At 40.6% G+C, this 276,753-nt stretch overlaps 2 protein-coding genes and 1 long non-coding RNA gene across 5 annotated transcripts; 1 reads left to right on the top strand and 2 right to left on the bottom strand.

Annotated features, from left to right (window-relative positions):
• Window positions 1–45,452: 45,452 nt before the first annotated feature.
• On the bottom strand, window positions 45,453–71,174 carry arhgef37 (Rho guanine nucleotide exchange factor (GEF) 37). Of its 3 annotated transcripts, none has more exons than XM_079839903.1 (13): window positions 70,780–71,174; window positions 60,840–61,144; window positions 59,592–59,721; window positions 58,900–59,047; window positions 58,559–58,758; window positions 58,294–58,424; window positions 58,008–58,112; window positions 57,616–57,729; window positions 54,969–55,286; window positions 52,042–52,170; window positions 50,770–50,965; window positions 49,469–49,641; window positions 45,453–47,641 (listed from the first exon to the last, which is right to left on the bottom strand). In XM_079839903.1, the coding sequence occupies exons 2-13, from the start codon at window positions 61,131–61,133 to the stop codon at window positions 47,432–47,434; spliced, it is 2,148 nt and encodes a 715-aa protein (XP_079696029.1). In that variant the 5' UTR covers window positions 61,134–61,144; window positions 70,780–71,174; the 3' UTR covers window positions 45,453–47,431. The 3 variants fall into 3 exon arrangements, with proteins under 3 accessions (XP_079696029.1, XP_079696028.1, XP_079696027.1); XM_079839902.1 differs by lacking the exon at window positions 70,780–71,174 and adding an exon at window positions 66,868–67,002; XM_079839901.1 differs by lacking the exon at window positions 70,780–71,174 and adding an exon at window positions 61,235–61,364.
• Window positions 71,175–132,267: 61,093 nt separating this feature from the next.
• On the bottom strand, window positions 132,268–133,750 carry LOC307139640. The gene is made up of 3 exons (XR_013818147.1): window positions 133,614–133,750; window positions 133,440–133,499; window positions 132,268–132,369 (listed from the first exon to the last, which is right to left on the bottom strand). It is a non-coding gene; the product is annotated as an uncharacterized lncRNA (long non-coding RNA).
• A 10,716-nt stretch (window positions 133,751–144,466) lies between these two features.
• LOC307140009 (uncharacterized protein) lies at window positions 144,467–269,203 on the top strand (the record flags this gene model as incomplete). The annotated part of the gene is made up of 7 exons (XM_079839251.1): window positions 144,467–145,123; window positions 157,051–157,122; window positions 161,289–161,360; window positions 165,007–165,078; window positions 253,385–253,456; window positions 268,992–269,063; window positions 269,167–269,203. Exons 1-7 carry the CDS (start codon window positions 144,954–144,956, stop codon window positions 269,201–269,203), a joined length of 567 nt encoding a protein of 188 aa, XP_079695377.1. The 5' UTR covers window positions 144,467–144,953.
• Window positions 269,204–276,753: the final 7,550 nt, after the last annotated feature.

The following is a 276,753-nucleotide window of genomic DNA, read 5'->3' as shown; positions in this document are numbered from 1 at the left end:
CTGAATCAGGACAACGCGTTTTTCTAAGGGCACTCTTTACTTATAGGTGATCTGGGAAATGCTAACTTTAGCCTGCTAGCATTGAAATGATACGATCCCACCCTCCCTGCAAATCGCCGTGCGAGACGACCAGAGACAACGTTATTAGATTACATCATGTGTCATTCACCGGTGAGAAAACTTTACAGTACAGTGAGTAATAATACTACAAAAATGAACAAACAACTGTTTGCCAGTCATTCTCACTCTGTCTGTACAGCGTATGTAAACGCGCTGATGACGTATGATGCCTGCGTAAACAGGCTATCATTTCATTCAGGCCGAATGCAATGACCGAACAAACATTTTATGGTCCTACGCCTTCCACAGACGTTATATATTTATAAAAATACATTTAGACTGCTTAACATAGTGATTTCTATAAGGATATGAGGACACCTTCAACTGTCATAACAAAAATGTTTCTGTAGAGAATCACCTATTGCACCTTTCACAAGTTCACACATACATCATTTATGGAGAGTATAGATTTAAATGCGTATTTGGCGTGCTGTCCGGGGGGGGGGGGGGGGGGGGGGTCCTGGGCCCGAACCCAGAGTACCAAGCGTACCAAAAGTGTGGAGAAGGGGTGGTGGAGGGATGCTGATAAACTGTCAATGAACGGAGGTAAGACTGCTGTGTATATATATACACCTCTTATTGTTGATTAGCTGAGTGCTCTCCACTTGTGTCAATTATCTGAACGTGCTTCTCCCGAACCTTGTTAATAAAACATCATTTCAAAAATGTCTTGTATCAGAAGTTGTTGTTTCTTTTCCACTCTGCGACTGGGGTGCTTTAATAAACATTTGCTTAGATTGCCTGGTCTGAACTTGAGTTCAATTGCTCTCCCTCCCCCTGCTCCTGCTGGAGTGTGTTCACATTATATTATGGCAGCGACTATTTGCACTCAGTGCAAATAGCGATAGATGCTATTTACACTAAGTGCTAATAGCTGTAGATGCTATTTACTAAGTGAAAATAGTGATATATTCTATTTACACCATGTAAAAGTAGCAGTTCTTTGCAATATGTGTAAATAGTAATTAACTGCAATTTATAAAACTGTTTTGACAGATACATACTATTTTTACCTCAGTATTGTTGTACATTAACATGATGCAATAATAACATAGATTATGATTCTATTTATTAAAATTATTAAATGGATGCCACCTTAAAGGACACCTACCCCTAACCCTACCCCAAATACATTTATTATTATTAAATATTTATTTAGGCACTTTATTTTACAAAAGGGAGAAGAGCGAGCTCGGCAAAAGGCGGATTTGAACCCATGTCGATCACATCAAAACCTAGATCCCTAAGCCTTATGCTTTACTGACTACACCACTGAAGGCGTTGAAATATATGCATCTTTTTGTGATCTTGGTTGGCTCAACCAGGCATTGTTAGGTAGAGCTAGTGCGAATAGCACTTGCCAACAAGGCACGCTATTTGCACCTGGTGTAAATAGACACTCAGTTATATATTATTTGGGTCCGAACCATGGTGTGTTTGCATCATCAAAGCAACGGCTGTTGCAACCCTTGTTGCATTGCTATGACAACGCAGGACAAGGCGGCAAAATGCATAGTGTTGCTCACCACACTCTTATATTTTGTTTTTTGAATCTTTGATTTTGTCTTCAAAGCGTCAGCACATACAACCGAACTCTGACGTCAATGGAAGTCAGATGCGCACCAAAAGTGCTAGTGTGAAAAGGTCCCTTAAGTTAAATTGGGAAAAATAAGATGCTTTAGAAATCTCAATCCATCTTCTGGGAATAGGTGAAAGCCAAAATTGGAGGTTTGACCAAGAAGTTCAAATCCTCACTTTTATCTTTGACCTGAACTATCTGGAATTTCCCATTATTCCAGTGCATTATCAAAACAAGGGTTTGCTTTGAACAAAGGATAGAGGCCTTTTCTGTCTAGGGTCTGTGGGCGATTGACCTGCGGGGCCATGTGCAATGGTTTGAGAGTGTCTGAGCCTTAGTCATCACAGCATGTGTGTACTCTGCTGCATGTGTGGCATTCCATCACTAAACCTACCAGAGTCTTGAAAAACACACCCATTACTGCCTTCATAACACCATTTTCTTTTCTTTTTTTGCTATTCTAATGTACTGTGTTTGTGAACTAGGCTGTGTGGCTAAATTCAACATAAATTATGCATTTACCAAACTGGCTTCTCCCCATCTTCATGCTCTATTTACACTCATGTCCGTTTGCAGGAAAGAAGGTGGCCGTTATTGCAGCTGAGCAATTAACCATGCAGTAATTATCAATATGGGTAGGAATGGTTGACGCCATCGCTGCAAACCATCGGATAGCATTATGCTGTGTTTTTGTAGTGACACTGAGATGCTGGAGTGCTTTAAAGAGTTGTTGACATGTGACTGTCACCGTGTTGGACAGCTGTGGGGTAGAGTCCAGAAGAAGATGCCCATCATGGTCTATCAGGATCTAACAGAATCACTGTCCCAACACGCCAAGAGAAGGTGCCAGCTACATGCTATATCTCTTGTCCACCCAAGCATTTAAAAATGAATGAGTAGGAAATTTCCCAGACAAGGGTTTCCTTTCCAATGGATATAAGTGGCTGGAACGAGACCCTTCTGGACTGGATTGCTAGTTTGTTTTAGTGGCAGTGTTGTAACAATTATCTATTTGGCAGATGCCTTCATCCAAACTATTTACAATCCATTCATGGTATATATTTTAGCACTATACATGATCCCAGGCACTCGTTTCAATAACTGCATACCATTTTGAAACAGTAACATCAGACAGGGTTGATTTGGGTCTCAGCTGGGTCTTTGTTTTGTGAAGGATCTAGTGTTATCAGGGCATGGGAGAGGTTGAGCTATAGTCTGTGCTGATAGCCCACCTGCTGAAACGCTGAGTGCACAGCCAGATGCCGCCCAGCCAAAGTAGGCCAGATTAGTATTGGAACCAATGTGTAGTCTAGTGCTCCTCCATTCTCACTTTGTACGACCCAGCGCTATGTTACTCGGCCTCCCCTGAGACACGCTGATTTATGGACATGAGCACCAAGAGGGACAAATGACTCTAATCCCGACAGCACCGTTTCGCAAGCTCAGTGACAAACACGTTTAGAAATATTGGGAAAATGCTTAACAATCAAAGTCATAAACATTGATCCTGTTCAATGAGATGGAAGACCTTGAATTGCAAGCTCTTGGAGACAAGCAAACGCACACACGTACGCATGTATGAGTGCACCGCATGAAAGAACCCACATCGAAGTGGAAATCTCTATAAATCAAAAGGACGCAATAATGTGCTTTTTGAAGGACATTATATGAGTTCAGTAGACTGTCACCTTAGAAAGGGAACAGATGGAAAAGCAGGCAAGAATGGGAGAAAGATGTTTTCTGGGTTTTTTATACACTTATGCAATCTTTGGTAGCCCAGGGACATATCTGGAGATATCGTGGGCATATCTTGACATTTACACGATGAAGAATTATCAACAGAGTAGAGCTTGAAGGAAGGTTAAACAGTGGAAAGGGAGTCTCTCTCCATATGTGACATTCACACCAATTTCGCTTTGCTCACAACTGAGCAGTAGGATCACTCACAGTCTTCCAATATGCACCACCAGACCCACACTTTTGAACACATTTAGCATAACTGACTATGCAAATAAATTCCACACAATAGCCTGTGATCACCTAAATGCTTGGTTGCTTTGAGCCAGTCCCAACAGGATAACTGCAGATTGATGGAAGGAACTGACCCCTAGCCTCTCGTTTTCTCTTCGCTTCCCTGCCACTATGGAGCCAAGAGACATGGGCTGATAACCCTACCATCTTATCACAGAGGCACACTCCCTTGGTGCTGAATCTGTAGGTAATTGAATCATGCACAGGGCTATTTGTCTGATTGTGAATGGTATTTAAAAAAAGGAACCGTCTGGGTGGTGACTGGGTATGCTGGCTTCCTCTCTCTCTGAAAGATGCTATTGGTCCAATCCTTGCTGCAGTGGTTAGTCATATGGGGATTATACAACAGCTACAACTCACTTCATTCCACCTTGTGCTCACCAAGCAGGAAAATGGAGCTAAATATAAATGCAGATGGTAGCATCTCTGGAAAGGTCAACAATACATTTGCACCAATGAAGATTATCGCGGCATGTAAGTGTGACTTGCATTTTGCATTTAACTCAGACCAAGGATGGGAATCTTTCATTACTTCTTTCATAACTCTGTTACGTAAGAGGCTTCACAGATTAGTTTCTCCCTAAAGATGATCTTTTCTCCCATTCACATCAAAGTCTAAAAGAGCTTGATGTGTAAATTTCCGACTGCTACGAATGGCTCCTTCATAACCCCTTTCACTGTGATGATGAAACAGGAGAGTTGACTCATGAAGCAGGCCATTAGGTGAGCTTCACAAGATGCCATTTGATATTATAACTTACATTTAGTCTCTACATTACGATCCCATGTGACTCAGATAATCCTTGACAATCAAAACAAAGCCGTTCATCTATTATCAGTATGGCACGGCTGGGGGCCTCCAACTCATAAGCCCACATGCTGTTAATGTTTTCACCAAGTGTCCGACCCTCAGCAACTTTATTATCACAAAATAGGTCTCCAGCAGACGGATTCGCTTACCAGGGCACTTATCGAACCAAACAACTTCACTGGTTGAAATGACAAGCTGATGAGTTTTCCATTGGGATTTATAGTATATGCTTGTCCCTTGACTGGAACATAGATGTTTTGCTTCATCGAGAAAATTACTGCAATTAGGAATGGGTCACTATTCTTGTTTCTCCAAATGGGGAAAGATGTCTTATGCAATGTCAGGGTCTTTGATTTACTCTGTCCATCTCTCTCAACAGCTGTTGTTGGAGGTGGACCAGAACACTAGCTTACTGAGTCTGCTTAATGTAAGCACAGCTCCGTGGGGTAGGGGGAGGGACTTTGGATTCAACCATCAGTTCATCCTGCCCAGAGGACATCAGCTATTGCAACGTAATTAATGTGTATTTTCTCATCTGTTAAGGTACATCCGTTGACCTTAAACCTCTTGCTGTTCTCCCTTCCAGTTGAGGTTGGGGGCTTGGCCAGTGAAAGAGTGAGATGGGATGAGAGGAGAGAAACACAGGAGTTGAGCGAAAAGAATGATGCTAATAAAACCAAAAGAAAACAGATAATATCTTATATTGTACTACTATTGCATACTCTCATTGAAACAAAGCCTTACCCAGCAGAACTCTTCGTGAGCTGCATTCTGCTATGACATGAGAGCTTTTGCAATTACACAAAGATTATCCAGCACATGACCCACTGAGAAATCCCCAACCCCACAAAATCTGTATAAACAAAGCTAGCACAAAACCTGTTCTAGTTTGGACATTTCATGAAAATCAAAGCCAAAAAGATGAAATAAGGGAAGTAGGATTTTCCCTCCTGAGGGGAGTGTGAGAATCAATCAGGCTGAGACAGGTCTATGACAAAACATTCCCACAAGACAAGGAAGTGAATCCTGATTCATCGGTGGAGGAGGAAGTGTAGCAAGCTCAGGCAAGATCACCCCTACAATGCAGACATGGCCATCTAATACTTTAGTAGATACATTCATCTTCCTGTCTCTCTTTCTTGGACATGTCAAGAATAACGCAGAAAGCAGGAACATAATTCTGCAGCCCTCATTTTGGTCCAATAAAACAGGATGGCAAGAGATTTGATATTCAGCATGGAATTAGGAGCACCCTAACTTAAATGACATTATTGTTATCAAGTTTTGTTATTACTGCACATCTTTAAGAAGGTTAGTTGAACTCTGGTCACTGTGATAGAGAATGAGGCCCATCCTTTTTCAAGAACTGTAAAACTTGAGTTTATCTTCATTGTAATTGAATACTTATCAAATTTCAAAGGACTACACATTCTTAAGATTGATAAAAATAAGTGTAAAATAGCTTTTGAAAGAGAGCAAAGGTTAAAGTCTGTGTTTACATCACCTTTCACTTGTAAAGCTTTGTGATGTCCCAAATATATGCAAGGACAAAAGGGAAACCTATTGAAATACACATGCCATTCTTCTTCACTCTTGTGTTTTTCTGTGTAAGATGCTTTCTGCATCTTATAACCAACCAGTATCATCAATCAATCAATCAAACATTTATTTATACAGCACATTTAAAACAACACAAGTTGACCAAAGTGCTTTACAGATTCCACAGTTCAGTAGTATGAACAAACATCCATTGACACAAATCATTCAACCACATATAACTAAGGACAGTTGAAAGCAACGGAAAATAAATATGTCTTTAACATAGACTTAAAACCACCGATGGAGTCACAGGACTTGATGTAAACCGGGAGACCATTCCAAAGCCGAGAAGGCTCGATCTCCCTTTGTTTTCAGGCGAGATTTCGGAGCCATAACAGCTAACGTGATTTAATTATACTCTCAAATACTTTAGACAAAAAACTGAAAAGCATCCTGATGTACAATAATTATGTGAAACAAAACCCATTACTTTTATTCAAAACATTTTAGGATAGCATGTTGCTAAGCGAATGGCACAATACTCTATGACATAAGCAAATATTGGGTAAAACTACATTTTGTTTTTATTTATACCTTTCTGGTTGAATGAATAATTATATCACTGTATATACTATGCATATAAAAATAATAATAAAAATGTATAGTCAACTTTTAAACAATGTGTGTTTTAGGTGATTTGTGATTGAACTGTAGGCCTATCTCTCTTCTTGTTCCTTTTTCCTCTTACCCATCTTTTTTTTTGGTTTTGTTATTTGAATCACAATAGTGGGGTGACTGGCGTGGCATCGTCATTTATTAATTATTCCTCTGAGAGGATTCAAGGACAGCGCAAGTTTGGCCAAGTCCTGTGATACTCAGACTGCCAAGTTCTCTGCTGCCCTCCACACCGTGCAACCTCTGTGACTTAAAATGTTTGCATTCATTATCTTATCTATCCTGACTAAATCAATCTGCTGATAAGTGTTGAGGCATTGAGGAAACGCTGCATACATCACAGGCGGAAAAAAACAAGTCGCTGTTGGTTATTGTCTACAAAAGAAAGTGGAGCGCATGAAATGATTCCAAGATGCTGCTCTAATTCCTTTTATCTGCAGATCATTATTCACTAATGCTTTGCTGCTTTCTGGATGAAGACCTCAGAGAATGTCGGATTATGAAATCATTTTACATGGAAGTCTGGAGCTAATGGACACCTGTGAAGGTACTAACAGGAAATGTGGACTATTTGAAAGTTCTGTTCCAGATGAGGGATTGGGTGTCACAATAACTGCATTAGTTTTTTTAATTTTTATGGCAGCTCCAAATCACAACTGTCAGAATCTCTCAGTTCAAAAAGGATCAAATTGAGATTTAAGAAAGCTCTCGTTGGCTTTTTGTTCATTTAGTAATCCGCCCTGGTTGAAGTAGGTCAAAGGTCAGTCGGCTTGGTTATATGGCATAAGAAAAAAAGCATCTGTCAGCAACCCAAGCTCATAACACTCTCATTACTCAAGGACAACTGCCACAAGTGGAAGGTTAGTTCCACTCGAATGGCCTGGAATTCCAGGGGTGTCGCTCCATGTCTGAGAGTCAGCTGCTTTGCCAGGGTGACCTCCAAGCACCATTTACATCAGAGAGCCGCCGCTCCCTGGGTCACATGTGGCTGTCCCATTTCAGCAGCGTCTTGAATCAGGATCTCTGTTCGGAACAACCCACTCCCTTCCTGAAGTTTCTCCCTGAGGAAAAGCACCGAGAGAGACTCTCGTTTAGGTCAATGGAGAAGCAGCCCACAGATCAATTGTTGTGCTCGGTCACATGGGGAGGGGGATACCAGTGGAGATGATAAGCTTCCATCTAATTACACTGCAAGGCCATTTCAAGGCCGCTTAGACCCTTACTCACACCTCTGAAGGAATCAGCATTCATTCTGACGCGCCAAAGCAGGTGCTTTATCAGAACGCTGCTGTAAGCTGTGTAAACACAGGACAATCAAAACTAAGACAGCAGAACATGACAACGAGATTTTCTCTCCAGGGTTGCTAGGGTGTTCTGGGTGGTTGCTAGGGAATTGCTCAAGTCAAAAAGTGCCTGCATCTAATGTTTCAGTGATTTTTAGATTTAGCTAATGTCCTTACATTGTGAAACATTGTTTATTAACGTTAATCATTACTAATTTGTGTAATTAAACTGTAAAAATGGCAAATTAAAAATAAAGTGTGACCGAATTATGTTAATAATATTTTATTTTATTTTCATTGAGCCTTTTTTATTTGAGAATTTGTTCAAATAGCTTGTTATGTCTGAATGTCACTTTGGCTCAAGTTCTGTTTCTTTTAAATGCATTATATATTAATTAATTTTGACTTAACCAATGAACAACATTATATTTTTCAATTTAAAGGGACAGTTTACTTAATTTTTTTTGTTATTTTCTATATATTTGATGACATTGGGACTGTCATTTAATAGCCTTACCTTATACTGTTTATTCATCAGTGTTAGTGATATCATTCAAATGTATGTGTACTGTACGTTAAGTAAAGAGGGACAATATTTTAACCTGCTATGACATCCATTTTTAAGAAATAAATTTGCTTAGTTCAAATTCCTTAAAATTTGGATTATGAAATGCTAATGTGTTTCTAATGTGTGGCTAATGCCAAATTATGAATTTGGAAAGTAAATTTCTATCATCATTTACTCACCCTCATGTCTTTCCAAACCTGTAAGACATTCGTTCATCTTCAGAACAAAAAATACATTTTTGACAGTATAAGCAACTACCACTTTGACTCTTCAAAAAGTTCATAAAGGGATTGTAGTTTCAACTAAATTTTCTGAGGAGACATAATTGTTTTATATGTTGAACAGATAAAATTTAGGATTTTATTAACATATAAACATTGATCAGCAAACAGAAGTAGAGGCTCGACCGAACCTGCTTGATGTGCGAGAACAAACCTCATTGTTCTTGCTGAACCTCAAACGTGCTGTGTAACACGAGAATTAACCTCATTGGTTCTTGCTGAAGCTCAAACCTGCTGTGTAACACGAGAATGAACCTCATTGGTTCTTGCTGAAGCTCAAACCTGCTGTGTAACACGAGAATGAACCTCAGTGGTTCTTGCTGAAGCTCAAACCTGCTGTGTAACACGAGAATGAACCTCATTGGTTCTTGCTGAAGCTCAAACCTGCTGTGTAACACGAGAATGAACCTCATTGGTTCTTGCTGAAGCTCAAACGTGCTGCGTAACACGAGAATGAACCTCATTGGTTCTTGCTGAAGCTCAAACCTGCTGTGTAACACGAGAATGAACCTCAGTGGTTCTTGCTGAAGCTCAAACCTGCTGTGTAACACGAGAATGAACCTCATTGGTTCTTGCTGAAGCTCAAACCTGCTGTGTAACACGAGAATGAACCTCATTGGTTCTTGCTGAAGCTCAAACCTGCTGTGTAACACGAGAATGAACCTCATTGGTTCTAGCTGAAGCTCAAATGTGCTGCGTAACACGAGAATGAACCTCATTGGTTCTTGCTGAAGCTAAAACGTGCTTCGTAACACGAGAATGAACCTCATTGGTTCTTGCTGAAGTTCAAACGTGCTGCATAACACGAAAATGAACCTCATTGGTTCTTGCTGAAGCTCAAACGTGCTGTGTAACACGAAAATGAACCTCATTGGTTCTTGCTGAAGTTCAAACGTGCTGTGTAACACGAAAATGAACCTCATTGATTCTTGCTGAAGCTCAAACGTGCTGTGTAACACAAGAATGAACCTCATTGGTTCTTGCAGAAGTTCAAACGTGCTGCGTAACACAAGAATGAACCTCATTGGTTCTTGCTGAAGCTCAAACGTGCTGCGTAACACAAGAATGAACCTCATTGGTTCTTGCTGAAGCTCAAACGTGCTGGGTAACACAAGAATGAACCTCATTGGTTCTTGCTGAAGCTCAATCGTGCTGGGTAACACGAGAATGAACCTCATTGGTTCTTGTTGAAGCTCAAACGTTCTGTGTAACATGAGAATGAACCTCATTGGTCCTCACACATCAAGCAAGCATACTTGAGTTTCCATTTACCACAACTGATGTGGGACTTGATTCATTTTTATATGTGAATAAAAGCTTAAATTAAATCCATTCATCATATAAAGCGTTCGAGTCTCTTCAGAAAAATTGGACCAAACCGCTCAATTCATGTGGATTCGTTTTACGATCTCTTTATGAACTTTTTCAAGCGTCAACAGAAAGGGAAAGAAATATCTTAGATTTCATTAAAATATCTTTTGAGTTCAGAAGATGAACTAACCCCTTAACATACACTCACCTAAAGGATTATTAGGAACATCTGTTCAATTTCTCATTAATGCAATTATCTAATCAACCAATCAATCACATGGCAGTTGCTTCAATGCATTTAGGGGTGTGGTCCTGGTCAAGACAATCTCCTGAACTCCAAACTGAATGTCAAAATGGGAAAGAAAGGTGATTTAAGCAATTTTGAGCGTGGCATGGTTGTTGGTGCCAGACGGGCCGGTCTGAGTATTTCACAATCTGCTCAGTTACTGGGATTTTCACAAAGAATGGTGTGAAAAGGGAAAAACATCTAAAACATCCAGTATGTGGCAGTCCTGTGGGCGAAAATGCCTTGTTGATGCTAGAGGTCAGAGGAGAATGGGCCGACTGATTCAAGCTGATAGAAGAGCAACTTTGACTGAAATAACCACTCGTTACAACCGAGGTATGCAGCAAAGCATTTGTGAAGCCACAACACGCACAACCTTGAGGCGGATGGGCTACAACAGCAGAAGACCCCACCGGGTACCACTCATCTCCACTACAAATAGGAAAAAGAGGCTACAATTTGCACAAGCTCACCAAAATTGGACAGTTGAAGACTGGAAAAATGTTGCCTGGTCTGATGAGTCTCGATTTCTGTTGAGACATTCAGATGGTAGAGTCAGAACTTGGCGTAAACAGAATGAGAACATGGATCATGCCTTGTTACCACTGTGCAGGCTGGTGGTGGTATTATGGTGTGAGGAATGTTTTCTTGGCACACTTTAGGCCCCTTAGTGTCAATTAGGCATCGTTTAAGTGCCACGGCCTACCTGAGCATTGTTTCTGACCATGTCCATCCCTTTATGACCACCATGTACCCATCCTCTGATGGCTACTTCCAGCAGGATAATGCACCATGTCACAAAGCTTGAATCATTTCAAATTGGTTTCTTGAACATGACAATGAGTTCACTGAACTAAAATGGCCCCCACAGTCACCAGATCTCAACCCAATAGAGCATCTTTGGGATGTGGTGGAACGGGAGCTTCGTGCCCTGGATGTGCATCCCACAAATCTCCATCAACTGCAAGATGCTATCCTATCAATATGGGCCAACAAAGAATGCTTTCAGCACCTTTTTGAATCAATTCCACGTAGAATTAAGGCAGTTCTGAAGGCGAAAGAGGGTCAAACACAGTATTAGTATGGTGTTCCTAATAATCCTTTAGGTGAGTGTATATAGTCAAGTCATAAATAATATTTTACATTAACCTATTAATAAATACTGTGAAAAAAAAGTATTGTTAGTTGATACATAATGCATTAACAAACCTAGCTGTAATGCGTCACCAGTTTTTAGTCATATCTTTATGAAATTCTATATTTCCTCTGGCCCACAGCTGTACTTTTCCAACAAACCATGTGACTAACCAGAACCAGTTGCCAACTTCCCTGGATATTTGGACAGTTGGAGCAGAGGAATTCATACCAAAGCACTGTGGCCACGCCTTTTGGTCACTCCTCCTTGTTATCATAACGGCATGTAAAGGTTAAATCCAACACTGTTTGTTTAAAATATACACATGGATGATCGAGCGGAAAACAGACCTCACATGATCTTTAACCCTTTGCAGGTGCAACAAACTTGGTGTGTGGGTAAAGCCCGTCTGAAGCAGCTGTGCTTGTGTTGGGTTGATACGAGGGCCTTGTGGTGGTCCCATCTTGATGCAAGGATGAAGCTATGTCATGATCTGACACAGACAGTTCAACTCACCCTGAGCGTGCCAGATATTTTAGCTGTTTACTCTCTTTAGCCGCATGGGGCGAGAGTGGTTGTGTACTGTTTCCCTGTGAACCGAGAAGAACATAAAACAAAGAACATGGGAAACACATGGAGTCGTGCACACATGCACACAGCAGGTGTAACCAACAGATGCAGCTACATTAGATTAGCTCATAAAGCGGTGCGCTGCCGTGTGTAATGTGAGGAGTTCAGCACGTTAATGCGACTCATGCATCTCTCTCGATCACACGCATGTGAGGGTGGGAAACACGCATTTAACACAACCAGAATAGAGCGGCCCGAGCAGCTGGGAGCACATCTCGTGCTTCAGGTTCTGTTTAAAGTTTAAACGCATCCAAGTGCATCATGTAGCTTTGCTCCAGTCTGGCTGTTACTACATAGAGAGCAGAACGGGGGATGGTGTCAGTAGGGATGTGCATGCATGCTTATTGTCATGTCATGTGATCTGCTCTGGAAATAGCCGCCTGTCACAAAGGAGGAATGGATCCGTGTGCCCTCTCCGGTATGGCGGAAATACAACTCTCAAAGGTGAACCTCAACCCCCTCTGTTCCCGAAATAACCAATGTAATATCAATGTCCCACAAACAGAGAAAGGGAAAGGAGCGAGTGAGTGACGTGCCAGGAAAGAGCAGGAGAGCTGATTCTGTGAGAGCGAGAACGAGAGCTTTGGTTTCAGGGGATGGCAGCAGATTCAGGCCTTGAATCATTCAGTATTGATGAAGCAGATCATGGAACGCGGTACATCTCTACTGCATGTATGTTTGCTGTACAGACCTGCAAACATGTGTGCAGCTGTGAAGGTTTAAAGTGACGAGAGCAAAACGCAAGAGACTGCAAGTACATCAAACCAGAGCAGAACACGGCTACAAACCAGTGCAAACCATGTGTAATTCCGTTCACATCATATTTTAAATGAGGTTCATATCAGATACTGATCTCATATGAAATATGAATTTAGAGGTTTTGATATTATCGGTTATCTTATAACTTAAATTCACGCTTTTTTTATTTAATTTTTTTTATTTCCATTTATTTTTATTTCAGTTTTAGTACTTTATATTAAACATATTTTATTTCCCTTCTATTTTTTACAATAAGTATTTAAAGTCTAATTTCTATATTTTATTTTTGCAATCCAATTCTTTTTTTTTTTTTGTTAACAATAACAAAACTAATGTGAATTTTGGGATATTGTGTAAAAAAAGCTGGATGAAAACACTATGATGTGAATAAAATTTTCAGGCCATGCATACAATAAAATCTGAAAACATATGTGCTTTTAACCCACTAGGGTTAAGAATGAATAAATTCCTTCATGCGCATCAAAAAAAAAAAAAAAAAAAACTTCATGAATGAATTCGCTCCATTAAAAGGCCTAGCGATTGACATTCAAAAAACAAAACAAAATCACAGCACATAAACTCAAAGGCTATAGATATTTCTCATGAAATCATCCAGTTGTGCCTCTCTGCAAGAGTCCGGCTGCTGAAAATGGCAACATCTTGTTAACACTCCTCCAAGTTTTCAACCTGCTAGATTCAATACTTTGACATTGCAGGCGAACAGCGGGAGCAATGACGAGCCAGACAGTGAAAAGTATATTTTAGAAGACCATGAGTGAGAGAGAGAGGGGAGGGGTGCAGTGTCTCCATCTTTTCCTTTGCTCTCCCTGTGGAACTGTTCCTGTCGGAACAGAGTGTCTCTGCATTAGCTCAGCGCTATACGCTTCCAGCTAGCTCAGCGAGGTGCACAGCGTAGCCCTGGCAACCCTAGTCACCTCAACACCTGGCTGAAGGCTCCTCATTAGACACAGTGCACGCCATGCACCTGTAAATCAGGAGGGAACGCTTGCTGCAGGGCCGTTCTGTTAGCATACACGCATAAAAACCCACTAAGACAGAGGTTTGATTAACACTTCATGGCAAAAGAATCACTGAAGCAAAGAAAGTCACATGTACTTTTTTAGCCTTTTAATATACACTGCCCGGCCAAAACAAAAAAAAGTTGCTGTTTGGATTTAAATAGACAAATCCTTAAGAGTTTATGACTGGATCATTATTGCTGTGATTGTTTTGTTTTCTAGCATGTTAGGATTGGCAACAGTTCTTTTAACCCTGCTGATGGAGTGTGTTAGCCTAGAAATCTAGACGCATTTGGCAATATGCTTTGGCCGCAACTCTGGAAGACTTGGAGTTAAGCTTTTCTTTGAGAAAAGAACAAAGAATGGCACTGAAGTCATTCTTAAGAAAGGAAGATGTGTTCGGAGTTTTGCCGTCCGGATACAGCGAAAGTTTAATCTATCAACTAGCTCTGCTTCACCTTCTTCGTGGCTCTGGTTGGTTGTAGCGCTATCCTATTGCGTGCAGAGAGAATAAAAAAAAAAAACAGTTTATCCCGCCCCTCGGATTGAGCCCTGCCATTGGTGTGTTCCCACACCCAGCATCTTGGTCTGACTTGTCAGGCTAGGAGTGTGTACTGTGTAGCTTTTCATTTAACCCTTAAACGCATACCTCGGGTCTTTAGTGACCCGGGACATCATTCACTACCCTCCTCCTCATTCATTATTTCACGAGTTCACACTTACATCAAATTAAATGGAGTAAAAGATTATGCGTATTTTGCGTGCTGTCCGGGGGAGGGCTCCAGGCTCGGAATTTTGGCCCGAACCCAGAGTATCCCCCCCATGATCAAGATAGTCTAGAACTAGACTGTATTTTATTATGGATTGTGTTGACGTCTAATGAGTTTAATAAATCAAAGTGAGGAGATGGGGTGGTGGAGGGATGCTAAAAATAAAAACGGTCAACGAAAGAAGGTGAATATGCTGTATATATATATACACACCTCTTATCGTTGATTAAATCTATTGGCTTGATGTGCTCCACTTGGGTTTGATTAGGTTACATTATCTGGCATGCTCCATTGTTTAGATAGGTTTAATTATCTGGACGTGCTCCTCCCGAAATTAGTTACTAAAACTTCACTTAAAGTTAGACATCAACCTTCTTAGTATTCCTCAATCAAATCATTATAAACAATACAACAAGAAAAAAATTATAAAAGAATGCCTGTTTTCCCATTCATTTTTGTAAAAATAAAATTGCATAGGGTCACTAACAGTGTGTAACAGTGTAAGTATATTTTTTCTGCACAACAATAATTGAATCTGAATAACTGAATATGTGCAATTTTTTGCAAACTTTTTCCAGAAGGTGGCAATGTCTGATACACAATGATGAAGTGACGTTTTCTCATAGTTACCGCCGGCAGAAAACAAAAGAATAGGAAGTATCATCAGCAAAACTTGAAATGGCTCAGCGATTTACTGCAGAGCAAGTGCTGAACGCAATCAGATATTACTGTCACTGTCACTTGATGGTGGATCTGCTGAAGAAGCTGTCAGCGATCAAAATATTGATTTTGAAGATCTAAAAATGATTGTTTTGAGAATATGTTTGAGATCACAAATATGATCCAGATGTTGAATGTCCTGGGAACTGATGAGGACAGTGATGATGGTATAAAACATCTGCTCAAACGGAACCCTTCCAAGCTCCAAAAGGTAACAAAATACGCTTTATTTTATTCTTCTGTAACTTTTACTCTAATATCAGGAGTTTTATACTATTACAACAAGTAGAAATACATCCATGTTAGATATAGATCCAGGTAAAGACCCGAATATGAAATTATGATTGGCGAAACGTTCATGCATTTAAGGGTTAAACAACCATGTAGGAGGACACATCTTTCCAGGATGACAAGATGAATCAGTCTCAAATTGTGAAAGGATGGTTGGGAGGGAGCATGGAGAATCATTTTCACACATGACAGTTGCATTGTCAATACAAAATCTTAACCAAAAGTTGACGCACCTCTTGATGGAAATAAATGTTGTGATGTAATTTCCATCAATTTTTGATCAAGTTCAACACTCTACTCCGGCACATTTCATGTATGAAAATGATTCTTCATGCTCCCTCCCAACCATTCTCTCACAGTTTGAGCCTGAAGAATCATGACATTGTCATCCTGGAAAATAGCCATGATGTGTCGTCCTATACGGTTGTTTAAGAAATGAAAAGCTACACACGCCATCAATTAGGGTTAGAAGAATTGTTGCCAAATGACCAGTCAAATCCAAATGGTTTTTGGTCGGGCAGTGTATATATACATGTTTAAAAGTTGGGGGTGAGTATTTTTATTATTAATTATTTATTTTATTCAGCAAGGATGCATTACATTGATCTTAGCAGGGGTGTCAAACTCACCTCCAGGAGAGCCACTGTCCTGCAGAGTTAAGTTCCAGCTCTGCTCCAACACACTAACCTGTAGTTTTCAAATAAGCCTGAAGGATTGACTTGCTGGATCAGATGTGTTTAATTAGGGTTGAAGCTAAACTCTGCAGGGCTGTGGTCCTCCAGGAACTGAGTTTCACACCCCTGATCTAAAGTGACAGTAAAGACACTTTAGATGCGTTCATGCCATATTAACACACAGACACACAATTGTATTTACATACACTGCTTCCTTCTAGCTACCCCTGACCAAATCCAACATAACTGGAAAATCAAGGAACATATTCTAGCCTGTTAGTTTGTAGTAAGAATGATTTGTACAAAGACAAACATTTCAAGTGTATTAGGTGGTTTTCATAGTGATTCATGCAACTACATCCAATAAAGGAGTGACTATTTCTTTGTCTCCAACCTCTAGCGATTAAACGCGGATATGTACGTGAATGTGTGTGTTTTTGTGGCGAGTGGGTGGTTCGGCTACACTGACTCATATAGCAGAGACTAAGATCAGCTAAAACGCTGATGACTAATGGAAGCTTGGGGCCTTAAAAAAGAAGCAAAGAAACAGAAGAAGAGGTGGGCTTTGAAAAATGCATGCACCCAAAACCCAACACTGCTGGGTTTACCTCAACTGCTGCATTTCTCATAAGAACATGCTGATGTATTATTGAGCAGATCAGTTCCGGCCCAGGACACAGAGGTCACCACATCAATGCGGTCAGCTGAAATAGCCAGCAGTCAGTGTACAAACATGCACATGTGCAGCATGTGCACCGAGCTCAAAAACACTTCATTAGCATAGCCCTAAAAAGCCATAAAATCTGCCCTCTAAATAAAACTAGCATTAAATATGCATGTCCTGTCTGGGATCTTTTTAAGAATGTGAAATTTAATTGTAGCGTATGGGTGGGGCAGCCTGGTTGTATCAAAGCCGTGTAGACATCATTTATGACAGGGGCGTTTCCTATTGCAGTAAGTGACAGATTTTTTTTTTTTTTTACTCCAGCTCATTGTAGTAAAAGGGTTTGGCTGTGTTTGAATCTTCTGAAGAACTTTGGAATGGTGTTAAAGTATATAGGGAGGCTGTAAAGAAGATTTGAAATAGTTCCCACACATTTTACTGTAGTGAAAATTTATCAGTGATTTTAATTTCTGTACAGCCCTTAAAGTATTGACAACAGAAAATCTATTGAATATTTACACTATTTTCACCCTGGGCAAAAAAAAAACAAAAAAAAAAAAAAAAATTTTTAATTTGAACTGTAAAAGACTACCATATACTGGGGAAAACTGTTATAATAACTGCAATTCCCTGTAATTTTACACATTTTTTACAAGTAAAATACCGGTTTGGAAGTAAAAAGAACAAATTATGTTATAATTTACAGTGAATAAGAAGGAACTCTTCGGGGTTGGGAATGTAGTTTGAGTTTTAGAGGCTAGGCTTTTTCTAGTACTGAAGAAGCTTTGCCTGACATGAGTATTCTTACAAATAAACATTTTTGTTTGTCTTGTGCACTGTGTATTTAACCGTTGCTGGCTATGCTTTAATTTATTTATTTATGTATATGTATATATATATATATATATATATATAAAGATTATTATTAGTAATATGCATTGCTTCATTTGAACTTCCTTTGGAAAATTTTAAAAGGCAATTTTTTTCGATATTTAGATTTTTTTCACACTCTTTTTTGCACTTATATATTTAGCTTTCAGATGATGTATAAATACATTTCAAAAAATGTACCCTTATGTAACCTTATGACCATTTTGTGGTCCAGGGTCACAAATCAGGGAGAGAGAGAGAAATAAATAAATATCATATTATCAAGCTAACTGCTAATGCTTGTAAAAAAAGGTCACAACATTCTTATTTGGGAGATAATCATTTACAGATTGTGCTGGCAGCTACAGGCTCACCTCTATCCTGATAAGAGTTCACTGTTTTGTTAATAGTTGGCTTTGAATTAACCATGTGGTCTGCTGGTTGACTTTAGCATGAAGGGCAAGCGGGTGATAAACAGGCCAAAACACAGGACCTGTACACATTAACTCTGGTCTTTCCTGGAATTACAGGGGACAAAGCAAACGGTCTCTTGTTGGAGGCTGTGCTGTCATGACAACATTATGAGCTACTCTAGCTCACGGGATGGAAAAAGAAATCATCCTTGCCTTATCCTTGCACACGAGATGGTGTCTGATGTCACAGTGGGATACACTCTGGGATTACATCGTGCATCAGCTGGGAGGATGAATTAGGCAGGATAAACATCTGCCTGCTTGCTTATCAGATTAGAGGCCAGAGATGGAGGCTTGGAAATATGGAAAAGGGGTATTGCGTTATGATCACGGTCAACTTAAAAAGCATTTTTCTATGAATTGAACCCGTGACATGTCAATTATTATATGTGAACTGCAGGACATCGGTGCGCTCAAATATCTGTGCTGGTTTGCACTGTCAGGGTTTTCCCTAGCTGTGACCTGTGAGGTTGGAAAGCACAGGAAGACGGTCCTGTCTTTGCTGAGCTGTGGATTGCTGGACCGCTGAAGCGGCCATCCATTATTCAGCTCTTGGGGATGGGCAGCTCTATCTCCTGGGATTAAGAACTCAGCTCTGATGAGCACATCACGCTCTCCACTGACACACACACACACACAGCACACCAGGGAGCCAGGAGGCAGGGACACAGAAAACACACCTCCTCCGCATGAGTGCATCAATTCTGGAGTGAAAGCCTGGATATCTGGATCAGAGCATCTAAACCTTGGCCATATCTTGAAGGCTGCTCTCTATGCGGTATTGAACTCATATTATTCATAACACCAGTATCTGCAAACGTAGGCATGAATGCATGACCGACATATTGCACTATGTCCTAGGGTACATACTTAAAGCCAGCATGAAATGTAAATTCACCCCATGTATAAAGTCCCATATTAAGGTTAGTTGTCATATTACGGTTTTGGAACGACAAACAGCCATGGTTTGTACCAAATGGACAATATAACTCTGGCTATGCTTGGAAAAGAATGTTTCCATACTGCATCACACATTATAAAAGTGCATAGAGCAAACTGTTTTAAAGGTAGGGTAGATAAAGGTTTTGTTTTACTGGTTGAATCTTCCTTCACATCCTGACAGCAATCAATAATAGAAGTGGTCTAAATAATAAAACATGTATACATATATCTTCTGTGGAAGTCTCAGGACCAAAAAATGTTTGTCCAATCATTCATTCGGCATCTAAACCTTGGCTGCTCTCTATTCTGTATTGAACACCATATAATTCATAACACAAGGATCTGCAAATGCAGGCATGAACGCATGACCAACATATTGCACAAAGTCCCAGGGTACATACCGAAAGGGACAATATTTAATCCAAAAACCACATGAACAATTTGATATATTTTGTTGACCTGTGACTTACATTATGCCAAAAGTTTCCAATAATGTTTAAATCCAGATGTGGCAAGTAGGATGAGGCTGGTGGCCGTGAGATAACTGCGCAAGGCCGGTGCCACACCAGAGAAATCAGCAATTTTAACCAGTGTTACAGACCGTCATATTATATGTATTTTATTAGACAGACGAGCAACTGTGTCAACAGGATATCAACAGAAAACTGATCGTTGTTATACAGTGCAACACGGTTAGTCTTATTGTTTGAATCACTTGTTTTCTTGATTCACCGCAAGTAACGTTTTTACCGTGTCTCAGAGGCAACACTATTTTGTCAAGTGACTAACATAGCACAATCAGAGAGAGTTTTCTCAATCATACATTTGAAAATGAATTGCATGTAATTTAGCAACAGTCATTTAGTCATCCTGTATTTACTCTAATATCGATTTAGATTACTGCAAGTCTCTCATACCAACCACAGAGCGAATGCACAGAGTAACGTTATAACATAACTTTCAACACACTCAAATGTATTTAGTATGATTGTTTTAACCATGTAAAACAGCAGTGCGTTACCCCACATACAAAACGAAAAGAGTGGAAGCATAATAAAAGCTCAGAGGCCGGTGTTTCGCATCTCTCTCATTAGCATTCGCTCCCAAGGGCTCTCGGCGCGTCCTGCTTCATACCACGTAACGTTAATAAAACTTTAATACATTCGCTCATTCATGAACATAATTTCTGCCCATCGGCTGTGGAGGTGAAGAGTCAAGACTACAACTCCCATGATTCCACGCTCATTCACGGCGTCATCAAGCTACGCCTTTGTTTTCAAGAAGCGACATCTTGCAGGAAATCAGCACAAATATTTTTTTTTGCATCATCATATCAATGTTGTTCCACCTTAGATATATTTTATTAAAGGCTTGGAGCATGAGCAATCGATCAACAGTAAAAGCATAAATCACAAATGCCAAAAACATCTTTGGGAAAATATCCAGCCCTTACTTTAACCTACAGAAGCGTTAAATCTGCAGTGTATTCAACAGCAGTGCTGATCAGAAGAGCCATCTGTTATATTAGAGCCCAGCCTACAGGTGTTCCAGGAAGGTGTTCTATTCATGGCATCTCCGCATCACTCATCACATACGCAGATGTGGAGAGGGCTTTCAGAAATCCCACACAGCAGCTTATGTTAAATTACACCTATATTAAATTTACTTCGTCACATCGGTTTTGGAATGACAAACAGCCATGGTTTGTACCAAATTAACAAGATCTCTGACTATGTTCGGAAAAGAATGTTTGCATACCACACGTTATAAAAGTGCAGCAAACTACTGTTTTAAAGGTAGGGTAGGCATGTTTTTCCGAAACATTTGCAGTTATCAACCAAGTTATACTGGTTGAAACTCTCTTCACATCCTGATGGCAATCACAAATAGAAGTGACCTAAATATTCAAACATATCTCTTCTGTGGAAGACTCAGGACCAAAACTTGTCCGTCCAATCACTGCATTCGGTCCCGATTCAATAATAGGATGTCCTGCAAGCCAGTCAACATTTGTATTTCTATACCTCCACACACCCTGCTCACGCAAATACATCAGCAGCGTTTCATGAGGCTATGCAGACAGACAGTCACCAAAAGCCACAAACAGCAGCTGTCTTTACCTCCTGAACTAAAACAACAAGTTTATGCTGCGTTCACGGCATAGCTAGTGTAATTAAAGGATTAGTTCACTTCAAAATGAAAATGTCCTGATAATTTACTCACCCGCATGTCATCCAAGATGTTCATGTCTTTCTTTCTTCAGTCGAAAAGAAATCAAGTTTTTTTTTAGAAAAACATTCCAGGATTTTCAATTCACCTTTAATTATATAGCGCTTTTTACGATGCAGATTGTTTCAAAGCAGCTTCACAGTGTTAACAGGAAAGCAATGCAACAGAATTTGATTTGGCTGTACAGCCGCTCTGGAGAAAACAGTGAAGTCGACCAGCTCAGTTCAATTCTCATGTCAATGCGGGTGGATCAGTAATATAGTTGAATATCTAGTGTCCCCAACTAAGCAAGCCAAAAGCCAAAGTCGACAGAGGCGATGGTGGCAAGGAACCGAAACTCCATCAGGTGACAGAATGGAGAAAAAAACCTTGGGAGAAACCAGGCTCAGTCGGGGTGCCAGTTCCCCTCTGGCCAATTGCAACCAATGGTTTGAAGGTCCAAATCAATGCAGTTTCAAAGAGCTTGCCTTGGATCTGCACGATCCCAGCTGATGAATAGGGTCTTATATAGCGAAATGATCGGTCATTTTCAAGAAAACATTTTAAATGTATATACTTTTTAACCACGAATGCTCGACTTGGTGTTGTGATTCTTCACGGCGTATGATGTCATCACGTCTGAAAGGTCACGGCCGTGACGTACGTGGAAGTGAATCTGTTGTGTGCGTTCATGTGTTTTGGAGGAGGCATGGCTTTGGAGGCGTTCTGAAGGGAGGGTGGGATATTTAAATATTATGGTGAATAAATATCTCAAAACATAGTATGAAAAGGCTTTTCATATGACATCTGCTTATTTAAATCAGAGAGTAGTCTTTTACAGTACTTTTGTATTGTACAAATACAAAAGTATTGTAAAAGACTACTCTCTCATTTAAACAATGAGTAAAAATATACTTTTTGGCAATTTAAATGTATTAACAAGATTTAAAGGTCCTGTTCTTCGTGATCCCATTTTTCAAACTTTAGTTAGTGTGTAATGTTGCTGTTAGAGCATAAATAATACCTGTAAAATTATAAAGCTCAAAGTTCAATGCCAAGCGAGATATTTTATTTAACAGAAGTTCCCTTTCAAAGCCTACAGCGAACGGCCAGTTTGGACTTCATCCCTGTACATCCTACTTTAATTACGTCAGTAGAGCAGTTTGTCGACTAACCTCCGCCCACAAGAATACGCGAAAAAGGGGGCGTGGTCTTGTTGCTCCCTCGTGGAGAAGAGGAAGTGTTGCATTCGGTTCGGTTCGGTTGCGTTTGTCGCCATCAGACGCTGTTATTTTCATCCCGGAGTCAAATCACCTTTGTTTGGCCTTCAGGGGCTGTAGTTTGAGCGCGTTCATCTCCCCGTTATGGTAAGAGGCGTGACCTTTCCGGGCAACGTGCCCTAAGCTGCTGTCGAATCACAACACGGGAACCACTGGCACAATCAGAACTCGTTACGTATTTCTGAAGGAGGGACTTCATAAAACGAGGAAATTCTCAGGCCGTTTTGAGGACAGTGAAAACAGCGGTACACAGATAAGTAAATTGTGTGAAAAATACTGTGTTTTTTTACACATGAAACATGAACACGTTACATTGCACACTGTAAACACAATCAAAGCTTCAAAAAAACACGAAAAACGGGACCTTTAAAAAAATAGCTTATGGATGCTTTGTCATACTAGAAATGAAACATAGGATGCATTGTGGGACAAAGTACGCACATTTTGGAAAATCAAAGTCATCATATTCCATGCATAGAGAAATTTGCATACTATGGATATACATTAGCCTGACGTCGTCATACTCAATTCTAGTCAGAATATGAGTCTGATACTGCTCCGTTGGACTGTGATTATGGGGCGTGTTTCAACCGAACCAGGAAAGACCTCAATTGGATAGACCTACAACCAATCAGAGCAACGGAGCGACGCATAACGTTAGTTGTCAAATGTCAACAGAACTCAACTGCACTGTGTTGCTAAGTCCGCGGGTTGAAGCGACCCCAATTATGTGATATACAGACCCAGGAATGCGAATTTCAGCTGCCAGCCCTGCCAAAATAACACACATTTTACCCCCCAAATGCCTTTTTTTTCCCCCGGCTTGGGCTTTTGGGCTTTTACAGGCAGCTACAGCTATTGGGCTTGTTTTTGGCTAGTTTTGAGTAGCAATTGGGCAGGTTTTGTTGTAAAAACTTGGCAACCCTGTCTGCACGCACGCTGGAATAAGTAAGATGAGTGTAAACGATCTTTGCCGGTGTTGTAAAAAAAGAATCTAAGGATACATGGAGCACTTACCAACACGATCAACATTTCTGAGAGAAATAGTGAAGGTGAATGCATATACGAACAAGTTCTCAGTTTAGGATTAGAACGAATTCAACCCAAGCGCTCTTTGGTGACGTGGATGATTATGTTACTGTTTATCATCTGTCCATCATCGTATAAAGCCCGCCCTGACAATTTCATTGGTCCGAACAGTTTCTGTTCGGGCATAATTACTCCTCTACGGATCAAGTCCAGACCGAACTGCCCGAGCTCAAATGTTGAGGGCGGGGCTAAGTTCGGCTGGCATCCAGGCTAGATATATATATAGTAGTATACAATTGAAAACAATGCAGTCATAGTACAGTAAAAACAAACAAGCAAAATATAATGATACGGTGTATAGTATAGTATAGGTATGCCAACTATACTATATACACCACCGTTCAAAAGTCTGAGGTCAGATTCGCCAAGGATGCATTAAAAAGTTACTTCAGCGATTAGCATTAAGCTTTGTATCAGTAGAAACCTGGTAGTATATTCAAATTATCATACATTCCCCCCTCCTGCCCCCTGAAATGAGAGAATTATGCATTTTATTTTCGAGAAAAAATCCTCAGATGACGCAAACATCGTCATTTTATGTCATCAGGGGATTTTTGGACCAGAGTCTAGAGACTCTAGTCAGTAGTAGGAGCTGTTCCGCATGTTTTCAACCCGCCCATAGGGGTGGGACCTCACTCACAGAATGTGAGTAAATGTGCACGGGCGCTCGGCTCGGGCATTCATAACGGAGCGGTGCGGAGCAAAGTGAGTGTTTCAACTTTTCACTGCATTCCTATGAAAGTTAAGCTTCCATATGCAATCTGAAAACGCACCATACTGGACAACGCGTCGTGAATGACTGCCGCGCTTACCTCAGCTCTGCTCAGCTCTTCGCTCTCGTGATGAACGAAATCTGACTCCTGCTGCGTTTGCGCTGTGACTTTCGTTCGGCTCACTCATACTTTATTGAAAAGACACGTTCAGTTTTTATATGTAGTGTTTATTCTCTAACTGAACTAAATGATTTTATTACTATGAAAATCAAAATGACGGTGGGGGCGGTGTCATGGTGGGCAAGTGATAACAAGTGGCTGTGGCTTTGGGAGTGGCCTCTTTGGGCAGCGAAGCAAGTGCAGTCTAGAAGGCTCCAAATTCAAAAATAATTTCACATTTCTACTACATAAATGACCCAGTTTAAATACACATTCATTTTCCCAGACAAAAAAAAAAATCATTATATATATATATATATATATATATATTATATATATGTGTGTGTGTGTGTGTGTGTGTGTGTGTGTGTGTGTGTGTACAAATGTCTTAATTTTGACATGTTGAATCCAAAAGATGTCTAAAAGTGTTGATATCACTGCTGGCTCATTCGTCACTAGAAATAAAAGGTAAAGCGAAGCGTGTCAGAAATGATAGTCTGTTCAACTCAGATTCCACTCCAAGATAGGTGGTTGATCATGCTCGTTCCCCAAAATGACTTAATTATCAGAGAAGAACAAAGCCAACAGTTTTCTTGTTACTGCACCATTTGAGTGGATCACACCGTGAGCAAATGGTTATCAACTGAAGAATGGGAGCAGGTGATGGAAACTGAGAACCGTCTCAGACAATGGGAAGTCTGAACTACAGACCACAGCTGTTACACCAGGAGCAACTTCATTTAGGCCTACATTAGGGGTGGTAAATGATCACGGGATAAAAGGTTTGAGATTTGGATGTTCTGGGTTCATTCTGACTACATTGTGTTTTGTCACTTAAAAATCTTTTTCTTACAAGCGCATCACATCATTGGACACAGTGGCCCATATCCAAAGGGTTCTGGTTGTACATTTTGGCAAAATGTAAAGAAAATGTACATATACTTCATACAGTAGACATAGGGTACACTCTAAAAAAAAAAAGGTTCTATATTGCACCAAAAATGGTTCTTGGCTCGTAATCATAGGGGAACCTTTTTTAGTGCTATATAGCACCAATTTTGGTGCTTCAGTGGTTCTTCAGCGGTTCTTCAGAGGTTCTTCAGTGGTTCTTCAGAGGTTCTTCACCGGTTCTTTGACTAAGGTGCTATATAGCACCTCTGAAGAACCGCTGACGAACCACTGAAGCACCAAAATTGGTGCTATATAGCACTAAAAAAGGTTCCCCTATGATTACGAGCCTTTTTTTTAGAGTGTACAATGGGGCTAAAGGCGTCAAAATGTTTTACTTTCCTCTAAACCACTAGATGGCACGTTCAACATGCACGTGGAAATGTGGCTGATCTTTGACAAGAACTCGGACAGCAGCGCAAAGATGTTTCTTCTTAATGATTTTCAGTTTTGTTCAAGTTCATTTAAAAAACTGTTTTTCAATAATGGAAGAATATGAAAAAAGTATGGTATTTGGGGACAAAAGGCACAAAATTAAAGGGGCTATATGTGTTTTTCTGAAATTTAAACTTGCGACTGACACCTGTGGCCAAAAAATAGAACTGCTCTTATTTTCTGCTCGCTCTCGCAGCGGTGGTGACGTCACATCCGCAGACAGCGCTGGAAAAATCCGACCCGACAGAAAATAGGAAAAATAGGATACAGGCTTATAGGTGCACCCACTGTGAGCGGACAAGGTGTCAGTATGCTCATCAGGAGATGTTTGAGTCATAAATGGTAAAATAAAAAGGCTATTGTTACGTTTATTTAGGGGAAAAAGTTGCATATAGCCCCTTTAACATAATAATAAATATCTGTCTGACTTTTCCATTTGTTGACATGACATGGTTAGATTCAGAGGGTAAATAAATATCATATATTAATTTGGGTGTCCACCTTAGAGATAATAGGCCTACCCATATTTATAATGAAACAATCATATTTAAAAATAGGATATGAATCATATCAGATAATAAAATATTTATTGTTACTACTGTAAATCCATATTAAATTATTATGGGATCTCCATCAATGCTTTCAGAATCTTTATTTTATAAAATATTTTTTTTATATATATTTTTATATTAACATATTTTAATGACATTAACAAAATTTTAATTTTATCAAAATAAAATGATTGTTTTGAACAAGTGTTAACTTAGACATTATTAAAAATGTAGCTTAAGTATTTGTATCAATACTTTTTTGTGCCGTGTGTGAGGTAAAAGGTCCCCCTCCCCACCTCACACATTTATGAGAAAAATAAACCACTTTTATGATTTATTTTCACACAAAATCTAATGTTCCATAAGTGTTCAATACAAACACATTCTCTCTGCAATCAAACACTATAGGAGTAGTGAAAAGCACAAGGTGTGTCTTTAGCCCCGTTTTACCCTTTCTGTAAAAATAGCATAGTTGTAGTACATAGATTGTAAATATAAAATAACGAATACAAAATAGTTTTGACAAGAGAAGATGCCTCCATGGGGAATTTGCTGAAATATTTGTGTGACATTTGGACAGGTGATGTATATAGTCATGGGACCAAAAGCTTAGTGTTGACAAAACTAAATTTCATCATCCTTTTTCCACTGTGTCAATGTTTCACTGGACTGGTTAAAGCTGAGGACGGAAAAATCTCTTCCGGGACTCTGTCAGACACGAGTGCTGTCGATCATGATGTAATCAAATTAGGCGTAAGACTCTTACCGGAGGCTTTATAAAAGGGCTCGGTTTGCCATTGACAGAGCAAACCTGGGCGGCTACAGGCATCTGCAGCAGCGCAACGCTAAAAGGGAGGGAGAAATAGAGAGCGATTTCCTTGCAAGCCATAATCTGACACAAATCCCAGCAGGGCAGCAGGGAACAGAGGTCAAGCAACTATGGGCACTGAAATGTCCCCGTCTCAGTTTATGAAAACTTGCCAGTGCTTCAGCTCTGCACTCATGCTGACCTGCCCCTCTGTTTCCATATTGACAGCAATAACAGTAAACCGAAGCAGAGTACTGCTTGATGCCATTACACGCTGATAAATTTCTTTTTTTTGAAGTTCCTATTTTTTAGTGACACTGTGCTCCACAAAACGGAATGATTTCAGAGTTCTGCTCCCAGATATCAACTCAGATTTTTCATTTATTTGCCTCGTCATCCCCCCCCCCCCCCCCCATTTAATATCAAAGAGCTGTTGAGAAAATGACTGGTTAATTTAAATCTCCATTCGCCACAGGCGTGAAGTCGAGGACACCTTAACCTTCAGATATGGCACGCTGCCTCAGCAAGTGTGTGGAGCGTTTTATTACTGCCACTATGGAAAAGCATTATCTGCTTGTTGTGATTTGCAGGCAGATTAATACAGATGAGAGGCATAAAAAGAAGGATATTTATTTGTTTTGCTGCAATGGCACACAGAGCAGCACAAAACTCCCCCTACTGGTCACATTTCACATTAGTAGTCTATGAATACAGCTCCAGTCAGAAATAGTACCAATCATTCACGTGACTGGTCGGCTGAGGGGATTCACAATTCCTGCTTCAGCTCAAAGGCCAGGTGGTTATTACACAAAAATGGCACATTTTAATATACTATAATTTTATATTCAAGCAAGGATTTACACCTTCACACCTTGCTTGACTGTCTTTATGAAAATACATTGGTTTAAATGAGCAAAAGGACTTGGAATAATTTGAAAAAGTTAGTTAATTTGCCTTCATGACTTCTCAGGATTAGTTAATGTTTTAATCAACACCGGTTTAGACGGTGTTTTCATTTCCAGTTGTCTCCTGCAGATTATTTACACTGAAAACAGGGTTTTGTTGCGGGCTGTGTTTGCAGATAAAGCATATTACAGTAGGGGCAAAACAATAAGTCCTGTGTTTGCAGTATGTTGTACATCTGTGCAGAGGGGCCGGATTCAAAAAAGGCAGTAAATGCCAAGATTAGACTTCGAAATCCCTTCATCTGCACTAAAGATTATTTTGGCGAATTGAAACAGGTGTTTCCGGCAAGCGTGATTACTGTGTGACGAGCCAGAGGTGACCCCATCGCCGCTTGAGCATAAGCGGAGAGGTCTTAAAGAGCTCCATTGCAGTGGCTTGTGGTTATCGCATACAGCCCCATGAGGAGCTGTAATCTCTCTGGGCTTCAGGCTGCATGGGGCTCTGCCCTCATGCCTGGGACCAACGACATTTTTATCACAGTTGCATTCCTGGACTGTCAGCGTTATTGTGCGTCTGACCTTGAGCTCCTGAGCAACCTTGACCAATAAGCGGCAGGGCAGCTGCTTCAGAGAATGTGAAAATGAAAGGTTACTTAATGAGATGGACAGACACCAGACCTACAGGGGGAAATGAGATGGTTTAACAAATGTGTGAAATGAGGAAGCTGATCTTGGAACGAAGAATAATTGGTGGCGCTTGCTAAGGCATGCTTCATCATTACTACTACTCATGCTTAAGGATTTAAACTTCACTGTCCCACTCCATTTGTGCTACAGACATGAATGATACCTCAAATCGTGTGGCTTGATGAGGGGGATTACTTGCGATGTTCACCCAGTGGACATTCAAGAGAGAGAGAAAGAGAAAGAGAGAGAACCCCAGCCACAGCCAAGTAACATCCCACACTCTAAAAAATGCTGGGTTAAATATAACTTGGGTTATTTTTAGTGGTGGGCATAGATTTTTTTTTTTAATCTAGATTAATTCCAAAATTAATCTAGAATAATATGGCTCATTTGAATTCTGCCGAAGGCATTCAGAATATGTGTGCTCGTAAGTGATCGTTTGTCTTTTTGTAGTTTGAATAATAAATAACTTCTGTCCCTTTAAGAACTGACGCACGCATGGATCTCAGTGTTCCTGTGAGCTGGTTACGACTGTGTTTACGTTAAAACCATAGGTTTTTTACAGTCTATGGTTAAAACTCACCAAGATGGGCATTGAGACATTTTTGAGTGTATTTGAGCATTAATAAGATGGAAAAAGGCGTATGTCAGAGGCGGCTTTATCACGGTATGTGTGTGTGCGCTTCAGGTGCGAGCGCGATATCTGCGGGAATTAACGTTATGTGCAACCCCGCGCGAAATTCAGACCGGTCACACCAATACTAACAAAAGTCCAGCAGAACACCTGTTCGCAATGTTCAGAGGATTAAACGGACTGAATGAGAGGAGGCGGGTGGGTGTCACCTCGCTGTCGTCGGAGAGGAGAGGAGAGCGCCGCTGATATCGATACTGTAGAAAATGAGTATTGTATCGTTTCAGATATTTCAGTATCGATACATAGCGAAATATGGATATTTGGATATATGGATAACACTAGTAGGCATACACACAGGTTCAAAGACTCGTTCTCTCGCCCCCTACAGTGCAATTCGGCTAGGTATACATCTGCGCTAAAATATCAAGGTGGAAGTCATCATAGCTTGTGTAGTATAGACCCAGCTCCCAACCCAACTTTGAGAATAGATTAACGGCGATATTTTTTTATCGCCCGATAAGAGTCTCACGTTAACGCAGCACGTTAACGCCGATAACAGCCCACCACTAGTTATTTTTAACCCAGCATTTTTTAGAGTGCAGCAACCACCTATCAATTCTGACTTTCCAGAAGAACCTAGCAAACATCTATCAAGAACCAACCAGCAGTTCCTTAGCAACCCCAGAAGAACCTAGCAACCATCTATCAAGACCTAGCAACCAACCAGCAGCTCCTTAGCAACCTCAGAATGTGATAACTACTACCACATTCAGCAACTACCTAGAACACACTTGCAACCACTAGAACACCATAGATACTACATAGTAACATCCTAGCAACCACCTACCAATGCCATAGCAACTAAGCAGAACAACCTAGGAACCATCTATCAAGATCTGTAACCATCACAACACATTTAGCAGCCAACCTAGGAACCATCTATCAAGATCTATAACCACCACAACCCATTTAGCAACCCCCAGAACACCCTATTACCCACACGCAAACACCTTAGCAACCCCAGCATGCACTAACCACCACCACAACCCATTTAGCAACTCCCATAACACCATATTAACCACACGGAAACACCTTAGCAAACCCCAGAATGCACTAACCACTACCACAATGTGAGCAACCAGCCAGAACACCATATTAACCACACAGCAACACATTAGCAACCAACCTAAAGTGTTAACAACCACCAGAACCAACTAGAAACCACCAGAAAACATTTAGCAACTACCCAGAACACCCTTGCTATGCCTTCACCGCCACCTAGAACACCATAGCAACACCTCCAGCCCATATGCAACAATCTAGTTTACATTTATAACACACCAGCATGTTTCCCAGTCATGCTAAACAGATCGCATTAGATAGGCTACAGATAGATGCTTTTGGACAGACAGTTTTACAGATGTTTAATGAAAGTGTGTTAGGAGCAGCTCCATGGAGTTTCCATGGAAGACAGTTCAGTGTTTACATTCTGTTCTTTGTTAATCTCTTCTGAACATTCTCAAAGTTCCTCCAAGCCAGTTCTCAAAACATCTCCGTGTGTATCTAAACAAAACACAGTCTGCCAACAACAGCTAAACCCAAATGATGTCTACTCGTTTTCCCAGCAGGCCCATTAAGGTGAGGATGGGAAAAGCTAAGAACTAGGAGATGACGGATTTGGGAAGACAGGACAGGAGTTGGGCACATGATCACTGTGTCTCAAAACAAACAAACCGTGAGATCGGACTCGGGCTGGGTAAAGACATGGGATCTGCAGCAGCATTCTCTCCCCTCTCCCGCCTGGATACTTTCCCAGCCGCCCGCCTTTGGGAAGGTGAACGACAGGGCTATTTTCCTCACACTTGTATGAAAAGATTGCGCGTGTCAGTTTTCAAAGAATGATGGCTGCTGGTATTCCAACTGCCAGCAATAACAGCTCTCCGCCAGCACTGAGGCAACTGTCATAAAACGAAAGGAAATGAGCAGCATGCAACCAATATTAAGAGCATTCCTAATTAATACACAGTGTAAATATCTCTGAATTAATTAGAGGATTCAACCAAGTATGTAATGATCTGACAAATCTATCGAACTGTAAAAGGCCTTAAAGGAATATCCTAGGTTAAGTTTAGCTCATCAGACAGCACTGGCATAATGCTGATTTCCACAAACAAACAAAAAAAACATTAAAAAAAGCAAAAATCTGGGTTAGTGAAGCACTTACAATGGCAGAGAATAGGGGCAATCCATTAATGTTTATAGCTAAAAGACACAAACACTGTGAGAATTTAGATTTAGATCGAAAAAAAAAAATACTTTCAAACCTTTGGGGTCAGTAAACAAATGAATACTTATATACAGCAAGGACACATTAGATTAAAAGCAAAAGTGATCATAGAGAAACTTGCAATGTTAAAAAAATATCTCAATTTCAAATCATTTGAATTTTCTATTCATCAAAGAATCCTGAAAGAAATATACCAGCTTCCATATATTTCCATTTAGTTTCCAACTATATGATAAGAAATACTTCATGAAATCAGCATATTGAAGAATCTTGTTACACTAAAGACTCAGCTTTGTCATCACAATTACATTATAAAAATATTTCACAATGTTACAGTTTTTCTACTATATTGTTGATCAAATAAAGGCAGCCTTGATGAGCAAGAGTCTTCTTTTAAACTCACAAAAAAAATCCATAAACTTTCAAATGACCGTAAAAGTGTTCCAGCTCAAATACTATACAAGTTTTAACATAAACATAACTGAAAGGTGCTTTTATAAGCATTTTTGATATTAGCTTAACAATGGTTAAAGGGTCAGCCACCAAGCATCTAAAACACCTCGACCCAGTGAAACATAAGAGCGCTTTATTCTCAAAGATACATCATATGTCCTTATGATGATCAGAAGAAGGACAGGCTTCCACATAACATGACAACCACAGGAACATTGGATTGGCCGTGAAATGGACTCTAAATGGTCAGCAGATTTTACCTGCGTGGGCGAGCGGATGGGTCACTTCATTCCCACCGCCATTAGATCCCCATTTGTGGATATAGCTTCCCTTATGGCTATAATCTGCTTTATGTGTTATCAAATAGATAGGATAGGGTCTCTATACAAATTGCATTATCATGCAGCGCAAATACCGTCTGCAAAGCTGAGTGGCTCCTTCAATCAATGCTATTAGCCGCTAAGATATGTTGAGCCCTGCCAAGTGTCCTCGCAGCTTGACAGCCCAAAAATATGATGCAACATAAAAGTAAAGATTATTGGAATCAGAAAACAACCTTGAGAGGAATCGAACAATTACTAGAAGTTCTTAAAGAGGTTTTTGTGCTAGTAGACTACAATCATTCTGACATTTGGGCTGCACAATTGAAGGGGGGGGGGGGGGCAATGGAGATTTTTCTGATAAAATGAGTATAAAAAAGTGGTTTTATGCTTATGGGGCTGAACAATTTGGCCCGATTTTTTTTAATCGTATATCAATGAATAATAATTAAATAATAATCACTTTTTTTAACTTGATCACAGCTGGTTTACAACACCGGGAGAGGTCAATTTAGATGTGAAAGCTTACACGCAGAAATGCATTTCAGATCAAAGCATTCATCCGCGACACATCTGAAATTCACGTAGTAAAAATAAGTTACAGCCTGTAAGTTGAGCATCGGACAAGAGCGATTAAGTTTCTTATCACATTTCCAGAGGGGACATATACGCCACACACCTAAACATATACAAACCCCGTCCCACCCTTTACTCCGAAGATCAAGGTTCTCCACCCCCCCCCCCCCCCACCCCGTTGACGCCTGACATCATTGACATTCTAGGCCATCACTGTTTACAAGTGCTTGAAAGGGAAGAGCAAAGGTAGAGAGATCTGAGAGAATGAATCTATAGAGGAGAGTTACATATGCATGCATGTTTTAATAGAGGTGGCTGCAAAATGAGGCAAGTGTCAAGTTTGATGGCGCTCAACTGGCGCTTCTCCAGAACTCACACACACAAAAATCAAGGAAATGACACTCCGATGCAACATTTGAGCAAGGCGAGGGAGTGTGTTTTTTGATATCCAGAGAAAACATCATGCCAACCTCTCAGAAAAAAAACCTTAAATGATATACAATGTTTGGATTCTCAGTGACCTGATTTACTGGATCTGTTCTCGTCTACTTGTATTGGACGGGCTCCATGACTACCTGAGGTCCGACACTGTAAGGCCAATAGGATTTATGGAGTGAAAGTTCAATGGCCCGACGTGCATGTAGGTCAACAGAAAGTCGAAAACATTCATCTCTATTTGCCAATATGATGTTTATGTATACATGGGTCTGACGAACATGATTGCTTTATAACTTGACAAGATTTACAAGTCATCTCCATGTAAAAATTCCAAGACTTTCCACATCGCATCCTCTATAAATAGACACACCTCTAATGTCAGATAGGCATGACCATGACCTCTGAACTTAAGAAGCTTAGAGTTCAGTCCTATAAACAGCTCCGTGATCTGTTGAGTCTACATTCCCTCTCACACAGACACGCTCAGAGGTCACTGAAGGCGGCGTCTGAGGAGCGTTGCTGCATTTCTCATCGGGGCCGCAAGGAACTTTGTGAACAGTGTAAACTGTGTGCACTGTCTAAGTCCTCCGTCATGAGGGGCTTCAGATCTGGCCAAGACAAGCTTTGGTGTAGGTTAAAGTTGGTTGTGCCACAGATCAGCTGACAGGTCAGCCCTGGCACAATCATGACACCAGTGCCAAAAAGTTACTAAATACAGTCTGAGCATTAAGCCGGACAAGGCCACAGTGTCTATTTCTACACAGCAGCTTTTGAGAGGTCAACTTACACAAGCTGTTCTATGATGACCTCAGGCTCTTTGGCAGCAAGAGGATTCCTGATTGTGCCGGGAAAAAGTCTTCCAGGATATTGAATAAAGATTTGTTAACAATCCCTCCCTCCTACTGAATTTTTGTCTTGTTTTACAGTAAAATATTACTGTAAAAAACATTATCTTTTTAAATATATTAATTTTGAGATTAAAATAATATTTACTTAAAATATGTACTTTATACTTAAGATATTAAGACTTATTTTGAGTAAATACTAATAAATAATAAAAAAGATAATATTTACTATTAATAATTTAAATATAAACGTAATATTTACTAGGGCTGGGTATTGACACAAATTTCACAATTCGATTCCATTTCGATTTGATTCGTTTAGATTCAATTCAATATCGATTATTTTAGACATGTAACAGGTATAATAACACAGGGGTTTTCAAACTGGGGTCCGGGGACCCCCAGGGGTCCTCCAGAAGGTTCTAAGGGGTCCCCAGAAAATTTCAGGGAATAAAAAGACAAAGCAAAAATGGTTAAAGTCTACTGAGCATTATAACTGAATTTAAGAATTGTATATGTTTGCTTTGTTTTTCTCACTATAGTCCCCTTTATCTCACTCACTGGGGTTTTAAGACAGTTTTCTTAATGCAGTACGTGAGCTGCTTACATGCATTTATTATGAAAGTTGCTTATACAAATAATTTTTAATTGAAAATGTTCTTGGATGTTTTTTACATCCAACATTAAGTAGAGACAATTTAAGTTTGGAAACAATATGTTGTATTTATAATGTCATACTTACTATTTATCTAACAGTTTAAATGTTTTTTTCATACATAAAAGTATGTGACCCTGGAGCACAAAACCAGTCATAAGTCTCATGGGTATATTTGTGGCAATAGCCAACACTACATTGTATGGGTCAAAATTATACATTTTCCTTTTATGCCAAAAATCAATAGGATATTAATTAAAGATCATGTTCCATGAAGATATATGTATAAATCTTTATTTTAAAAAATTGACCCTTATGGTGTTGTGGTCCAGGGTCCAAATATAGAAGGATTTTAGGAAGGGGGTCCCCCATAAAAGGTTTATCATATTTGGGGGTCCTTGGTGTCATAAAGTTTGAAAACCCCTGTAATAACACATGGAAAACGAATGTTGTAAACTGTGGGAGTCAGTTGATAGGCTACTACAATTAGCCTACTAATATTGAAGGTAACAATTTACTGATTTGTAGCCTATACAAACACTTAAATGACACTAAATTATGTTTTTTTCGTATAATAATAAAGTTATAATATTCACTTTACAATTACATAATCATAATTCTACTCCAATTAGTTTTTTGAAATATAAACATTTAAACGGTGGCGGTCATAAAAACTTGCCAGATTTATTCATACATAATACATAAATATTGAAGAACTTTGACAATGAATATCCTAAGTAACGTGGTGCATAATTAGCTATAATTATAAATACATTGTTCTAGCTGACTAACGAGTTTATGGACACTGGATATTGTTTTTCCGAGGTAAATGTGACGTTACATGACATTGTTTACAATTGTATCTTTCTGCGGTTGAAACACTGATTGAGCTATTCTGTGTGACATGATACAGATTTCGGTAAGTTGTCCTTTATCTTTTAACACACTTTCAGATGCTTATTCATGTTTATTTCGCGCTGTTACTGGTATTAAGGCGGAAAATGAGATCCGTTCATATTTGCTCCGCGGTGGCGCTTCTCTTGAGCCGAGCAGCGGCAGAGCGATCTCGCGCCACAGCGCAAAAATGGTATTTATGTTTTTGAATTTCGTAAAAAAAAAAAAATAGACGTAATTTGAAATCTGAGACTTTGTGTCATATCAATAGTAATAAAGCACAAAGATTATTGCTATTTATTGGATGGGAGGCGCGCTACAATGTTCATTTAATCCATTAAAGGGTTAGTTCAACCAAAAATGAAAATTCTGTCTTTATTTAATTACTCTCATGTCGTTCGACACCCGTAAGACCTCCGTTCATCTTCGGAACAGAAATGAAGATATTTTAGTTGAAATCTGATGGCTCTGAAAGGCCTCCATTGGCACAATGGCACTTTACACTCTCAAGAGTCCTTAAAAGGTACTAAAGACGTCGTTACAAAGTCCATCTCACTACAGTGGTTCTAAAATAACTTTCCCTTTCGTTCAGTCACTACGACGTACGTTAGTGACTAACGAATGGGGGTTTCGCTTAGAAGCCAATCATCTCCGAGAATTCAACAGCGCCCAATGGCAGTGCCAATGCCATGGGCATGCGGAATTTGCATGCGTAACTCCGCCCCACCTCGTGGGTATATAAGGAAGTACGCTGGCAACATCGCATTATGTTTCTGCTTTGGAGCCAAGAGTATCTCTTCACTCCTTCAAGCCTGATCTGAGTCTTCGACAAGCCTTCGAGACGAGCAGCTTTCCAGAGACGTTGGTGTTACGGCGCGTTCCAGTGATCATCATACTGCCTGCCTGCTGATCTGCGCAGTGGTCCGCTAGACAGCTGGTGTGTGGTCCCTGGGCGCTTCGGCGTTCTCTGCGAAGCTTCCTCTCACAAAAGAGCTTACACGTGACGCGTCCTTTTCAGGATGTCTCGTCCGTGTACTTCTGGGTGTGGCCGATCATTATCTTCTTCTGATGGGCACAAACACTGTCTGGTATGTTTGGGCTTTCAGCATGCCCAGGCAGTGTTTGTGGATGAGTCATGTTCCCACTGCGGGAACATGACCATCGCGGTGTTGCGGTCAAGACTCCATGACCTTCGTAACGAAGTGAGAGTCCCCTCTACCACACCCCGATCTACTGAGTCCCAGAGGCCCAGTACTTCGGCTGGTGGTCAGGGTGACCTGATGGTTACGGTGTGGAACAAAGCCCCAACGCTCATGCCTCGGGCCACACCCCCGTCTTGCACACTGCAACCCACGAGTGTCCAGACGCAGATCGCGGGGCCGGCTCCTGCCCCCCCGCGCATCTCGTTTGGCGCTCCGGAGGAAGATGCGATGTCGGTCACCGCATCACAAGGTGGGCTCGAGTCCTCTGAGGATGATGACTCTGCTGTGCTGCCGCCTTCGGGCGCTCCGCCCTGTCCCGAACGCTCCAGGCTCGATGATTGGTTTTTGGGAGCGCGCGCTGACAACCGTCAGTCCCCGCCCCCAATACCTTTCTTTCCCGAGCTTCATGAGGAACTCGCGCAGTCCTGGAAGTCCCCGTTGTCTTCCCGTGACCGTTAGGCGACTTCCTCCGCCTTCTCCGTCCTCGATGGGGCGGCGGCCAATGGGTACACTGGGGTCCCCCCAGTTGAACGTTCTGTTGCGATGCAACTGTGTCCTCAGAGCGCTTCAACCTGGCGCGGTGATCCTAAGCACCCCTCCAAAGCCTGTCGATTCACATCAACCTTGGTGGCGAAATCGCACAGAGCCGCGGGGCAGGCTGCCGCTTCTTTGCATGCCATGGCGATCCTTCAGGTCTACCAGGCCAGGATCCTCAAGGACATGCACGAGGGTGGAGTTGATCCGGGGCTCTTAAATGAGCTGCGTGCCGCCACCGACCTCGCTCTCCGGGCGACGAAGGTGACCGCACGCTCCCTGGGTCAAGTGATGTCCACAAACGTGGTCCAGGAGCGTCACTTATGGCTGAACCTGGCCGATATGCGGGACACCGAGCGGACCCGGTTCCTCGATGCCCACATATCCCAGGCCGGCCTCTTCGGCGGGGCGGTTGAGGACTTTGCCCAACAGTTCTCAATTGCCCAGAAGCAGACTGAGGCTATAAAACATGTACTGCCCCGGCGGCCAGCTGCTGCCTCCACCCAGCCGCCGGCACAGTCGCCTCAGTCTGCTCCACGCCGAGGACGCCCTCCTAAGGCTCCCGCCCCTCCCGCCCGGCCCAAGCAGCAGCCTTCACCCGGGCCGGGTGGCAGAGGTCGCCGAAGGAAGGCGTCACAATCCGCTCAGCCCGCCCCGCGCCCCGCTAAGCGCCAGGCCAAGCGGCGTTCCTGAGACGGATGGCTCAGGGATGGAGTATTCTTTCCAGGAGATGGTAGCAGGACCACTCCTTCCCCCGGTGGAGGGCCGGGGGAGAATCCTTTGTTCAGCTGCTGGCCCACGGGTCAGCAGCACCCTAATTTGGTCAAAGAAAGAATTAACACTCCCATCCCTGAGCCCACAGAGTCCGGTGATGACGGTGCGCGCCACCCACGGGTCCCGCCACTCGCATCCCACTCTGTCGCCAGCCTCCTGGCAGAGCAGACCCCAGTGGAACGTGCGTCCTTCCCTGGTCTCCTCTGTCAGGACGCAGCAGTCAACCGTGCCCCCGCACCGGGACGCCCCTCAGCCTCCCATGTCCGGGCCGGTGACGCTGCATCGCTGCAAGCCCACACTGGGTACGTCTGTACTCCGTATGACCCCGCTGGCACAGTTTCTGGGAGTCTGGCTTCAGCTTCCAGGGCTGTCCCGCTGGGTCGCGCGGACCATCAGGCGCGGCTACGCGATTCAGTTCGCGCAGGTTCCTCCCTGCTTCCGGGGAGTCCGTTCCACCATGATCGGGGCCAATGCCCCCGTCATGCGAGCGGAGATTGCCACCCTACTGGCGAAGGGTGCGATCGAACCTGTCCCTCCAGCCGAGATGAATTCCGGGTTTTACAGCCCGTACTTCATTGTACCCAAAAAGACCGGTGGGCTACGACCGATCCTGGACCTGCGCGTCTTGAACCGTTACCTTCACCGGTTTCCGTTCAAGATGTTGACAGCAAAACGCCTTTTCGAATGCGTTCGTCCAGACGATTGGTTTGCAGCGATCGACCTGAAGGACGCCTACTTCCATGTCTCCATTCTACCTCGACACAGACCGTTCCTACGGTTTGCTTTCGAGGGGCGGGCATATCAGTACGCAGTTCTACCATTCGGGCTATCTCTGTCCCCTCGCGTCTTTACGAAGATTGCCGAGGCAGCCCTTGCGCCCCTTCGGCAGCACGGGGTTCGCATCCTGAACTACCTCGACGACTGGCTCATACTGGGTCACTCTCGAGAGCAGGTTTGCGGACACAGAGATTTGGTGCTCCATCACCAGCCCGTCTGGGCCTTCGGGTCAACTGGGAGAAGAGCAAACTTTGCCCCGCGCAGAGGATCTCTTTTCTCGGTATGGATATCGACTCGGTCGCCATGTGCACGCAGCTTTCGAGCGAGCGCGCGCAGTCTCTGCTGACTTCCCTTCGTCAAATCGAGGGCAAGAGTGCGGTTCCACTGAAACTATTTCAGAGGCTCCTGGGGCATATGGCATCTGCAGCCGCGGTGACGCCGCTCGGATTGCTTCATATGAGACCGCTTCAGCACTGGCTACGCGATCGAGTCCCGAGATGGGCATGACGGTCTGGCACGCTCCGGGTACAAGTGACTCGGGCCTGCTTACAGACTCTCACCCCGTGGTCGAACCTCAGCTTTCTACGGACCGGAGTGTCCTTAGAACGAGTTTCCAGGCATGTTGTTGTATCAACAGATGCATCATCCACGGGCTGGGGTGCCATGTGCAATGGACAAGCAGCCGCGGGCTCCTGGATAGGACCCCAGCGCCTTCTGCATGTCAATTGCCTCAAGTTACTGGCAGTACGGTTCGCCCTGCACCGCTTCCGAGCGTTGCTGAGGGGTCAACATGTACTAGTCAGGACAGACAACACGGCCGTAGTAGCGTACATCAACCACCAGGGCGGTCTACGCTCCCGCCGTATGTCTCAACTCGCCCGCCATCTCGTTTTGTGGAGTCAGAAGCGCCTGAGGTCCCTTCGTGCTGTCCACATCCCGGGAGACCTGAACCGTGCAGCCGACGAGCTCTCACGGATTCAGCCTCTCCCCGGAGAGTGGAGACTCCACCCCCAGACGGTCCAGCTGATATGGGAACGGTTCGGCGACGCACAGGTAGATCTGTTTGCCTCCCAGGACTCTTCCCATTGCTCCCTGTATTATTCCCTGATCAAGGGCACCCTTGGCACGGATGCACTGGCGCACAGCTGGCCGCCAGGGCTACGCAAGTATGCGTTTCCCCCAGTGAGCCTCCTTGCACGGGTACTGTGCAAGATCAGGGAGGACAAGGAGCAGGTCATGTTGGTCGCCCCGTATTGGCACGGCCAGACCTGGTTCCCAGAACTTCTACTCCTTGCGACAGCCCCTCCCTGGCCTATTCCTCTGAGACCGGACCTCCTCACTCAGAGACGGGGCACCTTTTGGCACCCGCGTCCAGCGTTCTGGAAGCTCCACGTGTGGCTTCTGGACGGGACGCGGCAGGTTTGAGTAGTCTTCCACCTGCGGTGGTCGCTACCATCACTTCCGCTAGAGCTGAGTCTACGCGACGTCTCTATGCGTTGAAGTGGAACCTCTTCGTCACATGGTGTTCTTCCCGCCAAGAAGACCCCTGGAAATGACCGATCGGGTCCGTGCTATCGTTTCTCCAGGAGGGGGTGGAGCGAAGGCTGTCTCCTTCCACCCTTAAAGTGTATGTGGCCGCAATATCTGCCTACCACGATCTCCTGGGAGACAAAAAGGTAAGTCAGCACGACCTGATCATCAGGTTCCTGAGGGGGGCGAGGAGACTGAATCCTCCTCGCTCTCCTCTCGTTCCCTCTTGGGACCTCTCAGTAGTCTTAAGTGCTCTGCAGAGGCCTCCCTTTGAGCCTTTGCGGTCGGCTGAGATTAAGTTCTTGTCTATGAAGACGGCTCTGCTGACCGCATTGGCCTCGCTTAAGAGGGTCGGGGACCTGCAAGCATTCTCGGTTGACGAAGCGTGCCTTGAGTTCGTGCCGGCTAACTCTCACGTGATCCTGAGACCCCGGCCCGGATATGTGCCCAAGGTTCCCACCACTCCGTTCCGAGATCAGGTGGTGAACCTGCAAGCGCTGCCTTTGGAGGAGGCAGACCCAGCCTTGGCATTGCTCTGTCCAGTACGCGCTCTCCGCGCCTATGTAGACAGTACGCAATGTTTCAGGACCTCAGACCAGCTCTTTGTCTGTTATGGTGGAGAGCGGAAGGGAAGTGCTCTCTCAAAGCAGAGGTTGTCTCACTGGATAGTGGACACCATTGTTTTGGCTTTAGCAAGGTCGACCATGTCCCCTTGGTGTGAGGGCACACTCCACCCGGAGTGTGGCCTCCTCTTGGGCTCTAGCGCATGGCGCCTTGCTAACAGACATCTGCAGAGCTGCAGGCTCGGCGACACCCAACACATTCGCCAGATTCTACAATCTCCGAGTGGAGCCAGTGTCCAACTATGTACTCGCCCCTACGGGTGGCCGGTAATGGGCCAGGCTCAGGTGTCTTCGCTTGCTCGCCATTCCACTCCAAGGACTGGATACGTGCGATATTTTCCCTCAGGTGAGCTCCCCGAGAGCCCTGAGCTCCTCCAGCACTGCTTACGCCGACATCAGTTCAGTCTGCCCTTTCGAGCCCAGACCCTCATGTCCGGCCAGGTGCTCCGTGTGCATGGTTCCCCTCCGGCGACCCGCGAGTATTTCCACCGTAAGCCTCCTCAGCGAGCAGGTGTCTTTCCCTTGGCAAGTCCCTGCCGCCCCTAGGGTTAAAAATCCACCTTCGGCTGGTACCCTAGAGATCTTCCATATGCAGCCCTTAGCGGGTCATATGTGTGTTCTTAAGCCCTCCCTACGGGTAGGCATCTTGGCATTCCCTCACTGGGATATGCTTCCCAGTGTACCTTGGTAATCCTGTGATAAGTGGGAGTCCTTCGTCCGTACTAGTCTTACGACAGGGTACTCACACTTACGCAGGGCACTGGATGACAGCTGAGTGGCGTTGTTGTATCGGAACCCCCATTCGTTAGTCACTAACGTACGTCGTAGTGACTGAACGAAAGGGAACGTCTCGGTTACGTATGTAACCCTCGTTCCCTGAGGAGGGAACGGAGACGTACGTTTCCTTTGCCACATCAGCTGTGCTGCCTGGAACGCGGAGTTCAGTCTTGGCTCCTGCAGCAGTAACATAATGCGATGTTGCCAGCGTACTTCCTTATATACCCACGAGGTGGGGCGGAGTTACGCATGCAAATTCCGCATGCCCATGGCATTGGCACTGCCATTGGGCGCTGTTGAATTCTCGGAGATGATTGGCTTCTAAGCGAAACCCCCATTCGTTAGTCACATACGTACGTCTCCGTTCCCTCCTCAGGGAACGAGGGTTACATACGTAACCGAGACGTTTTGAATCGGCGAGAATAGTTTTTGTGCGCAAAAAAACCCTAAATAACGACTTACATAGTGATGACGATTTCAAAACAAGGCATCATGAAGCTTCGAAGCGTTATGAATCAGCGAGTCGAATCAGCGGTTTGAATCGCCAAATTTCAGCAGTTTGGCGGTTTGACACGCGATCCGAATCATGATTCGGCTCACTGATTCATAACGCTTCGAAGCTTCATGATGCCTTGTTTTGAAATCGTCATCACTATGTAAGTCGTTATTTAGGGGTTTTTTGCGCACAAAAACTATTCTCGCCGATTCATAAAGTTATTTTAGAACCACTGTAATGAGATGGACTTTGTAACGACGTCTTTAGTACCTTTTAAGGGTCTTGAGAGTGTAAAGTGCCATTGTGCCGATGGAGGCCTTTCAGAGCCATCAGATTTCAACTAAAATATCTTCATTTCTGTTCCGAAGATGAACGGAGGTCTTACGGGTGTCGAACGACATGAGGGTAAGTAATTAATGAAAGAATTTTCATTTTTGGTTGAACTAACCCTTTAACTGAAAACAGGATGACTAATCGATTCTTGGGTATTAAGAATCGATATCGTTTTGTAAAAGTGAGAATCGATTAAAAGCGAGAAATCAATATTTTTTAACCAGCCCTAATATTTACTTATTTTATATATTAATTAATTTCTTACCCCATTAGCCATTTTTCTTGTTTTAACCATAAATCCCACTAAATGATGTGAGCTTTGTGCCATTGATAGAGGCCTACTGGGAAAAATATTTTAACCTCCTAGACCCAGGAAAACTAAGTCTTTAGAATTTAGTATCTTTTCATGTCATTGCATTAGAGCATATGAACAAATGTTTTTTTTTTTGTTGAAAAATTATATTTTATTATATGTTATGCTATGTCCTCGTGTAGACATCAGAACTCAGTTGATTAAAAAATAAAATGACATGCAATGACAACAACAATTCAGGTTTCAGATGATTCTCAACTATGTTATGAAAGATAGAATGAATTGATATACCATTTTACTTAATGCAAAATGAGGGTAAAATGGCCATACATGGGTTTTCCCATTCAATGCAATGTATCTATACACGGTCTATAATTTGCATATGAATGTGTTCTTGGAGCAAAAAGAAGTGTAATAATGGGAGTAATAGTTGGCAACATTTTCATAATAATATCTAATATTTTATAGGAACATTGAAATAATTTCTCTCCCTATTCACTTGTTGTGTCTCCCAAAATGCCTGTAAAACACGCTTTAAGTACCGGTGTCCTCTATTGAGGACATATATGAAATCAATGCCCTGTTTTGTAACAGAAAGTCAAATTTTGATTAGAAACCCCATAACATTTCCCTGAGATGTTTTATTCATATATTTATAACAAACAATTTGACCTTTAGTCAGATTTATATGATAATTATAAAATATCATATTTCCACAAGAGTGCTAAATTTGATCATTCAGTCATTTTTGTTGTCTTGGTGAAACCTCAAAACACTGAATGTGCTATTTACAGGGCATCCAGATTTAGAACTGTGCCATGTACGGTGTCAGAAATTCACTAAAATATGTCATCGTATACGTGGACAGTGGAACACAGGAGGTTATTATCTCGTGCAGTTTTACTTTAAATAAATGATTTTCGTTTTAAAAGATATTCAGATACTATTTCTGGAAAACTAGACATACATACTAAAAATGTTTACTGCTGACTTGTCAACCTGCATGGCTTATCCTCCCCTCTGTCAACACACACAAACAGACATCGGATGCAGGGAGCTAGAATATGGGTGTTGGCTTTGCTTGCTCTCCCACCAGGAAATGTTCATAGTATACATGTAATGTTGTGAGGGATACATAATATATCTAATTACCGTAGCATTTCCCCATGGCTCTTCAGCGGAGACGAAGAGTATAAGGCCAGGGCACGATTTGATGTAATGTGAGAGACGCCACCTCCCAGAGGAGGCAGAGGAACAGCGGCTGCGGTCCCCGGCAGCTCCAACAGGGGGAGCCGTAGAGGGATCCTGCGGCTATTTATAGACCATTGAATAGAGAAATTTATTTATAGAGCTTTGAGTTCTGTCGCATAGAGGAAGCAGTAGCTGTAGGGGTTCAGAGGATCAAAGCTTTGCTGACAAGCAGCTCTTAACGGAAGTAGGAGAGATTGACAGGCGGTGCTCTCTCGGACAACGAACCGCAGCATGTCTACTCTGCCTGCAGCATGACAAAACACAGCCATCATCAGCCCTGCCGTGACATTTGCACATTCTCAGAGGAATAGCAGCACTTGGGCTAAAAGCAGCCCTCCAACCCAGTCCACATCTCCACAATAAACCTCTGCAGTAGACAGAAATAATAGTCTGCCTGCTTCACGTCAGTGTTTTAATGTGCTGGTCACAAATAGAGCATTCAGAGGTCAGGCAGAAGACTTCAGCCAAAGCTGCTTGCAAAATAACAGCAGAAATGTGAAGATATGAGATGGATTTCAACAGTTTTGATGGCTTAATTCAAGACTGAAGCAGTTTAATTTCGGGATGGACATGAGGAATAAATAAAATAACATCTCTTCAAAGTGATATGTACAGCTGATGCCATATTCAGGGGGGAGTATCACCAGGAGGAAAGCAGCCGGGAGATGGATCCCTGTTAAGGCGATTGTGAGGATCAGATGAATAATATATGATTCTGTTTGGGGGATTAGTCCAACAATGAGTAAGGTAACATGACAAGTCTTCACATACAGATGATATGCCGGTGCCTCTAGTGGACAGCAGATGCAACTGCAGACTGACAGTTGTTCATGACGGACACTGCAGCAACATTTGACTCCTTCAATAAGTCCTTCATCACAGAGGTTATGAATTAACCAACACAGGAACAATGCAGTTCTGAATCTGCATGTAAGCAATAAGAATAGCTTTAGTGATTCGACATCATTACAGTGTCTTCCACGGTGTCCCCACTCAGTGACTCCAAAGAGTATTTGGACATTTAAGACGCAATTAAAAATGTATGAATGTCATTGCATTAATAAATAAATATCAATTCAAATCAGCATCTGCAAACAAATCATAATCATGTGTATTTCACCACATTAACTATGAACTACTAATGTTTGACAACTAGAAAGTATCACTATACATTTTTTTTTAGTGGTTGACTGACTGATATAGATTTTTTTGGGATGGTTGACGGCAATGATATATCTTCAAGAGCAGGGTGGAGGACAATGGTTGATATAAAACCACTATTTAATTTAAAGATAGTAAATAACACAAGCTGCAATTCAATTTAGATTTATGTAATATTTACTAAATTAGAAATTATTTTATTTGAAATCAATATTATATAAAAAAAATACTGATTTTAATTTAAGTAAACCTGTAAAATAAAAATATTTATACTTTAGATAGCGACTTCTTGATTCTGTAATCAAATTATAGTATTTTTCACAAAAAGGACATGAGAACTGTAAACAACAGTGCAATCTGGCAAGTCTGCGCACACTGGGAATCGTATTTTCTCAAATAAAGACCAGCTGACACTAAATTTATATTTAGCACAGCATAATCTGAAGTGAAGAATTTAAAGTTTGTGTTTCCAGTGACAACAGAATTCTCCTTATGAGCCCTAATTCTCATCGCTGTCAAAATAAAAGTCTGCCAGCATTTAACAGGAACAAAAAAACGAAGCAATTATATACTAGTCAACCACTTTTTTTTTTGCCTTCGTTTCAAACATATCTATTGTTTAAATTTCAACCTAACTTCTTTATGTGAGAACTTCTGCTTGGAAAGTGTATTGGTGCTTTTATTATAACATCTGGGTTGATATTTTGTTCATCTATGCATTATTGACATGCATTATTATATAGGACAATAATTTGTGTCCTTGGTGTCCAAATATTTTCAAGATCCACTGTACAAATTTAAATAACAATAAAACTGTCCATCAAGTATCATTAAAATGGTGCAAAAAAAAATTGTAAGAATGTTTTGTAAGTCTTTAAGTCAGCATGTTAGTCATCTCAAGTAAGCTGGAAACCAGTGCAAAATAAGATCCAGTTTCTTCAATCGTAAGCAGACAAGTTAGTGCCAGGGCTGCCCAAAGCATCATTTGGAAGGACAGCTGAGGTGTTGATCCAAGCGGTAATTGCAGGAAACAGCACACTCCACCAGTAGCCATGTGCTACAACAGCATGTCTGCCTGCCACTGCAGCTCTTTTCTTATTGGATAAGACAACAGCCCTGGGCAAAGTGGAGATCAAGTATATGGGCGGCCACTCCACAGCAGGGCCCAAGCAACACTCCGGTACATACACCAGTCAAATGATGCATCAAAAAGCAGCCATCCGCCCCCTCACGTATGAAGAGCCCTAAAGGAAAAGTGCTTCTCATGGTTTGTGTGTGTTCGAATACTGGCTAGCAGACTCCTTTCAGCAGCAGATGATGTTCTGTCATGGATATTATCCACAGCTAGCGATAAGGGAAGGTGGGTGAGGCGATCACAGAGGGGAGGATGGCAAGGTAGTTGGAGGGGACGTAGCCTCTCTGGCCACGCGCCTCCACCAGACTCCATTCCTTGTTTCCACGCTTATCGTGAGGCTCCACCACCCGCACCGGCTCACCAGCCCTCAGAGAAAGCTCCTGACTTCTCCTCGCAGTGAAGTCATAGCCCGCGTACACCTGCAAATGGAGAACGGAGAGTGTTTCAGTCTGGTTGGTAATAAGTTCTTTTCTGTGAGTCAATGCAAAACCCACACAAACAGTAAAACTGAATAACAGACTTTGAAATCTGTCTAGAGAATGAATGTTTTTTGAGTGCTCTGTCGAGTATATGCACCATCTTTTTAGATTGGAAAGTTAAGTGGTATTTCGAGTTACACAATGTGCTTGAGACATGTTCAAGTGTTAAGAGTGGGATGTTTATGATAGCTCATAAGGGCATAAAAAAACTGGGTTGGAAAAAAATCTGAAAGGATAAATTAAATAAAGTGCTCCCCCCTGTGGCTAATGCCGATAATGCTTTATGAATCATGTTCATTAGTGGTGTTGGCTAAGGCTAGCATCACTATGGATCACACTTTCTCACAGGGAGTTAAACAAACCTAAATGTTGAAATGAAGTTTCAATGAACAAGTAGTAGTGGCAGATCTATCATTGCATATTGTGATGTGCAGCCGAATGTAATGGATTATTGAAAAAATTTAGGGCGGGCAAAAATGAATGTGAGCCTGTAATCGATTGTGGGTGGGATTTAACCAGACTACATGATTGGAGAAGTCCTGCATATGTCAACACAGAGAAGTCTTTCATTTTCACCGCAAGTTTCACTTATATGACAATATGGTTAAAATTACGAGATAAAAAAAAAAAACTTCACAGTAATATCAATAACATGCCTTTAAAAAAATAAATAGGGCGAATTTTAATTTCATGCGGACTTTAAACTTGAGCACAGTGATATTGTTAAAGTCTCCTGTAGTCAATAATTGTATCCCTTAAAACTCATCTTTGATAACCAAAATGTCTTCATGCCTTAAAATAGCTTGAATGTAACTCTACACCCTTGTTTCATTTAGTATACGCAGAAATATGAATATGCAAATGAGCCCCACCTCCACTCACTCATGCGTTTTATGTATCGCTCTCTACAGACACAGACACATAACGTAATTAATATGATTAGCCTTTTCCTTGACTACTTAAATCAAACAGCTAATAACAAAAAGCTGTATCCTTAGAAACGCTTTGAATATCATAAGAACATTGGTGGAATCATTGTTCATCATAACATCGAATATACATAATTCACCCTCTATATTGCTAAATGTACCCGATTTTTCATATCAACAGAAAATATACCGGGATAACCTGGCTTCTCTTGGGACTCCCCTGTTTCACAGCATAGTTATGATGATATGCTAAATACTGCCCGCACACTGACGTGATTGGTTACAAGGTAATTTGTGACTTAAGAAACCATGTCTTTTTTTTTTTACTGCAGCTGTAATGAGAAAATACTCATTAAAAAAATATGTTGACTTATGACTTTGCACATGGTTTGTCTTAAAGCATATTAAACAACATTAAATAATTTATCTGGGAGCCATAATGTTAATTTTACAGTCACAACAGCAGTGTATCGCTCTCCCACGGCCAAAATCTCCCTCTGATATTTTCCGCTTTCCCAAACATGAAGCCACAATGATATGGAACCATTTGACAGTCAGATCATGCAGATGACTGAATCAGTGTGTATGTGTGGGTGTGTGTAGGTGGCCGTGATAGAGTATGTCGCTTCAGCTGACAAGGAGCGGCAGTTCATTTCTGTTCTTCCAATACTGAATTCACAAATGCTGAAGTGTGTGATTGATGATCATGAGATACTGCAGACCAGCCATTAATCTCCAAAGGTCTCGTTCTGCTTGACACACGAATCAGACCGAGTAACTAGGTGGCCTTATGACCCGTCAGTCAAAGCGCATGTCTGTGCCTGTGTGTGTCACTCACCTGAAAACAGGGTGTGGACATGGTGGTTAGGAGCGGCTGAGCTCCGGGTGTGTAGGAGTGTCTTCGGGGTCCTGGACCGGTGGACATGACGTTCAGATGAGGAGACTGCGGTGGGTCAACGGTTATCTGGTGGTAGCGTGTCAGTTTTGAGGCAGGCACATATCCCCTCGGGCCTGAAGAAAATGAAAAATTAGAAGTCCTATCAAGACACTCAAATCTGCACATTTAAAAGGCTCTTTTCTGCAGATTGATGAGAGCTGATTGGAAAGAGTGCTTTAACTGTACTTGACCAGCAGATGGCAGTCATACCATTACCAAAGGCTTTCAGCAGCAATTGTTGTACTGGCAATATTAATATTGTTGTATGTGTATATATAGGGTGGGCGATATGACCAAAACCTTACATAATGAGATCAGAAATCAGTTTATTAAGTTAACCATGGCTGTTAGAAGGGTCACCGTGATTTTGCCAAGTAAGACAAGATCATGGAACAACATTCCTGTCAAAAAACATATACCGTAACCTTATGGTGGAAAGGAAATGAGGAAAATGATAGGTAAATAAGAATGGTGTAGAAGCCCCTAACCCTTGTTGTAAGCCTAAACTTGACATTAACTGTAAACCTATCTCTCAAATCTGATTGGTTGATTGGAATGTTGTTCCAGGATCAACAAGGATGTGGATCCAGGAACATGTTCTACTTGGTGACATCACTTTCACCCTCTGGGTCCAAGGAACACACAAAAGTCAAAACAGTAACTGCCGAGCACAAGCAGCGCAACAGAAGTGATATAAAAAGCAATTTTAGACAAAATATGAATGTTTAAAACACATTTACACTATATGTTCTCTAGGACCACTTTATTCCAACAGCTAAACTATATTACAGTACATCTCCATTTTTGTCATTAGATCTACAACTTTCCACTTTGCAGATGCCACACACTATCAAAATATCACTGCACTAAAGTGAGTGTCATTTGTATTATCAGATGGTTTATATTTAGCAAGTGAAAACAGTAAAATCAGAAGGATTTAATATAGCATTAGAGTAAGTTAAATTTATATGGGCAGATGGGTTGTACTGAGCCTTTATTTAATTTAAGAAAATACCTTTTGTTTTCATTTACATAACTATTTTCCAATTTGTTCTTAGGCCCATTTGCATGCAGTATATGAGAGAATCATGTGGATCAATCTTGTTCAACTACAAATCTGCTGGTATAAACTGATTCCAGCTCAGTTGTCTTTAAATGCAGCACGATCGAATTCTCCACAGGTTTCCACATGCCAGTTTTACCTCCTGCATCAACCAGCCAGCGGCGACGGTCTCCTCGCGTGTCCATCTCACTGACGACAGCTACCAGGTCTCCCTTGCTGAGGGTCAGGTCAAGGTCACGGGTGCCCACCACAGGGCCTGTCAGCTGGTAGATCTTCGCCGAGCCATGCTTAGCGTTCAGAGCCTTGAGACGCTGCTCACACACGGGACTGAGCGCCTGAGACGTCACAGACATGAAACAGAAAACCTTGATTTGATTAGTACCTCCTCAAATTGAACGTGATATTACATGCAGCAGCATAAATTACATTTAGAATGTAAACGTACATGAAATGAGATATAAGTGCAGTAATTACAGTGCTGGATCCCTTTGAACTGAGAGAGGAAATGAACATGAGAGGAAGATGCTCCAAGGATTTACATCTGTGATCTACATTTTGATCCCTGTCAGGAAACACACGCAGTACTTCTGAAGACTACAGGGCACCTCTGTGTTTGATCCTTCTGCCTTCTCTCTAAACTTATCCAGACTGATGTCTTAATGATGACAGGCATGATATTGATTAGAACCTGAACGCTGAGGCTCTGAGTAATAACATCTGTTTGTGTCATTAACTGTAGTGATGGTCTAATGCCTATGACATGACATCACAGACAGAGAAGTAATACCAACACACAACATTAATATAGCTCTGAAATATGAAACATGACAATGGTGCAGTCTCTGCTTGCGCTGTCAAATGACAATGAGATTATATTTACACAACATTAAATCAAAATGCACTATTTAATGTAATACATGCTCCTGGACTTATCAGTGAATATTAGGAAAAATTATGAAAACAAACTTTCACCTCCTCTCAAACAGCTTTTCTTTCCTGATAATTTATTTTAGCTCACTTTTCACAAACCAATAAAGTTCTGATACAAGTCCTGATGCATGATCAAGCCCCGTCCCCAACATTTTCTGGTCACATACACTACCTTTTTGACCGGTAGTATAGTTTTGCTGTAATTTGCATTTGACTAAATAAAAAGCAGCTGTTTAGGGCCACCTGTAATACAATAACCCCAGGACATAACATATTTTATGCTCGAAATTAATGGATGAATTGATGTAAAACACATGAGATTTAAACTACATCAAGATGAATGAATGGCTGCATTTAGCTATGGTTGTATGCCAACACTGTCCACAGGCACCATTAAACTGCAGTAAGGGGACAAAATGTCCCATTGGAAGACGTCTCCACCCAGCAACAGACAATAGTGTGTCTCTGTGTTGGAACTGACCTGCACAATGGGAGCATTGAGCTCATCTTGAACACTCTGACACAGGCTCTCCATCCTCCTCGAACCCTCCAGCACCGAAGTCTCTGCCCACTTCCAGAACTCACCAGATTCCAAATAACTGTGTGGGAGCTGCCAGGAGACAGAGAGCAATTCATAAACACTGCCAGCCTGCAAAAAGCTAAATTTAATAACACTTTTCCAACCACATGCTTGCCGTGTCGCTCAGTGGTGGATTATTGCACAGAATGTCCAACAGTTCCTGAAATTGATAGGAATTCAAGTGTAACTAAAATCATGGGGATGACAACTACATGTCCAGGTTATAATTTACTCCAAAATAAAAAATATTTAAATTGTAAACGTATACTTGGTAGAATATGTACTGCATTTAATTTAAGCTTAAGCTGATTTATTATTTCAATTTGTAGTTGATAAATATAGGATCTGATTGAAAGTAGCAAGCTCATTTATACATTTTTATTCACCATAGAATTAGGCCACTGTAGAAATAAAATTTTCACTTGGTTATCTCTAAATGTGTGGTCAGGTTTGGTTCAATTAAGAGTGTGTTCACACTTGTAGTTCGGTTCTCTTTGTTCTTTTGGTCCAGACCAAGTCGTGGTTAATTTTTAACACTAAACCTAAAGAAAAAAATAAAATGTGTAAAGGAGTCAAAACAGGGGCAAGAATCCGTCTGTCTGACACACAAATGAAGATCTGCTGCGAGGAGACGTGGTTCTGATACCTGTACCGAAATTTGACGAGAAAAAACATGTATGCGTGAGCATTCTATCCTTATTAGGATCTCATCTTCCTGTTTTTGATTCATTTACATGTCTTTGGTCCATGTTGAGTTCATATAGCATTTGAACCGCATCAGAGTTCATTTGGAAAAGGATCAAGACCCATATTTTCAGCAGTCTTGGTTCGCTTGTTTGGTGCGCACCAGGGTTTTGGTGTCCGCATTCACACTTATTCAAATTAACCGCACTAACAGAGCAATCACACCAGGGGCCAGTTTCAGAAAGGAGGTTAAGTGAAAACTCTGAGTATGTTAACCCTGAAATGAGGGGAACTCTGGGTTTTCTGTTTCAGAATAGGAGGTATGTCAAACCCGAGAAAGCAGGGTTCAAGCAAGTCAAGCCCGTTTCTAAAAGAGAGTTACCGGGGTAACTTACTCTGTGAACCTAACCTGGTCAGGAGCAGGTTTTCTTTGATAAACCCAGAGTTTCTTTCGGTCTCCTCCCACTTTTTAAAGCGCCAGCGGTGTTTAAATACTATTCATTCATTTAAACTGCACAAATGCTTTTTTTGTAGTATTTCAAGTATTATTAGAAAAGTAGTATTTTAGAAAATTATAAATTAAATCTAAATCTAAAGTAAGCTAAGTTTACTTAAAACAAGTAAAATTATCTGCCACTTGACAAAAATACAAAGTAAGAAAAGCATTCTTTGCAGTGCAGGAACATTCATTCATTGCTCATATTTCATCATGAGGACACGGTCACAAAAATGTCATGTCCTTTTATACAGGATCCTGACGTTCACTTGATAAACCTCTAGAAGTAACCTAATAATTAGAATTTCCTTTAGGATTTCCAGTGGTTGGACACATTGATGACACTCATATTCCCATCATCACACTTTCTGAAAGCGGATTATTGTGTGGAATGGGAGAATGCCAGATATGGTAGTCCGAGATATATGCCATAACCACCAGCACCACCACAGCTGTTAAATACATTTATTTACAATTTTTATGGTCATCTTTATTTCCTAAAAATACTTTATTCTTTTTCCTGTTGGATTTTAATATTCTTCCTCCATCTCCTCTTCATCGGTCAGTGGTGCTGGTGTTTGGCTGGCCTGAGTAGAAGTCAAATGTTAATGTCATTACCCTAATAAATAAATGTAACAGGTGGGATCAGAGAACATAGACCCTTTTCAAATTTCTGGGTTTCTCAGAGCGGAAGTCATCATAGTTGGGTTAACTTTTATAGCGGTGAATGAGAGAATACATAAAAAAAAATGTGTGTTCCCATTTGCTCAAATAGCAAAAGAAAAACACCACAGTGATTTCACAACTTTCAAAAAGAGGAGAAAAAAAGAGATTGATAATGGTAGTGAAAAGAGAGAAAGATGTTCATTTTTACCATCACTCCCATAGACGCTGTATTAGAAACATCCTCACAGCAGCGGTAACTTGTTTTTTGGAATTTGATGCAAAATAATATAATACAAAGCATTAGTGTTATAAATGTACATACATTTAAAAAAAAATATTAAATACAAAAAACGTTGCAGGATTTACGATATTGATGACCGTTAAAATGGTCAAAGTCTGTGAAAAGGGTCTTTAATGGGAAAAGCTGCTGCACATTGGACACTGTATGATATTTATTTAATATATCAAATGTTTGTAAAGTCATTAAACCTACACCCATGAACCTTTTATGCCTAAAGCTTTACCTGATTGAATTATGTTTTTATTTTTCATTTTTAGCTGCTGCCACAATCTTTTTTTTTGCCTTTTGGATACCATGAAAATTAAACTTAATTAAACTAATTAAGAATTAAACTTACATATTGACCCGGAAGTGTGCAAACCTCTTTTTGTTGGGTGCTGTTGCCATGGTGAATCATAATTTCGGAGCTCCATTGATCGTGTCTTTTCATAGTTGGGGTGCATGTGCTTAACTCAGAGTCAGTCTACACAGAGTTGATTGAACTAACTGTTACCTCAATTCAGCTGTTCTGAAACCCAAAACTCAGAGTAAGTCAACTCAGAGTTGGTTGAACCTCCTTATTGAACACACTCTAAAATTTATCATTTTCTTCAAGAGAACCAAGTGTGAACTAAAGCTCACTGTATTTTGTCCTCAGCATTCAGTAAAACCTCAGTATTTAAACTTTTTCTGTAAAAGTACCTGATGGGTGAAGCTGGTGGCCAGCTGCTCCATATCCGCCGCCAGGTCTCTCTGCAGGCAGCTGAAGGCCTCTAGCGTGGCCCACAGGAGCTGAAGGGCTTTCCCGTTGAACTGCGGCAGCTCGTTCAGCAGCAGAGTGTTCATGGTCTTGTAGGTGTTAGCTATGGCTTGCTCCTCAAAACTCAGGTTACTCTTCTCCTCGATTAGCTCATAGTCCAGGAGCTTGTCTTGACGTTTGCGGATGAGGTTTCGCGGCCCTGCCATTAGTTCCTGCAGTGAGCTCAAGGGCTTAAAGACTAGTGTCTTCAAACGATCCTCCTGTAAATAGCAGCAGAAGTGGGGGAAAAGAGATGTACAAATTAAGTTCAGAAGGCAAGATACAGTACTAGAAATGTAGACGGTTAATTTAAATCAATAACCAACAACTGTCCCTTTATGTCACTGATGCATAAACTACTATCTTCTTCTCAAAAAAGTGCTGTGCTGTGCGCGACCATTTCAACCATCATTTCAATGGTTGGTGAACAGTTAAAAGATCTTGGCACAATTTGTATCCCTACATGATACATGGTGTTTTTGCAGCAGTATTGGTTCCAGCAGGGTTAAACATTGATGAATGGAGAAAACTAAAGTGACAAATAGAAATACTATGTCATGACAAATGTTGGTGTTCCAGACTTTAGTCAAAGACACCAGATTTAATTTGACATGTACAAAAATGAGGCAGTGAGGGATAGAGGTACAGTGTGTAACAGAGAGCTGCAGGAATGAGTCATAAAACCTGGAAACTAGAGTAAACATATTAGCACTTGCGGTTCAATTGTCCTGAAATCAATGGGTTTTAAATGCCTGAAATAAGGTCTGTGGTTAACACAAGCTCAAGATATTTGGACATTTTATCCTATGACATTAAATACTGTACATCAGCGATTCCCCCTTCTAATGTTTTGAGTCTTTATGCATCTCGTAAAAGGTAGTTGTCAGTAACATAGAGGGCCCTATCTTGCACCGAGCGCAATTGACTTTGTACACCGACGCATGTGTCATTCCTATTTTGCACCCGCGCAAAGCGCGCTTTTCCCTCCACAGAAGCACGCCGCTAAACTAGTGAATGAACTTGCGCTCCCTGGGCGGTTCAGCGCAAAAAGGAGGCGTGTTCCGGGCGCAAACAATCCCTGATGCTATTTTGCTGTTCCATTAAACAATTGCGCCACTGACCAGAAAAAACCTAGTCTAAAGTCAGTGGCGCGTTGCGCGTTGTTCATTATGCTATTTTAAGGGCGCATGCTTGACCATAATGTATAGCGTGCACAACGCGCATACACTTTGCTCATGTAATCTACACAGATGCAACAGTTATTTTTGCAAATCATAAATTGTTACACTAAAAAGATATTAACACATGAGATGACGGAAATCATTGTGGTGTGCCACGAAGATGTGAAAAAATAGGCATAAATCTAGCTTACAAATGATTCAGGCTAATTGTAATAATTAAGGATAAGACCTGTTTGCCCAATAGTGGCAAGACATACATGTATATAAGGACATCTGACAAATTGGTTTGTCCGTCAAGAACCAGGAAAAAAAATCGACTGAAAAACTGAAAAAACTGAAAGACTGAAAAAAAAAAAAGACTGTGAAATCACCTTTACCATAATGTACAACATTACAACTTCACTTCTCTGTCTTTCACTGCTCTTACAAGAACATCAGTCTCCTCGGCTGTGAACCGCTCCTGGCGTGCGCCTGGTAAATACGCCATAATAATAGCAATCCATAATGGAACTTGCGCACCTGCTTTTAAAGGGAATGTTGGATGACGCTCGGATTGGTTTATTCACGTTACGCCCAAACCACACCTATGAATAATGAAGCTACTTCAGACCAACCCATTTTAGATTTGCGCCGGGCGCAAGAGCCATTTATCCCGCCGGGAAAATAGCAAAAGCGCCGAGACCCGCCCACAAAGTTACTTGCGCTTCGCGCTTTGACACTTGCGTTTCAGATCGTTAAAATAGGGCCCTAAATGTCATCATGCTGACCAGGTAAAATCATCTACTCACTTGTCTTTGTTTCACTAGTCATTTTCACAGCCTTGTTGTTTTTTTGTTGTTGTCTTGCAAAGAATTATAACTCAAACGAATTCAAAATTCTTGAAAGTTTTGTATTCATTTGTGAAAGTGTTCTTGATGAACAAAACATGCAAGTTGTTAGTCACGGTCTAGTTTCTGAAATTATCCAAAAGTCAATCGGAAAATTCTTTGGCCTATTTTGATGCTAATTTCTGGGTTTGCCTAGAAAACATCCCTGACCCACTCCATATGTGTAATATATGTGTAAAGTTCATGTACCTGGGTGCTGATTGCGCAGTAAAAATCTCCAGGTGTCAGAAAAAATGGACATGACCTATTTTTTTTTTTTAGGTACAGCAGAACAAATTGAACTGTCATTCTGTCCCTCACAGCCTTGTTTCATTATAAGACTACACATTTTGGCTGGTAAAGCTGTAGAAAGGATTTTAAATCCTCCTTTTAAGCAGAAAAAAACCCCAACAAAACAAAACAAAACATAACTTCGTTTGAAAGATTCACAAGAACTGAATCTCTCTGAAGGATGTGAATAGTAATCTTCTTAAGGGCCTTACATATGAGGGGTATATCCACTGTCTGAGTGCCACTGTGATTTCTTTAGAGAACAAGGCCGTTTTCTCCCCTTCCAGATCAAGATCAGCTTCTTCTGGTCTGCAGCTGAGGAACCTCTGTACACAGAAACAGAGCTCAGATGGTTAAATAAATCTTTACAAACACAGCCAAGCACACAGCCATAATCTCAACACCACAATCTTCAGGAACCCATCCATCTGCCCTGGGATCAACCCTCATACATTATTTTCCTTTCATTCACGAGCTGGAATAACAATGGGAAATCCATGGGCGTACTTGCTTCACATTGAGGAAACACCAAAACAACTGAGAAGATTAACTCTTTGTTTATTTGTAACTATAGCCATTAAGAGAAAGAATGGTAAAACCAAACCTGTAGATGGTGGAGATAGGCCTCCATGTTATGATGAAGCTCTGAGATGCCCCTCTCCAGGACAAAGAAGAAGCCAGCAAGAGCATCAAACTCTTCATCCTTTAACTATGATGAGATTGATTTACAAATCATCATTTAAGGATTAATTGTGAGAACACATCTTATGTGGCAATGGTGACGGAGGCTTTGTGGAAACAATGTGGTTCTTTCAACATGCCAAACATTTCTGTTCCATTGTTTACACCAAGCATTGTTCTTCGCTGTAGTATCACTGTTCGGCAGTTACCTTTGGCACGATTCCTGTCTCGTGCTTTATGTACTGGCTGAACCGGGCGGTCTTCTTGGCAATGCTGTGGCCACTGAGTCGATTGATCTTGTCCTTGATGGTCAGGTTCTCGGTCTTCTTGTACTTGTCAGCTGTGACAATGACAATAATTAAGCAAATCACAATCCTCAAGCATTTCATTCATGTTCCTATGCTGTTGTTAACAATGGATTCGCATACTTTGCTTCGGTCAGCTTTGCTTTCTAAATTGCGAGCATGTTCTCACCCACTTCACGGAAGCGCTTGTATTCATTGATCCTGCAGTTGATCTGGACCGCAGTGTGAGCAGTGTGCTCCAGTTTGAGGTAGGCAGGGTGTTGGGGGTCTGTGTGTTTCTGGATGGTCTGGAGCAGCAGGGGGTAACGGGCGATTCTCTGAACCGGCATCACCAGGAAGAAACTCAGAGTGGACGCATTTACATCAGGACTGAAGACAGACAGGATCAGGGGTCAAAAATGAAAGGAATGTTGGGCAAAAAGCTGGTGTATTTGCCTAGGAACTCATTGTGCTCTCAATGAGTTGTTCGAGTCATACACAAACTCAGTTGGATGTTGTTTATGAACTTACGCAGATGACTTGATGATTCGGACCATTTCCAGCCACAGGGCCTCTTTCTGTTTGTAGCTGTTCTCTAGAGCAGTGATGTTGTTGTAGTTGGCAAGATACTCCTTATAGGCCATCTCTATATCTTGAGACAGACTAAGGAAAGAGTCACCTGAGAGAAAAAAATAAGGTACTTTATAATATAAAACAAGATTTACATCTTAATTCCATACAACATACAGTACACTTCCATTCAAAAGTTTGGGGTCAGTGTAATCGTTTTCTTTTTTAAGGAAAGGATGCACAAAAAAGGCACATATAAATAAATGGCGTTCTTTTGAACCTTCTGTTCATGAAACAGAAAGGAAACATCAAAGGAAACAAAGGAAATGGATGGCAAATATTAAAACTGAAAAGTTATTTACAATGAAATAATAATTCACAATATTACTGTTTTTACTGCTTTGTTGATCCAATAAATATAGCCTTGGTCTGCATAAGAGAGCTCCAAAAAAAGGAATTTACACATAACATTCTAACCCTCATATATCATCATTCTTATCTTGAAATTCAAGTTCTGGATTCCTCAACCATGAGCTCAAGGGGAAAAAAATATTTTTATCCGTAGGTGGGAATGACACACAGACAGCGTGACTGTGAAAGAACTGAGAAACCGAAAGTGAACTGGAAATTCAGGTCTGTCCGGCTGTACTCACAGAGAATGTCTAGATATTTCGGGTCGCTGTGATGCATCTGTGCCTGGTCTAGGAGGCTCAGGAGTCTGCTGGAAACATCCATCACTTCATCAATGTGCTGGAACATGTTCTCTAGGTTCGGTGGAGAAGGCTGCAAATGTATATATATTATACATTAGGGTTAGGGTTATACATTTCAAATATGAGAGAAGGAAAATCATTTTGTCCCATTTATTATTTAGAACAACATAATTCAAAAACATGACTTTATGTCCCATTTCTTCCCGGTTTGAATTAATTATTAATTTTATATTAGTATTATCCCAATTCAATTGATTATTATTTTTATACGATACATTATTTTCTTTAATATTAATTCTTTGTATATTATTTGCTAGTTATGTTTGCTTTGTTTTTGATAATGTCTGTAATAAGGTCTTGTTTTATAGTGGTAGTATGTTGGCCTGTAACTAATATAAGAAGTAATTTACTTAAAGGGATATGAAAATTACCCATGATTTACTCACCCGCAAGCCATCCTAGGTGTATATGACATTCTTCTTTCAGACGAATACAATCTGAGCTTTATTAAAAAATGTCCAGGCTAATCCAAACTTTACAATGGCAGGAAATTGAAGCCAAAATTAGAAGCCTCCCAAAAAAGAGAGCATCCATCCATTTTAAAAGTAATCCACATGGCTCAGGGGGTTAATAAAGCCTTCTGAAGCGAATTGATGGGTTTGTGTAAGAAAAATATACATATTTAACACGTTATAAAGTGTAAGTGTAGCGCCTCTCGCAGTTCAAAATGCTTACCCTACGTCTGACGTCATGCGTCGCGCCAGTTACGCTTTTTCCGTAAATTGAATACGGAGGGCGAATGTCATATACACCTAGGATGGCATGAGGGTGATTAAATTATGGGATAATTTTCATTTTTGGGTGAACTATCCCTTTAAAGTATATTCAAACTTGTTCCTAAAAACATCACAAATTTAACTCGGGGGGGGGGGGGGGGGGGGGGGGGGGGATACACATAATCACCTTTGCTGTAAATGTATTGTATTTTGACAGTTTAGAGGCTAATTGTTGTATTATCTAATTAGATTATTAATATGTTTATATTGATGATAAAAATGATAGAGTGCTTCAATGGTATTTCAGTGGTGGTGGAAGAAATACGTATACAACACAGATGGCGGTTGATCTTAAACTGGGACATTTACTGCAATTTAATGGGTGAAAGTGACTACAAGAGAACTTGTGTACCTGGAGTTTCTGCAGGTTGCTGTGGAGGGTGACCGTACAGAGCTCCAGATGTTTCAGGAAGTTCCTCTCAGTCTGCACCAGCTCTTCTACAACCATGTGCTGCCTCTGAGCGGCTCTCTCTCTGGCTGCTGTCTCCTCTGCTGCGGCCCGTGCCTTTCTCTCTTCTTCATCCTCTTCCTCTTCTGCAGGCTCTTCCAGGGTGTCATCCATTTCTTTAGCTCCTTCCTTCTCCTCTCCGATCTTGTCCTCTGCCATCAATCTTATCTTATCATTTGCCTTCAGCGAATTCGCCATAGCAGGAATGCCTAAAATACATATAAAAGTGGTTAAACAGCTTTTACATTTCTAAAGAACTTAATAGGTAGCACGCACGCTAAGGCTTTTAAAGTTCACACCTGGCATTAAGATGCATTTTGGTCGATGGGATTACAGGTAGACGAGGGAGACATATATCCCTTCACACCTGCTGTTTTAATCCGTCTCTTTAGTCCACTTTCGACCACTTCTGTCCTGATTTCGTTGAGGGGAGGGTCTATGAGCGGGCAAATGTTGTTTTTTTTTACGATCGTTTGATCTAATGGACAAAATAAGCTTAAACAATTCACATATGAACACGCCCAGAGATGACGGAAAAACATGGAGAGCATCAGCTTTCTTTTCTGCTCTGACAGCCGCAAGGCCATGCTGAACGCGGTATGTGTTAGAAATCAGGAATGCTGAGAGAACATTGTGCTTGGTACGTTTTTCATCTTCAGACCAAACTTGGGTCTCCAGCCGACAATGTTTAAATCCCATAATGTTTACGCATTAGGTCAGTAGGCTAAAAGTAGGCAGTATTTTGTGACTGTTTGAACACATTCGACCACATGAGCATTTACACTTCAAAAGCAATCCGGTCGAATGCGTTTTCAAATACCTCTGGAAGTGGTCGAAAGTGCTGCCAGAGAGACGTATGGACCTGAGTTCACTTCTCATCAGTTCTCTCAGCACGTCTCAGTTCAGTGAACTGTTGTAGTTACTAGCATATACTTCAGGTTATTAGATTATTTCTAGTCAGAGGGACTCATGTCAGAAAGTTAGTAACCTTAGAAAATTATGGATCAGCGCTGACACGAGACGCGAACCGTTTAGAACGATTCAGTCCGATTTGGTGAACTGGTTCGACCGGTTTACTAAAAAGAACCAGTTCAAAAGAACGATTCGTTCGCGAACCGGACATCAATGGACCAGAGACTGAGAGATTGCTAACAAAGTTATATATTGTAACTACGGAGTTGTGAGGGCGCTGTCAGCGCAAGTTTATTTTGTTTGTATCTGAGAGTTCTGAATAAACACGAGTCCCAGTCACGCCGAGCCCGTCTTCCTCCTTATTCTACCAACTTTGTAACACATGTAATGTACCATTACAGCTGTCGAGATGAACGAGTTACGAGTACGTGTTGATTATAGCATTATTTTTAGATATTTTCTATATCATATGAAAAGCGCCAGTGACGCGCATTGAGTAAACAGCGCAAACAAAGACACAACAGGGCAGTAATCGAATGTAATCCAGTTTATTGTGGGGATAGTTGGATTGCCTAGCCCGGATACGCTCACGCTTACCCCCCTTCTGCTTAATCTTGCGCCACGTTCGGTGCCTCCACTGTGGGCCAGATGCAGTACTGGGGGTCGGGGATGTTGAAGGCCGACCGGTCAATGCAGCCCAAGCTTCGGCGTGAGTTAGGTTTATCTCTAAAGATCTGGCTCTGCCAATGTTGAGCAGAAACTCACGATTGTATGCACATTTTAGAACAGATAGACGCGACGAGAACGTACAAAAACACTGACTCATAAGATAGAAAACACGAAAACACCGTTCTGTCGGGAGAGAAAAGTCACAGCTTGTGCACGAATAATAAAGTTCTGTGTGATCTTGAATAATTAGCTACACATCAAAAATCACTGATCACAGATCAGAAGGAACTGAAAAAAGACTTCTGTTTTCATTTGTACATCCAAACACTGAGAAACTGCCAGCATTCACTCGTTCACAAGCCATGATCTCTCGAGGACAAACAAATATGGCGCTCGCATGGGCGAAAGGAAAGGGAGGTAACCGTTCCTGTTATGAAGTCATAACAGGAAAATTCAAGATCAGCTCGTCTGCTCGTCTCAAAGGCAGAGAAAGACAGCCAGAACTCGGTTTACACCGATCAAAATTTCTAGCCACTTGGGGACAATATTCAGGCTAGGGGAACTAGGGATGGGCATTTCAAGCAAAAATTATATTCGACGATCGCTGGGAATTATTAGATTTTTATTCGAAAATCGCAACTCCTCCCCCGCATGCACGCATGTAAAGGCTACATGCGTATAAACAGAGAGAGAGGGAGAGAGACCATTCACGCTCTCAATCTGATAACAAACTGTTTAATTCATTAGGGAATAGGCTATATCAACTCAAGCCATATATTTATTGTAACATGCTGAAACATATGACTGTAATGTGACATCGCCCCAAGTTACCTGATAAATGCCACAAGTCTACAGCGTGCGCGTGAGACGATGTGTTATTCTTCTGTTGTCTCAGGGCGTTTTAACTCTGGCATTTTAGTTCGGAATGGGGCACGGTTAGTATGAAAAATTGCTAATGTGAAAGCTTACCTACAGAGCTTGGTGTGCACTGAGGTACCGAACCCGAGAACACACAACCAGAGTTCGGTTGCTCTCGGAGCTGTGCCACGATTCACGTGAATGTGCAAACAACACTCGGGTAGTAACCAGCGCATGCGTTTTAGCCGATTACAATGTCATTAGTTCAATAACATACACGTAAGAGATGATAGTATTGATGATTTAGCTGAGATACGATCGCGAGAGCGAGCCTGCAGTGTATTCGCCATAGAGTGCAATCAGGGCAGCAAATTAATGGCAATTCACCGTCTCCTCAAAAGAGTCAGTTTGCAAGCAGCAAAGCCGCCTTCAAGCGACACACATACGGTAAACCCAAGTGTCGTTTACTCAGCTGCACATAATAGCACCAAATTAATTGAAAAAAGCCCATATTGACCCGCGTTCTGTTTTCTATCACGCCCGTGCACGTCTGTGATGACGTAAGATGAACGCAAACACACCAGGGTTCAAGTTGAGTGTGAAACCAGACCAACACTGCGGAGGCGGAGGGAACAATCAGACTCGGACCGCAGCAAACGTGTCCAGTTTAAAACACCCTGAGAGCTGACTGGCAGCTTTTAGGAGCGTTATTGGCAGCGCCTCTGGTTACATGAACGCGTCAGCACCACATCAGCACCGACAACATGGGGATTTTTTTTGGACGATAATCGCACATACTATTCGATATTCTATAATTAAATAACTAATCGAATATTCGAAAATCGCGACCCATCCCTAAGGGGAACTCATATTAATGTTGAAAAACCTCAAACCTCAAAATGAACATTTCATGTAGCCTAGAAATCTAGACGCACCCTAGCGGCAGAACATTTATTTTGCCACGAGTGTAGACTAGCAACTCTCAGTAGACCTGAGAGCTGGAAAAACCAAACTCTGGTCAGGCCAATCACAGCGTGTGTAGAGTCGGTGGGCGGGCTTAACGGCAGAGTTGCGGAGGTTCTGTGTGCTACTCGTAAACAAAGCTGACGAATAGCTGTCTTTTGAATCGGCTTTGGCTGCGACTCTGGAAGACTTGGAGTTAAGCTTTTCTTTGAGAAAAGAACAAAAAACGGCACTGAAATCATTCTTAAGAAAAGAAGATATGTTCAAAGTAGGGCTGCGCAATATATCAAAATATCGCAAATGTACATATCGCAACATGCATATCGCAAGGGCACGCAATATCAATGATTTTAATAGGCTACTTCAACATTGTGAACATTTTATGTTTTAGGTTGATACATATAGCAGAGAATAGACTGGGCACACGAATGTTACTTATGTGACTTGCTTAACGTTAAAAAGAGTTATTAAACGCAATAACTTGCGAAAAACAACTCCTTGCAGTCTCACGCTGTCTGACACATACACCGAAACGTGCGCACAAGCCGTTCTTTTTTACACACTGGAACTGTCAAATACACACACAGTTATGTCAAAATGGCTGTCTTGATGAGTATTCATGTAAACACAGTCGGTTATGCTTTAAGTGAAAGATATCAGTTGGGGAAAGAAATAGATTTTACACACAAAGCAATATCGTATCACATATAGAATATCGCATTATTTAACAAGGATATCGCATATCGCATTTTTCTTCAATACCGCACAGCCCTAGTTCAAAGTTTTGCCGATCGGATATGGCGAAAGTCTATCAACTAACGTTAGCTTGGCTTCACCTTCTTCTTCGCTCTGGTTGGTTGTGGCACTAATTGCACTATCCAATTACGTGTAGAGAGAATTTGAAAGACAACCGTTTATCCCGCCCCTCGGATTGAGCCCTGTAAATGGTGAGTTTCCAGACCCAACATCTTGATGTGGGTCTGGCTTGTCAGGCTACATTTCATGCCATGGGACCTTTAATATATCCAATTACAAATTGAGTCATATGTACTTGGACAGTAAAATAAAGACAATAGCTTGAATCAGTGTTATTTTAGTATTTTTTTATATAGTTATATAGTTTAGTCCATAACTGTTTGCGCTCTAGCGGTTAATAAACAGGACTGCATGCGTCTTACGGAAGAACATTGCAGCCGGAGTTACTTCTCTCTGTTTATGTCTATGGCGAGTCACGCAGGGACTGTGCTCCTCCGCAGCGGTTCCTACCAGTCTGGCCTGAAATAGTCCCAATATAAACACTTATTATAAGTGTACCATAATGCTTCAGGGTAAGACAAAAACACGGTTTGGAAAATGGATTCATGTTGTACATTCTCATTATATAATTTTTGCAAATCTTGAACACAAAAAAAAGTTACGGACAGCAGCTTTAATATTCTGAATTAACTTTCGGTTTTCGGTTTAATTTGGCATTTTAGTAATTCTGTTATGTTTTTGCCATTTTATTAGGTTTCTTCAAATATTTCTATTAAGCTTTATTTCTTATTACAGTTTTAGTAATTATAGTACAAAATTAGCACTCCCACTGAAATAAATAAAAATATAAACATTAGATGAAACACTTATTATTATTTTAATTACCAAAAACTTTTAAACAAATTTTAAACAGTTCTAGTTAACAATAGCTTGATTGAGTTAATACTGAAGTCCATAATAACATACTTACTGCACTCCCACTGATAGTCACTGCGCATTTGAATAAGTTGAACTCAAATAGCCAAGTCTCACTAAAAATGAATGACTTCCGATTGCTTTGTAGCTGCAATTAGTTGTGCAAATAAGTGTGTAAACGCCCCTTAAAAGAATGCATGAACTTCCCTTTTCAGCTCATTCATCACAAATAAGTTAAAACTGATCATCAATCAAGACTATTACGCACATAAAACAGACTTTGCCATCACATACTATAAGGACCACCCATAAAGAGCTGAGTGCTCTGTATTGTCACCTCCCCAGAGGGGGTGAAACACCATGTGTCTGAAGACCCTTACACTTTCAAAGAAGATGCTACCAAAGACAGCTTTTGACTGCAATTCGGTTCATTGTAATAAAGCGTACATAAAACAAACAAAACTCAGAGGTCAGAGTCTAAGCAAACTTTTATGATATTTGCACAGTCATTGAAGATATTTAAAGGTTCATAGACCAACAACACAGTTACAATTTCAGCTACACGCACATGAACATAGATATGCAAGTACGTCTATACACAAACAAAAACTGTAAGCAGAAATCTCACCACATCCGTAGCCTTTAATAAGGAAACAACATACTTGTAACAAATGCTCAAGGCAAGCATACTCGAAGCGAAAACCACAAACTCAGCATGTAGCGCAGAGCTTACGCTCGCTCACAAGCTTTAAAAGTGGTGCACTGCAGTATCAGTATGGCAAACCCCTACTTAAGGAGTAAACAAATGACAGGTTTACAACAAGAAAAATCCCACGAAAACAACCAAATGCATCATTACCTTAACAGAATGGAAAGACTAACTCTTGGTGTCTCTTGCGATGGAAAAAATGAGGTGTGCAGCCGGGGAAAGCCTGGGCCACACTCTCAGACTGGTGTAAGTTTGTCCACTGAGTCACACTGCAGGGCCTCATGTGGCACGGGTGTGTGAGGGAAGGGGGGATGGGTGGGTCAGCTGGGAGGACTGAGCCGGGGGGAGGTGGGATTTTAACAGTGGGGATCCTGGATAGGACCACTGCGGATGATACACACACTTTAATGAATACACAGATTGACTGCAGTATCCATTGGGAAGGAAGTGACGCCTGCACAGGATGAAGCGGATTGGAGGGCAGGAGTTCAAGAACTGGTGTACACGCACTCAGCTGTGCAGCAACTGCAGTAAACAAAAGCCCCATGTGGCCAGGAAGGAACTCGCCGACTTGATGGGCAGAGTTGTTAAAAAGAAGAAGCCATTAAGCCAACTGTTTTAGACACATCCTGACAACTTCATGATGTAAATGGACATAAAGTGTTTCGATCTTCAAGATTTGAGGTTAAAATTTGCACAAATTGAGATCAAAACAAGTTTGAAACCACAATGAAAGTCTAGGATATGTTTCCCTCCTTTAGACCTTGAAATAAACAATTGTAGGATTTGGGATCTTGCACTATTCTCTAAGTGCGGCCAATCCAAATACTTTGGTCACATTACCACATTTTAACGGGCAAAAAAAGTCCATTGTTTATTGTCAAGAGAGAACAACCACAGAACCAAAGAAAAGTCACTTTTAAACCAAACCGCTTGACGAGAGACTAGGGCTGGACAATTAATCGAATTTGTAATCGTGATTACAATTACGGATGCCACTATATGTAAACGTTCAAACGTACAATTGTACAATTACAAAAAAAATGTGGCATGCAGTCACTTCAATATGGCATGCAGTCACTTCAAGCAATGGCATAAAGCTATATTCAAAACAACATTCAATGTAGATTGTGATAATCATAATTACAATTTAAAGGGAATAATCGACAATCATGATTTTTGTCGTAATCGTGCAGCCCTAACAGAGACCCTAAATGTATTCTAAATGTACACTATCAAAATCCTCTTTTTGGAACAAATCCGCATGACCAACTTGACCTGTTATGAAATCTGTGTGGGGAAATCTTTTTTCAGGAAAAACCTTTATTCGAAATTCTTAATCACGCAGATACCTATTGATATGTGAAATTTTGTAGAAAAACAGCATATTTGACCACACCATAAGACATTCAGAAGAAATGCATGTACAGTCAAACTAAAATTTATTCAGACAGCTTCAAAAAAAACATTCTCACATTATCAAAGTTTATTCGCTATAGTTTAGAAAAATATAACAAGAACTGTCAGAATAAATTCATCTTGATAAATGTCAGATAACATTTGGAAATCCCATGTTTTGCTATACAGAATCCATCTGACTTTTGTTCCGTTTTTTGAAAGCAAAATTGGATTGGATCACCCTGATCCAGATACACACCAGATAACCAAATCTGGATTACTAATGCCCTAAAGGAGGGGGGGCATCTCTCAGAAAAGTTTCAAGTAGCGTTCACCCGAGAAACCTTGCATTCGTTCGTAAAGAACTTTTGATTGGTTAATTTCTTATAATTTATAAAAAGTCTTATAAGTGATAAAAAACACTTTAAATATTATATTTTTGTTTGATATTGACAGCTGTTTGGGGATTATTCTATATTGAGTTTTTACTTTTACTGTAAACTACCAAAAGGCTTAATAGGTCGCCTAATAACGTCTACTTCTAATTTATAATTTAACTAATCAAGAGCAAAAAAAAAAGTTTGTGTGTGCGTGTGTATATTACATGATACAAATGTTGTATTTTTTGACCAGGTTTTAAAGTTATTGATTTTTTGTTCCTGAAATCCACCCTTCTGCTGGGATCAGTATAATCCTGATTTTTTTGGGATCAAAGGTATCCCAATCTTACTAAAATGTTTTGAACAACACAAACTGATGATTTGATCCAGATCAAAACCAAAATTGGATTTCGTGATCTAATCTGATTTCAGAATCCTTTTTATGTTTTAAACAACCCATTTTCAAGATTTGATCCAATCCGATTTACTTTTGAACAACCGGCCCATTGAGATTAAAACATAATGCTGTGTCTATATTGGACCCGACAGGAATGGTGCAACTGCAACACACTAATGTGAGTAAAACATGTTTTTTATATGTGAGAGTATTGCATTGTTACAGATCGTATTGATTATGTGTACGTGTCTAACAGAACATACCTTAGCACGCTGTTGGCAGCAAAGCACAAAGGGTTGTAATGAGTGTGTTTTGGGCATAACGTGCAGTAAACCAATCAGAGTCTCATCTCCCATTCCCTTTAAAAGCCAGTTGCACTCAAACCATAGCGGATTCTTTATTTACATGGCGGAATTTGCAAGCGGAAAAACCGAACGCTTCTCCAGAGAGAAATCCTTTTATTTGTAATATTTAAAAATGTTTGTGTGCTGCTGTGCGTCCCTGTGTGTAATAAGCAGAGTGCACTTGCCTATAGGCACATATTACGAACCTGCCCTTTAAATAGCACAAAAGATACTGCGTTACTGACTTTAGACCAGGTTTTAGTTGGTCAATGGCGCAGTCGTTATTGCCAACAATATGCCTGAACACACCGCGTTTTCAGACCAGCACAGCCATGGGTGAACAGATGGGCGTGAGTGGATTTGCAGTTTGAACCACATGGGGCTAGACATGAAAATGATAACTGCGTCAGGCTGAAACTACTGTAGCAAAAAACACTTGCGTTGCGCCGGGTGTATGATAGGGTCCAATGCATTTACTGGACAGAGGGCGGGACAATAACCTGTCACTCACATGAGATTGACCAATAGCAAACCACAACCAGCCAATCAAGTCCGGCCTAAATATTTTCTCGTTTGAGAAGCCATTTCACTCAGATATATGTCACAATATAGGGAAGAAAATACTTTCATTTCAGGCCGACTTTTAACTAGTTTTAGAAGTATAGCATGTCACACAGTCACACTGAAGGACAATGCTTTAGGTGTCATGTCAACTGCACAAAACCTCTCAGTCTGCAGCCTTATATGGAATCTGGAGGTTACATGTGTGCATGTTTTTCTTTATTGACATAACACTAAGTACACGCAACACTACACATGATCAGTAGTTTCAACATTAGTGATAACAACACACATTTAGTGATAAAACAAATAAGAAAAAAAAAAAAAAACACAAACTAAATTAAATTGGCCATGTGCGATTCAAACACTTTCATTCAAGCAAATTAAGTAATAATATATATATATATATATATATATATATATATATATATATATATATATATATATATATATATATATATATATATATATATATATATATATATATATATATATATAACATACATAAAGTGATTTGCATTTATATCAAAATAATGGCATCTTAACAGTTAGGCTATGTTTATTTTCTAACTGAAAAACTGCCAAAAAAGCAGTGTTGTATGATTAAGATATGATAATACTTTATGTAAGACTAAGTCCGTTTTTCCAAACCATATATCTTTACAGTTATTCAACAAATTCATACACTCAATCTTCACTTAAGGCACATTATACGAAATTCCACATTAAACATTGTAAAAGACTAGTTCACTCAACAAAAATTATGCTACTACTTTCACACCCTAGAGTTTAATGCATGCTTTTCTAGACAATTCAAGTAAATGGTGACTGAAACTGCATTCTGACTCACGTAAAAACGTGGTTGAAGCTAAATGAGGTTAAGTAAATAATGGCAGGAGTTTCATTTTGAGTGAACTGTCCCTTTAATGTTATGGTTGTCGCGTAGCGTGAAATCTCGAATGCAGTAAATGTATCCTCTCACCTGCGCTCTTCTTACCGGTGTTGTGTTTACAGCGGAGACTCCTTTGACGCAGGGCACTGACACGTCGCAACTATGAGCATTTTAACGCTCTGTCAAGTTAAGGTGACCTCGAAAGCGACACTGACTGATGTTTTTAAAACCTTCAATAGCACCTGTTCTTACGGTCCTTGCGCTCAGGAACAGGTTCACGTACCAGGCCCCGCGTCACGCATTCCGATCATGCCGCGCGAGGTGAGCTTAGTCATCATGAAAAGTATGACATGCATTGTTTTTCTCAGTCGCATATTAAATCGCATGAATGCTGCAGAGTGGCATCTGATGCGTTGAGATTGCTAGAGATATCGATTAATCGTACGCAGTAGTGGTAAACCAGAGGGACAACCCGTTGTCAAGGTAAAGGCGCGTGCTTGCGCGCGAGCTGTTAACTGGGAAACGGAGACATCACGTGGGCGCCTGGGGTACAGTCAGCCACTGTTGTTTATTATAGATCAGTGTGTAGGCTACAGCTGACTCCACGTGCTGCCGGAAATGTGATACTTCAGAAGTCGTGATTACGAGCTATTCAAGTGCTTGTTGTCGGAATGAACAGGAATCATGGAGGACACCCGGTTTATTTGTGCCTATTTATTGGGGAAGTCTTATTAAAAACAAAATTAATTATATGTTGTGTGTATATGCACTGACAATCATAAACAAATATAATTACAAATGCTATCCAGTCCGCTTTATGCCGATTTAATCATACTGTCTCAGCAGAAGGCCTATAGTTCTCCCTGGCCGCCACCATGTTTAAAGTTTACGGCATGTATCAAAAATTATTTCCGAACTTCCCCAAGTACCCCAGAGTGCACGACACCAGAGGGCGTTCTTGTGCCATTTTTACCTAGGAAACTCGTATTTACGATCATTCCAATTAAGAGCACGTAAAGGCAGCATTAGGTGCTTATGAAATCTAATAGCTGTAGGCTAGTAGGCTAGGCTAGGACTTTCAATAATGTTTGCGTAGCCTAATTATCTATCTATCTATCTATCTATCTATCTATCTATCTATCTATCTATCTATCTATCTATCTATCTATCTATCTATCTATCTATCTATCTATCTATCTATCTATCTATCTATCTATCTATCTATCTATCTATCTATCTATCTATCTATCTATCTATCTATCTATCTATCTATCTATCTATCTATCTATCTATCTATCTATCTATCTATCTATCTATCTATCTATCTATCTATCTATCTATCTATCTATCTATCTATCTATCTATCTATCTATCTATCTATCTATCTATCTATCTATCTATCTATCTATCTATCTATCTATCTATCTATCTATCTATCTATCTATCTATCTATCTATCTATCTATCTATCTATCTATCTATCTATCTATCTATCTATCTATCTATCTATCTATCTATCTATCTATCTATCTATCTATCTATCTATCTATCTATCTATCTATCTATCTATCTATCTATCTATCTATCTATCTATCTATCTATCTATCTATCTATCTATCTATCTATCTATCTATCTATCTATCTATCTATCTATCTATCTATCTATCTATCTATCTATCTATCTATCTATCTATCTATCTATCTATCTATCTATCTATCTATCTATCTATCTATCTATCTATCTATCTATCTATCTATCTATCTATCTATCAATCAATCAATCAATCATCTCAGGGGCGCCGCTAGCAATTTTGGACCCTATGAAAGAATTTGATGTTGGGCCCTCTACCAGGCCAACCTAGCTATCAAAAATCTTTGTCTGCAATTTAATAATACTGACCAAATAAGCTCCGCTCGCTCAACCCAGAATGCCCCAATTGGCTGATGAAACATTGATTAAAATTAAGATACAATTTATACAAAACAAAACTTAATGAAGTGGTCACAATAATGTCTGATCAACTCCATTCATCTTATGATGTGTCCTATCTCATGCTGTTCACTTTTCATAATCGACATAGATTGACAGATTGACAACATAGACATAAAAAACAACATTATAATATTTAAACATAAATATAAAAATAAATAACTTAATGGCTGCAACAATTATAGCACAGAGAAATTTCATGTCGGAGTGGGATATGAGGGAACGTAGTTTTTACTGGTGAGCGTGAGCGGTTCATGAGTGGAGCGTTGTGCTGGATTTTGCCGGGAATGCGCCATCTTTTTTTTAATATTTGTAACTCTTTGGTAGATTATACATTTATAATGCTTTACTACTAGTACTGTTACTACTAATAAAACCGATCTCTGGGGGCCCCAAAAGTGTGTGGGCCCTTAGAATCGTCCTAACTTTCTATCTATCTATCTATCTATCTATCTATCTATCTATCTATCTATCTATCTATCTATCTATCTATCTATCTATCTATCTATCTATCTATCTATCTATCTATCTATCTATCTATCTATCTATCTATCTATCTATCTATCTATCTATCTATCTATCTATCTATCTATCTATCTATCTATCTATCTATCTTCTAGCTTTTTAAACTACTAAACTAAAACGTAAAACTATTTCAAATTTAAAGCTGTAGGCTAGGCCTACTTCAAACTTTCTCAAGCCAACATTACTTAACTTGAACAAGACAATAATTATTTGTCTCATGAAATAAATGTCATAGAAGGCATTCAATGTAACTTTCTCATGCATGTCGCACATTGTTACAACACTAATTATATTATTTAAAAAAAAGAAAAAAAAAGAATATACGTTATCAGTTTGTGTTCCTTGAAAATTATTGCTTCTATTAATGTTTTGCAAGATAGAACCTTAGCATTCCAAGCGGAAAGTGTTTTTTTTTTTTTTTTCAGAATTAGAAAGTTCTATCTTTGACCTGTTGAAAGAACTTTTCTATATGGAATGCAAAAACTTTGAAGCACAATATCTCAAAACCTCTAAGAATGCAGACAGAACCGTATAATTCCAAGGTGGTAATTTGTAATGTTTTAATTGTATACTATAGGCTTTCATTTTATAGGCCAGTCAAAGGTTTGGGCACATTTTATAGTTTCTCATGGTCCTACAATATATTGTCTCGATTAATTTTTTTCCCTATACAATAAAATGTATAAACAAATATGCTGTTGTTTGTTTCCACACACACCCCACTAAGGTGGGTTATATTATAACACCAAAATAAAACATGGAGATTTTTAATTCTGTCCATTAAATTTTTTGTCCATCTTTCTAACTTCTTCTGATTGGTCAAACTGATTTTATTATGGATTGTTTTGCTCCCTGGTCTCCCCTATACTGTAAATGTTTACCTCTATGTATAGCCATTTATTTCAGTATGCACATTTTCCATCTGTCTTGCTTTTCATTTAAAGGTGGCTTAATAAAAGCACAAAGAGAAAAACAAATGCTATAAAATGTTCCCTGTACGTGCTACCTTAGATTTAAGTTTCAGAGCTACTTTAACAGCATCACAAATCTTCTTAAATTGTTCTTAGAAAGGTCTAATTTTTCATCCAGTTGACAGGCCAGCCATGACATTTAACGTAAATTTTGCACAAACAACCGAGCAAGTAAAAAATAAGGCAAAATCGTGACTATGCACACATTTTATTTTCTGACATTTAGTACATTCTACATTCCATAAGTCTCATAAGTCATAAATGCATGTTTGATTCCAGCTCAGATTGGAAACCCTGCTGTGGTTTCCTGGCTATTGATGTTGGTGAGGTAAATTGCAGCTTCTTCTGAGAAAAACCCAATTCAACACATGAGAATGAAGGACGCACATGCATTATAGGTCAGTTTTACACTGCTATGGCAACGGATACCAGCCCAACCCTATCAAACATACAGCGCACAGAAACAGCAACCTGTCATTATGTCCTCCAATGCAGTCAACACTAAACGTGAGTAGGGTGTTAAAAATTGCCTTTTAAAATGAACATGATGTTTTACATTACATTTACATTTACATTTATACATTTGGCAGACGCTTTTATCCAAAGCGACTTACATTGCATTCAAGGTACACATTTTACATTTTGTCAATTCTTGCTTTCCCTGAAAGAAAAATACTGTATAAATCTTAATAATGTTCCAGGCCTAAACAACAGGACATGAAGAAATGATGGTAATGATTCCACAACTTTCCACATACTGTATTTGGTGGAAACATCTGTCTTTGGACAAAGTTAAGCAGAAATCCCTTAAGAGTGGATGTTTTCTTTCATTTAGAATCATTCATTCAAAATGAGTACAGCTGAATCACTCACTAGAAAAGGCTAATTTAGTCCCCCGTCTCCTGATGATCCCCATCATTTGTAGTGTGATAGCCAACAGCATGAGTCACCTTTGTCATTTATGTTAAGTGCTGACCATTATGTCCTTTGAGCACTGGGAAATTAGTTTCTCATCAGGGGGTCAATTTAGGTAAGAAGTCTCGCTCTGACAGCCAATGAATGACAATACACATCCTGTGTTCCTATATTCACTTTTACCAGGAGGGGGCAGTATGAGCAAGTGAATGCATAGGGAAGCAGAAACGAGCCTTTCCTCAATAAAATGAAAATTAGCCCATGATTTACTCACCCTCAAGCCATCTTCGGTGTATATGACATTCTTCTTTCAGACGAATACATTGTTCAGTTATATTAAACAAAAATAGCTTCCGAGCTTTATAATGGCAGTGCATGGGTGTTTCTGTTTTGAAGTCCATAAAAGTGAATCCATCCATTATAAAAGTGATCCATACAGATCCGGGGGATTAATAAAGGCCTTCTGAAGCAAAGCGATGGCCAGTCTCTCATGAACGCGCGTACAACAGTTAGGAAGTTAGAGATTACAGTTTGTAAAGTTTTAAATATGGATATTTTTCTTACACAAATGCATGGCTTCGCTTCAGAAGGCTTTTATTAACCCCCCGGAGCCGTGTAGAGTACTTTTATAATGGATGGATGGGGGGCTTCTAATTTTGGCTTCCATTCACTGCCATTATAAAGCTTGGAAGAGCCAGGACATTTTTTAAATATAACTCAGATTGTATATAAACACAAAGGATGACTTGAGGGTGAGTAAATCATGGGCTAATTTTCATTTTTGGGTGAACTATCCCTTTAACTGAAATAAAAAGAGGCGTGATTTATTTTATCAAGTGTTTGTTTAGATTTTATTTTGAAGGAATATGATCGTCCATTTGTTTTCATGCGCTCCACTGATTTTCATACTCTGCAACAGGCAATAGACTGAAACCTATTTTTTTTTTCTTTGTGAGGGTACGCCAGGTCCAATGAGTCAAGAGAGAATCGGCTAACTTTGAAGTTAAACTTAAAAAAACCCAGAGAACCTGGACTAATGCGCTCCAGGGCTTGTTCCAGGTCTCCCACATGTTTTTGCCCTGTATTTCACAGTATAAAAACACACACACAGAGACTCATACATATGAATTTGCGGTGCATAAAGTCCCTCCAAACACCCAAAATAAACACCCTCCGTAGAGCGAGCCTAATATTGAGCGGGTTGTCGTTGTTAATATGGGTTTGATTTTGTCATAATATGTGTGCCCACACATAGTGCATGAGAAGCGACTGATGCTAAAGCAAGTAAACAGTGAGCTCATTCCTTCAAAGGGTGGGTGTTCGGATTGATTGGCATTGCAGTATCGGAACATATATCAACAGCGGCCTTTTATTCACCTGCCAGACAGAGGCATGTTCCACAACCTCCTGGCTGTCTCGATTCCTGTGCAGATGGGCTTGAAGATTGGTAGAATATCCCTGGCTCACAATTTCCTTACCTGAGTGATTTCTCTGTGAGTAATACTTGGTCAGATAGGAAGTAGGTCATAATAGTGAAAGAGAGAACTGGAGCAGGAAGAGTTAGGGGTTGTTGGGTTTGAGAGTAAGGCTTCATTTCATTTTACCACAAGCAAAAATAATCTCTTGGCTGGCAGAGACACCTGGCTTCACCCAGAGCTCATTAAAACATGTCAACTGTGTCATTGATTTTGGTTCAGGCCGCCATTGATTGGCGTCTAAGCCCAGTCAGCCCGCATTTGCATAGCGGCGTCCCATAAGCTGCTAATTGGTAGTTCGCCAGCAATCATGGCTGAATGATGAGAATGAGCAGTCTGAGTTGATGTGAGGCAATTGTGGTTTGTTTGCAGCTAAGGGGTATCCATGTCAAATAAAATATTGCTGGTCTGCTGGCCATGGTTTTTGCTTATATAAGTTACACGTTTATTGCCTTGTCTAATTGTATAATCGAGATTCAGCACAACACTCTGTCTCTTAGTCCAAATTTAGGTTGTAGGGAAACGTGGCCGTGCATATCATGCCGCACATTGGTTTGGCAGCTTTGACAAACATGTTCTCTCTAATAAAATCAGGGAGCGCAAGATAGAGGGGAGAAAAGAATGAACAAATAAATAGAGAGGGTTCAAAAGTCTGAGTAGGCCTACTGGTAAAAAAAATGCTTAGATTAAGCATGTTTGTTCAAAATATGTAAGGGAGAATGTGCAGTCAGCCGTTCATTAGGCTATAGAAAAATAAACCCCTCCTGGGCGATCAGGACCTCGATGCAAAACTGAAATTATTTTATGATTTACATGTCAGTAAGTGTATTTTGTTTTTAAATAAATTATTACTTTTATTCAGCAAGAATGCATTAAATTGATTCAAAAAGACAGTAAAGACATGTATAATGTTACACAAATTTTCTACTTCAAAATAAATGTTCTTTTGAACATTGTATACATCAAAGTATCAGGGTTTCCGCAGAAATATGAATCATGTTTTCAACATTGATAATAATAATAATAATAATAATACAGTAAGTGATTTCTGAAGGATCAAGTGACAATGAAAAGTAATGATGCTGTAAATTCAGCTTTGCCATCAAAGGAATAAATTACATTTTAAAATATATAAAACAGTTCTTTTAATTTAACTGTGTTTTCTAATAAATAAATGCCTTGGTGAGCATAAGTCTTTCTAAAACATTTAAAAAACACACATTTTTGAACAGTAGTTAAAGCTTCAGCTAAGAAATACTATATTTCATTATTATTTATTATTCATTTATTATTATATTATTATTCATGCAATGTACAACTCTAGGATTAGAATCAAGCATTCATCATATTTGACAAAAAAAACATTCCAGGTTTAAGATTACTTCTAGATTCCGAATTAGATTTTTAATATGGCCTCAGACTTTTGAATTCCATTTTATAATAACATAATTTTTTTGTTGAATCAAAACGTTTAAACCAATCCCACTAACGTCCTTCAGTTTTGAAATTGAATGTAAATCTGAGCTACTCTAATTGTGTTTAAACACATGGTGGTCAGTTGCTACGCAGTTTATTTAAAGGTGAAAATGGAAGTCCTGCAGCGTAAGAAACAAGGCATACACTAGCCAAGCCACTATTGCGTAATGGTGCCGGCAAGAACGAATGTAGGCATTTATGAAAGAATTCAGTAATTTCTTCTGTGGTTTGAGCCTTTTCCTTTTACAGGACTTTTAGGGCACAAATAATCTAAAGCGGCTGGCAGCACAATTTTCAGGTCCCTTTCAAAGAGTTTCTCAGTGAGCACATTTGACCTCAGCCTTTCAGAGAAACAGTACATAGGGTGCAGAATGAGAATAGATAAAGACGCATCGGTCAGCCATAGTGCTCTTCCACCAGCACATCTGGATCTGAGCTGGATAAAACCAGGTACCCAGAGAACCAGCCCTGCCAGGTAAGCGGAGCCTTGTTGAGGAAAGGGGAGAGATTTACCATTAGCTGGGGAAATAAACCTGTATCAAACTGTAATGGGCCAAGTTGTAAAAGCATTACATTCTGTTCAACATAGCCTGAGGGTACCTTGGCCGACCCAGAAATTACTATATGCAGCCACGCCGAGTTAACAAACTCAATGAGCAGTCATACACACCGTAATCACAACCGTGTGGGTCTCTTAGTCACCGCTCAAACACCGTGCCACATGTATCTCTCGCTTTGACCTTCTTCCAATCTCATACAATGGGCAACTGTTGGACACTCCACATATTCACGTGTCATTGTTTAGCTCATTAAAGTGTTGCTTGCTTGTGCATTTGTGCATGTCTCTGTTTGTAGGTGTGATTGAAACCTCACTGAAATCTTAGAAAAGACTTTCAGTCAGATTCTCCTAATTATGACGACTTCTCAAAGGCCCCCCGTGATGACTGTTGCGGATTTTATAGTTTGAGCCTCAGATAGCATTACAGTACATTCATTGGACACTGTGATTTATGAGCCTATTTCCTACATTCGTTTTTCTGCAGTGTGTCAAAAAATGGGCAAAAACGTACAATTTTTTTCTCCCTTTCATTTTTCCCCACTAACATACTTGAGGTGCATTGGAAGGGTAAAACATAGGAAAAATACGCCTCAAGAACAGGATTCCCCCCCCCCCCCCCCCCCCCCCCAATGTTTTAAATGCTTTCTGGAGAAGGTTCTGTCTGTGTTCCTCAGTACTACAAACCACGCCCCTACAAGTTACGCCTACTACTACAGGTTTTGCCTCCCACAAAGTATCAAGCGTGAAACAATCTTTTCAAGTATTTATTTTGTTTTATGTATGAAATGTTAGACTAACTTATGAAGCATGAAAGTAGTCATTGAGGCACCAACTGACTTTTTTCTGGATTTTCGGGAGGAGATTGGAGCTTTAACTTTAATTTCTACATTTCCTGTTTATTTCACACAGTCAAAATGAGTTGTTCTGTAGTAAACTGTATTAACCAATTCTGCGGGAGTGTGGGCGGGGCCTTGATACTGCGGCTCTACTTCATTCTCACTACTGCGCAGACTCAGGTCCCGAATCAGCGCAAGATGTCAGCGCCATATTACATTGGTGGAAGAGAGTGACCGATTTCAAAACACGAGTCAAATCATGATTCGGATCGCGTGTCAAACCGCCAAACTGCTGAAATCACGTGACTTTGGCGATTATTAGTGGGAAGTTCGGATAATTTTACTGACTCGGATCTTTGAGTCTCGTTCAGCAAAATGAACTAATCTTTTTTCGAGTCATTGCGAGTCATTTCGTTCATTTCAGAAAAATATAATTAAAATGACATGTTAAATAGCCCAACCCATCTAGTACTTATGAAAATGTTGATTACATTTGTAAAACTAAATAAAAATAAACTATAGGGTACTGCAACCAAAGCCAAATGATAAGAAACTGAAACGTTTAATTAATTGATTAGTTGTTGGGTCAGGCTATTGCAGTCTAACTCTGTTAGTTCACCTCACCTCCTGATCCGAGACATTCTTTCTTTTGCAACTTCATATTTATCACGTTTGTTCTCCGCCTCTCGTGTCTTCGAACTCCTCGAGACGTTAGTTGTCGACTCGTCTGTGTCTGACTCTGATCTGGGGCTGGGCTGGGCCGGGCCATGTGACACAGGTCCGGGAACAGAATGATTAGTTCATCTTTCGAGTCTCGAGTTCGGGTTTGAGTCTTTCGTTCTTCCTGTCAGTCCCATAGAGTCTATGCTGTCAGTAACGGAAACAGAAAAGATTAGTTCTTACGAGTCTTTCGGGTTTGACGTTTGAGTCATTCGTTCTTTTGCCACGTGACTTGTCACTGTATTGAACACTAGTTCACAACCTTTTTACTAACAAGCACGTAGTTATTTTTTTATTATTATTTTTTTTTTTATATATATATATAATTCTCAGTTAATATCAGACATAAACAAATATGGGAAATATATTTACTATTCAAGTCTATTAGACTTACTCATTTTGAATCATATAGCACACACACACACACACATATATATATATATATAGATATAGATATAGATATAGATATAGATATAGATATATATCTGTGTGTGTAATATGTTTTTGTATAGGTGCTATAGCCCTATAAGCTATGTTACAAAGGTTTAGGTAACATTTTTAAACTGATTTCTATTCATTAATAACTCAAGGACAAAATAAATAAATAATATAACTCAATAGAGAAAAATAAAATACAGTTGATTCAAAATGAGTAATAGTCTAACTGACTTGAATTTGTGATGTTAGACTTGAATAGTCAATATATTTCCCATATTTGTATATTTCTGATATTAACTGAGAATTATATATAAAAAAATAAAAATAAAATACAAAAGTAACAACGTGCTTGTTAGTAAAAAGGTTGTGAACTAGTGTTCAATACGGTGACAAGTCACGTGGCAAAAGAACGAATGACTCAAACGTCAAACCCGAAAGACTCGTAAGAACTAATCTTTTCTGTTTCCGCTACTGACAGCATAGACTCTATGGGACTGACAGGAAGATCGAAAGACTCAAACCCGAACTCGAGACTTGAGACTCGAAAGATGAACTAATAATTTTTGTTATTTCCAGTACAGATTCAGCGTAATGCGCATGCGCGGTCAACACAAAATGAACGAATCACTCTCTGAGACAACTCGGTAGTCCCGAGTCATATTAAAGATTCGTTCAAAATGAACGAATCGTTCATGAACGACACATCACTATTGGCGATCCAAACCGCTGAATCGACTCACTGATTCATACCGCTTCGAAGCTTCATGATGCCGTATTTTGAAATCGGTCATCACTATATAAGTCGTTATTTAGGTTTTTTTTGCGCACAAAAACTATTCTCGTCGCTTTATAAAGTTATTGTAGAACCACTGTAGTGAGATGGACTTTGTAACGACGTCTTTAGTACCTTTTATGGGTCTTGAGAGTGAACCGTGCATTGTACCAATGGAGGCCTTTCTGAGCCATCGGATTTCAACTAAAATATCTTCATTTGTGTTCCGAAGATGAACGGAGGTCTTACGGGTGTCGAAAGACATGAGGGTAAGTAATTTATGACAGAATTTTCATTTTTAGGTGAACTAACCCTTTAATACTATGTACTTTTTATAATATTTTTAATTTGTGTATTCTGCCTATAGCTGCCTGCTGACATTGCTGTGCAATTAATTGAAAAAAAAAAATTCAGTTTTTCACCATTTCTGTGTTATCAACATTTTAAATAAAGAGTAAAAACACAAAACACAACTTTAAATCTTGGTAATTGTCTGACTGTCTATTAGACCGTTTATGGACACAATAAGTGGCAAAGAGGAGCAGATTTTATGGTACAATTCAAAAAAGATATTTTAAGATAAAGACATAATTTTTTGTTATTTTGACATATGTTTCCCATAAGAGTAATACTCACAAACCTGGATCACAGGCAATGAGATGCATCATTACTTCCCTCCAGCAGCCGTCTCCAAACAAAACCATTATACCAGCCTACACCAAGCAGTTAGGTCACTCAAACTGACCGGCCTGTTTTATGAGTGTTGAAAAATAATCTAACGTCAGAATTATGACTTCATACTCTACTCTTTTCCAGTCCAGTCCTGCTGCACTGGGCCTGCCAGGATAAGTCAGAACATTTCTGCCACCGCACTCGTAAAGATCATGTTTACCGCAACACTCCACACAAGTAAGTGTACAGTTAATTAATTATATGAACACACATGTCTGCCGCTTAAGCTTAAGTAAATGTGTAAAAATGGAAAAGACAAAAAACCTCTGAAATATTTGCACAGGGTTGGCAGTATTTTGTAAGCAGCAGTCTAAAAGATCATTGCAGAGAGTTCGGATTAAAGATTCATAGCTGTGCTGCCACACACCCATCAAGCTGGTACAATGCATTTACGGGAGAAAAATCTAGCTTAACACAAACACTATTCCTGCGACAAGGTGACAAACTCTGTGTAGCATTAACGCAAATGACCATTTGTCATTTCATTTCCAGCCTGATGGTTTCTCTGGAGAGAACTCTGAAGAGTGGAGAGAACCTGAATTTAAAGTTAGAGGGAAAAAAACACAGACTCTTTTCTCCATATGCGTCCCATGTTGCGTTGGGTTTGCCTACCTGTAAATCACCTGTCATGATCCATACTTATCAACAGTGTGTGCAGCATGAAAAATGTATTAGGTTTGAGCATAGCAAAAGCATTCCACACTGATGCCGTTTCTATGAATTATAAAGCATACCAATTTAATGTGCTTTATTTTCCTATATGCCTTAGTGTGCTGATTTAAAGCCCTCTCGTTTTTGGCGCCCCTTTACGTGAGATTACTTCCCTCATGTTTTAATCTTTTATGGGCTAATTTCTGCAAAGAGCCCGCAGTACATAATATTCACTCTCTCACCTGGAATTATAAATGACTAAACCTTTGGCCAGGCGGTTACCTCAGCCAGTATTGTTGCACATAAACTTACCACAGGCCAGGATGGAGTGTGTGTTTTGTTTGTTTGACCGTATCTCCAACACCCTGGTTTTTCCTGACAACAGATATGAGACAAAAGAGCTTTATAAAATGGAGCACTAAAGACTGAAGGCCTATGGCTGTGCAGACTGCAGCAAGGCACGTTTCCTCTATCATCAAAGATAATCGCGGAGGGAAGGTGACTATCATCGCCAGTGTTCCAGCTCTTTCCTCTTCCTTTCCCTTTTCAGGATGTCAGCCCAGTTCCCCCTGGATGAACTACACAGGACGCGGCGTGACGGGGCCCGATCTCGATCCCGTCTCTGGATAACGTGCTCGTTTGCGGTCAGATCTCCAGCACTGACAGGAGTCGAGTCAACAAAAGGGCATTTCTTTGCACAACACCTCTGACAATGATCGCTTTTCTCGATGACGACTGTTGCTAAAGCACATGCAGGAAAAACACGCCTTTGAAGTGCTCGCAGGTGATGAGTGTAATCTACCTGCTTATGGAGGAGATTCACAGAAGAAGGGAGATAAGTTCTGGGAGAGCCCCGCGACCAGCTGATAACATGCTCGGCTGTATGTTTTCAGGTGTTGCCATGCGCACTCCTCTTTGATCCGCCATGGTCTGTCTCTCTGCTCGAAGGCCATTCATCTATGTTGTCACACAGTCGCTGCTGTTTACCCTGTTGCTATTGCTGCCAGTGTTGTTGTTGTGGCATTGGCACTGCATTTTAAGAGCTCTGTAATGAGAAAGAGGGAATGCTTTGTTAGATTTTTCAAAGATTACCAGTTTTGGCATGAATCACTGCAGCATTTTATACTATAGTCACAGAATCCAGGGCCCATTATGAGAGGTGTGAGGTCTTTGTTTTCTGTTATGGGAATAATAATAAGGGAGTGCAATGCTAAGTCAAATACCAGTGGGACATGGTTTGGCTGGTTAGCGTGGTCCAGTTAGGCCTGCTGGTACTGGTAGATGTCATATTTGGTCATTCACAATGTTTGTGTTTTCTGACTTTTTTTGCAAGCAGCATATTGCAAATATTTCAGAGCAATCCATCAGTCGAGAACTTTCATTGAGGTGAATGAATATGCTAACGATAGCTTTGATGCTAACCAAGTTACTGTGCAGTCTGTGAGAGTCTCACAAAAACAACAACAACAACTGAAGCAAAATATCTTTTTTTTCTTCTGTTTCACAGAGGAAAGTTGGACAGGTTTGAATCCAGAACAGCTGATTTCAGAACAGTACTCTTATTATATGCTGCATTATTAATTAAATATATGACAGAAAGAGTAATATGCTAGTGTGCTATTCTGAATTCAGATTTCAAACCGGTTTCCTGAATGGAGTCCAAAATCGCATATTGTGAAAAAGTAATTACTTTGCAACTATTAACTCTTTCCCCACCATTGACGGAATTTTCGGGCAATCCATGTTTTCACACAGTTATTCAGTAGGGGGTGCTATCCTCTGAAAGAGTACAGAATCTATGGTTCAAAACACAGGTGAAGAAAAAGCAGAAACAAGCGATAGAAGCATTGCTTATGCACATGTAAAATACCGCAATAATCTAACATTTAACAGCATATAAATCAAAACTGCTTAAAGGTGCAGTAGGTGATTCTCTACAGAAGCATTTTTGTTACGCTAGTTGAAAGACCACCCATATATCCTGATAGCAATCATTATGTTAAGCAGTCTAAATGTATTTTTATAAATATATATAGTCTGTGGAAGGCGTAAGACCATAAAATGTTTGTTCAATTATTGCATTCTGTCCGAATGAGATGATAGCATGTGTTCCCTGTCAGTCAAAGTGTGTTTGCTTACCACTGCGCAGCCTGTTCACGCAGACATCATACGTCATCAGCACGTCAGACAGAGCAAGAATGGCAGGCATACAGTTGTTTGTTCATTATTGTAGTATTGTTACTTACTGTACTATAAAGTTTTCTCACATGATGTAATCCAATAACATTGTCTCTGGTTGTTTTGTCATGTGTTTTGGAGGAGAAGGCGTGGCTTTGGATGGCGATTTGCAGGGAGGGTTGGATTGTATGCTTTTAATGCTAGCAAGCAAGTTAGCATTTCCCAGATCTCCAATGAAATGTCGACCCAGGACGAGTTATGGGACTGTGAAGTTTGGGGGTGTTGATGAACTCGATCTACTCCATCTATGTTTTGATCATCGTTCTGAATCCGAGCTGGACATAGTCTTTGACAAAAACTGGATTTTCTCAGCATTTGTTCAAAATGTTGACTTGCTATGAAACTTACACAACATTCAATTGTTGATAAAAAAAGAACGCAATGCAAAATAATTTTTGTTGTTGTTTAATAGCAGAGGCTATGTTCTTTCTTTTGTTATATTACATGTTCAGATATTCATACAACAAAATATTCTGGGGGCCATGAAAGATGTGTGAAAATGATCAGCTGGCACTGACTGGCAACTTAAAAAACAAAACAAAAAAAAAGTGTGTGTGCGGTCATTTATAACTTCAAGGGGTCCTCCAAAAACAGTCTGTTATGCTGCTTGACAGTGCCAACTAGAAAATGTATCATCATAATCATAAATACACTGGTTTGTAGCGCAAATAGTTTGACCATTTACTGCACTTTTGTTATTCTAGCAATTTACCTATAGCAGCAAATTAATCAGAAGTCTCACCTACTGTTTTATGAATACTGTGAATACTCTTTTCACTTTTTTAAACATACTATAGGGAAGTATAGATATTCGGAGACAGCAATAGCAGTGCAAAATTATTTGTCTTTGGCGAAATCAACTCACAAATGACTTATTTGTAGTTGTCTCTGCATATTAAGCTGTGAGGAAAACATATTTCAACATCCCAAAAATTACACACTTCAGCTTTAATAAAAGGAGTACAGGATCTTCATTAGCCTGTTCTTTCAGATGTGCTTCTGAGGATCATAATGTTCAGCAGATGTACTCTGCTCATTTCTCCATTATATGGTCCAGCCCTCTGTGTCGTCTGATTTTTTTATCTGTCTGAACCACCATCAGTCCTCTCAAGAAAAACACAACTCCTTCTCTCCCTAATTTAGATGTTTTCCAGGCAACCTCGTAATGCTTTAGCACTAAATGCCTCCATCTCACCCAAGACCTCGATTTATTTGGACTAGCTAGTGACAGACATGTGCAATCAAGCTGTTCAATGTGATTTAAACAAAGAGGTAATGAAAAATAATGTGCTTGTCAAAGGTAGGTAATTTTTTCATAAACTTTCTGCAACTCTGGTTGAAACTCTCTTCACATCCTGCTAGCAATTAATATACTGTATAGAAGTTGTCTAAATATGAAAAAAAATTACATATATCTTCTGTGGAAGAATTAGGACAAAAAATGTTTGTCCAATCATTGCATTCGGTACGAATACGATGTCCTACCTCTCTGTCAACATATATATTTCCATACCTCCACACACCCTGCTCGCACAGACATCACATGTCATCAGCACGTTTCATGGGTTCATGCCATGCCATAACCGTAATGGCAACCCATTCTACCTGGAGCTGTTCACGTCCTCAGACTCAGATTTATGAGTTTCTACATCAACACTATCAGCGCTGAAATGAATCTGCAGCAGAGCTCTGTAAGTTGTTTACGTTCATTATTATTGTAATGCCATGTGCTTTGAGATATGAGGTTTTTTAACGCCGCCTCTCATGACGCTTTGCAGAATCTGCTGTGCATGCGCGTTCATGTCTTTTGAAGGAGGCATGGCTTTGGAGACGCTTTGGAGGGAGGGTCTCATGCTTTCAAAGTTAGCCTCTCTCTGAAATTGCTACCCTACCTTTAACCAAACATCCCAAATATATGTATTGATCCCATTCACAAGTTTGTGAGCTTCTATTCAGGCTCCTATACACAATGTTTCTGGTAAATAAACAACCACAAGAAGTAATTCACAGAAATCTAACTTGCTTACACACAGAGAAAAAAGGCTTTAAAATTGTACCTTTAGGGGTACAACAGCTTGTCACTGGGGCAGTCCCCTTAAAAGGACATCTTTGTACCTTGTTTTTTTTTTTTTTTTACCACAAAAAGGTTCATAGTAGTACCTTAAGGTATGTATTTGTACTTTAAGGTACTAATATGCACATTTTAGGAGTACAAAGATGTCCTTTTAAGGGTACTGGCCAAGTTACAAGCTGTTGTACCCCTTAAGGTAAAATTGTTAAGCCTTTTTTCTCTCTGTGTTGCAAAATAAAAAGTAGTGTTTTGCTGAATGTAATATAGAAGCTACATCTGCTGTTGATGTTACATCATCTCTGCCATATATTACTTTCGTTTAAGGTATCTGCAGTTTAACATCACAAACATAATAAGTCACTGTATGTAAAGCTTTTACTTAAATTTATGTTTTACCTGATCTGGCTCTTAAAAATGATTATCAGAATGATTTTAAATCCATTTTATTTTGCCTGTATAAACACATTGCTAGTGTATAATCTTGTTCTAAGCTAGTGTCGGCCTCTTTAATCAACCGGCCATATGAAGTGTAATTTCTCAATCTGGTTTCCTTTGCAGTCAACTGAAAACTAGTACATGGAATCATTTTTTCGACACAGTTTGCAAATATTATGACAAGCACGTAATGTTCCACCTTTAATTCCTAAAATATTCAGTAATCGGCTTTTGCTGCTATAAAAATTGGTTTGAGTTTCATGTTTGAGTACATGCCAAATGTACATTTCGCTCTGGCATCCACAGAAATGATACAGCAATTATTTTTCCCACTCAGGAATCTCGGTAGTTATTCTAGCCATGGAATAGGAATCTCTGAGAAATGTAGCCACACAGGAAGAAATGTTTCACGTCATATAAACTTCAGAAACATGTTATATTTTTACTTGATCAATCTCAGGAAAAGACTAAATGTTTAGAGGGGCTGCATTCCATAAAGTTCTCAAAAAAAAACATTGAGAAACGATTATAGCCATAACAGCTTTCCGGTTTTTCTAGCTGAGAAATATTCTGGTAATAAGCAATTCTTTAATAGCCGAGACTATTGCTGCCAGAAAAATAGCTTGCATTCTTTGAGTTACGCCAATCAATCATGCTTTATGTTTCAAGTCGTTAATTAAATCCAGTCAATGTCCTCATTTAATCTGACAGATGTAATGATATCATAGAATGTAAGCCAACAAAAATCTCAGAGACAAACTCAAGCCATGGTCTTATTGGAATTCCTGATGCGTTTTATTGCTTGATTAATTCTGATTGATTTATATCTATGTGTGACAAGCAATAACACATGCAATAAATCAAAACCAAAATTTATACAGGAGTGGTGGAATTACGCAAAACCAAAATAGCTTTGTCGAGGTCCTTAACAAACCAAGGCTCCATTCCAGAGTGGTGTGAGAGATTGATGACCAAGCTTTGGATGGGGGGTGTGGAGTTGGGGGTTTCAGAATGCTCAGAATTATTGGACTGCAGGGAAGGTGCTGAGGAAACAGATTGTGGCCCAATGGCAGACTCCAGGAGTCCGTGGCCTATAAAAGTGCTGACACGTCACTTTTTTCCATAGTGAAGTGTGTGAGGAGCTGGGAGAGGTGACATCCTGGTCCCCATGCATCCCTCCTGCAGTCTAGATTACTGCTTCCACAGTCTTTATCTTCATTTCACTTCTGCCCATTGTGATTTAAGGGAAGCACTTTCAGCAGAACTGAGCTGCCTTAACAAAACAGCTATGTGGTAAATGGCAAGTGTCTGGGCATGACAGTGAAAGCGTTCTAGACTGTGGCGCCCCATGAGGTTGTGATTTATCCCTGAGCAAACAATGTTAACGTCTGCCTGCGTGCTTCAAAAATATCTGCTTGGTTGCCAAATTGGATACCATAGGTGAAGATCATTATTATAGTCCACAAGGGGGCAGCGTGCTCAAAAATACGCACCAGTGATGCCAACATGGAGCGAACAAGATTTTTTTGTCAATGCCTTGGCTCAAATGGGGGTAATGTGTAGAGCCTTCATCTTGGGAGTTTAGAAGATAATCACCCAACCAATCACTAAAGTAGACTGAAGAGTTTCTGTACAGATTGGAGAATTCATTTGAAATGAGACAGACAGACAGACAGACAGACAGAAAAATAGACATCTGATAGACGGACGGATGGACGGACAGACAGACAGACAGACAGATAGACAGACAAATAGATAGATCTTATTTATTTACAGTGTTTTTTATTCGCTTTGGTACTATTTTCACAAGTATGGTGTACTTTTTCAAAACTCTTCAAATCCAAACTGATCACATTGTAACACAGCTAGTCATTATTTTCAAAACCTGATCTCATGCTTTCATTCAGTTGCACATATTTTCAGTCCATATAATCATTGTTTCAAACACAAGATTATTATAATATGTAATGAGAACATTTGGTTTAATCACCGAAACACAACAGTGTGATCTTCTTTCAGTTTAGTACTGTTAACAATCAGTTCATCCAACAGAAAACAATGCAAGATACATGTTTCAAATCTCCCTCGTTGCTGAATTATCTACTGTAACAGAGGCTACATTTGCCTCATTAGAAAATACACTTACATTACCTAACTTATGTCATTGAATCCATAATGTTTGTAATAGTATTATTCAGTGTTATCAAAAGGTGTGATGAAGTTATGACACAGGCTCTGTGCTATAACAGAGTTTGCTGCCAATACAGTAAATGTTCTCACTGTACCATATGACTGAATCTACTGTAGTTGAGCTTTATAAGGGTGAATTACAGTAATGTGGCAGACTCTACCATGGTAATCTGTTTACAGTATCACATGGCATACATACTGTAATGTAAAATGCTATATTTGATGCCATCTGTCGCCCTTCTTCTGATTTCTGATCAGTCTGATGTTACACCGTCATTGACTATTTCCTCTCCCTAATACTCTTATAATCTGTCTGGGTATACGTAGGCGTAATGGTTACAAGCTATACAAACTGTATATTCTCTCCCCTTACACTAACACTAACCCTAACCCCTAAACCTACCCATCACACAAAACTTTCTACATTTTTACATTTTTACATTCTGTATTTATAAGTTTCCTCATGGCCATGGGGACAAAAAAATGTCCCCGCAAGGACAAGGATTTAGGATATTGCCATTTTTATGGGGACATTTTGTCCCCATAATGTAGAGTTTACCAGGCCACACACACACACACACACACACACACACACACACACACACACACACACACACACACACACACACACACACACACACACACACACACACACACACACACACACACACACACACACACACACACACACACACACACACACACACACACACACACACACACACACACACACACACACACACACACACACACACACACACACACACACACACACACACACACACACACACACACACACACACACACACACACACACACACACACACTTTGACAAAGTAGTTATAATCTAAGATAAATCGCTTGTAATGTAAAAAGAATTCATTACATATGGTTATCCATAACGGAAATTGCAAACAAAGTAGAAACTATGTCTATATAATCAATATCTATAGAAATCTATAGGTGTATCAAATGATTAATTGATTAACCATTAAGATCAGTTGGATTAAGTAATAGACAAATGTTTTAAAGTGAACGAGAAGAGATGCAAATCAAAAGTTTGATAGTAAGAGCTTTATGAAAGGCAGTTACTGTGAATGAAACATTTATAAAGAGGAAACACTTATTTTGTGTAGTGAAAAGGATACTTTGTGGTTTTGTGTATTGTATTACAGTTTTTCTCCTTTGCTTTGGCTCATTTCTTGAAACAGAAATTACATTCTCAAAATTGTAAGATCATTTGGCAAAACAGTCTTACAGTTCAGCACAACACTATAGCTCACTTGCAAAAGCTAATATCTCTCCCAAAACTGTTCACTCATGCTTCAGAACTAAATTCCTTTCCCATATAAATAGTCAGTGCCCCCAAAATGGCAAAGATCCTTCTCAATTGCTTTGGCTCATTTCTTGAAACAAACCGGACGTTCTCAACACTCTTGGTGCTTTTGCCAAAATAATGTGGATGGTTCGGCACAACACCATGGTTCACGTGCAAAAGCTCATACCCCTCCCAAAACAGTTCACTCATGCGTCAAAACTACATTTCCTTCTCATTTAAACAGTCAGTGCCCCCAAAATGCTTCGTCCCTTTAGCATTGTGTAAGCACTGCAAGTCAAAATGTTTAGATGTTTTGTCACTATCGCAGAGGACCATTGAAATATCCCTCATGTCCACCTTTCAGTCTTAGCCCAGTCCTTCATTGACAATGTTTTTTGTCTAGCTAACAGAATACAACTGTGTATAAAACTGAAAAAAAGAAATAGGATTTTAGGGTAAGAGTAGCCTCCAAGGTTTGACATCACATATTGCACTCATACTGCCAAGGAAATTGTAACCATTATCATTCACACACATAAAGTAACTGCTCCATGCTAACTGCAACAGATTTGCACTACATGCCACTTACAGACTTATTTTTATTTTATTCTAATTTAAATGTCTATTTATCTATTAACATTAAACTCTAGTTTTAGTTTCTTTTTATTTGTTTTTTTATTTTTTTAACTTTAGTCTATTTTTAACCTATATGTCTTGTCTTCACTGTGGGATGGAGGGAAACGTAATTTCGATTGCTTTGTACGTCTGGAACATGTGAAGAATCGACAATAAAGCTGACTTTGACTTTTGACTTTTTTGACTTTTAAAGTAACTTCCATACATCAGAGTAAAAAGAAAATGTATACAGCATAATGACACACAAACAAAAAAAACTATGAAAATTACCGTCCTCACCCTCCTGGCCATCCACACGCTGCTGTTCTCAATCTTACTGTAAACACTTGTAAAATTTCTACTTTTCTAATGATATAATCTGCGTTGGATTTTTTTTCAGAGATATTGTTAGAGTAAAGTATATGAATAAATTGACCAAACACACAAGACCAGTACTGCATATTGATGAAAATATTTGGTAACACTTTATTTTGATGGTCCCTTTTGAACATTATGTTGACTATAAGTAAATTTGCAACTACATGTCAACTAACTCTCATTAGATTATCAGTAGACTGTCTGCTTAATTTCTGCTAACTCTTTATTGTGATGGTCCTCCAACAGACATTCTACTGACTATAAGTAACTTTGCAAGTACATGTCAACTTATTCTAACCCTAACCCTACCAGTCTACTAATACTCTACTAACACTCTAATGAGAATTAGTAGACATTTAGGTGATATGTTATTTATAGTCAACAGAATGTGTTAAAGGGACCATCAAAATAAAGTGAAACCAAATAGGTATTTCTCTCCAAATCATTCGATTCATTCATGCATATTCAAAGGTTTGTTTTTTATATCTGCTGAAGGGCTGATGTCTCTGTCCAGCCTCTCACAATGTCAACCCATGGGTACTCAGTAGAATCGTATCTGATAAATTTTGTCCACATCCTACTCCAGGTCTACCTCTTCCTATCCCCCTCTTCCCCTCTCATCCCCCCTTCCCCTTTCAACCCCTCTCATCCCCTTCCCCTCTCTACCCCTCTCTACCCCTCTCTTCCCCTCTCTACCCCTCTTCCTCCACGGGCTCCCCCTCTCATCCTCACTCTTCCTCTTCCTCAAGCAGGCAGTTGCGCTTGTTCATTTTCTTGGCCAGGTGCCTCCATGTACAGAAATTGTACTGGTCCTGCATGGTCAAGCTCTTTACATATATGTTTGGCAGCTTTCACAGTCATGGACAGCACCTGTCAGGTAACTAAACTGTTTGATTGGTCATCTGAGATGTGTGAAAGTCCTCCTTCATTAGTCAAGTTCTAGTTTCACCTGACTGTCAATTGCTGCAATACATTTATCAAATGTTCCAAGGGATTCATATTCATGGTATTATGTTCTTGAATAATTTTGACAATTGAACAGACATTTGTGCATGTGATGACTTATGCAATGAAATGACGCTGATACGTTTTGGAGCGAACGACCATTAGACTGAGAATCAAACAATCAGTTTAGATCAACAAGATCTATTCACTTGGAAATTGTGCTAAATGTAGGCTACCTGCACTTAATCATTTGCAAAGATTTACTGAGACATTGAGACATGTACTTAGACATTTGCAATTTGATGAAATGAATGAGAAATGCTATTCTGTTGTGAACAATTGCCAAGTGGTTTGGAGATTTGTCCATGTTGTTTTGAGAATGTAATTTCTGTTTCAAGAAATGAGCCAAACCAATGGAGAAAAACTGTAACACATTTGAAAATATGCTGAAATGTTTGAAAAAAGTCCACTTTTGATGATCTGTTGTGATATTAGCACTATGAGTTTTGAAAATGTACACCTTGGTTGTGAAAATAGTACCAAAGCGAATAAAAAAAACTGTAATAGATAGACTACTGATACAGACAGATATATATATCTGATAGATAGATAGATAGATAGATAGATAGATAGATAGATAGATAGATAGATAGATAGATAGATAGATAGATAGATAGATAGATAGATAGATAGATAGATAGATAGATAGATAGATAGATAGATAGATAGATAGATAGATAGATAGATAGATAGATAGATAGATAGATAGATAGATAGATAGATAGATAGATAGATAGATAGATAGATAGATAAATAGATTTTTTAAAATGTTTAATGTTACAACGTGACTGTTTCACATACTGGATAGTATTCAGTGTTTATTTTACATTTCAAACATATATGTATAGCCTTTGATGCATATAGCCCTTAACAACATGATTCTCTTGTTTATAACAAAGATCCGTCTACACATTATGCCCATATTATAAGAATGGGATGAGTAAAAATACAAGTAACGAAGTTAAAGTATGCTTTAATCACAGAGTTTCAACAGACTAAGGGTTCTTCTGAAATTCAAGCCCTGAAACTCGAACAACGGCAAACAAATCACGGCCAAGGGATCACACACTTAGACAAATAAGCGCTGTTTACAAAATAGCAATTTGATCCAAAGATGTTTGGAGGATCCAAAAATGACAAAATCATGTCAGCTACTCTTTAAGTGAATTTATAGCGATGGCTTTCATTGCAAGTCATGCTATATCATTATGTGGTTAGTGGTTACATTTATGCCTCCAAGCAACTGCGCCAACCCCATTCTGTTTAAACAAAAGCCTAATTTTCTCCGAATCTGCAGCTCTAGACCTGCTGCTTCCCTGAGATGAGCAACAGAAGAGGCCACGGTTCAGGGGAGCAAAGTCTGAACAATGAAATTGTGTCCTACTGAGGGCCCTTAACATAAGCCACATTTCTTCGTCCATTCATCTCTGCAATGGCCAGTTCAGCACCTCCTGATTTTGGGATGAGGATCTTGGCACAGCTGTACAAAACAACAGCCTTAGGGTAAACCTGAATGACATGTTTTTCATATAAACTATTGAAACCTTTTTGGTCTCTCTCCGCCTATTTTTTTTCTTTTTTTTTTTGTCCAACACTAATCTCTCATCTTTGACAAGGTCCAGATGTTGCCTTTCGAGGTGCTGGAGTGAGATTCACTTTCTCTCTGCCTAATAAAACGTCTGATATCTGTTGACCAGGTCAGTGTGTCTCTATTGATCATTTATTGCTAAAGGTTTCCACACATCGTTGAAAGAAAACTAGCCATGCGGGAGTGCTGTGTGTTATATATTATAACATATATATGTATAGTTATATACACCGATCAGGTATAACATTATGACCACCTTCCTAATATTGTGTTGGACCCCCTTTTGCTGCCAAAACAGCCCTGACCCGTCGAGTCATGGACTCCACTAGACCACTGAAGGTGTGCTGTGGTATCTGGCACCAAGATGTTAGCAGCAGATCCTTTAAGTCCTGTAAGTTGTGAGGTGGGGCCTCCATGTATCAGACTTGTTTGCACATCCCACGGATGCTCAATTGGATTGAGATCTGGGGAATTTGGAGGCTCAAACTCGTCGTTGTGCTCCTCAAACCATTCCTGAACCATTTTTGCTTTGTGTCAGGGCGCATTATCCTGCTGAAGGAGACCACAGCCACCAGATGAATACCGTTTCCATGAAAGGGTGTACACATGGTCTGCAACAATGCTTAGGTAGGTGATAAGTGTCAAAGTAACATCCCCATGGATGGCAGGACCCAAGGTTTCCCAGCAGAACATTGGACAAAGCATCACACTGCCTCCGCCGGCTTGCCTTCTTCCCATAGTGCATCCTGGTGCCATGTGTTCCCCAGATAGGTGATGTACACACACCCGGCCATCCACGTGATGTAAAAGCAGAGGTGGACAGTAACTAAGTACATTTACTTGAGTACTGTACTGCCCTACAAAGGCTAAGTGCAGTAACTACGCAAACACTGAAACTGAGAAAAATGGCTTTAAAGTTTTTACACCAGCCAGTCAAACATGTTGTGGGTAGATTAGTGGTAATGCATTCATGTATTGCCTTCTTAGGAAGAAATGTTTTATAGATAAAAACCATGACCACCGATGTGATCTTTGACCCCCAAAATGCAGATACTGCACTCTGCCTTTGGATGACCTTAAACAACTAAAACACAAAGGCAAAGTGCAGTATCTACAAACTAAATGTGTTCATTCAACTTTTTTTTCATGCTTCTTAATACATGTTTATAGTAATAATAAACTTTATATAATACAGAATTTTCATTTTCGGTTGAACTATCCCTTTAATATGGCCATACATTATTTCCTAGAATTAGAGGTTAGAGAGTAAGTTAACTTGCGTATTTCTTCTCCCTTTAGCCTAACTTCTAAGCTATTCTCAAACATGTACATTTATGCTATCTACACCCTTAAAGCTATAATATTAATAATTAAAATATAATTATTATGTATTCTTAGCTAGCCTATCTGTGAAATCCAAAAAACTGATTGGCACTTTTTTTTGTATATTAAGTAGCCTACGAAATTAGTGCGTGAAAATAGAGTACTTTCAGTACATTATGCAAGTGTCCTTTTTCACCTAGTGTGCTTGCTGTCGGCCGGCTGCGCTCGTCCGGTTGTCACCTGCTGACTGGCGCCGCTAACTTTTAGAGTAGCCTAACTTTGTCTAACAAGATAACTTTACCAGACCCAGCTAACTTTTTAAGGAGTAACCCCTGTCAATACAATTGGATTAGCTGCCTGAAACGGAGAGATGTCCGAATCAACAAACACCAACGTGATTAAATCAGATTATCATTACGTTGTCAGAGGATATTGCCTTTAATAGAGCAGCACAGGTTAGTCAAAATTTGCTAGCGGCTGGCTAGTCAATGTTAACTGAATATAAAGCTGTCAGTTGCCTTACTATGAGTTATTATTTTGCTATCTTCCTTACCAGTTGAATATTTGCGTTTTAAAGCGAGTTCAAACATCATAATAATTAATAATAATTAATAGGGCTCGGGCGCTGCAATGCATTCTGGGACGTGGCGGCCATGTTGATGGCCTCGCGAATGTAAACATACAGCAAATCGAACGAGGAGAAGCAGAGTTGGGAGAAAGAAAAACTATGTTAAAATCCCGAAAAGGATGTGGAATTTACCGGGATACGTTAAATAGGGAAGCCAGGGACCGGTATATGGACAACATTGGAACTATTAACGGTTTGGATTCATATGAAATTTGCAGTTCACAAATGGATGGGTTCAGGAGCTGCAGACCATGAAGCCTATGTAACGTTAACCTTTTACCTTGAAGCATTCTGCACCGTTCTGTGTTCTCGGGTTGCACTACTTGCAAATAAACACTGAAAAATATCTGATTGTGTGACACTTCTTGCTTTTGCACATTATACGGTTATTGCGATTGTGTGACACTTCTTGCTTTTGCACATTATACGGTTATTGCGATTGTGTGACACTTCTTGCTTTTGCACATTATATTGATTTAAGTATATTTATTTTGAAGATTGTGGGTATGGATGCAACAGACACTTATGGCTGTATTTAATGCACATTTATTTTATTTCAACGCTAGGGCTCATGTTTGTCAGAGCACAACACACATACACAATCTTATAGAGGAATGTCATGTCTTCGTCCTTGCTTGGCAACACCATGTGAATCGGTACTTTATCTGACAAAATAGTGTACTTGTTGCGGACGGTTACAAATCACCCTTTCCACGTGAATTCGGAGGTGGGCATTTTTTCTTGTGCTCCCCACATCTCTTGCATCCAGCTGACAGCGTTCTTTTGTGAAAGCAGGGATCTTTACCTCGGCACACATAAGTCCCACACTGTCCTTTATGTCAAAGCCGCGATCAGCCAACACCATATCCCCAGGTAACAGTTTGTCTTACAAGCGCGATCCAAGCGAGCCGACGACTCTTTGTTACCTCGGATACTTGGTCTCCATGGTTGCGTCTCCAAGCAGGAAAGAGGTGGAAAGTTAATCCATTTTCGAACTTTTTCCCATGGCGATTATGTGATCTAGTGTTACACCCCACAATGCAGCAACGGCTTACCATGGTTTCCAATAATAACGCCAAATTAAGACACACGACTGAGAGGGAGCACGTCTATAAACAGTGCGCAGTAGTCCGAGTAGCAGCAAATGAGGCCATCAACATGGCCGCCACGCAAAGTAATGACGTCATACGCCCGAGCCCTATTATAATTAATAATAGGGCTCGGGCGTATGACGTCATTACTTTGCGTGGCGGCCATGTTGATGGCCTCATTTGCTGCTACTCGGACTACTGCGCACTGTTTATAGACGTGCTCCCTCTCAGTCGTGTGTCTTAATTTGGCGTTATTATTGGAAACCATGGTAAACCGTTGCTGCATTGTGGGGTGTAACACTAGATCACATAATCGCCATGGGAAAAAGTTCGAAAATGGATTAACTTTCCACCGCTTTCCTGCTTGGAGACGCAACTACGGAGACCAAGTATCCGAGGTAACAAAGAGTCGTCGGCTCGCTTGGATCGCGGCTGTAAGACAAACTGTTACCTGGGGATATGGTGTTGGCTGATCGCGGCTTTGACATAAAGGACAGTGTGGGACTTATGTGTGCCGAGGTAAAGATCCCTGCTTTCACAAAAGAACGCTGTCAGCTGGATGCAAGAGATGTGGGGAGCACAAGAAAAAATGCCCACCTCCGAATTCACGTGGAAAGGGTGATCGTAACCGTCCGCAACAAGTACACTATTTTGTCAGATAAAGTACCGATTCACATGGTGTTGCCAAGCAAGGACGAAGACATGTCATTCCTCTATAAGATTGTGTATGTATGTTGTGCTCTGACAAACATGAGCCCTAGCGTTGAAATAAAATAAATGTGCATTAAATACAGCCATAAGTGTCTGTTGCATCCATACCCACAATCTTCAAAATAAATATACTTAAATCAATATAATGTGCAAAAGCAAGAAGTGTCAGACAATCGCAATAACCGTATAATGTGCAAAAGCAAGAAGTGTCACACAATCGCAATAACCGTATAATGTGCAAAAGCAAGAAGTGTCACACAATCGCAATAACCGTATAATGTGCAAAAGCAAGAAGTGTCACACAATCAGATATTTTTCAGTGTTTATTTGCAACTAGTGCAACCCGAGAACACAGAACGGTGCAGAATGCTTCAAGGTAAAAGGTTAACGTTACATAGGCTTCATGATCTGCAGCTGCTGAACCCATCCATTTGTGAACTGCAAATTTCATATAAATCCAAACCGTTAATAGTTCCAATGTTGTCCATATACCGGTCCCTGGCTTCCCTATTTAACGTATCCCGGTAAATTCCACATCCTTTTCGGGATTTTAACATAGTTTTTCTTTCTCCCAACTCTGCTTCTCCTCGTTCGATTTGCTGTATGTTTACATTCGCGAGGCCATCAACATGGCCGCCACGTCCCAGAATGCAACGCAGCGCCCGAGCCCTATTAATAATAATAATTAATTACATTTATATAGCGCTTTTCTAGGCACTCACTCAAAGCGCTTTACATAGAAGGGGGGAATAATACATAGAAGAATATGGCTGCGGAATTGTTTCTGTGTGTTACGATCGGGGCAAACTGCATAAGTTACAATCCCCATTGTGACAAGGCTGAAACCGCAGTATCTGCTGTGTCAAGAACGGGGAAACAAAGCTAGAACGCAGTAACATCACTTACTGCGGTTTGCCTTGGTATTGGCTTGTATTTTGTAGTTACTGCAATTTTGACACGCTCGTTTCTCTAAAACTGGACAAAATTGAACCAGCAAACTTTGTCACAAGACAGAACAGATGTCACAAAGCCCATTTCAAGTCTTTACTCAATTTTGACCAATTGTGTAGTTACTGCGCTTTGCCTTTGGACGGCAGTGTACTTAAGTACACTTTTTGAGTATCTACTTTCCTTGAGTAGTATTTTTTCTGGAAACTTATGACCTTTACTTCACTACATTTGAAAGACAAATATCGTACTTTTTACTCCACTACATTTCTATCAAGGCCCTTGAAGTAGAAAGTCGTAGCCGCTTTGAAAGTCAATGGATGAATTTTTTTTTTTTTTTTTTTTTTTGTGAAGACAGCCTATCAGTAATCACTCTTGTAGGATCACATGAAGTTCAATGATTTCCAAGTATTTTTTGAACACCAATCAATTGATGGCAAAATAGAAGGCGGCAGTTCCCAGACGCAGTGTGAGCAACCACAGTCATACTTAAAAGTTAAAATTAAGAAGAGCAGACGTGGATAAGTCTGAAAAAGTGCGACGTCACGAAAATGCACACAGAAAGCTGCCTCTCAGACGCCAGGCCACAAGTACTGGAGTTTAGTTCTACTAATTCTACTAAAATCTTATTATAGACTAAAACTAAAACAATTCAGATGCCTAAAATGTTATAGTCAAAAGACTATGACTAAAACTAAATCCAAATTTGCTGTCAAAATTAACATTGGTATGAAGTATGGTTGGTCAAATGATTTTTATAGATTTACCTACCAAGTTGCCATATATGGCTTGTGGATAGAGTGCTAATGCATAGGTAATGTTCGACAATGATGTTAGTTAGCATGCAAAAACGTAGTTGGGCTAATAATGTTAACTGAAGTCCTTTCAGAAATGTTTTTTACATAATCCTATCAAATAAACACAATGTAGAAACCTTTCTTTTCTAGTATGATTTTGACTTTGATAAGAGCTTTGTAACTTTTAAACAAGTATTTAAATGAGTTCAAGGTATGCTAGCATTTCAGATGGAGCATGACTGGCTTAAACCACCATGATGGAACAGCGTGTATTCAGACAACAATGCAACAATAATAAAATAATGTGTTTACTTTTACTTTTGATACTTAAGTGCTTTTAAAAGCAAGTACTTCTGTACTTTAACTTAAGGAAAAATCTATCTTTACAGCTTTACTACTCTCAAGTAATGGAGTTGTGTACTTTGTCCACCTCTGTGTAAAAGAAAATGTTAGATAGATTGCTTTGAATCCATTGCTCTGTGGTCCAGTTCTGATGCTCACGTGCCCACTGTTGGCGCTTTTGCCGGTAAACGGGTCAACATGAGCACCCTGACTGGTCTGCGGCTATGCAGCCCCATACGCAACAAACTGCAATGCACTGTGTATTCTGACACTTTTCTATCAGAACCAGCATTAACTTCTTGTGCAATTTGAGCTACAGTATCTCGCCTGTTTGATCGGACCACACGGGCCGGCCTACGCTCCCCACGTGCATCAATGAGCCTTGGCCGCCCATGACCCTGTCAACGGTTCACCACTGTTCTTCATTGGACCAATTTTAATAAATACTGACCACTGCAGACCGGGAACACCCCACAAGAGCTGCAGTTTTGGAGATGCTCTGACCCAGTCGTCTAGCCTTCACAATTTGGCCCTTGTCAAACTCACTCAAATCTTTACGCTTGCCCATTTTTCCTGCTTCTAACACATCAACATTGAGGACAAAAGTTCATGAATTAACTGTTGCATTTCTGGGACAGTTTAATGAACTCAGCATCTCCCCTGTGGGACATACGTTTGCTAATAGCAATAATATCTTAGTCTTTCATATATATTCTAACAATAATATCTTAGTCTTTCATATATTGAAAGCTTTTAGACTCTAGTTTTCACACTTGGTGATTTTCGATGGAAGTGACAGCAACTGTAATTTATTAATTTGTGACATGTGTAGAGACATAAGGCGAGTTCGACCTTGATTTTGAACTTGCACATAAAAACCATGAAAGATCGGTAGAAACCTAGTTTTCATGCCAAGACATCAAAATATATTCAAATCAAATACTGCCATGCACATACATCTGAATATGATGTCTACTTCATAAACAGTGTGACATTTATGGAAATGTATGGTTCAGGTCCAGTGTCGGCGCGGTGGTGGGGCATTCGAGGGCTGTGCCCCCCCTAGCGTTCATTGATGCCTCTCCTACCACAGGCCATGGCGTGTGGCCCAAAAAAAATCCCTTTTGGTTATTCTTTTAATAACAGTAGCCGCGTTTCCATTACAGATATGCGCAAAAACTTTAGCGATTATTTTCTAAATTTCAATTAAAAACTATTGCGAAATGACAGTTTCCATTAAACGAGGTTATGCGACTAAAACTTTTTTTTCCCTCTCGCAATAAGTCATTCCAAATATTATGCCACGGATGTTGGTAGGTTTATGTATCCCAGCCACCGCGTCGGACACATTAAGGCTGTAAGGAAAGCACCTTATAGCCACTTGAGCGGCACGTAAGAGGTTTTTGTGTGTTTCTCCCTCATATCTGCTTCAAGGTCTTGATAAATTGTGGCATTTCTTAGTTTAGAATCCAGTATTCCTGTAATTCTGTTGTCTTTTATGAGTTTAATAACGAACACGTTGTCTTCTGTCTGCGTCGGAATTATCGATACGGTGACGCGCATCTGCCACATCATATATATAATTTTTTCCACTATTTTTTTATTTTGTTGTAATAACGAGATATGTCATTAAAATAGACTGTGAAGTTTGGATTTTTCCCTTAGGCATAGTGTAACAACTTAAAATAGCCTACTTCGTCATTTATGGTATTGTAGTATATATTGTAGTATGCAATGTGTTGTAGAATATTTGAGTTTATTTATTATAAGTTGTGTATTTGTTTATTATTATTATTATTAGGCTATGTGCATATTTATTTAGAACATTTAGTTAATTAGGCTACCGTTCCCCTGTCGGGTAGTCACCGCAAGAGAAGGGCGAAATGTTTCATTTGCATGGTGGTAGGCTAACTCAAAGTTTTTTTTTTTTTTACCACTTCGTTATTTTGGCTCGGAATTTCGTTTGTTGGAAATATGAAGGTAATTTTGAAATGCTTTTTAAAACTTTGCGTTTAATAAACAAAATATATTTTCTAAATGAAGACAGCGTTTGGAGTGGAGTGCAAAATAATCTGTTCCCTGAGTCCACGGCCTTTGTTGGTGTTGTGAGTGTACACAAATAAAAGTAGACAGTTTATAGTTCATAATTATGTCTTGCACTTATCTATCTGTAGGCTATGGCTAAAAATAACCGTGCGAGTTGTTTCCGCTGTCATAAAGGAAAAAATGCGCGGGCGCTTTCGTCGGACAGAGGGTCTATTTAGTTTCATAGTTAGGCTATGTTTAAATATTAGCATATAACATTATTTTTTAATTAACTAATTGTCTGTATATTTAATAAATAAGAAGCAAACCAAGTTCGCTGGGAATGGATTGACATGCGTAGCCTACGTTTTCCTGTTTCCTTAACACAATTAAACAGAATTGTCAAATATTCGGGCTCATGTTATACGAGCAAAACTAAACTTTATTTTGGGGAAATAGATTCCTGACCACTTTTACAGTCTATTGGTCTTCTAGAGAGATGCGCTAAAGCACAGCCTGCGTAATGGAGATTCCAAAGTGCTCTTCTTTGGTCATAACCACGGAGAGCGATCGCGGACAGGTCCGTCCTAAGCACCGAAAATATTTACAATGCAACAAAATATTAAAAGAGCATCAAGCTATTAAAATCTCTATTATGTAAGCACAGACAATATAACAGTATTTTAGTCAGTCATTCTTATTAGGTTAAACAGTGATTTGATAAAGTTTTTAATTTAAGGCCCACCCACAATTGGTCTGGCTCTGGCCCATCCAAAACTGGAATCCTGGCGCCGTGCCTGATTAATATAATAATAATAATAATCACAATAAAAAGTGTTTCGCTTTTTTTATTGCATTTCTGCTGTGTTGGACTATGATGTCGCATCAAAATATATCACATACAGCAGTGCCCCCCCGCCGATGACCCAATGCCTACTGGAGAGTAGATCTGCTCTGGCGCCGACTCTGTTCAGCTCACTCAGCACACTTTTCCATTTATATGGAAATGTCCTGGATAATTATTATTATCTTAGTTCATCACGTATTATTTATAAACTAAGAAATTAGAAAATTCATTAAAAAGTTTGATGTAAAATTTGGCTTAAAACATTCAGTTATTTGCTGACTACAAGGAACTCATAAATTGGTGCATTCTTTTAATATCAAAATTAGCAGAAGGTCACTGGAGAAGAGAACTAATGCTCTGTGCTATTGGCCATAAGCATTGTGGCCTGTTTAATTGCGTGAGGAAGCAGCATGCGCTTGTTTTTCACGTTGCTACTTCCTAACTCAAACCAGTCCAGATCCGTAGCCAAAAAGCCTTTTTGTGGGGTTGGTTATTGTCCTTTGGCCCCAAAGAGCTGGCACTTGTGCATAGTAGAGGAAGGGAAGTCTAAAATGGTCCTCAGGAGCATCTTAAAAATTTTTTATTGTCATTTTAGAGTGTGTGTTTTGCACTGCCAAATGTGTTTTGGCAAACTGTTTTCCTGCAACACTATTTGGCAGTAAAATGTGCAAAGGAATTATTTTTGGGCTGCTGTGAGTGCAAAAAGCTAGGCGGGAGTTGTAGAGGAGAGAATATCGACTGCTTGAATTCTTGTTAAACAACAGTAAACAAATAAACCTGCACCCGAAGCAGCTTCTTTTCTGAGCTCCTTTTAATTGTGAACAATTTCTTCAAAGAGCCCGGCAGATTAAAAGCCTGTTACTTAATGTATGCTTGTTAAATAATCGTTAAAAAAATGCATCCAATAGGAATGCTTGGATTTATCAGAAGCTAAAATTGCTTCCAGTCTCACTTGAAAATTGACTATTAGATAGATTTAATGCTGGCCCCATGCGGAGGGGCTTTTGGGAAAGCTCAGCAGGTGTGTTGCTGATTATTATCTGACACCCCAGTTTTGGATAACAAGAATCATACCATACACCACTATAGCTGTTTCAGCTAACACACTGTAAAGACTCATTTAATTTACAGATCTGCGTGTTATATGAAGCAATTTAACATGGTTTTAGTGACAGATATTTGGCCTCTTAGTTGTTTGATATTTATCTGCACTGTAAACCTGAATAAGTTGGCAAAACTTAAAAAATGTTGGTAATCAGTGCACATTTTAAAGGGTTACTTCAGCTATTAGCATTAAGCTTTGTATCAGTAGAAACCCAGCAGTATATTCGAATTATCGTACTTTCCCCCCTCATGTCCCTCTGAGACGAGAGAATTATGCATTTTATTTCTGGAAAAAATCCTCCTATGATGCAAATATCGTCATTTTGCGTCATTGGAGGATTTTTTGGCCAGAAGGTAGAGACTACAGTCAGTAGTAGGAGCTGTTCCGCATGTTATCAACCCGCCCATAGGGGTGGGATCTCACAGAATGTAAATGTGCACGGCCGCTCGTCTCGGGCATTCATAACGGAGCGGTGCGGAGCAAAGCGAGTGTTTCAACTTTTCAATGAATTCCTATGAAAGTTAAGCTTCCATATGCGATCTGAAAACGCGCCAGATTGGACACGCGTCGTGAATGACTGCCGCGCTTACCTCAGCTCTTCGCTCTCGTGATGAATGAAATCTGACTCCTGCTGCGTTTGTGCCGTGACTTTTCGGCTCACTCACACTTTATTGAAAAGACACGTTCAGTTTTTAATTGTGGTGTCTCTAACTGAACGAAATTATTTTATTACTATGAAAATCAAAACGACGGTGGGGGCGGTGTCATGGTGGGCAAGTGATAACCAGTGGCTGTGGCTTTGGGAGTGGCCTCGTTGGGCATTGAAGCAAGTGCATTCTGGGAGTTGTTGTCTTTCATCCTCATGAGACAAAAATACATTTTCTGTCTTTTCTCAGTCTAGAAGTCACCAAATTCAAAAATGATTTCACATTTCTACTACATAAATGACCCAGTTTAAATGCACATTCATCTTCCAGGCGCTGAAGTACCCCTTTAAAGGGATAGTTCACCCAAATATGAAAATTCTGTCATCATTTACTCACTCAAGTTGTTCCAAACCTGTATGAGTTTCTTTGTTCTGCTGAACACAAAAGAAGATATTTTGAAGAATGCTGGTAACCAAGCAGATAGAGCAACCATTGACTACCATAGTAGGGAAAAAATACTATGGTAGTCAACGGTTGCTCTATCTGCTTGGTTACAAACATTCTTCAAAATATATTCTTTTGTGTTCAGCAGAACGAAGAAACTCATACAGGTTTGGAACAACTTGAGTGTGAGTAAATGATGACAGAATTTTCATTTTTTGGATGAACTATCCCTTTAAGTAAGCAGAACTTGCAGATTTTTATTTTGTAATCATACATTTTAATTGCTCTGAACTTGAAATACTTGAATTAGCTAATTCATACATTTAACTTAAAAATTATGCAATCTCAAATTTTTAGAAATGGAAACTTGGCTATCTTAGCTAATTTAATAAATGCCACCTCATAATTGGTTACACAATGCCTTGGTAGCATTAGCATAGCACTTGCTGAATGAGGACAGCAATATAATCCATTTAACATATTATATGTTCTCAAACTAAGCTCATGCTCCACTATGATGGTAACGCTATAAAAAAAAGAAAACAACAAAAACATAACAGAAACTCTTCTAATCTAGCATAGCAAAACATTAAACACAACTACATCTCCCACTTAACGTTAATCTTGCAGAAAAAAAAAAACATATTATAACACTAAATTTTGGCATTTACTGTCCCTTTTGAGTGTCATAGCAAAGCATGCTGGGAAACGGAAATACCAGCCCAGGTTCGGCTAAATTTAAATTAGTCTAAATGAAAAGAAATGAAAATAAATAAGTTCATGAAACTCAAAACAATGAAACAATTCAGATTACTTAAAATGTGTCCGTTTTGAGAACTCAAAAGAAAAAGAAAATTCTAAATACTCTTAAAAATTAATTTGTTTTTGAACTTATTTGCTTAATTTGAATTGGCTCTACTCAAACCAATTAATTAATTTAAGTGTGTGTTATATCTTTTTTTTATTTGCCACTTTGTAATGTTACCCAATCATGAGTGTAATAATGTTTAGCAAAAGTAAAAAGGGGGGTAAAAAAGATGAATCATATTTAACTGTCAGACCGAGATCAACCACCACAACCACACCAGCTGTTATTATTTCTCTGTTGTCAATCTTTGGATAAGTTTTGCGGTAACACCCAGTCTATGGCAACATGGTAGCAGCCTTTCATCCACAATGTAGTTTTTCTCACTTTGATATCTGGAAAAGGGTAGCGCAAGATGGATATCTCATCATGCCTCTGTGTGAGTGGGGGTAGGGGTCATGATGAGATATCATTCTTTTAGTTTTCTGTAGTTTGATGCCAGTGGGTTTCAGAATCCCACATCAGTTGCATTGCCACTGAATGACTGTTTACAAATAGCAACAAACAAGATGTTATCCTGCTCCCCACCACCCGTGGATCCATCAGTAATAAAGTGGGTAGAATGGCCCTAAATTGACTTTATCTGTAACACAGACCAGATGAATGAGGTGCAGCACTGTGCGGGGTTTAGTCTGATGGCTTTGGGACTTGTGATAAAGCCTCCTGTTTGAAGAAATGCTGAAATCAAATCCGTACGTCTTATCTGCAGTTCTCATTGCCTCTTTGATCAGACTGAAGGAGCAGTGGGACATGAGGATGAATGCAAAGGTCTTCTCCCCAGGACCAATGTGTTCACATTCTCTAGCCCTTGGCATGGCTCTTGAACCCAGGCACTCTGAAGAGCGCTCGCCTGGTCCTAAACCACGTTAGGTACACTGGCATCCCCCTCTTTCAAACCCGATATTCACATCTGAAAGCAATTCTAGGTCTGTGTGTGGGGGCTGCCGGATTCCAGCAGGACCCCCTCACCGGCAGAAAGGAGGGAGGTAAAGCATTGGGAAAAACAGAGATGGCAATTAAACAATCGCTGGTCTTTTGATGGAATTCCCGGCGGAGTTAGTCAAAGCGGGATTAATCACGGGACTGATCCTGGTTATCCCACCACATATCTTTTTTACAAGCTTATGCCATTTCCTTATTATTATTATTATCCTGGGAAAGGAAATCTATGACAGGTCATGAAAATGGAAACGTTATGAAGGTATAAATGGGTTTTTAACATCCCCATGTGTTAAAACTGAAGTAATACCACTTGGATTATGATTCCATAAACTGGCTTGAAATGACTGAGCAAAGCATCCATAATTAAAACCTTAAAATGATGTATAAAACTAGTATTAAGAGCCACCACAGAAAAACTTGCTGTTTAGCCTCCTCAGTTATCAGCTCATGTCAAGCATTGTATTACAACCAGCAATTTACTTTACATTCTACCCAAGCGACTCTATAATTACATGGATTTATATTCAAAATGACTACTTTGCCTTTGTAAAATCAAGATAAATGCATTTTCTTTCTCCGTATCACACAAATTCTGCTAAATGTACATTTGAACATATAATTTTACCCCAACAGTTCCCTGCTTAATGTAACTTCAGTGCAATCTTATAAACTTGGTCAACGTTTCCTGTTCTTCAAATGCAGCATCATTTATCAACCTTTTAAGATGGCGTGTGTATAATTGTCGGATGCGTTTTCGGTAACACGCAGACAGACACATATGGCTGTGATCACGTGTGAGTGTGTGTTTCCTCCATGGCCTTATGCGGCTATGAGTCAGACAACAGCATTGATGTTTTATGGTACAGCTCACCCAGCCTTGGCAGAAGTAGAGACAGAGCGATACGCAGGATGAATGTTTTACATCATGTGTTTTACGGCCTCATTTGGAGACAACAGCTTGTACTGTGACCTCAAGAAAAACACCACTCCAGAGGCACCCCATCTTTAGAGAGAGGGAGGGAGAGAACATTTGAGAGAGAAGAAAGGAGGAGGCCCCAATAAAAGAACATCACACCTGGAGCTGAGACACCCGACACTAGCCTCGGTTTCCCCTGCCGGCAAGTTAGAGGTCCTCTCAGTGGCTAGACGTCTGCTGTAACTTGAAGCAGGTGGTGAGATTCAGTAGCCCAGTGCTGGGACTCTTCACTGTCACGGAAAGGGACGGTTTCATTTGATAAAAGGGGCTGGAGATTAAAGGGACCTGAATGGACCTCCTCAAATGGCAGGCCTTGATTTATGATGCCAGCAGGCGGAGGTGGCAGCATGACAAATAACCTGCAGAGGAATTGGAATGTCATTTCTCTTCTCGAGACTGGATGCATTCAAAATAAGACGATATGCTCTCAGATATAGGACTGCGGAGATGAGGTCTTGTGGACAACGTTGCTGCAAAGTTCACCTGTTCAACTTGTATTTTGTGCTTCATCAACAAGGAACCTGTGTGCATGCATGTGTGGATGTGCGAGGGTATTAAAGACATTTAGGACATTATCAATTTCTATTATCCATAGAAGGTCATTAAGGTCAGCCGGATATGGGGACACTTCCTGTAACACCTGATGTACTCGTTTACATCATAGGAAGAATGGCATCTACTCTAATATTAGTCTCTCTGTTTATCCCGAGGTTTACTGTAGTCAGCCGGATCCTAGTCTCGCGTAGTCAGACCTTCAGACTGACGGCAGAAGGTCTGGACTCTATCGCAGCTTTCATTGGTCAAGGACCAGCCAAGAGGACATTTGACTGAAATGTAACGCAACAAATCACAGTTCGTTTTGTTCCGTGTCATGTATAGGGGCGTGAAAATGTAAAGTCGATGTCGCTGCAATAACAAACCGGCGTGCATCTGTAAATTATTTATTCAAGAATGTTGTGCAAGTTAAAATGAAAATCCAGCGTTTAGTTGATCCTGGGCACTAATTGTCACAGTTGTTAACACGACAACGTTCTGCTTTCACAAGGAAGTTTGGAGTCGCTGCATTTTTTCTAGGCAGAACGCTAAAGAACGCAACACACGCGTCTCGTGGATATCTTGTAGAATTCAAACAATCAGATGACGACTTCGGAACTCCTGAAGTGTTTCCAGATAAGTGTGCCTTATACATCAGACGTTCAGCTAACGGTCCATGGGCGTGACGTTTGAGGCTGAGACTAGCCGGATCTGGGCTGTATCCAGATCAGATGGTGGACCTGTGCCTAGACTAGATGTCTCTGCACAGGCTTTAAACTAAAGCCTGAACCCGGCCTGTACCCGAGATCATTTAACCCGACTCGACCAATACACTTACTTGTGAAGCCCAAACCGACCCGAACCCGAGGTCCGTTTCTCACAACAGATACCATTTTTGCAATATGTTGTATTTAAAGATTGCTTGCAACGGTAAACAAATAACGTTAAGTACATGTACATGTACAAACACAGGCACAGCGGCCCCATCAGCACAGCAATAAGAGAAAAAGCACGGACTTACCAATAACATAACTTTGCTGTGGTCGAACAGGTGTAACAGGCATAAATTTCTCTGGAACTCAAACTCTAAACTTCAAAAAGTTCACGCAGTGTTGTTAAACTATTTACACAAATATCTCAGGAGCCTACGAGTTATGAAGGAAGAGAACGGCATCGACATTTGATCATAATTCTTCCAGAGTGCAGCTTTTCCTGCACATTTGGAACTGAGATAAGTTTTCCCTGCATTATCACATTCATGGTTAATGTTTGCTTTCTGTCGTCTGCTGTGTTGTGACCGAAATAGCGCACAAGAGTGGTAGCACATGCGCGAAAACAGTTTTGTGATATAAATGATATAGCCTATTATAATGATGAAATTCAAAATTATATAGGCACATGTGCATATGTGTATATATATATATATATATATATATATATATATATATATATATATATATATATATATATATATATATATATATAGCACTATGCTTATGTGTGTGTGTATGTATGCATGTATTAATCTGCGCGTGTGCTTTCTCTCTCTCGCGTGCTCTTTTGGTTACAACACAGCAAGCAGGCAAAGGCATGCAAACTATAGCCGATTTAGTTTTTCTTAGTTAGACAACCGACCTGAGGTTGTTCATTAAACATTAGCCTTAACCCGATCCGAAACCTGCACGTTTTCCGGGTAGCAGACCTCTAGCCTAGACACGGCCACAACAATTTCCCTGAAGTGTCAGCAGAGATTGTGTCAACTACGCTCTCCTCTGTGAAGGCCTCAACGACACAACAGCCAATGGAACAGATACTCAAAAAACCCATCTCCGGCTTGATGACTCTGATCTTCAACCAGATGGAACTGGACAAATATTCGGAATGTTCCGATCCAATCTGACTTCAGACCTGTAACACTGCCTGAATCATAATCATACACTGTTCATTCATACACTGTTCATTCGTTATCCAGAGGAAAACTGGTCCCCGACCGAGCCTGGTTTCTCCTCAGGTTTTTTTCTCCATTCTGTCACCTGATTGAGCTTGGGTTCCTTGTGTAACGGGATAGTTATTTGATCATTTGGAAGGGGAAGCTCGGGAAGAAATTCAAAATCGCCCAGTTATACATTTACATTTATGCATTTAGCAGACGCTTTTATCCAAAGAGACTTACAACTGAGGAGTACAGGAAGCGATCCATCATGAGGAGGCAGCAAAACACAGAAAGTGCCTGAAGTACTAAGTTTTGGACGTCGCATAGAGCATCACACACTAGGGCAGGGAAGAAGTAGAGGAAAATAGAAGGAAAATAAGGAAAAGGAAAGGTTTTTTTTATGATGGGTTAAGTGCTCGCGGAAGAGGTGAGTTTTCAGCTGTCGTTTGAATGCTGTCAGTGATTCTGCAATTCGGATGGAGGTGGGAAGATCGTTCCACCAGCAGGGAACGGTGAATGTGAATGTTCTGGAGAGGGATTTTCTGCCTCTCTGTGATGGTACCACAAGCCATTGCTCCTTAGCTGAGCGAAGGCTTCTGGTGGGGGTGTAGACTTGTTGGAGCGAGTCAAAGTATGCAGGAGCGGAGCTCGTGGTGGATCTGTAAGCAAGCGTAAGCGCCTTGAACTTGATGCGAGCAGCGAGTGGTAGCCAGTGCAGAGAGATGAAGAGTGGTGTGACGTGGGCCCTTTTGGGTTCATTGAAGATAAGACGTGCTGCTGCATTCTGGATCATTTGGAGCGTTTTGATCGCACATGATGGAAGTCCAGCCAGAAGCTCATTGCAGTAGTCAAGCCTAGAAATGACCAGGGCCTGGACGAGAAGTTGTGTTGCATGCTCTGTTAGAAAAGGTCTGATCTTCCTGATGTTGTGGAGCGCAAACCTGCATGAGCGAGCGGTCTTTGAAATGTGGTCTTTGATGGACAACTGGTCGTCAAAGATTACGCCAAGGTTTCTGACCGACCCTGAAGGGGTGATCCGAGAAGAACCTAGCTGGATGGTGACGTCATGTTGTATTGTCGGATTGGCCGGGAAGACGAGCAATTCAGTCTTTGCCAGGTTGAGCTGCAGGTGATGTTTTTTCATCCATGCCGAGATGTCCGCCAGACAGCTGGAGATTCGTGCAGCTACTGTGAAGAGGAGAAGAGGAGAAGAGGAGAAGAGGAGAAGAGGAGAAGAGGAGAAGAGGAGAGGTCCAAGCACTGAACCCTGAGGAACCCCTGTGGTCAGCTGATGTGCTTTGGATACCTCCCCTCTCCAGGCAACCTTGAAAGACCTACCTGTGATGTAGGACTCAAACCAGTAGAGTGGAATCCCTGTGATGCCCAGTGATGAAAGGGTGGACAGAAGAATCTGTCGAAGATAAGAAGAATCTGTCCACCAGAAGTTATAGAGCAGACAGACCCGGAAAAAAATATTTCTGCTTTGCGTGAAGGGGACAGCATGAGGGAGAAAGCCTATTGAAGTTTTCTCTGGTTCTCATGGGTCTGCTAGAGAGGGTTAAACAGCAGTTGTCTAGTGGTCTGCCAAACGCTGATTCTTTATTGCGGGAACAGTTCGTTGAACATGTGCATGAATACAACCTTCGTCCAGAATTAAAGCAGTGTTCGTCGTCTCCCAAATTCCACTATGCTAGAAGTGCGAAGTGAAGCTATTCGATGGGAACAAGAAGGATCCCCGGGGGGTGCTTGGGGACGTAGCCATTTAGTTCCATCGGTTCAAGGCTTCCAGTATGGAGTGGGGGGAGGCGCACATACGGGGTGTTAGTTGGTGGTGTACTTCCACGTTCTGAGTTGGGCAAACTAAGAGAGATGTTTAATGCACAGCAGAAGCCGCTTGATCGGCTCATCCAAAGCGTTGCACGGTTGCAAGGACCTTTGTCCCACGCTCCATCTGCTCGTAGTAGCCCGATTGTCTGTAGGCGGTGCCTCAGACTGGGACACATTGCCAGTGAGTGTGCTGGGGAGCGAGTTGCTCCTCAGTCGAGGAACCTCATGCTGATTTGTCAATGGGGAGTAGATTCCCTAGGGTGGGTCAACAGTCGGAAAACTAGTCCCCACCGGGTTGCGGAGCCACAGTCCGGTTGGGAAAATTGCGACTCAGAGAGTTACAGTTTATGCTCATTACCACAACTAGTGTCTTCGTGTCCACACTTAGACGCCCATATTGGTGAGGTGGTTGTGTCTTGTTTAATAGACACTGGGTCAATGGTGTCTGAGATCACAGAGACCGTTTTCGTAGGCATTTCAAGCTTTGGGGGCAAGACCGCTTGAAGTCCTGCCAATGGCTGTTATTGTGGGCCGCAAATAGGTTTCCCCATTCCATATATCGGTTATTTGGAATCAGATGTTGAATTATGTGGACTCGCAGTCCCTAATTGCCTTATTTTGGTTAAGGATCCCTCAGGAGGCATTGTTGTCCAAGCCCCTGGCATACTGGCAATGATGGTCTTTTGGTGGTGTTACCAGCAGTTGTTTGGGCAGTATGGTTTCTCATTTTAACTTCCCTTTTGTTACAGGAACACCTTTCCATGTAAGGCAGCCATTGCAACAATGCCGGCAAGTGAATACTCGCCCTTCTTCTGGTTGTTCAGGGCGTGTTTGGGTGCATGGTCCTCGGACGCAGCGAGTGACTGGTGGTACTATTATAATAATAGTGGCGACCTGTTCAGAACAGTTTGAGGATGGAGTAGTATTCCTTGAACCCCCGGAATCTGGATTACCGGAAAATATTATCTGGTGAGGAACAGGGTAAGATGAGGGTCTTATTACAGTGGTATCAGAACATTTTTGCTGCCCATGGAAGTGACTTGGGGTGTACGAATCTCATCTCTCACGACGTTCGGTTGGATGAAACCCCTGGTTGGCTAGGAGAGAGGTGGAGCCTGGACTAGGTGATTCACCTTGTGAGGTTAGTAATGTGGTGTAAAGTCCAGTCGAGTTACGGCGGGACAGCATTCTAATGTGAATCGCCTCCCTAGGTCAGTGATGGTGTGAAATGGAGCAGTTAACATAGTCACTGCGGTCTTTAGGCCATGGATCTGTGCTGACCATGCGATCGCCGGGACGTCGATCCATTTTGGGGGGGTAGATTTGAACAGGATAGTTGCCTAATTACATTGGCCACTACCCGTGATGCTTACTGAATGGCAATCGCCTAATTGGCTTCAGGTGTACTAGGTGAGTTTGCGTGTATAAGGAATGTATCTTGCGCTGTTGGGGTGTGTGTTGACTGGCGGCTGTTGCTGCAACTGGGACGCGGGCTGTTCGATCTTGCGTTGGGGATCTTTGGGCCGAGCTGTCGCTGCATCGCTGCATCTGGTATGCATTCCAGGCTGTACGTATCAACCTGTGGTTTGATTGTCGGAAGAGCCGATCGCTGGTAATCAGTCGAAGAGGCACCGCTTGTAATATGTCCGTGTGATCTCGGATAGCCAATTGGGACAGTGATCCGGCTTCCCCTTCCTTTTGCTTCCTTTCGCTTCCTTTTCCTTTTTGTTTCTTTATTTGTTTTGAACATTTCCCTGGGGTTCCGCCTTGCTGCGACGTCTTGTCTCATATTGCCTCATCAATCGTGCCTTCAGATAGGGCCGCCTCGCGTGAACTTGACATTGGGAGATCACAAGACTCACGTATTGACCCACGTGAACATTCTGCCACCCCTGCACTGTTTCAACTGAACGATTGTGGGGTCTGTATGATCCATACTTCACGTTTGTGTGTGAGCTCGTAGGTTAATGTGAGTGGCGCATTGAGCGCTCGTAGTGGAAAGTGTGCTTGCTGCGTGTGTAGGCGCATGAGACGCGTGTGTGTGTGTGTGTGTGTGTGTGTGTGGATGGAGTATGGTCTCATTTGAGTGAAAGTGTAATGTGATTTATTTTGTTTATTCTGTTTCCTTTGTATTTTGTTTGAGAGTATGATGTAATTGGTCAACTTTATTTCTTTTTCTTATGTTTATTGATTTGATATTGTTAAATGTGACCACTTGTGTGTGTTTAAGTTAAGTCTGAAAATTGAGACATTTTGTCTGCTGATTTGGCTAGGAGGGAGTGACCACTTTAAACTAATGAGTACCCTCATTCACTGAGTGATTTGAAACTTTTCTTTTGTCACCTGTGTATTGAAGTGGAGTTTGTGTGGTTTTGATAGTCCTCCCTGCCATCTTATGTATATTTTGTTGATTTAAATTATATTTGTTTTCTTTGGTTTATTGATCTGTTTATTATTTTCCTTTCTTTCTCGCCTCTGTCGCCTTTGGCTTTTGGCTTGCTTAGTTGGTGACACTCAATATTCAACTATATTACTGATCTGCCTGCGTTAACACCATTGTATGAGAATTGAACTGAACAGGATGATGACATCACAGTATTCTCCAGAGCGGCTGTACAGCAGAAACAAATGTTGTTGAATTATTTTTCTGTTATCACTGTAAAGCTGTTTTGAAACTACCTGTATTGTAAAAAGCACTATATAAATAACGGTGACTTGACTTGACTTGTTGGGGCCAAGGCTATGTCAGGTGCACCATACTCAATCCCACCCAACATCACATGTTCAATATCAGTCCAGTCACTTAAGTGTTTATCTTAAAGCTCACTTGACACAGTGCATTAGAGTCAGCTGAACAGTCCACATGCAGATCTCATCATTCCCTGCAGTCTTGAATTTGGGACAAGGTCCATTTGATGGTTTGATTTACTTTAGTTTCTGTATCACTCAAATGTTTGTATCAGCTCCTTGAGCATGTGTATTAGGGGCCTCCTAAGTCTTGTGGGCTACAGCAAGACATCTGGCGGGTTGTGCCAGTTACATTCTTTCCAATCTGATAGAGGCTGTTATCGGTCTGAGATGGAGGTGCTGAGTAGGAGATGCGTGTTGGGCTTTACAGTAACATCAACACATTCCTGCTCACATTCCTCACGGCCAGTGAAAACACTGCCGGTCCGATAACAGAAAGGGCAATCAAAACAGCGATAAATCGTGCCGGATATAAAGAGCAGCAAACCAAAACGTAGAGGCTTCAAACAAATACTTTCCCTAGCAGTGCTAAATGCCTGTAATACCCTCGACTGGGACTATTTCAGCTTCACTGACTGTGTTTTTTTGTGTCTTTGTCTCTGCTCCCTAAATTCGACCATGTGCTGTTTCCAACCCCCTGATGTAAATGAGAAGACAGTACCTTATGTCTAAATTACTGATCAAGGAGCCAGGGTTTGACATTAACACACACCAAATGTGGGTAGATTTCAGCAGTCACTCCTACTAGCCACTTTGGCGGGTTGAATTTTATATGTAATATAGACATTTTTCAGTTGTAGTCTTTAAAAAAGGCATCTGAAATAATAAACTAAGTGCAATGTAGTGGTCAAAAATATAGATTTTTCTATACACGTCGATACTGAAATATCTGAAACACTTCCAATATTAATTTCCTGCAGAATAGATACAAGATACCAGCTGCACTTTCTCGCTCTCTCATCTATCCGACAGCGAGTTCCCTCACTCAATTCAATTAAATGCAGATAGCTTTATACATTTTGTATTGCCAAAGCATTAAAACAACATAGAAAATGGGTTAGAACATCTGTTCATTTAGTAGCCTATGACTATAGCCCATCCCTCACTTGATGCTCTGGATGAATATTGTTGGTGTTACAGGGCTTGAATTTCGGCGTGGGATTGAACATATTTGCACTTATTTTTTCTCATTCCCGCAGATTTTGTGCTCACACCCAAAGTGTGTGCACATAAAGCTGCCTCTCAGTACTAGATTGAGCTATTTTTCGCTGCTTATTGCGCTTAAACAGTCAAATACACACAAAATAATGTCAAAATGTTGGTCTTGGTAAGTATTAACATAAACACTGTGAAAGTAAACAATTGAGAAAGAAAGCGCATGTGTAACAGTATAATCAATGGATCCATGTATCAAGTCTTAAAGTGACAGCTGCCACATTATGAGATAATATTAAAAATATCTAAATGGCAGTTTTTCCCCATGTTATCGATGTCAAAATTGTAGCCAGTGAAAAGGCTAGTATAACTTTGTAAAACCACTAGCCACAGTGGCTAGTGAGCAAAAAGTTAATGTCAAGCCCTGCAAGGAACTGTCAATGTGAATGGCCTTTACAGAACCACATTGCCTTAGAATCCAGAGCAGGAATGTTGGCTTCCTTGAGCACCAATACCGAACTCGCTCAACCTCTTGAACTTTTTTTGAGATCTTCCACATGGTCACCATGCCTGCTGCTTTATTCATAATTGATAAGGTACCGATTTGTCATTGTTCAACAGATGCATTTTCATTCTGTGCAGACTTTCTATTCATCAGCATGGAGAGGTCTTAAAGGCAAGCAGCAGGGCCATGCTGGGCTTGTGCCCCCCTTCCCCTCCACCCCACACTCGGCCACGCCAGTAATGGGGATCATTGGGAATAGGTCCATGGAAGAAGAACGGAGGCTTATCCTTTATCCACCATCTTCTCTCCCGCGCCACTCCCACTTCAAAGCCACATAATGAGAATCACCTGTGCTAGCCGGCCGGGGAAGTCTTCAGTAAGAAGTGTAGATTGAGATAAAGTAGAGGAAATACAGAGAAGCAAGAGCTTTAAATGAGCTCAGCGGTGATCAAGAAGCTTGTGAGATGCACAGTGAAAGCGCAGGAAGAGCTGGAAGACTCATTGGCTCAGTGGAGGTCTGGCTGAGACCTTGCAGAAAGCCCCCCTCACATTAGATTAGCTTAGTTCAGACTCTCACTGAGTCCCTCTCGTTGGCCCCCCGCTCAGCCTCCAGTGGGGGGTGTTTGCTATTAGCCACTGACCTCTATCCATTCACTCTTGCCGAGTCTCTGCTCCTGCCTTTAGATCTGCCACACTAATCAAAAGAAACTTGGCCTCTTAATCCCAGCGTTTTCTTTTCTTCAGACATGTATTATGAGGTAGACCCTAAATAATGTGGGGGGTTTTAGGAAATTTATTATAATAATAATACTAATATAATAATAGCACATATATTCAATAGGATAAAAGTCACAGACATTCCTAACCTCAATTCAAAATATCAATAAGCACCTAAGCTGATGGGAAATGGGGATTTACTTATGGGCTTAAATTTTTTTATTTGACATTCTAGAGGGAAAGGCTGAGTACATGTGAAAATGAAAGGGAACGTTTTAGTGCACATCCTGTGTTGGGGGCAAACTTTCCAAGCAGAGGTTGATTTGCAAATAATCATCATTCGTCACTCGAGTTGTTTGATTTTATTTTCCCTATAATCTTAATATTGAAGATAATATTATTGTTAAATTAATAAAAAAATTATAATTCAAAGTTGTTGTACCTGGGAGTAGGTTGTAGACCCAGCCAACAAATGTGGTGTTGTTTGTCTTTAAATGGCCATAATTTAAGGGCATAAATTTACAGTCATCCTTTGTAGTTTATTAATTCATAATAAATGTTACATTTATTACATTTCTGATAACCTTAATACACTATTATCTTGCTAATTACTTAAAAAGCACTAAATGGTTTAGCTCCCCAGTACTTGAGCGAGCTCTCTTTCCCTGCCACCGTTTTTCTTCTTTAATTTGCCAGCCACCAATTATCAACACTTGAATGAAGAAAATCACGCTTTTGTCAAAGACAAAATCTGTAAAAACCATGTTCCGGGGGGTAAAATCTTTTTTTTTTTTTTTTTTTTTTTTTTTGGTAGGGTTCCCCTGCTAAATTTCGCATTCCCGGGGCTAAATATGACATAATTGCCGTTGCTTCAACCCTCGGACATTAAAAACAGCCCGCCGCAACAGTGTTAAAATAGCCCAATTCCGCAGGAAAACTGTGGACTTGGCAACACTGGATCACTTGTTTCTGCCTCTTCTTCACATGTGTTTTGATCCAGAGATACTATACTCTTTCAGAAGATGCATAATAGTGCCCCCTACTGTATAACAGTGAAAACACGGAAAGAGGGAAAATTTCCCCCCATTCTGTCACCTGATGGAATTCCTCGCCACTGTCGCCTCTGGCTTGCTTAGTTGGGGACACTTAATATTCAATAATATTATTTATCTGACTGCATTAACACCATTGCATGAGAAATGAACTGATCTGAATGATAACATCACTATTTTCACCAGTATTGCAGTTTTTTCCTGTTATCACTGTGACAGTGTCACTGCTTTGAAAAAAAAATCTGTATTGTAAAAAGCGATATATAAATAAAGATGACTTGACTTCGTATACATATACAGTATATGACAACAATTTTATAAAAATGAATTGTCTACGCTGTAAATGGTGCGATATCTGTACAGGCCTGTACATTAATTGCTTGAAAATTTATGTTTTTTTAACAAAATGCTTGCAAGTCAAGCATGGTAATTTTCTGGAAGAGAGCAATTCAGCCAAGTCATTTAATGATTCTATCTTTTATATAAAAAAGTACAGTATAAATGTTAGATATTTAGTTATGTTAGTTAGTTTGTTATATTAAGTTATTATGTTATACATTTTATTTTAATTTGTATTAATGTTTCCCAAAGTTTGTCCTGAATCTTTTCAAAGTCATATAAAGCCACTTGCATTCAATCAAACTCATATCACATCTTCTCCAATTACAGCACAAATCAAAACTACATCTACTAAACTTTCCCATAAACAGAGACTTTGCATAGTTGAGAAACTAAAGCTGGTTCACAATTAACCTCAAATACTTGAATATCATTGGTCATCATGTGATTCTGCAGCAAGACTTTTTTCAGAATTTGTATTCAAAATGTGTAAGTATGTTGTCTCGCTGTGCAGCTGTCTCTGGGTTTGTCACTGATTTATCATTTACAGGATTTGGAGTGATGGTGGACCCCAGAAACAGTCATTGCCTCTGACTCTATTTTATGAATTTATGGGCAGTATCCCATTTACAGACCACACTCACAGTGGTTGGGCCAAGTGCAATTAACATGACTGTAACCTTGACCAGGCTGCAACACTAAATCACTGATGTCATCATGTGGGGGATCCGGTATGTAATAGAAGATTGAACTGTGATGGCCAAGAGCTCCTGAGCAGTTAAAGAGTCATAAAATGTATTGTAGTTCTCTACAGTGTAAAAAAATATGTTTGTAATTTTTACAGAAACCTGTTAAAACCTGTTAACTGTAAGTTACATTATAATATATGTTGATAAAACTGTAAATGGTTTAACAACACATTATACGCAATTTTACTGTAAAATACTGCCAAATGTATGTTTTAAAAAAAAATGGTAAAAGGTAATTGGTTCCAATAGGCTTGGTTCAAATTACTAAAAAGTTTGGTTGTGGCTTAATGACCATGGAAAAGTTGATAACCACTGTGGTAAAATATACAGGCACCAATCTGCCATTCTTTAATACCTGAAACATTGCCACCATGTTTTTTTAGACTAGTTTCTGGCAACAATAGCTTAACTGTAACTGTATAACAAGATATTTTTTACAGTATAGGGTAGAGCGGCGGGGCACAACCTAACGCTTTTTGACTTTCTCAGTTTGTGTAAATCCACTCGGGGTTCAGATGTTTTTTTGCCACATTAATTGCACACATGTCTAGTACAATGATGTGGTTTTGTTTCATTAATACAGTGTATACTTTTTACTTGATTTACCCCGAAAGAATGGAAGTGAAAGGTGACAACATGCCCCATAGGTGGGGTACATTGTAACATGTGGTGGGGCACAATGTACATGACCAAATGACAGCTTAAAATATTATCTGATATAATCAAAAAAATATCCAAGACAAACTACAATATTTTGTCAATAAAATACAATTATTAACTTTTTAAAATAAAATAATGGCATTTTTTAATCATTACAAATATACACATTTTTGAGTTTGACAACCAACACATCGCTAAGTACAGCATAGTTCAAAACATAATAATAATTAATAATTTCTGAACATTAACTCTCAGTCATTATTCACCCATTTCTCATGGTTTCTCAAAAATAATTCATAAAAGTATAGAATATAATATAATGTAAGGCTGATAGTAACGCAGTGTTAACACACACCCCATCTGCACAACTGGGATGTAAACCGTGGATCGTGTCTTCTGCTGTTAGATCAGCATTAAAGAACCATCTCAACTGTTAAATAACAGATATAAGATTACAATAATATCGGATTTGTCTTATTTTAAATAAACACAAAAAACAGAGATGAAAAATAAACTTAAGTAAGAAATTTTCTTTTGCTATGGTTAAATACATGTTCAGTAATGTCTTCTACAGATTTTAATTTTGGCGCTATTTTTTCTCTAAATAATGTTGATATGGCAACTAGTAAATACAGTAAACTTCGTCATTCTGGCATGTGTGGAAAGGGTTAAAACATGCGTGTAACAACTAACAACTAGGTTGTGCCCCCCGCTCCCCTACGTTTAGTTACATGTTTGAAGTGTGGATTTTGGGTATTATTCAGTGGATTACAAAGGATACATTCCACTTAAATTTTTAGGATGGTTCTCTGAGGTGTTTTAAGTTTGACTGTACGTGATGCTGTTGAATTAAATCAGTCTGACAACTTTCTTCAAATGAATGTCTCTTAAATGGAGGAATTATGGTAGTGTTAGTGGTATAGTCTTCTAAGCTAAATTCATGCCAATAATGCTGCCAGCCTCAGAGGGCAGAGAGTGGCGAATCAAATCTCTATGGGTAACAGAACAGGTCCATCATACTTTAAGAAACTTACAACAACAGATACAATACTTAATGTGTTAAATAAAAAGGGTGCAATAATAACAAAGAAGATAAATTGAACAGATGTCCAGACTGCAATCCCTGTGAGTGCAAGTTAACCACAGGGAACAAAACTAGAGGCCAAGAGTTGTCAGACAATAGGTGGAGCTGAGGATGTTGGAGGGTGATAAAATATCTTGTAGACATGCAAAGAAAGGCAGTTAGGAGAATGAGGACATAAGAACAGCTTTTATGTGTTTGTATTGTGCTGATAGATGTCTTGAACAGCTGTGTCTCTTGATTATATTGCTAGAAAATCGACATCTGATATCTTTTAACTTGATATAGGACATTATGTCATTGAATTCTAATGTCAGTATCTTAGAGTTTACCTGCTAAAAAGACAATCTTAGACCATCATGAATTTCCATGCTGGTTTTATGCTGCTTGGTGCTGGTCACATGGAGTACCAGTACCAGTTCCCCCAAGGCCGTTTCTCAATATCTGTACTTGTGTTCTTGTCTGGCTATCACCAGACCAAGCTCAATTTAAGATTGAACATTGGTCTGGGGAGTCTGCTATGTATTTTCTACTACACAAGAGGCGTGATAAAAAAGCATGAATTAAATGACTCTGAACGCAATTGGATAGTCCTTCAACCAATCAGACCACAAGAGGCGTGATCAACGAGCATAATTCAAATGACTCCGTATGCAATTGGATAGTCCTTCAACCAATCAGACCACAAGAGGCGTGATCAATGAGCATAATTCAAATGACTCTGTATGCAATTGGGTAGTCCTTCAACCAATCAGACCACAAGAGGCGTGATCAATGAGCATAATTCAAATGACTCTGTATGCAATTGGGTAGTCCTTCAACCAATCAGACCACAAGAGGCGTGATCAACGAGCATAATTCAAATGACTCCGTATGCAATTGGATAGTCCTTAAACCAATCAGACCACAAGAGGCGTGATCAATGAGCATAATTCAAATGACTCCGTATGCAATTGGATAGTCCTTAAACCAATCAGACCACAAGAGGCGTGATCAATGAGCATAATTCAAATGACTCTGTATGCAATTGGGTAGTCCTTCAACCAATCAGACAATCTGACCACAAGAGGCGTGATCAACGGGCAACGACCCATCGCTTCTCTCTCCGTCATTGTGTTAAACCCGCCAATAGTGCACCAGGTGGATAAGCCAGTCTGTGATTGGTTCCCGCAAAAGTGCAACAGAAGCAGTAGAAATTAATGCACACATTTCCAGACTGAGTTGCAGGGCGAAATCAAATCGCCGGCAGATCAGGCTGGGTTTACCCAGTCTACTTGTGTTCTTGAGGACTTTTGAAACTGTTCCAATTCAAAGGTCACATCTAGCCAAGCACAGTTCAAATCCCCGGATGTGTCCTTGATCCGCCCCTTTTATATAAATATTCCAGGCTGCAACACATTAACAGCATAAATGTATTAACTCCAGATATGAGGTCAAAGCTCAGGTTTACAGAAACAGCAAGTCGTTTAAGTAGTTTTGAAACTAGGGAGGTCCCAAATGTGAGCAATTTTGGGGGGTTTGTGGGGCATGGTAGAAAATTTAGATTTCTCTGATCTATGTATGTGCATTTTAAGAAGTTTGAAGGCTAAACAAAAATTTGTAATAAATGGCTTTCAAAACCATGTTAGTGGGGAGTAGTTCCCCTTCGAGGGAACTCGCATAGCGTCGTCGAGTGACGACACTCTGGGGAACGCCCACAGCGTTACGCATCTGAAGTATGAATAAAATCAAGCCAATCTGATTGGTGGTGCGTCGTGACGTAGTAGATGACGGCATACCCGGAAGATACAAAAAGGAAGCTGATGCAAACACACACTAGCTTTTTTGCTCTTCAGCGAAGCGCTATATGTGAAATTGTCTGTCTATTTGGTGTTGTTTTGTCACAAAATATTCCCTCCAAGATGGCTAGTGAGCAACAGTTCACAAGGTGTGTGCACCCGTGTCCGCGATTCATTTCGGGCACGGACACACACCTTTTGTGTGTACAATGCCTGGGCGTGCAGAACGCTAAGGCGGCTCTCGAGGGAGCCGCCTGTAGCGAGTGTGAAAAGCTGCCGCTCAGGGTGTTGCGCTCACGGCTGGCTGTGTTCAGTGAGACCGGCCAAGCCCGCAAGCCCCAGGGTTCTGGGCCCGCTGTTGCTGAGGCACGGCGGCGCCGTAGATCATGGGGCTCGCAGCGGGATCTCGTGACAGGATATGGGACTGCTGAGGCACTTTCCCTATCCTCGTCCGAGGACTCCGATGTTCTCCCGGCCCGTGCGGAAGCCCGCGATGCGGCTTCTTCCCGCGGGGCGGAGAACCCGACGTTTCAGCTGTCTGGCTCCGAGGAGTCAGATGTGCTGAGCATCGAGGCGGGTGCAGTGGAGCCTGAGCCATCGCTTCACGCACCCGCTCCAGAGGAGCTAGTGGAGGTTTTGACCCGCGCCGTGGCCAAGTTAAACATCCATTGGCCACAGGAAGAACCGGAAATCCAGCCGCCCAGTAAGCTGGATGAACGGTTCTTCAGGCGCAAGCCTCAACCTCCACGCCGGGGTCTGCCTTTTTTCCCGGACCTACACAATGAGTTGTGTAGGTCCTGGGATAAACCCTATTCGGCCAGACTCACCAGCCCTCCAGTACTCGACTTTGGTAACGTACTGGGGGCGGCCGAACAGGGTTATGGGACACTGCCGAGGGTAGAGGAGGCTCTCGCGAGCTACCTCTCTCCCGAGGCCGCTTCGTCCCTGAAGACCCCGGTATTGCCCTCCAAACCAGCGCGCGATACATCAGCGCTGGTAGGGAGGGCATATATGGCGGCTGGGCGGGCTGGTAGTTGCCTGCACACTATGGCGGTGTTGCAGGCCTACCAGGCCGACCTCCTCAAGGAGCTCGACGAGGGCGGGGGCCCGTCTCCGGACGATGTCCTCGAACTAAGGAAGGCCACCGATTTGTCTCTCCACATCGCCAAGGAGACGGCCCGTTCCATCGGCCGCTCCATGGCGGGTATGGTGTGTGTAGAGAGACATTTATGGTTAAACCTGTCGGGGATGAAGGAGAGAGAGAAACACTTTCTCCTAGATTCCCCGGTCTCGCCTTCTGGGCTTTTCGGCGGCGCGGTTAACACCGTCGTCGAGAGGTTCCAGGAGGTGAGAAAGCAGGCGGCGGCCTTCCAGCAGTATCTCCCTCGTCGATCCAGCTCCTCGGGGAAGGCTGTCTCAAAGGGACAGCCTCGGCCGTCTACTAGCTCCTTGCTTCTCGCGCCCCTCCTAAGGGAGCTTGGCAAAAGAGGCGGCGCTCTCGTGGCAAGCCTTCCGAGCCTAAGGTCGATCTGAGGACCGTCCTTCATGCGAAGAAGGCTGCCACTAAGCGGTCCTAGCTGCGGCTGGATCGCTGAGAGCTGCCCCCCCGGGAGGGAACGACCGAGGTCGTCTTCCCCCCGGAGCTCTCGGGAGATCAGTGCTGTGTTCCCGCCGTCACAGACGCTTCGGGCCTCACTGATCTCCCGCACACGCGTGCTGTCTTCGCTGCCTCCAACAGGACTTGCGGCTGGACAGCAAACGTGTGCACCCACCGAAAAACGAGGCTCGGTTGACACCCGAGCCACAACCCTTAGAAGATTATCTTGCCGCATGGACATGCCTTCCGAGTGTATCTACATGGGTCCTGCAGACTGTAGAGCTGGGTTACAGACTACAGTTCAGTTCTCCTCCCCCGAAGTTCAACGGGGTGGTCCGGACTGTGGTCGGCCCAGAGCAGGTTCGGGTTATGGAACAAGAAGTACAGGCCCTGTTAGTCAAGGAAGCCATAGAGCGGGTTCCGTTGGCGAACAGGGACTCCGGGTTCTACAGCCGGTACTTTATAGTTCCCAAGAAGGATGGTGGGTTGCGTCCGATAATAGATCTCAGGCTCCTGAATCGGTCTCTGAGGAGATTCAGGTTCAGGATGCTCACAATTCCAGCCATCGTGAGTCAGATCCAGTCCGAGGACTGGTTCGTCACGATAGATCTAAAGGACGCATACTTCCATATTTCCATCCTTCCAACCCACAGGAAGTTCCTGAGGTTCGCTTTCGGGGGCGAAGCGTACCAATATCGGGTTCTTCCCTTCGGCCTGGCACTCTCCCCTCGCACCTTCACCAAGTGTATGGATGCAGCACTGGCTCCGCTGAGACTCCAGGGCATCCGTATACTAAATTACATCGACGACTGGCTCATACTGGCCAGATCGCGCGAGATGGCGGTTCGGCATCGAGATGGCGTTCTGGCCCACATAAGGTGCTTGGGGCTGAGACTCAACACGAAGAAAAGCGTGTTGACGCCCTCCCAGAGGACCACGTTCCTGGGAGTCGTATGGGATTCCACGTCGATGCGGGCACGTATGTCTCCCGCGCGCGTGGAATCCATACTGGCGACGGTCTCCAGAGTGAAGCCAGGCCGCAGCCTCACTGTGAAGCAGTTCCAGAGACTGCTGGGGCTCATGGCAGCAGTGTCCAACGTGATACCTTTTGGCCTGCTGCATATGAGACCCCTACAGTGGTGGCTGAGGGCCAAGGGGTTTTCCCCGAGGGGAAATCCGTTTCGTATGATCAGGGTAACGCGCAGATGCCTTCGTTCCCTCGTCATATGGCGGAAACCTTGGTTCCTGTCCCAGGGGCCAGTGCTGGGAGCATCATGTTGCCGGAAAGCCGTTTCAACAGATGCCTCCCTCACTGGTTGGGGCGCGGTCATGGAAGGCCGCTTTGCGAGAGGTCTGTGGGAGACCCGGCATTCTTCATGGCACATCAACTGCCTAGAGATGCTGGCGGTCTACAAAGCTCTGAGGAGCTTTTACCCGGACCTCCGCGGCCACCATGTCCTGATACGCTCAGACAACACTTCGGTTGTCGCGTATCTCAATCACCAGGGGGGTTTGAGGTCGCGCCCTCTATGCAGACTGGCGCATCAAATCCTCCTGTGGTCCCAGGGGAAGTTATCGTCCCTCAGGGTGATGTACATTCCCGGGGACCAAAATCAGGGAGCAGACATCCTGTCGAGGCAGGGACTGAGGCCCGGGGAGTGGCGACTCCACCCAGAGGTGGTGGAGGCCATGTGCGAGAGATTCGGCCCAGTGGAAGTGGACTTGTTCGCGTCTCGAGAGACGTCCCACTGTCCACTGTGGTTCTCTCTCAGGTAACCAGCCCCATTGGGACTGGACGCCATGATGCAGACGTGGCCGAGGCTGCGTCTGTATGCATTTCCCCCGATCGCTCTGCTCCCGGGAGTTCTGGAGCGGGTCCGCTGGGAGGGCATCAGCCTGCTCTTAGTAGCACCCCGGTGGCCCACTCGAGTATGGTTCTCGGACATCATAGCTCTGCTAGACGGCTCTCCGTGGCAGGTTCCTCTGAGGAGGGATCTGCTCTCTCAGGCAGGGGGCACAATATTTCAACCCCGCCCAGAGTTGTGGAGCCTCTGGGTCTGGCCCCTGAGGGGGCTCGGTACCTAGAGGCGGGCCTGTCAGCAGAGGTAGTCGAGACCTTACTCAGCTCCAGGGCTCCTTCTACCAGGAGACTGTACAGCCTCAAGTGGAATGTATTTTCCACTTGGTGTAGAGAGCGTGAGGTGGATCCAGTTAACTGCCCAGTGGCTTCAGTGCTGGAGTTCCTCCAAGATCGCTTCTCCGCTGGTCTTACCCCGTCCACCCTGAAGGTGTACGTGGCTGCCCTTGGGGCGTTCCACGCACCTCTAGGTGATGGACCTTTGGGGAAGCACCACCTGGTTGTACAGTTCCTCCGTGGGACTCGGAGGATGAGGCCGGTAGCTCGCTCCAGAGTCCCAACCTGGGACCTGGCGGTGGTTCTGGAAGGGCTGGCTGAGGCCCCCTTCGAGCCACTGGAGCTGGCTGAGCCTAAGAACCTGACCCTGAAGGTGGCCTTTCTCCTCGCCATTTCCTCTCTGAGGAGAGTGGGAGATCTCCAGGCCTTGGCGATCACGCCAACCTGCCTGGAGTTTGCCCCCGGCGGAGTAAGGGCCATCCTTCACCCTAGACCGGGTTACATTCCCAAGGTTCCATCTCAGGGAGCCCGGTCTCTGGTTCTTCAGGCTTTCCATCCCCCTCCCCACCTGACGGCGGAAGAGGGGAGACTTCATCTGCTCTGCCCGGTCAGAGCTCTGAGTATTTATCTAGAGAAGTCTTCCCATTGGAGGAGGTCAGACCAGTTGTTGGTGTGCTTTGGCTCACCCAAGAAGGGGCTGCCTGCGTCAACTCAGACGATCAGTAACTGGATCGTCCAGGCTATAGCCACGGCTTATAGGGTGCGCAATTTGCCTTCACCCATGGCCGTGAGGGCCCATTCCACCAGGAGCATGGCTTCATCAGTGGCCCTCCTTTCTGGCGTCTCGCTTCAAGAGGTATGCGAGGCGGCGGGATGGGCCACCCCGCACACCTTCATACGTTTTTACAGTCTGCACCTCCCGGTGACGCCTGGTGCTCGAGTTCTTGCGTCCTGAGTGTGCCTGGGTTTCCAGCTTCACACTGGGACGTGGGGGTGATTTGGTGTGGCCTAGTGGGTATTAACGTTCCCCAGAGTGTCGTTACTCGATGACGCAGTGCGAGTTCCCTCGAAGGGGAACGTCTCGGGTTATGACTATAACCCTTGTTCCCCGAGAAGGGAACGAGACACTGCGTCTCGTCGCCACACCTATCACAGTTAGAGCGCTTGCTTCATCACAAAAGAGCTAGTGTGTGTTTGAATCAGCTTCCTTTTTGTATCTTCCGGGTATGCCGTCATCTACTACGTCACAACGCACCACCAATCAGATTGGCTTGATTTCATTCATACTTCAGATGCGTAACGCTGTGGGCGTTCCCCAGAGTGTCGTCACTCGACGACGCAGTGTCTCGTTCCCTTCTCGGGGAACAAGGGTTATAGTCATAACCCGAGATGATTATCTGTCATACCTGCTCTCTCCTCATTTCATCACTCTCATTTCTATCACTCTCATCATTTCCATCACTCTATCTTTTTCTCTCAGTCTCCTTCTCTTGCCCTGTCTCTTCCCCTCCTAAAACTGAGCTCTGGCTGATAATCTTTACATTGTTTAACATTTCTATCCTAAAACAGCTGTCAAATATAAAATGTTTAGTTTAGCTACTTACATCTCGCACCTTTTACTGAAGAGTCGCGCGACTCGCGCCCAGCAGCTTCTGTGGACATGCCTGTTTACTTTATTTGTCAAATATTTTCAAATATTTTGACATTGACGAGCAGTGAGTCGGTGACAGACCGCAGGCAGGGCAGCTCAGATGAGAAGATATCCTTGTAGCACTTAAGTAGTTTTAATACTCTATTGGTCAATTATTTCACAACATTTATTTTGTACACCTCAGAAAAATATCATAGCTGGCTACGGCCATCATGTAGGCAGCCTATAGCTTACCTCAACACTTCAGTTTACATGGTTAGAGCTATTCAGTCTGGTTCAGCTTCGCCACAAAGCCATTACTGTACACATGATGTTGCGCTTGTATCAAATTAAAATGGATAAAGCGACTGCCTGGCGCTCGTTATCACTTCAATAGAGCAGCGAAAGCACAGAACGAGTTCGTCAGCGCGCTGCTCTCTCGCTGCGACTGCTGGATGCACACGCGGTTTAATCAGGGAGCGCCATTTCTTCACCTGGCTTTTGATGTTCCCATGCACTCGCAGCACTCCAGTAGCCTAAATAACAGCGCTTAATATGTGGGGGCATGGTGGGGTTTGGTGAGCGGCCCAACAGGAAAAGTTTAGGTGCTCCCGATCGTCTGTCAATCATTTCCTCGGCCAATCACGGGGCCCCCTTCGTGCGCGGGCCCTGGGGCTTCAGCCCCATAGGCCCTGTCCCAAATGGCATCCTATACCCTCACGGTCTTCCTCTGAGTCCGCACTTTCACGACGTAATGCCACTTTGACTGCCAGGAAGAAGTCCGCTGCGTAACCCGCACCAATATGGGCTCGGCAGAAGTGCGCATTGAGGGCACATATCGACCGCAAAGGGGGCGCTCGTGAGCACCCTTCTGAGACCTAAAATGACAAACGGGACACCCTACGGTCTCGTGGACTTAACGGACACGCGCACGCAGCGGCCATTGTAAGTCCACAAGACCGAAAGTGCACACGAAGTGTGCCATTTGGGACAAGGCTTGAGGCCCACCTAGCCCTTATGTTAATCCGGCCCTGGTTGTTCGGACTTGAGACAACCAGGAATCCCAGAATGCATCTTGCACCAACCAGGAAGCATCAATAGCGGATGTTTAAGGTGAGAATGTAATTGTTTAAAGCTCAGATCTATGTTTTTTTTTTTTTACAAAGATAGTGTTTATTTAAAATTTGATCTGATGTTTTCGGAGTTGTGAGATCCAGTTGATCACCGGGCACTCAGCACTCCCGCCAAGAGCAGTCTTTTTTCGGCTAGTCCTTCTGACATTTTCCGCTGGCCCTGATGTCTCTGTAGTGGTTAAACGTGAGATATAATTCATTTTGTGTAGATCTAACTGGCGATCTTTGGTCTCATGAATCTATAATTTGTTCCCTGGCATTTTGGCTGAGGGCAAAGTGAAGTTTATTTAGGCTATTTAACTTTACCATTGTGGCCTACTAGAGCGCTGACTTTGTACATTTGACTGAATTTATTTCTTATTGTATAGCTTCTTATACATTTTACTTATACTTTTATAATGGCTATTGATCATTAAATCATTTAACAAAAAGAGACATGGTTGTGTTTTATGTCATATGTAATTTGAAGTGAAGATAATCAGACTACATCAACACTTATTGCCTGTACCACATATTAATATGTTTAATATTTTAAAAATGTAAACGAAAAGAGGCAGGGTTGTGTTTTATATTTCATTTTGTTATAAATATACATGCAGTGAAGATAATCAATGTATGCATTGCCTAAACCACATTTGTGTAGCTATTTATATGTTTAAGATTTTTTAAATGAAAAATAAAAGAGGCAGAGTGGTGTTTTATAACATATTTCGTTTTATTGTTGCCTAAAATATACAGAGATAATCGGAGTAGTGGCACTGAGGGACGCTACCAAGAACGCTACTGTTCCATTTGCAGAACTACTGGATTTACATCCTCCCGTCCTCGGGAGTTTGTTCTCCTGAGTTGAACTTGGCAAGTCCAATCCGATCTCATGACAATTTGTATCACTGCATGAAAAAAGGTGTATCCGGACCAGGATACTCCTGTATACACTGCTGAAATTCGGAAGAATCCAGGAGTATACTGGCCGGATAGGTCAAATTCCATGGATCCGAATATGTCCGTATTCATCCGAAATGGTACCAAATCGGATGTATGTTGTGGCCGTATACTCCCATGCTACAGCCATTTGTTGCCATGGCAAATAATCCCATCAAGTTTTTCCCAGGAGACATTTTCACACCTCTAAACAGCTTTGCCTTCCATCCCCTATTGGTCCTTCATCTCAAACTGGATTGGTTGTTTTTTTTAAAACCACTCCCAAAACCCAGACTGCTATTGGAGGACAGGACGCATTGAAAACCCAGTCAAGTGACTTTATTGGTTACTTCTAAGGCTAAGGGTGGGCTAGGTTTTGTAGCATAGGGACTTGATTGGTTATAGGCCAGCTATGCAGATTTTGCTAATTAATATATAATATATATAAAAAATAATCCCCTCTCCCTCCCAAAAGAAAAATACACACAAAACAATTTGAGAAAGTCTGAAATATTTATTAAAAAGGTATAAAAAAAATAAAAAAAATCATTCTTAACAGCATTATAAACGAACATTAAAACAATGGTGAAACAAAAACAAGTGAACTAAATGTATTTAAAAGGGATGAAAATGTAAAGGAACAAATGTAAAAATATAAACAGTCCAAAGAACATAAATATACGTTAAATTGAATTGGTAAAGAAACAAAAAGGGAAAAAAAATTAACAAAATGCATTTAAAAGACAGATGTAAAGGAATAAAATACACAGTGAACATAAAAAGGAAAAGAATAAATATACAAATTAAACAATATAAAATGAGAACAATAAATTTATAAGACAAAAAAAAGTGTATATAAAATACACATAAATATTCCAAGTAAACAATATAACCAAATAAAAAGAACAAAGAGCATTATAAACATACATTCAAATGAATGGGGGAAAAGATAAGTGAACAAAATGTTTCTAAAGGAAGGCGACGTAAGAGGAACAACAATACAAAACATGGAGATCAAAAGCAACATGGACATCTAAAAAGGAACAAACATACAAAGTATACAATATAAAACGAGACAAAGAAATCTATAAATTAAAAAGTGTATATAAAATATATGTAAATGTTCTATATATGGGAACCAATAAAAGTATAAGTATATAAACATAGGAATAAAGAAAATATAAAATGGAACAATTGAATATTAAAATTATAATTATAAAATAATTGTGACCAACTCTAACACAATGTTGTTTGAGCTAGCCAAACCATCCACACTGGCCTTCCATCAACAACAGCATCATCTTCATCTTCATCAGGTCTATAGTTGCGGTCTTCCACAGGTTATGTGTTGGTTTCTGCAACCCTGGACCTGGTCTCCAGCAACTGCAAAACATGACAGTAAATTAACCACTAAAACTCAGAGAGGAGTATAGTAACATTCTGGAGGGAAAAAGCTTAACCGGTTTCTTAACTTACCCGTCTCTTTCTCTGACGGTTCTGTGTGATGTTCTTCATAGTGTTTCTTTTCTGGGCCTTTTCAGACTGAGCCAAAGAATACTTCCTCAGCAAAGTCTCACAAAATAAAATACATCTTGCGACCTGCCAAATAATACATTAATAATATATAGTTAATGCCAATAAAAGTAAGTAAAACAATTCAATTAAAATGTATTTGTATAGCACTTTTCACAATACATATTCAGGGTTTTTCCTGGGTCAAAAATGGTCTTCGGTGGTGGCTGACAGACATGGTCATCCATACATACATACACACACACACACACACACGGTAAAAAAAAAATACCCTACCCACTTGATCTGAAAGCGCAAAACTGACAATAAATTTGAAATAAATTCAAAGAAAGTTTGTAACTTTTGCTTATCTTATTTTGATACCTTGATGTTTGTTTTTTTTCCTCATTTTTACACTATTTACTGATAATTGTTTGTTTTGGTAATCATATCAATATTAAAAAAATGAACAAATAGCCTAATTTTCTGCCATATACAATCAGCTAGCTAACAACAACTTTGTTCTGGGAACCAGTCGTTAAAATGATTCAGTTCAAAGGAGTCATTAGGTGGCGAATCGGACATTAGCAGACGCGTTGTGTGTGAATCCCGTCTTTAGAACATCGCGAAAGATTTGTCAACACACAGAAAACACTTCATAACCGGACAGGATTTGTTTCCTGTTTATTTAAAGTATGCTTTATGCAGCTGGTCAGAGAATCAGTCAATGTTTTTTGAGCGCATTTCACACCCAGCGGTAATTAAAGGAAGACGTCTGATAGCGCCACGTCTGATAGCGCCACGTGCAACATGGATTCGGTCTTCCGACCTTTTGATTTTGATTAACGTAAAATGTGAAACATTAGAAAGCTAAGAATGCTTATTTTGAAGACAGAGAGCGTGCGAGCGGGAGGAGCTCACTGGTCGTTCTCTCTGTCACTCAGTTAACTCAAGTGCAGCATCTGTTCTACATCACTCATAAATCACAATAACTGATCAAATAAGGCTTTGGCGGGACAAACATTTGTTTTGGCGGCCGGCAAAAAAATTTCAATGTAGAAAAAACCCTGATATTGTTTCAAAGCAACTTCACAGAAAATGCATGCGTCTACATTACAGAAAAAAACAGAGAACATTAAAATAATTTTTAAGAGTACCTTTTACACATTCAGGGTCAACATCTGTAAAAGTTCTTCAGGATCATGGATCCAAAACTTCTGGATCATGAGGGGGGAAGAAACATGCACACACACAAATGAATATTAATTTGTTTGATAAAACATTAATATTAATTATCAACTTACGGACAAGGACTTGCAAAACATACTCACCAGGCCCATACAAAAACTTCACAGTAGATCCAAAATCCTGGTTTGCCTATAATTTTTCAGAGTCCAAGTATGGTGGTTTCCTGTCCTCTCTGTTGAACAAGTGTACATGACAGTGTTTTCGGATAACTCATTCCAAAACTCTGTTACATTTTATGACAAGCTTGATCTTAAAACTAGCTGACAGTAGGGATGGGCATTATGACCATATAATTATACATACATGAGAAATTATATTTTACAATAACGATATCACAATATATTTATTTTGATGGATATTTTATTAAAATGCTACAGAATAATACTGCTTTAAAAGTCTTCACTGTATGATATTCAATTAATTAATATCACTTGATTCTTAAAGAAGCAGAAGGTCTTCTCTATTCTTTTGTTTTATTAAAATTATGACAAAGCTGCAGCCCCTTTAAGAACGGATGCACATAATGACACGCATCCGGGATTCCCCACGTTAACTTGAACTGTTTGACTTTACTTAAGACATAAGTGACTGTTTAAATCAAGTGAATACCTCACATGACAAGGTTTCTGAGATAATTGTGTGCATTTTACAGAAAGATAATTGATTTCGGGATCGCATGCTGTCTGAGAGAGGCTTATTTTAACACATGCATGTCCCGTTCATTATTCCACATTCATGCATGTTTCCTTGTCAAAATGTCAAAAAGTTTTAGTACAGTCAGTGCTGCGTTATATAGGCTACGCTATATTCCCATTCCGCAATATAAAAAGGCAATGTTAACGTTTACAGCAAAATCGCTAACAATAGTCAGTATCATCAGCTCGCCATAACACCCAGCCCTATCTTAACAATATTACAACACAACAAAACACAGAAACAGAATATGTAAGTTAATCACGATTAGTATATGACTTTAATGCACTAACGTTATATCTTGATGAGCAGTAGAAACAATATAAAGGGATTTACGTTACCTTCTGCCGTCTGCATGCTGTCCGCCATTGGAAACTTAGTCTGTTCGTATTCATGTTTTTTCGTTCTCAGTCGACATCCCACCATCAAAATTCGTCCAAAATAAGATTTTAACAGGTTTAAATGGTCCATGCAATGCCATTAATAGACCGACGTGAAGATTAGAAGCCGCGATCGCGTCGCGTCCCCGAGAGCCACGAGCAACTCCAACGGCAACGGGTGTATAATTCAAACTGAAGGCGCGCACTGTCATTGGCCAGATTTCTGGATGACGTTCAGATTGACCAATCACGCTCAAAAGAACACGGAAAGACAGCAAATAGCCTTGCAAATATAGAAAAAAACTTGTTTTAAACAACAGTTAGAAAATGTGTATATTTATTTTTATTTGCTGTTATATTTAATTAATTGGTCAAATGGTGTTTTGTGGTGTGGGCAGAGGCCTGGAAGTTTCAACCTGGAGAGCAGTGCAGATTTGTACTCTTTAAAAACAATTATTGTTTGATATTTAGTTTGCTATATATTTTGTTATATTTGTATCCAGAATTGAATGTAAAACCAGTTTGAATGTAAAAATACACCTTCACTGTAAAACAGAAAATTAAAGTAAAATATCTTAATTTAAATAAGGAAAAATCTGTAAACTAATAGTGTTTTCTCTAAAACGTTTAATGTAAATTTCTGTGAAGTTTTTTAACTTTATTTGACTTAAGATATTTGACTTTAATTTTACGGTTTTTGTTTTGCAGCTGTAGCTGCTGTTTTTTTAGGTTTTTATTTTTACAGTGTAAATATAAAACTAATAAGATTTACTTTAAAATGACAAAGAATAATGTTAAATTGTTAGTATGGACATAAACATAAACCTTTAATATAATGAGCTAAATATTGTATTACAGTTGTTAATTTACAGATATTGTTTGTAATTTTGCATGAATTTGTTATTTATGAAAACAGAAAAATAATACAGTGATGTTCCTGTATAAAAAAATGAGAATTACTGTAGTTTGTCATTAATGATATAATCCTTAAAATAACAGTCAAGTTGTTTATTTAGATATTGTTTGTAATTTTACATCGTTTTAAACATAATTCAAAATTACAAGAAAATACTGTAAAAAAAACTGAAGTTTTTTTCTGTAAAATTAGGATTCTTTTTATTGGTTGCCTTATTTTTATTGGTAACCTTATTGGTTGCACCTACATCTATTGTGAGTGGTGGATTTCAAACCTCAAAACGCCCCTCTTTTGCAGCGTGTTAAAGTTAAGACTCTTAGAGTGACACTTTTTGTGAACAGTTGCAGAGCTGAAAGATCTGCTTGTGTTTCTGTGTTTCTTGAGCAAGTGAATCCCTGCTCTTTTTTATTCCATATTTTTATTTTGAGCATATCAGTTTTTGGTGTTTTTAAAACAAACTTTTTCATTTTCCACATTTCATCTCCTTTTTATTTAATTATATTATTGCCTACAATTTGTAAAACTTTGCAAAAATTGTTTGGGGATAGTCTAAAATGTTTGGTTAATTATCCTTTGTTAATTCCATTACATTTCTTTGTTTATTTCATTACATATTCAGATTTTTTTGTGAACGTATATGTTCAGACAGGGTTTTTATTTTGTACTGTTTTTATAAAAAATATTTGATTAAGAGACTCTTTTCATGCAGTGGTTTTAAGGCCCTGACACACCATTCTGATGGTTTGGCCCAGACCCAGGCAACGTGAACCAACCCCACAGTCGGCTTTAGTCATTGCTAGTTCAGTTTAGTGTTTCAGGGCCTTAAGAATTATTTTTTCTGTGCAAAAAGCTTGTTTGCTGTAGCCTACAGTAGACCAGAGATAATTCTCAATCCTGAAGTCGTCCCTGCCCCCCCTCCCTCTGAGAACAGCCAGCACAAGTGTCAGTCATTAACATATGAAAGGTCTTCTTCACACCTAACAGTCTTCAGTCCTAGCACACCCAGCAGTGTTTCAGCTGTATATGTCCGTGAAATTTCACGGATTCCTGTATACGTCCGCATACGTGAGGTTTCCGGGTTTTTCTGGAAATATACTGTTCCGTGTTACTCTGATCCGCTTTTTCCCACATACATCCGGTAAACATCAAATTACACAGGAGTATACCATGCCCGGATAGTGCCGGATTTCAGTGTTTTCATGCAGTGTATGTATTTTACGAGGAGGCTTATTCGTACAAATTTTTACAACCTCACTCAAACGAAATTTGTGAGATTTTTACTAAATTGTACGTATTTTACGAGCTGCCCAATTCATATGAATTTGTACGAATGACCTCCCTCTAACCCTGCCCCTAAACCTACCTGTCACTGGGGATTAGACAAGTTGAACAAATTCGTACAAATTAGCTACTTCGTAAAATATGAATTGGTCGAGAGATAGCATTGGCAAGTCTGAACTACCAAGGACACAAGTCCAAACTTTGTGTAGCATACTTGGTATTGAGAAACGCCTCAAGTTTGCTTGTTAAGCTTGTTAAGAAGCCTGTTGGGGTCACTAGCATTCAAACCACAAAATATGCTTGTTACCAGATGCTTGAATTTTCACCATCCCAGTTTGTCCTAGACAATGAGCCGATCTGTCATTGATAACCACTGCTAACTAAATCTTGTCATCTGACCTGTTTGTGGTGCCTGAGTTTCTGTGGCCTCCATAAGTGTGGTAGTCTAATTGCTGTGGTTTGTCAACAATTGAGAGTAGGTGGGCTAGTTTCACTCTTTAATATGTGTGTTATAGCTGTAGTCCTACACTCCTCCACTGACCCACTACACTGACCCACTACACACTAGCATAGCAGTTTAGAGGAAAGTGCTTGGTAACATATAGCATTGCAACAGCAACTACTGGAATCGTTTTCCATCCTGCATTTGAGGTCAATATGCAGCTGTGACTCTTTAGTATTAAATGACCATGGACTTGATACACTGTACTCATCTAGTCAACACTTTGACCCGGACTCTGAAGCATATCACCTCGGTCTGTCATAGTTTTAACTCATTTTTGTTGGAGCTTTTATATAAGTTCTGAGAAATGCATGCACACTGTTTTCTGTGCATGGCCGCAATCTAAACTAATTATTTTTCCTCTCTTTGGAGTTTGCATCCAGTGAACATCCAACATCCAGTCACATTCATCACTCAAACCAATGCTTTTGGGGATAGCTTAGTTATTAGAGCCACTTTGCAGAGAAGGTAGGACACAGTTATTTCAGTGTGACAGGTGGGTTTTACACAAGGGGCTCTGGTCTCTGGAAGCTCCATATCCCTCTGTGGTTCTCCCATCAGTCTACAGAGAACCTGAGTGGAACTGGCAGTTCAAACAAGGAAAGAACGATTTTGTGCTGGCCCCTCTTTCAACTCGGACAAAGTGACATGTGGAAATGTGTTTGTAAGGCCTCAGTTTTTACTGTGACCATTTCCCTCTCTACTTTGAAAAGGGGATCAAAGACAGCTAGAAGTTGGAAGTTAGTGCCCATGCTCCGACACATTGAAGTGTGCTTATACAGGTGGTGCATGTTCAGATCTGGCCTGCAACATTTCCTGATCCCATTTCTTCTTTTCCCCTATCATTCCCTGTCGTCACTTTATGCTAAATAGATGTGGCAGAAAGCTAGACCGACAGATGATAGGATACGCAGTTCATGGTTGTCATGTTTAAGATCTGGCCCTTCAAACCTGAGCCTGTTCCTAGCATCACTTGCCAATCCAAGTTAAACAAAACCAGTCCAAGAATTTTAAGATAATTTATTTTTATTATGAATCATCCCATCAGTTCCTAGTGGTTATTTATAGTCTCGTCTGGGACAGGCATGGCAAGTCAGGGAGGGTCCCCTCTCAAAGTGATGATACAAAGTGGTGATATAGTTCAAATCCAGCTATAATACATCCTGACAAGCTGAGGCTGCCGTTGATAATCACTTCCTTCACCTCACCGCCACATCCAGAATCCACACAAGCCCTCACTCGAGAAAGAAAAAGGCAGGGAGAGAGAGAGAGAGTAAGAGAGAAAGACAAACCATTGCATTGGACCAAAGCAGTAGCAGCACACAGCTTACTGCACATATTTAGGCAGGTGGAATAAATTAATGAAATCAGTCCTGTAGATCACACCAACTATAATCAAAAGCATATAGCCCATTCAGACCAATGGGGCTCCTTTTATAAGCCACACTTAAAGCACCAACAGCGAATTGGCACATTTAACATCCTATGAAATCCCATCAAATTCCTGTTTCCACATATGCCTTGCAACACTAGTGCCATTGTTAAAGTGCTGCATTTGGTGGTAATCGCTGTCGAAGTTTCCAAAGAAAGTTGCAAAAGCACTGTTTTTCTCACACAGTGTCCTGAAGTAGGCCAACTGATCTGGTTCAATCAGCCTCAAGACTCTTGCTTCAGTGGCGCACAATTGCGGTTTTATGGACTGGAGTCCTTCCCTAGTCATTTTAGTCACCACACAGTGTTGCGTTTGCTCAGCTCAGCCCTTTTCTCTCATCTGTTTTCTCTTCCTTTGTACAGTGGAGCCGCTGTAAACATAATATCAGGCTGATATAGCCAGAGCCTCGGTGCCCATGTGAGACGGCGGCCCGCTTGCTTGCTGAGGGGTTGAGTTCCCACTGCCAGTTCAGTTCTGAACATTGTTTTCTTTGGGCCCAGTCCACTCAAGGCATTTCCAGCCAATTCAAAGTAAACAGCAACACAGCTGCTAAACTCTCCTGTCAATGAAAAAGTGGTTGGCATTCGACCTCCTCCTTCCAGGGTTCTCCTAATAATGCACGGCATTTCTAATTTTCTCATGTTGACAAAAGTCTGAGTGAGAAAAGGAGGTCATTGTTCAGCCTTGTTGAGTCTTTGTGTGACTTCACCCTCTCTGAACTGTGAGGCTTTCTTAACCAACCTCTCGCTGCTACCAACAGAGACCCCTCAGCCCTCAGTCCTGTTACCATTCTCTCACGAACAAAAATCACTTTTTCAAGTCGGGTTAATTAAAATGCTTTGCTGGGGATTTCAAATCTTGCTTCTTTTCAATGGCTTGTCCTACACACCCCTTTTCTGTTCCCCCCAAAACTTTGTTTCTTTGATTTAAATCTGTGAAACCCTCAAAACCCCCTTGTGTTACATTTGGCATCATTTTGGTTCCCTGAAAAACAAAACAAAAAAAGCCAGTGGGGGAAAACCATGGGGCCAGCCAAGCGGGAAAGTGATAGTCTTAGCAAAGATTTGATAATTAATAACAATTTCTGGTCAGACGGAATTTCAAGAGAGAATAAAAAACAGACCGTCAGACAATCACAGTGCTGTGAGAGATGGATGCTGGCCAGCAGAAGGTCAGATCTGTCGACCGCAGTCACATAAAGACCGAAGGCTGCAGTGTCTACAGTCCTGGCTGTGATGTCTACAAATAGCTCTCCGATGGCCAATCACTAACGCTTGCTCCTAGCTAAAAAGTACAAGTTCAGTCCAAAATGTCCTAAAACCTCCCTACAGAGAGTCTGATGAATGCTGGTAGGACGTCACTATGTAAACAGCTCTCGAGTAGCAGGCTGGAGGAGGTGGAGGTCAGTGCATGTGGCCCACATATGCTGGACTCAATCAGGACGCTGATCTCAGAGGTTGGTGTTAATTACAGATTATTACTGAACCACAAATGCAGACCGGGCAGGACCGTTTGGCTGGGGAGAATCTTAATAATGAGTGACGGCTTTGCAGTATGCTTGAGACTGTCTATGAGGTCACAGTTGGAGATGTCAAGGTGAAAATTTGATTTGAGTTTTTTATGGGTGTTGTTTTTGGTTTCTGGTATGATTAGATTAAAGGACGCTGAGATGAGTGAGAACATTAGACTCTACGCAAGTAGCCTATAATCATCCAATCCCAAAAAACCTTATTCCTTTGGATGGGTATTGGTCTAGCCCCTGAGCGAGTCTCTGGGAACAGTCACAGGAGGAGTGTAAAGTTTATCAACTGCTTGAGAGACTTGCATCTGACCACATGAACATTACTTCTCCATCTCCCTGTATGCAGATGAAATTCCGGCCTAAGGAAAAATCGCGGCAGAAGAGCCAACAGCTGGCCGCTTCTCTTAGCTCTTTTGAGTATTCTGGTCCATGATAACTCCCTAGTAATTTGGATCATCAATCTTCCAGTCATACCGATGGAAAAAGTCTTACATTGTAGCGTCAGGGTTAGCCCCACATATGGAACTGTTTATAGGCTAATCCTGATAGAGGCACGAGGAGCGGAAGGGCACCAGATAGATCCCACCTCCCACCCATCCAGTCCTCATCCCATTCTCTGAAAAAGATCAACCATATCAACCACTTCCACATTATAAAACCTTTCCTATTTTAGAACTGAGCCAATCTTAATTGTGCACTTCCTACCCCTGGAAAGAAAACGCTAGGATGTTGTTGTTGGAGTTTCTCCATTCACTTTCATTCCCATTGTTTCTGGTCCATAATGAGTGGCATTACGTAGGGAGCACGTAGTTCTAACCATCGTTTTGCCTGCTAGCCGTGAGTAATTGAAAAGGAGCGAGTGAGAAATTCTGTAGGAATGTTTGTGTCCCAGGGCTCGACATCAAATGTTGCAAATTCTGACATCAGAGCCAGGTCAAAGATCAACTCGGTTTAAAAAAACACCTCAGGTTTGGCATAACCAATGATGTCTGCGGGGCTTTAGCAGTTCCCATGGAATGTGAGCTTTTAGAATTACAAACAAATCATTCTACACATACTGTGGCAACATCTGGCCATAGTTTCCCCCATGTGTTTGTTTGCTAAAACTGAAGGACAAAATCAAAAAGAGTGTGTACACCACTAAAGCTCTTTTACCGTTCTGTGGATTAGCGCACAACAAAGCTGAACATTTCTGGCTGTCTGTAACTCATGGGGGCCTAGATCCTGACAGCGTGTGTGTCCGGGGGACCCCAGGCTGTTGTTCCTGGCAGGCCCCTGTCACAACTCTCCACCTCCCGATGCTCTCCCCTCTCCGCCTCCCGCGGCCCGCCTGCCCCTGTTCATACAAGCTAGGACAATGTGCATGTAATTAGCAGTTCTATGTGGCAGAAGCTGATGCCTTGCTGCCTCATGGGCACACGCAGAGTTGGCTCTGGAGACTCACACGCAGGAAGCTTGGGCCTCTGGTTGAAATGGCCACTGTTCAGACAGCAGGATGCTACAGAGGGAGGCTGTCTTTCCAATTATCACCCAGCGGCAGTTCACAGAGGTGCCAGACAACAATGCAAACTGATGCCTGAGAGAAGCAAGCAACTTCCCATTCATGTTCCGTACGCCAGTCACTTGTGGGAAGGAATTAAGACCCATGATATGGGTTAACAGTTGTTGGCTGGGATACAAACGGGACAAAAGTGGAAATCTATGAGCCATAAAGTACATTTTGCCGCGGAATTAAATGTTTGACTGTTTCTCAGTCCTGTGTGAGCTAAAGGAAGGAAATTTCCACCCAGATGAGAAGATGAGAAATCCTTCACTGCTCTTCTCGGTTACAAAGCTACAGAACAGGATGACAATGTAAAAGGCATACAAACTGACAAAGAAAGGGAATATATGGAGTGAGAGAGAGAAAATCTATATGAGATTTTCCCATTACCCCTCCCACCCAAGGCAAACGGATAGGCTGAGAGATTTACGTAATTGCTGAAAAGTTTGGATTTCTTTTTGTGTTCAAGTGTTCCATTTAAAAGCAGTCTCATGTCTCATGGTATGCTAATGGCTTTTTTCCTCAGACAGGTCTTTGGCTAGCCCTTTCCCTTCCCTGCCAGAAGTGCTGGTCTACACCATCCATGCCAAGATTTTCCATAATCTGGCCACTCACTTTCCATTGGGTGTAATACATAAAATGGAAAGGTCAGTTTAATGTCAACTGTCCGGCCTTAACTCACAAAACTTGTATCATTTTACAAATAAGATCCTTTGTTTTGACATTTATAGTGCATTTTTCATTGCTATGTGTAGTTCAATGAAAACGCCGGTCAATTCAATTTGATCACTAACCTTTTAACTTACTGCAACTTTTTTTCAGCACAGCCAAGCTATGATTAAAATATATGTCACAATCTATTTTCTCATTCACTTTGTCTTATTTGTAATGTCATGCGCTCACTTTTTAAACGCATTATGACTGTATGTTTTTCTGAACATGTTCAGCCTAAGGGCAGCTGTTATTTTTCTCAAGCTCTCAAAGAGCACAAGCATCCAGTTCCTCACTCATGACCGCAGAGATTTAGAAAGAAAATGACATAATACTCTTCCTTAATGAAGACATACATTTGAGTATGTAAGACAGAAAAGCTTCTGCTGCCGCGTAGTCTGATCATGCTCAAGTGTGCAACACGGCTGTTTGGGGGTCACTGTGTGGGTAAGAGTTTTTTACTCGAAGGTCTGACCCTAGAGGAGCTGATAGACAGCTCAGACACATGTAGAGCATTGCTCTCCCTATCAAGCTCATTCTCCACAGTGTTCCACAGGTGGAAGCTCTCTGGACATTCCTCACTCCTGACGCGAACAAGCGAATAGAATAAAGCAGTCTGTAAATCTGGCACATCACCCTTATTGACACAAATCATAGATTTATGGACTCACGGCCATGTGTGTGTGTGCATTAAAGGAAGTGTAAAGCACATGTTTTGCAGCTTAACTTCACACACGTACCTGCAGCCTTCCAGCAAACGCTTAAAGCCTCACTCAATAATGTAATCGTTTAAACGCTGTGTCCAGAGTATTTTTAAAGAATACTTGTTTAACATGTATAAAGAATACTTTTAACACACAAATCAACTCACATATGCCAGATTAATTTACCTAAATGATTCCTCCTGAAAGCAAAGTGAGGTGCTGTAGGGAAATCCTTCTGTCTAGCACTGCTCCTTTAATCTGTTATTAAAAGTAACTGTTACAATTTATTTTAAAGTGTCAGTGTTACAGTGTAATTATATATAAGCACTGAGTAATATTAATTAACAACATGTACTTGACTATAGGATTAGGATAGGGTTAGGGTTTGGTTGCGGGTTAGTTTGCATGCAATTATGCATAATTTATAGTTATTACTAAGTAGATACAACATATGTAAAAAGGAGACTGTAAAATAGTGTTACCAAAGTAACCTGCCCTATCAAACTAATGTCTTTTACTTGAATGTTCTTAATATGTTTTTTTCTTTTGATTGAACGATAAACCATACTTGAGCCAAATTAAACTCCATAACAATACTAAACTTCTCAATATGGTAAAACCAGTGGTTTCTCATAGAGAATGAAGGAATTTATATTTAGTAAGATGAAGTTTCTCACCAGATGGGGGCACTACGACTGCAAAATGGGCACCAAAATTCATGAAAAAAGTCATGTAAAACTATCTCAAGAGTGACAAGACTCAATTTATCTGTACAAAAATAGATACATTGTTGTATCTGAATCATTGCATAGTTGAATACAGTGCAATTATAACTATTTTACCAGTTGAAACCATTGTTTATTAGTTATTTATTTATTAATTCATTATTATTGTATTTAATAATCACTTCACTAATCCCTATCCAGTAACTTTCCTTTGGTTTAAACTTTAAAGTTGGTGAATAACCTACAGCCTTTTCGCAATATAAAATCACATCTAGTTTTCATGTCATGTTTTATGAAGATTTCTCGCTTTGTCATTTCAAAATGTTGCTGAAAAGAGTGTCTTCTCTTTTCGAACTGCGGTCGCTAATTCATAACTTTGCGTTCTTCCCTCGAAGTTACCGAGCATTTGGTGTGGGCTGAGTTATTTGAAGCAGTCCCAACAACTTCTCGAGTCGAGATCCCAAATATCCCTGAATGACATCACGTAGATTAGCCAGTAGGAGTGTGGAGCGCAGAGTTTGGGGGCTGGAAATCAAATAGGTACGAGCTCCGCTGAAGTTCCTCAATCACTATCAATGAGGATTTGCATGCTGGACCTAAAAAAAAAAGCGGAATTGGTGAAGAATGAGAAGGAATCACTTTGGACATTCTGAATGATTTTGCAGGCTTTTTGTGGGCTTTTTTTTTTCTAGTCAGCGATGTGCTCTTCTAACTTTTGATGCGCATCTGTATGTTTCAATGGTGTGGAGGGACAGATGCAACTTCACGTTTGAATGAGGAACGCTTTTTCTTATGTATTTCGAGAAGTTTTTAAAGTTGGAACTATAGTTCATCGTTAAGTTTTTCCCTTGTTTTTTTCGCGGGACTTAATTGTCTGTGGACAAGACGCGGATACCTTTTTTTGTTTTGTTTTTCATATAGCCTACGCATTATTTTGTTTTGCGTAGTTGTTGGCTATTGTTTTTGTCATTTTTCCTACTGTTATTAGGCTGCTATCAGCCTCAGAGGATATATATGATGCGGTGGGTGAAGTATTGGGGGACAGTGGCTGTGCTGTGCGGGCTGCTGTGCTGTGCTGTCAATGGATGCCCGCATAAGTGCAGTTGTTCGGGCTCTCATGTGGATTGTCAGGGTCAAGGCTTCAGGACGGTGCCCAAGGGAATCCCGAGGAATGCCGAGAGGCTGTAAGTACGCCTATTATCACGTTATTTTAACACTGATAATATAATGACAGCGGCGCGTATCACTCATCATAGACAAGTGATAGGCTACTACTGTGAGCGGGAGATTTATTTATTTTTTATACAGCTATTGTTGACATGTAACATAGTGTCCATTTTACACATATTGAATGGTAGGCTAAAGACAATGTAGTAGGCTAGCCTATTTAACAAGCAAAAATAACAATTGCATGTTGTTTCGCAGGCTATAAGTAAACCTAGAGGAGACCAGAAACAAACCTTTTACTAAAACGTTTCATTAGGCCTATTTCCTGTAAGTTCTCTAAAAAAAAATGTTTTTTTTTTTAAAGTTGCAAATAACATTTCACAAGCAAATTCTTTCATTTCAAAATGTGTTAGTTGCCGTTTCTTTGTAGTTGGTGAAATTTAGCAATTTCTGAGGGAAAATAGTTTCTACAGCAATTTTTTCTTCCGTTGCGATGATTTTTTGAAAGCTGTTCTGACAAATGAATGTTAATTCAAGAATAAATGCATATTTATTTTACTAGTTTGAAATATACAATTAGATAATTCATCAGTACAGTTTAATAATACATCAATAATAGGCCCTTTAAAAGACATCATCTCTCAGAATCAAACAGCTCTGGTCATGTGACTTTTTGCACCAGCCATGACAAAAAGTGCTCACATGAAATCAAGACAGTCTGAACTGTATTTATACTTGACATCTCAAACACACCAGTAACTCAACAGATCGTTAAGTTAAGTACAGATGTTACCAGTGTAGGATTTAATACACTGTATTTTGTGTAATATGGGCACTATTGTAAAATGTTTCTCTAGTTTTTCTTAATAAGATGTGTGAAATCGATAAAACAAAATACTTTTTGTGCTATCTTTGCTCAATTGATCAGGCAGTCGGTAGCTCTTTAAACACTGTTATTAAAGTACAGTAGTTAAATAAGGTCAGTTTAGTTCTTCGAGTCGAGTTTAGATACAAAGCAGAGTCACATTTTTAGAAATATTTATTTTTAATATCAGTATGGTATATACTTGGTGTCATGCTTTTCTGTAGAGAATGTACGCTAATTTTAAGTACTGTTTTGTTTAAATTAGCAGTAATTCAATATATCTTATAAATTGTCAAATGCATGAGTTCAGTGCTATGTTATGTATTGATTATGAGTTTGGAGTCGAGTAAAATCTCATTTCATTAATTTGATTCACATTGTTATAAATGAGGGTTGAGATACTACCTGCTCTTCACATGTGTCCACATCTGAATGTTGAACAGCATTGCAGCTGATTCTTTCATCCAGCATAATGAGTTTACACAAACATTAACATGATTAATGGCCATATGGTGTGAGTGTGTGTATGTATCTTGGCTGTATTAGTTGGGGGAAGTTGGGGAACCGCAAGTCCGTTGAGGGGCGCACTGCAGCTGAAGACCGACTCTCTTATGTGTTTAGATTACTTCTAACCACTGGTGATTTTCACTGTGAAAATATCCTTAATTTCCCTGCTTCCACCTGCTGCACTTCTGTCGTGATAAACCATGACAGTTCTATAAATATCATAACCATCTGTTATAATATAATTTTTACCTCCTGGATTTGATAGGAAAGGGATCCAGTGTGTTCAATGGCCAGAGGTCTGGTTGAACCTCCCAACCTTTAACCTCTAAAGGGCTTTTCAGTGGAATATTTCATGTGGAGAGAAAAATAAACAAGTGTCACGACCTGCGTTATATTGGACTTGTTTTAAAATATACCATGTCAGGTTGAGTCTCGTTTAAACTAGAGACAGATGCTAGTCATTCATGGTATATTCTTATAGCATGATTTTATTAATCAAACCCTGCATTAAGCTATGGCATCTGTAACAGCAGTTTTCAGGACTGCTTTCAGGAGTCCAGGAGGACACGTCTCCACGTCTCCTGGGTACGATTAACACGCCACCAGGTTTCCCAGAGCACCCTGGAGTGTTGATTTAACTGTAATGACTGCACCTCTGCCCTAAGCAAGGCCTAGTTACCCACAATTCCAGAGTTCAGGCAAATTTCCCTCTAATAAATGTGCATTTATTTGAAAGGCTTTTCTTTCTTTGACAGCTCATATGATCTTGCGCTCATTAGTAGCTCCTGTCGCAACTGTAATATCCCCTTTCAGTCACTCACGCACACGCACTCTCACTCTTTCATCTCGCTCGCTTTAATTTGCACCAGTTACGCACACACTTTGTAGCATTTAATAGCAAATTCTCTCCGCCGGAGTCTTAGGCCCTCTCGCAGTTAACACTTCAGGAACAATGTGGCACTTTGTGGCTGGCGTATAGCGTGTTTGGTCTGCTGGATCAGGAGAGAGAATGGCAGCATTCCCTTCCTCTCATCACACTCTGGGTCTCTTAATGAAGTTTCGGTGTGAAACCGCCAACTCCTGCTTTCCCAACTGGTAGCTCCACCCTAGATCGCATATCCGTTTATCAGCACTTGCTTATGTTGCATGTCAGTTTTCTATTATCGCAGAGAGTCAGTCAGCGGGATAGTGTGTGTGTTTGTTGTGTTGGTGTTGGAGCGAGTCAGGAGGTGGGTTTGTGGTCTCCGGTGCCCTGCTGACCTCAGCGGGCATATGAGGAGCATATGTGAAGTCTCTCGCTCAGTAAGCGTTCACACACAGCAGCCTGCCAGACAGCTGCTGGCACTGATAGTGGGCAAAGACTTCAGGGAACGATTCGCCACCCAACCTTCATGTTTTCATGTACGGAAAATATTTAATGTGCCTCATTTCAGGCAGTGCATCAAAGCTTAATGCTGTCTTTGGTGAGTCTGGGAGCCAGCAGACCGCTTGTCACAAACGTCTCGAAGAGGTCACTCTGCATGTCGGGGACCCAGAAGTCTGTGAATCTTCCAAGCTTGTGTCATGGAAGGCTGGAGTTGATAATGTGCACGCCTCCGGGCCATTTCAGGTTTACGAGGGCTCTTGTTTTGTGGGCTTTGTCACCAAAGCAACACATCAAGGGCTTCGTTATTCTCATCAGCACATCTTGTTAGTTATTGCTTAGTGTAGCTAGAATTGACAGTGTTTATCCTAAGCTAACAAATATGAATAAAACCGTGTGTGGTTTTATGATTTCGTTACTGTGATGTAAGTATCACAGACTCAAACATTGGGTTGCAGCTAGCAACCGGTAAACAAAAGAATCAAACCAGAATTTCTAAATGATTTGATCAGGATTTTACTAGGCTTTTGGTCCGCAGAAAGAAAGCGGATGTGACTCTAATGAAGTGTTGGGGAGTAAAAGTAGTTATGCCATTTTCAGAAGTGTGACAACTTTTGTAGTAACAAGCTCAGACAAATAGTGATGTAGTGTGACAAAATGTGCTGTGTTGTGTCCCCATGAAATCTAAATTTTACTTTTGTGGCTTTTAGCTTGAATATGTTAGCCTTACTGTTAAGCTAGTGTGCTCAAAAACAATGACAAAATTCACATTTAGTAGTTATAAGCTTTCAAAATGTACAGTCTCCTACTTCCGCTAATATGGATCAATAATTTTAATGACATCACTGCACTTCTGTCCAATCAAATGCTCTCTAGAATCTAAAGCGTCCCTCCCCATTATAAACAGATGTTGAAATCAGTCATGATGAATGGCACGTAGTGCACTATAGGGGATAGGGAACGATTCAGACAGTGTAAGTATGCTTTCCATTGGAGTGAAGTCTGGTTTCACGTTAGTGTCACAGGTCCAGAGACAAGATAGCACAGAGCGGATCATATGCGTGAGTTGGCGCAGACCAGAAAATGTACCAGATTCATTTTAATTCTGCACAGAATGCTATATTTTAAAGCGATATGGAGGAGATTACGAGGAGAAACGGTTTGAGTTTAGGAGGAAACGGCGGCTTTACCGAGCTTTTCTTGGCTGTGGCCGAGCTGTGATGTAAGCAAACTACTATTGGCTATTTTTAAAAAGGGGAGGAGCTGCTCGATATGTTACACCCTGACTTCCTGTTTCAGTGGAAATTACTTAAACACATTTAATAATGCTGCGTGTATATATCTAAAATATACATGCCAGTTTTGTCGAGTATTCTCATATTAGGAGTCTTAAATTAGTTAAATAAGGCCTTAAATGAACTTGTGAGAAAATGAGATGCGCGGGACAGCGCGTCAGATCCGCGTCATGTTCGGCAGCGGCTGATCTTAAAGTGACAGCAGCTCTGATGATGTCTGTCATTAATGTTCATCACAGAACAACGGGAACAGAAAAAATTGTAGCTTTAATGATGATTAATCTATTTTTCATTTATTATTTATGCAGTTAAAGGTGTTGATAACTTTATTAAATTTCTGTGTAGACTATGTCTAACAGGGAAGGCCATGGGTAAATATAACATTTATTATAATGGGTTTATGTAAAGATTGTTTTAAGTTAAATTAAATTAAATGTTGTAAAGCCTAATAAATGTTGAAATTGGTAGCCTTCAGTAATACTGTAATGTAACGTAATTAATGTTTCATAGAGACATTAGTACCAGTGATACTGGCCTTCATTCATAAAAAGATGCCATTAGCCTACAACAAATATTTAAAATATGCTGTCTTTAAATTTTTTCTTCATTAATTTGGAGAGTAACTGAAATTATTAAAATATCAAAATATTAAAAACTTTAATCTAATTGCAATTAATCATGATTAATTACAGAAAAAATTTGATTAATTAGTTAAAAAATGTAATCGATTCACAGCACTAATATATATATATTATCTGATATATGTCCAAAAGATATTGTCTCCTTAAATAGATTCACACTCACAGTAGTTTGCTATATTTCATTTGTAGCTTGTAGTGTAGCTAACTAGCTTGACTGAAATGTAGCTACTTTAGCTTAGGAAGTAACGACTTCAAAGCAAATAGTCCCCTGCTTAACATCAGTTATATTAGAAGAAAAACAACAACCTTTTTTGGAGATCCAAATAAAGCCAAATAAATAAACCCATGGTGGCCTGGCACAGATACTGGCCACAGGGGCTGGGTGGGGGGGTTATCCTTGGTTACCCCTGGAGTCCAAGATGAGACTTGTGTTATTGATGAGCCTTTTGTAGCCTGGCTGTCATATTGACTTTCACACAGAAGTGTTGAAGATGCCCTTGTCACCTCTCAGCCAAGCGTTACTCTAGTAATTTAAGAAGTCATATACTGTGCAAAAACACCAGGCTGTGCGCTATTCGCTGTCAGGGTTTGAAAATCAACGGGGTAAACACTCAAAAAAGAAATATGAAATAATTCATTTTTGTCCGGTCTGCTTAGTGTGAAGTGAGAGTCCTTCAGTGGAGAAAGCATCCAGACATGGCCGTAATGAAAATATTTACTAAATGAAACTCTCCCTGAGATGGAAACTGCCAACATTGCTCATAAACAATGAAGAGGAATTCAGAGACGCATTGGCTTCTATATTTTCACTGTCTTCATCCTGAAGCTCCAGTGATGAGTTGCAAAGCCAGTCTAACTCCCAAATTCAATCTGCCCTAACAGTTAAACCAGACAATTTTCAATTTTTATCAAAAATGCTATTTACCAAAGACAATCATCACTAGCCATGCTAGGTAATCACCAGAGGTGTCAAAAGTATTCGCATTCATTACTCAGGTAGAAGTATAGATACTGGGGTTTAAAAAGACTTCTGTAGAAGTTGAAGTATCAACTCAAGCTTTTTACTCAAGTAAAAGTGTAAAAGTAACTGGTTTCAAAACTACTTAAAGTATAAAAGTAAAAGTAATGTAAGTGGAAAAAATGCCATTAAAGGGATAGTTCACCCAAAAATGAAAATTCTGTCATAATTTACTCAAATTGTTCCAAACCTGTATGAGTTTCTTTGTTCTGAAGATTGAAGAATTTTTGTAACCAAGCAAATTATATGCAACCATTGAATGCCATAGCATTTTCCCCCTACAATGGCAGTCAATGGTTGCTCTATCTGCTTGGTTACAAACATTCTTCAAAATATCTTCAGAACAAAAACTCATACAGGTTTGGAACAACTTGAGGGTGAGTAAATGATGAAAGAATTTTCATTTTTGGGTGAAGTATCCCTTTAAGGACAAAAGATTAGGCCGCGCCACAGTGCATACCCCACCTCCTCAAAAAAAATTTTTCTGAAGGCCATAATGACTATAATGTTATATTAAAAAGTTAATGTTGAACATTTTTAGATGCACTTGGCTACGCGTTTCAGCCGCATATATTCCCATTGAAAATGAACGCATTTTAGGACAATGCAAATACATTAAAGAACCATATTGTGTACTACTGAGCATTAACGTGTTTCATGGAGTGGAAGATTTGATGACTAGTTGCCTATAAATATTGTAAAGGTGCAAAAAGTCAAAATTCAGAGGCATGTTATCAATAACCATTTTTTTATGTGTGATCAGTGTGGCCAGATTGGGTCAACAATTTCCAGCCCAAAAACCTCACCAAATGTACATTTATATATTTTTTTTAAAATGGTTATTGATAACATGCCTGGTTATTGATAACAAGTTTGCACCTCTTACAATACTTATAGGCAACTAGTCACTCCAAGAAAAAAAACCAAAACTTTAACTGCCAAAATAATGTGATATTATTTTATTGCCATACCAATCAATGTTGATAAGTAAGTTACCATTTTATCTCCTTAAAGCATAAAAAAAATCCCAGTAAAACGGTTCAAATATGACTATATGTCCAGGTAGAAACTGTCAAAACCGCAATCCCTTAGAAAAACACAAGATTTTCAATGTCAACAGTAAGAAGCCAATTTACGTGCAAAAAGTGCCCAATATAGAGATTGGAAAAACGCTATGTAATTAACAGGCATTTCACACGTTAATGCACACACCAATGTCAAAATGCGTAATTCATTTATACTGTACAATAATCCGTCAACAAATAAATAACAACAATGCGCTTACCCTTGTGTTGCACTTTGCTTTGACAAAACTACAGTATGTCTTTCATGAAGTACATTGCACATGCACTTAGCAGTCAAAACGGATTAATCGTTGATTTGAACCTCTTTCAGCAGCTGTCGGGGTTGCTAGTTGCAGATGTCCTAAGTGTGTGTATGATGATGGACAGGAGTCACGGTTATATTTAAAGAGTCTTCGAGTCACAGGTGTAATTCACGTTTGAGAGTTGAGTCACTCTCCCACTCTTTGCTGTAGATACAACTTACTGTGTATTTATGCCACTGGCATAGCGATCACTGGAATATACAGCTATGAGTTATCGCGCTAAAAACCGGCTAAAGTCATGAATGAGGCTGAGCACGTCTGCCTGCTGATCGCTGATTGGCTGAAAGTGCGTGCTCGTCGCGAGAACCCGCCCTATCTGGCAGCATGGTGTGTGATTTGTGCAGGTGCAGTGATTGATCGCCTACAACCCAATAGGGTGTCGGAATGGTTTGAGTTTATCCTTCTCATCCAACCACAATCAAATTCACTCTGTCCGGATGGCGCGATTTATCTGGATAGTTGTTGTTTTTTTATGACAAGCCGGAATGAAAACATGCCGAAATGGAATAGGAGTAACGAGGCTATTTTTAAAATGTAAGGAGTAGAAAGTACAGATAATTGCTTGAAAATGTAAGGAGTAGAAGTAAAAAGTAGGCTGAAAAATAATTACTCCAGTAAAGTATAGATACTCAAAATTTCTACTTAAGTAAGGTAACGAAGTATTTGTACTTCGTTACTTGACACCTCTGGTAATCACTAATAAGAGATGACATTTTTTTTGTGGTTTTGGTTTCTAACATGCAGAGATTTGCCAGTAAAAGAAAGTTGTATATGGAATCCTGTGACGATTTCAAGGAAAATGGAATTGTTAAGAGCTTTTGAGGTGGTAGTAATATGTCAGGAGGTGCACTTTAGGAATTCTGGGACAGGACTACATGTGTCCAGTGGAGATGTGTGGCGGCTGACTGCATGGCTCATGGGAGATGAAAGAGTGGCAATACCCATTTGATCTCGCATAAGTGCAAACGAACAAGCGTTTCTGCGAAGAACTTCCAGAGAAACTTGGAAAAGAAAAGGGCTCTGATATGGGAGAGTGAGGAGGAGGCAATGAGGCATCTATCTGTTTGAAATGCACAAAATAATTACACTGTTACATAAAAGTTATTAAAATATCCCTATCTGTCCCTATCTAGCCTTTAGCATCTGCTTTATAATTTTCAGTGACACATGGATGCCTTAGTGAATTACCTCAGTGAAGGAGAAATGTTAATTAATACAGTCATTTAATGAAGAGATAATAGGTGGCAGAAATTACAGTGTTCTTCCGTTGACAGTTATGACAGCAAACTTGTTAATTCAAATGCACAGGACAAGCACAATCTCATGTTGTGCTTTATCTGTGCTTATCTCAGAGGCGTTTAGTTGTAATTAATCAATAGACATGAGAAATATCATTTGTCCTTATTGATGTATCGTCTATCTTTTCTGATTATAATAACTTGTGCATCTTATGAGGAGAATATTAATGTGTTAGTGTGTTAGTGTAAAGTTGCACTCAAGTAAATGAAAAACAGCCATCTAAGGCGTCCAAACCAGAGGTCCAAAAGGAAAAACTCATTTAAGATTCCAAACAGAGATGAGAAGCAGCTTTCAAGAGGAAATGGAGCATACCTATCAGCTTTTGAGGACTAGACTAGCGTGGCTTTGAGGAAAATAGCAGAAGATTACGACAGGAAATGCATTGAGAGGCAGGGTATCGTATGGGAACAGAACAAAAATGCACATTTGTTGTTTTCATGCACATTTTTCTTGAGCTCTTAGGGTACCTTGGTCGCATGATGTGTTGCAATTGCAGCAAGACACAGTCAAAATAACCTCCAGCCAAAATCGCAAAGATTCTTCTCTTTGTCCGGTGTCGTTCTGAAAAGCACATTTTACCAGAGCTGTCTGCCGGCTTATGACCTGGACTAGTTGGGTTGAGTGGTCTAACGGCGTGCGTGGGTGGGGTGGGCCCCCGAGGGGGCGCATTGTTAGCCCAGAACACCTGCCGTTTGAATGGGCACCTTATCCCCTCAACAAATTAAAACAAACAATAGCCAGTAGGGGGCTGCCATATCTGTGAACTCCACCTTGTCAGTGTAACCGGAGGTTTGATTAAGTTTCTAGAGGAAGTAGGACTTAGTTAGCTCCCCAGGCTGTTAACACATACTGTAAAAAAAAAAAAAAAAAAAAAAGACACTGAAGTGAAGTGAAGGATAGAGAGAGGAGGAAATGTTATTAGTGAGTGGGATTACATTGCGAGCAGGTGAGAGGATACGAGATGAGAAAACTACAGAAGGGAGATTAGGACATGTGAAAACAGAAGGAGAGTGACGTGGAGAGACTGGGAGAGTGGGAATTTGTGGGAATACTGTATGTATAGAATTATTGGAAGTTAAAAAAAATCAAGGAAACATGATGCATTAAGATTTTGGAGTTCAACTCAGAAACTTTGCATAATGTACAGACCATTTTAATGCAATTAAAAGGAATGGGGACTAAAATGTTTAAGCTTCATAAAGTCTGTTAACTGCTCTAAATAGACCATTGAGTCAAAGTGAGACCTCATCACAAGCGATCAGTCTTAACTCATTAACTATTTGCAAATAACAAATGCCTTCTTTTTATATGCAAATAGACCTCAACATTCAAATCACATACACTGCAGTTGGTAGCACTTTAACAATAAGGTTCAATTAGTTAAGGTTAGTTAATGCATTAACTAGCAATGAGCAATATTTTGCTCCAGTCTTTATTAATCTTTGTTCACATTAATTAACTGTTAGTTTAATATTAGGTTAGGTTCATCAACTAATGTTAACAATACAGCTTTTGATTTTAATATGTTTTAGTAAATGTTGAGATTAACATTCACTGAGATTAATAAATGCACTAGTCTAGATAAATGCAAAATATTCATTGTTAGTTCATGTTAACCTAATGTTAACAAATTAAACCTTATTGTAAAGTGTTACCTTGCTGTTCAAGAGTTTGGGGTCTGCAAAATTCTAAAATGTATTTGAAATAAGTCTCTTAAGCTCACCAAGGCTGCATTTATTTGATGAAAAATGCAGTAAAATCAGAAATATTGTAAAATATTATTACAATTCAAAATAATAGTTTTCTATTTTATTATATTTTACAATGTAATTTATTCCTGTGATGGCAAAGCTTAATTTTCAGCATCATTACGCCAGTCTTCAGTGTCACATGATCCTTTAGAAATCATTCTAATATTTTTCAGGATTCGTTAATGAATAGAAAGTTCAAAAGAACAGCATTAATTTGAAAAAGAAATCTTTTGCAACAATATAAATGTATCTACGGTGATGTTTGCTCAAAGAAAAATCATACTGAACTTTCCAATGGTAATCTACCTCAAAAACGATGATAATCATCAACCCTGTGAAGTGAAATAATTAGTCTACCACACAACAAAACACGATAAAAACAACAACAGGATAAATAAAGTCTGCAAACAGTAAAGCAATAATCCTATAACAGTAATCACATCATTTATTCATGCTTCAGTGCATGCTGGGAACTCTTAACATGCTTATTTAGCAGTTGCTCAAACATCTCTAGGCCAGTATGGGAATATGTTTCTTTACCATTTTTTTGCTTTGTTTGATTCAGATAATTTACATTTCTTTATGCTGAAAAGTGGGTGTGAAATATTCTGTCATGTTTGGTTTTTAAAGCAGACGAGGGCCTTGTTTCTAAACCCAGCGAGCTGCCTACCTAGACAAAATCATTTTTATACACACATTTGATACCCAAAAATGCAGCCGCCATCTAGAAGAGGATCATGTTATGGAATCCAGGGTCTGTAAATGGCCTGTCCCTGTAATATGTTTCCTATATGGCTCATATTAGTCTGCTTGATGTGCGTTTTGTGGTTCTGGGGAAATCTTTTGAAATCCAATATGCCTTTAAATCAGATTTATAAATGTTTATGTATATTATGAGAAACACACTGAGACGGCCTGATGTTAGTGTGTAAGTGTATGCGTGTGTCATTATATGTCACTGTATATTTCTCAACGCTAATCTTTTCAGCGTGGCGGAGCTCCAGTAAACAGCGCCCACAGAGGAAGTCAGTTCGTATCCATTGGCATGTATACTCATTTCAGGGAATGTATACAATTTTAGACACGCTTGAAACAACTGATAAAATAACAGTCTGGGAAAAGTATAAGATATTGACTAGAGTGGAAAAATACTTAGTTTGGTAATATATAATTCACTCAGATGCAAGAAGAGACGTTTTCCAAACAAAAATGTTTCCATGCAATCTGTCTCTCTCAAGCAGTTTATTCCCACATCTCATTCGCTTTGCTCACATACAGAAAATATCATTCGTCTGGCATTTTTTTGAGCCTTTAGCTGTCTTTTTTTGTATGGAAGAGAAAAAGCAGATATACGCATTGAAAGAAAAGAATTGCATTGTATACAGATATTGTACAGACAGAACAGAAAAGGGCAGGTGTACGCTAGCGTGACCCGAGCTGTGTGCGTCGAGTACGTTTGTATGGGAATGTTTAGAGTCGAGGCGGTTCAATAGGAGCATGCTGAAAGTGAGTCGCCTCCAGTGCAGTGAATGCGAGGCAGAGTAGCAGAGCTGAAGTCGGTCTCTCAGATTCAGTAACACGCAGCATGGCACTAATGCTCCCTGGCAGACGCCAGCTTTGAACAGCGTTGCCCCGCGGGCATCTGGTGCGAGTCGGAGCCGTTGAGGCACTGCCAGGGAGCCTCTGTATTTAAATTCTCTGTTTACTGACTATGCTGTGAGCTGAGACTTGAAAAATCATGTTTGAAAGCATAAGTGAAATGAAAAGCTTTTAACTTTTTTCTCCATCCCCTCTCCCTTTCTTTTTTTCTCTTTCCAGGGATCTGGACAGGAATAACATCACCCGGATCACCAAAGTGGACTTCTCTGGCCTCAAGAACCTACGCGTGCTGTAAGATGTCACTCTGTATCTCTCGCTCTTATGGTTAATCCTTCCTTTAACTCCCAAGTGCCCCTCCTCTTCCGTGTTGTCTTTACAGTCAAAGCCATCAAAGGGTTCGAGGCTGAAAGCCGGGAGGATTACGGCACAAGTCATAATAAAACAAACTGACATTTAAGCTGAGTAAATCCGACACATTTAACATGACCCTTTGACTGAACCTCGCATGAAGTCATTGCCTTAGATGCAGTCAATCTTTAAACTTGTTCTTGAGTTTGAAGAATATGTAACAACATATTCCATACCAGAAAGTGAACTTTTAAAAATGAAAAAAATGACGGACGGCTGCTCGGAGAGGCACAGGGCAGTCGTGATCTAGCGAGTTGGGTTCCTCTAGAGAAAGTGTTCTTGCAGCCTAATGACTGTAATCATGTATTTCTCCGTGCTGTTTTCTTCCTGAATGAGAGCCCGTAAAAAGAGAGGAATGGAGATAAAAATAAACAAGTGAAAAAAAGAGGAGGAAAATAAACGCCCAAGAGAGCAGTCGTAAGCAGAGGCAGTGGCTGGTGGGGAGCACGGAGGCAGTTTAAGGTGGTTTGTGATTAACGGTCATTGCATGCACCAAAAGCAGCCTCTCCCTGGGACCTCGGCAGTGGCACCCCCTTATCTTTTAAGACTTGCACTGTGATCCCCTCCGTCTGATAACAAGCAGGACAAGCCTCCAATCTCACCTATACACTCTCCATGCACCATGCTCCAAGCTTCACCCTGTTGCTTTTTTCCCACGTAAAAATTCTCAGAGAAGTGTTTGCTGCACTGTAATTTATTATTTTCATAAAAAGATTTTAAATGTACAGTACTGTGCAAAAGTCTTAGGCATGTTAGTATTTTCACCGACGCAGTACAGTAAAAGATATAAATAACTGCCTTAAAACCTTTTTTTTGTTAAAATACTAATGTGCCTAAGACTTTTGCACAGTAATGTATTTTTCAAGATGATTTAAAGGGGTTATGAACTGGCTTTTTTATTTTTTATACTGTTTTCTGAGATTAACTTATGATGTTTCCATGGTTTTTACATTCAAAAACATGATAATGAATAAGTAATATTTTCTACCCTGGTTTTGAGCCTAGCTCTTGAAACATTCGGTTTTTATGGGCGTGCCGCATTGAAGACTTGGAAGACTCATTTTTATGTAAAGCACTTAATTACCATTGTGTATGAAATTTGGTATATAAATAAACTTGCCTTGCAATGAATCTAAAAATATAAACAACTACATCGTCATGTGGATATGCTATATTTTTACTATAAAACTCTTACCATCAAACATGTCTTCTAATATCTTCAATTGTTGCGTATACCGAGCTGCAGTTGATACATTTGTAAATGACTTTACTTGGACTCATTGTGCGAGCTGTCTCTTTAATACCATGTGGTTTATATTCATGCTTCTGATTGGGCTGACATTTCCAAACAAGAGAAAATATATCTCAAACCCCACACCGTTTCCAGGGGGGTATTCCAGAAAGCAAGGTTAACTTACCTTCACATATACCTTGAACTCTCAGTTGATTAACCCAAACCTTGCTTACTTGAGGTATGCTGGTTCCAAAAATGCGTTCATGAGTAAGTTTAGACAACTCAGATTATGTTCCCGGTTAACACACAAGACATTCTGAACAGAGCAATGAATCGACGATTCACCATGGAAACAGACGCTAAGAAAAATGTGGCATACTACTTCCTCCTCCTTTTACCTGATTTACATAAACTACTTAGTGCACAGCTTTGTGTCACCATCTCTGTTTGAAACCTGGAATTGCAGTTATTTGCAGAGTTATTGTCTGTACGTGAGTTGTGCATCAGCTCAGAGGAGTATATGCGGCTTGCTGTCAGTCACCGGTCTGGATACTGTTCTTCAGAATTACAGATTCTACGTCTTGGAGTATAACCTAAATAAGAATTTTCACCGGAAAATGTCATCTGAACAAGTAACATGTCTGCCACTTTTTGGAACAAAACATTACAATAAATCGCGCTACCAATGATGATTAAATCTACCGATTGCTCATATAACATCAAAGTTCAAACCGTGCAAATTATCATTATTATTATACTTTGTTCTCAAATTGTTAATGTTAACAGCATTAGCATTGCGTGACTATGTGTATTTAGTGTGTATTAGCGTTACCTGTAGATTTAAATTTCCATACAGTCTAATCTTCTGCTTTTGACCACGGTGAATCTTCAGTTGTCACTGATGATGTCACATAACCTGCTTTCTGAAATACCCCCCGGAAACATGTCTTTCCACCCGGAAACCGTAGCTAAACGTTGCGCACCGGTTTGAGCTGGAGCGTACCCCAGGTAACAAGGGGACGTGGTCCAATAAGTGTCATGCTAACTAACAAGGGAACAGCAACAGGAAAACAAGAGGTGAACAAGCAACAATGGAGACACAGAGGACACAGGCAGGGATCATGACAGTACAGTTCTTTACTTCTTCTCACCACTTTCTTGATTCTTGAATATACAACAGCGAGCGTGTCAAGTATAAACTTCTCAAACAAACAGCTTCTCGAACAAGAAAAGATGTAGGGCGGGACTTGACTTTGTCCATAAGGAATTGATTAGAGGTTTTGAAGGCAATGTAGTCTATAGATAGATAGATAGATAGATAGATAGATAGATAGATAGATAGATAGATAGATAGATAGATAGATAGATAGATAGATAGATAGATAGATAGATAGATAGATAGATAGATAAATAGATAGATAGATAGATAGATAGATAGATAGATAGATAGATAGATAGATAGATAGATAGATAGATAGATAGATAGATAGATATAGATAGATAATTTATTTCCTAATAAATGAACAATAATTAGGTACTAAAATAAAAGATTGACCTTACCTTGGGTCATAGATCGTTTCCATTCTAAAGTCCTCAGGGAAGTGCCATCTGCACTGACCTGGGTCCTGCCTACGAACCAGCACTTGGTTAATGCTTAAGGCAAGAATAACAAAGACTATTCCAGCAATACCATGTGTCTTGCTTCACCCTTTCAATTGAGAGGTCTTTACTCTCCTTGTCAGCCCCTGTGAAAGCATAGGTGTTTTCCTGTGTCCCATATGTTTCTATGCAAAACTTCAAAACATTTCTATAAAGATGAGAAAGACAAAGAACAGAATGAGGGAGAGATGCTGAAAAATGAAGAAAAATAACTGTTATTATTCTTCAGCACACACCAAAACCCATCTGGTCAGGATCGAAAGGGATTACGTTTAATGCGAATACATAAACCACGGTGGGGTTGATCCCCCATTTGTAAGAATGAGCCAGATAGTTACTCAGACTTAGATTTATGTTAGACGCAGTCTATGATATGTTTGTTATCAGCAAAGAATTCAATTATTACGAAGAAATCAATTTAGGCTTGCTTGTGTTTTTGGCCTCATCATGCTGGATCGTGCCTTAAAGCTGCGGTATTCATAAAAAGGCCTTTGCATTGCCAAGTGTCTCATCTCTTCCTGACAGAATGATATGACAAAACATGGATTATGGCTGTAAAAACAGTTGCGTGTCTAAACATTTGCTTTAAAAACGTCATTCATAACCCCAGAAAGCGGAAGTCCACTTTAGAGGCACTTTAGGGTGTCTTTTGCTTCGGGATTTTCTCTCTTTTTTGAGGATTACTTGTTTTATCCGGTGCCGAATATAATTTAGTGGCTGTGTGCGTTCTATGCGTGTGTCTGCGCGTTTGTTCTAATTCAAAGAGACTTAAATATAAACAAGAAATAGCAATGGAGATGTGCTGTCTTTGTAATGCATCTGGAAAATTTTAAGGGCCCTGAAATATGACAAAGTCTTCAGAGTAGAGGAGAGCTCTGAAAATACCCTCCGGAACGTCGTCACAGGCATGCTGGACACGAATGAGGGTCTGCTGAGGCAACCGCACACTTCATAAAATCAGAGGAAAATCTGCTGTGGTTTTCATGAGACAAAGGCTGTTTGCTTATCAGTCACTGTTGTGACAAAGCGAAGCCATGAGGTCCTCTAGTCCTCTTTTAACTGTCATTTCAATCACTCAGGGAGGTTGATCAATGTCAGTTGAAGTTGAATCGCTGGACTTGATTGGATAATGAAGTTTTTTTTTTTTCCCCGACAGACATCTGGAGAACAATCAAATAAGTGTGATCGAAAGAGGAGCATTTCAGGAACTCAGACAGCTTGAGAGAATGTAAGTAAAAAAAATATTGATGATTGAACTCGCATGCAGTCATGATACATATCCCACATTTTTCTGTATGTGTGTTTTGGACAAAAGAATTTGTAGCCGTTTATGAGCAACACATTGACCTTGTCGGTTTTAATCTGAAACATCTTCACCAAAGCGAAAGGAACTTTGAGAATTTGGAGGTGACCTCCATAACTTTCCTTTTTAAGTCCAGTGGGTTTACGTGCTTGTTTGCCCCCTGACATCTGGAGCGCAGCCATTTGCTCTTTTCTGGTGAGAATCTTAACACTTCCCAGTGAAATTGACCATTGGGTCAGACCAAACATGCTAGCTATTACTGCAGTTGGACAAGGTCAAAGAATGTCTGGACTGTGGTTTGCCTGTGTTAGCATCCTTAAGTTTGTTTATGTGTGAATGTCTCAGTGCGTTTCATTCCTTGTAAATGTTTGCACGGTTCTGTCATTGTTTAACCGAGTCTGTTGGCAGCTGCCGCCACGTGTTAGTTATGAACGTACATCAAAATCAGCAGCCATCATGAAGAGAACCGAAGTTTGTCAGTCTGTTTACCACCGCTGAAGAATCTTTCTCTGGGGTGGTTTCGTGGGTCTGGTTTATCTAGGTCTTAAGATCCACATTCCTCAATGTATCACTCGTATTTGGAATTTCACAGCATTTAACTCAATGACCCACTCTCTGCGGCGAGACAGCCAGTGTGTCCACATGCATTCCCTCCATCTGACACTCGAGTGTGACTTTTTGTTTTTGTTGTTGTAACCCAGCAGACATATAAATAGTTTGACCCCACAATGAGAGCAAGTGCTTTAGAACTAATGATCCAGAAACAGAAAGAAATGAAAGCATGTTATGACTTTACATAGTGCTAAAAATAGATAAAGTTTGTAAACCGCGGTTGAACAAGGGTCAAGTTTTGAGGTAACTCCTCCCCTTGATCCCTCAAACCCCCAGATCAAAGCATCTGAACTAAGGTCAATGACAAATAAGAGTATCCACAATAAAGAACAGGAATCTTTTAAACAGTTCTTAGAAATGTACTCTTTGTATTTCATGTTTTTTACATTTGGTTTATTCATCAAATGAAAAGTAACATATTTTACTTACACTTTGAATACATGTGAGTATACACATATATTTTTTTAACTCTACCATTCAAAGGTTTGGGGTTGGTAAGTTTCTTATGCTCACCAAGGCTGCATTTATTTGATCAAAAATGTCAAAATTAATTTAAATTATAAATTAAAGACATGCTCATCATACAACATGTATGTTAAAGTAATTTTATTTGTGGGTTACACTTTATTTTAAGGTAACATAGTTACATTGTACTTACTCAAATAAGTACTAAGTAATATTAATTAAAGGTGCAGTATGCAATCTCCCAGAATTGTTGGTACAGCTCCAGACAAACAATGACACTCAAAACTGTCCTGTAACTATAGCTAACATTACAGCAAAACCAATGTTACTCACGTATGGAGCAGAAACGATGCGACCTCAGCATCTGTTTTCAGGCCTTACTGCGTAGATCACTCCAGCGCTGGAGCACTTTTCTAAAATTAAAGCGGGCCTAAAGCTCTTGCCTGATCATGACCCTTCTTTTTCCAGTGATATTCCTCTAAAATGTTTATTTTATGATGTCTCTCAGCCATCTTTCTTTCTACAGTCTTTCTTCAAATCTTCCTCTTGCTCACTCTCTCTCCTCCCACGTCATATGCCCCCTAATGCTGATTGGCTACACATTTGTTGTGGTGCTCGGTCCGACCAACTTTTTAACGACGCTTTTGAAAAATCGCTTACTGTACCTTTAACTACATGTAGTTACTATAGAGTTACGGTTAGGGTTTGGTTGAGGTTTAGGGCGTTTTCACACCTACCTTGTTTGGTCCGGATTTTCGGACTTTTCAGTTTGGTCCGAATCAAAATTACAGGTGTGAAACCTCCCCCGTACCACGGTCCGGACCAAACAGACGAAATTTGGTCCGACGAAAAGAGGTAGTCTCGGTCCGGATCAAACTGAACAAAGGTTCGGTTCGTTTCTAGTGTGAAAGCATTTTCTGTATGGTTCGGACTTTCAGACCATTTACAGGAAGTTCCTGTTTATGTTTAAATATTATAATGTTATTTTTAAATTCAATCTAGGCTACATTGATTATGAAAAGTGAAAAGATGCGCAATATGTCAGAAGACAGAAAGTCAGAAATTATTTTAAACGAAATTTTGCATGATTTTGCTTAAGAACCTTTCTTTAATGTGAATTTCGTTTTGTATAAATTGTATCTTCATTTTAATCAATGTTTCGTCAGATAATTACCTGGATTTAATAAATAAGAAGCAAATAGTCTAGCTATAGCAGACAATAATCGCGGGACCGATCACATGCTTTGCAAATGAACTTGAGCGCGTCTCAAATAAACTGAAACTCAGCAGCTACTCGTCTCACAAACATGAGAAATATGTGTATATAAAGCTTGAAATGTCCACTTTTAAACGTGACGAAAAGAACATAGTCAAGCAATGCGCACTGTTCAATAGTGGCAACGATATGCGTCCGTTCCACTGATCTATATCAGTGGTCCGTTCATTCACACTTGTCAAAGACGCTGACGTCAGACACACGTCCGTTTACAAACCAATCAATGTCAAGATGCAGCCCACATAGATGATGACGAGTGGACGCAAGTGTGTCACGTAAAGTTCTTTAGTCCGCTCACATAATGGCAATGTGAAACCAAACCAAAACTAACCGAAAGTATCAAATGTATCTCAACGTGAACTTCGGTTCGGACCTTGGTGCGGACTTTCAGGTGTGAAAACGCCCTTAGTTACTTGTAATTATGCATAATTTACTGCATTGCAGTTTTAATGTATTTTAAAATAAATTGATAGAATTATAGTCACTTGCCCATAGATTTGTGTAGAACAATTGCAAGATTCCATAAAAAGGTGAATTTGTCTGTATTGGACTTACTCTAGAAAAGCCAACTCTTCTATTGTAGAATGAGTCTACTTGAAGGCTACAGCAAGGAACCAAGTCATAAAGGTTGTAGATTATCAAAAAAGTTATGTTCCTCCTCCACATACCTTTGATTTGCTCCATGACCCTGCATCCTATCATCAAAACCCATACTCCCATGAAAAGGGTCATCCTACCAAGTCTGGCCAGGCTCATGTGAGTGATAATAGCCTTTAAAGAGCACTACTGGAGATAACCTAGGCCATCTTCAGAGGAAGTTTATTTATTTCCCATCAGCCCCTGCACAGATGTGACTCCTGACCCCAGGATGTAGCTATTGGCCTATTCGTGATGTTGTTGATCCTGATAGCAATGCTGACCCGGGTTGTTTCTTTAATCAGAAAGATGGATTGGTCTCTCCGTGCGTTGTTTATGTTTGCCTTGTTGTCTCATCCATCTAGGTATTCAGATGCCTGCATGTCGATGTGCAAGTCAAACAACCTTTCCATCTTTGTTTCCCTAGTTTTCGCTCTCGGATAATCTAACTACACAAACACATACCCACTGATCTGTGCTGTGCATAAGGTCACTCTCACAGTGTCTTACGTTTCGTTTCTTCCATCCTGATGTTTTGACCACACTAACTCTTGCCCTTCCCCTGTCCTCTCTTCCTCACAGCCGGCTGAACCGGAACCGGCTGCAGGTCCTGCCGGAGCTGCTGTTCCAATCCACACCCAAGTTGGGCCGCCTGTAAGTCATCACTTTCCTTTGATATCCATGCCTGGAAAAGCTTGCGGTCAAACTTCCCACTGTTTGAATTTTGATCATTGTACTGGAAAGGATCTTGCTTAAATATTTGACTTTCCCAAACACTGTTTAAAGGACGCTGTCAGTGCAGGGATATTCTGTGTTATTCCTTCAGCCCATCCAGATGTGATTCTTTTAGATGGACCAGGGGTCCGAGCCAAGCTTAATGTGACACAACCTCTCACCGAGCTCTTGATGGAGAGTAGAAGGTGTGCTGGAGGGAATATTTTCCTTGGATAAACGACATTCTTATTCTGAATATTTTCCTGGTCTGCTTTGAATCAGGGACATTTTTTGGCTTAGCAGTCGAGGAATACTTCATTTATGAATTTACAATCGTCAATGAAACTAGAGCGGTCAGGTCAGGCCCTTGCTGGAGCAAAGGTTAAGCTTTACAAGTGTTTATTTGAAGCCGATTGTGACACGGTAGTCACTCCAGAGCACCATTAAGTTCTGCGAGCAGCTTTGTGTTTCTGAAATGTTTCCCTGAGGCAGCGAAGATTAGATTGGTTGGCCCTGATGCTGGCATTTGTAGCTTTTCATGTAATAGTTTCTCTGGTTTGAAATATAACTACACATGAGTGTCTTTGCTCGTCATTCACAAGCTACTACAATTTCTGATATACTGTACTGTACGGTCACAGCAGTTGGGAGTACAAATCTTTTTTACAGCCAGAAACTCATAGAACATGCATTTTATAGCTTGATATCAAAGGCATTATGTGGACTAGTATTACAGTCTCATTTCCACACCAATTCCTGCAGTTTCATGTAAGAATGCGCCGGTAGTAATGAAAACATCAATGATATTACAAATATACACTTGTCAATATTTTTATTCACTGAGGAACTGTCAGTGGACTGAGGACATGTTCTTCTCAAATTGAAAGTACAGCATGTTTGTTCCTTCTTGTTTTAACATTTGCTAAATGTAAACTGGAGTACGCCTAATGAAGGTTGTCCAGGGCGGGAGCGGTTTATGGCAGGGCTTGTAACCTTGCCTTGTCAGGGTTCGTTACGCTGGTTGACGTTTGTGCGATATGAACGGCCTCACCCGTAACCTTCCCATTAAAAACCTCAAGCCCGGCCAGCTGGGGAAAGCAAGCCGACCGTGTTGCACGCGGGAAGGGTTAGGCGGAGTGAGGCTGGGGCGAACCGTGGCCAGCAGGACTGGAAACACTGACAGGGGTCAGGGAAAGGTAAGGAGCAAATTTTAACGCTGAGTAAGACTGGAGTGGAATGAAATGGGAGCAGAGGGTGTTTCGAATAAAGAATAATAAAGGAAAGAGAGAGGATGGTTGCCGTCGGCAGACTGAGACAGAGAAAGACCGGTTTGTGGGTCGTGGGGTAAAAGCCCTGCAGAGACATGTGCGGTAACGACTGCCGGAGACCATTTGTGGTCAGCACTCTCTGCAGCCTGGAAAGATTGTGGTTACAGTTACAGATTTCGCTGTGTGGACTCAGAAATGCACCTCATACTCTTTGCAAGCGTACTTACACACTCTTTATCCGGGGGTTTGGTCAGGTTTCTAGATGTTCTCCCACCCTTGCCCTGTTCTTAGAAAGGCTAGATCTTTCTGTCTAGCCGCTGAAACCGAATAATGAAAAGAGAATGACGAATTAGTAGGCAGTTCTGAACATGCCTGCTCCTATTTATTAACTGTGCAACTAAATGGGCCCCTATATTAACTTCAGTTCCTGTTCGGATACGGGCCTCTGCGCTGGTAATGTAGGATATTTCGGTCAGTGATACCCATGAGACTCAGTCTCTCCCTGCCATTACCCCAAGCTCAGGTTGCATGTGATTGGTGCATTAAGAGGAAAAGGAAAGCAGAATGCATCATCTTGTCTTATGTCCCCTTCCCCTCAGCCAATTTTAAACTTTCCCTCTTTAATCTTCCGGGTGCAATTATCCCGGCAGAGGCGAGCAGTTAGCCAGCATAAAATAACCAACAAACAGCGGCGATGGCCTTTCATAACTACATTGATTGCTTGAATCTCGAGTTTGCCTGATTGGAGTGTCGAGGTTGGATTTTACCCTCCCTAGCTTTTGCGTCACGAAGTACGTCTTTTGTTTCTCTCCTTTCCCTGACAAGTTTATGTTCCTTTTGAGCGTTTGTTTTCTTTTATTTATCAGTAACAAATCGCTCTCCCACACATCAAGTTTTCTCCCTGCATGTTCTGTCCCACTTCTGTTGTCCCGAAGCAGTGAAGTTCAGTGCAACAGAATGGGAGGTGTAGGGGGTTAGAGTTTGGCCTTCTCAGCCTTGCAAACGCAAACCATCTTTCAGCTCCAGTCTGAATCTCAAACATGACTCCAGAAGTCTGCAGCCTCTCTAAAGCCATTCAGCTCATCGTTTCCCTTAATGAGCTCTCCGTAGCGCTGCAGAGTGTACTATGCTTTTAAAGTCTCGACACAGTTACGTGATTGGTTGATGACTTATTTACCCGTGACTTTGCAGCTTTACCATGGAATATCATTCCAAACTTATAGGATTTTCTTTCTTTTGTGAATCACAAAAGACAATTTTTATTGCATGGTTGCACTTTATAAAGAATGACGACTGATGCTTTTAAACCATAAAAAGTCAGTGATACAGCATAATAGTACCAGAAAAGCAGTTAATACGACTGATGCTCTATATTCAAACTCTGCTGAAGTCAGCTTTGTGTGAAAAAGCAATTGAAAATTCATTCACTAAAAACCTTTCTTTCCAGTAGGATGTTAACTGTTGAGATCCAAAACAATTTTTTGACTTTGACTGAATGATCCAGTTTCGGAATGGGATTTTTGAAAAAATTTGAATAAAAAAAGTATTCTTAAATCACTATTTCTCTCATGAACTAGGATGGAGAGCTTCAGAATGTTCCTCCTCATAACTATTGTATGTCTTCAGATGATTGGAAATATTGTGCATGATTCATATTAACTACTTTTACTGCGCTCTTTTGTCATTTTGGAGCTTGACAGCCCCAGCCCTCATTCACTTTCAATATAATGACTGGCTAGGACTGACATGAGGGTGTGTAAATAATGACAGAATTTTCATTTTTGGGTGAACTATTCCTTGAAATATTTGGGAAAAAGCTATAATAAAAACAATCAGTTGGGTTCTGCTGCTGTATAAATGGTGATTATCAAGTAATAAGGGATAATGCTGTAACTCCATGTCATTATATTGCTTTGTAAAGCAATGCAAGGTTTGTCTACCCACAATAGCTGGCTAATAATTCAACATGCCCCAAGCATATAAACCATAGAGCTCTGGCTCAGGGCTTTCAGAAGTGGCCTACTGATTGTTTTCAGAGAAATGAACCCTCTCTGAATCCAGCCAAGCGTCTTCCAAAATAGGGCTGCGCTCAGCCGGTTTCAAAAAGCTAGACAGCTTTGTGATTTACTCCAAAGACATATTTAGATAAATACAAGCTACAAAGACTTTGGAGTCCTGACAGAAAGCCAACTATATACAGAAAGCTCAACGAAAAGCTTAACTTATTTTTTTCTTGAATTGCGCTGGCTTCTCGGGGTCGTGAGCGGATTGATGTACACTGGGGGAAATTCACAGCTTGGACCTGGTTGTGGGTTATGGGTGAGCTAACCCCCCCAAAGGCAGATCAATCAGAGGAAGCTAATATTCCACACTAAGTTCCTACCAGAGAAATGTTAATGACCTGCTGTGATGTTCTTAGATGGAGGCATTGGCATTTGCCGGTAGCTTCTTAACCTTGTCAGCCTCGAGGAAACCACGTACATGTGGGTCAGAAAAATACAAAAGCGGACTTCATCTCAAGTCACTGCCCACGCAGCACTTTCTGTTTCTGCTGACAGGAGGAATGAATAAAGCTGTTTACTCTGTTTTGGAGAAGGAATTAAGTTGCATAGCTTAGTTTTGTAAAACTGCTACAGAGACTGAGAGAATGCCAGGTATTGGAAATGTGAAATAAACAGCTAGACCAGGGGTCTCCAAACTCAGTCCTGGAGGGCCACTGTCCTGCAGAGTTTAGCTCCAACCCCAATTAAACACACCTGAACCAGCTAAATCAGTATCTAACTAGGGCCTTGTAAGTCAGGTGATTATCTGGTTCAGGTGTGTTTTTTGGGGGTTGGAGATTAAAGCTTGGTACATACTCCGCAAGAACAAAGAAATTTGTTAGTTTTCTCGAGGTGGCAAGAACAAGAACAAAGTTTGTTCTGGCCAGGACATTCCATACTTCATGAGAAAAGCAGGTGCCGAACAGTTCCGTTTCTCCGCATTAACCCCACCCACTTTAAATTTCGGACCAATCACACAATAGTTCTCGGACACCCACAAGAAAAAAGTTCTGCTCAGATGATGTGTTGAGAACAAGCTGAGAGAACTCCCAAACCAGGGCTGTGAGAACAAAATGATGTTATTATGTATGTAATCGCCTAAACTCTTCAGGACAGTGGCCCTCCAGGACCGACTTTGGAGACCCCTGAGGTAGACCATCATGAAATTATTAAGGCTGACAAAAAGAAAAACCAACCGGTCTCTGGTGCCCAAATCCCCTCTAAGGGTGTGTTCACACTTGTAGTTCGGTTCACTTGGTTCGTTTGGTCCAGACCAAAAAAAACAAAAACATTTAGTCCTGGTCCACTTAGCGTTTAGATTGGCAATTTTTATTACCGAAACAAAAGATACCGAACCTAAAGACATAGGGATATGTTCAATCTGATTGGTCGGCTTTTATGGCGTATTTCTTATTTTGAGTTGGAACTTATCGAACAACCGAAACAATGCTGTTTGCTGGGATAAATGAGCTTGTTGTATGTGCGTAGCCTGCAAATGATGGTATTTTGACCAGCTGAGAACTCGTGAAGAGCTTATAAAATGTGTAAAGGGGTCAAAACAGCGACAGGAATCCCTCCTTCACATACACAAATGAATATCTGCTGTGAGGAGACACATCTGTGATGGGCAACATCGTGACTATGATGAGAAACCTGATATGCATGGGCACTCTGTCCTTTTTTTGACTTTGGTCCTTGTTGCTTTCATATATCATTCAATCCGCACCAGAGTTCGTTTGGAAGCGGACTGAGACCCATCTTTTCAGAGGTCTCAGTCTGCTTGTTTGGTGATGGCAGCATTCACACATGTTCAAATGATCTGCACTAACAGAGCAATCGCACTAGGGTTTGTTTTAATCGGACCAAACATGCCAAGTGTGAACAGACCCTAAAACTGGCCAGCAAACTGGTCTGCCCAGGCTGGGACCTGCTTAGGCTGGTTTAAGATGTTTGTTATCATCAGAAATGTGACTTGCATTTAAATTTAGGTCAGAAATGTGCCCTGTTGCTGACATGTAAGTTGTAACTGTTCAAATATGAAAGCACACAACTTCAGGATCAAATACATACCTGCCTATAAATTGCTACCAGTAAGTCAACTTTTTTTGAACTATTGAAAGATGTGAGCATGAATATCTTCTGTATGCAGATGTTCTGGTTCAGTCAGCAGCCAGATTCTCTCCTATACCACAATGTGTAGTTTGCAGCTGTAGGCAAAATCTAAAAATCTGCTGGCAGTATATTTTATTGGACAAGAGGTTTATATGCATGTTGTGTGCACCGAAATATCCCATTACACGTGTAAGCAATTTAGCATCCAAATAAAGGAAAATATGCACGATAGGGGGAATGGTTAGTTAGTAAATTTAGATACACTTAAGGCCTCCGTTTCAAATTGTTGGCACAAGATTATGTGAAATAAGTTTGTTTAGTTTCCTCTGTGGTTTATAAAAAGTACAATCTGTGAAGACCATGCAAAATCCAGTGGCAGTTGTGAAACCATAGAAATTTATGGTCAGATTGCTGAATCCGAGAGGTAAAAAAGTCATTGAGTTTTCACCGAAAGCTGTTGACTTATAGTCTCGTTATACATTTCCCACTTTCACAGCATGTTGTGGAATCATATCCTCTCCCTGGACACTGTTTGTACCTCATTCAGACGCTCGAGATCTGGTGGTCTGGATGACAGGTTGACTCAGAGAAATGGTGGCCTGTGGGAACACAGTTTGCTGTATTTATAGGGGAGATGGGGCAGGTCTGTAGCGTGAGTAAATCTCCGGCGTGGTGTGGGGCCCACAGAGCCACCCAGTGTTCCTAAAGCTGCACTGCTGTGACTGTTGGACTGTGGGGATTCTGCTAGCGTCTTATGTTATCGGTGTAGAGCAGCCCCGTGTCACTCACGCACACCTCCATAGACCCACCAGAGAGAATCATAGGTCACTAAACTATTGATTCATGTAGTTTTAGAAAAGCCTGATTGTTAAAAATTAACCTAATGTGCTGTTTCCTAATAGAAGTACCAGATGTTTTCAATATTTAGAATGATAAGATACATTTGCTCTACACAGAGATTGTTTTAGATTAGGTTTTGCACTGCTGTGTTCGTGTTCTGACTTCTTCACCTCTTCTCTTCAGTTTCATTGATTATCCGAGGCTGAATTCTCATAACTCCATTAATAAGCTTAGCTAGAGGCAGGATTATTTATTATCATTATTTCGTTATTGATTTTATGTTACCCTGCATAAATGATGTTGATAAAATGTCTTACAAGGCCATTGATGAAAGTAAGAGAAAATCTGCAGGGAAATTGTAATGACGATTGATTTAAAGCTCAGTAACATCTCAAATGCTCAGAGATACATTAAAGTTAACATGAAATCACTTTTTTTGACCTATTTCGTTTTTAGCACAAGCTCCTGATCTTTTAACCCTTAAATGCAATAATGTTTTCGCCAATCATTATTACATATTCGGGTCTAACATGGATGGATCTCTGCCTGTCGCAAGAATATAAAACTCTCCTGATATTAGAGTAACAGTTACAGAAGAATAAAATAAAGCATATTTTGTTACCTTTTGGAGCTTGGAAGGGTTCAGTTTGAGCAGATGTTTTATACCATCATCACTGTCCTCGTCAGAGCACATTTCCCAGGACATTCAGAATCTGGCTCATATTCACGCTCTCAAACATATTCTCAAAACTAATTTTCAACATCTTCAAAATCAATATTTTGATCGCTGACAGCTTCTTCACCAGATCCACCATCAGGTGACAGTGACACTAATATTTGATTGCGTTCAGCACTTGCTCTGCAGTAAATCGCCATTTCAAGTTTTGCTGATGATACTTCCTATTCTTTTGTTTTCTTCCTGCGGTAACTATGAGTGAAACGCCACTTCATCATTGTGGAATAAAGGTGAATTGCACTTATTCAGTCATCAAAGATTCAATTATTGTTGTGCAGAAAAAATATACTTGCACTGTTACACACCTCGGGTCATATGCAATGTTTACAAACAATCAATGGGAAAACAGGCATTCTTGTAATATTATGTTTTTCTTGTTACATATTGTTTATAATGTTTTGATTGAGGAATACTAAGAAGCTTGATGAACGTAAAAAAATGAATGAGGAGGAGAGTGTTGAATGATGTCCCGGGTCACTAAAGACCTGAGGTATGCGTTAAAGGGTTAATGCAAGTTTCATTGGTATGCTGTACGTTAATTCAAACGTCATTTTTTTCATCTTTGTAATGTTTAATCAAAGTGTCATAACCTGGGCCACATCTGAAAGGGCTGACTTCACCAAGCCATTTTATTTTTTAACTCTGGTAGAGTTAAACTGCCAATTTCCAATCCAAGTAGAGGGTTTATTCCAAAATATTCCAAATAATGAAAGTAAAATGAATTGTTAATGTAATTTCATGTTGACTTTATAAAATATAATAGCTGCAGGCCAAGGTCCTTTCGCATGGCGCTTTAAGATATTTTGCAACGTCTCTTACGGAAATGGCAAAGGACGAAATTCTGTTCAAATACTCAATCTGTGTTTTAGTTCACAAGACCTATAATTGCTAACATGCAAAATGTGAAATGCGTGCATCTTCACAGTGATCTGCATTCTGGACTCAGCCAAAATGTGTCTCAGGAGAAAGAGCGTTCAGATAGAGTATCCCACTCTACAGAAGCAGAGAGAGGGGAAAAGGCCCAATTCGTTGTGTTGATTGAGGGCGCCTATAATTTGGGAAATAGTTTGCGGCCATTATGTGCCGGGGTGTTTATCACAGGTGGTTCCCATGACGACCGGTTGAGACCGTAATTGGATTTAAATGGGCAGAACTGCTTGCACATGTTTGAAAGAGCATGAACGACTGCATTGCAGTGACCACGCACTCCAAGTTTCCTTCTTTAGCAGTGCAGCCTCCAAATGAACCTTCCTGAGTTTGAACCTAGCCTCTCTCTGAGTTTGAAAAATGAAAGAGCTGCTCCTCTATCATCACTATGGTCCCATTAACATCACCCAGATGCAAACCAGCACACTTTGACTGTGTAGACTGAATCTGTTTGGTAAAGATCAGTAATGATACACCACTTTTTAAGAGCCTAGGGTTAAAGCTACGTGATTGTGTGTGTGTGTGTACCGGTAACTATTTATATAGACCTGACACTTGCACTGTGCTTGTAGAAAAAAGGGAAAAAATGTGTTTACAAAATTGTGTAAAAATAACTTTTTAAGGAACTTTATATATACTACCTAAAGTACATTAAGTACAAAATTATTTGTTACAATCAAGCGGCAACCTCCCGCAGTTTCTCTTGAAGCCAATACGGAAGTGACATATACTGCAATTCATCGACTGGCCGCTAGGGACAGGCTCCAGAAGGGAGCAGAATCTCATTGAGGCCCATGTTAAAATGCCCAACTTTACAGCAGATTAAAACATGTTTACAGCCTGGTACAAATTGTGGTTTTGGTCTATACGGCTAATTTTGAACTTCATGACAACTGTGAGGGGGTGAATTTTTTTATAACTCATTCGTTTACATTATATAAAGCATTAAAGTTCTGCATAATTAAGGGCGTGGTCACTTCGAGTGACAGGTGGATAGCCATTTATCTGCTGTCTGTTAGTCATCGTGTCACTTCAGCTCCGCCCACGTCCCGCCTTTTTGCCCATTTTCTGTTATCCGGGAGTGACGCGCGCTGCCAAGATGGCAACGGCCATCTCGTCCATACTTTGCGCTTCAGAACGGCTCATCAGAATCCTATGGGTGACGTCACGGACACTACGCCCATTTTTTTTACCGTCCATGGTTACAATTTAGCACACTTTAAGTATATACATTTAGTATACCAAAAGTACAATTGCAGGGCATTTATATTAAGTACATAAATATGTAAATGTATTTGTAGTATACTTGGCATAAAATAAATGTTTTTCAAATACATTTTAGTATATTTTTTTGGTAATAATGTAGATGCCTTTACTGTCACTTTTGATTTAATGATCAAAATAGAAGGATGAAACCTAACTTTGCAATCAGTCATATTAAACCAATGCTAAGCCTGGTATTGTGCATCTCAGTGCATTTTGAGCCATTAGTGTAATTGTGTACATTAGACGTCATGGTTGTATTTAGGTTTAGAGTTTCCTCAGGGTTGTTAAACTGTTGAACCCATCTTGATACCCTTGTTACGGAAAGTATTAACCATGCCGTTTGTTTTCGCAAGTGTGAACATAGCACAAAACGAGTCCAAGGAATGTTTTCCGTACAGAAGTGTGCATCTCAGAAAAGCCAGGGTGAGTAAAACAACAAACAAAGCCCCATTAATGCAGCAGAGCTCATCCTGACTACATTCCTCCCACTGCCAGCAGTGCTGTTGCCCTTCACAAAAGGCAAGGAAAGAATTCTGACAGGCCAGCACTTTTTTTGCACCGCGCTGCTGTGTTTACAAGAACATCTGAATCAACAGCAAGTCAAGCCTAGCTTCTGTGCTTGGCCCTCGCATAGAAGCACTTGTCTTGCGGATGTCAAGATGTTCGAAATCCCAACGAAATCGCTCTGGTCAAATGTCAGAGGTTTTTTTTGACATGCCTGAGATGGCACAAAACGGCACAGTCAGCATGGCAGATGTGCTTGTAGAAACTGAGTAGGGAGAACAGCCGATCCAGGGCATGTTAGTCACCGACTCGGCCATCCGGAACTGGATGTACGGCTTGCCCACACAGACGCACACACACACACACTCCGGGGCCGGTTTACAGTGAGAACGGCGTGCTAAACAAAACGCTCTGGTCAGTTTATGAGAGTGAAAGAAAGCTAACAGTTCGGGTTCACTTCCAGGCTGCCCTTCTTTTATTACGGACTCAATTGTCACTTAGCTAATTACAGCTTCTTTTTATGATCTTAGGCCACGCTCGCAGCCAGCCTCCTTCAGGCAACAATGGGAATGTTTGTGGCGCGCGGGGGACCTAAGTGAAAACAGACGTTTCTCCTCAACTTTCTCGTTATTGTTTTTCTCTTTTATCTTCCTGTGCGACTCCGCAAAGCGAGTTCAGATATTCAAACCTCCATTAGTCATTCTGGCCACCGCATTGTGAGGAGTTACTTGGCTGAACTTGAACGCCGAGTGGTTGGTCATTACGCACCCAAAACGCACACTTAGGCAGGCCGCTAGCTGAATATTCATGCCTCATTGCTATAGATACAACATACTTGGGAACTCTGCAACAGCGTGTTTGGACATCAACTCTGGGAAATATGCGCAGATAAATTGTTACATTATGTTGTTTTTTCCCCCCCGCTCTGTCTCTGTTGGCTCCGTTTTACTCGGCACGCCAACATAAACTGGGCCCCAGAAGGAGTTCATCTTAGATTGCCGCGTGTATGTGTTTGCATGTGCGGTTTGCTTTGTGTTGTTTCTGGCACAGGTTTGGATGACGCTTTTGAATGGGTGTGTAGGAGATGAGCTGTAATGTTTACTCATAGCTTGACAGGTACTTGTCTAATAAAAAGAATCAGCGAAGAGGGGAACTCCAGGATATGGAGGGGCCAGCTGTGTTGAATTGTGCCCCCATTTATGATCTTAGACTGTATATTGTACCAGGGGGATGATTTGAAAAGTGGGGAGGCTGGAAAAGTAAAATGTCCCCTACTAAGCAATGTTAAGGTGTGGTCACGTTAGCAAAATGTACATGAAATTTCATGGGCAAAATGTGCATTGACTGTAATGTAGCAATGTATGAAGCACAGCTCACACAGAAGTAAGAAACTTTGTGTTGGCCATCATCATGGTGATAGTGAACGTGATGCAAAAGTTGTGTGAGGAAATCTTTCGCCCACATGTGAAATTCTTGATCACATGGATTTAAAAAAAAAGACTGGATTGGGTTTGTGAAAATTTGCAGAACAAAGTAAATGCATCTTTTCTGACAAAAAATTTCATTTTTAAATTTGTGTGAACGAAGACGATAAAAAAAATGCACATTATGGCAATACGCAAATATGAGATTAACCAGATATATGAATAACATAAATATAGTATTACAACTGTATCTGGACAAACTTACGCCAATGCACAAACGAATCTAAACAAAGTTACATTTTAATCAGAATGTGTATCCGTAACCAAAGTTGTTCTGGAATCTTACCTCCAAAACCACTTTGCCAAAGGAATATTCTGAACCTCTTCTGTGTTTGTATGTTTTTCCTATTAGCCCTTTATGTTGAAGCCATTTTTTTGGTCTGTGTAATATATAAGTAATACATAAAATGTTTGAATATTTGATTTAAGTTCTCTACAATTACAATGCTGTAAATTTACTTAATTGACACTATGGCACGATGAAATATCCATTAAATTAAAAGAATGCTTTTGTCAACTATGCTTTGATGGATGACAGTTTTATACAGCTATTTCATTGCAATTAGGGGTGCCTGTTTCACACGATTTTATATTGTGATCGATCTTGAAGACATTCACGATCTACTTTTCAAGCGAATCGTAGAGATTGTGATCTTTTATGTCCTCATAATAATGATAAAATACAACAATGACTGCCTACTAATTGGCTGTGACTGGCCAAATAGCCTATCACGTGTCTCTATCATGTGTCTTTCATGCAATGGACGACGCACCTTCACTTTCTTCCATTGACGTAAATGAAGCCGCCAGTGTTCAAATATGGCACTGACATCTTGGGTCTCGAGTCTACGCAGTTGCAACTTGGAGCCCGAGTCTTCGCAGTAGTGAGCGGCGAAGATGAGCCGCGATATCAAAGTATCGCCCACATTCCAGCACAATCAACAACTTTTTGTGAAATGAACAGTTATGGAAATGTAGAGATTAGAGTTAAAGCTCAAATCTCCTCCCGAAGTTCCAGAAAAATGTCTGTTAGGCCTAGTCCACACGTACACGGGTATTTTTATAACCAGAGTTCTTCCTCCTCCGTTTTAAAAAACAATCGCGTCCACACAAGCACCTTTTAAAAGAAATCTCTGTCCACATGAAAATGCAAAACCACGCTATGATTGGCTGACTGATTTCCACATGGTCCAATCCACGGCACCGATGCACTGAGGGATGCCATGGGCTCAGTGAAACCCTTCTACAAGTTCCTTTACTTTGGACTCAGTGACAGGGAACTGTATATACACAGGGGCAGGGCCCAAGTGGACTGTAATAGCTTCACACACTTGCCTTGCTATTTTGTATTATTGCATTCTGCCGCCTCTGTTCTGCAATACAATGAGATAACTGTGCATGCATCTGTATAAGCGATTAAAATCTACGTCCGCCATTGCATAGACTCGACTCATGTAAACAAAAGAGACGTCTCAGCGGTGCACAATCTGACGTCAAACAAAGGAGAGAACGGCACACACATCGACTTCACAAGCCGAAATCTCCGGTTTCACCATCTACACAACTAACTAAAACCACACTTATATAAAGAACGAACACTTGAACTAACATCAGCGTGATAAAAAACAGCCTTAAATGACAGAAACTATCTTTGGAAAACAATTTTTTGAAGTGTAATTTAATGTTTATTGTTTAATTGTCTATGTCCCATTACATTTCATGGAGGGATTGGGCTATATGACCCATATTACTTCCAGTCACCTGGGAGCGATCGAGGCGCGTCGGCTTCAGTTTTCAGGACTCGTGTGGCAGGCTTGGTGGTGACGCATTTATAAAACAATTCAACAACTGTAGGGCTGTGCAATCAAATTTTAGTTTTGATTTTGGCTTCCAACGATTATGAAATGTGATTATCAAGTTAAAATGATCATTGTGCCGCATGCCGTTCCTTTCCTTTAAAGTGGTGTGCTTTCGCCCCTCCTTAAAAGCCTAAACTTAGAGTCCACATCAGTCAAATCATGTAATGTCACTGTCATAAAATGCTGTCTACTGCGGGACATGCTTTATTTGAAAAATAGTTATAAAAAGTGTATTAAACTGCAAAAGAGACTGATCACCACACGATTTCTGTGTACGCACTTTGAGACGGAGCGGAATACAGATGAGCAGAGTATACTTGGGGTTTCAGGTGTGCGCCTAAATGGCCAAATGTACATAAAATATGTCAAAATGTCCGTCTTGGTGAGTATTTACATAAAGACAGTCAGTTATGTCTTAAGTGAATAAACAGTTAGGAAAGAAATCGTATGTGTGTCATTACATTTGATCCATGCATTCGGTCTTAAAGCCTAATGCAAATACCTGCTGCTCTCTATCATTAATGTTAAACAAAAGACAAAGACAAAATCACACACTGCTATAACTGAATAACTTTAGTAGTTTTAATAAGAATCAATGTATATTTAATGTATAATACTTCACTTCATACAGTGAAGACTATGCAGCATTTTAAAGTTTAACTCAGTGTGACAACTGATTGTTTAACTCAATACTGTGTTTTAAATTGTGCAAATAGATAAGTCCATAGGCTTGTTCCAGTCTCGATAGTACATCTCAAAATTGGGAAGATGGCGATTCAGATCGTGGATCGTGATTGTTTGTTGTAAGATCGTGATATGAAATTTTGGGAAGATCGCCCACCCCTAATTTCATTAATCAAATAATTACTGTAAAGTAACACCAAAGGCGTGTGAGAGAATGAGCTGTCCACCCAGCCTTCTCTAGTGACCTTCAACACACTGCAGATGTTGCCTAGAAAAACAGTTTTTCTTCCTATGATCAGGACTCTGGAGGGAGATGTATGTGATTCACTGCCTTCCTACACACTTGGCTCACAAACAATGCAAAACACACTATGAAGTGACAGCCACGTGCCCCAAGAGGGTCTGTAATCATAAGTAGATCATTATGCCATGTGTCGCAGAAATGGCTAACTTTGCTTCGGAAGATGAAAATAACAGAGCCGGAAAAGCCTAGGTCCCCATTAGCCTTGGGAATCTTTATCAACAGTGGCTTAGAGCAATATACAAACAACCTGAACAAGAAACACACAAACTAAATGAAAATAAATAGAGGCTGCACTGAAGTTGCCTTTCCCCACTGCAGACGCCTCAAAGGAAAAAAAAAGGAAGATTATGTTTCTTACAAAGATATTTGTGTAAGCATACAGCATTGAAAAAAGATGACAGTGGTTTCCTCGTGGAGCTGGAGAGAGAGATGCATGTGAAACACGACACACTGTGATCAGTGCCACCGCCACATCCAATAAACTATATGTCTTATTTACGAAGCAAAAAAATTGTAATAAAGTGGTAATGGGAAAAACACAAACACACGTTACAGAGGCGATTCTTTTGCACCCAAACGGTGTGCTGGGGCGAGGGGATTTCAGAGTAACCAAAGGGAGATGATTCCAGAACAACATGTGTCTTGTTTGACTTGGGCACACACCTCCACATTACTTGGTCCCTCGTTCTGTTTTCTCAATTTCATAAAAAATATATTTACTTGCACCTATTAATCACAGAGAAAGAAGGGTAATTCTAAGTGAAAACTGAGATCCTAATTCCCAGAGTCTTGATGACAGTGTTGCAATGTTATAAACCAAAGAAAATAAAAGTTTAAGTATTTTTCGTTCGGCTGCAAACCACAGAAAAGTATCTGGCTGTGGGCTGTCTGTCGCAGATTTGACACTTTTTTTTTGAGGACGATGTGCAGTTGTCATGTGACTTTACACTGAAGGTCAACTGGACTCACTGTCTGTTATTAAAGTGACTTGGAGAGTGGGACAGCATCAGAGTCTGGTTAGTAATGGATAATTCTCACAAAAAAACTGATTTCATTTCAGGCTTTTAAGTTAACAGTTATGATTTTTTTTCTTTTGGACTATGAAATGGGAAGTTCCAAATCATTGTAAACAGTAAAATCACGATGCAATTTTTTTTATTAGAGCATTTCAGCATATTAGTAGAGGCTCTAAACAAATGATTATTTCTCACCATATTTGAAAATGCATGAAACTAATTATATCAATGTTGTGGTAACAATAAAGTGTGTTGTAGTATTACATTACATAATTTTTAGACATTTTATCTATTTACTATTTGATAGTCCAAATTTAAAACCTGACGTGTTGAGGTAATAGCAAATTCTTGGAAATTGTATTATTTATCTTTTACATTTATCATACACTACCATTCAAAATAAATTGTGGTCATTAAGTTGTTTTTAAAGAAGTTGATACTTTTTTTCAACAAGAATGCATTCAATTCATGAAAAGTTACAACATATTTGCTGTTCTTTTGAACTTTCTAGTCATCAAAGAATCCTGAAAATAATGTATAATATAATTTCATCTTGATATGAAATCGCCATGCTCATTTCCATGATAATTACCCCAACAGTCAAGAATGTTCTAAAGGGCACATGAGAGAAACGGCGCAAGCAAAACAAGAGTGACAGCTTGCGAATTGAGAAACTGTAGTATACGCTACAGATTACAGCCACGTCGATCTTATCTCCCTCTTAAGACCCTCCCCACCCCGAGGAGTACATATGTCAGGCTTTTATTAGGTGTGTCCAAATGTTGATTAGCTGTTGGCTGAGGAGGCATTTGGGAGTTTTAGTGGGGCTGCTCTGTTGATAGGGTGTCCTTTGACTCAACATCATGTGTGTCACTAGGCTGATCCACCTACATATTTACAATGTGAGACAAGGAGGTAAATCTTAATGTTGTTAGTTCTTGACACCTATATCCAAGAGCGCTAGCTATGGACATGACTTGAGTGCTTTGCAGTCATCTGGTGCAAACGTGATGACCTCAGAGAGCATATTTTGCATTTCTCCCATTTTTTCCAAGCGATGCATCAGCTCTTCACACTTAAAACCATGTGAGATTGATTAAGTTCCTTTTGTGGCCCTGACAGCCGCTGAACACAAGGTGCTGCAAAGTCTCCAGCCCTCATATGTTCATACTGTTTTATGAAAGGTGTCTGGGCACTGTCATGTTGGTGGATATGTGCGTGTGCATGCGGAAGACTTCTCAGAAAAATAAGGAGCCAGGAGAGCACAGTCCATGTGGCATTAATGGTCCTTAGAGAGGGAACATGTCTAGGCCACAGGCTCAGTAATCACCACTGACCCTGACCGGCAAAGTGTTTTTCTTCATGTGGTTCAGCTGACCTTTCTATCTGTACAGAAACAAATCTCAACGTCTCATTAGGCTTCATGCGTTTGTTTCTGTAAGGCTTTGTAATTTCGGGTGATTAGCACAAGCCGTGAGCCATTTGTGGATGTTCTGTGCTTCGAGACTAGGCCGGGCCTCGATGGAGCTTATCTCAACGCACGGCCGCGTAGTAACACTAAAGTCTTCGCCATTTCCTGTGGCCCCGACAATTAACCCCCAAGATTCTCGACACGCTAATTGAGGCCATGTTCCACCCATAACGCTCTTTTAACAAAGCCTAATCAAGGCGCCTGAGAGACTGCGCTAATGCACGTGCGTCTGATTCGCTTCCAGACTGGCCCACTTTTTAATGACGGGAGAGAGTTATGGCTTCCAAAAGGAGGCCAGCGTGAAGTGGCAGACGCTGTTTTTTTATGACGTGTCAACGGAGCAGTTGACAGACCTGTGGTTTGGGGCTTCCATTCTCTCCCTTGAAAATCAGACGTACATTTCTAATCCTGGATTACTTAATCCTGCTTATTTTCTATCTGTATTCCTGAGGGAAATGTGCAGATAGGTCTGGCTTAGGACTGCCAAAGCCACACTCGATGATCCCATCTCCTTCCCAGTGCCAGCCACCTCCCGGAGGAGCTTTTGAATAGCAGGAATAACGAAGACAGAAGTGAGGAGGGGGAGAGAGTGATGTGGCATTGTGATAGCGCGGCAGCGACAGTCACAAAGGCAGGAGGCGTCCCTCTCCCTTGACTCACTGCAGTGGAAGCCACTATGGGCAGCTGCCAGGCGTCCTCGGGATAAACAAGTCAAATTACATGGTGTAATGCCTGGGACTGTGAACTTCTCTGAGCAAAGGCTCTCTGATTCTAATTATGACATTCATTAACGCCAGGATTCCTGGAACAAGGGCTTTAATCCTAACACAGCCCCCCAAAGCTGCTTTAATTCTGTGGGCTGGTCTGGAATGGGAAGCCCGGACTTGGTAGACTTGTGTGGTTCCTGCAGAATCATTACTCTGTCAGTGACTTTGGTTATTAAATTACATTTAGAGACAGTCTCCATATCTATATCTATATCTCCTCGGCCGGCATAGTATTGCGTATAGCATTTTAAGATTGTGCTTTAAAAAATTACGCTACAGTGTTTTGCTAGTACGTAACATTTAAAAAGGATGTATTAAATGTTTTTGTGATTATTGTTCATTAGTTACCTTTACAAATAAACAACTTAACATGTATAATGAGCAATTTTCATGTGTAAAGAAAATTGCACTTTTACTTTACTTAAAGCCATCAATTATGCATTTATAGAGGTTAGCAACTGCATTATTACTCACAGTAAGTATTTATAAGAACACAACACGGCTGTTAATAACAATATATTCACTTATCTGACAGAAATCTGAATACTAAGTAATTGTAACTATAATATAATAACATTATAGAAATGCAGGCTGCATCTATATAAATACATTCATGGAACCATACGACTGGATTATGAACATGTGCATTAAAAAAGCAAATGCATGACTTGTAAGTAATTACAAAAATAAAATGACTATAACTGTTCTTATAATGCGGTATAGGTCTTAATGAGTCTTTATAAATCTATTTATAGAGTAGTAATACTTATAAATAAGTATATAAATGGGGCTATAATTCAATAAGCATAACCATAAGCATAACCATTTTTCCCCTGTGATTGATTGTATGCAATAAACAGTAAATTCAGTAAATTACAAGGGTTGCAAGTAGTACTTCTGTTCCCGCGTCTGTTTTTGAGTAAGTTGCATTAACTGTTCTAAATTTTGCACAGACATTATGCTCTTTAACAACCCTCGTGTAATTACCCCCAATGCTCTGTGACTAAACCATTGTCTGGAACAAAAACAAAAACAGTTTCATAAATCTCAAGAGAATTTTTTTTTTTATCACTGTAAATCTATCACACCAAACTCAATCCCCTAAGAACCTCCCTTGGCTCCGGGATACCCAAAAACAGTTGCTAAGGAAACACTGCGGAATGCTTGACATTGGCTCTGGTGGCAAAACTGTCGCCTTGTTTTTTGATGATTCACATGTTTGATGATTTGCTGTAACATTCCACTAGCAGACATGCGGCTCCAGGAAGATTCAATCTGTGGCATTTGTTACCATCAGTAATGTACTTTCTTTGAGGGAATGTTTTATAAAGGGACTTGGGAACAAGCTCTGCTTTAGAAGGGAAAAAAAATCAGCAATTTCACCCATTTCAAACATGTCTTCCATTCATTTTTCTGTGGAATGCAGAAAGAGGAATTTTGAAAAATACTGGTCAGTTACAACGAAGAGGGTCTGAAGCTTTCATGCTTCAGAGAGGACACAAATGCATCATAAAAGTGTCCTCAGTGTGGTATATAAATCTGAAGCCTTCTGATAACTTTGTGTGAGGAACAGACCAAACTGCTACACCACATCGAGTCAGCGAATTGAGAACCAAGAATGTACGACTTCAGTACAGTTTTGTGTACAGCAATAAACGATTCATTGAAAAGATTTGCCTGAACGATTCATGAACATCTTAAGTTTTGGTCAGTTCTTTTCATAAAGCTATTGTACAAAGATTTAGAGTGTCTATAGTACAGGACTACTATTATGATATTTGTGACCCATGCTGGAAAAATGAGTCGCAATGAGCAAATAATAAAAAAAAGAGTTATTGTTATTTTCTAATTGTCTATTAAAAACCCTTCAAAATGATGTATGGTTTCTTTGAATCGGACAAATCCCGTGCACATTTCGACTCCTTTCGTCACTTTGGATCTTGACAACCCTAGTCCTCATTCACATCTTATGTTATTCAAATAATGTCCAGGTTATTCCTAAAAAATTCTCCACCATCACAGAAAGAAAGTCTTAGGTTTGGTTTGTCACAAGGATACGCAGCACAGTTTTCATATTTGCGTGGCTTCGACATTTAGAGCCAGTTTTTGTTTGTCTTAGCCTCAAGTATTATTCTGTCATTTGTTTGAATGATTTAATACTTAGGGTGCGAAAGTTCAAGGAGTCTGTGCCATGTTATTGTTACTTTGGATGTTTTCACAGCTTTGAAGGGAGTACTTTACATATTGTCCCTAGAGGGTTTCCTGATAATGAGATAAAGCATGGTGCACAGCAGTTTGATTGGCATGCCTGCTTTCTATATGTAAACGGTTAGCTCTTTAACATAGCGCCGGTTGTTTTTAAAGCGGCAACCCTCCTTGCAGGCCGCATAGCCTCATTGCCTTCAATTAGCCTTGAGAGTGTCCTGACCTGCAGTGTCCTCACACAGAAGACATCATTGCACTTAAACACAATCCCACCAGAGCAGGAACAATTTCTCACTTTCAGAGTGCATTAGCTTACATAGAATTACTACAGCTATAAGTACTTATTTCCAAGAATTATACTCTCTGATGCAGTCACTTGCTCCCACAGTCACACACACTCACACACACAGACATTAATCACCCGAAAAAATGCCCTGAGTTCCAGTAATAACCGAGCGCCATCCTTAAGTAGCACAGCCCTGCTTCTCAATAAATGAGCCCGCTCAGTCCGGAAGAGCTTTTGACTGTGGAGATGAAAGGCTCTTTGGGGAGCCCGTATTAATGAAATTTGCTGAGTGAAAACTGAGCCGCCTGGCTGGGCCCCGCCAGACCCTCACCTGGTTACACTCGCTCCTGGCCCAAGGTCACGGAACTGGAGCCCTGACAACACTTCCTCCCATCCTCAGACAACAGCGCACACACATTCATGAAACAGTAATCCAATGCCTGTCTTCCAAATAGACTGGAAAAAAAGATCTGCTTGTTGTGTTTTTTTTTAAATCAAATATTTGATCTAATATTTATAGTTTGAGCCTTATATCAGAGGAGATTATTCTTAAAGATAGGAATTTGCATAGAGGCTAGCAATAGCAATTTAGCTTTGAAAGCATGAGATCCCACCATCCCTTCAGAGCGTCTCCAAAGCCACGCCTCTTCCAAAACACATGAACGCACACAGCAGAGCCTGCAAAGCGGCATGAGAGTCGGGGTTAACCCTTTCACACTCAAGTTTAAAATATTCTGGCTGACCCTCCAGCGTGAGTTTTTCAAGGCGACCATTATGTAGAATGTATCACTTTATTGTTTCCATGGTGATGCTTCATTGCTTGTCACGTGACACACCGCAGTCACATTAGTGCTGTTTGACGGATGATCTGCTTTTATTACATTTTTCCTTTTTTATTAAAAATATTCATAAATTTGTTTACTACAGCATGAAAATATATGATATTCCGATTGTCAAATATGGGCAAGTGGATGTGTTTTTGGTTGTTTAAACACCTTTATAACAATCACATTAGTTGAGCTATATGCGCGATGGGCACCGCCATTTTAGTTTGTGCCGCAGTTCAGAGAATCGGATCTATTAGATTTACAACACATGCATTCATCCAGTTCTCCCGAAATACATGAAAGTAAGTGGCCGGTGAACTGGGAGAAGAATGGAGTAAACTTTAAAGTTACTTACACATCTTGTGTATCTTATATGAATAAAACTTGTCTAATTATAAGAGAAAGGATTATTATTGCCGCTTAGTATTGTTTTTCTGGTACTTCTGTGTATTTAAATGTCTGAAACCTAAATTAAACATTATGCGATTGTAAACATTGAATAGTTGGTGTATACACTCTAAAAAAAAAAAGGTTCTATATGGCACCAAAAATAGTTCTTGGCTCGTAATCATAGGGGAACCTTTTTTAGTGCTATATAGCACCAATTTTGGTGCTTCAGTGGTTCTTCAGCGGTTCTTCAGTGGTTCTTCACCGGTTCTTTGACTAAGGTGCTATATAGCACCTCTGAAGAACCACTGAAGCACCAAAATTGGTGCTATATAGCACTAAAAAAGGTTCCCTTATGATTACGAGACTTTTTTTTTAGAGTGTATGACAAGCGCTGAGCACGTCCGTCTCTGGCACAGCGATTCATTTCGCCATTGATATCGTTAACATAGAAACGTATAAGTCTGAGGATGTGAACAGCTCCAGGTAGAACGGCTTGCCATTACGATTACATGGCATGAACGCAGCATAAGCTCATTGTTTTGGTTCAGAAGGAACTGTAAATGGCAGCTGTTGTTTATTTGTGGCACTCTGTCTACAACTCTGCATAGCCTTACCGAACGGGCTAATGACCTGTGATGTCTGAACGAGCAGAATGTGCGGAGGTATGGAAATACATATGTTGACAGGCAAGTAGGACATCGGTCCGAATGCAATGATTGGACAAACATTTTTTGGTCCTGATTCTTCAACAGAAGATATATGTACATGTTTTAATATTAGGACCACTTTTATTATCGAGTGCTATCAGGAGGTGAAGAGAGTTTCAACCAGAATAACAAAAAGTGTTTATGAAACAAGTTGCCTTCCCGACCTTTAACTGTTACATGCCACTCTTGAGTCCTTGATTAATCAGTCACAGCATTCTGGAGTCAAATATTTGTTTATAATATCTGCTAAGCTATAATAACCAGCATTACTGTACACAGCCAAGCTGGTTACATGTCTGTCGTATCACTCCAAAGTCTATTTTCCCTACTAAAAACCGGCTTAACCCAGCCTCAGCTTGGTTTAAGATGTCTCCCAGTCTGACCAGGTTGGTGTTCAGCTGGTTAGGCTTAGGTGGTCAGGTGGTATCCCTGCCTGAACAGCTGTAAAGTTCTCAATACCCATTTAAATAGCCTGACCAGGCTAGGAGACCAGATAAGACAAGCAGGCCACCTTGAGCTGGTAAAAGTTTTTTTTTTTAATCTTACTGCATAATAAATTAATATCAACTCGATTCAATATTTCACATCCATTTATTTATTAATTTTAGTATGTTTCTGTGTAGGCTAATAAGCAAGATAATGTACAGTTCACTGATCACAAAACAAACCCCTTCAGATGAAGGTCAGGGTTATAAATTATGCTTTCATTATACATACTGTACATCTTTTTTTAGCTTGCTGATACTGTGCATCAAGAACAAACACTATAAGAGAATCACTCATTGCAGTAGCAATGTGATGTTGTAAAGGCAGTTGTATTTGGTTATAAATAAATCCTATAATCAGAAAGGCAGATTACCCTGGAAACCTAATTAACCAAATTACAGTTTGTTGTCGTGACAGTTGCTACAGTCGTTAAGCGGCGTACGGGACCAACTGCTGCAATGCTAATTTTGTTTATTTATTATTTATTCATTTAATGAGAGACGCAAAATACCCTGGTCTGTTTTGAAACTCGCTGACGGCTCCCTCTTCGTGCCATGCACAATTCATGAACGCTACACCGAGACTCTCTAATGTGAGAATTTTACCAAAAAGGTCAACGTACACTTAGCATGTCCTCGTGCTGCTTGGCAGGTACTGCAGTTTATTCTCAGCAGACCAGCAGTGCCTAATGTCATACAAATGTGTGAGTAATAATACACACTCCAAAGAGACTGCCAGGAAGGAAACTCGCTCCAGACTTTAGCAGTATGAGGCTAACTCTCACCCTTTAGTTGCTCTGAAGCGCTACGTGTTAATAACTATCAGCTGAGATCACAACACTGTTAGTGGCTTGTACCTCAGAAATCGGATTAGATCACTATTACAGCACACATCCTGATAAGAGCTGCATAGGTTTCTGGATGGCTAAAAGCATGGAAATCATAAATAATTTAGCGATTATGATTCAGAATCCTCGTAATGATTCTGTTCTTTAATTATTCCATTAACAATTCTTTTAGTACTTTAGATAAATCTCAAAAGTTAAAGGAAATCCCGCACACTATCGGAGTGATCACATTAGTGTAATTTTTGCACATTTTCACTGGCAAATTTAAACAATAATTGACTATTAAATTGACTATTGTCAATAGTGTAGAGATGTATGAAGCATAGCTCACACCAGAGGTCGTGTTAGACTTTTTTTTTATTGCCCCTCATTTTAATTTTCATATTTTAATGACAATACGATTTTCATTTACTTTTGTTTTCAGTCACATTTTAATTTTTAATAATTAACCTACAGGATGAGCATGAGGGCAAGATTATGCATTTATTTATTTAGAAAGACAAAAGATATACAAAAAATGATGACTGCGGCATCAAACTCATCAAGGGAGACTGATGCAGAGGCAGTTGTCATTTGATTTTGCGTCTTTGCCTCGGACAGACGGCGGCTGCGTCCGGAAAATGCTACCTTAGGAAGGCATCTAGGCACCTCCGAATCCAATGTTAGCTTCACTTCCTGCTTCCTGAGAAACCTTCATCTGATTGATTTTTGAAGGCAGCATATATGTATCCCACAATCCTATGCATTCCATTCGGTGACAGTTGAGCTATAAAGAAAGATGCCATCTGAAAGTTGTGGTTGCTGGTCAGTTTGTGTGTAAATGTAAGTTTTTGACCAATGTTTTCCACTTCTGATGTCATTTCTAGCGAGAAATTACTAATGTTTAGTTAAATTTGTTTAGTTCCCACCAAAACTCGCTCTATTTTGCTGTAGATCATCAAACTGTTAAGCTGCCTCAGAAGTGTGTCCGAAATCAGGCTAGTTTTGTGAGGTACCTACTTATGCACTTACAAGTCATTGCCTGATAAGGCAGCGAGGCAACAAGTCAGCTGCCAAGGTTTTCAGAAGCAGTTTTAATTTTGTTCTAGAGGCTGAACCCGCGCTGCAATACTGGAGCTCACCAACTGGACAGGAGTGGGAATTACAGATCACCCTCAGTGTAATTTCTCAAAATGACGGACAGCCTTCAGAATTTTCCGTCACTACTAAAAAAAAAAAGTCAGTGATGGAAAATATTCAATGAACGTAACTCTGGCTCACACAGAAGTCACTTTCAAACCAAGTTTCTTTTGGTCAACATGGTGAAATCGCACGACCAACTTGAACCCTTTGCAAAATTTCCAATCGTTTGGATTCCTATTGAAATGATTGGATTTTACCCATGAAAATTTGCCAAAGAGTGATAAATGTGAACACACCTTATGAGTAATTCACTACACTGGTTTTGCTGCAAATCACAGTGAGTTTCTGCCTCAAAGAATACACACCACACTATACTGTATGTAGTCAGCGATTTAACCTGAAATGCATTAAGCGGTTTCTCTAGGTATGCTACTCAACACAGGGATGACAAAACATCTCTTCCTCTCTCACTAGAAGCATGACCGTTCCGCCAAACTGGCTGACAAGCTGGCAGCGTTGAAAGCCAAGGGGGTCCCGGGAAATAGCGAACCAGGTGACAAACTCTGAGTCTCCTTTACCTCTCAGAGGTCCTTTCCTCAAAAGTAACAACAAAAGTTTCTGAAACAGTGCAGGGAGGTGGATTTTTTAGGAGCGAGGGCCCTGCGGGTTAGCCATGCGGAAAGGCTTGAGTGCTGTTTTAGGAGCGAGGTCAAGCACGGGTGGTGGGGGATTTGACAGGAAGTAAAATAGGAGCCCCATCAAGCTCTCTGCCTGATGTGACCTGTGGAGACATTTGTCTGCGAGTGTTAAGTAGAAAAAGAGGCTACCTGTGGGTGTCTGTGAAAGAAGCCACTTTATTCTAGGGCTCAGTGTAGTTTAGAAGATGAGTCTTAATATTCTGTGCTTATTGGGATAATAAGTTAATTTCCCGTTAAACACCTCACAGAGGTGCATCTAACAAAGTCATGGACATTTATTTCAGATAGTGTCTCTGGTCCAAGAGAACCCAACCTATCCCTCGCAAGCCCATCTCCCCTGACATTTGTTTCCAATCAAAACTCCAATTCCCCTTTTTTCCAGTTCAAAAACCTGCAATAATAGAGTTAACCTTTGAGCCGTACTCCCCTCACTCTGAGGCAGTGGCTTAAAGCTGAACCATACCCAACACCAGCCTCTGGTAACCAATTTACTCAGCTCTAAGCCTGAGTTATTGCCGTTGAAGGGCATTCCTCTCGTCCTCTCCTTTGCTTTGTACATATCTTTAACAAGTGACATTATTGTCCTCCAATTACACCTTTCAAACCAGAAACACAATTCCAGATGTGTCACATAGATGGATGTGCTTTGTTAGATTTGGTCTACAGTTTCCAATTGAAGTCGATTTGAGTTCTTTTGAACTAATCGTTCTGGGAAATTCTTTTACCTGGTTCCACTTTGGCATGTTCATTGTCAATTCATATAAAATGGCTCACAGAGAAATATATCTTTAAGGGTGCCTTCACACTTGGCATATTTGGTTCGATTAAAACAAACCCTGGTGCGATTGTTTTGTTAGTGCGGTTCATTTGAACGTATGCACGGGGCCATCTGAACCCTGGTGTGCTCCAAACAAGTGGACCAAGACTGCTGAAAAGATGGGACCTGATCCATTTCCAAACAAACTCTGGTACGGTTCTAATTAAATATGAACACAACACAGACCAAAGACATGTAAACAAACCAAAAACAAAAGGATGAGACCCTTAAAAGGACAGATTGTCAGGGTCAAATGAGACAGATGCAGTGTATGCAATATGCGGTGAATAATTTATTAAAGTATCCAGGAAATGCCAAGTGCCACAAACACACAGTCCAAAGGCAAGATCCCAAATTGTCTGAGCAGGTAATCCAGGCAGGAACAAGACTGTATCAAACTGAGGGCAGGAATACACAGCACAACAAACACCAAACTTCTGTTAGTTTCTGTTAGAACACCCTTTGGTACAAATTGGTACAAGTTTTTCAATGAATCAGAACTTGTGGGCCAAGTGCAGGATTTTGCTTGGATATAAATTCAATCAAGTGAAATCTAACCTATTCGATTTTCTCCAGGACTATAATTTCTTAATCGAATGCTCCATGGAGATGTTGTAAGCCAAAAAAACATATATTTTTTGTTGCTTCCAAATGCTGAAAAATAGGACATCACAGGACAAAGTGCCACAGCTTGTTTTCACAAATGCGTGTCCGCCAGAAAGGCCAGCCTTCTTGAAAGAGCCGAATCTCACGTCGATTGTGTCCTTGTTTTGTTATTGAGCCTGAAGAACAGGGTCTTGTTTTGTTTTTGGCCTCTGAGGGCATGAGGTGGCGGCGGTCCAGAGAAGGACAAAGACCTGAGGCGCTAAACAAGGCTTGGTAGGAGGCCTGCCTCTCTCCTCCCCATTTCACAATCAGCGTGTGGGCTTCAGGGTGGCTGACAGCCCAGCAAGCTCTAGCCGCTGAAATATGGAGCCTTGTGGCTTTGAAGAGAGACAAAGTCCCCTGTCTAGAAGCTCCAGACGAGAACGCTGCGTGTTTACCACTAAGACACCACCGTCTGTCCTCGTTTGGCTCTGCTTGTGTGAACTTGAACCCTAAATTGCATATGAAACTGTGCAAATGGATTTAATCAGGATTCATAGAAAGAACCAGAGTAGATTGGGTACTTTATTACACAAACTACACGGCCATTATTTTTTTAACCTTAGAGAACATGTATGTGAGTGGTGTGTGTACGTGCGCTGGCTGCTCCACTGGCCCACATAGAGAGTGTTAGTTAACCCACTGCAGTCTGGGCTCTCCTCTCACGCTTTAAACAGCTGTCTGTGTTTGCCAGCACATCCTCCTTGGCTCATTTCTGCTCCCCCTCTCTTGCTGTAATCACAGCTCTGCGCAGGGCTAAATGGAAGGGTTGGGAGAGCACGCAAGCCTGTGGTCCCTCGCTGGACTCCTCAGCTGGCCTTGTAATGCTCACTTAGTCCTGCAAGCTCCATATGCATCTAAACACAAACACAAGCCCTGGCAGAGACACACACACAACGAGAGTTCACAAACACAAGTCAAATAAACATGATGTGTGTTTTGGATATATGTAATATTCATACATATGCATACCAAAGCATATAGAGTTGGTAAGACTGGACAAGGCTCTATAATTCACGGCTGTATTTATTAGAAAAAATACACAGTAATATTGTGAAATATTTTTACAATTTAAAATAACCATTTAACCATTTAAACCATATTTTAAAATGTAGTTTATTCCTGTGATCAAAGCTGAATTTTCAGCAGCATTACTCCAGTCTTCAGTGTCACATAATGCTGCACACTGGTGGTGGTTGAGGAGAGACCCCTGACAGTAGTATATATAAAAGCGCTATATGAATGCCTCATTCATTCATTCATTCATTCATGATCCTTCACAAATCATTCTAATATGATGATTTGATGCTCAAGAAACATTTCTTATAATGTTGTGCTGCTTAATATTTTTGAGGAACCCAGTCTGGTCTCATTGTTAATACATAGGTATTAACTTTTTGTATGTATGGATGGTAAAACATAAAATATGGATGTATTGGCAACATTTAAACATAGTATTATTACGTTTTTACAGCTACACATTAAATATTTACGAATCTTTTACATCATAAAGCTATCTGTATAATTTTCCTTTTACCATTTTATAGATAAATGCAAGATCCCTTAACCCTACTCCCAAACTTAAACATACCCATTTAATTCAGAATATAAAAAGAATAAACAGACCGATGGTACTCGGGCCCTAATAAAAGGAATGGTCAGAGACCATTTTAGTAACAATATAGCATTAAAAAGGGACCCACTTTATATTAGATGGCCTTAACTACAGAACTATGTACTGACATTTTAATTAATCATTTGATACAATGCACTTATTGAGTACATACCCACACCTGTCACTAACTTTACCTGTATCCCATCTCAATATCAACAAAAGTCTTCTGCAATACAATATGGACACAATAAGTACATTGTACTTATTTTTTGATGTAAGTACATTGTAGTTAATGCCACTTAATATAAAGTGGGGCCTTATAAATATATTTTAAGCCTCTAATCCTTCTCCTGCCCCTAAGCCTACCCATAACCATTTCTTAAAACTACGTACAGTAATGAAGAAAAACATATCAGACTGACAAGTGTAATCACAATAATTTATGTATTGCGAAAATGTCTAAAGCGGTGTCAAAAGTAATTCAAATGATGATGTGTTGCAGTCTCTGGATGTATATAATAGTTTTGGATGAGTGCAGAATTTAAGTTATTAATCCATGAAAATGTTAATCTGACTTCACTCCTTGAAGGCGCACATTTCCCAATTTCAACTGGACATGACATAATCTGTGACGAAGCAAGGAACACTCTTAAAAATAAAGCTGCCAGGAAGAACCAAAAAGGGGTTTTCACAGCGATGCCATAGAAGAACCATTTTTTTATTTTATAGTCTAAAGAACATTTCTATGCCATAAAGAACCTTTTGTGCAGTGGAAGGGTTCTTTGGATATTAACGGTTCTTCATGGAACCATACACCCTGCCAAAGAACCTTTATTTTTAAGAGTGAAGAGCCAATGAGAATTTGATATCACTGCCATAAAACATGGCGTAACGTTTTTTGAGGAATTTTTTTATTTGAATTCATCATAACGAGTGCGGGATTTGACGTTTACGGTTGCTTCTGAGAATGGGGATGAAGATCGCTGGATAAAGGGCTGAATTTGGTACTCTTGTCAGTCACGGTATAGGAGAAAACGCCTTTTCTGTCTCACGGCAAGCAAACTAAATATTACAAAATGGTTAAGAAATGTTATTCATTTTAAGGTTTTAAAGTGTCTTGTTTAACATTATGTAACGAGTTTGTAGCAGAAGTCATGAACAGAGTGAAATGTTATTATTTCTTATTAAGTAGATCTGCATTTAATTAAATTTGATTGAAAACATGTCATTAATATTACAATTGAATACAATAGAGTCAAAACATGACATGATTTTAAGATTCATAAATAGGAATACCTAAATTTGTACGTCGGTAAAGTTGTTCATACGTAAATAATTTACATTAGTGCTCTCAATGTCTATATCATACGTTTCAGTATGTATGAAAATGTAAATAAATGTATGTGTGGTAGAACTATACTTTACGTAAAAATACACATATCCTCGTGAGATGAATAGACAGTTCATCTCAACAGCATTTATTTAAAATATAAATCGCTATAAATGTAGTTACGTTTAATCAATTTAATGCATTCTTGCGGAATGAAAGTATTGATTTCTTAAAAAAAAAATTTTTTTATATATGTGTACATGCATATATGTGCATGTGTGTATATTCTTATCCTCCCCTGTTTGCTGATTTTGAAGTAATTTCTTAGGATAGCTACTAGTGAAGGGTTTGGTGCCATATCTTCTCTTTGGAATACTATCTCTGACAGAGAGAGAAAACAGACAACAACCAAACAAGAGGAAAAATATAGTCACAGAGTGATTGCTGAGTGGGTCTTAACTCGAAATCAATCCTTCCAGACATTAATGATTACCAGAAAACACCACAGAGAGTTTATATAAAGGCACTTTGTGAGAGCAGAAATTGGTATAAATGAGTACATTACACTGCATTACTCTGAAATCATCGCTAATGCACATTAACTGAATAGTGTAGTGTGTCAGAATGTGTTTGTGTGGAGAATCAGGTCTCTTGATTTTACTTAAGCACCAGCAATCTAATTCTGTCTATTTTTATGTGTGCATTTGGAAGAGGAAAAGCGGTACCGGACTGTCACGTGCGCGCCATGAGCTGCCATGGTAACTTGGACAGGTTTGCTTGTGATTCACCCAGCTGGGTTTTAAATTGGTCAGTATGACTGCCTCACCACCACCTGGTCCCAATCAGTGAAAACTATTAGCGAGTGGCCATCTGATGTCTTAGATGGTGCACGGCCATGGGATTTTAACAGATGCACTCATCCTACATGAGACAAAAAATGGAGAAAAAAAAATCCTCTCCAGAGAACGGAAAGTGAGACGGTTTTGTTTTGGGAGTTGATGAGGGTTATAAAATCAGCGGTTCTTACTTCCAAACCCATTGGAATCTTAATACCCTTTTGGGTTTTACCTGGGTCCTGCTGATTGTATGCAATGCTAAAGAGCATGAGACCTTTCGTGCTGTGAGGTAGAGTTATTGGATCCTTACAAAGGCGCTCAATTTAACTTTGCCCTTAAAACCCTTTTGTTTGAACCCCTCCCATGCCAGTAGGGCGCTAGATACACAGCTAGAGAACAAATCCCCACACACAACAGCACAGTCCGCACATCTTTGCAGCTGTGTCCGCACTAAGAGCTGATTGGGACTTCTGTCTTCTCTACAGAGGGAAAACAAACTGCTTGTCCAACGACTGAGTGGCTTTTTTCTTTTTTCTTTTTCTTTTTCTTTTCTTGCTGCTTGTTTGTTTTTGGGCTCTGGGGCTGCAGAGGCCCTGGCAGGGCTGTTTGAGTTTTCCCAACTCTAATGAGCAGGAAAAGAAGCTGTTTCTGTGTAGAAGAAGGAGATTTGTTCACCTTGCTGCTCAACCCCTGCAAAAATGTCCATTGTTCCTGTTTGCTCTGAAAGCACAGAGCTCTCAATGGCTGGCGGTTTTCAATATGTGAGCAAACTTCCTCCAGCAAATGATTTTCCAGGGGCGGGAAAGAGTGACAGAGAGATCGCGCACCCTTGTTTGCTGGGCCACCAAACTGTTAAGCCTCATTTGGGTGGGCATGTTTCAACAGTGGTCATAAATACTGATTGTTTAGGACCAGGACAGCCCAGGTGCGTTCATTGTGCCGTTAGCCTTTGCGGTAAGAGCCTGTTGTTCTGCACTAGTATCATTTTGCTTCCCACAAAAACATGTTGCTCAGTGCGGTTAGGTCACAAAAACCGAACGGCTTGTGTGAGAGACGATGTCACGAAGAGCTCATCTGACACACGATCTGTTCAGCGTGTAGTGCATTACTGTGCACTACACCCTCACTTTTATACGGCCTAATGTGGGAAGGAAAATAAGGGCAGCCATCTTCATCTTTCAGCAGTCATTTACTTTCACTCAGGCAGTCACATCACATGGAGGTCTTTAACAAGGTATTCAAGGATCTTTGCTGTGAACTGTTAAAAACAGAGATTGGGAGCCTTAGACAAGGGTAGGCATCTGCACAAGGGAAAATACCAGGAAAGGAATATTGTGATTACAGTTTCAGTTTAATTGTTTAAATTAGATATGTTTTAGTCAGGGTCCAAAATGAACAACTCAGGTCGTACTGTTGCGCTATACACTGATCAGGCATAACATTATGACATTATAACATTATTCCTAATTTTGTGTTGGTCCGCCCCTTTTGCTGCCAAAACAGCCCTGACCCATCGAGGCATGGACTCCACTAGACCGCTGAAGGTGTGCTGGCACCAAGATGTTAGCAGCAGATCCTTTAAGTCCTGTACGTTACGAGGTGGGGCCTCTGCCGGCTTGCCTTCTTCCCATAGTGCATCCTGGTGCCATGTTTTCCACAGGTAAGTGATGCACACGCACCCGGCCATCTACGTGATGTAAAAGAAAACCCAGGCCACCTTCTTCCATTGCTCCATGATCCAGTTCTGATGCTTGGCGGTGGACAGGGGTCACCATGGGCACCCTGACTGGTTTGCGGCAATGCAGCCCCATACACAACAAACTGTGATGTGCTGTGTATTCTGACACCTTTCTATCAGAACCAGCATTAACTTCTTGAGCAATTTAAGCTACAGTAGCTCGTCTGTTTGATCAGACCACACGGACCAGCCTTCGCTCTTCATGTGCATTAATGAGCCTTGGCCGGCCATGACCCTGTCGCCAGTTCACCACTGTTCCTTCCTTGGACCACTTTTGATAGATACTGACCACTGCAGACCGGGAACACCCCACAAGAGCTGCAGTTTTGGAGATGCTCTGACCCAGTCATCTAGCCATCACAATTTAGCCCTTGTCAAACTCGCTCAAATCCTTACACTTGACCATTTTTCCTGCTTCTAACACATCAACTTTGAGGACAAAATGTTCACTTGCCGCCTAATATATCCCACCCACTGCTGTGATGAAGATATAATCCGTGTTATTCACTTCACCTGTCATAATGTTATGCCTGATCGGTGTATGTCGAATGCTGCCCACAAGTTTTAAGCATCAAATCAGCATATTATAATGATTACTAATAGATCATGTGACACATAAGACTGGAGTAATGACTACTAAAAATATAGCCCATTAAGTCCAGATAACAACACACATACTGAGGGAAAACATGAGAGGAAAAAAATCACAATGGATCAGATGGATCCATTTGGTTGTACTTAGTGGTTCAGTTGGGAAGCACAGTCTCACGAAATTGCTGCAGCGGTGACGCACTTCAGTCCACTTTTTGCTGTCAATATAGCACTTTGTAAAGAATAAGAAGTTATTTTAATATAGTATGGCTCAGCGATTTCCAAAATAAATTAAAAATGGCACTTCATATCAAAAAGGTTGCTGACCCCTGGTTTAAAGATTTGTGTGAATATAGTATGTCTTAAAGACCAGATGAGAAAACCTGACAATGCGGTTTCTCTATCCTGTAGCATATTGGATCATATTGAGCATATGCATCGTTGTGGAAAAAAGACTTAGCCAGGTCATGAGTAATGATACAGGTTAACTAGCTGCTACACCCCAGCCTACAAAGGCTAACAGTGGTTTCTTAAAGCAATAAAGGATTTATTGAAAAGTAGTTAGATATTGATCTGCTCAGCATTTCTACATGACAAAGTCCATAGCAGTTGAATTTGAAATGCATATCTAGGAATTAAAACATGAATGGCATTCAATAGATGCACATAACTTGACTGTATATGGAGTCCAGTCACCACGAAGTTCCAAACTCAGTCTGACATACTTTCATGCTGTTGTGAGTTTGATAGACTTTGGGATCAATGGAGCTGGAGGATTTGGAGGTAGAGCTTGTGTCGACCCCAGTTCCTGTGTCCAGTGATGCATGCTGAAGGCAGCTGACCCCAGGTGCCCTGCAGGTGTGCCGGGGATGAGTTGACTGGAATGTGGCCTCACGCTGAGAGATTCCCATCAGCCCAGCATTCCTGAGACGGGGAGGGGACAAAGGGGCTCTTCTGTGATGGCGGACCTCGCTGAAGCCCCCAACTCACATTGACTGACTGTAGATTATTGGCCTGTGTGCTGGAAGATACGTTTCAAGATGTTTCCAAAACAAATCAAGTGGAAACAGGTGTAGGTTTTCAGCATGCAGTGTGTCATCTATGTGGTTTGTACTAATAGATTTGCTTTTTTGCCTGGGAAGGATGTTACTGTGCAAGAGAAAATGATTATATCTAAGTGGAGTGGAAACCTCAGTTCTCAGTTCTACACGTCTCAGCAAAGCTTTTCACAAAACTCTTCGAAAGAAACAATTTAAGAACAAAAGTTCTTAAAGGCCCACTGAAGTGCCCTGAAACGCGCAGAATTATTCAATTTGTTGCCGTAAGTTCCACTGAAACAGGAAGACAAGGCAGGACATATCGAACAGCTCCTCCCCTTATAGCGTTTCATTTATATCACAGCTCGGCCAAAGCCGTTAAGCTCGGCAAAGATGCATTTGACAGCCTATGACAGCAACAGTCATATCAAATCCCTCTTTTAGTTATAGTATGAAACTGATACTAAAGCAAAACAGTGATCATCATGATGCTGAGGATGTGTAGTTTGAAAAGAATGTAATTTATGTTGCTGCATGGCACCGGTGTTATCTCTTCTACACGTCATGTGCTGTTTCTAATGGAGAGTCTGTCTAACCATATCTCCTCCATATCGCTTTAAAATATAGCATTCAAATGGGTCCGGTACATTTTGTGGTCTGTGCCAAATCGCACATATGATTCGCTCTGTTCTATCGCGTCTCCCTATCCCCTATATATCCCCTGTGTGCCATTTACCATGCAGAAAATAAATGTGTGATCAAGTGACCGATTTTAGCTGCAACTTCAGCGTCTGTGTAAAATGTAGGGGGCGGGACGCTTCAGATTCTAGAGAGCTGTTGATTGGACAAAAAATCTGAAGAGAAGATGAAGTGAAGAGTGATGTCATCAAGATCATTGATCCATATTGGCGGAAGTGAGAGACTAATTTTTGAACGATACTATCTTCTAAATGTGAATTTTATCATTGTTTTGGAGCACACTAGTTTATAGATAAATTTAAGGCTAACATATTCATACTAAAATAAGATTTTTTTTATTTTTATTTCATGGGGACTTTAAGGTACATTTAAAAGGGGTTTATGCCAAGCATAATTCTTTTAAAGTCTTAAATTCTCAAATATTTTCTTAAAATAACTGGCGCATTTTAATGATAAGTGTATCCTTTTTGTCAGTAGAAAGTATGTAATTTTTGAATGTAGGTCTGTGACATGTGTTTTAAAATGTATTTACTTGTAAACATTTAGCTAAGTGGATATATATTAAGGTAATAGGAAATAGTAGGAATATGTGTTTTAGTATTATAATGCCATAATATTAACTTTTAAATGCATAAATGTTTAGCTACCCGGATCTATATCTAACACGTATATATAGGATCTCTACCTACCGCGAGAGTACAAAACTGTCACCTGATATTAAAGTGACAATTACAGAAGAATAAAATAAAGCATATTTTGTTGCATTTTGGAGCTTGGAAGGGTTCAGTTTGAGCAGGTGTTTTACCATCATCACTGTCCTCGTCAGAGCTCATTTCCCAGGACATTCAGAATCTCATATTTGTGATGTCATTTTTACATCTTCATAATCAATATTTTGATCACTGACAGCTTCTTAACCAGATCCACCATCAAGTGACAGTGACACTAATATTTGATTGCGTTCAGCACTTGCTCTGCAGTAAATCGCTGAGGCATTTCAAGTTTTGCTGATGATACTTCCTATTCTTTTGTTTTCTTCCTGCGGTAATTATGGCTGAATCCGAAATCGCGCCCTAAACCTTCATTCACTATTCCCTACGTTAGTCCACTAATATAGTTCACTTGAAGGAGTGAATGAACATAAGTGCGTGAAGTCGGACAGCCGTTGAGTGTACATCAACTGTACACTCGTTATTGTGGTGCAATGTGGGATTGAATGAGTGCACTAAATAACGTCCACTATGGTTTCGTACACCACTACAAATGGCTGTCCCCTATAGTGCCCTATTTGAGGGTATAGGAGGCAATTTCGGATTCAGCCTATGAGTGAAACGTCACTTCATCATTGTGTATCAGACAGATTTGCACTTATTCAGTCATCATTTTTGTGCAGAAAAAAAAAATACTTACACTGCTACACATCTCGGGTCATTAGTGATCCTATACAATTTTTAGAAAAAATAAAAGGGAAAACAGGCATTAATTCATAATTGTATATATGTTTTTCTTGTTATATTGTTTATAATGAATTGATCGAGGAATACTAAGAAGGTTGATGTCTAACTTTAAAAAATGAATTGACGGTGGCGTATGACGTATGTGTTTAAGGGTTAAAATCATTCCAGTCAATTGATTAAACTTCTCACCATTTGAGATTTTTGTTGTATTTGTTTATTTTTAAATAATTAAAAAAAGAAAAAAAATTCTTAAGGAGTCTTTTAATTTTAAGTTACAAAATAAAAAAAGATAGTAGTAAAAAAGAGTTTTATTCTTAAGAATGTGTCGTGAATCCGGCATCTGATAATAAGGTCAGTAGGTCATGAACCCAGTTGATTTATGTATTAGTCTGTCCAGGTGTCCTCTTGCGCCTCTTGTGAATTATAGGCTGCAATGTTTCCAAAGAGAACATTTTCCCTCAAGAACATTCACTCTTCTCCTGAACCTTATGAGGCATATTAGATTAACTGCCACAATATCTCTGGCGTTGGATTAGCCTGTGACCTAATCTTCCACAGCAATTTTTCACTTCCTCTACTCCATTCCCTCAAAGGTCAGAAGTCTTCAGCCCAGGGTTGTGCTTGTCCATGGGTGATGGCATCTGATGTACAACCCCAAATCAGAAAAAGATGGGACAGTATGGAAAACGCAAAAAAAAAAGAAAAAAAGAAGTGATTTCTAAATTTACATTGACTTGTATTTCATTGCAGACAATATGAACACAAAACATTTCATGTTTTGTCTGGTCAACTTCATGTCATTTGTAAATATGCATCCTTTCCTGTCATTCAGATCTGCAACACATTTAAAAAAAAAGTTGGGACAGGAGCAATTTAGGGCTAGTAATGAGGTAAAATGGTTAAATAATGATGTGATTTGAAACAGGTGATGTCAATAGGTGATTGTAATTATGATTTGGTACAAAAGCAGCATCCAAGAAAGGTCTAATCCTTTAGGAGCAAAGATGGGCCGAGGATCGCCAGTTTGCCAACAAATACGTGAGAAAATTTTTGAAATGTTTAAAAACAATGTTCCTCAAAGAAAGATAGGAAGAGATTTGGATATTTCACATTCATCAGTGCATAACATAATTAAAAGATTCAAGGAATCTGGAGGAATTTCAGTGCGTAAAGGACAAGGGCGCAAGCCTAAGCTGAACAACCGTGATCTCCGATCCCTCAGGTGGCACTGCATCAAGAATCGTCATTCATCTATAAGCGATATCACCACATGGGCTCAGGACTACTTTGGCAAACCTTTGTCAAGTACCACAATAAGTAGTTACATCCACCAATGCCAGTTAAAACTGTACTGTGCCAAAAGGAAGCCCTATGTTAACAGTGTCCAGAAGCGCCGTTGACTTCTCTGGGCTCGGAGGCATCTGGGATGGACCATCACACAGTGGAAACGTGTACTGTGGTCAGATGAATCAGTATTTGAGGTATTTTTTGGGAGGAATGGACGCCGTGTGCTCCAGACCAAAGAAGAAAAGGATCATCCAGACTGTTACCAGCAACAAGTCCAAAAGCCAGGGTCTGTCATGGTATGGGGTTGTGTCAGTTCCCTTGGCAAAGGTAACTTGCACTTCTGTGAAGGCACCATTAATGCTGAAAAGTACATAGAGATTTTGGAGCATAATATGCTGCCTTCAAGAAGACATCTTTTCCAGGGACGTCAACAAGACAATGCAAAACCACATTCTGCACACATTACAAAGTCCTGGCTGCGGAGGAAGAGGGTACAGGTACTTGACTGGCCTGCCTGCAGTCCCGATCTGTCTCCAATAGAGAATGTGTGGCGCATTTTGAAGCGCAAAATGCGACAACGAAGACCCCGTACTGTTGCCCACCTTAAGACTTGTTTGCAGGAAGAATGGGACAAAATTACACCTGAAACACTTCATCACTTGGTGTCTTCAGTCCCTAAACGTCTTTTAAGTGTTGTGAAAAGGAATGGCAACATTACAAAGTGGTAAATGCTTTACTGTCCCAACTTTTTTTGAAATGTGTTGCAGGTCTGAATGACAGGAAAGGATGCATATTTACAAATTACATGAAGTTGACCAGACAAAACCTGAAATATTTTGTATTCATATTGTCTGCAATGAAATACAAGTCAAAGTAAATTTAGAAATCACTTCTTTTTTATTTATTTGTGTTTTCCACACTGTCCCAACTTTTTCTGATTTGGGGTTGTAGATCTGCATTGGAAATCCCTACTTACGCAAGTTTGATTTGCTTAAACCTCTGTGCTAATAACAGAACAGAAATTATTCGAATGCTATTAAAATGAAGGTCACGTCTGTAACAGTGGCATATTTGCGCTTGACTATTTCAGTTTGAATGGTTTGACTTCCAGTTGAACCGTGCTGTCCCACATCTCTTTGTCCCGTACTTAAGCGATGATGTATTGAAGGAAGCCTTATAAAAATTAGCCCCGAGCAGTTAGATTACCTGCTGTGACACCAAAACACCTCACCTCGAACAACAAAAGAGCTCAAAGGAATGCGAGCAATGTGGGTTATGCCACACTTTACAGCCTTTCTGCCTCAATTCCCCATTGTTGTGGAAAAAGCAGTGATGTAGTTGAAAGGAACGAAAACATCCACACATTCATTAAGTTAATGAATAAACCATCACATATTTGTGAAACACATTCACGATCATGAGGACGACCATAAATAATAAATAGACCTCACTCGGTCTCTCAAAGCAGATGTGGCGTCGTAAAACTGACAGTTGGACTGTGTAACAAAAAATGTTGCCTTCAGCGAGGGGGGCTGACAGATCAGTCACGAGAAACCGCAGAATTGCATTGCCAGATCGCCTTGTTTTGGTGGAAATCTAAACATTTACAATGAGAATGTATTTGTGTGCGGTATGTAAGAGATATAACCGCATGATGCACATCCCTGCTTATTTATCTGAGGAATTCATTTAAATATTAGCTTTGGGCAAAAACAAATAGGATTGTGGAGAGATAGGCCCCCTGTTGACTGCAGAGATGGGCGGCTCTGCAAAGACACAAATATTTTCGCCGATGGTTTATTTTCCTGTGAGAAAACAAACACTGTGTGGTGTTGCTACGGTGAATGGTTCTAAGTAAAGAGCGCGGGCAGTCGAAGGAAACGGAACACAAATGCTACGAGAGCTTTTCATTACTTCAGGGGTGGGAGGACGAGCATGAGACTCTGGCTTGAACGGATCACCGCGTGAGCTTTTATTGAATGCAACAGAAACACATAAATGTGTCGTAGAATTTTGTATCTGTAAGGATAATATAGATTTTTTATTTTATACTTAATTTATACCATACGCTGGTGTCACTGAGATTTGACTTTGCTCAAGGGCACAGTGGTGATATGGTTTGAACCTATAACTTTTTGGTCACCAAGCTTTTTTCCAGTTGTCTCTGTCTAATAATAATAATAATAATATTAATAATAATAATAATAATAATAATAATTTTTTTTTACACAGACAATGCGATCTGTAATCATTTGATTAATTATTATTTAGTAATTATTTATTTCTCCCTGGTTTTACCTCCAAGCCAATGTGCTTTTATAAATTATATTATAACAATATTATTTATTTATTTATTTATTTTGTCATTTAAGTTTTGAGCTACGTAGATTCCCATGTCACCTATATTCACCCAAAAATGAAAATTCTGTCATAATTTACTCACCATCATGTTGTTCTAAACCTGTAAGACTTTTGTTCATCTTCTGAACACAAATAAAGATCTTTTGGATGATATCTGAGAGCTTTCTGACCCTCCATTGACAGCTACGAAAATGAAACTTTGACGCTTCAAATATTTAAAAAAGAAATCATAAAACGTATTCCAAATTTTATGAAGAGACACGATCGCTTTTGAACAGTTTTAGGGTGTTATTCATATGTAAACATGCATCAACTCACACATTAGTTGCGATAAAAGGAAGCTCAAGTGTGTTTGTTTAATGTGCGAGAACCAATGAGTTTCATTCTTGTGTTACGCAGCACGTTTGAGCTTCAGCAAGAACCAATGAGGTTCATTCTCGTGTTAAGCAGCACGTTTGAGCTTCACCAAGAAATAATGAGGTTCATTCTCGTGTTAAGCAGCACGTTTGAGCTTGTCATGCAGTAGGTTTGTGTGAAGAACAGACCAAAATCAAATCGTTATTCAGTGATAATCTTCCCCTCTGTTGATATCTCTATACTGATTTTAACAGCATATGTAGTTTGAATGAGCGAGTAAATAATGACAGATTCTTTTTATTTTCGGTTGTAATGTCCCTTTAAATTTCAGCAAAAACCAGGCATCACGTTGAATGCCAGAATATCATCCGCATTTGTTGTTATTCACCCTCGTTGTCTAGAATTGACTATTATATTTATTTTCTTGGCTAGTCTCAGATTTCTTCTGTGGAAAGATAGCAGTCGAGTGTCTGTGCTGGACGGTTTTTCTACACTCTTGATGATACTAGATGCACAGATGTAACTCCTTCACAGAAGTATGCTGGGCCATGGTCAAGTGGTCATATTTACTCCCAATTTGGAGAGAGCCAGAGTGAGTCACATCAAAAGCCTGGCATAAATGTCTATTCCAAATCTGCTTCCCTCTCTCAGGACACTAAACTGAATTTCCGGGTTTTTTACGGTCTCTTTCACAAACACAAGCGTGTATTCATATTGTCTGTCTCAACAGATTGTCTTTTTCACGGGTTGGGCATGTTTCCACGGCACTTTAGTCATGGAGGGACGCACTACAAATACATCACTTAATTACATCAGAGCTCTAAATCAGAGAGATGTGATAATATCTCCATCTGGAATAAATAAGTGATAAATATATGCGATAAATGTTTGATTTGCCCGGAATAACCCTTAAAGGGAGCCAATTCGACGAGAAAAACAGTGAGGAACTTCCACTTGTTGTTCTTCTGGAGGGTTGGTTTTAGGAGATGTTGAATTCCTGCTGTTAACCAGAGTGAGCAGTCAATCATTAGCTCGCTGTATTATCTTTGGGCTTTATTAAGGACATAAAGCATGTACGTATGTGAGTGTCTGTCTTTTGAACTTCCCAATAGAGTGCAGATGTTACTCAGATCTGTATGAATCGACTTGTATCTTCAGAGATAAGATCTACAGTTCTCGTAGGGATGCTGTAAAAGCCTTGAGTGTAAAACTTGGCTGATGCGAATACTTTTCTCGTATCCAGCATACTTTATTACTAGTAAAAGACAGCTGATTCAGTCAAAAGAGAATGCCAGAGGTTGTTGTAGTTTGACAGCAGGCTGTGTTTTCCAGACAATGCATGTCTTTAAACATTTAGTAAAGCTTTTTGATAGAATGATGTCTCCCAGGCTCATGCTGCACGGTTTTGTATAATCTAGTTTCCCTGTGATCTCCACAGAGGCTTTGTGTGCACAAATGCATGAGTGTGAAGGATTGCTGGGATTGTTCTTTGTTTAGGTGTCAGCAAGCGTACACTAGATCCTTTCCTATCAACACCTAGCTGATAACTTCTTTTCCACACTGATTACACTGACAGACCGGATGTGTTGGCCTTGATCCAGGGTCAGGAAAGATGAACACATTTAAGATATTGAATACCTCCATACCCAGCAAGCAATTTTGAGTTTAAAAGACATCTAATAGCCGTCCAAACACAGCCCTGACGTCTAGGCTAAAACAAGGCAACATTTGGTCTGTCAGTGAAAATATAATAGACGTCTAAGCATAGCCCAAGAATAGACTAGTCATCTAGAACATGAACATGTCAAAGAAATGAAACCAAACACCTTGTAATCACTGTTGACTTTGCTTACATGATGGAATGTCATACATCTCAAAGTTATTTTGGCAAAAATGATATGTAACCAAATTCAAGGTTATTTTGGCTAGAAGTGGGTTACTCATAGCCGGACTATATCGGGTCTATAGTTAACCGAGGCGGTGATGGCTATTGCTTGCTAGGCAGGCAAATAAAAAAAGATAAATTCAGTGCACAAGCGTCGGTTCCTATATGTTTAACATCACAGATTTAAAGAATATGTGATATTTATAATATATTTGAGTATTAATGCTTGTTTTGAGTTAATATTTAAGCTAGTAAATTTCAGGTCAAAATGAAAAGAGAGAAACAGGAAATGTTATTCCTGTATTTCAAAAAGAAAAAGAAAATACAATATGATTTTCATGTATTATTATATTTTTATTATTAATCACATTTCACCCCGTCCACCCCAAAACAAAATTGTTATGTATTGATGTATTAAATTAATGTATTATAAGCGTATTGTTATTATCTTTATTATTATTTAAATATAACATTTGTTTGTGTATTAAATATAAGAATACACATTAGTATTTTGTATAATATTTGTTTTGTTGCTGTAATTATGCTGATTTAATAAAACTTTATTTTGTTTATATTATTTTATTAAAATGTTTGGTTCAAAATATAATATAATCGTTTTCATGTTCATTGTATTATAATACTTGCATCAGTTCACAATGATCTGACGTTGATTTTGGAGTTTCCTTTTGTTTTTCCAGCAGGTTCATATCTGTGTTAAAGCACCCAGCATGAGATCAGGCTATAAGCAGAGATAAATTGGTTTCTCTGTTTTGATATCATGAGTAAATCAGCTTCTTGGCTTAATGAGAACTGTTGAGAATGACACTTGACTGACACAGGGAGATAATAGGGCAGGAGGAGCTTTGAAGCTGTGCTGACGGCGGCCTGACGAGCGCCTGTGAGTGAGCTGAGTGACCTTTGACCTCTCTGCCCAAACGCAGGCATAGCTGAGCGTCACCGGGCGACCTGTCACTAGCGACCCCGTCTGGTATTTGCAACCACGAGAACAAACATAGTTGAACACTGCTAATGGTCTGTATTTGCTTGTTCTTGCATGATTCTCTAGAATAGTTTATTCTGAAATCTGGAAATATGTTGTATAATGGCCGTTTAACTATGTAATAGATCAATAAAATAAGTCTATTTCTGCTGTAGCTTGTTCGGTGTGACGAAAAATGCAATTTAAAAAAGTATTTGCTGGAGCTCTGTTGCGAACTGCTTATTTGGCTGTTTTAGCTTTAGCATTACAGCTTTATGGGCTGATAAATTGAGTGCGTGCTGTCATCTGCCTCCGACACTCTTTCAGACAGACAGATTATGAGATGTGTTGAAATTGTTTGACATTGCGGTGACACATACAGCTTAGATAGTTTGTGGATTCCGCCACATACCAGCTGCCGACTGGCTGACAGTTAACAGCCACATCCCATCAGCGACCTCGGTTACATCCGGTTTCCTGATTTTGCCTCTGGAACAACAATTTACTACCCACCTCAGTTTCTGCTGCTTACTTCTCCAGGTGCCCACCTCTTAGATGTTTGAGCGAACTCACAGCCAACTCGATTACAGCAGCAGAGGTTCTGTCGGTCTCTATGTGTCCGTGCACCTCAGGGGATTGATGATCACCAGTTTTTGACAAGCAAACATGCTTTTAATGACAGCTAGGTTTAAATAATCAAGTTTCCAGATGCAGGGCAATGGGATGTGCTTTTTTCAAGGTTGTCTTCCCCGTGCCGCCCAACACACCACAGCTTGGTGAACCCATCAAAACATGGTCTAAAGAGAATCAACCGGAATCGTCCTGTGTGGCTACACCCCCCTCTTAATTAGAATTTTAATGACCTTAATCAGTTGTTCTTGGAAGTATGTGGTTCCCTTGCTCTTCCCGGCTCCCATTAAATCCCATCTAATCACTCCGGCCCAGCCTCTACATGGCTAATGCTTCCTGCATCTTTTATCTCCTAATAAGAAGATAAGACATGGAAATTGATTCATCTCCTTTCACTGTGTGGAGTATTCAGCAGATTATTATTGCTGTGATAATTACTTGGCTGTGCCACTTGCCACTTTTATTCTGCATGGTGAGTGGGGTTTTAATAGATCAGTACCCGCTTTTTACCCCAGCCAGGCTTTAATGAGACTGAGACGAATCCCGAGAGTAATTTAATAAAAGATACTAGCAAATTTATTTGCCAGGTGTTTGTACAAGAAAAAAAAGCCAACAGCTCTTTCTTCTGTTTTTATTTATCTGTAATTAAACATATTGATCTTTGAAAAGGTCATTCAAGAGAAAGGAAAAAGCGAGAACGGCCCAAATTTTGTCCCTGCTGCACATACCATGGAAATTATATTGTAAAAATGAACAAAATCTGTGACCTGTTTTGACACATAAACTGTGGTTGCTCAATTATGTGGTGTTTATTTCCATTCCTATAAACATTCCAGCTGTTTTTCTTGTTTTTTGGGGGGGATCAGTTAGGTCTTTCCCTCAAACCAGATTTGTATGTCAGTCTGTGAAGTTCATTTGTGTCATATGTTTCAAATGGAGACAGTGTCCACCTTACTCAAAGTCCTGAAATCCCCTTTCAGCGAAGGGGAACTGCAGCACGTGGCTTAATGTTTCATTCAGAGCCGTTGTGTGTGCAAGTAGGCGACGTCGAGTCCTAAACACCTTGTCCAGAAGCTCCCAGCATCACTCACATCGCAGCAGCTGCCGCTTGTTCACACCGTGCTGTGGCTGAGTGTCTGACCTCCCTAAATCCTGCCCACGACGCCACATCTGAACAGCGGTCAGAAGAGATCTGGGATAAACCTCCAAGAGCGGTTGATTTGTTAGGTGTGAGAGTAAAGACAGAGACAGCCCATTTCCGTGAGCGGTACAGAGCCCCATTCTCTGCTTTCACAGTTGGGCTGGCCAGAAACGGCACTGGCCTGAATGGCCCTCCGGTTAAGCCTAGCGGGACCACTTTTTGTAAAATGAATATGTAATTCTAAATTTTCAATGGATGGTTCCATTTTTCTTTCTTTCACTGCTTTGTTTTGTGAGGTTTTCTCTGGTATGCTGACATTAGTCACTGTTCCAGGTCTGTTGCAAAACATGCCAGGTTCATGATGAAATATTTGTGTTGGGACTTTTTTTAATGTTGAAATGCTCTTGAGTGTGTATCAAGGAATGAGAAACATATGGCCCCTAAAACGTAGTCGAAAACAAATGTTCGCTTTCAGCTGTCACTGGGTACCTACTTTTATGGGGTAATAATTTACAAAATAGTGGGAGCTGGGTGCTAATATCTGGCATTTCTTACTAAAATAACTCACCATAGCACCTGAGGCAACAGTGATGGAATTTAGGTGAAGTAGAAGACCACCCAGAGGTAGCTCCCCACCTGTATTAAGGTAGTTTTGCTGGTCAGATTGCAGAGTACAGATCGGAGCCACTTTGTCTAGTCAAACACCTCCTCTGACCCCCTTTAATCGATCCGGACACAAACCCCACCGTGTTTCCTGCAATCCCATGCCACCTAATTCCATCCAGACAGGCTTGATTGAACGTGCCAAAGTGAGACTCCCGCAAACGGAGACTGCCGTTGATTGCTTCAAAGTGCTGTTGACCCTTGACCTCAAGGGTGAAGGTTTTAGATGCTCTTTCAGGAGGCATCTCATTCCCAGATCGGATAGATGAGTCACTTGTCAGTGTAGATGGGTCAGGCCTGAGCGCTCAGGGTTAAGGAAACTCACAGCTGCTCTGCTGTGGCCTTTGATCTGAAAGTGTTGTGTTAAAAGCAGGGCCTCGTCCGAGATCCTCCCTTATTCACACAACAGTAGGAGGTGTGGGACGCCAGGGAGCTTCAGCCTCTTTGAATTTTATTTGCTTTTTATAAGCGCCTGTTTCGATGTTGCCATCAAGTCTGGGTTACGACATATCAAAGAAAGCACAAAAATATGAAAAATATGAGTGATGTTTACGACACTATTTGACGCATATGGTGGTGTTTACTGTCTGCATCTGTGTGGCGGACATCAAAAGAATGAGTATTACTTTGATTTTACGATTTTGGAATTGCCATAAAAGCGCTATTCTTCCAAGCAGCTTGACTATCTATAAAGACTCAGATTATCTGCTCTCATTCATTTTTTCTGGTTAAATTTGTAATTTTCTCATTCAGTGAAATTTCTGACTCCCGTTACTGAGAAGGTTAATCCAAAGGAAAGGACTTAATGCTTAACCAAACGCTTAGGTGTTGATTTTATTGGAAGCAGCTGCATTAGGACGTGTTGAAAGAAACCAGCTACATACTATTTCTTTGGTGGTTGTGAAATTCTACTAGATGTGTAGGCCTATTTGAGTATTTGTCCTGCAGGATTCTCAATCCCTTAAGCATTATATTTGCACCTTCATCATACCCAATGTGTCAGTTCTCCTTTCCTCACCCAGAGCTCTTAACTGTTGTGTCTCACACAAGCCCATGGATTATATATGCGTGCAGATAGCTTTAGTGCATGAGAAGATCTTTGTTACCCCTTAAAAGAAAACTTTAAGGCACCTCGCATATATATAGTGAGGAACATGTGTTTGGGAACTCAGCCTAAAACAACACATTCTCAAACTCTGTGGTGCCCCAAGGGTCACGTTAAAGGGTCTGCGATGAAGGGGGTAAACTAACGCCTCTGTTCACCACTTTGTTACCTCACAATGTTCTGTATTTCCTTTTGACCCTCTAGTCCTCTTATTTCTAAGAGCAGTTACAGCACTTTTCACAAACTTTATCATTTATCATCCTAACACTCAGGAAGAGAGACTTTTCACATGCTGCATTCCAATTCACAGAGCAGGGGATATCTGTCAATGTTCACTTCACTTGACAAAATATAATTCGTTATACTCACGACGTCTAAATTAAGTGAAATAGTAAATGTCTGTTGTTCAATTGAGTCTTCTGTCTCTTTTCCATAGTCTGCTACACTGGCTACTGTACAAACTTATCTCCCTGATCCGGTGCCCAGAGTGAGAAACTGAGAGCTCTGATCCCGCCTCATGCTTAATTGAGAGAGCTTGGAGGTTTGCTGGCCCTGTCACTTCTGATAACTCAAGCTGGCCAATCTCAGACTCTGCAGCCCTGCCCTATCTCTCTTTCTCTACCTCAGGGGGTGTTCTTTGGTGTAGGCACACTCAGTCGGACCCATATATGGTCTTCAACAGCCGGGGTCCAGATGTTCCCAAATGTGTATGACAGGTCCTATCAATCGTATTTTTGATGGAGAGCAGAATCCTGTATCTCTCCACACGCCTTTAATCTTCCCTAAGACTACCTTGATGACAAAAGAATTCTATCTTCCTTTGTTGCACTTAAAAAAAGTGCGAGCCCTGATTAGTCCAACTTCATGCTGAATTATTTTGTAGGTAAACAGGTCTTGTTGGGTTGGACTGCATGGACATGTTGACTGCTGCTTCCTACCCGGATCCTCCCTTACTGATTCTGTGACGCTCATCAGAGGTAGTCTGGCGTGGATAATGCACTGGGATCGTTTCAAAAGGACTGGAACTAATGCAGACCAGGTTGATCAGCAATTCATTTCTTGACTAAAAGAGACATACTTCAAGAACCATCAGAAAGTGATGTGTTTTTCTCTCTGCTTTATTTCAGACATAAAAGAAATTATCCAAATATTTCAAGGGGGTATTGAAAAGCAAAGCATTCATGCATTTTGATTGAGCAGGTGGTTCTCATTTCTTTTACAATACAGAACATCTGTGGACTAGGTTGAAGCACATTCAAACACCCTCCAAACTAATCCTCCACCAGCCCTCCTTCCCTCCCGCCAAGACCACCACCCTTTCGTTTAATCTCTGTTTTGCCTCTTGAACATAATCATGATTAAACAATAGCATGTGACGCATGGAATTAAAAAAGATAACAGATTCCGGACACATTGAGGTCTTATGGAAACATTGAGCAGTTTAGAAACAATGACGATCGTTATGAACCTCTCAGTGGAAAAGCTCTACAAAGACTTTGATATGATAGGGTGGAGGGCCCTGAGCCGTTTCCTTTGGAGGATTTGTCATTTTTGCAGTGCCCTCTCACATTTTAATGAAATTTTTCAAATGTGCTACAAAGGAGTAAATCCTGCTCTGGCGGTCTGTCCGACCATGTCCAGTTGGGAGTAGAAATAGTATATCGATAGTTATCCGAGAGATTAAAAAAAAAAAAAACTCAATGCATTTTATTCAGTTTAGGTATGCAGTAGTTCAAAGCCCTGCACTGAGTGGTGGGTTTATGGATTTGCATATCGCAAATGCCTTAATTTATTCCTTCTTGGAATTATTTGGATGGTTTTGATGAAAAACCTCACCATTCACCAATCTCACTGGCTTCCCTCGTTGTTATTTGATTTTAATCACGCCACTGGCCTTTTTGTTCACTGTCTGCTACAATGCTTCCTGACTGGCCTGTCCATCTCAATACAAGATGGATCAAAAGATGAAGTTTTCAGAATGGCCTTCAGTGAGACCGGTTCTCTGCTTTCACTCTGTAAAGTGACGAATTCATAATTATCCATTACATACTTCATTTCCCAACCACAGTGATATTTCTGTGGTGCGGGGGAGTGCTGTATTACTAAAATATTAACACGTCGCCACGTCTAAGTTATTCTTTTGATGGTGATTAGGAGCAGGTGTCGGGGAGAAACTTGACAAAACAGAGAGCCTAACACTGTAGTTCTGAGTGCATGATGGAAGCCTGTTAAATTGATTTATGGGCTGGAGACCCCTATGTGTGCACAATACACACTCTCTTTACCATATAATCTATATCAAAGCAAACTGACAAGACATGGCAAGGGCCTGAGTGTATCAGCACAAAGGCCCCGATATACTTACAGCAAAGTTCTTTTTTGTTCTTTGCTTAAGGGTAAAAGTCACTCTGATGAGAGCGGTGTTTAGATTAATAATAAAATATGTAAATATGTGCTGCTTCATTATAAGTACAACTTCATTTCTACTATAAAGCGACTCACCAGTGTGTCGATATTTTTAGTTCTGACCTTTTGGGTGGAGCCTCAGCGCGCACCTACCTAATACATTATTGCCACGGATCAATGTTAGTATGAAGGTGTATACCAGAAAGTATACACTTTAACAAGCTGTTTCAAATCCCCAAAACAAACTCCAAATGAACTTCATTTTGGCCTGATTGTTCTTGATTAGGTTAGTTAGTTAAACCTTTCAAGACTAGACTACAAAAAAAACCTTGATAACTATAGACTGCTTAGGCAGACAGGCCATTGAAACGCAGCAACCAACAGGCCTGGTGTTTAGAATTTTTTCTGAGAGGTAATTAGCAGTGGACTTTAAAAGCTGGGGCTTGTTATTACTATTCATCAGCTAACAAACTACTCCCTGCCAACCTCTCTACCGCCCACCCCCTCCCTTCTGAAAGCCCTGAATCTGATTTATTAATTGCTAGATAGGCCTTGTGCAAACATCGAGTGGCTCAGAGTAAACAGCTTTAAATTAATAAAGGACTGTTCGTTCAAACCCTGCTATTACAAGCCCCTCACCTCTTATTGCATTTCAGCTTCCTCTTGACTGAAACACTAGATTGCCGGTGCAAAACTGATTTACAGACCTGGCAAATTTTCACATATTCTGCTGTGTTTAAAGCAGCCTTTGTGCTTACAAAATACATCCCTGACTTTCCCTTAAAGGAAGTAAGCGAACATTGATGTTTAAAGTACTAGACGGTGTCATTCACATGTCGATCTCTTGAATTTGCCTGTCACTTCCTGTTCGCCCAATTCCTAGCTGTGGTTTTGAAGCCCAGAGAGACGTTCATCAAAACCAGTCTCCATCCACTGGCAATGTTTCCGGCAGCTGTCACAGGGTCTTTTCCAATTCCTCCTCTGTCACTTCCAGCTTTATGAAAACCTCCCGTTCTGGTCTGTAAGACAATCATGCAGCCGATCAGCGATTTGTTACCTCTGATGAGTTCTCCAGTGGTAGAACATTCCTAATCTTCAGTTCTCAAACGCAAATCAGGCGCTGAACCCTGTTGCGAGAGCTCTAAACAAAGGATGACATTAGCTCCATGAGCTTGTGCTCCTTTATCATTGAGACAACATATTATTGTGCTTGTTTGAGTAATCGCTGAATACTTTTTGCTTGATTGGGTGGCAAGACTTGAGTTGGCTCTGAAAACTCGTAGGGGTGTATTTAGACTTTGGATGATGAACTGAAGGCACCTTCCTCTTATAAATGGATGTATTTACCTTTAGCATTGGCCTAATGAGCAGGAGGAGAGCCCAGAGATGTGCTGACGTCAGCTCTAATTCGAACAGCATGGAAGGTAGGGAAAGCAGCCACACGCTCCTGAAGGGAGTTCAGTGAAAGTCTCAACAGGAGTTCAGTTCAGCGTGAGGAGCAGGAAACTCAAGCAAGCTACGAAGTTGATTTGCACTTCACTGCTCAGACTTAACTAGAACTTTTACATCAATTGCACATCTTCAGATAAATCCCCAGTTGCGCCATCAAAGGAATGTTTGTGACAAAAAAATTCAATCCAACGCTCCACTTCTACTCCTTATTCAAAGACAAATAAATCTTTTGTGCAGTGAAGGCATGGAAATTTCCATTTGGGACAAATAGCTGTGCTAATGAGGCTCTTCATTTGTTTGCAACCATGTTTGCATAATTTACAGGTCATTAATACTGTACTATGAGCATCAGATTGTGCAGCAAATGTGTCTCTTGGATGATAGTATCTTGATAAAGTCTTGCCGCTTTGGCTTGTTTGGAATGGAAATTTAAAATTATCATGTTTCAAACACTTGTTTTCCTGGCAAATGGTTGTAGTCACCATATTGGGTAGTTTACAGTTGCGTACATCTTGCTCCATATCAACCAATCTGGATGCAAGCTTGTAAATACAACATCCTCAATGTGGTTAGTGAACTTAACCGCCTTGTTTGTGGAGTTTATGGTCTCGGTGCGCAGACCGCTCACAGTGCTGTATGCCAAAGAGACAGTCCTTTCCTGCCAGTTCATCACATCCTTCCGGCATTAAAAAGCATGGCATTGGAGGTTTCAATGAACGTACTAGCATAGGAAAATATCCAGCAAGGAGAAGTCATCAACTAATGTGATTCATGTGCTAGACCTCCGGGTCTGCCTGCCTCTCCAGGCTCCAATTTGCTAAGAAACACTGTACTTCCGTTACTCTTTCACACTGAAATCAGACCGATCATAGCTTGTTTTATCATCAGACTCCTTCAGATTGACAGACTTTGCCTTGCAACGTTGTGTACTGAAAGGACTAATGTATTCCTTTAATGAGCCTTGACTAGCGTGCTCCCATACTCCCAGGTGCTTATAGAGCACTTCGTTTGGATTGGACAGCTTGTTTTGCTACTCGGTTTTCTGCCCCCTGGGGTGACTGCCACGAGCCGAGGAACGGTGCCAGACCTCTGCCAGGTAGTCCTCTGAGAGAAGAGATTGAGACTTGGCGCCTGAGCCTTTCTGAAAAACAAGGGTTGGGGGATGCTGGCGTAATCTCTTCACTTCTGTCAAATTTATAAAGATTACTTGTGTAAATCTAATCCAGGACCTCTGTGCCATTAGTGGAGACAAGGGAAGGGTGCCAATGTACATACTACACCACAGGCTGTTGCTCTATTGGCCACCCAATATCATGTCATGGGCTCCTGCAGATAGCTCCTTGTAATCCAGTGCATTAAAGACCACACAAATCCCTCCAGCCTCATCCAATTCTTTTGGCTCAAAGTGCTTAAATACCAACAATCCACCATCTCTCATTTTTTCCCCATCGCCCTTTGTGTTAAATTATATATATATATATATATATATATATTGGCAAAACATTTATCCAAAATGTGCGAAAGTCTAGTTGGACAGTCCACATATTGGTGTAAAGCGGGCAAATAGGATGACAGATCACAAGAGTTCACATCCCCCAGAATAAATACTGGTTGTTCAGACGAACGGCGTGCCGCTAAAACATTCTACTATTTTTTTCATAGTCATTATTGACTATTACTGAAATACCAGTATTTTTGCTGCTGTATCTATGAATAACATTTGTTGTTTTTTTTAATGATCAAGCAATCAATCAATCAATCAAAAATATATATATTCGTTTGGTTTCAGATCTCTTTGTGTTCTGGCACCAAATAGCTTCACTGGATAATAGTATTATTACATTTTTGAGGGTCAAATAATAGCTGCTCCTGTAATTTGATGTTTTGTTTCATGTTGTTTTGAATGGCATTGAAAATTTCTGCATTTGACATCAATATTACCTCCCTACTTCCCATGCACCCCTCTCCTCACCTGTTAATCGGACCCTTTTCAGTCACATGTGTGTCTCTGGGTCAATGCGTATTCAAATGTGCTGTCAGCATAAATCTTTCGGGACCATAGGCACAGATGCCATTGAATTTCTATTCAGAATTTTTGATTGTGAGTGAGCCAAGTAGCCGCAGGGGAAGACTTGCAGATGTGTGCACGCTTTCTCCCTTCCACTGATCTGCCATCTTCCAACCTTCAGCTTCCCACCTGCAACATCCCAACCCATAATATCACTATTTACACTTGGTGTGAAGCCAATCCAGTGATGTGCACACATTTCAATTCATTACCTGACCTTGAACAAACAATTTATCTCTTTGAAAGATGGAGGCCTAGTAGTGTGAGCATAGACAATGGCCCAAATCAGGCAACTATAATTGGCTTCCGGCAGCTTGATTACCTGTCACATCTTAATTAACCTGCTTGCAGAATTGGCCAGATGTAATAGCTCACAGATGTTGCACGGGCCCCAGTTGACACCAAAGACTGTCCCTTCCTTGAAAGGAGAGCAAACATATGGTGAGGAGCTTCAATTATATGGAGATATGCATTGTCAGTACAAGCCCCCTATTGATGATCAGTAGTTTTCCAAAGTGGAGCAGGGACTCATTTCAAGGCTATAAAAAGATGTAATTATTAAGGCATGATCCTTCTCCAGTGCTTTTGATGTGCTGGCAAGTCGAAAGTCAACTGTGACACATCAGAGGCCATTGAGGAGGTGTTGTCAGTGCCACAAGGCAGCCATGTTGTTGATGTTATTGAAAACAAACTTGACTGAAACATGGCTTCTCTTCAGAGTCTGAGTAAAAGCAGAAACACTTTCCTGTGTTTCTTTGTGTTTGGGAACTATAACTCACACAGGACATTTTGACGAGCTGAACATAAAGCAGAGTCCACCATATTGGGCTAGCTCGGTGTGGGATGCTTTTTAATATGCTGTGGTGCCAAATTACAAAGGATGAGCCATAGTGCTATGATTTATTTCACCTTACACCCTGTCCAGTTCAAACCATGTCCAAAAAAGGAGAAAGTTATAAAACATAATTTATTATTGGGCATGGCTTTCCCATCATCCTCCTGATTTTTTAGTAATCTTACTGTCAGGTGCTTTTTTCCCATAAGGAGGCTGATGCTTCACTTGTCTCAGCCAATTTATTAAGATCATACAAGTATAAAAAAAGCTCCTCAGAGAGCCTGTTAGTAAAGTCTCCACTGGTCATGGTTCAGAGCTTTAGAGAACTCCAGTTAAAGTCCTTATGCTAAACCTCAGAAGAACCCCGCCAATTACAATGACTCCGTCCGGACATCAGGGGGTTCGTATCCTTCAGAACGTCAAAGCGCATTAGCAGAAGTAGATATCTGCATTTCTTTACTATTTCTGAAGCTCGTCAGTCTCTCTAATTCACAGAAGAAGCCAATGCAGTTGTAGTAGCCTACTGCTATTCTCATATAAAGTTTTTCAGATTTTCCAGTCGTCTTGTGCTCAAATTGGTCTTTTGCTCAACAATCTTCAATGAATGTGTCTCTGGCAAAGCTCAAGAGCAAATTATGGTGTTTCCCTTAACATTACAGAGCAATGTGATCTGGAAAAATGGACGAACTATATTGTTACATTAGTACATTTTGTAAGTTTATCAGTGTGGAATTACTTGCGAGTCTTCTAACCCAGGGGTTGAGAAGAGTCTCTGAATGAGGCCTGAAAAATGGAGATTATTGGCAAATTGCTGATCTAGAGTGGCTAGGCTTGTTTCCACTCATAAAGAGCAGTAATGGAACTCATTCCTACCCCTGGTGTCTAATTGGCAGATCCCAAAGCATCCCGTTACACAGGGTATGCATGGCTTGCACAATTGCAAATCCTCAGTCTTATTGTAATGACTAATCTTTGGTTCTAATTTGGCAGCAGCAAGCTTAGTGAGGATAATTGTTGATGAAATGTTATTTCGAACAGAAAGTTGTACATAACCCCCAGCCACTTAGCCGAGCTAAAAGGGGATTTTTTTTCAAACAATAGCTACACAATGTTTGAGAACTGACCTTTACTGAGTTTTTCCCCACAAAACATCTCATTTTGTGCAAAAACAATTAAAAGTGTCCATGATAAAGAAAAAATCTAATTCTATTTTTCAGGAAAAGCTTGGATTTAATTACTCTAAAAATATCATGTAAAATTAAGTCAAATGTAATAGCTCGTTTTCACTGTTATACGGTTATGCATCTTCTGAAAGAGTACAGAATCTCAAGATCAAAACACAGCTGAAGAAGAAGCAGAAACATGCAATAAAAGCATTGCTTATGCACATTTAAAATATTGCAATCATCAAAAATTAAACAGCATTTGAATCAAAACTGCCAACGTTACCTAATGAAATGTTGATCCAGGAAGAGGTAATGACTGAAAATTAGGGGGCGTTGATAGACTCTATTGATCACCGTTCTGAAGCCAATCTTTACATAGTCTTTGACAAAACAGAATTTTCTCAGCTTTTTTTCAAAATGTTGCTTTTTTTTGTTAAACTTATGATTAAAACACATATATTAAAGCAGAGGATCTGTTTAGATATTTATACAACAGAATATTCTGGGGGACATGGAAGTTTTATGAAATCAAAAATTATGTGATTTATTTATCAAAAACAATGGTGGGGAAAGAGTTAAAAGGGAGGGAGTAGCTAGCTATCATGCAATTCAAAGTGCATCACTTCCTATCTGTCAGTTGACATCATTTCCTCACACTGCTCTTTCTGCATCTCTGCGTGTGGGACGGGGTCCTGCGGGAAGGTGTTGGACAGGTCAGGATGAGAAGCTCCGTTGGGACACCAGTACTGATGAGAACCAGGTGGCTTCAGACAAACATTTTCATCCTGCATGTCAAGGCCACCAGGACTCTCACACACAGGGCACAGGGTGCACATCTGGGAAATAAACTAGAGCAGGATGGGGCATTTTAAGTGTGTCTTACTTCTGCACTTGGAGACGAGATGTCTTGTGCTAGATCTTTAGTGGATGTGCTTTTCAGGATATTCGTATTGTCAGCAGATCTCATTTCACACGAGCTTCATGAAACTTTAATATCTGCTCAATATCTAATTCTAAGTTAATCATATGGGGGGCAGGGAGTCTTGCCACATGCAGTTGTTGCTGATCCGTTGGCACGAAACAATACTGCAATATCTGCAAGCTCACATTGTTTTTGCTTTTGCTTTCTGCAGCCAAAAAATGAATCTGCCTCCTAAATCTGGGTAATATGGACCTCTAAGGCAACAGCAAAGATGGAAAGGAATGCTGTAGACTAATACCACAGCAGTTAATTAAGCAAATGCTTGTGCGATACAGCCAAAGGCCTGCTGAAGCTACATGCTTAATGTTATACAGACCCAGCGTGCCTCACAAAGCATGTTCAGAAAGGGCTTATTTGGTTTGGTAATTGTTGAATACATCTTTGCAACATATTGTGGCTCTCAAGCTGTCCTCTTCATTCCTTTTCCCCTTCCTTTACATTTTTTTTTAGCCGTGTTTCTTCAAAATGCATGGCAAATTACGTCCGGCTTGACATTGAAAACTGTCTCTCATGAATTTCATATTTTGTTGCAGATACCTTTGCAAGCCAGAGGATATTTTTTCATCTCTTTTTGTTATAAGGCTTCAATCATTCCTGTTTAAGGACCTCTGAGAAATGCATATGCTCAGAACCAGCAGGCCGGGGATACTGCAGCTTTCCCATTTTTCTCATGCCCTTAGAAGCACACCGTGGATCCCTTTTTTATATTAAATGTTTAAAGTAAGGCATGCTGATTGAATCAATATGAAATTGTCCAGTCACAGATGGTGGAGCTGATATTAAACTGGGCAGAACCTCCCCTAATCCAGTATGTATGTCCCTTTTCTTTTCCCTTGTGAGAGTATTAAAAGCTCCTCTGCAGTAGATAAATCTGCCGGCAAAGGCAGGCCACTTCCTTGTTCCTCATCACCAACATATTGCTTGCCCTTTCAAAGCCACTCCACAAATTGGTCTTATAAGGTGAAACAGTGACATGAGTCTAAATGGCTGCAGATGCATGTTTAAGAGTGGTGAATATAAATAAGTTGCTCTAAGTTCCCTATATTGCACACCATCATTTTCTGTAAAAAACTGATATAATGTAAAAAGCCAACCTGTGATGATTATACAAGCCAGATAATTTTTATTGTTTTTTATTTATTTATGGATGTATTTATTTTTTATTTTATTTTTAAGTTTTTGTTTAATTTCTTCTAATTGCTTAATTTTTTTTCATTTTTTTGTTTCTTTGTTTCATTTCATTTCTTCATTTCATTTCTTCATTTCATCTCTCTTCATTTCATTTATTTCATTTCATCATTTAATTTCATTCCTTCTTATGTCTTCTCATTTCATTTTAATTTCTTCTCATTTCTTTTAATTTCTTCATTTAATTTAATTTCTACATTCAATTTCATTTATTTCATTTCATTTCTTCTCATTTCATTTCTTCATTTCATTTACTAATTATGACTTTATTTCTCACAATTGCGACTTCATTTCTTATTTTTAACATCATCTCACAATGAACTTTTTGTTTATTTATTTTTTTAAAGACGGAAACAAGCTAGTACCCTAAATCATTCTTGTTGTTCAGAAATCAACAATTGCTAATTAAAAAATGTCATATGTTGCGAACAATAGCCAGAAACAATCCCTTTTTAATATCCTTTGTCATAAAGGGGGCATTTTCATGGGCCCAGAGTTCAACAGAACACATCACAGAAGGCTTTCAAAGTCACACATAATAAAGATGCTGTGAGTTGAGATGCAACATTGCCAGAAGTGTTCGAAAAAGCTCTTTTCAGCCAGCCTGAACTGAACACACAGTTTTTAGATGACGTCTAACAAGAGCAACACTATTTTAGGCATCTAATCCTTTTCTGGCCTTTAGAGCCCCGCTGAGCTCAGACTATGGCATCCTTTCAAGCGTTAGTATTATCATCTGCTCTGAGACACAATCAGCAGTGTTAGTTTTCACAGCGAGACTGATCCCATCACACACAGTGTCATGTAGAAATGTAGATGCTTCGGGCATACGGCTGGCAGATGTCTGGATTTCGATCAGGTGTTGGGGTGTAATGTGCAGAAAATAGGCGTAATACTTATGAACACTGAATTGTACTGACAGACACTATATAATTGTGTAATATATGTCATGTGTTATGATAGTCTGCACTGTTCCTGACATGGTCATTAACAGTGTTGGGGGTAACGCATTACAAGTAACTTGAGTTACGTAATAATATTACTTTTTCCAAGTAACTAGTAAAGTAACGCATTACTTTTCAAATTTACAACAAAATATCTGAGTTACTTTTTCACATTAATTTGACCGACAGCTCTCCTGCCTCCATGTTGAGAAAATAAGTGCAGAGGTGTTGTGTGTAAAAATGATGCTTATTGTAGTTCTAGACTTAATGTGAGCATTTATTTATCTCACTTGCACAATAAAGATTCTGTCCTCCTCAAAATCAGAGTACTATGCAAACCTCCAATAATTTAATGTTAAATAAAACAACTATTTTTATGCATAATCTACCTTTATATTTAAATTACCAATGTCTTGCTGCTGACCTTTGATGATGAAAATAACTAGATTTTTTGTTTTTATTGGTAAAACTTTTTTCTCCTGCGTCCTATTCTTCCATTATCCAGAGCTGCGCCCTCTACTGTTCATGTTGGAATCTGCATTTTTACCTCAGCCTGGGGCTTATTATTTCAATTTTGGTATGAAGAGGTCTTTACCGTTGCACAAAAATATAACTTTTTTGTTATAAAAACAAAAAACAAAAACAAGCCCGGCCCAAGTGAGAAAAAGTAACGCAAAAGTTACGCAATATTGTAATGCATTACTTTTCAAAGTAACTTTCCCCAACACTGGTCATTAAAATGCATTTCTCCTGCGTCAAATAAGGAATAGTGGGCATACTAGTTGTTCTCAGTTTTAAACCCTTTAATCGAAATAATACTTATTATAATTTATATATATATATATATATATATATATATATATATATATATATATATATATATATATATATATATATATATATATATATATATATATATAATATAAAGGTCGATGAAGGATAACAGAGTTCAGAGTCTCTCACACCCACTGTCTTGTGCATGCGTCAGCCTAACCACAGTGGCTGGGAGCTTTCCTGTACACTTCAAACAAGAACGTAGGAAAATGATCACAGGATGTGTTTATGTGTGTTACGCCGAGCAGCTGTGCTATACACAAATATCACCTATGGAAATAAAGGAGACAGTGGTTCCTTTTGGGACGACAAGGTCTGCTATTTAGACTGTAACTAAGTAAGGTCCCTTTTAAGGCAATTGAGTGCGTATTTTCTCTGAAAAATGTCTAGATTTGGTTTCGATAACTTATTTGAAATCAGGAATAAAAACCAAAGAACTGTAACGCTCGGTCCGAGGATGAGGATCAGGTAAAAGTAAATACTAAGTTTATTTAACACGAAGAAGGCAGGGTGCGTAACAGTGTGCTCTGTTGTACAGACAAAGACCGTGAACAGAAGACAAACATTAACTAAATACACAGATGAATTAACACAGATGACGAACAGCAGGTAAAACTATCTCAAATGACGAACAGCTGATGATGATGATGATGATAAGTGTCCATAGTGACAGGAAGACAAGACATGTGACAGATGATAAACAGAATGTCCAAGAAAACTAGATTAAACAGAATGTGGTTGTGACAAGAACAACTGTGGCATACATTTTGCTTCCTTTTAACCATAAAATGGAAATGTGATTGACTCTTAAGACGGGACTTCAGCTGCCATATTGAGCGTTACAATTTCTCCCATTCATTTTTATTTGAGTGTCTCCTTTCTCTCTCACTGTCTCTGTTACGGTTAATTTATTCAAATGATTTCAGATCACGTTTAATAAAGGCTTGTTCTAGACAGTATTCTAGACCTTTTGACGCTGCAGATTAATCAAGACCTCTGGATTTTATTAGAGTTGTGCCATGGTATCCTTACCTGCAGGGTCTGAGCGATGGAGAAGTGGGCCCAGATCTGACTGCATGCGTAAACATGGCTTCAGAGCTCTCATGTGTTTCTTTGTGGGTGTCTTACTGCCTGAGGGAAGCTTATTGCACATTGTAAGCAGCTTTTGTTCGGTGAATCTGAGGAATTACGCAGAGTGCTCTCTCTTTCTGGCATTGTCCTGAGAGACTCGAATCATTGGAGGTGCTTGAGCGCCAGTTTAACCAGTTTAATTATGTTGATGCGCTCTCGTCTAGACCCAAGGTCTGAGTTAGCACATAACTACAGGTCTCGATCAGCTCTCCGGTTGTCAGGGGCCAGAGGTTACCCCCACTCCCTGATTTCACACCCTCGCATGGCTCACTAACCCCAGCTATTGATTCCCGGATGCCTGCAGTCCCTGCGGGTCAGGATCACAGATAGCTTCATGCTACACTAACCCCACCTTCCACCCCTGTTAAGTTGAACCAGCTTTTACTGTCCATTAAGAGAGATAGAAGTAGTTCGGATAAGATTTGGGACTGCAACAGGGTCCAGACTACGTGCCTATAGGCAGGAGACAAGGGCGCCACCATCTCCACCAGATGCAACCACAGAACAACCTTCTAGCGGTCTGGAATGTAAACACCTTGACTGGTGTTTGCTGGGGGAAACGAGGGCTGAAACTGAAAGCTGGAGAGTTCCTTTGTATTTGAAATGCAGCCACTGATTTTGTTGTGTGAGGTGTTTTGTTTCAGTCCCAGGCACTGATAGCATCACTTGGAGCTGTTCCAGCTTAAATGCCGCCTTCCTTGCCTCACCCCTTTGCGGATCTTAAAATGTTGTGGGTGCACCCTCTCATTCTGCCTCTTCTCTTTCCTCAACCCTTTAATGTGTCCAGAGAAAGACTAATGACCAGGCCTTTATGTACAATCGCCATCATTTACCAAAGTCATATCCACTGGGGATGCTGCCTCGTGGAATGCTGTGCTATTCTTACCGGTGTCATCCATCAAACGGCTTGGCAGCTTTTGGCTTATTGCTCTCCACATTACTCTGGGACTGCAGGGTCCCTGGGAAAGGCTAAATGACAGGAGCAGAAACTCTGACTGGGGCTTCAGGTCTCAGTGCTCATGGGGAAGCCCTTGGAATGTGGGGCTCTAATGGCTTAAGAGGCACTTTGCAGAGGTCTGACCGACTTTTGCTGGACAGGTTAAGTGGAAGTGTCGCCACACACCACTACTAGAGTGAGAGTACCGTTTAACACATTCACTTGAGCTCTCTGTCACACACATGCCTGAGCTCATTAAACTGTTTGTCCGGAGCTCCTAGCAGGGGTGCTTTCCTCTGCCCGGTGGCGCCATAGCCACAAAAAAAACCCTGCTTTTGCATTCAAACAGTCCTGCGCCAAAGCCCTGACCTGGCCGAGGTCACCGGTAGTTAGAGTCAGCAGACTCTGCAGTGACCTGTGGGTAGTGTTAATCTTTACACAGCTTTTTGTTTTAGTCATAGTTGCTGTCATTTGATAAAACCATCCTTTATATTTTAAAAGGCAAGTTTACACTCATTAGTTGACAAGTGCAAAATTAAATTAAATAATTTACATATTCATTTAAATAATCTGTGTAATTATTCAGACACCAGATATAATTGTTTTACTAGTTGGTGCAGGACACTATAGTTCATTTATGTAAGTGAGGATAGCAAAATAAAGTAAACTGTGACAGATTATACCCAAAAATTCTTCATACAGTTGAATACCAGTACAACTGATAAAACATTTGGGACCAAAATTATTCAGACACTTTGACCTGACCATGTTTTACTTCTTTACCTGATCGTGTTTTTTCTTTAATTGCTAATGTGACATTTTAAACCACAGACTGAACAAAACATTGGTTTATTCTGATACAGTTTAACTGAGTTTTTGTCATATTTTATTACCATTTTCTAAACTATAGCGAATAAACTGTGATAATGTGAGAAAATGTAGAAGGGGTCTGAATAAATTTTGGTTTGACTGTACCTACAAATTAAGAATTCAATGTACATTATTAATACATTATACTAATTTGTTCTTTCATTTTAATTGAGTTCAATCGTGGCCACAATTGAGCAAATTAGTACAATGTGTTAAAACGTTCTCACGGAAAGAGCATATTTACAATGTGACTTAGACATTCTAATTAGCTCACTTGTATTTGTGTCATTTTTGTGCAAATGTTGTAATATGGTAAGTTGTAATATTACGTTTACAGCTGTAATGGGTAAACCCACCATTATTGACTTGAGTAAAAAAAAAAAAATCATATTCTTTCTAGATTTTTGATAAACAGGAGTGCACATAAGTTTTTCAGTCTGGTTCTCATGAGAGCACCTGAAGATTTGTTTTGATGCTCACGCTGCACATAGTGTGAGCCATTAAATATAACTATAAAATATTAAATAATTAATAATAGCATTGTTGCACTTTATTTAGCTCTTTTTTAAAATAAAACAAGAAACTAAATACTAAATTAAGTGTGATAATACTATTATATTTTAAAATACAATTTTTAAAATACAATTATTTTATAGTACACTTAAAAATACAATGCTAATATTTACATTTTTCATTTTTTTTGTTTTTATTTTTATATGAATTTTCAACATTTTGCTCTGAAACCGGCAGATTTATTATGCATTCAGTTCAAGTGGAAATCTTATACAGTTAGTTGATCTAAAACGGTGATTGTGCATTAGCAGTTGTCAACCATGTCAGTATGTAAATGAGTGGTCTGGATTTATTTAACTTATTTTGCTTGCACATGCACACATACGCACCAGCGCACCGCTTATGTGCACCCCTGTTTTATCACATTGTTATGGCTTTTACCCCTGGTTTCACAGACCAGGTTTAAGGCTAGTTCTAGACTAAAATGCATGTTTGAGCGGTTTGAACTGAAAGCATCTTGCACTGACTTATCTTACAATATATCAGTGCCATTGTTTTGTCTTAAGATGCACATTAGTAATGTTTGTTTCTAACACATGTTTATAAAAACTACTTAAATTAGCCCTAATTGAACTAAGGCCTAATACTGGCTTGATCTGAGCCCTGTCTAACACATCGTGTTTGATTAACATCATGATGCAATTTTTTTTTTTGTCTTCGTTATCCTTGTCAAAAAAAAGACCTCTCCACTTAATGGCCATTTTTGTCAGTACTGTTTATTGTTTAGATTAACACTGCCCATGGCCAGAGTCTCATATGCTGCTTTTAGAAGATGCTATAAATCCTTTACCCGTTGGGAAAGCCCTACACGGACGCAACCCTCAGCACCTGCACACTCCACCAAACTGCACCACCCTCCTCTTGAAACCTGTTGCCCAGTGCCACGCAGCAGCTGTGCTGAGCCGGCTGGACTTCTGCGGCCCCCAGGCACAGCTGGAGAGGTGGAATTTCAACTAACAGGGCACAGATTTATTTATTTCGATTTCCAGTAAAAGCCTTTTGTGATGTTTTGGTTGGCACCCCTAGCACTCAGGTTTGTGTCCAGGCCTGATTACTCATCATCTGGAGAAGGAACCGACCTGTGGATGTCTATTCTAGGAGAAGCGTGTGGACAGACTGACGGGGTGTGTGATTGATGGGGTGGAGAGAGCTGGACAATGGAGGCGGTGGTAAGCTTGAGGTTTCATCTGTGGCCGGGAGGTGTTGAGAGACTCGGCACAACAGGATAATGGCAGCGCCACAGGCGGCTGCTGACCCCCCACGCCCACAGCCAACCCGTATTTTCCTTAGCTTGTTCTGCTCCATAAAATAATCGGCCCACTGTCAGGGTCTGTAATTTGGCTAATGTGTAGCTCAAGGGCTGAGGTGACCTCACAACCAGCCTTGGAAGCCGGATGTTAAATCAGTTTGGGCACAAAAGCATGTATTTGGCATTATTGGTAGGGAAATTGTTGCATAAACAGTAGAAGCTGTAGTACGTTGACACGTTTTCCACACATACTGCACCAGAAAATGCTAGGTACTACACATACTTTTGAACGCACACACACACCAAATGTGTCAAACAGAAGGCACCTTAGAGCACAAATCATCCCAATCATTGGAGACCCACTGACTCTAATCTCGCTCCTAATGAGACAGGGCAGAATGGCTCAATTTTCCAATGGCCTGGAAAGCCTCCGAAAATGAGCCGAGTGTTTCCTTGGCACAGACTCTCATTATATCTGTTTGGAGGAAGAGGAGAGAGAGCGAGAGGACAGTAATGTGAAAGAGCTGCACTGCCTTCCAGGGACAGCCCAACAGCGAGCCTGTTAGCATGCTGGTATTTTAATCACATCCTGTCATGCTTCATTTCTCCTTGAATATAATGTCCCCAACAAAAAAACAGGCACACTTTCATAATTGATATGGCCGTAAGCACAAGGCAGCTATAATCAGCACATTGTCCACTTCAGCCATATTCAGACATGGCCTTATTAGTGCAGTCTGTGACTATAGAGGAACACAAGGGCCGAGGGAAGTCTTTTCATCATAAACGGTCTAAACAATCTGTCAAATATCAGGACGTCGCTTCTTAACGGAAGGAGCTCTGATTTGGGGAGCGGCGTCTAATAATGTTTGTATATTTTGGATTTTCATTTTAAGCCCAGTGAACTGGTGACTTCTAAACATTTGAAAATGCATCATTGTGTTTTGGCAACTGGTTTGCATGGAGCACAAAGACTTATGTTGATTTAATGGTCTGGAGGTTGTTTAATAAACCTCAACCTCATGCTGCAGAGTTTCTGCAGGACTGTTGCGCATTAGGCACAAAAGGAAAGCTTTACTTTATGCCACTGCATGCTATAGGTCATGTTATACAAAGCACAAACAGACCTCCACAAGAGCGACACGCAGTCGCGAATACCCATACTGATAATGTTCTGAAATATCCTGTATAAATAAGTACCTAATTCATTTAGCATCATGTAATAACTGTTTTAAGTTCTGTTGCTTCAAATCCAGAACAATCCAGTGGAGGCATCTGAGGTGCTGCATAATTGAAAATGACTGATGGCTCCAGTCAAATCCAGCCGAGACAGAAGGTTCTTTGGGGGAGATTCACTCTTTTGAGGAATTAGCAGTGCTAATCCTTTGGTATTGCTAAATCTGCAGTCTCTGTGGCACCGCTAGGAGTCATTACACATCATCTCCCTCCTTTTAGTTGGAACTTAGTTCTGTGAATGGATCAGGATTTACTATTAACATCCACTAATACCCTGGTACCACCACAGTAGGTTTTTGTAGTGTAATCTATGTTCCGTGGTGTTTTTTTATTTTTCACAGACCAGTTAAGAACAAACCTTGCACCGCAGACAATTCTAAAGATTTGATTGCTCATGTCAATACAGCCTGGTCTCATTGTGACTTTCAAAGACACAAAACATACTTTTTGTTTGGATAGATGCTAAAACGTACAATATGGATGTATTTGCAACATTTAAACGTAGCATTATTAAATTTTTTACAGCTACAAAATGTGAAATATTTACAAATCTTTCATATCATAATGCTATCTGTATAATTCCCCTTTTAGTGATATACTTGCATACACACTTTTTGCTGAAACAAATACTAACCCCTAAACCTGTGCGCTATTCTAGTATTTACATTTTGTTTGCCATTCTTGTATGTTGTGTTTTGTTGTTCAACTTGGTTGGTTCTTGGGTTTCAGTCCAAGCTAAACTCTGAACTAATGTGCCGGTTTTTTTTTTTTAAGATTTTTTTTTTTCTGAAAGAAATCATCTGACGAGAGCATAACTGCATCACGGTTTTCACAGAACTTGGGAAAATGAGCAGTGATATTGGAGGGAGTTGTGAGAAGCTGTTTTGTACATCTGTCTGTCAGATGGCTGAGCTGTGAGAAGGTCTCCTTCATCCAGATTCATCACATTGTGATTTAAAGGTGGATATTATTTACAGTGCAGACAGAGTCTCTTAGTCAACTCTCAGTCCGTTAACCCGGCTGATTTAAACAGACTCGCTCAGACCTTTGCACGCTCATGTACAGTGTGGTCCACTTGTGAAAATGCTTTTTTTTGTAAGTTTAAAACAACATGTTATTTGCATAATACCGCTCTGAGTGAAAAAAAAAAAGAAAAATGGTCATGAATTCAGTGATCTCAGTCTTTTGACCCACTGACACACACACACACAGACTTGCATATACTCACATAGGATATCAGTGCCAGTTGACGCAAAACCAATTAAATGATCACAATACCACTATTAGAAATCTTATCATGCTGAACTCACATGACACTTGTCAAAAGAATAGACACGTAGACGCTTCGGGTGTTCAGCAGCTCATCAATTCAGACATATCAAGAGAATTTATCATTCCGGTTTTGTCAAACATCCTTAAGTCTTGTGAGGACGTCTAAGATTTCTGTTCATCCTCAGAGCACAGAAGAATTCCCTGTTTTATCCTTTCGGATATCCAAGATAGCCTTCAGAAATTATTGAAAATAAATTGAGGGTTTATGGGTATTTTTAGGATATGGAGCTCATCAGAATCCCGGAAGCGGTGCACCCTGCTGGGTTTGCATAAGGGAAGGAGTTCCATAACACTAAGCAGATGGCCGAAATCCATATCTTGGAAAAGTGCAACCATGTGACGAGGATGAGGAGAGGAACAAGGGGGAGCTGGAAGGGTCATTTCAAAGTAGTGGTATTATGGGCGAAAACTGGCATAATTGGCGCCCCGAGGAGATCCAACATGATAAAGAGCACTGTGATCAGGTCTTCAGCATGGCAGCACACCTCTCAGCTGGAAAGAACGATGGTGGAATCTATAATAATGCTCTTAAAGCGTCTATGACCGCAGTTAGCGTAGCGCGACGGGATTAAAGGATTCTGTGTTATTGTGATAAAGTTGGAGGCTAAGTGCATCAGGCAGAGCTCTGGTTTTTGGGGCCATTATGGGTGCGATTCCCTTACGGAGCTATCTTTAACCGATTAAGGGTGTCAAAAACATTTGAGCCAGGGAGATTTCAACGCTCCCATGGAGCCTCCCACATCTTGCAGTGATCTGCAGTTTTATTTGCGCTCCTGGCCTCTGTTATCTTGTACTGTATGTCCATGTACATCAGCCCGGGATAAAAGAGCTAGCAAAACCGAGGGTTAGAAAAGCACAAGATTGCTGTTTAAACAGCACCTATTGTTCCCATAAGAGTTTTATCCATTGGTGATGAGGAACACATGGCCGAGGGGCGGCACAGCGCAACTTACATGGATCAACTTCATTATTTCAGCCATGCAGCTTTAGCTCAAACAAGCGAATGTGTCTTTTCCTATGCTTACCTCACAGATTTATTAGCGAGCTAACCTATAATTTCCTATAAATATGTCCAGTCTTCTGAGGAAAAACAAGAGTCATTTTGGACTATTATGATTCTTGTAAGTCCTAATGGTTAGCATTGATGTTTGGGCAGGCTTATGCATTTCTGTTTGTCTCCAGCAACAAGAAAACGATCTTTCCCATTGACCACATCAATGAACCACCACAGTGCATAATCCCTCCATACATCTTGTACGTTTCATTATCATTTCAAAGGTGTTTGAAAAATGACGCCTCCGGCCCAATCCTGCCGCCAAGTGGGAGCGCAGTTAAATGATCCGGAGACCTCAATTACCACAGAGTTAAGCAGATGATATTGTAATTATTGGCTGCCAAACAAAATCCCACATGCACTCATGCGCAGGTTGGCTCGGCAGCAATAAGGCACCAACCGGCAGAGAGCAGACCTGGAGACTTTATTTATATCATCAGTTCAATTACCGCCGGTGAATCAGAGCCTCCATCTAACGGTTAGCGTGGTCATAAGAAAACAAATGTATTTATGCACGTGAATTAAAAACGAGAGCCGAAAAAGACTCAAAGGAAAACGAGACGCTCTATAAAAATTATAGAAAAACTCCAAGTTTTGTTCTTTTATTTATAAGCATCAGCTGCTTCACATTTCCTATATTGATTGGCATGAACCCATGAGTATCAGAAATTCAAAACAGACTTCTGGGTGGAGCACTGGGAGACAATCGAAAAGAGGATCTCAATGTTTCGGGGTCTCGTTTCAGATCTGCCACAGTTAACTTGCTGGAAAGTCTTCTTAACAAATTGTGTGGTGTGAGAGCACTACAAAAACACGACCAACCAGAACGCTATTGCCTGACTAAAGCAGACTTCCTGATTATGTTTCTGATTGTGAGAGTGTCACATCCAGGGTTGTTCTTGAACTGGTGCAATAGCGTGCCAATATTTTGCTGCTTTGCTTTTTCACTCAACTGGGCTTTTTAAATTATTGATTTGATGTTTACAGACTTTTCCAGAATATTCGTAGGTAGGGATAGGAATAGTAAAGAACTGACACATCAGACAGCGTGCGACACCAACATACACACAGAATTATAGTATATCAAAATATCTGTCTTGGCGACTATTCACGCAAACATTATCTTTTATGTCTTAAGTGAATGTTTGGTTAACTGTTGGAGAAAAACATCTGATGTGTTGCATTATTTTAGATCCATGTGGTACTGTAGGTCTTAATTTATAGATTGTGTGTTTCATTAATGTTAATCAAACAATTGTGGTATCATTGGGGGAAAGGTTGAATATATATTTTTCCTATAGTTTTGGATTGGTGTGCCAAATTTGATGTTATTATCAGGGATTTTAAGGTATGGTTGCTAGGTGATTTTGTTTTGGAACGATTTTTCTCAAAATTGACTTTGCTGACTCTATCGACTTCAAACAGGTGTGGCTCATTCACTTTTTGTCTGATTTCAATAAATCGAGAAAATAACAATAGCTCAAAGTGCAATTCTATTGGGAAATCATGCGGTAATACAATCCAATAATTAGCCTTAAATATAAAAAAAATTATACTGAACAAAAAGTGGTAACATATTTCTTTCAAGTTTATATGAAATTCTTTAACTGTAAACCCAAAAGGAATAAATCTGTGCAAACCAGACAATGGGGTTTTATGCAAGCGCTTATTTTTAATTGCAAAACTTCATTGATGTGGCAATATTATTAAAAACTTTGCCCAACACTTGCATTTTATTGTTTTGTTGGTGGTCTTGATGAAAGTGTTTGAATGTAGTGTTGTTTTTGAGGGTTGCAAAAGCTTGCGATTTAAGAACAGGAAGAACTTCCAGTGCATTGGTTTAATTACATTCATCAGTCATTCAGAACAAGGGATGGGACGGTTGGATCATTTTAGAGTTGATGTTTCATCATATGTGAGATGGGTACTCTTTTTCTTACTGTGCAGGAGTACAGTAGCTATTGAGTTGGGGAGATTGGTCAAGCGATGAGAAATCCCTGCATAGCTTGCAGGGATGTGGTTAAGGGACCAGAAAGGGGTGGGGGATCAGAGGGAGAAAGCCCCTCTATTTTCACTTTGGTCATCAAACATGGGTACGCTCTGGTTTCTGCCTGTCTGTCATTTCTCTAAATGCAAACAGATCCCTGTTTGATTTCCAAGAAAGGACCAAGACAGCAATACTGATTGCAAGGAATCTGCAAGGGTCCTCTCTTCAACAGTTAGTACTCTCAGATTGTATGGGGGTGTGTGGGCAGTCGTATGTGTGTGAGGTTTTGACTGCTGGGAGATTTGTCTTGGATGAAATTTAAATGAAATGAGGCGTTTTAATGACTTTGTTAGCAAAACTCTGCAAAGCCATCTGGCAAAGGGCAGCAGGCCCTGGAGGCAGTACTGAGGAGGTTTGTCCCACTGCCTCAGTGGAGATTCGGAGAAATGTCTAGACACTAAAATCTCTGTACTTGTACACTAAAGAAAACTTGTAAAGTCTCAGGAACCGGATTATGGTCATACTCAATGTGGCAAATATCTTAATGTCTTGTTGTCATTGTAGAGAGAGCAGATTTGTGTTTTCATGTCCTCAGCTAACCTTTTTTTTTTGCTCTTTCATTATTTTCATTGACTGTAGTCATAGAGAAAAGCCAGGAAATTAAAAACGGAAAGAGATGAGAATGCAATCAAAAACTTGTATGAGCACCACATCTGCCATTTGGTCCACATGCTCTGACACATATAATTAGGAAATTTAAATTCAGACACATGCAGAAAGGAATGATTATAGTAGTAGTGTCAGTAAAGCATTGTTAACCTCATGGGTTACTAGTCTGGTGAAGCAGGAAGTTCATGGATGGCCAGGTGGGGCCCTGAAGGTCTTCATCTCGAAAAGCAAGGCTATGACCTATGAAAACAGCAGGAGGGTGGATGCTGGTGTCGTGATCATGGATAACCTTGACTTTTGACTTTAGCCACCAAGAGTGCTGAGAGCAGGTCTAAATTTTCCAGCTGCTGCATAACCCAAATGACGCTTGAGGGGTCTGGCCAACGTGCTCAGAATTTAACCTGTGGTTAGCCTCATCTGTTCCAGGGTTATTATAGTTCTGGAAGTTTTACTCATTCTATTTGTTTTTAAATAAGTGTTTCCAATATCATTTTGAATTTTGTTTTAGTTATATTAAAATGGTAAATTGTGTTTGTATATTTGGGTTTTTAATTAGTTTCAGCATTAGTTTTAGTCTTCATTCCCTCACAATATACCAGCACCAAATTAATCTATGATTGGGTTTTTTGTTAGACTGCTGCTTGTTTTCTAACTATATGTTTTTTGTTTTTTTTCGATTTGGTTTTTGTTTCGTTATGTTCTGTTTCGTTTTTTTGTTTAGTTGATTTGTTTAGTTTAGTTTAGTTTAGTTTAGTTTCATTTAATTTTGTTTTGTTTTAATAATAATAATAATAATAAAAATACCTTTTATTTAAAAGGCGACTTTCAAGGCACTCAAGGACACCGTACAAACAGGATAAAAAAAACACAAGAAGCAAACAAGACACAACTCACACATCACACATCGTTTTGTTAGAGCCAGATTTACTAAACAAGGCAAATTAGCGTGAGAGTGGTAATCTTTAAGAGCCGATGGGAGTGGAAAGTTCTGCGCGTGATCTACCGACGATGTGCAAATTAAATAACACAGACACAGCTGGATCATTTCCATAATTGTTTTTTAAAATGTTTTTTTGGCATTCGATAATGGTGCAAATACTAGTAAATTGACTAGCACAAACCTTAGTAAATGCATGATTCATTTAAATACTCTCATCCCATAAGGAAAGGGAAACTCCTAAAAATGAATATGCAATAAGGTCAGTGGCAAAAATAACCCTGTCCACGACTTTTCAGCGCTTTTTTTCCAATGTGTGTCTTTAGTAAATCCTCACAGTATTTTTTTACGCCAAAAGAGCGTAAGTAAATCTGGCCCTTAGTTTTATTTTAGCGAAAATATTTTTCTCTCCTAATCTTCGTCTTTTCATTCACGACAACAACCTTCTGAATTTAACAGTCATTGCACAAACACTTCTCAATAAACCTGGTCTTTGATCTCATGCTTGTGCTTCCATGAATAAAAACACAAGCATATGCCATTCACCCTAATGCACACACACACATGCTCACATACTCCCTCTGCCCTTTCATTATGCACACACACACATACACAAACACTCCTCCCACCTCTGTCATTATTTATCCACATACACACACTCACAAACACACCATATTCCCCTCAGGTTCATTATTCAAATACAATAGCGGCCTTCTGCAGCTCGATTGCAGGTGAACAAGTCCATTCCCTCAGTGCTCACAGCTCAATTCCCTGAGCAGTGTAATCACTGGCCCTTGCTCCCACCTCTGTAAATGTCTGGCCCTAAAGCTATGATTAACTTAATTCCCATATTCGCTCACCGTGAGAAAGCTTATATAAAAGCACACGCTCGTACCGGTCAAAGCAGACCCCATCAGCGAGAAGTACCCACAGCATGACCAGATGTCCTTCAGAAAAATGAAACTGCTATAAAATGCAGTCGCTATACTGATGTGGGCCACGCTTTTGTGAACGCGGCAGCATTAGGGACACTTGTTGTAGCATTCCTAAGGTCCGTCCCAGTTGCTCAGTCCCCCTGCCCCGGAAAGCAGAATATGTAGGAGCTAATGGGGTCTAAGGAAGGTGGAAATGTGGCCTGAGGGGCTGCAGCCGGCGTGAGGGGCCCTGATTTATGATCCAGCACATAAAATGCTCAGTAATGCCACGCCACAGCTGAACTCAATTTCAGCCCGGGCCTGGGTGTTAACAAGGGTAGACAAGCTATTTAGCAGAGGTTTAACACCACCACGGGCTGTTGTTCTTACAGTAATCTGCATAGGCGATTCGAGAGTATCCCCGCGCCTCCACTCGCACCTGGTCGAGATTGTCACGGGGCGTGTAAGTTCGAACGGGGGCAAAGTGTTAAAGTCATCGACTCGTTCCACGCTCAAACGAATCGACTCAACTTCCTCCTTAACCCTAAGGCCCCCCCAGCCAACCCATGTGTAGACCCTCGGGGGGACCATATCTTTAACTCTGGAAAGGATGCTGATGTTTATTTAAATACGGCCTCATCAGTGGGCCTTAATAAATCAACCTGCCTTCATGATGTCATAATCAGTGAGATCATCCCCTGTAGAGGTGAAATTCGCCATCTATGGAACATTCCACCGGCTGAAGCACAGGGGGGCTTGACTTACGGCCCTGGGGAGCCACACACAGAGCCACACACACTGATCAAACCGAATAATGGGGAAAAATTAAACGCCACAGTCAAATATCATAATAACCAGCTATTGCGCATGGAAGGGCACGCGATGTGCGGCAAGGCTGCACATTACCTCACTGTGCCAACGTATTCCCAGTAGGCGCAACAAAGCATTCTTAACTCCGTGATTAGTTTATAGTCCTGCGATTTCCACTTTCCAAAGCATGAAACAAAGAGTTTTCATCAGTTGTTTTTCAACTCTAAATGACCATTTATTTTTCTCTGAATAATTAGAGCTCAATTTCTTGCTCATCAGAGCTGTAATGGAAGGAGGACGAGAGGAACTGGGCCTCAATGTCTGAGGCTCTGGCTTAGGTTCAAGATTCACAAGGGAAATAATCATCGCACAGCCTTATATTTGATCAACGCTAAAGGGCCCAAGCTTTCATGTGTAATTTCTTATGGTTTATACATTTAGCAGCTGGAAGGCTCATGGGTAGGATCTAACCATCTTTTAGACTTCACATTCTTGGCTCGCAGAGAGACAGAAACCAAAGCCGACTGGTTATTGTTGGAATGTGTAGCATTGAAAAGCGATAGCGTTGGCCCTTGAGTGACGCTTAGAAAACAAACAATTACCAATGAGCGACGGATGATAGCGTATCTCCAGGAATGGAAAGACAAGAGCTAACAGCCTGTAAAAGGGGAAGCCGGCATTGGCAGCACAGGAAATGTTGTGTTTATGCAAAAGGTGTTTTAGCTAAATTAGGGGGTAGTAACAGCAAGACTCTTCAGGATAGCAGTTAGAGCACAGGGAATATGGCCAGGGCATTATAATTATCACTGATACAGCACCTTCAAAGATACACCTTAGTGCATTATCTAGCTCTAAAAGGTGCATTTTAGTGCATATTAGGTACTAATGTGCAGCGTTTAGAGCTAGAAATTTGTCCCTTTAAGGGGGCTGCGCCACTAACACAATATTGTACCTCTGTTTCACATGTCAAACTCCTGCTGCTTTTCTTACTGGATGGTTATTGGCTTTAAAGATTCATAAATACAACCACACACCACTTCGTTTATTACATAATTCTGTGTTTTTATTTCTAGTTTGGTGTGTATTTATCTTTTCAGCTTAATTTATATTATTTCTCTTTTTTTGGATCAATCTTGTTTTATATTTAGAAAATACTTAAATATGTATTTTATTGTGTAATTATACATGTACTGATGTACTGTACTGTACTGAGTAATATCAATTAACTAAATGTTCTTACTATAGGTTAAGGCTAGTGTTTTGGTTTGGGGGCTGTTTACATGACACCGTTTTCAACTAGAAACGTAAAACTTTGTATGTGTTTCGCTGTTTTATTTTACACGACAAAGGCGTTTTGGGGGCCTGAAAAAGCTAAGTTTTAAAAATGGGTTTCAAAGTTTTTGAAAACGATACCGTTATCATCCCCATGTGAACGGTAGTGTCTCTTTACAAAGTCACATCGCCAACTACTGGCCTGGCATGAATAATACTGGATTTTTAGTCGCTTTCGTTGATCCGTGTGAACGGGGATCGTTTTGACAATGGTGTTGTCTGTACATGAAAAATGCGAAGGAAAAACTTTTCCATCCTAGTTCATTGTACATCGTTGACGTCTAAACGTACCCTTAGGTTAGTTGCATGTAATTATGCATAATTTACATGTAATGTGTGACTACATCACCTAACAGTGTACATGGGCACAACTTATAGAGTCATATTCCAAGCTCAAACAGACTGTGGCAGGGAGTGAATAGAGAATTCCATGGGTGAATTCGATTTGATTTGCTTGTGTAGGGTTCTGCATGTGGGTGAGGGAGGTGAGATGTTTGTTTTCACAGAGCGGCCAGCTACGAGAAGACTGTTTGGCCGGCATGTGGCAGTGTGGCTGATTTGATTAGGAAGTCGGATAAACTGAGTTTCGACACTAATCTCAGGAAGCAGTTTACACACAGCGGCCGGGCGACTGAGGCAGCTCGCTGTCCTCATAATGGCAGCACTATTGACAAAAGCCATTTCTGTCAGTCATTCTCCCACTGTACATTTGTCCTGCTGCGAATCCAATGAGAGGGTTGGTTCTTTTATGAAATGCCTGTGTCTTATAATGGCCCGTGGCGGTCTCGCATAGGCATCACAGTGTAGGTGAGCAGTGATCTGCTCACTCCTGCTGGTTTCTTGTTTTTAGCGGTCAGATACTGAACAGAGCATTAAATCTTTGTTTATGGGCAAATTGGTCTGAAAATGATTGGAAACGCTTTATGCTCATCCTCCACTGGCAGGGCAAATGAAGCACAGACAGTTGAGTAACAGAATGTAAATACTGAATAAAACTGCAGCTCCCTTTGAACGGCATCATCTACATACTTGTCCGTGATTTCATGTCAGTGTGGACATTTCCCATGTGGAAATTTCCATTTGCGAAGGTGTTTTTGAAGGTTTTCTTTTATTTATTCCTCATTAACTTTCCTTTTTGATAGAGATGCACAATATATCAGTACCACAATGGTTATTGACAAGCAGTATATTTGATTTCCTTTTATTTATTAGGTTTGTACAATATTGGATCATGCTCATTTTCCCTATTTATACATTTTTGACATCTTCTTCTGGTGACTTATATTTAATCTTTAAAAATACTGATAATTTAATAACAGTTAAATGTAATCTTTAGCAAATCTCAAAAATTCTATACCAATTTGTCTATTTATTGGTTATTGACCATAGCATGACTTATTGGTGCATACTTTTTTTTTTTTGTCTGCAGCCAGTGCTGCATATCCTGATTTTTCCTAGCTACTGTGGTTAAGAAAACAGTTCCAGCACTTCTTCCTGCAGATACCAACTGCCACTGTCTGGCTGAAACTTTAGTGTGTTAATGTTGTCACATCTGAGTTTGTGGATAAAGGTGGTGGCTTCCTGGGCACCAGACCTACACAGCCTCCTACATCCCTCCACCAGAGATTAATTTATTGATTGGCTGATTCAGTGGTGGAGAGAAGCCTGGGGGCTCCATCTTGTGGTCAGGGATGCATCTGCATCTTTTGTTATCTCTCTATCTGTCTCAATCTCTAGCCTTCCTCCCTCTTTTCTGTCTTTTATTGTTCTGTCTCTCTCACACACATTCTCATGTTGCCATAAATAAGCCAGAGAGTAATAATAGAAAATACATTTGGAGATACTGGGAGATCAAGACAAATGCAACTCTGACATGCTCCATGTCTGAAATTAAACCTTTAAGGAGAGAGAGAGAGAGAGAGAGAGAGAGAGAGAGAGAGAGAGAGAGAGAGAGAGAGAGAGAGAGAGAGAGAGAGAGAGAGAGAGAAAAAAAAAGATATTTGGAAAATAATTTCTTCCCTAATATTTAACATTTAGCATGTTAACTAAGGACTTAAGTCATGATCTGGCTCTTTTCACCCACTTTGGTGATTATTCATAAATGAAAATGTTTGTTTATCCTTCTCTGCTGGGTGGCCATTGTTGGAAAGCAGAATAATATTTTATAACATGTTAAAAGAAACTCATACTGATTGGGGCCCCTTGGGGCCCGGCCTCATACACTAACTCCAAGTTGTTCTCTTTACCTCTCTTCCTCTCTATGGACGCAATTACACTTTTCTCAGGTTGGGTTACATGTTAATTAGCGTGCTATGACCTTCTTAGACTCATATGTTGAGTAATTACCGAGCATGAAAACCTATTTTGACAATGGTGCTCTACTTTTTTCCTTCACAGATCTTTGTCCAGATTTCTGTGAAACATGAAGGTTTTTGCATGGCGCCCACGGTCTCCTGCTTGCCCCCGTAACCTCTCAAAATATTCCACCCTTTTCCACTTCCACGTTTCCCATTATTAGATTTAGAATAAAACCTCCTGGGCCCAATAGACTTAACAGCCCCCATTTATACCACATAATCATTCAGTCCAGCCTACAGCTACAATTGGCTGGGCACATGATTTGTGATGTTGTGTTATTGCATATGCGTATTCTGTGCATTTCTGTAATTGAATACTACCGAATGTCATCCTTCTATATATATTGACTCAGCCCTCAGTATGTCACAGGTGCGCGGTCACGCCTCATGATCAAGAGTCCCAGACCCACCAATCAGATGTAGGAATTAAACGGCAACGAGGTCTTGCATTCATCATCAGTTTTTGTGGACAATGCAGAGGATGGCAGGTTGAGGTTTGCCAGATATGGTCGACTTAACCAGTTTTGCCTCTAATTCGATTAGTTGGACATTAGCCATTTACCCACACTAACTGGATTACTCTCATTTTAAAGAGCTTAGGGTTATTAGCTGGCCGAAAGCAAGCAGCCACCCCTGCTTTCTATTCAGCTTCCTATCTAATGCATTCTAAGAACCTGACAAACAAATCTGATCTGATTCTGTTGTTTTGAGTTGACATGAAGCGGGGTTGAGCTTTTGAATTAGAGTTTTGTTTGTTTGCTGTGCTGTGTGGTTCTTTTTGTCTTGAAAGAACACTGTCTTGCCTGATTTACACTTTTGTTCTGAGCATTTTTACCCCAATGGATGGATGGACAGGGCAGATGGATGAATGGATCGATAAGGCGTATGGATGGATGGATGGATGGGTGGGGCATATGGATGAATGGATGGATAGGGTGGATGGATGGATGGGTGGATGGGGCAGATGAATGAATGGACGGATAGGACGTATGGATGAATGGATAGGGGGTATGGAGGGATGGATATGGCGTATGGATGGTTGATGGATAGGGCAGATGGATGGATTGGAGATAAACAGATAGATAGAGGGATGGATGGATGGATGGATGGAGGAATAGAACACTGTCTTGCCTGATTTACACTTTTGTTCTGAGCATTTTTACACCAATGGATGGATGGATAGGGCAGATGGATGAATGGATCGATAGGGCATATGGATGAATGGATGGATAGGGTGTATGGATGGATGGATGAGGCAGATTGATGGATGGGGCAGATGGATAATTGGACGTATGGGTGGATGGATAGGGGGTATGGATGGATGGATAGGGTGTATGGATGGATGGAGTGGATGGATGGATGATGGATAGGGCTGATAGATGATGGATAGGGAAGATGGAAATAGAGGGGTGAATGAACACTGTCTTGCCTGATTTACACTTTTGTTCTGAGCATTTTCACCCCAATGGATGGATGGATAGGGCAGATAAATGGATGGATGGAAATGGCAGATGGATGGATGGGGCAGATGGATGAATGGATGGATGGGGCATGGATGGATAGGGCAGATGGATGAATGGATGGATGAATGGATGGATAGGGTGTATGGATGGATGGATAGAGCATATGGATGGATGGATGGATGGATGGATGGATGGATAGGGCTGATATATGATGGATAGGGCAGATGGATGGATGGGAGATAAACAGATAGATAGAGGGGTGGATGGATGGATGGATGAATAGAACACTGTCTTGCCTGATTTACACTTTTGTTCTAAGCATTTTTACCCCAATGGATGGATGAATGGATGGATGGGGCAGATGGATGAGTGGATGGGGTAGATGGATGAATAGATGGATAAGGTGTATGGATGGATGGGGCAGATGGATGAATGGATGGATAGGGCGTATGGATGGATGGATGGATGGATGGATGGATGGATGGATGGATGGAGCAGATGGATGATGGATAGGGTTGATAGATGATGGATAGGGCAGATGGATGGATGGGAGAGAAACAGATAGATATGGATAGGGATGGATGATGGATAGGGCTGATAGATGATGGATGGATGGATGGATGAATAGAACACTGTCTTGCCTGATTTACACTTTTTTCTGAGCATTTTTACCCCAATGGATGGATGGATGGATGGATAGGGCAGATAAATGGATGAATGGATGGATGGATGGGGTGTATGAATGGATGGATAGGACATATGGATGGATGGATGGAGTGGCTGGATGATATAGATATAGGAATAGATAGATAGATAGATAGATAGAGAGAGAGAGAGAGAGAGAGAGAGAGAGAGAGAGAGAGAGAGATAGATAGATAGATAGATAGATAGATAGATAGATAGATAGATAGATAGATAGATAGATAGATAGATAGATAGATAGATAGATAGATAGATAGATAGATAGATAGATAGATAGATAGTAGGAGTAGGAGGTTATCTTTTACACACACAGTGCAAACACACCTGTCTCTTCATCTCAAAGGACAGACCGTTTGATAATGACACTGTCTCTTTTCATCCGTTCACCCCGAGAGTGACTTATATTTCGCCATTAAAGGTGCTGCTTTAGTGTGGGGTGTGTTTCTGTGCTTTCCTGTATCGATGTAGACACAAACACACAAAGCAAAGCTCTCAATGCCCCTTACCACTACCACCGACACCACCAAGCCACCTGCATCGCTGGCTCTGGAGTTAATCGGACAGCACGGCTCCTGGTCTCCGTGGCAACTGCGACCTGCTGCAAGATGGATGGAAACTTCTGCCTGTAAACCCCCCAGAACCACCCCCACCCCCACCCCCACCCCCAGCCAATCTCCTAATCTCCTAGTTTTATTTATGAGTGCCGAGACGCCCCTCACCATGGACGGAGCGCGACTCAGCTGTTGCCTCCAACCCACTCACTTTAAAAGCTCTTAAATCCTATTGTCTGATTAGCAGCCTCATCCTTTCTTCAACATCTCCCCTCGTTTTGGACGGCTTTGCTCTCGAGTCTTTTGTGAGGACTGGGAAAAGGACATTGCGGCGTCATTCTCTGTCCAAAAGCCGTCCCATCTTGAAATCAGACATGCACTCTCCTCATCTCTTATAACTGACGTTTTATTGCGTCTATAAATGATCCTAAAAGCTTGTTGTACGTCTCAAGCTCGGTCCAGGGCAAGAAGACGCAGAAGAAAGAAAATTAAACCAAATGGCACACAAAGAATAAAAGTGAATTAACCAATAACAAATCACCCTCTGCGCCCAGCCTCTCCTCTTTTTTTCTTCACTAACTCATCTAAAATTGTTTGACATCTTTTGGGCCGGGAGCCAAAAAGGCTTTTAGAGACATAAAGTGTATGGATCAGGATAAATCACATTAAGCGATCCAATTTAATTAAAGCATTGACAAAACATAATAGATACTAAGGCGGGGTGGGGGGTGGGGGGGTGCTTTTCTATTTATAATATCCATACACGGACTCTATGGTGGAGGCAGCGGAGGAATGTAGAAGCTTTAGCAAAAAGCTTTAGACACCCAAGGGAGCATTTGAGCTCATTTTCTTTGATTTAGAAGCTGCCTTCACCTCCCTCCACAGTGACTCCAAAAGCAAGTAAGGACAGCGTAATGAAGCGAGCGCTGTCCCGGTTTAGCCTGCGTCAGCTCTTGTGATGATCAATAGTGAAATATTTTTATTCACAAAGCACTGAGTTAATTAAATCAAGGAGTCTTTGGGCTACATGTAAGACACTAAGCAAGGGCAGTCAAACGACTGTAGAGGAATACAAAGCTGACGCTGCTGGATACTGATCAGTGAACAAGGGCTCTATGTCCATGTCCTTCTGTCTTTCTCTTTCATTTCATTTCCATACCCACTGCCTTCCAACAAGTCTGAATTTAGCGACATCCTGGTGTTCACTAACTTACTGCTGTCACTGCAATGGCTTTCAGATCAGTGAATCTTCCTATGAGTTTCACCATCCTCTTCAAATCACAATATGGCTAAACGTTTATGGAAATCAAATCATATTAGATGGCTATTTCCCTTGACATTGTAGTCGCTATTTATTCAGTTTAATAGAATTTACATTAAAATATTTTTTTTTGTGATATTTTGATGATCTCATTCCATTAAAATCACTGAAACGTCTACATTGCACTGTACAGTACATTTTTCAGTTTCTCTTTTGAATACATGTATACAGCAGTGTTGGGGATAACACATTACAAGTCACTTGCTATGTAATCAGATTACTTTTTCAAGTAACTAGTAAAGTAACGCATTACTTTTAAAATGTTACTTTTTCACATTTATTTGACGGATAGCTCTCCTGTCCCCATGTTGAGAAAAATTGAGATTAAGTGCAGAGGCATTGTGTGTAAATATATTAGTTCTAGACTAAATGTGAGCATTTATTCATCTCACTTGTACAAAAAAGATTCAGTACTCCTCAAAATGATTAAAAACAGTCAAATGCAAAATCAGAATACTATGCAAACCTCCAATAATTAAATGTTAAATAAAACACATATTTGTATGCATTTAAATCTACCTTTATTGACCAATGTCTTGCTGCTAGCCTTCGATGATTCAGTTGAACCATGAGCATAAATTACTTGATTTTTTGTTTTTATTGGTAAAACTTTTTTCTCCTGTGTCCGATTCTTTCATTATCCGGAATGACAGCACAGCTGAAAGGTTTGTTTGAGCTGTGCCTTCTACTGTACATGCCTGAATTTGCATTTTTACCTCAGCCTGAGGCTTATTATTTCAATTTTGGTATGAAGAGGTTTTTACATTTGAACAAAAATATCTCTTTTATTTGTTATAAAAAAACAAAACAAAAAAAACAAGCAAAGCCCAGGTGAGAAAAAGTAACGCAAAAGTAACATAATGCATTACTTTTTCTTAAAAAGTAACTAAGTAACTAAATTAGTTACTTTTTAAGGGAGTAATGCAATATTATAATGCATTGCTTTTCAAAGTAACTTTCCCCAACACTGATGTACAGTATATTGAGTGTAACTACATTGCAAGTAAGTGGTGCAACATATGAAAAAAATAAACTAAACTTTAACTCCTTCAGACCCTGGAACAAAACATTTGTACACAATGTAAAATGGCATTCAAAAAGTTTGGGATCTGTTTTAAAAAATAAATAAATTCATACTGTTATTCAGCAAGGATGCATTCAATTGATCAACAATGACAATAAAGACATTTATAAAGAATATTTCAAATAATATTTAAACTTTCTATCAAAGAATCCTTGAAAAAAAGGTCATATCATGGCTTCCACAAAAATATGAAGGAGCACACCTGTTTTCAACATTGATAATAATAATAAATGTTTCTTGAGCAGCAAATCAGCATATTAGAAGGATTTCTGAAGGATCGTGTAACACTGAAGACGTAGTAATGGGGGGAAAAAATCTGGGAATTTGCCATCACAGGAATTATTCATATTTTAAAAGAAATTATTTATGTATAGATTATTATTTTAAATTGTAATAATATTTCACAATATTACTGTCATTACTGTATTTCTGTATTTCTGATTGAATAAATGCAGCCTGGGAAAGAGAGACTTCTGTTCCAAAAACATAAAATTTACTGACCCCAAACTTCAGCAAATGGTAGTGTATTTTTGTCCATAATTCAGTCCGTATGTGCCATAAACATATTTGAGAAAAATCCCTAACCTTGTGTACTATATTATCTATCTTAAAACTTAAAGTGAAGCTGAATGGTTACCTTAGTAATTCATGATATTTGTAGAACTACATTTATTACACAGATTTTAAAAATGTTTGATTTCCATTGATGTCCAATGCATTAATTGGTTTTGACCACTGTCAAGAAAAAAAAAAGAAAAAAAAAGGGAACAGACTTGTTATCCACATATTTCATGTCAACTAATTTCACAAATAGTAAAAACCATAAATATAATCATTATTTTTCAAATTAATTGAACAAGAATGCTTTATTTAACTGGCAGACATGCATTAACCTTCACATCATCCTATATGCAGCGCTTCAGGCAAAACAATCTTAAAATCAGTAGTGTCTGAACGATCCGGCGCACTTTCACATTTGCAGCCAGCGTGTGATTCGTTGCTGGTTCTCTGCCACCTGCCAAAACATAATATTTAGATCTACTCTATTCCGTTTAAGAGAACGATTGCAGTGAAGAGACTGGAATAATAACTTCTAATAACTGAAGGGAAGAAGGAGATCTGCTGGCTGGTACTTCACGCAGAATGAGACAAGAGAGAGATAGAGCGAGCGGCCTGGGTCCAATGAAAAAGCTCCTATACTCAGTGTAATTAAGAACTACTGTCATCCTTAAGGCCAATTACACTATACAGTCTTTCAGGGCCAGAAATCCATAGTGTTTTAATTTGCCTCCATTTTTAAAAGTGGCCATAAAGCAAAGTGGAGACTGCGAGAGAGGGCCGCCCATCACGACCATAACTGGAGCTGTAAAAGAGTGAAATACGAGGCTGCAACGGGGTCACTATTTATTATGCACATTTCTATATATCTTTATTGAATAAGTGTTACATGAATTGCCGTTCCGGTGGGAAAAGAGTGCATGCTTTAAAGTAGATGCGGCTCGTCATGTGAAACTGCCACTCGAAAGGATATGGACTGAAGACGTCTCGGGTTTCATAAAATAAAATGCTTATGAAGTGCCCAAGGGGGTCGTCTTCTTTCTCCGTGTTTCTGGCTGTGTCTTTAATGAAAGAAATCAGAAATGTGCATCTCATAACCTGTGCAAACGGCATACGACCCGGCCAGCTTGCTGTCGTAACCTGTCAGTTCAGGGAGTCACAGTTACGGCCTGATTCCTCATGACACCAAGATGAAAAACAAATATGCCTCCAGACTCTGAATCCTAAGGCCAAGGGTGTATTGTAATACTCTACATTTTCTTGTAGGACTGGTTTCACTTCAGAACGGTCTTAACAGCGATTTGGATGTGACCCCTATAGCACACACACATGCAGACACACTTTTAACTGGTCATCCCTCAAGCGGTCGGGTCGGATGTAATATGACAGATGCGGTTGGCCCCAGTTATGAGTGCTAAATGAATAATGTAATGTAATATATCTGGGGAGAGTAGCTGGAGGGTTTTAATAACCTTTCACCTTACTCTTTGTGATCAGGTGTGTACGCTCAGTTGTGTTCCACCCATCTGTGTGTGATAGCATGAGCATGTTCGGGGTGATCTGTCGTTGCTGGCAGGACTTAACAGAAGCGCATAGGAACCCACTGACAGGCATCAGGGCCTCTGCGAGAATCTCGGACTCTAGATTCAATTTGGCATGCAGATAACAGCCATGCCAAGAGCAAGAGTGAAAGCAAGACAGAGCTTGATAGATAATGAGAGAGGCATGGGCATGGTGGGAGACGTATCAACGGTCCAGTCACCCAGCTGGGCTGCAGTTTGTGCTTGATAAGCTAGATGGAAGGAGACAGATGTCTGTTTTGACTTTATAAGGAAGAAAGAAAAGCCCATGTGCTCTGGATCCGTGCATTATGAGAACCATTGAAATTAGACTTGTGTTATATATACTGTATCAACAAGCAGTCCTGTCCAGATGAGGATTAGATTTCTCCAAGGGCCGAGTTAGCCAAAACATAGTAACTAGTTTGCTCTGTAATTTATACAAAGAGGGAAAAAACATAGCCATGTTTGATTTTAGAAGAGATTAACATCCCAAAGTACTGTGAAACACAAATTTACCTGACCTCCTCAGGGAAAATCAGTCCTGTCCGAGAGTGGGTCTCGTGTGCGACTGTGTCAGTGTGTGGGAGAGTAAGTGTACACTCATATTTGTCCATAAAACCTTAAAAAGATTAGTTTTCACCTAAAAAAAAAAAAAAAAAAAAAAAAAAAAAAATATATATATATATATATATATATATATATATATATATATATATATATATATATATATATATATATATATATATATATATATATATATATATATATATATATATATATATATATATATATATATATATATATATATATATATATATATATATATATATATATATATATATATATATATATACCGATCAGGAACAACATGACCACTGACAGGCAGCAGGTGAAAATTTTGTCCTCAAAGTTGATGTGTTAGAAGCAGGAAAAATGGTCAAGCGTAAGGATTTGAGCGAGTTTGACAAGGGCTAAATTGTGATGGCTAGACGACTGGGTCAGAGGATCTCCAAAACTGCAGCTCTTGTGGGATGTTCCTGATCTGCAGTGGTCAGTATCTATCAAAAGTGGTTAAAGGATGGAACAGTGGTGAACCAGCGAAAGGGTCATAGGCGGCCAAGGCTCATTGATGCATGTGGTGAGTGAAGGCTGGCTCATGTGGTCCAATCAAACAGACGAGCTACTGCAGCTCAAATTCCTCAAGAAGTTAATGCTTGTTCTGATAGAAAGGTGTCAGAAAACACAGTGCATCGCAGTTTGTTGCGTATGGGGCTGCATAGCTGCAGACCAGTCAGGGTGCCCATGCTGACCCCTGTCCATTGCCGAAAGCGCCAACAGTGAGCATCAGAACTGGACCATGGAGCAATGGAAGAAGGTGGCCTGGTCTGATGAATTACGTTTTCTTTCATATAACGTGGATGGCCGGGTGCGTGTGCGTATTCATCAAAGAATCATGTCTGACATATTCAAAAATGTGTCATGTTTTCCACAACTGTTTTCACCTGTGATAATAATAGGAAATATTTCTACCAAATCAGCATATTAGAATGATTTCTGACATTCAATTTCATGTAACTTCAATTTTAAATGTAACAAAGGCAAACCTCTATTGCCTCTTGCCATTTTGATTTCACGTCATCTCATAATTAGTATTCTGCTCAGCAAAGTCATGTAAAGAATGTTATGGCCGACTTGATTTCTGTATCGTGACATTTCTGAGTGAAACAGTTTTTTGCATGTAAAAAGCTGCTGGGTGGGACTTGACTTATTCATCAATATAAATTTATGAATTCAATGCAGGGGGTGGAAATCAGGTAGCTTGGGGAATGGGAAAGTTCTATTAGGACCTGAAAAGCCGAAAATGCTGTGGTAAGGGGACAGGACTGCACTCTTTACAGTGGCATGCACTGTATATATAAAGGTCCTACATGTAATTTCCATAACTCAAAACTGTTTAATTTTCGAATGCATTTATTTACATTATTGGAAGTTTATTGTATGCATACGTTTTCAAGTTTACTGAGTTAAGACACAAAAGGTAACTTATTTCGGCATTTGCACGCTGACTGATAGGCACTTTCTGTTAGCGTGAGTGCGCACAGAAACTCGTCTTAGTATCGAATTGATTGTATGAACAGGCAAGACTTAAAAACATGTGAATGATTGACTTTTGTGACAGTGCAGGACTGACCCAATCTGGCCAGTGACAAATCTGTCAACTGTCCCGAGCATATTTCACTAAATCCCTGGACTCGGCTGGACTAAGGAACATTAAGTCCCAAATGCTCGAGACCAAGTCAAGTCTGAGTAAAAATGCATCCGAATCCGTGCAAGTCCAAGTCCGTGAAAAGTTGAGTGAGTTCGAGTACCCCAACTCTAATAGTTTGTGCATAAAATTTCATCAGTGTAGTTTAGGCCTGTATGAAATGTGTGTGGGTATGTTTTCAGAGAGTGATAAATAGCTGTATAGGAGAGCTTGTGCAGAAGGCCCTTATGGAGATGCCTGGACATGTTTTCTGTTAATTGCCAAATGTATAAACATGCTCCCTCATTTAAAATGATCCAGATTCAAGGCGAAGGGTAAAACGGATACCATATATACTCCTGAGAAGGATACTGTGCATAAATGAACCTGAGAAGCTTTTGTTTGTGTTAGTAATAATTGAACGAGACCCTGTCTCCGCCATCCTGCGTTATTTGAGTTCCTACTGTAAAGTGATGTTTATGTTTTCCTGACTTCCTTAGAAAAACGCTCTTTTCCTTTGTGCTTTAAAGCGAGAAAACAACAAAAGTGGAGCAAATAACCTTCTTGTAAAAGCGCACCATTCCATTTTTCAGTGAAGAGATAAGAGTGACATTCGTAAAGCGTGATAAGAAAGAGAATTGACCGACATACCCTCAATACGTTTTACTGTGTTTTGTAAGGCAGCAGCACATTGATATTCCTCAAGCATTCTGCTTAGGACATAGAACACGCTGCTTGGAAAATGGATGGATGGACTCTGCTTAGGATTTGCTCTAAAGTTTTAAACATCTGCAAAAATCAGCCCAAACTTTCAGACATTTCTTTGTGGTTCATTTCAACCCAAAGTATACCATCTAAATTCATAAGCAATGGTTAAAGATTAAAGTTTGAAAATCACATTGACAGAACACTGAGCTTTCGAAATTTAACAGACAAATTGACCAATTATTGGTCTTCTCTTCCTTGCATATACTTAACCATTTATAGTAGATTCCCATGTGTATCCGACAAAACAGGATGTGTGAGAGTGTCATGACAGCGATATTTCAAGTAGTAGCGTTTCATTCGGTCTAACCTTTGAGTGTGTGAGAGTCTGTGTGTTTGTGATCAAGGATCTATGTGTGTGTGTGTGTGTAAGGGTAGATCCTCCTTGCAGCTCGGCTCTCATATCCTTGCGTGTTGCTGAGCGTTTATCTGTAATATGTTTTGGCGTTGCCAGGTTGTCTGGACATGGGAGCTGTAATGGAATCAAAGGGAGATTTATGGCAGGCATCCTGACAGTCAGAGAGAGCAGGGCCAAAGCCAAATGAAATTAATGAAATTTGCAAGCAGATTGCTTGAGGAGGGGGACCAATGCAGCTCTGTCCTTTAACAAACACTGCTTGGCTCATGTCTGGTTTGAATCTGTATCTTTAACTTTAACAAGCATTAATCCAAGCTTCTGTTAGTATGGCCAATTTGACGCTAATGATAGTAGTGCATACCAGGACTGAGATAAATTTATTATTATTATTTTTTTTTAAAAACACCAGTATTTATAAGTATGTTATGCTATTTGCCAACGGGGTACAAAATGGTCTATTTATAAGTCAATTTATTAAAAAGGTTATATTCTCTGAAATCAAGACTTTGTTCATAATTGTATAAAACAAGAAAAAAATATGAATTAGGAAAATTATCTTTACACTGTATGCAGTAAACTGCAACTGACAAATTAAACTGCATTTTAAAGATTCTTTGGAGAGCTTGTATTTTCGTCTGTATTTAGTCACATATATTGTTTCCTTATCCATGCGTAATTAATATAGTGTCAAAGCAGATGAAATATATACATTGCTACATTTTCCCAGCCAGTATAATTCTCATATCTCAAAAACTTCCATTATCTCTTTATAGTTTCACGTAATTCTTCATTAGAAATCATCTAATTCAACCCAAAGCCTGTGGGGCTGTGTGAGTTTCTCTCAGTCGCTCCTCAGCGAGAGCACTGCTGAGACTGATTGCGTTTCATAAGTGCCTTTATTTGCTACGATTTGCCTTTTTGTAGAAATAATGAAAAAGGTTCCACTGAGTAAACAAAGCAATAAAACATTTATTAGCAGTAGAAGTGCTGTAAAGTACTACGCCGCGCTCTCGGCTCGCCGAGGATGTACGAGGTTGGTGCTTCGCCATTCATGAAGAATTAAAAAGCCTAGCCAAAGAGAAGTTTCCTCTGTGCTCCTCACCATCTCTGCACTTTATCTGTTTTGCATTTAGACCATCAAAGGCAACAGGGATTCGCTCATGCCCAGCGTGATGATGGTATAAACAGCGGTCCTATTTTCCCACTCTGTGGCATACGAACATGGGATGTTATGAGTTTTTACCCTGCAAATGTTTGTTCTCCTCTGTGCACGCGCTGCATAGTTCGACATGAAGGATACACAAAGGAACATGATGCTCACATCAAGCCAGCCAAGAGCGCTGTAAAGAAATAAAGAAACGCAGGATTGCGGAACATGTCAAAAACCATCAAAAACAGTTCGATGAAATACCATAGCCCCTTATTGCAAAGCATAACATAGTTATTAAGATTTTTGCCATAATAAAACTTGATTGGTTCGAGTAAAAAAAAAAAAGAGAAGAAAACACGTATCCAGTTCTGGCAGGGGGCTGAAAGAGCCCAATAACTACAGTTTTTAATGCTCCTAAGAGGAAATTGCTGGCAGTCCTGTACATGATACATCATTACATCCCACGGACGAGCTCTGGCAGAATTCCTCGCTGTGTTTGGATCCGCGCCTGATTGTTTATCAGTGAAATTGGTTGTAGCAAGGTCAGGTGGGTTAACCCACGTGGTGGTCTGTTCGTGTTATGTGTAGCAGGCATGACTCCAAAGCAGACGCTTTGATTAGCTGGGCAGATATTCCATATCTCATTTGTTTCCTTCTCCGCCAGTAATTGCATTCTGGTTTTCAAATTATGTTTGCCAGCATGAGTCTACAAACAAACAAGCTTAATAAAGTTAAGCACAACCATTGTGACATGTCAAAAATCATTTGGCTCATAAGCGAGCATTAAAAATGCCAGGCATTAATTTTGGTGTAGAGCTACTTTTGTCTATTTGCTTTCTCGGGTTACTCAAAGTGCATATGATTGCTTCATTTTCTACAGGAATGAATCAAGGATTGTGGGGCACACCGCTATGAGGCCTTTCATTACAAAGTACTGCTTTAGAAATGTTTTTCATTAGACCAACACACACACACACAGAGAGAGAGACGGAGTGATAAAAGGCCAGACGAATAAAGGAGGATGTGACATTTATGGTCAGTAGAACAATATGGTCTCAGACTTCAAAGCAGCGGCGTATCTTTCCAAAGGGGCGGCAGCAAACCGTCCATCTTCCTCAAGACGCTTTCGCCACAAATGTGAAGTGGCTTCAAACAAATCCTAATATCTCTCTCTTTCTCTTTCTCATCTCTCTCTCTCTCCAGGGACCTGAGCGAGAATCAGATTCAGGCTATTCCTCGTAAGGCTTTCCGAGGGATCACCGCCGTCAAGAACCTGTAAGTGTTCCTCCCTCATCTCCCCTCGCAAACATTCGCCGCCGTGACATTCAATTGCATGATTTTACGGGGCAAAGAAAGCCTTCGGTAAACTCTCCTTTCCCCTACAGAGGCCACGGAGCCAAGGTGTGATACTCCACATCAGTACGTCAAAACGCAAACGAGACAGTCGTCCACTGAGTTTAACGAGTCTTGCATTTTATTCCAAAGACAGATAACTGAAATGAAAGATAATAATCTCTTGCGCTGGAAGAAGAAAATGCTAGGTGGCCTACATGTACGCCCCTCGAATCATTTGTCATAACAGTTAATAAGCTTAGCGCCGATGAAAATTCAATTAATCAGTATGGTTCAATAAGATGGATATCTTCAGGATATTGCCAGTGAGTAATGTTCCACAGCCATTTGCAATTACAGTAATGGCTTCTGATAAATCTCTGTAACAGTTTCAGGAGCTGATCTCGCCACTTGTGGTCTACACTCTTAAGAATTAAGTTTCCAAAAGAGGGTTTTCACAGGGATGACTAGGGATGTGCCCGAAGCCGAAACACTACGGAGCCCCTAAAGGGACATTTCAACTAGTACTGTCAAATGATAAAAAAATAAAATAAAAAGAAGAATCACGCATTTTTCTGTAATTAAACATAATTGATCGCACCTAACTTTAAACTTTTTAACATATTTTTATATTGTAATAATTTCACAGTTAATCTCCAAATTAAAGGCTCAATATTTTGTTGACTTGTGTCCTTACATTATCCTAAATGTTTCCAAGAACGTTTAAACCCAGAGAAATCACCTGCGACATCATTGTGAACTTCTGTAATGATGTTTGGCCATTACCTTTTAAATGCATCATTATATTTAAATTGCAAACACATGAGGAGAGTCTCTTCATTAAAGACCCACAAATGGCAGATCAACGTGCTACTACATTTCTCTCCGATGAATGTGGAGGATTTGAACTGTGACGTGATTGACGGCAGTTTACAACAGTAGTTACAACAGTAACTAAGCGACAGAGTGGTATGTCCCAAAGTTCACGTACTCTACTGCTACACATTTTAAAGTATCTACTTTTTTTTCACAATAAGAGCACATACGTTTAGGACGTAGTATAAGTAGGCGAATTGAGACGCAGCATATGTGTTTTATTAGACAGGTGAGCAACTTTTTGGATACCTTCATCGACAGAAAACTATTATTGTTCTATAAATCAACACAGTTAGTCTTTTTGTTTAAATCACGTTTTCTTGATTTACCATGTGTAACATGCATTACCATGCCTAATATCGAGCTTTGTGCAGTGTGCAACAAGTGTCTCATAGTCGCCGCTGAGTGAACGCACATAGTAGCTATGTAATATGATAAAACAGCGCTGCATTACCCCACATACACATGAGCGGAAGAGGCGAAAGCGGTCGCCCAAGTCCCGTCAGATTATTTTCAATGGCTGAAGAGGTGATGACAACAACTCCCATGATTTCACGAAATCAAGGCGTCATCAAGCTACGCCTTTGTTTTCAATAAGCGACCTCTAGCGGTGAAAATTACATATTGTGCCTTTAATCCTTATTAAATCTACAAAAGTGATTCAGTCAAGAGCAGTGAGGGATTTTCTCTTTGTCTTTTGTTGTTTGATTTACATTGATGACAGACAGCAGCAGGTTTATTAGATTGCTATCAGATTAAGATCTGACACTGATCTCATGGCCTCACAGCTCTTTACGCTCATTTAAAGGTCCCATGGCATGAAATTTTCATTTTATGAGGTTTTTCAACATTAATATGAGTTCCCCTAGCCTGAATATTGTCCCCAAGTGGCTAGAAATTTTGATCGGTGTAAACTGAGTTCTGGCTGTCTCTCTCTGCCTTTGAGAAAATGACAGCCCAGACGAGCTGATCTGGAATTTTCCTGTTATGAAGTCATAACAGGAACGGTTACCTCCCTTTCCTCCGCCCAGAGAATTGGGCACGCCCATGCAAGCGCTATATTTGTCCTCGAGAGATCATGGCTTGTGAACGAGTGAATGCTGGCAGTTTCTCAGTGTTTGGATGTACAAATGAAAACAGAAGTCTTTTTTCAGTTCCTTCTGATCTGTGATCAGTGATTTCTGATATATAGCCAATTACTTATTATTCATGCACACGCTGCGGCTTCTCTCCCTCCCAACAGAACGGTGTTTTCGTGTTTTCGTGTTTTCTATCTTGTGAGTCCATGTTTTTGTACGTCCTCGTCGCGTCTATCTGTCCTAAAATGTGCATACAGTCGTGAGTTTCTGCTCAACATCGGCAGAGTCACATCTCAGGTCCATCCGTCTCTCTGGCAGCAGACTCGTGCCTGCTCGTGCCTGGTAGACCTCGTTAAACCACGCCCCCTCCGCTCATTTCAAATGCAAAGATGTCAGCCAATCACAACAGTGGGCTTTTTTTACTGAAGCCTCACAGCAGACACGCCTCTTGAAACAGGGCATTCAGCCACAGGGCAAACATCAGTATAGAAAAAATGCCTTTTATTTCTAAATTATGACATTTTATGATGTAAAAATCATACTATCAATATAAGTACACCTCAGGAAACGGCTCGGGTTATGTATATAACCCTTGTTCCCTGAGAAAGGGAACGAGCACTGCATCGGAACGACGAATTTGGGGACACTCCCTAAGCAACAGCGCGTCTGAAGTATGAATGAAATCAGGCCAATCCTGATTGGTGTTGCGTAATAACGTAACTATGACGGCATACCCGGAAGATACATAAAGGGGAGCCCGGGCATAGTAATGGCAGTTATCGCGATGAAGCATGCGCTCCAGGCCTGCCGAGGTGTGGCGACGAGATGCAGTGCTCGTTCCCTTTCTCAGGGAACAAGGGTTATATACATAACCCGAGCCGTTCCCTTTCGAGGGAACTCCCACTGCATCGGAACGACGAATTTGGGGAACGAGTACCCACTAGGCCACACCGACGGTAGCACCAGTCCTAGTGTGAAGCCGGAGACCGGGCACAGCTAGGACTGGAGTACCCTAGCACCGGGCGTCGCAGGGAGGTGCAGACTATAAAATCTAATAAAAGTGTGCGGCGTAGCCCATCCGGCCGCCACGAAATGTCCTGCAAAGGGACCCCAGAAAGGAGGGCCACCGAAGAGGCCATGCCCCTGGTGGAATGTGCCCTCACGGCCATAGGTGAAGGCAGGTTGCGCACCTGATAGGCCGTGGCTATTGCCTGGACAATCCAGTTACTGATAGTCTGGGTTGACGCAGGCAGCCCCTTCTTAGATGAACCAAAACACACTAATAGCTGCTCAGATTTCCTCCACTGCGCAGACTTCTCCACATATAATTTAAGGGCTCTGACCGGGCAGAGCCGGTGAAGTCTCCCTTCTTCCGCCGTCACGTGAGGCGGAGGATGAAATGCCTGAAGAACCAAAGAGCAGAGCGATCGGGGGAAATGCATACAGACGCAGCCTCGGCCACGTCTGCACCATGGCATCCAGCCCCAGAGGGGCCGGATGCGTGAGAGAAAACCACAGCGGAAAGTGGGTCGTCTCTCGAGACGCGAATAAATCCACTTCCACTGGGCCAAACCTCTCACACATGGCCTCCACCACCTCTGGGTGGAGTCGCCACTCCCCGGGCCTCAGCCCCTGCCTGGACAGGATGTCAGCTCCCTGATTTTGGACCCCCGGGACATACATTGCCCTGATGGAAAACAGTTTCCCTTGGGCCCACAGGAGGATCTGATGCGCCAGTCTGCATAGAGGGCGTGATCTCAGACCCCCCTGCCGGTTGAGGTACGCTACGACAGACGTATTGTCTGTCCGTACCAGGACATGGTGACCGCCGAGGTCCGGGAGAAAGCTCCTGAGAGCCTTGTAGACCGCCATCATCTCCAGGCAATTTATGTGCCAGGAGGAATGACGGCCCTCCCATGGGCCCCTCGTAAAGCGGCCGTCCATGACCGCGCCCCAACCAGTGAGGGAGGCGTCTGTTGAAACGGATTTCCGGCAACAGGACGCTCCCAACACTGGCCCCTGGGACAGAAACCAAGGTTCTTTCCATATGGCTAGGGAACGAAGGCATACGCGCGTTACCCTGATCATACGGAACGGGTTCCCCCTGGGGGAAAACCCCTTGGTCTTCAGCCACCACTGTAGAGGTCTCATGTGCAGCAGGCCAAAAGGTATTACGTTGGACGCTGCTGCCATGTGACCCAGCACCCTCTGGAAGTGCTTGACAGTGATGCTGCGGCCTAGCCTTAATCCTAAATCCTTAATACTTCCTGTTCCATAACCCGAACCCGCTCTGGTTCCACTACAGTCCATGTCACTGTCACTCTCGAGGCTGGCCTCGGGTGTCAACCGAGCCTCGTCCCCAACCCCCTGAAGCGGCGGACCGGCAGGGAGCAGTTGGGGACAATTTTCGGTGTACGGACGCGCTAACTGCCCAGTCGCAAGGCCTCCCGGAGGCGGCTGGAGCAGTGAACGTCCGCGGGAAATCGATGTGGCCCGAAGCGTCTGTGATGGCGGGATTACCACATCAATTTCCCGAGAGCGCCGCGGCGGGGACAACCTCGGTTGTTCCCGCGCGGGGGGGACCGCTCTTTGAAGTCCAGCCGAAGCTAGGACTTCTTCCCAGCAGCCTTCCTAGCCTGAAGGACGTTTCTTAAATCGCCCATAGGCGCGGAAGCCTGCTGGTGCGAGCGCCGCCTCTGTTGCCAAGCTCCAGGAGGAGGGGCTCCAGAGGCGACGCTCTGCTTTTGCACCTGCCGGTGCGAGGAACTGGTGGACGGCTGAGGCTGCCCGCTGGAGGCAGCCTTCCCTTTGGAGCGACGAGGGAGGTATTGGCGGAAGGCCGCTGACTGCTTCCTTGCCTCCTGGAATCTGTCGATGACGGTATTAACAGCGTCGCCGAACAGTCCAGAAGGCGAGATCGGGGAGTCTAGGAGGAAGGTTTTATCCTTCTCCTTCATCCCCGATAAATTCAGCCACAAATGTCTCTCCACAGTCACCATGGATGCCATGGAGCGGCCCACAGCACGGGCCGTCTCCTTGGTGATGCGGAGAGACAAATCCGCAGCCTTCCGGAGCTCCAATATGTCCTCCGGAGAGGGACCCTCACCCTCATCTAACTCCTTCAGGAGGTCGGCCTGGTAGGCTTGCAAGATGGAAAGAGTATGCAAGGAACTACCAGCCCGCCCAGCCGCCATATAGGCTCTGCCCACCAAGGCTGAGGTTTCCCTGCAGGGCTTGGTGGGCAGTACCGGGGCTTTCAGCGACGATGCCGATTCGGGAGAAAGATAGCCCGCGAGAGCATCTTACACCTGCGGCATCGTCCCGTATCCAGCTTCACGCGCCCCCAGGACATTAGAATAGTCCAATACAGGGGGATTGGAAATGCGCGCCGAATACGGCTTTCTCCAAGACTTGCACAACTCATTGTGCAGGTCCGGGAAAAAAGGCAAGCCCCGGCGAGGTGTTTGAGCCCGGCGTGAAAGGAATCGGTCATCCAGCCTGCTTGGTGGCTGGATTTCCTCATTTTCCTGTGGCCAATCAATTCTTAATTTGGCCACCGCACGGGTCAAAACCTCGACCAGTTCCTCTTGAGCGGGTGGGTGAAGTGGCGACTCATATGGTGCTTCACCACCCACTTCGATGTCCACCTCATCTGGTTCCTCAGAACCAGAGAGAATGAACACCGGATTCTCCACCCCGGGGGAAGAAGCCACAGCGCGGGCTTCCACACGGGGAGGGAGAATCTCGGAATCGTCAGACGAAGTTTGGGAAGGTGCCTCAGCAGTCCCAAACCTGTCTGACAGATCCCGCTGTGAGCCCCAGGATCTGCGACGCCGAGCCGCCTCGGCGACTGCGGGTCCAGAACCAGAGGGCTCACGAGGCTGGCCGGCCTCATCAAACACGGCCAGCCGAGAACACAAGAGCCTGAGTGTGAGCCGCTCACAATGATCACAGGCGGCTCCCTCGAGAGCATGCTCAACACCCAGGCACTGTACACAAAGCGAGTGTGTGTCCGAGCCCGACATGTAACGGGGACACGGATGCACACACTGCTTAAAGTCTCTTGCTTTCTCAGTCGCCATTTCACACACACTTTTTCACTCTCACAACGTACAACAATAAATAGACAGACAGATTTCACAAAGAGCGCTATGCTGAAGAGCGATAACTGCCATTACTATGCCCGGGCTCCCCTTTATTTATCTTCCGGGTATGCCGTCATAGTTACGTCATGACGCAACACCAATCAGGATTGGCCTGATTTCATTCATACTTCAGACGCGCTGTTGCTTAGGGAGTGTCCCCAAATTCGTCGTTCCGATGCAGTGGGAGTTCCCTCGAAAGGGAACATTATAAAATAATAGAAAAATGCCATGCCATGGGACATTTAAGACTATTTAACTCATTTAAGACTGTGCTTACGAGGATACTCGGAAAAAAGGCATTTTGGCACACTTTTGAGTGATTTTGTCCATTCAAAAAGAGAACTCAGTGTGGCCGGCACGCTGTCCGAAGCAGCTTTCTGTGTGCATGTGTGTGTCTGTCACACTGACATGAGATTCACAGACAGCTCTCCAGTACAGATTTAAGTTTTTTTTGTGTCTTATCGCGCTTGAATCGTTTAATATCAGTTGAATGAGTGATAACATGATCATATACTGTACCATGTACTGTACGTTAACGCATTCATTTTGACATCCCTAATTTCTCTCGCAATTATATAGTCGGGTAATTATATTGTTTAGAATTAGCGGATATCAGGGAGTGCGGGGTATTGAATCAATATGTGGGGTATTAAAATCACTTTTGAATGCGTTCTCGCTTTTCAAATTTCGCAATCATGTGCACTCGGCCTATAGGGAGCGGCAGTACTGACCACACATTTTACAAGATGCTCAGAATCTATAGTGCACCAAATCCTCTGACATCATCCTGTCACCTTTTTTTTTAAAAGCATATTCAAAGCCCTACAAACAACTTTAAGAACAGAGGAAGCGCAGGGAGCTGGTAGTCTCTAACACGCCTACAACAATAAACATTGCCTTCTGCAGCTATACTTCAAAGCCAGTCCCAGGAGCAGCATTCCGATAATTCCCTGTAATGAATGAAGGACGCAGAGTGGAGGTCGTCATTAATGGGGCACTTTGGTTGTAGTCAGAGATCAGCTATGGTATGCGGCCGTAGCATTTGTGTGCATTCCCAGGCTCGAGCTCACAGTGAAGTTCTGGACGATTTTGTCGCATTATCTGATACCGGCTTTGTTACAAAGACCGTTTTCAGATGAAGTCTTTCCCACCGTGGGCTGAGAACCACGGGTCACGTCATGCTCGATATCTCTGAGAGGTGTCGAAATAGAGTTGGCTTTTGTTTGAAGATATAGTCATGCTTTTCAGTCGAAGAGAAAGAAGAAGATAGGAAAAAGTGGTGGGAGAGTTTGAGAAACGCAAATATAGTATAGCCATAGTTCACTAGTAAGGGCATGAGTAGTCATTGAACAGACTTTTTCCCCAAAGCAGCTTACAGAACATTTACAAAGGGATTTAACAGCACAAGGGTTATAGCTCATGGGTTTGAACTCTCCATTAACTCCATACTGTATATATTCAACCACTGTGCCACACCTCATCAGTATCATTTTAAGTGTTTCACTTTTATTCAGGGTGGTCGTTTGGATCACTGTATTCCTGAGTGACACTCATTTGTGCATGAATGTTGACTACCACCCGCCCTGGTCAGATTGAGTTAACTGATTGTCAATACTAACTCTGACCTCATTGACCCCTGTCAAATGAGTTCCAGACTCCAGGAGTGTCGTCAATCATCTACAGTTCAATAGCTCTCTGCAGACACAAGTAACAGATATGTAAAAAAAAACAGCATATACAGTTCTACTCATAAGTTTACATACGTACACCTTGCAGAATATGTAAGATGCATGCTTATACGTATATATATATATATATATATATATAGAGAGAGAGAGAGAGAGAGAGAGAGAGAGAGAGAGAGAGAGAGAGAGAGAGAGAGAGAGGGATCATAACAATGACAAGTTATTTTTTCGTGTCTTGAAAAGGCATAAAACATTTTTACATATAACCCACAAGACAAAATAACTGAATTTACACAAATTAACCAGTTCAAAAGTTTACTTTTTGCTTATTTTGTCTAAAGATCTTTTTTATATATATATATATATATATATATATATATATATATATATATATATATATATATATATATATATATATATATATATATATATATATATATATATATATATATATATATATATATATATATATATATATAGCACTGCCCTTCAGAAGCTACCTAAGACGTTATGTAAACTTATGAGCAGAACTGTAATACAAATTATGTGATCAGATGACTTAATGTTAATGTTACTTGTAAATTTGACACTATAATATTTACATAATAAAATATATAACGTTGTCATCTAACACTCACTAATGAATTAATCTTAATAATAATTTGGAACAATAATAATTTAATAACACTGTTGATGTAATCTTTAGCAAATCTTACATTTAATATATACTGTACAAGTTACTGTACAAATAATAATGCTGTGATGCCTAAATGTACTTGTAGCATTTAAAACATTTTATTTCTTATGAATTTACACAAAATGGTATGCAGTTTTAATATCTGCCATTTATTGTTATCGGCCATAACATGTAAATAATTATTATTTGTATCTTCATTGAAACTTTAATGGTAAAAATGTGTGGCAGTTGGGTGCATGATACATTTTGAGAACATTGAACACTTTAGTATGCACTCCCAGAAAGAAAGGTACAAAAGCTGTCACTGGGGCAGTACCTTTTCAAAAGGTACGGTTTTGTACCTAAAGGGGGCATATTGGTGTACCAAAAGTGTACCTTTTTAAAAGGTACCGCCCCAGTGAGAGCTTTTGTGCCCTTTTTTTCGGAGAGTGTGGGAACACATTCACTATTAACTATGACTTTTGCATCAATAACTCCTAATTTCCTGCGTATTCATAGTTAGCAAGGTAGTTGTTAAGTTTAGGTAGTATTAAGGGATGTAGAATAAGTTCATGCAGAATAAGGCTTTATTATGTGCTTTATAAGTACCAATAAATAGCCAATATCCTAGTAATATGCATGCTAATAAGCAACTAGTTAATAGTAAGAATTGAACCGAATATATATTATGTTGCATAGAAAATAGCACAAAATAAATATAACATTACTTTTCATAAAAAGTAGCAATGTGATGTTCAGTTCTATTTTATTGGCAATATTGTAATCCATTATTTTAAAATGTAATATTCCCCAACTCTGTGTGCAAATGTGTATTTTTGTGAAGCATGTTTTCCCCTGATGTTCTTACAGTGATGTCTATGATGTTAGACAGTGTTTGAGTGCTCATCAAATCACTGTCATGTGCACCGTCACACTCTGATGGATGAATGATAGGTACAGGTAGGCAACACTCATTTCTTCAGGTAGGGCTTTTTAGAGGGAAAAAAAGACTAACAAGGATTGAGGGAGAAGGATGGATTTGTACGTCAGCAGCGTGTTTCTTTCCCACCGACCTGCCTCTGCAACGCGTGGCAAGGTGACTCTTGATTTAATTGCTGAAATCATCCAGCCCTCTGTTTTTTAACGGGAAGGAGGGAAAAAAATGGGCAGGCAGCGTTCCAGGAATGAATTGATTTTCTCATATGCTTTTCTTACCTTAATGTCCTCTGTTTGAAAAAGGCTATGCATGCTTTGAGGGCAGGTTGAATCTATGTCTCTTATATTGTCCTTGCATCTCCACAGTTTTACAGTCTACAGCATGCTGGAATAAGTATCCGCCTTCAGCCAGCATCCTCCACCTTTTATAGACCGGCCATCTGGATAATATGGTCAATGGTTCCTCCAGCTAACGAGAGTCTATGTTGCACCTTATTAAACCAGACACAATATCTCCGTCTGCCTTTATGGCTTTGGCCATGCCCTCCTACTGTTCACCAGACATGCTGCACCAGTCATGTTAACCCAGAAGTGGGTGATGTCGTAGATTCTCTCGTCATATGCACTGCGAGTCCTTCGGCAAAAACTTGCCTGATGAGCTCTATATCAACATGACGTGCTTGTGTCAGCGGGGTATGTTTCCCATCAGAACAGATGCTGCATGAGCAGTGGATTCATTGGAAATGGCTTTCACACATTCATTCCATTGACAATTGTTATTCATAGCAGATTGAGAGGCCACATGTAGGGTACACAATAATTCATTACCTGAAACCGAAGTATAATTGAGAAAGCAATGCGTCCTGTGCGGTAAACCGGCATCAGATATGTGGACACTGATTTTTACCCCTTTGTGGGAGGCTCTCATCTGTGTGCTAATAAAAGCCTTTCTACTTCATGCTCCTGTACCCAGAATGTCACTCTGACTGTGCGTGGGTTTGAATTATGGCCGAGAGGGCGAGGTGCAGTCGCTGCCTGCTTTACAAGCTTCTGCGCCCAGCAGACTGGTTTCTGAAGATGGCATATCTCGGCTTTTGATGTGCACTGCTGGTGCTGAAACACACTACACACGATCAGTGCACAATGTGATCCCACCATAGCCAATCAAAAGTTTACCAGCTTTGGGGTCACTTTCTCAGGACACCCCTCCAAACTGAGACTGCACTTCTGTTCAGTTTGGACAAGAGACTAGACAATGTGAGACCAGATAAACTTAGACCATTTAAATTAAACAATATGAGACCAGATTAAATGAAAGAATATAGCCCCGTTTCCACCGAAATTACCCGGAACAATTTGTACCAGGAACTTTTTCATAGGAGCTTTTTTTCCCCCAGACCTGCTATCTGCGTTTCCACTGCTGTCTAAAGTACCGTGAAGATTAGGCAAAGTAGTCCAGAGACGTGGGACTGCGTGCGACTGTTCCTCCCAGTCAGCAACGGACAGTAATCCTTTTTGTGCGATACTGTCTGCAACAATAACAAGTTTGGAGGAGATGCAAGCAGCGCTGCTTTTACTAGTTATGTATTGGTTTACAAAAATGTAATTAACAAAACGGCGGAAAAAAGACGAGCACTGATACTAAAGCGTATTCTGAAAGCTCGTAAAGCTAGATTTCAAATAAGACCACGTATGTTATTATCAGCTATTATGGACATTGACCGTGCGATTGCTGAGACAATGCGCGCCATTGGACAGTAAGAGCAAGACTGATATTTACTGAACGCAGAACGAACCTCGCAAGACTTTTAAAAATGCCGGTTGAAATAAAATGCTGCGTGAGCTCAACCAATCAGCATGTTCAGCGCCCAAGTCCCACCCCCGAAAGTTCCTGAACTTTGAAAAAGTACTACCTCGTGAGCAGGGCCGTTAGGAGGGGGAAATATTTATTCATTTAGACCTTGGTTCCTGCGGTCGAAACACATCGAGTACCACCACAAAGTTCCTAGTTCCTGGGGAAAGTTCCTGCGGTGGAAACGCAGTTTATGAAACAAAATTAGACCAGATGAAATTGGAGAGTATGAGACCAGATTAAATGAAACAATATGATACTATATTAAATGAGAATTTAAAACCAGATTAAATGAGACGATATAAAACCAGATTAAATGAAACAATATGAAACCATATGAAATTAGACAATATAAAACCAGATGAAATAAACATTATATGGCACTATGAGACCAGATTAAATGAGACAATATGAGACTAGACTAAATGAAACAATATGAGATAATGAGACCAGATGAAATGAGACAAAATGAGATGAAATGAGACCATTTAAATGAAAAAATATGAGACCAGATTACATGAAAGAATATGAAACAAAATAAGACCAGATAAAATTGGAAAATATGAGACCAGATGAAATGAAACAATATGAGACCATATGAAATTAGACTACATAAAACCAGATTAAATAAACAATATAAGATAGTATGAAACAAAATGAAATGAAACAATATGAGACCAGATTAAATGAGACAATATAAAACCAGATTAAACAAACAATATAAATGTAATACAGTTCGTAGATATGGGAAGAAGGAGGCGGGAACCGGCGAACATTTAAAGACTTTAATTAATAAATAAACAAACTGAAAGTAAAAGTGTCAGCCTCTCACAGACAATATGAAATTTTCCATATGAAATTAGACAATTTAAGACCAGATTAAATAAACAATATAAGACACTGAGACAAAGATGAAATGAAACAATGGAACCAGGCGAAAGGAGACTAGATGAAATGAGACCTGTAGGAATGAGACAATATGGGACCAGACAAAATAAGACAATATGACACCAGATGAAATGAGACAAAATGAGACCTGACGAAATGAGACAAAATGAGACCTGACGAAATGAGACAATATGAGACAATGTGACCAAATGAAATGAGACAATATTAGACCAAACAAAATAAGACCATATGAGACCAGACGCTATGAGACAAGACAAAATGAGACAATATGAAACCAAACTAAATGAGACAATATGAGATGAGACTAAATGAAACAATAGGAGATTATGTGACCAAATTAAATGGAAACAAGACAATATAGAGGAAGATTATGAGACTGGAGGACAAGACAAAATATAATGAGAGAAAGTGAGATGAGATAAAATTATAAAAGGGTCGAAAAGTGAAAAAATGGGACAATATTAGTGGTGAAGATACAAAGTGAGATGAGAGAAGTGAGACAAGACGGGATGAGATGAAAACAAACCCAGTAGAGACAAGAAGATCAAGACCACACCTGATTTGTCACATACTGTATTTATGTTACGACTATAGACTATAGAGTATGAGATTCATATTTTGAAGCTCTGATCAAGCATCCTCCTGGCTGTACTGACGGTCAGTTCTGAGTCATTTGCTGTGTTAGCTATCGAGCGTGAATGAAATACGGCCATGCGGCTGCTGGTTAGCATCACCGACTCTGACAGATTAATAGTCTAGTGAAGGGAAGGAAGACCCATATCTGTTTCTTTCTCCTGTTCACTCCAGATGGGACACTGGCAGGACGAGATCTCTAAAGTGCCAATATGGCTCATGACTGAGATGATTAAAGGCCAATGTAATTAGAGCAGGGAAATTAAAACTGGGACTTTCATTACCCACCACTACCATGTCCCACCTCTCCAAACAATCACCAAACACGCAGATATTCACACATAGCACACGCTCGCATATGCACATTCAAGACAGCTATTCACTCTTGACTATACTCAGTGTTATCATTGTTAAAATTCTCTTGCACAAAATCACAATGACTTCCTCTAGAGATCAACTCCACATGTTCAGATAATACAGACAGTTATGGCTCTGAAATCTGATTGGATGAGTTATGTTTGAATTCTATATATAATGTGTCAAGTATTCGCAATATCACCTGCTGTTTGGCAGTACTTAAGAGTGGAATTTTCTATATTGTGATTATTATTATTAAGAAGTTACCTGTGAAGAAATAGCTTTTTGTTTTTGAAGGGCTTTTCACACTTCTATTATAGAAAAAACAGAAGGTTTACTGAGTATAAAACAATTATAGTCCATGGCACTTCAGGTAATATGAATGCTAAAAGCCATTCTTTTAAAGCATTTATCAAAAGATGTGCCTTGTGCAATAAACGACTGCTTAAACTCTAAAAAAAAATAAGGTGCTTTATGGTACTAAAAGTGGTTCTTGGCTCGTAATCATAGGGGCATCTTTTTAAGTGCTGTATTGCACCAATCTTGGTGCTTCAGTGGTTCTTCAGCGGTTCTTTGGCTGAGGGGCAATATAGCACCGCTGACTAAGGTGCTATATAGCATCACCACCAGAACATGTTAAGATATGGTGCTATATACAGTAGCACCAAAAGTAGTTCCCCTATGATTACGACCAAGAACCACTTTTAGTGCCATATAGCACCTTTTTTTATAGTGTACCATAAAATAATAACCATGAAAAAAAAAGTATTTCAGCTTAGTTTTCCTCGGGCTGTACACAAAAACAATCAGACCAGTGTGATTTATGAACAAATTACTATAATGAGCCGCTTCTTTTTAATGTAGTCTAATTCTTAAACAGATGAGCCAATACTTTTAATGAATTGTTCAAAAAGTCGAGTAAGTGGTTTGAATTAGGTTGACAAATCCTTCACTGTATTGACTTGATCAGAGTGGTTAATGAATCAACATCTGACTCTCTTAATTAACTAGTTATTTTTTGTGTCGAAATGTTTCATGTCCATATCAAAATTAAAGGAAGTTTTGTCAGCATCATGACAGACTGTAATGTGTCATTAAAAATACACATTTACTTCAGGCTTTTTGTTTTTGTAAAAATGTATACCCTATTAATGTGTGTACATGTATAATTTACAGTATATAATATAATTGTTGTTGAAGCTGATGTTGCCATTTTATAAAAAAATCAATAAGCCACAAGGGGCTGTGTGTTTCAGTGATTTCACTATGATTAATAGTTGTTGTAACGCATTCATAGTTTTATTCTCAAGGGTTTCTTTAAAGTCTTAATATATTTGGATAAAAAAAAAAACAGACATAAAATACAAACGTTTTACATTTTTTGCATATAAAGGTTATAATATTCACAGTGATAGTTAATGCATCTGTGGTGGGTGGATCCCATACAGTCTCCCATCAGCAGTTATGGAGACAGATGCATGTCTTTTAGAAAGGAGGGATGGAGTGAAAGAATCACCAGAGATGCTTCGTTCTTCTTTATTACCCATCTCTAAAGACGCAAAGCCACAGTGTCTGTCGTGGGTCAGATGTCACAGCAGCCCTGTTTGCCGAACAAATGACTTAAGAAAAGCGCTTAGATGCCTTGTTCTTTATTCAAGCCTCTTTCAAATCCATTTATTTTAAGAATGCAGAGAGGGAGGGGTAAATAGGTTGAAGGAGGGGCAGATAGCAAAGTCTGCAAATTAAAGTAAAAGGAAAAGAGAAGCAAAAAGGAAGAAGTGCCCCTCGCGTCTGCTCGTCCAGCTCCATGACCCCAGCTGATTTACGAACCCCTTCCTTTAATGAAATTGTTTCTTTGACAGAGCCGGTAAAAGCTTGTAATGGATTGGCTGCTCTAATGTAATGAAATTACTCCCATTCTGACTTTAAAAAGAAGAAGAAGAAGAAGAAGAGGGGGGTAGACGAGCGGGCTGGGGGGAGAAAATGCAATTAATATTTACAGAGAACTGACAGACGGGGTGGGCTGTGCACTATAGCCAGCCTCCCGTTCTCTCTCTTACCTCTCTTTGCCCCCACACTCTCAGCAGTGTGGCGAGAGAGAGAGGACGAGATAGGAGGAGGTTATAGCCAGACAGGCCACTTTTAGCCAGCTGGTCCTTTATCCCGACTGCGGTGAGGAGAGCAGAGTAGATATGAGATGCCCGTGTGTGTGTGTTAGTGTGTCTACCTCCCTCCCGCAGCCCCCACCTCTCCTCCTCCTCCCTCCCCTCCCCTCAGCCCCCACCCGCTCGTCTGCAGACCTGCCGCTGACTTCTGTCTCTCATCTGCAGGCAACTGGACAGCAACCACATCAGCTGCATCGAAGATGGAGCCTTCCGAGCCCTGCGCGATTTGGAGATACTGTGAGTCCCCCTCCCGCCTCCTCTGCGGGGTTCTCTTCTCTCTCCTCACCTCTGCTGTCCCTTCCTCTAACTCTGTCTGTGTGTTTCTTGATTGTTTTTGAAGGACAAACTGTGTTGCATTGTGGACCTGTGGCGCATAGTCTGTTGTCACCCCCCGTCCGGTCCGACACCGCGGCGTCTAGCATGCAATCGTCCGTGCGACAGCTAAAGTTGCACGTTTGTCATTATGCTGCATCGTTGCCGCTCGAAAAAGTGTTCTGACTTTCTGTATGCACCTTACCTTACCTTAAAACCACCGCAGTGCCATGTGTTTTCTGTCTAGAATGTCTGTAGAATTGCATTTCCTACTTTAAACTGGGTGTTAGACTCACTTTGACGCTGAGATCTCTCTTCTGTTGCCTGCTGGGAAGTCCCAGTCACCTTCATCACTCACGTCCTTAATCTCAGAGAAGGTTTAGTCAGAGTTCATAGCATATGCTTTGAAAGAACAGGAGAGAATTGATGTGTTTGTGAGTGAGTTTATTGTTAATCCTTGGGTATCCCCTGGATTGTCCCAGAGAGGATGTGAGGCAGGAAGCGGGACATACGAGGGGGGTCTAACCGCCGCATCTCCATCAAGCCAATTGGCAGGGCACTAAGTGCCAACCTCATCCTCCAAATGAGCGCCGCTCACTGGGGACCCGGAGCCAAGCCACCCCCTCCATTAATTCTTGGCTCCAGAGGACACGGCGGTTACATCATTGTTAGGCAGGTTTTCCGGCAGTGTTAGCAAGGGGTGTACAGGTGGTGAAGGGAGAATCAAAGAAGGAAAAAGAGGAGCCTCTTTTATTTCTTGTCCTGTGTCCTCTTCTCATGACCAGAGCAGAAAATGACCTTATAAAACAGGAGCTCGGGAGCAGGAAAGTGTGAGTAAGTCGGGAATCAATTTTCATTAATAATACAGAACCTCCCTAGATTCTGCCTAGACCTTTGGGACCCCGGCAAGCCAAGGAAAGCAGTGGTACATGAATACACATCACTTTCCTGCTGATTGAGCCATCTCTCCACCCCTCTGGAGAGGCTGCAACACACAAATGACACTGTATCATGGCTAAAAAAAAAACATGCACAGTAATCAAGCTCAACCTTACACCTTACATCCATGTTCTCCAGTAGCAGATTCAACGTTCAGCTAACTGACCATTACGGCTATGCTATTGGGCCAGTTTGTAAGAAACTGACACCTCTGGGTAATTGATGGCAAAATTAAGGGATGGCTTGTGCTTTAGGTGCAGCGATTTAGCCGCAAGTGATAATGCTTGAGTCTCAATGTGAGGATAATGATTTCCAGCATGAATTATATTACAACCCAGACTAACCTTTTTCTTATGGCTGATCTTTCTGAAAGGCAGCACAGCTGATGGAAATCCATCTCTTCAACATGACTGTCAATGAGATTAGTGTGTAAAGTAAAGGAATACAGAAAAGGGATATTACTAGTAAAGCATCTTATAAATGTAGGTTTGTGGTGGAGTTGTAAGTGTTCATTTATGCTTTCAGAAATATCCAGGGGGTGTAGACTTCACATGTTCAAGCAGAGTAGTTTGTGTTTAGAAGTTAGTGTTGGATTATGGGAATTCAGGACATGTGTATTTTTGTATGTTTATTAGTATAATGTGACATCTGGAGATATAACTGAAAGAATGAATCATACAATTTTTTTTAAAAAAACGTAATGTTATTGTGTGTTTTTGCAATTCAGAACACACTTGAGGTTTAATTTAAGGGTCATATTAAATGCATTGTTTGAGAGAGAGGCCAACCGAATCTTTTAATCTCAATGATCGTTAAAGACCTATTAAAATAGATGGTGCACTGCGACATAATTGAGAGATTTGAGTGTCCTTTCCATTCATCAGTTGTTGGGTTTCGTGATCACTGTAGAATTCTGGTGATCACTATAAACAGCGACTAAAAAAATGGCAAAGCAGGGAACTATTTAAACACTTCCATCAGGTTTGGAGATGGTGATCAGAGTGGAGATTAGACAGAGCAGTTCGCGGCTAACCCCCCTTCACAACTAAATGACTGCCAGTGATTTAACGCCTGCCAAACTACACAGAATTAATGATCGGCCCTTTCTGCTGATGAATTGTAATTTATATTTAACATAACTGTGCTAATGACTGAACTAATGACTTCAAAGCTATCTCGGACATTTTCTCACATAGGACGTGACCTGCATCCCAATGAGCTGAAGGAAGTGCGGTAGGAAGCACATTGATGTGTTCTCCATCTGCAGAGCTCCTAAACCTGCCTAATAAGAAGCACCCCCTTGATTATTTTCCATTACTTGGGTATGGAAAATACAATACTTGCGCTTGCTCTCATTTAAAAATTCTGGTCACTATACATATACAGCTAATCAGGCCATTTTATCTTTCCATTCTCAGTTTAAATGTATATGTGAGATGGGCTGTGCATTATAAGGTGTCCACCTTATCTTTGTTTTATTAGATTCATGAAATTTCAATTGGTGCATAACTAAGAACATTGGCAGTTTGTCCCATTTCTAATTTCCACAGACAAATCAAATCAAATTTTAAATATAATATAAACGAGGTTCCATGTGGTATGAGAATAACTGAATATTTTTCATGGGTATATGCCTCAAACTCAATTTTCATTTATATACCATAGTCAAATATACATAAAAAAAAATTATTTAGTTAAGTGAGTAAAAATCACTGTGTAGTTTGAATAAACACTTTCTTATAATAAGGAGAACAAAAAACTAAAACTATAACTCAAAATATGTATATTCAGCATAAGTATTGCCAGTTATTCAAAAAAATATTCAAAGCTAAAGAAGGCATAAAGATTGTTCAACTGTTCAAATATTCTAGTGGATATATTTTTCAGCAGGGTTACGGTGAGCGTATTTTGTGTTAAGAACACAATGAGAAAGTCTCATGTAATCTGTTTCAGAGCAATATGTATGCGCTTTATGCTTCTTTTGTGGAATCTTTCATAATATGCTATTATCGTCCTTCAGGGCTATTTTGTGAAATGTGGTTTAAATATGAGAAGGGCATTTTTGTAGTATTGTGAGAAAGAGCATTTTGGAAACTCCCCATATACCCCACTCAGTTTTGTCCACACACACACACACACAGCACTCTCACAAGCGCTGGAGCCTCTGCATATTTTATAACCACTTTTGTACAGAAAATTCTGGCTCTGAATCAAATGTCAAATGTGAATTTTTTTGCCCCGCTGTGTCATTTTTTATGAGCAGGAAAGTGCAGAGACATTTCTGTGCCATCTCCTGAAGGTGACTTTCCTTCCCACCATGCATTGATAAGAAGGCCCAAATTTTTCGCATTACCACTGTCTTATCCTCCTGCCAAATGCTGTCATTTGTCAATGTGTGCACGGTACATTTTTCTCGACAGCTTGGCACAGACCTTGCTGGTCGAACTAAAGTGAGTTTAGCATGATAGCCTGGGCACCGTGCCCCAAAGGGACGTCTTTGCTGCTCACCAGGCCTGGTCGATACACACCACTCTGTACTATGGCCTCGACAAAGGCATTTTCTCCCTTTAAATCCACAGATGTACTCCTAATCAAGAGTGCTGTTTAATGAGGGTTTCACATTTTTATTTAAAGAGACTAGCTTGTAGTACTATGGCATGCCACAAAAGGTGCAGAGGCGGATTAATAATCCTGGGTACAAAATGGCATTCCATGAGGCTCAAGAACTTGGAAATGATATAATTTGTAGAGGCTATTGCATTTCGGTGGTCACGTTGACGTCCTAGGATTGTTGGGGGGAGGCAAGTGGGTGTTTAATCGAAACCTAAATATATTACGAATGAAAAATCGTGGATTTCATATGGAAGGTTTGAGAAATATAATTTTCTTATGGTTAGGGCTTATGGTTTGGCAGTTTTCTACCTTCATAATGTCGTTTTCTTAAAGCAAGACCTTTTGAATGTTCCTCTTGGCAACGATAACACTGAGCTTTGCTCTTTTTGGCCCCTCCCGTCCCTTATCCTAATCATTTCTAACCCCTGTGCTCCCGTAAAAAACATTAGCTCTTTTCAGATTTAACAAATGTCCTCTACCAGTTGGTCCCACTTTGGGAACTCAGGACAGCAGATTCCCTTGAATCAGATATTCCATGCATCTTTAATTTCTAACACGGGTTGGCCTCCCTCTGGACAAATCAGTCTTACTTCTGCAAGGCCTGATTGAAAGGTTGTCTTTAGTCAATAGATAAGTCTTTATGTGACAGACAACAGGCAGGCGGAGGGAGAAAGGGCAAGCTGATGGCTAAATGAGAGGATGGATTAGGGGAGTGGAGGGGGAGAGAGCTGTCATTAGCTCACAAACAGCACTTTCAAGCACAGGAAATTGCCTTGCCACCAGACATGGCCCCATTGCGTTATCTTCGTGTGGTCTACGCCAAAGCTCGGGGAGATGGGGAGGGGGCGGGCTGGAAATCGTGCGTTTCAGCAGTCGAACCCTTGCGCACAATTAATCATTTGCTCCTGGATGGCCAGAAAGAGGAGGGAGGCCGATGGAACAGCTTAGATTCAATCTGTCCTCATTTGCGCTATAATAGCCTCATCAATGGCAGGGGAATCGTGTCAGTTTTCGGTGTAGTACCTGTTATTTTCGCCTCTCCTCCCGTCTTTTGCTCCATCGATGGATGGAGAGCTCTTTCTCTCCTTTCAGAGGAGGCAAAGGGTAGGTTTATGCAGGCATAAAGCTTCCCCTTTTTTGTTACAAATGCTAAGCACTGCTTTTTTTAATAAGCCTACATTTGGACACAAACCACATGGATGGGATTATGAGCAGAGAACATGTTATTTCTCTGTTTATCCTCACTGGGTTTATTTGAATTAGCGGAATAACATCTGATTGCGGCTTTTTGCTGTAGCTGAACTTAGCTATGCTAAGCTAAACAATGGCAAACAATTTCCATTCTACGCAGATGAATTCCATCAGACTGCAACAAGCGGAGCCTAAGCGCTCACAATGAAATTACGCTCCATCTGGAGGCATTTTACTCATTTGTTTTGACTCGAGGGCCCGACGCAGGGATGCCCTGTAAATGGTTGCTCGGATGGACACTTGCATTGCAAACTCACAATTGTGCTGCAGTAGCCACAATAGTTTCCCATGGAACCATGACAACATCACAGACCTGTTGGCTCACATCTAGTTTCCAAGAGAGTTAGTGAATGGTAGACGTATATAGACAAGGTTGTGTATCCCAACTCTAGACACTTTCTAATGGTAGCCACTCTTCAAATGCACTCGATTTCACGCCACATGAAAGAAAATCATCTATCACATTTATGTTATTAACACGTTTTCTTAAGAATGCAATTTAGATTAAGCATCAGTTACCAGGACAGATACTTTCTGAAAAGTACACACTCACAGGGAGAGCATTCCACTTCCTCAAGCCTGTCATGTCAAATAACATGGGTCTTTGCCTTCTGGTTTCTCAGGAAAAGTCAGATGCCCGGTGCACTTTAGCTATTTCCCTGCAGCCCCTTGCTTCCACCAAAACAACATCTCTCTTACTTTCTTATTTCAAAATATTCTGGCTCGGAAAATGCCGCCGTCTTTTAGGAGTGAAGTATCCAGAGGCCCTCTCGAAGTCCCCCTAATGAAGGCCCGAAGAAAGCCTAAGAGCACTTAAGACCTCACTGTCGAGCTTTTTTGCAAACTGTGGGAAAGCTTTCTTGACATTGAAAAGAGAGGTAAAAAGAAAACGTGCCCCTCTGAGGCGGTCTGAAGACTAAGCGGTGTGAGCAATTAACAGCTGCCTGGTTCTATTGACGCCTGCATCAATAGAGCTTTAAATAAAATCATAAAGTTACACAGTCAAGCTGTACAGTTGGGTATTTGTCAGATCCCGTATTGATTTCATTTAATTTCAGCTTGGATGCACTTTCTCAGGAGTCACTGTGGATGCGGTCCTTCCCCCTTCAGCACGTTTATTTTGCTTAACACATTTTTGATTTATGGTCAAACACAGGGCGACACAGGCGAAATGACTTAATTTTGCTGGCGAAGAAAACAAAGGAATTTTAAAGACTCAAGGTGATCTTCAATTATTACAAGTGGCTTTAGCAAGAGTCGCTCATGCTGCGCTGTTATTTGCTGAGATCCCACGCTGCAGCAGTGGGCAGCCCTCTGCAGTGCAGAGGGCTGGAGATAGGGGAAGACTGACAGTCTTGTGTAAGACAGCGTTTCTACCATGGGATTTACTTTAAGGCCGTTGTTTCTTGTAGCAAAGCTTAACTCGAGCCCGAGATGTCCATATTAACAGGTGCAGTCTATCCACGGAGACACCGAAGGTCATCGCTCTGGGGCATGGAAACATGTCAGGATTAAGCCCATTTAACGTTACTGTGACGCCCAGACCAGCTCCAGCTTTTTTCAAATTACGATTGCATGAATGAAATCTATATGAGATTATTTTTACTCAGCGCTTCTAATCCTGGAAACCGGATGGCTGAAATATGAATGAGCAAGCGAGCACTACCATAGCAAGCACAAGCTGTTCGGAGCTCTCTGTGAATCCTCTTCCCTCTTTAACAGTCCTTCTTCAGTTTTCAGTCTTGTCTTCATTTTTACTCTGTTCTTTTCTTCACTTACTTACATCACCTAACTTCGGAGGATGCTCCCAGAAGAGAGTGAAGGCTTCACAGATAGGAGTGAGTCCTTCCTGAGCAAGTTGCATTTTCCCTTGGTGATGGTTTGGTAATTACAGGCTCTTACCAGGGCGTTCCTCCCATAGGCTTGCCCAGAGCTTCTTCTATTTACATCTCTATAGAGCAGCAGAGAACAGCAATGAAACGTCTGAGCCACAGCGGCCCTTGACAAGAGGATCGCTTTCTGGTGCGGATTTGGTCAACTCCTCACGAGGGTGATTCCTTCACCCTGTGTGTAATTTGTGTGGTATTTCATGTGTCTATGTGTAGAATAACAATAATTTTCCTTTCCATTTAGTTAGTTTTCTTCTTTCCTTCACTCATAATAAAGTGTTCCACCACAGATCTGAGCCAAAATCAATATTCAGATATCATTTAAAGTCCCACAAGAATGTTATGTTTCAGATGGATTAGTTTTCCTCTGATTTGTGCAGTTTTATACTACCCACTTTCAAGAAATGGACCCGGGCTGGGAAATTTCCATTGGTTGGAATTTTAAATCTGATCACTCACATGGTAAGGTAAATAGCTTGTTTGTTTACCAGAGTGTTTAGACTGAACTATCTGGCCTTGAATAAAAAGCGAGACCAGCAGCTGGTCTGATCAGTCAATAGGCAATGAGATTAAAACCAAAATCATTGGGAGTATTTGGTTACTCAAACAGTAGAGCATGACGCTAGCAAAAAGGTCATGGGTTCAATTTCCAGGGAATGCATGAATAAAAAAAAAAAGTATAACATGAATGCAATGTAAATCACTTTAGATAAAGAGTCCTGCCAAATGCATATGTGTAATGTTTATCATGGATTCACTGTAGACGGGCCTTTAGAGAATTCACTCCAAAACTGTCTGTCATTAAACCTTTCCATTAGAAGGAACACTCAGACCCCAAACCCGAGTTGTAAACTGAGTTGGCATAGTCGGCTGGATTCAGCAGTTTCTCCCCACCAAGCAGGAACCATTAAAATCCTAAATTG

This window comes from Gobio gobio, assembly GCF_949357685.1.
Source record: "Gobio gobio genome assembly, chromosome: 16".
NCBI lineage: Eukaryota > Metazoa > Chordata > Actinopteri > Cypriniformes > Gobionidae > Gobio > Gobio gobio.
The sequence above is the reverse complement of the archived record's forward strand: the minus strand, read 5'-3'. Positions and strand labels throughout refer to the sequence as shown.

What these genes read in the sequence shown, in the direction of transcription:
- arhgef37 (XM_079839901.1), bottom strand. An exon ending in CGAATCATCAAGTCATCTGC is followed by an intron (nt 58,759 to 58,899) that starts GTAAGTTCATAA and finishes GTCTGTCTTCAG; the next exon opens with TCCTGATGTAAATGCGTCCA. An exon ending in CTGGCTGGTTGATGCAGGAG is followed by an intron (nt 49,642 to 50,769) that starts GTAAAACTGGCA and finishes CATTTTCTTCAG; the next exon opens with GCCCGAGGGGATATGTGCCT.